The 261,240-nt window shown below is 42.6% G+C and overlaps 4 protein-coding genes across 5 annotated transcripts; 2 read left to right on the top strand and 2 right to left on the bottom strand.

Annotated features, from left to right (window-relative positions):
* Positions 1-9,541: 9,541 nt before the first annotated feature.
* On the bottom strand, positions 9,542-10,585 carry LOC104352819 (inositol 1,4,5-trisphosphate receptor-interacting protein-like 1). The gene is made up of 2 exons (XM_086464812.1): positions 10,229-10,585; positions 9,542-10,144 (listed from the first exon to the last, which is right to left on the bottom strand). Exons 1-2 carry the CDS (start codon positions 10,583-10,585, stop codon positions 9,542-9,544), a joined length of 960 nt encoding a protein of 319 aa, XP_086320938.1.
* A 26,919-nt stretch (positions 10,586-37,504) lies between these two features.
* On the bottom strand, positions 37,505-45,517 carry RWDD4 (RWD domain containing 4). Its single transcript, XM_086464175.1, has 8 exons — positions 45,463-45,517; positions 45,053-45,133; positions 41,532-41,641; positions 41,277-41,421; positions 40,376-40,490; positions 39,351-39,400; positions 39,182-39,184; positions 37,505-38,026 (listed from the first exon to the last, which is right to left on the bottom strand). Exons 1-8 carry the CDS (start codon positions 45,484-45,486, stop codon positions 37,994-37,996), a joined length of 561 nt encoding a protein of 186 aa, XP_086320301.1. The 5' UTR covers positions 45,487-45,517; the 3' UTR covers positions 37,505-37,993.
* Positions 45,518-46,129: 612 nt separating this feature from the next.
* On the top strand, positions 46,130-78,233 carry TRAPPC11 (trafficking protein particle complex subunit 11). Its single transcript, XM_086463820.1, has 29 exons — positions 46,130-46,333; positions 47,343-47,512; positions 47,946-48,016; positions 48,864-48,978; positions 55,878-55,977; positions 56,717-56,790; positions 57,022-57,118; positions 57,965-58,098; positions 58,449-58,596; positions 59,446-59,539; positions 60,864-60,943; positions 61,034-61,112; positions 61,206-61,260; positions 63,336-63,481; positions 65,364-65,425; positions 65,528-65,660; positions 66,301-66,431; positions 66,941-67,096; positions 67,612-67,799; positions 68,477-68,625; positions 70,175-70,296; positions 70,967-71,086; positions 71,445-71,510; positions 71,610-71,766; positions 73,389-73,497; positions 74,221-74,312; positions 75,209-75,342; positions 75,716-75,883; positions 77,275-78,233. Exons 1-29 carry the CDS (start codon positions 46,130-46,132, stop codon positions 77,314-77,316), a joined length of 3,396 nt encoding a protein of 1,131 aa, XP_086319946.1. The 3' UTR covers positions 77,317-78,233.
* An 18,683-nt stretch (positions 78,234-96,916) lies between these two features.
* On the top strand, positions 96,917-241,189 carry STOX2 (storkhead box 2). 2 transcript variants are annotated; one of them, XM_086464472.1, is made up of 4 exons: positions 96,917-97,274; positions 226,190-226,342; positions 234,174-236,439; positions 240,994-241,189. In XM_086464472.1, the coding sequence occupies exons 1-4, from the start codon at positions 96,917-96,919 to the stop codon at positions 241,187-241,189; spliced, it is 2,973 nt and encodes a 990-aa protein (XP_086320598.1). The 2 variants fall into 2 exon arrangements, with proteins under 2 accessions (XP_086320598.1, XP_086320599.1); XM_086464473.1 differs by lacking the exon at positions 96,917-97,274 and adding an exon at positions 172,157-172,322.
* The last annotated feature ends 20,051 nt before the right edge of the window (positions 241,190-261,240 follow it).

A 261,240-nucleotide genomic window follows, 5' to 3' on the forward strand; every position in this document is an offset into this window, starting at 1 on the left:
AGCCACTTTTCAAGAAAATGAGAGGGACACAGACATTCCAAATGGAAACAATGCCTTACATGTACCTTCTACATAGCCTGTCTTAATAAATAAGTTTGCTGTTTGAACAAAGTACTGTTGCTGTATTAAAAATAGTGTTTATAAACATAGCTATAGTACACTTATAACCTAAACCCTGATTTATTTTCTCATGCAAGACAGAGACAGATCATAGGATAAGAAAGAGATGTCTTGACTGTATACCAGTAGGGCAGTTGTTTGGACAAGGAAGTGAACGGGTATCCAGTGCCATTCCCACAGCAGCACCTGAGAGCAAGAAAACCCCAGCTTCTCTGCTATGGGCAGTGCTGCCAGCAGTGGCTGCTCATTGTTTCTGGGAAGACCTGAGTCCACAAGTGCCACAACCCCTGGGAAGCCATTGGAGGGGTTTCCTGTGGTGGCTACCAAACTGGTGACAGCAGCCTGACATATACGGAGCCTCTGCCCTGAGCTCCAAACCTGCAGGTCCTGCCGGTGGAGGGCAGTGACCTAGGCACCCTCTGCTCCTGCCTCAAGTAAGGGCTGTTTGAGACCGCAGGAAGTGCAGCCAGGGCGCATGTGCTGCTCCCCTGGCTCCCAGGTCTCTGGGCTCTGCTCTCTGGGGTGCAGCCTTGGCAGCCGTCCCCCCTCATTCCTAGGGCACCTGTGTCACTGTCCTGGGCTGGCACCCAACAGCTACTTCCTGTGGCAAACATCAAAACAAAATTGGAAAACTCATGTAAAAGGGTGCACTCTGGAGTGGGTCTAGAGCACCTTCCCGCAGGGAGTGTGTGTGAGCTACTGGGCTTCTCTCCTTTCCTTCAACCCTTTGTTGTGCACATGGGCACATAACCTTTCTTACATTTGTTCCCTTCCATTCTGCTAAACACCTCTGTTTTCTGCGTGTTGCTTGAAATTAATTGTATTTGGTTTTTCTTATGGTGTGTTGGTATTACAGAGATGTCTTCTACCTTTGATCCAAGCCAAGTGGAGCTGCCTCTAGCCCTGGCCCCAGACAATGGCTTTGTCAGGCTTTGCTGGGCAGTGGCAGTGCAGGCAGAGGTGTACAGCACACTTTATGCCTGATGAACATTCACAGGTCAGTGGCTTTGGTTTTGAAAAACAATAATGATTTTTCTTATAGCCTTTAAAGGGTCAAAGCTATCCTTATCTTCTAGCACATGCCTGCTTTCCTTTCCTTCATGAAAAGACTGATCATTGAAGAGCGATGTCATGTGTGGCACAGCTGGAGGGCTGGAAGCTTAGGATAAAGTGGTCACATGAAGACATGAATATGTGGATGGAAAAGAAAGGTGACCAGTGCCTCCCAACAAGGTATCAGTTGTGAAGGGAAAATAATTTTCTCTATTGGTGGCAAATCCATTTGAGAAAGTTGCTGTATGCACCCAGCTGTCGTCCCACATCTAGATCTGCAAATGTCAACTTTTTCCAATTGTACAAATGCCAAAGCAGTTGTGTGCTCTGCTATGAATTAACAAGTGGATGGAAATTACATTTCTTTCTGTATTTCTATTTTGATAACTAATTGTGCTTACAAGGGCGCTTTAACAATTCCAGTCTTGTTATTTGTAGAAAGGTTCCTTCAGTATTTGATGAAAGTGTGCATAGCATTGCATTTTTTGGCAAAACTCAGAAAAAATATCTGGTTTTGTAAACACCACTAAATGAAACAAATCCGAATAAAAAGTAACATGTAGGCTGACAATCATCATCAATCACACTAGAGCACTGCTCCCAGTGTATGAATGCTTAAGATATAATCTTAGAGCTGACTTTAAATCTTCCTATTTTTCTGCCTATTTGAAAAGTAGTATTTGCAGCATTGCATGTAATTACTCACCAAATCTGCCCTGACATCTGTACTTCATTTTCTGTACATTAAAAAGTTCAGGTAAATTTTGACAGCAAGATTCGTGAAGAAGTGCAGATGTGTGTCACAGATCCTACTTCTTTCTAGTCTTACCCAAGATGAGAGACCTCTCATTCAGCAGAGATCTACATAGAAGGTGGATGGAATGGTTCCTCTGCTTGGGAATGTCTAGAACAGGTTAGAGTTTTTGGAGGTGAATGCCAATTCACACTAACATCTGCACTACTGTCTATGAAGACTAAGGGAGAAGGATTCCTATGTAGGAGCAGAAGTTTCCTTATCATGGTCTGAAATAATCTTGATAAGCATTTGATACATTTTTAAGTAATCTTTCAACATTTCTTATAGTGTATTTTATTATGAAGTTGTATTCTTGCTTTATGTAGTTCCATCTTCTTGATGTTCTGTCCTGGTTTGGGCTAAATCAGAACTAACTCTGTTTTAGAGCTTTAACTTTTCAGTTAAGTCTCCTCTAACGGCACTTTCTGAAACAGCAGCATGTTTTTCCAGACAGTGACTGCTTCCAGCAGTGACAAGTCTTGATGTTTATAGTTCGTACCAAGGAATGGGATGCAGAGAGGCCCTTGCTTATACTTGTTCTTACAGCGACCAAGGTCACTGCTAGATCTTGTGCTCCGTGTTGGGGTGCCGGGAGTGAAAAGGGTCGCACCTACAGGGAGGAGCGAACTGGACAGGTGACCCAAACCTGACCAACAGGGTATTCCGTCCCATATACGTCATATTCAGTATAAAGCTGAGAGATCACCAGGGTCTCGCTCTCTTTCTCTCTTCTTCGATGGCCGACAACTGAGGAGGACTCTGTCCTTCCATCGTCGATCCCGATCTGTGCATCCCTGAATCCAGTGCCCAAGTCCAGCTCCTGCATCCTGTCCCTGTCTGCTGCCAGTCCAGCCTGGGACTACCCCAGTGCCAGCCCTGCAGCGTGGTGGTGACGTATTGTCATCAGGGTGGGGGGGAGTTGGGTTCGGTACTGGTTTGGTCTATATTTGTACATATTGTATATATTTCATTATTCCCTTATTCTTATTATTATCTTTTCTTTTATTGTTACTGTTTCGTTAAAGCTGTTTTAGTTTTCTTTTCCAAACCGTAAAGTCTCTCACCCTTGTTCTCTCTCCTTTTCCCTTTTTGGGAGGGGAGAGGGGTTAGTAGAGAGTGTCTGTCATTTGTTAGCGGCAGGCCCAGCCTCAAACCGTGACATGTGCTTTACAAGGATTAAAACTAAAATGTAGAAAAATAAAAGACTCCCAGTGCTGTCAACTGGATCCTTCTAGAGCTGAATGTAAAACATCACTTATATGCCTTCCCAAGCTTAAAAAAAAAAACCAAAAAACAAACCCCAAACCAGTATTGTAGCCAGGTTTGGCATTTATGAACCTTTATTGATCAAAAAGTTGATGTCTTGGAATTACAGTATGGTGGACTTAATTTTTGTTTTAAATCAGGATTTTGTGGTGCATGTGGAACAATGGTAGAAAGACTTAATCATACCATACCTTAATCCTCACTCAAAAAACATCCTTTCTCAAACTCACAAAGAAAACCAGTAACATAATCCAGTGGGGATTTATGAAGACTTATAGCTCAAAAAGATGGTGCATTTCAGTATGATGGGCTTAATTTTTAAGTTAAAATTGTACCTTACATTTAGAACAATGCTAGTCTTATTCATATGAAGAGTAGGACTCACACTTCTAGAGCAGGACTTTGAAGCTTCTTGTGAAGCCTTGGGACAAGGCTTACTTGTATGAAGAGTCCTCACTTTTATGATTTGATCCGTTTGCCTTCAGTGGTGCTGTTAGAGGTCCATTTTACATACAGGTGAGGTAGGAAGTCATCTAGATGACAGAGTGCTAGAGCAGCAAAATTAAGTGGCAAAGAGGGAAAGACAGCCTGTGGCTCTTACATCAGTGGCTACAGTGGGTCAACACTGATGACTTCCACATGTTCTGGTTGACCAAAATTTGTACAACAGTCTAGTTGTTCCAAAAATTGTCACACATTCCTCTTTGGCCACAGGAATGATTTCACTTCTGGCAACTCTAGCCTCTGCTGCTCAGGGAAGTCACTCAGCAAGGAGGCTTTTGCAGCCGGACTATGCTCCCATCCTTCCTATTTACGGAGTCATTGGATTCTGGAGGTCTGTTACTTGGAGGGGAAGGTGATCAGGCAGGCTCAGAGCATAATGAAGTACCCAGGTGTTGAGGCCATAGCCACATTGCACTGAGTCTAGCAACCCTCTCAGTTTTGGTACCCAGAGCTCCTTGGAGCAGGTGGCATTAACTTTTCCACTAAATCAAGGCAGAAGTATTTCTTTTCTCTTGAGATTATTTTTCTTTTAAACTTTTTACATTGCTCTTCTTATTGTAATAAATAAACAGAATCATTGAAAGCAGGAGTTGCCCAGGATATCCTTATTTTTGTAAACTTCTTTTAATTTGACTCTTATTTTCATGTATCTTACTGTTATTCACCCTCCAGGCAAACTGGTTTTTGGATGGAACAGCTCTGAAAGTTTGTTGCAACTGCTGTAGCTGTATTGCCCAACTTTCCTTTTGCTCTCTCTTGTTGCGTTTTAAATTGTGCTCTATACTTCTTGCTGTTCTTTGAACTGTTTAAACATGCATTTCCATGTGGATCAAAGAAGTGTATTTCTCTTCAACAGAGAGACTGGTTTATAGCATTGAGTCGTGCCATGACTGGCTCTGACAGGAAATTATAAAATCCCAGCCTTCTTGAAAGTAAAAATTGACTAGTACAGGACTACTAACTGGTATTTGGTGACCACCATATTTGATTTATCAGATGCATTAAAATCCTATGTCACTTCGATTGCTCAAAGTGTTGACTGGCATCTACTCATGGCATTTATGAACTAGCTAAAATCATTAACATAGAAGGATGTTACTGTAACCTTTGGACATCAACACACCTTATGGCAAGCATTCTTCTTAGCTTATTACATCTGCACGAGGCTAACAAGAGTTTATACTAGCTGAATGGCATAATTCTGAAACAAGGTATGAAGGGATCTCTTTTCTTTATGAGCTCAGATGGTTGGATAATATTTTGTTTGGTTAGGATTCTATGATATTTTCTAGCTTCCCAGGATCAGCAGTCTTGATCTGACTGGGAGGAGAATGTGCAGCCATTCGTCTAGGTTAAACGAAGGTCAGAAGTCTCACTGGCATTTGTTAATGAAGAGTAGATATGGTTTTGTTCCTTGTTGAGCTTCAAGAAGAGCTTTTTTAATCAATTAAATTTCCTACTCTCTCTCCTGTGGAAATATTAAAAAAAAAATTGTCCGGGAAACATACATAAACAAAACATTCCCTAGAGTCCATGTGCTGATGCCCAGCAGACACTGCATGTGTGTTTTCTGGGACAGCTGGGATCCAGCTCCCAGCTTAGCTGTGGGTCGTTGGAACTGCTCATCCCCTTTGCTTCAGGCACTCTTTTGAGGGTTTGCAAGTTTTTTCAACCAGAGGTAGTAACACACTTCAGTTTGAACACGGAGGAAAGCATCTCTGCTTGAATTGCTGGCAGAGTCTTTCAGGACTGGGGATTCTGAAGTTCTCTTGGTTGTGATAGAAACATATCAAACCCACCATGCTTCCACTGAAACGTTTAAGGCTCAAAAAATATTGCTAGCTGTTGAAAGCCCTTGTCTATTGCAGAAGATCTATTCAAAGGTGCTGGCCATTAACAGTCACCCAAGAGGGACTGCTCTCTTCCACTTAGGTACCAGCACAGTGCTAGCCTGTACTCATATATAGCTGCTGCATTTGTGCTAGGTGGCACAGAAACATGAGCAAGAGCAGAAGGGAGAGGTCTAACTGGGGGAGCCATGGTCTGAATCCTGTGGGAAACTAGCCAGAAAGAAGGGCTTGGACTTGTGGATTTCCATCCTGCTCACTAGGCGGCAGTGTTCATTTTCTTTTAAATCTTACTTTATTTTGTGTTCTCAGTAGGGGTGTAGGAAAGACTTTTTATTAATAATTATCGTTTGTATGCATAAACATTCTCTTAGGCGCTTGTCTGAGCTGACACAGGCGGGACGCAGGAACAACCACAAAACCTCAGATGAAATGCAAAGAGCAAATTTATTCTCATTACCTCACGAAAGGGGGGATCTCCACAGCAGCACCCAGGCAGAGGCACACAAGCGGGGATGCAGGCACCACGGAGCTCGGTCCTTGCTAGAGAGCGAAAAAGCTTTCAAACCTGCTACTTTTGTCTGTGTATTGGGGATTTTTGCAGGCATAATTTTCCACTGTGCTTTGATCTTTCCCACAGAGGGGCAGGAATCTCAAGCATGTTCAATAAGATGCTTCTGAGTTTATCACAGGCCTATGTTATCTAGACACAGATATTCTACTTGTCAAACACACAGAACTAAACAACAATTAGTATAATATAGGTTGTTTTTGACACCCTAGCTGCAAGTCACTTGAGCATGTTTACAATCATCCTCACCAATCTTCCGTTATTTTCCCATAGAGCTGTTTCTTTTAATTTTTATTATTAGTGTCTTGATACACAGTCAATTCCATTTAGCTGGCAAAGTTAACTTGCCTTTTTCCTGATCATTGAATACAAGTATGTTTGCTGCAAGAGACCCTACAGTACACCATTTTGTAAAAATTTTATTCCGTGGGCAGATCCCTCATAAACGGACCTGTGGCATTCAATGCCACGTGTAGGATCGCACTGGGTTCTGCCTTAGCTTTACAATTTTCTAGCTGGTCATGTAGCAGTTGCTTCATTTTCTAAAGCCTAAATGTTTATAGAAGAAGTATAGGTTTCTGGACAGAGCATCCTTAACTAGACAACCTCAGAAAAAAAAGTAATTTTCCTCTGCAACAGAGTCTCATCTTTACGTTGAGGAAAATTTAACCCTTTTGAAGTGCTTTTTTTGTCAACTGGTGAGAAATTATGTAAGATTTTGGTACACTTGTTTTATTTTACCTTTTAAGCAGATCTGAATTCTTCTTGCTGACATTAGATACAAAAGTGTTTAGAGCTCTAACTTAAGCTAGTCTATTCCAGCTTCCCCAGTGATAGAGGCAAAGGGGTTGAAAAATCCTGCCATGGGCTCTCTGGAGCAGAGAATACGGCTGGGAATGAGATGTTGAACTTGTCTAGTAATAGTCCAATGTGACTGCAGGTTCTGTGGGAAGCCTCAAACTGCTGCCCTGGAAGGGCCTGGGTTTCCTCAAAGTCCCTTTTCTTATCTGCCAGTCCCCTTCAAATATTTTGGATACTCAGCAAGCTGCAGATGTCTGTAAATGGACACCTGAGGTGAGCCCTCTCTCTTCATCTCTGATTGAAGAGCACCTGTAAAAGTGAGGTGTTGGTCCTTTAGGCAGCTTTGGGGCTGCTCTGCAATATCTATCTGCATGCATACTCTTACCTTCCAATAGTCATTGGGAAATGCAAAGTAGCTTCTTTCTCTCTATGAGGTTATAAAAATCAGCTTTGCATTTACATGGGATTCTGAGCTTTTCTGGGGATATTTTTTTAAGGAGAAGGTAGTGTTCTGTAAATATATGGATATGCTTGCCCCAAAATATTCCTGTCTTCCTTAAGCTTATGGTAGGTGACACAAATACAGCTAGAATGCACAAAGCAGTTGTGAAATGATTATGAACGGGAAGTCAAAGCAATGAAAAGTTTATCTAATAAGAGCCATAGAATCATTTAGGTGGGAAAAGATCTTTAAGATCGTCAAGTCCAATTGGAACAGTGCCAAGTCCACCCCTAAACCATGTCCCTCAGCACCACATTTGCATGTCTTAAATACCTCCAGGGACGGTGACTCCACACTTCTCTGGGCAGGCTGTTCCAATGCTTGACAACCCTTTCCGTGAAGAAATTTTTCCCAATATCCAATCTAAACCTCTCCTGGCACATCTTGAGGCTGTTTCCTCTCATCCTATTGCTTGTTATTTGGGAGAAGAGACCGACACCCACCTCACTACAACCTCCTTTCAGGTAGTTGTAGAGAGCGATAAGGTTTCCCCTCAGCCTCCTTTTCTCCAGGCTAAACAGCCCCAGTTCCCTTGGCTGTCCCTTCGCAGGACCCCTCTAGACCCTTTGCTCTGTCTGCCTGTGACTGTAGGCAGACCACCCAAAGTGTGCACGTGTGAGAGAAAGTGATGTGGGCCGTGGATGGTTTACTCCTGCTCTGCCACCTTGTGAGGTGGATCGGCTCCCTTGATGCTGCCTTTGTGCTCGTAGACATGACAGCGCTCTTGGTGCCTCCATGACACTGGTGTGGGGGTGACAGTGTCTATCCCTGTGGCGGGATGGCAGCTCTCCACGGCAGGGTCTCTGCCTTTACTGTGCTGGTGAGACTCTGTTTCCAAATGGTGATGGGGGGCTGCAGAAGAGAAGGTGCCTGGTGCTGCAGGACGCTGCTGCCTCCTGCCCCTGCCCTAGCTGTGCCTCCAGCTCCCAAGCCGATGCTCTGCTTTGGCTCGTGCCCAAGCCTCCTGCCGGTGCAGCAAGCAGAGCATCCAGAGCCATGCTCTGCACTCCTGGTGCTTGTTCCCCATACAGAGGGCTCAGCACTTGAAGACCATCATGTCCACCTCCCCAGGGGTCACCACGGGGCAATGCTGTCAGGCACCCCGGGGTTGGTTTGCCCCAAGTCCACCGAGGGCAGCCCACCTGCTCAAGCACCGCCACCTCGAGCAGGTTGCCCAGGACCTTGTGCAGACCACTTTGGTGGCTGGAGACTCCACAACCTCCCTGGGCAGTCTGTGTGAGTGTTAGAGCACCCTCAGAGCCAGGACTGGTGCTTTCTTGGGTTCAGACGGAATTCCATGTTTTCTCGTTTGTGCTCATTGGTTCTTGTCCTGTCAGTGGTCACTGCTGAGAAGGGTCTGGCTCACTTGCCCTCCTTCCCTCCCGTCAGGTATACATGCACAGAGGCGTCTTCCCCGTAACATGGAAGCAGAGCAGAAAGCTGGACAAGAAAGGAAATAGGGGTCAGGGGAAGCATTGTGGTTTGGTACTACTTACCTCCCCCCAAAGTGCTGCCCCACTGCTTCTGCGTCTGAGCAGGCGGCAACCTGCCACCTGCCCACATTCCCCAACAAAGTGTTGCACAGACACTCACCAACAGAGGGTTGGTTAAAAAAAGCCAATTTATTGTCAGCTTTGCATTGCGTAATGGTCCCAGCGGGGATCAGCTCTTTCCAGGTGGTCCCATCCTGTTACAGGTGGTAACAGGAGTCTCCGTTGCAATAGCACTTTCAGCTAAACCGGGGGAGGTTCCCCAAACTCTGCTTACGCTCAGCTCCTCTTGTGCGGTGTCGTCTCCATGCCTAGTTTGCTCAGATCTGCAGCACAGGCTCCCCAGGCAGTCTCTGGGATGAGCTGGTTCTCTGGCCCACTGTCCAAAGTTGTCACCCGGGCCCCACCAGCATGCAAGTAGGTCCTCAGGGCCACAGGCATGTGACCTGACAGGATACGGGCGCAGAGCTGCAGAACTCTGAGGTGGAAATTGTCCTGCTGGGTGTGCCACGCCATGAGCCTGAAAAGCTGCATCTCAACAGCAGCGCAGATCTCTGGCCACGGTGTGCTGCTGGTGAAGCTGGCCTCTGCCTACTCAAGGTGCAGGTAGGCACCTGAGCTGCCTGGCTGCACTGCAAAAGTAATCTCAGTGCAGGTCATTATCCCGGCGGCGCTTGGCAGCTGGAACCTGCAGGACCGGGAGGAGGGCAGCACCGTTAGCTGGCAGTGGTGCGACTGAGGCAATAACAGCCAGGCTGACCTCACCAACCGCTGGGCCCAGAAGGCGATTTTCTCCACATCTAAGTAGAAGCCTGTGCAGAGGGTACATAGGACGTACGAGCTCCGATCCCTCCGCAGCTTGTCGTCACGGTGGTGGAGAAAGCAGAGCGTATTGCTCAGCAGCTGCTCCTTCAGGCACATGCATTGCAGTCCCACATAGATGCTGGAGGTCCTTGCTGGCAGCTGCCCCATGGTGTCCAGCTCCAGGCTGAATGAGTGCCCAGGGGGTGGCTGCAGGAACACAAGCAGGCGGTAGACAATGCTGTCCTTCTCGACCAGCCAGCCTTCATAGCTGCCGTTAATCCCAACAGCCCGGTGCATCTGTGGCATGGAAGTCTTCTTGCAAAGCACTCGGCAGACACCAAGGAGGTCATCTACCAGCTCCTTCAGCACCTTGCACATGTCAATTATGCCCTGCTTCGGCAATGGAGTGGATGCAGATAAAGACCTGACGACATTGTGTGCACCACTGAGGTCTTCCTCCTCCTGCTTATTCGCCTTTTCCTCCTCCTTGCTGCTGGAGCTGTCCTGCTCAGGGCAGATGTCAGGGGGGAGCTTCAACCCCCTGTCCTGCTCTCGACAGCTGTCAGGGGCGAGCTTCAACTTCCTGGCCAGCCACCAGCCGATGGGTCCTGGGACCACCACAAACAGCCACCACTGCAACCCAGAAAGGAGTGCGGCTACCTGTGCAACCCTGCTCCCCTCAATCGCCTGCAGCAGCCGAGTCATCTGCTGATTCAGATACTTCTCACGCCACTGCATCTGCTCAGCCGTAGCCACATCTATCTGGGGGTTGCACTTCACCCCATGCTGGGAGGCCAGCACAGCCAGGATGAGGGCAACTGCCAGACACATGGCCTGGAAGAGAAGGGAGAAAAGGGAGCTCAGCAGGGCTGGGCAGGAGGGAGCATGGGGCTGGGGGAGTGTGGCAGGAACCACCTGGAGCTGGGGGCTGGTAGGAAGGGGGTGAGGAAGGTAGGAGGTGGGAGTTGGGAGCAAGGGCAGGGTTTGTGCCTACTGCAAAGATGGGAGCCACAGGCTGTCCCAGGAAAGCGTTTGGGCACTTGTTTCAACAGGCTTGAAGGGGCTGCAGGCCCTGGCTAGAGGCAGCGTGGGGCCCATCCTGCCCAAGCTGCCCTGATGGCCAACCCCTGGCTGGGCTCTGCACCATGAAAGGGCAAGGGACATGCAAGTGGAGTCTCCCGAGGCTCCATCCCTGCCACACAACAGCGTTCCGTGGAGCTGCAGGCACCTGGCACATCCCCAAAGCTTCTCTGGGCACCTGGCACCACTGGGAGCTCTGAGCACCTCTGCTTCCAGCCCCGAGGGTGGTACTGTGCCCAACCCTGAGGGGCTCAGCTCTTGCTCTGGGCTGGGAACCCACTGGGCATCTGACCCATCCCCACTCCAGCCCAGCCTTCCCCCTGCACGCTGCACTCACCGATCACCCAAGCCAAACTGCAGCGGGGCTGCCTGATGACGTCTCTTGGGACAGCTCCCACTGTGACCTGTCCTCTATGATGTCACAGACTCCAGAGCGGCATCACCCCCATGGCAAGCCCTGGCCTTCATCCCCACCGCCCGGCTCAGCATGTCCTGGGCATCACACCAAGTACCAACCCGCCCACCAGGACTGAGCTCTCAGGGGCTCTCTTGACAAAGCCGGCAGACATCCCCCAAAACTGCAGTTGAAATGAAAACGGGGACTGTAGGTGGATGTCCCTGACTTACGCAGAGAGGTACCAAGTTTCCCAGGCCACATGGTCTGACTCTTGAGTTGTCCTGAAAAGAAGAGCTATGAGCCCTTGGGCAGTGACAAAACTCCTCCTCCCTCTTCTCCTCTTGGATTCCTTCTTGGACTTACCCCCACAAACCCTGACAATCAAGCAAAATGCAACTCGTGTCCCTGGGACAGGAGGAAAGATCCCACAGGTCCAGCCTCCAGCTACCAACTCGCCCCCGCAGTGCCATCTCTCCTCTCCCCTGAGGTTTCCCTGGTTCAAGAGAGACCCCTGTACACCATGCTGGTGTGCTCCACCATGGATCACGCCTCCCAGAAACACGGCCTGTACTGCATGAGAGCATGCTCGGAGACCCAGACGCTGCAAAAGCTTTTGTTAACCTGGCTGCGTGTGTGCCGAGACTGACACAGATGCCGTCTTTCTGTCAGTTCAGCATGTGCAGAACCGTACATCCAAGGCGCCTCCTGTCCAAAGCCTCCTGGAGGCAAAAAGAGGGAGGGGATGCCAGTAAGTGGGAGCATGCCCTGAAGTCCCTTTTTCTGTTAGGTCTCTCTTGTCAAGGTGGTGGGGACCTGAAGTTCCAAGCGTGGGAACGTAGAATCACAGAATCATTTAGGTGGGAAAAGATCTTTAAGATCGTTGAGTCCAACTGGAACACTAACAGTGCCAAGTCCACCCCTAAACCATGTCCCTCAGCACCATGTCTGCGCGTCTTAAATACCTCCAGGAATGGTGACTCCATACTTCTCTGGGCAGCCTGTTCCAATGCTTGACAACCCTTTCCATGAAGAAATTTTTCCCAATATCCAATCTAAACCTCTCCTGGCACATCTCGAGGCTGTTTCCTCTCGCCCTACTGCTTGTTATTTGGGAGAAGAGACCGATACCCACCTCGCTACAACCTCCTTTCAGGTAGTTGTAGAGAGCGATAAGGTCTCCCCTCAGCCTCCTTTTTTCCAGGCTAAACAGCCCCAGTTCCCTCGACTGCTCCTCGCAGGACTTGTGCTCTAGACCCTTCACCAGCTTCGTTGCCCTTCTCTGGACATGCTCCAGCACCTCAATGTCTTTCTCATGGTGAGGGGCCCAAAACTGCACACAGCATTCAAGAGGTGGCCTCAGGTGTGCCGAGTACAGGGGGCAATCACTTCCCTAGTCCTGCTGGCCACACTATTTCTGATACAGGCTAGGATGCCTTTGGCTGCCTTGGCCACCTGGGCACACTGCTGGCTCATGTTCAGCCTTTTCCGCCAGGCAGCTTTCCAGCCACTCTTCCCCAAGCCCGTAGCGCTGCATGGGGTTCTTGTGACCCAAGTGCAGGACCCGGCACTTGGCCTTGTGGAACCTCGTACAATTGGCCTCGGCCCATCCATCCAGCCTGGCCAGATCCCTCTGAAGAGCCTTTCTGCCCTCAAGAAGATCAATACTCCCGCCCAACTTGGTGTCATCTGCAAACTCACTGAGGGTGCACTCAATCTCCTCATCCAGATCATTGATCAAGACATTAAACAGAACTGGCCCTAGTACTGAGCCTTGGGGAACACCACTTGTGACTAACCGCCAACTGGATTAACGCCTTCACCACCACACTTTGGGCCTGGCCAGCCAGCCAGTTTTCTTACTCCGCTGACTACGCCTGTCTAAACCACTAGCAGCCACTTTCTTCAGGAGAGTGCTGTGCAAACGGTGTTAAAGACCTTACAAAAGTCCTGGTAAACAACATCCACAGCCTTTCCTTCATCCATTAAGCGGGTCATCTTGTCGTAGAAAGAGGTGTGGTTAGTCAAGCAGGACCTGCCTTTCTCAATAAACCTAAATCCTCATATTTTTGAATACAGCATGTAGGCAGAAGTTTGTTCAAAAAACGCAGTACGAAAAAGTTGTTATTAAATTAATATCATGTTATTATGCTTGCCAGAATAACAGATCATTTGATAAGGCTCCTTCTTGAATCTTATGGCCAAAGGAAATCTGCATATAAAGGTATGTAAAATGTGCCTATATTTTAGTCTTAGTTTTCCTTTTCCCTAAATTAAGCAGAGCTTCTAAATGGAATTATCTGATAAATATAAAAATTACATACTTCCATTCAATTCTTTATAGCTGAAGCTAAGTTCTTCAGGCTGACTGTGCTTTCAAACACCTTGTATTTTCCTACCAATATAAACTGATACCATTTTCTAATAGCTTGCGTCTTTTCTCTCTGCCCATTTCTTCAAAGGTGTTGTGTAAACATGCTTTTCAGCAGAGGCTTCACCTCCAATTCAACAGCCTGAATAACTGATAAGACCAAGGTGCAATTTTAAATCCTGGTCTTGGCAAAACATGGAATCTGCACAAAGCAGTGTCCGTCTCTGTTCAAAAGCTGGCTCTATTAAAAAAAAAAAAAAAAAAAAAAAAAAAGCCAAGAACACATAATGATGATGATGTTTAAACTGTTTATTTTTGCCTTGGATAGCGAAAATGCGGAGAGACACTGGGTACAACCTCCTGAAATAAAGCCAGTCATGCAAATACTGACTAATGAGATTCCTGTAAGATACTGCTTGTGTTTTCAGCAAAATGTCAGAGTTTCTACTGAAGGCGTAAGTGCATCAACTGAAAGCATTTAACTAACGTATCCTAGTTGAAGTCATCTAACTCAAGGATTTAAAACATGGCTAACCTTCTGCTGGGTCAGGGTTCTTAATACTCCATGGGAAGTAACTGAAGCAGTAACTGTGGTATTGGTATTTCTGCCATGCTTTTATCCACGTAGGAAGATATAATATTTAATGGAGTGTTAGGAGATTCAGTTGAAGATGGTGCTGATATAAACAGCTTCATTAAAATAGACTGTATAATAACTTTGGCATAGTTTTATTTCAGTCTATCGTTTCAAGCAGATATTTGTTTAAACCTTAAATAAAACCCATTAAAGATCGCCATGTATGCTCTTATACTTGGAAAGGTCATGAAACAGCATAACTATAGAGGCTGACTGGTCTTCCAATAGCTCCAAATAAATGACATGCATAGCTTCTCTCAGCTGTCTGTCATTACTACAGTGCAAGCCTTAAACACAGTAAGTCTCTTCTAGGTCTTATTTTGATATGAATATAGACACTGGAATCCTTTCACCTTCTTCTGGAATCTCACTGGGTAGTCGGGTATGACTGGCTGCCTCTATCACTAAATTTTCCCTAGATCCCTTTACTTTTTGATACTTGGGCTTCTAAATTGTACCTTCTTCAGCCCAGAGTCTCCCTGTGGTGTTTGTGTTGCTGTAATTAGATTTTTACTCCAGAGTGGAATTATCATCATCTACTTCAGCTGGGAAAAGAGGGAGCCATTCACAAATAGTCACACTTACAAGCTGACTGCCATATAAAGAGAGCACTGCTTAATAAAGATGACATAGCAAAACCTAATTTCAAAGAAATCATGCAGCTCTTCAGTACTGACTGCCCAACGTTCCTGCTCATTTCCAGTTTAGAAGATCAGAACATGTGAGCAGAAAGTAACATATTTGTCACTCTAAATAATCAGTTACCTGTCATTTGTCTCATTTCTTAATGAGTATGAAAAACCTGGCAAGATGACCAACCATAGTTTTATCATACCTAGTGAAAGGATGCAAGTGGAACAAAATGATGTAAGACTAGTTTTGTTTAAAAAGATAACTCAAAGTAATTTTTACAAACATTATAAAACCTATTAACTTATTCCTTACATTCCATGAAGTTACTTTATGAGCATTAGCCAGCTTCCTCATTTTTCCTTCCTGAGCAAACGATTTGGTAGAGGAACTTGATGATTGTGGAGTGTACCATTCATGCAGTAACAAAAGAGGAACATATTCAGGAGTTTACCCATTTTCCATGATGACTCCAAAACCAGTTCTACTGGAAAAATCTGTAATTGTCAAGCAGTACATATCTGGCTCATTTTCCAATAATTTTTAAACCTAAAATTTAGAAAAATAGTCATTTTAAGTATCTGTCAGATAAACACCTCTACTATTAATTTGATATTAGACTTCAGGAATAGCACTTTAATGATACTTTAGTATAGTACCGTAATCAATGACAATAAAAAACCCTGAGGATTTGAAGAGAGTGAGATCAACATGTCACTGGTTTTGCACCATTGCAAAAAACCCAAATCTTGTGAGATGAATAAATAGGAACGCTTTTTTAGGACATGTTAAGTAGTCATACGCCAGTCAGTTTTGGAAACCACACTTAACAGTGGAGGGAGTTCAAATAAGCCACAAGATACAGAAGAGGTGTAGAAGACAAGGACTTCTAATGAAAAATAAACACAAAGCCTAGAAGCAAGTGGACTGGAGTCAGTAGTCCTCAGTAATGTGAAAGTTTGCTTCCAAAAGGAAAGGGACAATTTGTCTAAGTGAAAAGGACAATAATTAACGTCCTTCAGATGGAGCACTGAAGGTTTAAATAAGACACTAGGAAGAAAAGAAAACAAAAAAGAACTGTCCAACCATAATGAAGCACTGGAATATATTACTTTGGGAAGTAACAATCTCCAGTGACAAAGACGCTACAAGACAGGCCAGACAATCATGGCAGCATCAGTTTAATCATAACTGATCCTGCCCTTGGGCAGGGGAAATGGATTGGATCAGCAGTTCTTGAGCTGTGGGAAGGCACTGAGATATCCTTGGAGGCCCAGACAAAGCTCCAGGAGAATTTAATCTGATATTTCTCCTTCTTCCTACCTTTTCCCCTGAAAGATCTCTCTGAAAATCTTTTGAAGAATGTAATATTTACTCTCAGCCAGCAGGACAGGAGGGGAGCAGAGCCATCAGATCCACCCTAACCAAGGGCATATTTTGAGCATCGCCAGTGGACTGCTGGGTGGACACTTGTTGCATGTTCCTTGCATTCCCTGGTGAAAGTGAGCTGAACAGTGTTGAAGTTTATGCTACCACAGTGGCACAAAGTCTATGGGGAAGGCTGACCTTTCTCTTCACAGAGAAATCCAGATCCACAATTGAGGAACATTTAAAGGCATAGGATGCGAGGAATGGTGCAATTTCCCAGGGGCATTGAGACATTCAGAGGATCAGGGAGCAGAAGCTTCTAATGATACCTGGTGATTCAGGCAATGGCTGCAGAACACAACTACGCAGGGACAGGATTCTTGCTGTTGTACAGAAGTACCAATGGAGTGCAAACAGGCATATTTGTATATATGAAGGGCCTATCCTATTACAGTAGAAAGATAGGCCAAATAATAATAAATTTCAGTACTGTTGAAATAAATGACCTCGTAAATGGATATCCAATTCTGCTTTCTACCTGTTGCTTATGTAATTAGTTAATAACAAAATAATTATATTCTCCACACTCATAGAAAATCTGATAGATGTTCAGGCATTTTCAGCAGCAAACCTGGATACTATGCTTTGGTTTCTACCTATTCAAGAAACACTGGAATAATATTTCACAGTATTTTCTTTGATAAGTGCTAATTTTTGGTGGAAGCGACGGGCAAAATGAGTACATGAATTTTTAGCAACTAAAGAACATGTTCAGTAAGTAATCCCTATTGTGTGATCTTTTCTGAGTGGTTTCATGCAAATATTCACCATCCAAAATCCTGGTTATTTTTATAAATACCACATCTAGCAGTCACATTTCAACATGAAAAGTGCATTTAAGCTTACAAAAAATAATGCCTGCCACAGTATAATACAGTAGATTTTCTCTTCTTCTGTGTAGCTGAGGAGCACCAGATAGCGGCCAGTGTAGGTCAAGGCAGTAGTGCACAGAAACAAGATGGATGTACCGGTTTCAGGAAGACAGAGTTGGCACAGGGCCTGCAAACTGAACTCAAAGACGCTGCACATAGTATGAACACACTGTGACCTAGGGGGCAGGAGATCATCTGGCAAGTTAGTCACAAGCTCAAGAACTTTTCTGCAGATTTATGTCAGCACTTTTTTATCTCATTCATATCTAAAAATGTGTACCTTTTACTCAGTCTTAGCATATACATTTATGTAAGTGGTTAAGTGGCATTGGTGTTGGTCAATGAACCTTAAAACCAAATGGACCTCCAGGCATAAGTCCTTTCATATGGACATATAAATTATCGTATATATACTACATATATGTACATGTATCATATATGTAATAACTTCTCCAGCTGATCTGTCTGTTGACCCAGTGCAGTGGTGACTGAGAAAATCACGGCAAATCATGTCAAATGAACATAGGGCTAAGCCTATCTACAGTGAGATAGGAAACTGCTCATAGTAAAGCCAAACACAGCCCACCAGTGATACTTTATATATGCAGATGACAGTGAATAGCAAAGATTATTAATAAACTTAGCAAACTTGTGAAAAAAGGAATTCTGGTGACAACACAATGAAACTGTAAAATTCTTATTGCAATTTAAAATTTTACCTTTAGGAAGAAAAACTACAGAGTTTCCAATTAGAAAATTAATCATCAGTGTAAATTAAGCAATCAAAAGGTGGAGTTAATTATGATTATGACCCCAGAACACTTATCTGTTTGAGACCTTCCTGATACCGGATCATAATGGAAACTGCGGAGTGAAAACAAGATAGAGATAAGTGACATAGAAACCCCCCCACACAAAGTAGGACAAAATAGCTTCTCAGCATTCTAACAGTTGTTACATAATGTATCCATCAGTAAGCAGAACAATATTTTGAGATTGGAGAGAAACTGTATAAACATGAGAAAAAACAGGATGTTGTTTCTCACCTTTTCTTCTCCACTAGGCAAGTACTGATCAATGGCACTATGTTTTTCGTTAGTTAAGTTCCCTTTTTTCCATTTCTTGTTTTACCTTCTTCTCCAGTCTCATTTCCTGTCTTAATTTCCTTGCACCTTTCCCATGGGGTCCAAAGTTCTGGAAAAATTGACATTTTCCACCTTTTGATTACATTCATTGAAGCAAAATTCCTTAGAAGGAAGGATGCACAACTTACCTAATAGATGATCACTACAATTTTAAGGCTTGGAAAACCTGCAGGAAAACCTGCTTCCTTCTCATCTTTCATATATTGTAAGCAGGTGACAATAGATTGCACCTTAAATAACTACTGTGAACAGCAACACTAGTTCAAGATAAATTCCTTGCATTTACTCAGAAGTCAGAATAGGCTGTCTGCAAATCCAGACTTTAACAGGTGAGTGGAAAGCAATGCAGAAATCTGTCAGTATGCTTACTTTCCGTTCATCCAGGACTGCCTTGCCAGCTGGCAAAACTTACAGGTTACAGATGGAAAAAAGATTGGAAACCACTGGTTTACACTGATGTCTAGAGACATAGTAATAGTGATGCTACTTAAATAGTATTTAAGTGAGCACGCACAGACACAATTCCTCCTTCCCACTTCTCAGGCAGTTAGGGTCACTAATTCCTGCAGTTGAAGGAATATAATAATTGTACATCAGTCTGGTCTTCGTCTCTTTCCTCTCCTAGCTGCATGATAAGGACACTTTAGCTTTACGCCAGGTTACAATTACTTCATTTATTTATGCCAATAATTCATATTTCAGTGCAAATCCATGGCCTGGACGACTGATTTTTCGGCTTCAGCTCTGCAGTGCTAAAGAAGTTAAAGTTGTCATGTGTCACTCCCTTGCTCATTCTCCTTTTGGGTAGAGTCTCCTGGTAGAAAGAGGTCCTTGGTGGCCTTTGACAGAAGATGGCCTGCCAGAATAGGTTCCTCAGGAGTTTTCTTTGTATTCCGGCTCAGCCAACCCTTCACAAACCCAGTCTCTAAATTCCCACTGACAAAAAGGTCCGTGGCAAAACATCAGAACTCTTTGATATCACATGAACCATGTTCTGGGAACAGCACCAAAAGATCTTATCCAAACATTTCTCACAGACCTCACAAATGCTAGGGAAAACCAATTCAGTCCAACAGGCACAAGGAAGAACGAGCTGCATTTTTCTGCTCCCGTGAGGTCTTTATTACTGAATCCAGCCCTTTGCAACGTGTAAAATACTTCAGTCAAGGCAATTCAGGCACAAATTACAGAAATTAGTATATTTTGTCTAGTTCTGGCAGAACCACATTTTAAAGGTTTCAGTCATGTTTTCAAATGCAACACTGTGCCTGTCATGTTGTCGTGTCTGTTACGCGCCCTAATGTGAAAGAAAGGAAATGTTTAAACGTCAAATACCTATGTATTTTGAACTTGCCTGGGACAATTCCAGGGAGACCTTGTTGCAGCTTTTCGGCACTTAAAGGGGGCCTGTAAGAAAGATGGGGACAGACTTTTTAGTAGGGCCTATTGCAATAGGACAAGGAATAATGGTTTTAAACTGAAAGAAGGCAGATATAGACTAGATAGAAGGAAGACATTTTTTGCAATGAGGGTGGTGAAACACTGGAACAGGCTGCCCAGAGAGGTGATAGAGGCCCCATCCCTGGAAACATTCAAGGCCAGGTTGGACAGGGCTTTGAGCTACCTAATCTAGTTGAAGATGTCCCTCCTCATTGCAGCAGTGTTGGACTAGATGACCTTTAAAGGTCCCTCCCAGCCCAAACTATTCTATGACTGTATGATAATTCTGCATGGCCACAGTGTCTCAAATTCCATTTGTGTTTTTTTTCCTCGTTTGTAGTAACAGTCAAAAACTGTCGATCTTTGCAGCCAAGTTCTACATTTGTAGGTAGTTCTCTCCACCACAAAAGGTTAAACAAAGAAGTTCAGGACAAATATGTACATATTTAAGCACAGGAATAGAATATTCTGCAATTAACACGTGTCTGTCATTGTCCTACTGGGACTATCTTGTGAGGTTGCTTCAACAGTCTACCTAAATTTTTCTGTCCACCTTTATGGTAAGTACAGAAAGGCCAGGTACACAAACATCTGCACTGGTGATCATTTCACACTCTAGGTGAAATACAGGCTGCTGATGACTATGTGTAAAGCCTGATGTGATCTGGCTTACGGAGAACGTAGAAATGAGCAAAATTTTCTCTCTGCAACTGTCTTACCACAAGAACTGTGTCCAGAAGGAATGTTTCCAGGTATCTTTTCCTGAGCTATGCTGCACAGGATTCAAAGACTTGGACATTTTTTAGAATAAGCCATCATTAGAGTTTAACGCCATCAAATATGTGTTTCAATCTCATATTATTTACAAGAAGGTATAAAATGTATATTTGGTTATAGATCTTTGATAATAGTATTCAGTTTACTAATAAAGTATTGAGACAGCAACAGAAGCTTGAATTCAGCACTAAAAAACATACCTTTGGTTTCCAAATGTGGAGATTTTTAGGATTAGAAAGTACATTTCAGTGATAAGGAGCAACTATAACCTTTGGGACTTAATTTAAATTCTCTTAAAGTTCCACACCATTTTCATGACATTTCATTCAGATCTCGTGTTCTCCCAAGAATGGATACACTTGTTCACCACTTAATCCTTTGTCACATGATCAGTTTCAGAGCACTCAGGTCACTTGGTATTCATTTTTTAACCACATGGCACACAGTTTGTCATTGTAATCTTGTTAGAGATGTTCATGGGAAACAGTAGGAAATTAAATAATGCAGTATAGTAAAGTAGAAGAGATTATTGAAATAGAATATGGAATGATAATATCAATAGTTTGAGATTTCTATTTGCATGATCCTTTTGGAAATTAATCAATCCAAAGAAACAATTATCCTCCATTTAACAAATGGCAACAGAAATGAAACTACTCACCTCCAAGACGAACTGAAGGTAACTTGGCCACATGCCTGTGGTCTTCAGATTCCAGAGTATTATCTCCGTGGTATTAGTGTCTGGATTACGGCTGAATGCCACGAGATGATAGCACAGATGATTAATGAAGCACGTGAAAGTAAAGTCATTGCAGTAACCCTGAAAAGTGTGAGAGTACGCAAAGGTGGTAACACTGAAAAGTTCTACTTGCATAATAGACTGCTGCCCTGTAAGGAAGAGCAGAGCTGTTCATAGCCAGAGGGAGGTTTCTACTACACCACTACAGGCACTTTTAAAACAGCAACTGTTTTTAAATCTGTAACACTATCTGAAAGGAAAATGTGCTCTCTCAAGAATATTTTAGGGTCAAGCTCACCTCAGTGTAAAGCAAGGGCAGCCCTGCTGACCCTTCTGAAAGTAACTCAGTAATACAGAATTTGCTCTCGGAACAGCTGCCAGGCATGATAGGATGCACGTACCAGAATCTGGAAGGTTTAATGGAGGTGTGAGAGAGCTGAAACCTCCTGCCTCCAGAAGGAGCACAGCTGGGTAAAAAACTTAGGGGTAAACCCCATATTTTTAGGAGGAATTAGGCACCTAAAGTTGCTGGAAGACTGCCAGCGTGATTTTCAAACACTCCAGAATAATTTAGAAAAGATGCTCTTGAAGACCTCACGGACCACCCAAATATTTAAAAAATGGGGCACAACTTCCTCTTCTGGTGAATATTGTTTCTAAATGTTCATTACCTAAAGATCACAAGGAAGTAGTCATTAGTTATGGATTCTCCCCGAACAGTGGCCAGAGGGTCTTGGCATATCAGCTTAACCACCACTTCTCCTTTGCTAGCACTGAACACCATGGCTTCTTTTCTATTCCTGTACAAAAGAAGAGTCAATTAAAACAAAGAAACATACCTGTAGCCTTATTCTGTCACGCTCCCAAATAAAACCTGAAGATTAAGTGCGTGTACAAGGAAGGCTGAATTGTTTCCAGACGTGTATGCACAACCCAGTGCAAGAAATATATGACAACATCAGGTCTATACTGGCAGAATCAACTAGATGAGCAAGGTACAAATGCTCTGATGTAGCCTGATTTGGACTTTTTATACCAACTGTGACGTGACTGGGAGGGGGAGGATTGGAAGGGCAATCTTGCTGCTCTGGCAGTGACAGTTCAGGAATAAATAACTATCAGACTGCCAAACTGCATATTTTAATGCTATAAAAGATTGTAATGTGTGGTAGTTGGGATTTTTAATGCCATTTGATTTTGCTTCTTTTGAAATATTTTGCCCCCATCTCTGCCTGTACTGCATCTAGATGCAGCACACATTATGATTTGCTGTGCTCCAAATGACATTGCTGTCTACAAATCTAGCTTTTAAACCCATCAGACATACCAGTCATAAAATACGGGACTAAATAAGGACATCAACATATACTGTGGATGATTCTCTTTATAATTTCTTTTATGTATGGCCTATTGCTTCCTTCCTCTTTCATCAATTTTCTTTCTAACACTTTGTCTTAACTCCTTGCAGCTGGATTTGCCCTTGCAAACTATTTCTGTCTTTGATACAGAATACTGCTAAAAAAGAATTAATGGAAGTGGCAGACACCGGACTTCTCCTAAACCTTATTCAAATTCTGTCAAACATACCACATAAGTAATTATGACTATCCTTTACTACCACTATATACTATAGAAATGGACCAGTCATCCTTAGAAAAACTATCATTTTCTTACATGGCTACAATATTTACACAGAGCAAAGATAAATAACAAACTCCCAGCAGATACTGGGAGTAGGACACCAACTGAGAGAACATTCCTGCACTGCACTAGTACAAATCTTGTTCTCAGAAATTTCAGTTTGACAATCCCAACAAACATTGCATAAAGCTGCATGCTGGATTGGTATATCAAACCAGGAAAGAAGGTCCTTCAACTTATGTTTGGAAGAAGTACTTGAGTAGCAGTTTGTTAGCAGAAGATACAGTAGGTAGTTGAAGGAATGAAGGAATTCATACCTACAAAATGTACTTTTAGGATTAATCCGTTATAATCCCTTATTGGACTTGGATTATGTAATGAAAATACATCAATTTTAGAGCAATGAAGTAAATATAAAGGAATTATTAACAAATCTGACTTTCACAAAAATGTAACAATGGAAGGCTGATAATCAGTTGAGTTATGAAGAGGAATTTTTTTAATCCTAAATCCTCACTGGTGAAAAATACTTCCTACTACTCTATAAGCACATAGAATGTAAACTTTCACTGAATTTCTTGATATCAGTATGGAGCAATCCCTGTGTATACAAGTATCTGCTGAAGAAACGTGTATTTCATGGAGCAACTGGCGTGACTCCATCAGATCAAAACCCTGAAATAATAAAAAAAAGTATAGGTTGAAACACAGGGCTGAGTAGTATATTTCCTGTGTCTGCAGCTGGCATGTATTCCATTCCCTTCCCAGACCTCAAAATAAAGTATGAAGCAATAAAATTCTGAGAGGAAGGGAATCAAATGTGAAAACAGAGAATATAAAAGGATCACTCTCACACAAAGCAAGAGAGAAAAATAAACCCAAACAAGAGAGAGCACTGAAACAAAGATTGAAATGACAGCAGGAATGAAGTGCAGAGACAGAAGAAAAAAGCTGTCAGAAATAGTTAGGAGGAGTGTGAAAAGTAATCCAAGAAAACTAAAAAAGTGAAGGGTCATTTTATAGCTAGTTAACTGCATCTGAAAGAAATTACAATATAACGTATCTCCTCTTCCAAAAAAGTTGTAAGATTTTCTCCCCTTCTATTTAATTAAGAAAATCCTTAAGTGCGCATTTGAAGTGTCATACAGCACTGTAACTTATCCAATAGCCACTGCTGAGGAGGTACAATTGTAAACTGCATAATTTGAGGTTTGTTTTGGTTTTCAAATTTATGAGTCTTTTGCTAATATTTTTGAAATTTTTACATTTCTCTTTTTATTTACTATATTTGACAGATTAATTTCCATTGAAATGTTGGAAAATGCCTATTAAAAATCCTGACAAGTCATGCCATCATTTAACCAAACTGACAAAAAAAATAAATACAGAAATAAGTCCTCCTCTCTGAAATGCTGAAATATGGATAACGAGCCCTTCATAAGTCAGACAGGATCCAGACATTAAAAAAAAAAAAATCTATTAAAACCTCATCCTCCAGTATATAAGCCAACTTCTAACTGAGGAAGCCATAAAGTAAAGTTCATTAGACAGTCATTTCATAGATAAACGTCTTATACCTTCCTTTGAAGGACATGACTAAGTACTGTTAAGGAACAGAAACCTGAGCTAAAATTGAGGTTATTTGATGTGATAGTTACCATTTTTGTATGACAAGATTTTGAATTTGAAAAAAAAAATCCAGTAGGAGGTCTAACGGGCTAACTGTTTACCCACAATTGGTGGTGTAGAATGCAAGTTTTGACTATTACCTAGGGAAGTTTCAATGTCTCCCATCAGTCATAACTCTTATGACCAATAGACTACTGGTTTTGCAGAAGTTAAAGGATGCCACAGCACTGAAAATCACAAATGATGAGCAAATAGCAAGCAGCTTAGAGGCAATAAGGACCAGCTTTCTATATGATTGCTCAGCTGTAATTAACTGTGCAAGCTTTCCTGCCTTTTATAGTACAAAGAAGCCAACTCTACCTATTCCTAAAGACTGTTTATGTTCATACAGTCAGCTAAAACTCAGAAATGGTGTAAGAAGCTGTTTCTTGAGACCTTTCAGCTGTTTATCTCCATGTCTCAACATCTACCTATTTCTCAGTGAATGACTTATTCCAAGTGCAGAAGGAAACATGTGGGAAGAAGCTCATTTGTCCAGAACGACCAGCAGTCCTCCCGAACTCTAAGTCAGAGGAGGATTTTTATTAAAAGTCGATGAAATATGAATTGATCTTATGATTTAATGAACAGAAAGAAAACCAAGAACAAGAAAAATAAAATCCCTCTCACCTCGACCAATTGGTTGCCATAAAAAAACCTCTAAGGAGTTCCCTGCTTGTTTCCCATGTCAGTATTGGCACACTCAAGGCAAGGAGATGTATGTGTTAATTCCTCATGTTTATTCATAAATAAATTAGATATATCAACATTCTCAAGATTTTTTTTTATTGTTTTTTTTGGGACTTGTCAGGCTCCTGACCTGTTCACCACAGCACTAAGACTTAATTTTAAATCATTTTAGATGACTGGGGTACACGCAAAAATTTACATGCAATAATGAAAAATAGCTTGATATAATTAAAAAATTGCTTGAATTTTAACAAGCTTCTATCAATATATGTTTAAGAAACCATTGCAGTTGAGCTGGATAAAAAATTGTCCAAGTAAAAAAATCAGAATATTCCTCAGTATATCATCACAAACTGGGATAAATTGGAATATGTCAAAATACTATGACTTTTAAGGAAAAATTAAGATATGCAAGTTTGGAAACAAACATTTAGTTCCAAAATAAACACTTTAGACACTTGACAAGTTTCTGTGCTGAAAAAAAACAAAACACATAATATGCATGAACTACACTTTCTATCCTTTTTCAGCCAATTTATTTCTTGATAAACAAAATGTCAGTTTAATATATAGCAGAAATATCCTCCAGCCTGTATGTAGTCAGGAATTTTGAGAGATTTCCTTTTAGAGACATGGATAACCTATTCAATCCTTGCTTCTACCTGGCTTAATTTTCTCAGGGATAATTAGTTTGCTTTCAAAGTTATTTTTCTTTTATACAATTTTAGTGTCCTTATTCATGTTACCAAGAACGGCGTACATGAAACCTAGAGAATGTTGACATGTACAACACAAGCTTTTGCTTTGCTTGCTTTGACACTGAAGTGACAGTTCCCAAAAGAGGTCATAACTTAGCATAGGGAGGTGCACTGATTTTTTACTCAGTCCCCATATGCTCCCAAGCTAACTTGAGGACAGATGCCCAAATCCAAAGCCCTGTAAAGTATAAGAGAGGACTTTCACCAGAGAACACCCTGGGAATTGAAAGGCCAACTCAAGTTGCACCACAGGAGGTTTAGATTGGATATTAGGAAAAAATTCCTCACCAAAAGGGTTGTCAAGCACTGGAACAGGCTGCCCAGGGAAGTGTGGAGTCACCACTCTCCTGGAGGTATTTAAAAGACGTGTAGATGTAGCACTTAGGGACATGGTTTAGTGGTGGACTTGGTAGTGTAAGGTTAATGCTTGGACTCAATGATCTTACTGGTCTTTCCCAACCTACATGATTTTACGAGTCTATGAAAATCTTAGAGTTCTTGGCTTTGGCTTCATCTGGTGGGTAATGCACATGCCAGAGAACAGCAACTACTGGTAAAGACCACAAAACAAAACAACATGCAGGTTGCTATATTTTTCTTAAAATATAGAGAAATACACCATGTGAGTAATGATTATAGCTGGGAACAGATCTTTAAGCTGCAACTTGACACATTCACCCTGAGAAGAGGAAGATGCAACATTCCTGCCAGAATTGAAATCTCTTCAAATTCAGAGAAGAAAAGAGATGGGCATTTTGGTACAGGTAGAAATCTATTTTCAGCACCTAATGTTGGTAAAAAAAAAAAAAACAAAATAAGGAAGTAGTTAAACACTATTCTTTTTGATGAGAACATTCGCTTGGATTTCAGTTCTCGACTGATATTTTGAGGCCTAAATTTTGAGGCCCTTTCTCAAAAAACCTTTGTTCGCAGGCAGGATTCAGAAAATATTATTCACAAATCTCACACTCCAAGGATTCTTTATTTGTCAGTGATATTCTGGTGTGCTTCATGCTTCCTTTTAATAACCTTTGTTTTCACAAGGTGGATGTCAAAACATTTTGAAGCCTGCTCGCTTGACAGGTTGTATTCTAAGTCACAGGTCTTCCTCTTGAAGCAGTAACAGTGATCCTCTAGAGCGCCCTGAAACTTGAATCCTTGATCAACCTCTTCCTGCAAGACTTGAGAGAGAAAAAATGTTCTAATTCTCAACTCCATTTTTTAGAAGTTACCATCAAATCAATTTAAGAAAAGAATATGCTGGAAGAGAACACAGCATGCATGAGGCTGGCAATAAAGAACATGGTAAGCTTGTAGCAACACAGACCCTTCTATAAATCTGTGAAAACTTCTAACAAACTCTGACAAAACAAATTATTGATTGGAATTTAATTAATTGGTCTGGGTCAGGGTAACATAATGGAAAACATGTTAAGTGATAGAGAAAAGTTACAAGACAATAATGCCATGGAAGAGTGGAATTGAAAGTGTGGAAATGCCTACATCACAACATGATTATGGATACAAGAAAAGACCTGTGTCATTCTAGGTGCTAAACTCAAAGATTTGTTCTTTGTATGGAAAAGGACATTCATAATCTGTGACCAAGTGTGGCTTTGGCATAAGAGCCTGAGATTACTTATAATAGGGAAAGGTATCAGCAAAGTGGAGGGCAGGCCAAGAACATCAACAAATCACTTTGATTAATGGGGAAATTGCCACAAGGACTGATTAAGAACTAAATTGATCTAACTCATACCAACCAGTAACCAACAGGGGTAGTCTTAAAATACATAAATAACCTCAAGGAGAAGGAGCAATTTTCTTTACTGGATTGAAGTCTGATAGCTTTATAATCTTTTAATATAATTTAACTGCTCATCTGAGCACTATGAGCACCACACTGTGGAAGGGGTGGCAGAAAGAAGGACTAAATTACTTTCTTAGCTCTGATGCACAACCACTTTGAACCTCAGAGAAAATATTTGATTTTTCTTTTGTTCTTCATATGAAAACCAGAAAAGATCTATTTGTAAAAAAGTCATGAAATGCATGATTTTGCTATTAAATTATTATTGCATTATTAAGCTTATTCTGCAGTAGCCATTTTATTCTCTGCAGCTAAACAGAATTTCACAGCATGTGTTTTAGTTCGTTTGGCCAAACTCCAGGCTTTTTGCTCCTCTAGTAGAGCCTAAAAAGTTGCCTGTAGATTATAAGTTACATATGTTTAAGTGGACTAAACAGTACATTGAACAGGAAAAGGCATTTAGGATTATTGAGGAGTAATGTCCTTGATGTTCTGTCTATTTTACATATTTATTACAACAGTAACACACTCACTTAAGTATTGCTTGTCCACAAGATTCCAAGGAGTGCCCAAACCGGTGATGTCTTTACCTCCTTTAACTTATTTCATTACTGAAATGAAACTTTTTCCTTTTTTTAGGAAATAACATGTTGCTGATCATTCCAGCTGAGTGCCCTCTTCATTTTGGGTTTCTAATCTCACCTGTCTCAAGCAGCTCAGTGGATGCTTCGTCCATGACAGTAAGTGGAGCATACTCTTGAAATAGCTTGTGTAGTTTCTGTAAAGAGCCCAGCCATTGGCTCTTAGCTTGCTGCCTGCGTGTTGAAAATATCCCTGTAAAATGTGCTATGAAGACGAGTGAAAGACAAGCTGTGAGACCATACTGGAAAATTAAGAAGCTGCTCTAATCATAAAACACAACTAAAAAACACCATCACTTCGGGTAGGTGCAGCTCTAGCCTATGAAATTGCTGCACAGTTTGGCAGATGGACAGATACAGGTTTGAGCCTCATTACCTCTGTTTTACTAAGCATATATCTCATCTGGGCCTCAGTTACACCATCTCTAAGATTGAGATAAAAAATCTCACGTGTCTATTTGATGACAGTATTATCAGCAACATTAATAAAGATTCAGGGGAAATTTTCCTTCACATGATACCTTCTAATGCTGCACTCCATACTATAATGAGAAAAGCACTTCTGCTCATTTAAATAAAGGTAGCATTCATTTGTGGGATATAATTTTGAAGGAAACTCTTCAGACCTAGTATTTCTTTCATGCAAGTGTTTAGGAATAAAACTTGCGGTGAGTAAAGAAGTGAACCACTTTCAGACTAATGAAGAATAAATTCATCTCCTTAATGGATTGGAAGGAAAACCACGTTTATTCCTTTAACAAACAACTTCTGAACAGAAGGAACTCGGCACTAAAGTGGCAGGCTGTGGTTTGTAAATACTCAAAACAAGATTTTCGTCCTCTCTGTACCACAGGTTAAGAAGCTGCAGTTCTTTGTCACATTCAATGGCAGGTTTATGCTTGAGGAATGAAGATGACACATTAAACAGATCCTGCTCATCTGAAATGTTTGAGCCTGATTCTCTGTAGAGTGAATTCCAGTTATATTTTCTTTTGATGACCTGCCAGTTCCCAAAAACCTTTGAGCAACACCTGATTATCATCCGTCTGCACTGTTTTCTCAGTTAGAACTGTCTCTTTCGATACCCCATGAGACACAACACTTAAGATTTTCTGCTTTTGCATTATTTCAGTTAGTTTCATTCTTCCAATTATACCTTTAATTAATTCTAGGTTTTTCATTCACAATATTCCTGGGATGACAAGATGATCAGGCTTTCACCCAACAAAAACCTGAAAGCAATGAAAAAAGGAATACATACACGGAAGAGACAAATACAATCCCAATTTACGTACAGCACAAAACCCAACCTAACAAGTTTCTTACAGTGCGTATCAGTCAAGAATTTGCTTCACTATCCATCCTTCTTTTGCATTCTAGGTTTACAATATGCCCTTTCTTTATATAATAAAACCAGTAATACACTTATTGTACCCTAAAAATATAAATCCAATTGAATTCAAAAATTAAATAAAAAGATCCCCAAAACCTTACAATAAATGTTTGATGTCTTCACACGTCAGGATTTCCAGATGTAGTAAAACATTGTGGTGATCACTTCTGACACCACCTGGAAGCCCCCACCTCAGTTCCATCAGCTGGAGTTACAACCTCTTTCTTTACAGTAACTGTACAATTCAGGAAAGGATTCTTCCATTAATGCATTTATTTCTGTCTCTGATTCTAGCACAAATAAGCCTAATGAGATCAGGTTGTTGTAATAAAAAGCCATTGCAGTTTTGATTATTTTGCTGAATTTGATGGCAACAAAAGCTTTGAATCCGTCAGAGGATAAATATTTCTCAAATAAGACAGATGTTCTTAACAGGGGATATACTTCCTACATTCATAACTTCAGTGATATGATGTCATGATGGACCTTACCAAGATTGTGCATATAGGCACAAGTATGGCAAATCACATTTTAAACATTCTGTTCACAAGACACACACTTTAATTGGAGATTTAAATACTGATTACCAAATTTGCATGTACAAAATGTAAATCTAAATCCTAGTTTTGTGCACGACCCTTTCAGCAGACAAAATTCTGAGCTTGCAACGGTCAAAAAATTAAACTACTCAAAATCTGGCAGGAAAGATGAGGCCAGATTTTGGAGTCGTCTCCAGCTCTTCACATAATGGAAAATGCCTTTGCTTGGTATCGAAGAATCTCACAGCTTCAAATGAAAATTTCCAGATTTGCTCCTGTGTATAACTTTCTTCTAGTGACATTCTTTCCTCCACTTAATGTTTTATCATTAACACCTTCAAAAATATTCTATCATCTTCCAAAATATCTTAGAGATGGTTTAGCACGCGGAGAAGCAACATACGTTTATCAACTGTATTTTTTAGAAGAGTAACCAACCACATTCTTAAGGCTCCAGAACTCAAGCTGTTCTTCCCTCCTTCTTTCACCTCTTCAATACTTCTGTCATCTTCTCTCCTTGAACAGATATCCAAAGAAGTTCAGTGTTTGCTTTTCATATTTAGCATGTGCCTCCTCACAGAACACGTTTCTTCACCATTTCCTGATCCTGCAAGACACTGGCCACCACTGCTTCCTTTGAGTTCATTGATACAGCATCTAACAGGGTGGGGCTTGTGTCTGTGAAATAGATTACTGTGATGATCACAAAAAGATTCTGCCCAATCTTTCCCAGTCAGAGGTTGTAACAGAGGCCTCAAGTATATACATTTAAAAAAGGAGAAAATAAATCAGAAGGGAGACATATTGTAGCCTGCAATGTGACACAGATTATCTTAATTAGTTCCAGGTGTGAGGCATCAGTACCAGTCAATAGTTTATATTAATTTTCTTCTTCCTCCCCCACCCAATATACCTTTCTATATCAAAGCTGTGAAGGAGACATGCAGTGATGACGAGTACCATTTTTTGCTCATGCTGGGAAGAAAAGCAGGGGAGGAATATTATCTGTAGGTACGCACCATGAAAAGAGTTAAGCGAACTCTCATCATGCCATGAAATTAGGAAAGACAAGGTAACTGCTCTTGAACTCATCTGACTAAACAGTTACTTGACACATACACACCCTAGCTAATAAGCTAATCTATTTGCTTGCGCTCAGAGCATTTTTAAACATCACAATAAGCAAGTTAACAAAGAAAGGCCTATACAAAAATAGTGGATTCAAATTCATATAAGGTACTGCAATTATCTGGTAGAACTTTACCTTTTTAACTCTTTCAGACCGATTGTAATGCCTATTAACCAAGTCTAGGTAGCCTTCATTGACAGTATACATGTGGATTTCTTTTGTCCCAGAGAAGTAAGCAGTGTATCTCCTCTCCTTCCACCAAATGAAAAGGGATGGAAGTAGAGCTTATCAACAATACATTAGAATCTGCACTGACTTCTGTTACACAAATTTATTGAAAGCAATGCTTAATCACATGGACTGTAGCTATATAATTATCCATAAGCAGTTATATGTCACAGATCCACTGCATGGAGACAGACTCTGAAACAGGCACTAAAGCCACTTAGATCCAGTCAGTTTTATTAAAGCAAATTCATTTGCCTCTATATCTGGTCATCCTGTTTCAAATGTCCACTTTGTTCCAGGACAGTTCTGTTACTGTATTTGTATCTACAAAGTGAAAACTTTCTTCCCTTTTCAGATTTAGGAGCATACTAAAAGTCAGGTTTTTGTACTGCTTTCCTACTAACAGGGACACTAGGGAGAAAAGCACTAAGCATCTGCTTGGACACTACCAGGGGAAAAAAAAACCAACAAACCAAACCAAAACAAAAATCAAACCAACACAAACAAAACCCAAAAAGCATGTAATCACAGAAAAAAAAAATCTTCATATGCATTCTTTTTCATATAAGCATGACACAGGCAGCTTTAATTTTGGCACATTCTTACTTCTGAGTAAGACTGGTTCCTTCCTTTGAGTGGATTTGGAGGTTTAGCACTATTTTAATCTACGAAATAAATTTCTGTACTACATGCTGTACTTTTACCATCTGAAGACACATGGCATGAGGGGGGGGGAAATCACAATCATGCTATACGCCAGTTAACTAAAACCTGGTAATATTCTAGTGCTGATCTTTAGAGACAAATATAAAACTGATAATGCTGTGCAAATTTTCTAGCCATTTATAGAGGCTATGTACTTTTATCAATGGGCTGCTACATTTTCCCTGTACTATTATAAACTCTCTCTCTCTTCAAGATCAATTGAACCATAGTTTTCCCTATAAAGAGAGATGCAATGGCTCCCTACAGTGGAGACAGCAGCTCTTTAGAAAGCAATGCTTTCTTCATGTTTGTTTTTCCTGCAGGAAATCATAAAACACATTACTGACAGAGACATTTACTTGATTTAAAGGAAGATCCTGCTCTGAAGAGAGACTATGTATCACCTCTCAGTGACACTATAACAGGTAATTGTTTGAGAAGGAAAAGATTATCTTTTCTTGAATATCTTCCAAATTCATCCTAGACAAACTTTTCCCTTTCACTGATCATCACCAATAACAGAGATACTGCAAAAGAAATTATGCCCTCAGAGACAACCACATAACACCATTACTCTCCACTAAGGCTGTGCAATTATACTTCGACTTTCTCCCTCATTGCTGTGACCTTGTCCCATCTCATAACATAAGCAACTTGCAGTAAGCAGCCACAGTAAGAGTTTTCAGATTTCTGCCTTATTGTAAACATGAATACTTAAACCACATATTACTGTAGGAACCACAACCATGAATGCTCAAACACAGTAGCATGGGATAGTTGTGTAAAACTTTAAAGGAGACGGACAAACTTTCAGTCAGACATAAGACACTGGTGTCTGGATATAGATTCTCACACATCTTGGGTAATTCAGCTGTTTGGAGTCACTCCTCACTTTGCTCTGAAGGAGGGAGAAGAGAAACAGTTAATTCTTTCTTTCATCCATATCAAATATTCTAACATGATTTTCCAGTGTTGAGTCAATATGTTTTGTCATAACTTGTTTCTAAGAGTACACCAGACTTTCAGAGGTTGCTTCCATGGGCTCAGAATGAAAGTAACAGGAAACATAACAGTCAAACAGAAATTCTTCTCATGACTATGGAGCAGCCCCATTCTGAGATGAAGCCAAATCTTGGTGAAAGAACAGGTGACAGTGACAGAAAGAAAATCTACATTCCTCTTGTCTTTTACCATAACCCAACCTCATGCCAGAATTTATAGCTCTGCAACCATAAACTTAGCTTTTCTTTTGTTATATTGTCCTGCAGCAATGAAGCTTTATCCCCTATGCTCTTCTAGTTTTGCACACGAGGATGTTTTTCCCCCTCCACTTCCTCCTCCCATCCACCTAGAATTCTCACACTTCTGGTATTTTATCTGTCGAATGAATGTTTCCTTCACCCTTCGTTCTGCTATTAAATACAAGCGCTTAGAGCGCTGTACTACAAGCCACAAAACATAGTTGAAGGAAACAATTTCCAAAGGGGAACTATTTCTGGTTCAGACCAGTTCAATGATTCAATCGAAGCACAAAGTTCACAGTATAACCCAAAACCACTTGAATTGCCTCAGATGAAAGGTGTATAGTCCCCCTACGTTTACACTTCTACCAAAGGCCCACCTATGAAGAAATGCTGGCTTTTTTCCTACTGTTCTTTTACTCACCAAAATCTATTTGCTCATCAGTTGGGCAGGCTTTATCTATCCACCCCACGTACAACCAGCTGCAGCTGTACTGCAGACATTAGCAGCCTTGATTTCAGTGTCAGCTGTGCCAGGGTGACCAAGGGGGTGAGCAGCGTATGCGAGGTACACACTGCTGATTAATCACAGCTGACACCCCTCCACCCAACCTACTGCAAGGCAGTCTGCATTATCCCTGGGATTCGATAAATGACAGTGCAATGGAGCATCTTTGGTCTTGGTACTAACAGCACGGGATGAACTCGTATTTAACATCATGCAAATATAACTAAAAACTTCTTTGAAGTTTCATCTGAAATAAAAGTAAAAAATACCAATGCAATAGTGACAGTTCCTCTGCCCCTGCCATACTTTTTTTTTTGTTATTATTATTATTATTCAAATACCTGTATCAACAACAGAAAGAGCTGGACAGATTTTTCAGAAGAGGTCACTGTGTTTCAGAGATACCGTATCATTGTGTAGCAAAACCTGCACAGATCCTATGCTAATTGCTCCTGTAAGTTGAGGCTGGAAAGTGCACTGCCTAGCGATGTACTCCAGGGCACCATAAGGACTGGCAGAGGGGAAAAAAAAGAAGTGGGGGGAAGAGAAAGAGAAACAAACCACAAAATGATAGCCGGCTGGGAAAAGTTTTGAAAGAAAAATGCATAGCTTAAAATGAATTAATTTTCAAAGGCATTAGGCATATTAATCAATTCAAATATATACTAAAAGACTGAAGAGAAGAAATATTTTAAGTTAAAGTTCAGTTAAAAAACCTAAACTTCATTTACGCATTGGTATTGCCCCTCATTTTTCTTGCATCAAATTTGTTCCAAGGAACGATTGTCAGAGACAAATTTGAAAAAGGGAAAAAAGTAATCTATGCTTGATCAGATGGGATTTCAAAGTGGTTACTGCAACAACACTATAGATAAAAAGCACTTTTTTAAAAAGCCCTTTCAACTAATGCTTCCATAAGGCAATTAGTATCCATGCAGTATGGAAAGTTTTAATTCCTTTTCAATCATCCTGTATTTTGGACACTTGCTACTTTTACTTTACTGTTACTAGTATTGACACTTGTCTTCTCAGGCCAACAAAAGCTCTACTGCAAAACCCATGAATTTAAATAGGTGGTGTAGCCCTACAATCAAGGGACTCTTGCCCTACTGAAATAAAACCTAAACCACCATTTTTCCACCATCAGTAGGTTTTTGCTTAAAAAAAGGTGGTGGTGGTGCATTTTTCAACAGTGTATAGAATTCCCTCAGTAGTCAAGAGCTCTCTTTACAGTTGTGCCTTTCTTGGTAAGAATGATTACATTTTCCCTCCCCTCAGCTGTCAGTGCTCAGGCCTCTCCATAATATCAAGTACCTAGATGACCCTGTTCCACAACCATCACATCATCTGAAAAAATGGTTTAACAGCACAAATTACCTTTCAAAATTTACACAGAAACAAAGAACCAATACAAAAATTCCCAATGCAAAATATTTCCCATGAAAGTAGATTTCCAAACACACACATTTACTAACAGAACCAGGGGAGATTGCTTGGATATGTTCACAACAGTGTGTCATTTATAGGCAGATTAGGAGCTGAAAAAAATCAGGCATTTCACAAGGTTAACATGTTTGCCGTTCCACACAGGGACATTATAAAAGCAAGAGATGTGGTTCTTATTTGTCCTTCCCCTACCCTCCCTAACTAATCTATTCAGATAAATTGTCATGGCAACTTGATTTATACACCAAGGATACCAGTGAAGACAAGTCAATTCCCCTTGGATGTTCTGAATAGAGAAAGTCCTGCCCATTCTGATGCTGTCAGAGACTAAAGCTAAATGCCCTTCCCTGTTACAGGCTCTCCATGTACTACTGAGCAACTTCTCCCCGCAGTGTTACTCCCTGCCAGCCACTCTTGCTCAGATTGCAGCCGTGAGCCTCCAGTTTATTTCAAAGCAAGATTGCACCATTTGGGAAAAGTCCTCCCTTGTGTACTCTAGCAGCTTTTACTTAATGTGAGTTGAGTTCAAAGAGAAATCATAACTTTCTGTAATTAAGAATTCTTTAAGAAATACTAGTATTTTCCTTACTGAGGAAGCACGTACATTTACCAATTATAACTCAAGTGTTTCAGTAAAAAGTACAGCTTCTTGCTGGATGACAGCAGTACAGACTGTATTTCTTTCAGATCTCTTAACAGTCTCTTCTGAAGAGTGAAAACCACAGAACAAATTCTTTTTTTTTCCTTCACTTGCAGCCACAACATTTCATTTAAAGACAAGCAGTAATTTTGCAACATACTTAGTGTATCTTCTTTTGGTAAAACAGAAATAATTAAGAGAATTTAAGAGAACTATATTAATGTATGTTGCATATAAGCTCTCTTGACACAGACAGTAGCATAAACACTTCCACTCCACCAACTGAAGTCCTAATATGACAGTCATGTAGATGATCCTCTATTGGTTACAAAGGCTCTCAGCATCACTGATCAGAGCATCCAGCCTGCGCCTCTAACTTCCCTCTCACCAAAGGCTGGACCTACCGTGTGCAGCACGCTTTTTCAAAGAGACACTGCACTTCCTGCATGTACTGAATGTACTGGGTATTCTCCTGTGACTCTCAGTGGGATGACTGACCCTCACATCAGTAACAAACACGGCTACCCTGAAGAACACGTGAACATATACTGAAAGAGGGTAGGTACAATTCTTCCACCAATCTTTAAAAATACTTTCTTTGTAAAAGACAATCCTTCGCAAGTTCAAACTTGGCCCTACAAGTGCAGTAGACCATACACAAATTTATAAAAATAAACACATACCACAGCAGATAAATAAGCATTTATTAAAGTTCATCTCAAAACAAACAAAAATAATAAAGGACATTAAGGCATCTTGTATTCAGTAACCACTCATATAGCAAAGATGACTTCTCTTTCTGGTACAAGAGAGCAGATTAGGGGGAAAAAAAAAAAAGAAAAAAAAAAAAAAAAGAGTTCTCCCAATATATTTGGCAGAGTGCTGACTTCCACTGTCCCACCACACAGTCAGCAAACTCCTCCAAGGAATGCCCATTTCTCCAGCGAAAGAGCTACAAAATCCCAACACTCACTGAGACACATGCAAGAAAGCACTTTTCCCTCCCCTCAGACATCCAACCATCCGTAAAGATGCACACTGGAGAAAGACTAACAGATGGGTATTGCAGAGAATAAAGACGACATACCCCTGATATAACCAATGATTTTTGAGCAGACTAGAATATTTGGCCTTGCTTTTGCTAGTATTTACTATTTCAGCCAGTAACTAGAGAAAACGGGACCACAAGCTCTAGTCTGTATTGCAATTTTTATGTTCTCCTTCTACACACATATTAGATAAACAAATGACAAAGGTCTTGTTTCCATGGAATAATTTATTTTGATGAATTATGCTGTCAAGTGACCAATCACTGTTATAGTGCTTTTTTCTTCAATTAGAATAAGAACATCAGGAAATGTTTACAGTATCATTTGGCTCACTATAACAGGATTTTACTACAGAGTAAAATATAAATTAATAAACACTGCATATAGCACTATTCACTTCACCACATTGGCTCTCTATATCCTCTGTCACATTCTAACCTTCATTTAAGGCAAGTTTGTTTTGTTTTTTTTCCAAAGAAGACCACATAGTCTCTAGATAAACTTGTGTGACTAGGTTTGCAAGTTAGGAAATTGAGCTTTATAAAAGTTTACTTCAACAAATATGAAAGTCATTAAGAGAAAGATGGTGACCCAAAATTGCACTGTATTAAAAGGTGGAGATTCCTTGTACCAAAGTCCTTTATTCATCATCTTTAGAACCAGTTTTGCTTAACTATAAAAGAGACACAAAAAGAAAGTATTCAAAGTTTAGACTGCCATTCCATTTATTAGGAAACAAGAGCAAAATTATCTCCATCTTACATAGAACACATGCATATTTAATTAATAATACAGACTGATTGTGCTACTGTACCAAGAGACTGAAAAGCATCAAAAATTATTTCTTAAGCTTAAACACCAAATGAGCTTACTTCCTGAATGTGAAAGTTGATTTCAAAAAAGCACCACCACAAAACCCCAGAAAAACCTCAGGGTACTGTTTCTATTTAATTTGAAGACTCCGTTACCAGCTCTCCAAAATAAAAAAGATCAAGTAATGGAAAAAGCATCTCCACACATCTCTGAGAGAATTCCCATATAGAAATTCACACAATACAGAGACATTAGCTTACTACTTCTCACTTTTTAATGCTAAGGTTATAATAATTAAATGTAGTGCATCTGTTGCGAAATCTGTCTGGAATCCAAGACATCTACTTCAAATAGCCATGACAAACTCAGAAGGACTCTGCCCAAAATCACCATCGATCATTCACTTGCTCTTATTTAACAATCGGAACTGGTGTTAGGTCTTACATCAAGAATTACTTACAGATGTGTAAAATAAAATAGTTTGCTTTCAAAATTGTCAAGGAGCTACACTGTTTTCCTACAGTGAAATCAGCTACACTGAAGCAGCAAAGACAGGAGAGTGGAAGAAATCAATGCTGAGGGAGCAAGTAGAAAACAATTATTTGCTGGAGGAGTTGCAGCAGATAATGCTCAGGCTTATAGGAGGCAGCAAGGTGCTCCCACTTGAAAGAGCTCCCTTTTTCTGCTTACTTATCCATTGCCCTCCAGAACCTGGCAGGTTAACTTTATTTTACATCTTGTTGCCGTATGAAGACAAAATATTTTCAGTGCATTTGGCTAGCAAAGCTCCTTCATCACAAAATTAAAATCTAATTGCTCAATAAATAAAAAAGAAATACTAAACCAACAAAGCTCAAAGAGGAATCAAAGTCCTTCTGACTCCAATACTCAGAAGGACTAAGCATTTTAAAGCATTTAAGAAATATGTAAATTAGAATACAAAATGTGCAACAGTTCTTACTATTTCTTGCAAATCTTTGTAACGTCAAAAAAAAGATAACTTCAAAATACTTACATGCTGGACACATACAGAAATTAATCAGACACCACAGTCAAATCCAAATGAAGTTAGGAAGAAAAGCAAGAAAAAAATTTGATTAGTTTCCTTCAGATGTAAGTACAAATTATTTTCAATGTACATATGTAATATTTTCATAATACTGTACATAATGCATTCATGTTACCTTAATTACGTCCACCCAGTTCCATCCTCGTGGCAGCTCCCCTTTGTTATCTGCAGAATAAGGTTTTATTTTCAACACACAAGCTAAGGGGAATCTTTATCTTTCTTTAAAATCAAACCACAAAATTCTAAAGATCCAAAAACCTTAATTTCTCCACTACAAAGCCATGAGGACAAAAATAGTTATAAATGTCTTAAACACATCTTGTTCTTCAAAGTAATTCTGCTTAAATAAAACCACTTCAGTTCCTCTGACATTTAATTTAGAAGGCAACTCCAGCATGAGCTGGGCTGACCAGCAATGATGCATTCTGTCAAAGAACAAAATTTTACGCAGCTTTTCCTTTATATGGTCAACATTTAATCTGCCAATTATACATCAGGTTACGTAAAATATATGCTATCACAGCGTACAACTTATTGTTGCAATAGGATAATATTATCCAGATCATTATTAAAAATTAAGATTGAACACATAAAAGTCATCAGTGGGATTAGTTGAAATATTGAACGTTTTTCAAACAAAAACGTATAATTTCATTGAAAGCATAAAGTATCTGCAGAAACACCTCTACCTTGAAGGCACAAACTAAAAATTAAATGTTTTATTTTGGGTTCCAAAACAAATACTTTCATTTCGAAATCACATTTTTAATAATGCAATTTATTTACAAAGGCCCATCAATAAACCACATCTTTTGTTGAAAGTGAATTTTTAGAAGTCCCAAATGCTCTCCTCCCACAAGAATTTTTTTTTAAATTTTACTTTTGTCACAAATCGAAATAAAAAAAATAAAACAAAACCAAAGACATCTTGAAATCCATACTCTGTAGAAAGTTGCTTTGACCAGAATGAACATCTCAGGCAAGAATAATTCATCCAAAACAAGCAAAACAGAGGCCACAGACTTAAAGTAGTTAATCTTCTATGCAAATGACTACTGATTCTGACTCTAGCAAGTTGTCACTGCTATAAAATCTGGATTCTCATACTGCTCAAACAAAACAACATTATAGTGAACAAACCTGTTTTATCGGCTAGTTTTCGTTTCTGGGTTTTGGATAACTGCTCTCTTTTATCTTTTTTCTTACTTGCTGGCAGATCAGGAGTCCCAATTGCAACACTATTGCTTACTGAAGTCTGAGAAGGATAAAAATGGTTGTCAATATTTTGCATATCAGTTCCACAGATACCTCTGTGTTGATTACAGAACCTGACATACTGAAATATCTTGACTGTCAGAAAGAAGGAATGCTGTCAGCAGTCTGCAGCTTTTAATCAACATATAATCATGACTGAAGTTTTAAAAAACACATGTTGGGGACTGGATTTATTCCCTTTCAGAACTGCAAAGGCACCTCTTACACTTTTTAAATTTAATCATGGAGTGTGATTTAGTCTGAAGGGATTCAGACTTCCCAAACATGGAAACCATTCCTTCTTCCCTGAAGCAAATCTGTGGCACCACAATGGCCAATAATGTCCTCACACAACACAGAAGCCACAAATAGCCCCAGCCTGACTCATTCAAGACCCTGGAGGTGCACTTATGCAATCCATGGCATCCCAGGAAGGTTACACTAATTTTCCACACCCACCCACCCCCAACAGACGCCTTTAATCTCCACTTCAGCTCTCTTTAGTTTTGCTTCTGCTCCAAATCTCCATTTTTATGTTACTCTGTGGGACAAAACTGCAGCCCACAAACATTTTGGTATAACAGCAAAATAACAATGAAATATAACAATTACAACCCCTAAGCACTGTGGCACCATGCTCCGTGTGTCACTGTTTAACCACTAACACGTGTATACCCAATACACTGATGAACAACTTAAAGACAGGGCTATGAAGTATTTAGAGTTGTAATATATTTTTTTTTCAATTTTAAAAGCAAGAGATTAAAATCTGAATTTATCTACTTACCACAGTGTTAACAGGCTGATTTTCCATGAACACCTCTTTATTATCTTTGGCATATTCAAAAAGTGTGTATGTCATAGCAGTTCCAAGATTCGCTTCAACTTCTACCATTAACTTATCCAATATACTTTGTTTAATAGCTGAAGATCTAAAAGAAATCATAAAACTCAACTATAATCTAGACAGATGAAGAAAAGCTTGTCAATCAAAAAGCCCCCATATACAAGGCTAGGAAGTGAAGCTGTCATAAATATTTACATTGTGTTGTTGAAGAAAGCATCCATCGATATGACTGGTGCTGTTTGTGGATATGTTTCTGGCCAAGAAACTTCTATCAGAAAAGCTTTGGGATCTCCACTTTCACCTATCTGAAGTGAAAAGAAAAACTTTATAAATCAACAGTTTCCAGTCACTTATTAAGGACTGCAATGACAATACGCAAGTCTTTCACTTCTTTAAGGATATACAAATTCCTTAAGATAACAATTATTTTCATAAAGTTATCAGTTAGAAAATAAAACCATTATCTAGAAAAAGTATTAAATTTGACATCAATATTAACTTCTACTCTGCAGTTTTCATCCTAGGAAAAGCAACAGAAACATTCAAAGCTCTCTTTATGTTTTTTTTTAATTGCTTGGTTTTGAATGCTTCTTTGTAGCACCTGCAAGACAAATATGATACAATCATCTATGAGAACAGAAAAGATGAAGCCTTCTTTTTTCCCCCCCACGCATCCAAGCTCAGAGCAATATGAAAACAAACCACAAGACAGTATTGAAATGAAGATTTTTTTTTTTTTTTAAATTTAAAACCAGTAAAGGTGCTGCCAAAGGCATACTATACAAATAGCAATAACTGTTTCACACGAGGATTTGGAAGAGTAGTGCAACAAAGTTGGTTAAATCCATATTCTAAAACCACCTGGAAATACTTCCTTGTTTCCCTCATAATAGAATAGTCAAAACCTGGCTTCCTCAAATTACGTGGAATGAAGTGTAGCCAGAAAAAAAGTCCTAATCAAGGGAAGGCTGCTGTACTTCAAAATTTAAAAAAAAAAAAAGAAAAAAGTTGGTGTTTTTATTTACAGTGTCTGTTTTGGCAGCATGGACTAACTGACTGTATTTGGTTTGCATGGCAAGGTTTTGGTAGATGGGGGGGCTACAGGGGCGGCTTCTGTGAGAAGGTGCTAGAAGTTTCCTCTATGTCCAATACAGCCAATGCCAGACGGCTCCAAGACAGACCCGCCGCTGGCCAAGGCCGAGTCCATCAGCAATGGCCTCTGGGACAATGTATTTAAGAAAGAGAAAAAGTTACTGTACAATGGCAACTTCAGCCGGAGAGAGGAGTGAGAATGTGAGAGACAAGCAACCCTGCAGACACCAAGGTTAGTGAAGGAGCGGGAGGAGATGCTCCAGGCAGCAGAGCAGCGATTCCCCTGCAGCCTGTGGTGAAGACCATGGTGAGGCAGGCTGAGCCCCTGCAGCCCATGGAGGTCCACAGTGGAGCAGATATCTGCCTACACCCCGCGGAGGACCCCACATCGGAGTAGATGGATGCCCAAAGGAGTCTGTGACTCCGTGGGAAGGTCACACTGGAGCAGGCTCCTGGCAGGACCTGTAGACCCGTGGAGACAGAGGAGCCCAGGCTGGAGCAGGTTTGCTGGCAGGACTTGTGAAACTGTGGGAGACCCAGCCTGGAACAGTCTGTTCCTGAAGGGCTGCACCCCATGGGAGGGACCCACGCTCGAGCAGTTTGTGAAGAACTGTAGGCCATGGGAAGGACTCACGTTGGAGAAGTTCATGGAGGACTGTCTCCTGTGAGAGAGACCCCACGCTGGAGTAGGGGAATAGGGGAAGAGTGTGAGGAGTCCTCCCCCAGAGGAGGAAGGAGTGGCAGAAACAACGTGCGATAAAAGTGACTGTAAACCCCATTCCCCATCCCCCTGAGCTGCTCGGGGGGAGGAGGTAGAGAAATTTGGAACAAAGTTAAGCCTCAGAAGAAGGGAGGGGTGGGGGGAAGGTGTTTTTAAGATCTGATGTTATTTCTCATGACCCTTCTCTGATTTGATTGGTAAAAAATTGAGGGGTTTTTCCCCAAGTCGAGATTGTTTTGCCCATGATAGTAACTGCCAAGTGATCTCCCTGTGCTTATCTTGACCCACGAGCCTTTCATTATATTTTCTCTCCCCTGTCCGGCTGAGGAGGGAAGTGACAGGGCGGCTTTGGTGGGCACCTGGCATCCAGCCAGGGTCAATCCATGACACTGATATTCAGAAGCATCTGTTTTAGCAGTGAAATAAATAAGACTTTAAACCAAGAATCTGCAACATTTTTCAAGAAATCATATACAGTGTTGCAGTCCATTTCCCACTGCTACCAAGAAGAGAAGTGACAGTAAGGTTTACAGTTCTCTCAGGAAAGCAGTTTGCATACTGAGCAAATCCATACAGAAAAGCTGCGAGACCGTGCTCCTTCTTGTCAGCACAACCTAAAAACTGGGTAGCCTTACTTTAAATGCTGCTGCTACATTTTCTCAGTATTTGAAAAATCTTTCTTTAATCTCAATTTCATAGCACACTGATTATAGAGCAGCTGTGTTCTGTACGTGAGACACATGTGAGACATGAGGCTTAGAAAAATGGCATACGAATTCTGTCTACCTTACCTTCTCATGCACTTACTTATGTTATGTCTTCCTGTAATACAAATTCTTCTTCATGGGAACGATGTATTATTGCCTTTGCCTGAACTAAGTTTTACAGTATTTAAATTGAGTTCTCCTAACTTTTGACCATTATTTTTTGTCTAAGAAAAATTAGCAATGACCAAAGCTAGTAAAATGTAGCATGATATACTGTAGACTTGTAGGCATGTCACATTTACTCTTTGAGGAAATAAATTTTACTAAGAATGGTCCTATCCATGAAGGAAGGCTGCACTTACATGGATGGGATACAAGTGCTATTAATTAAATTGACCTATATCTCATTACAATTAGTGATGTTATTCTGAAATTACTTGAGAAGTCACAAAAAGGTGATTTCAGATGCCTCCTCCCCAGTACAGGCATATGGCATTTTCAGAAGTCTCTCTTCTATCTCATGGGTGCCTAAGTTTTCATCACTAAAGTTCTCTCCCTGTCCAAAGATCTGCCTCAGTCCATGCCTAGAACTTCCGGGTGTTTAAATTTGAGAAAAGTGGCAAGAATTTCATGCCAGAATCTAACTGCCTATCTCAAGCTCTGCACTCCCTGTATGTCCCTCCTGAGCAGATCGTACCAGTGCACACGCCCAAAGCATTTTGTGGATTTTCTCTTTAGCAGGTAGATGAGGCATGTCAACTACATTGGACAAGAGACTGCATGGACAAGAGACAAGAACCTTGCAACTGAGCAACGAGGAAGTTTCAGAGCTTTACATATAGAAGACTCTATAAGTGACATTTCTGACCAGCCAGTTTAAGTATAGCTCAGTATGCTGGCTCCTTCAGCCAGTTTGACAGTTATAGCTGTGCAGTACATGGACACATTAAGTAGGATGCCTAGCTAAGGGATAATAAACCCACACTGGGAGAAGGTTCCTAAACGTGAAGCATTGTGCTATATCAAACATCATCATACCAAGGACCCTGAAACAACGGCCTACGGATCTACCCTTTACTGCACATCCAATTCCCATTTGTTTTAGAAAACCCCTGGTACGTCAACTACAAGACAGCAGAGTAACTTCAAGGCGAAGCCTGTGCTGCAGCAACTCTCAGACCTCCACCTTGCCTCACCCTGTACTGGAAGGAAACCGGGCTAAGCTCCCTGAAGCACAGGTCTCCCTCGTAGATAGAGCGCAGCGCTTCCAGCTCCATCTGCAGCAAGGAGCAGAGAAGGGGGTTACCAATTTCAGCCCGAACACGAAGCTCACGCCCAACGGCGGTCGGCTTGCGAAGCTCTGCACGGCCCCGCCGGTTGCGCGCCCTTCCCCCGCCCCCCGCCACTGCCGCCGCCCGCCTCCCTCCTCCCCGCCCGCCCAAGCGCCCCGCCACCCGGGCCGCCTCCCCTCCGAGGCCCCGCTCCCCACATGGCGGCTCCCTGCCGGCCCCGGGTCCGCTGCGGGGCAGTCTCCTGCGCCGGTTCTCCCTCAAGCAGCGGCGCCTCACGGCCTGCCCGCTCAGCGCGGGCAGGGCCTGGTGCTCACCTCCTGGTCTTCGTTGGCAGCCATGGCGCGCCCTGCGGGGGAGGCAGCGGGTGGAGATCCCTCCCTCCCGCCGCCGCCGGGCCTGGGCGGGCCTCGGTGGCGCGGCGCGGCCCCGCCGGTGTCTCACGGGGAGGCCCGAGAGGCCCCGCCCGACGGACACACCTCCCCCGAGGGTAGCACAGGGCACCCGGTCGCTCGCTGCTATTGGTCCCCTCTTCTCTTCGTCACCTCCTCGCTGTCTTGCTATTGGCCGGCTCCTCTAGTCTCTCCTCTGTTCCCTCTTTAGCTAACTGGCTCCTTCGCCAGTGACGTATCTCGCGGACGCTCCGTGACTGGCCCGGCGGTGCAGCCGAGGCGCCGATTGGTCGCTTCTGCTGCCCTTCGATGCTCGTCGCTCGCTTCCTGAGGCGGCGGCCCTCCCTCGCCCTGCCTGCGGCGCTTCCCGTGACCCGCGGCCGGTCCCGGCAGGCGCTGCCGGCGCCAAGCTCCAGCCCGCGGCAGTGAGCGGCGTCGGGGCCGTCCACGGCGCCGTGTCAGCGCCCGGCGGGGCAGCGGGGAGCCCCTGCAGCCGGGGCGGGCCGGGGAGGAGCAACCGGCCTGGGCCGCAAAGGCGCCGCGCTGAGAGCCGTCCTCCTGCCGCCTCGCAGGCCGCCTGCCCGTGCGCAGGATGACCCCGACGCAGTGGGACTTCCCGGTGGAGCTCTGCTGCCGGCCCATGGCGTTTGTCACCCTCACCGGCCTGGACGTGGTGTACAACGCCGTGCACCGGGCCGTGTGGGACGCCTTCTGCGCCAACCGGAGAGCCGACCGCGTCCCCATCTCCTTCAAAGTGCTCCCCGGCGACCACGAGTACCCCAAGTGCAGGACGAAGGTAGCGAGCGGCGTGTGCTCCGGCTGCTCCCCGTACTGGCGGGCCCGGCCCCTCACGGGGCTCAGGTCTCTGCCCGCGCAGCGAGAGCTACCGGCGAGCCCGGGGCAGGGGAATGCGGGAGTTGGTGGCTGCCTGAAGGGAAGGGCCATGGCAGGGGCCTGGGCCGATCTGCCCGGTTTGCAGGCAGCGGAGCCGCGCTCGCGCTGCTCGACGCTCAGCCGGGCTTCTGCTGTCCCTTCGCTCGCCGTTGGGAGGGAAGCGTGGGAGCTTGAAGTCTGAGGTAGATTGTCAGGGCTGAGGGGGAAGCCAAGGGCGTTGTGATGGAGTGCTGTGGATGCCTAGGAAACCGGGTGTCTTAGCCCACAAGTCAGAAGCAGAGGAAGCCAGTATGATTTACTTTTTAAAGTACTTGCTGTTCATTTACTCAGCGTTAAGGTATGCTTCTAAAATTTGAGCTTTAATGAAACCTGAAGTTTAACTCTGGAGAAACTAGATATTTGAAATTAGTATATTCTGAAGAAACACAAAACCTTTAACTAAGTGAAACGCAGCAGAAGGAGTATCTCAGCTCTACTTTCTGCTTTGCGATGGCAGTTAAGAAGCAATGTCAATGGGTTTAACCCTTGGAAAACCACACAGTTCTCTGATGCTGACAAACAACCAGAATCCAAGCTTGTTTTTCCTGGCTCTGTTTGAGAGCCCCCTTTTAAATTAAGCTTAATATTTCATGGAAGTGTGTGAAACATGCTTCTGAACTTGACTCCGTTCTCCAGTCTACCTGGAATCTGTTGTTCTTTGTTGCTGATATCTCAGACATCAGGCCCTAGTGCCAGGTACTGAGGGGTGTGTCTTACTCTAGGGGAAGCGAAGGCTTGAGGGGAATGTTGTTAAAGGAAAGATGACAAACGTATTGTCAAGTGACAAGAATGTAGAGGCAATTTCCTTTCTCCTGCTGTAAATGCCTGTAAATGGATTTGGTAGCTTGCTTTAATAACATCAATATTTTCAGAGGACTTCCTATGAATGGTATATCCCAAAAGGAATCCTGAAGACCGGTTGGATGAACAAACACCTGAATTTGGTTCCAGCACTTGTGGTGGTGTTCTATGAACTAGACTGGGATGAGCCACAATGGAAAGAAAAACAGTTGGAATGTGCTACTCGAGTTGAAATTGTCAGGTAAGTTTTTTCCCTTAGCTCATAAGGTGCTACAAGCTAATAGTAAGTATGAATTGCAGAATCATTTTTGAATTCTAAAACATATAAATATTTTTTGTTCTTGGGCACAAATTAAGAGCAGCCTGAACTTAGCTTTTTAATGTAGGACTGACAGTAAAGAAACTTTTTTTAATGGTTTATTTGTAAAAGTTACTTAAGTAAAAACAGCCCCTGAAATTTTACTTGCTAAAACTCAGCAAGATTATTCTGTCCAATCTGAACAAAAAGGGAACACAGCATTCTGTGGATGATGCAGCATATTGTTGTGTTTGGATTTTATTCGCTATATAACATTCTTTCAATACTTCCATCTAGACTGAAATCTCATTTTGTTCTGATTATTCAGAAATAAGAAGTGAAACCTTGATGCTGTGCCATGTTGTTTTTATTTTAGGCAAAGTTTGCAGGGAAGAAATACGAAAGTCGCTGTGGTTTTGATTCAGAAAAAAACACCATTACCTCCAGGTACTAGAAACCTCTGTGCATAGTTGTGGTGATCTCATTTTTCAGAAGGCCTGATGGACTGAGCTGACTATCACTTGTCACATTATCTGCAGTTATTAATCTAATGTCATCTACCTTAAATGTATTGTGGCTACAGGAAGGTGTACAGACAAACAGTGCTCAGGACAGTTTTATATACTTTTATCCTTAACTTCTTCCTCCTGAGTCCAAGTCCATCTTTCGATACACAGTATCAAAAATGCTTTGCTAGTGTAATATATGTGACGGGACTCCTTGTAAACAAGTTGCATTTTAAACCTTGTTTGAGATCAAGAAAAGCTATAAAAGCAGTGAGAACTTAGAGGAAGGGTATTTGGTACTTACAGAAGCCTTTTAGTTTAACTCAGGCTTAATCAACAAAATTTTGGAGTCAAGTCGAGCTGTGGAATGTGATATGTTTTAACCTTATGTTTCTGTAGAGCTGCTGCTTCAGCTGTAGCTGCATACTTTCTAGTGTCTGGAAAACCATTTTTTGTTTCTGTTTTTGTTTTTTCTCCACCTACTATATATGTTTGTGTCTTCTGGGTGCTATTGTATTTCTCAAGACACTGGACAGTTAATTCTGTGAGGGAGATGAAAAACTTATGTCGTACTTGTAGATTGTTGCTAGCTAAGCCACTCCTAGAAAGTTTCTGCAGTGTGTTCTGCTGGACGAAGCACATAGTACTCTGAAAGAAGTAAAAATGAACGTGGGCTTTGTTTTATCTATATTAGATTTTTCCATACCTTGTACTGGTCAAGCTTTTAGAGCTAGTTTGACATTGCAGCACCACATACTGCTTACTTGTGCCTTCCTTCACTTCACTAGGGGAAGATGTTATTGCATCAGAGAGGGCAGCGGCTTTATGTAATGCTTGTGACCTTTCTGGAAAATCCCTCTTTGTACTTCCACACACTGATCATCTTGTTGGTTATATTATAAGGTAAGTGACTGTAAAACACTGTTTTGCTCTGTTTGCTGATCGTGGGTTAGTTTACATGACACCAGGGCTGCTGGCAACAGACGGGGTACGTTTGTCCCAAAGGGGGAAAGGGATTTTTGCACAGGAGTTAGCAGGGCTCGTTGAAAGAGCTTTAAACTAGATTTGAAGGGAGAAAGGGATACAACCAGGCTCACAAGTGATAAGCCTGGGAGGAGCACACCAATGTTTGAAAGACACTGTGCTAATGAGGTCCTTTGATCCCCTGTCTCAGCAGAGGTAGGGGATGGAGATGTGTGTGGCAGCTAAGACACAAGGGTTAATGATGTGTCAGCAACCATGGAAGCACCTATGAATAATCACGTAGGAATTGGGGCTTCTCACCCCAAAAAGGTGGCAGGATCAACAGCCCATCTTAAGTGCACCTACACCAGTGCACAAAGCATGGGCAACAAAGAGGGGGAGCTGGAAGCCACTGTGCAGCCGGAAGACTATGGTAGTTGCCGTCATGGAAACATGGTGGGATGACTTGCACAACTGGAGTGCTGCAATGGATGGCTATAAACCCTTCAGAAGGGACAGGCAAAGAAGGAGGCGCAGTGGGGTAGCCCTCTATGTTCGGGAGCATTTGGTTGTCTAGAGCTTAATGATGGTGGCAATAGGGTTGAGTGTTTATGGGTGGGAATCAGGGGGAAGGCCAACAAGGCAGATGTCATAATGGGAGTCTGTTAGAGACCACCCAATCAGGATGAAGAGGCAGATGAAATATTGTATAAGCAGCTGGCGGAAGTCTTACAATCACTAGCCCTTGTTCTCATGGGGGACTTCAACTTACCAGATGTCTGCTGGAAATACAATGCAGCAGAGAGAAAACTGTCCAGGAGGTTCCTGGAGCACGTGGAAGATAACTTCCTGAGACAGATGGCGAGTCAGCCAACTAGGGAAGGCGCCCCACTGCACCCGTTGTTTATGAACAGAGGAGGACTTGTGGGTGATGCGATGGAGGCCATCTTGAGCACAGTAATCATGAAACAATAGAGCTTTTGATTTTCAGAGAAGTAAGGAGGGTGGTCAGCAGAACTGCCACCTTGGACTTCCAGAGGGCAGACTTTGGCCTGTTTAGAGACTGATTGGCAGAGTCCAGAGGGAGGCGGTCCTGAAGGGCAAAGGAGGCCAGGAAGGCTGGACATGCTTCAAGAAGGAAGTCTTAAAGGCACAGGAGCAGGCCATCCCCACATGCCAGAAGGCAAGCTAGAGCGTGGCTGAACAGATTATGGCTGGAACTTGGGGCAGGGGGTAGGAGAATTTACGACCTTTGGAAGAGGGAGCAGGCAACTCAGGAGGACTACAAGAATGTCGTGAGGTTATGTAGGGAGAAAATTAGAAGAATGAAAGCCCAACTAGAACTTAATCTGGCTACTGCTGTAAAAGACAATGAAAAATGTTTCTATAAATACATTAGCAGAAAAAGGAGGGCTAAGGAGAATCTCCATCCTTTATTGGATGCGGGGGACGCATAGTGACAAAAGATGAGGAAAATGCTGAAGTACCTTTTTTGCCTCAGTCTTTAGTTGTAAGACCAGTTGTTCTTCAGGTACCCATCCCCCTGAGCTGGAAGACGGCGATGGGGAGCAGAATGGAGCCCTGATAATGCAGGGGGAAATGGTTAGTGATCTGCTACACCACTTGGACACGCAGAAGTCTATGGGGCTGGAGGGGATCCACCCAAGGGTACTGAGGGAGCTGGCAGAAGTGCTCACCAAGCCGCTTTCAGTCATTTATCAGCAGTCCTGGATAGCTGGGGAGGTACCAGCTGACTGGAGGTTAGCAAACATGACACCTGTCTCCAAGAAGGGCCAGAAGGGGGATCTAGGGAAGTACAGGCCTGTCAGTCTCACCTTGCTGCCAGGGAAGTTTACAATCATCTTGAGCACCATCTCACACAGCATGTACAAGACAATCAGGTGGTCAGGCCCAGTCAGCATTGGTTGATGAAAGGCAGGTCCTGCTTGACTAACCAGATCTCCTCCTCTGACAAGATGACCCACTTAATGGGTGAGGGAAAGGCTGTGGATGTTGTTTACCTGGACTTTAGTAAATCTTTTGACACTGTTTCCCACAGCACTCTCCTGGAGAAAGTGGCTGCTAGTGGCTTAGACAGGCATAGTCAGCCGAGTAAGAAAACTGGCTGGCTGGCCAGGCCCAAAGTGTGGTGGTGAAGGCGTTAATCCAGTTGGCGGTTAGTCACAAGTGGTGTTCCCCAAGGCTCAGTACTAGGGCCAGTTCTGTTTAATGTCTTGATCAATGATCTGGATGAGGAGATTGAGTGCACCCTCAGTGAGTTTGCAGATGACACCAAGTTGGGCGGGAGTATTGATCTTCTTGAGGGCAGAAAGGCTCTTCAGAGGGATCTGGCCAGGCTGGATGGATGGGCCGAGGCCAATTGTACGAGGTTCCACAAGGCCAAGTGCCGGGTCCTGCACTTGGGTCACAAGAACCCCATGCAGCGCTACGGGCTTGGGGAAGAGTGGCTGGAAAGCTGCCTGGCGGAAAAGGCTGAACATGAGCCAGCAGTGTGCCCAGGTGGCCAAGGCAGCCAAAGGCATCCTAGCCTGTATCAGAAATAGTGTGGCCAGCAGGACTAGGGAAGCGATTTTCCACCTTTACTCGGCACTGGCGAAGCCGCCCCTCGAATGCTGTGTGCAGTTTTGGGCCCCTCACCACGAGAAAGGCACTGAGGTGCTGGAGCATGTCCAGAGAAGGGCAATGAAGCTGGTGAAGGGTCTAGAGCACAAGTCCTGTGAGGAGTAGTCGAGGGATCTGGGGCTGTTTAGCCTGGAAAAAAGGAGGCTGAGGGGAGACCTTATCGCTCTCTACAACTACTTGAAAGGAGGTTGTAGCGAGGTGGGTGTCGGTCTCTTCTCCCAAATAACAAGCAGTAGGGCGAGAGGAAACAGCCTCGAGATGTGCCAGGAGAGGTTTAGATTGGATATTTGGAAAAATTTCTTCATGGAAAGGGTTGTCAAGCATTGGAACAGGCTGCCCAGGGAAGTGGTGGAGTCACCATCCCTGGAGGTATTTAAAAGGTGTTTAGATGTGGCACTTAGGGACATGGTTTAGGGGTGAACTTGGCAGTGTTAGGTTAATGGTTGGACTTGATGATGATCTCAAAGGTCTTTTCCAACCTAAATACTTCTATGATTGTATCAGAGATGCTGAGAGGGTTCATAAGCTGGGTGACTGCTACGTGGTACGCTCATTGTAGACCAGCAGTGAATGTTTTATATGTTTGCTGGAACTCATCAGGTTATTCTGCAACCTGATGAATTCCACACAGCTCCCCTTTCTCAGTGAGGTTGAGTAATGACTGTCAGACATGTTGCTTTTGAAGAAACATTATAGATAGCCCAAGATGTTCCCTTCCTTAAGTCAGGTAGAGGCAAAGTGGACTTTTCTGCCTCTACAGTGGTTTTGGCCCTGCTGGTTCTAAATAATATTCCCTACAAATGTTTTGTTATGTGTAACTCTGTATTAGCAAGTCTTTGCTTTGCCCCGCCCCACTTCCTATCTGTATAGGTATCTCTCTTTTTATTTATGGTAAGTGGCATTTATCTGGTTGCAAATATTTTGTCTTTGTAATTTTTTACATTTATTGTGCTTTCTGTTCTAATGTTTACAGGGGATACAGCTTCAAATAAATTATGCAGGCCTTTCAAAAATGGATAAGGGAAAGGGATCCAATCTTGCGTAGACCTAAAAAGAAGGGCTCAAACTTAAGGCAGATCGTGGTTTATTAAAATTTGTTTTAATTCTTCCAGATATGCTCAGGGAGAGGCGGTGTCATGGTCAGAGATTAATTCTTCCTTCTCTCGCCCTCATATTTATATATGAACAATAAAGTTCTCAACATAAATCAGTGCTGTTACTGTATCCATGCTGCTCACAGCTACTAGAATTCATTCATATGTGCATAAATCTGTGGGGCCGCATGGGGTACATCCTAGACTACTGAGAGAACTGGCAGGGGTGCTCACCAAGCCCCTGTCCGTCATTTATCAGCAGTCCTGGCTGACTGAGGAGGTCCCAGCAGGTTGGAAGTCAGCCAATATAACACCCATATATAAGAAGGGAAGGAAGGATGATCCAGAAATTACAGGCCTGTCAGTTTGACTTTAATGCCAGGGAAGCTGATGGAGCAGATCATCTTGAGTTCCATTATGCAGCACATGCAGGACAACGAGGTGATCAAGCCCAGTCAGCATTGGTTGATGAAAGGCAGGTCCTGTTTAAAAAAACTGATCCCTTTCTATGACAGGGTGACCCACTTGTTGGATGAGGGGGAGGCTGTGGATGTCATCTACCTCGACTTTAGTAAGGCGTTTGACACTGTTTCCCACAGTGTTCTCCTAGAGAGATTGACTGCTCTTGGCTTGGATGGGCATAAGGTTTACTGGGTGAAAAACCGGTTGGGTGGCCGAGTCCAGAGTTGTGGTCAAGGGAGTTAAGTCCAGTTGGTGGCCAGTCACGAGTGGTGTCCCCCAGGGCTCTGTACTGGGGCCACTCCTGCTTAACATCTTTATCAACAATTTGGATGAGGGGGTGGAGCGCACCCTTAGTAAGTTTGCAGATGACACCAAGCTGGGTGGAAGTGTTGATCTGCTTGAGGGTAGGAAAGGTCTACAGAGGGATCTAGGTACGCTGGATCACTAAGCCAAGGCCAAGTGCCGGGTCCTGCACTTTGGCCACAACAACCCCCAGCAGCGCTACAGGCTTGGGGAGGAGTGGCTGGAGAGCTGCCGGGCAGAGAGGAACCTGGGAGTGTTGATTGACAGCTGGCTGAACATGAGCCCGCAGTGTGCTCAGGTGGCCAAGAAGGCCAATGGCATCCTGGCCTGTATCAGGAATGGTGTTGTCAGCAGGAGTAGGGAGGTGAATGTGCCCCTGTACTCGGCTTTGATGAGGCCGCACCTTGAGTACTGTGTCCAGTTTTGGGCCCCTCTCTGCGAGAAGGACATTGAGGTGCTAGAGAGGGCACAGAGGTGGGCTACCAAGGTAGTAAAGGGTTTGGAGCATGTCTTGTATGAGGAATGGCTGAGGGATCTGGGGCTGTTTAGCCTGAAGCAGAGAAGGCTGAGAGGCTATCTCAAACCTAGGGGAAAGTAGTTGAGAAGAGATACTCTCTTTCTCCACTGACTTATCTCAGAGGAAAAGACCATGAATAATTTCACAAGCTTCTAACACATTGGACTGCAAAGACATATACAGTGGAAAACTTGTTGCTGCTCTATATTTTCACTCTCTATAACTACCTGAAAGGTAGGGGTCGGTCTGTCCTCACTAGTAACAAGAGATAGAACAAGGGGAAATGGCCTTAAGCTGCACCAGAGGAGGTTCAGGCTGGATATTAGGAAGAATTTCTTTACTGAAAGGGTTGTCAGGCATTGGAACAGCCTGCCCAGGGAGGTGGTGGAGTCACCATCCCTGGAGGTGTTTAAGAGATGAGTAGATGTTGTACTTGGGGATATGGTTTAGTGGTGTTGGTAGAGCTAGGACAAAGGTTGGACTCCATGATCTTGAAGGTCTCTTCCAACCGAAACTGTTCTATGATTCTATGAAAATAAAGTAACTGTTACTTCTAGTTATCATATTTTGCTCACTACTAAAGAGGGAATGTTTACTGCATGTTAACTAGTGTAAACCTTTGCAAACTGAATATAGTTGTGTTTTGATATGAGATTTACAACTGTCTCCAAGTTTGTGAAGATAAGCCTGTATCATTAGGGATTAATAGCTCTTCATGCACGTTTAAAAAAAAATATGTTTGAGTGTATAATCGTGTCAGAATTCCTGGTATTAATCTTTTTGTTTTGACACTTTTAATTGAGATTTCATAGTAGTAAAAGAGAACAAATTTTTTCTTTACCCTTTCTTTGGGCTGGCTTGTCTTTTCTTATACAGCTGCAATGTAACACTAAAATAAGTATGATAGACTTGGTTTATCTTCCTTTTGTGACTGAACTCATAGTAAACAACTGCTGTCCCTTGGTCTGTCGCACTGTTTTCCTCGCCATCCTCTGTTGCATGGCAAGCAGAACGCAAGTTGTGATCTGCTTTACTTAGTCTGCAGTGATGCCGACTTGGACAAATCACAGAACTGGTACTTCATCCTTTATTTCCTGCGCACATTGGTGCTATTGAGTATATTCCTCTCCTGGATTCTGGTCTTGTTCTGGTTGATTTTACTGCTTATAATTTGATCATACAGCATATCCTTCTTCGATCCTCCTCAGCCTCATATAGTATTCGGTGTTCTGGGCCTCTTTGTATGACTTGCCATTGGGCTATTTATCTCGCAAACACAAGTTTGACTCTTACCTCTGCAACACAAGTAGCTGGTGGCGTTTGGGCAGAATGATGAAACCTAGTCTGTGCCCTCATGATTGTATTTACTACTCTTTTTGTTGTTGTTGTTGTTTTGTTTTGTTTTCCTTCTCAATCCTTCCACAACAGTTTGGCAAATAAGATCTTGACCTGTTCAGATTTATCCCAGGAGCTCAGCAAGGTTTACTTACTTTGACTGAGGCACCTCTCCACTTTCTGTTGACTTGCAACATCCAAACAGCTTGTCCTCAGCCTTTCTTCCGTTAAATGCTAGATTGTTGTGTGAGAAATCAATATATAAAGCTCTCGAACGAACTTGTTCTACTCATGCTACCCCTATGTAAGGTTTTGTCTGCAGACTCTTGCCATATGTGGTAACTTTCAGAAGAGTTTAGTAGTATCTCAAGCTGCTTTGCCAACCGTAAAATAAGCATGATTAAAAGTAACTTATTCTGAAGAACTTGGGAATTTCTTTGTATGTGGGAGAAACTTAGTGAAACTTATGAGCAACTTTGTTGCAGGTTGGAAAATGCTTTCTATGAGCATGCACAGACTTACTATTATACAGAAATACGAAGAGTTAAATCTCATAAGGAGTTCTTGAACAAAACCACTCATCAGGTAATGTTACCCTATTTTTGAAATAGTGTGCAATTATATTGCATGTTAAAACATGAAAATACGGGGGGTTTGTTACTTAAAGGTTTTTATTGCCCCCTCTTACAACTTGAGATGCCTTCCATCAGTATAGAAAGTAAATCTAATTTTAACTTAAACTTTGATTTTAATTGGTTTTGTTCTTACACATATTTGTTTTCTTCACATCTTAGAGGAAGAGCTGCAGCCCAAAAATGAATTTCTCAAACTGAAAAAAAAAAAAAAGTTTCTAATTGTCTATGTGGTTTAACCTGTTTGAATGCAGTATCTTAACAAGTTGTGGGAAGTGCTTCCCTTAGACATTTTGAATTTAAAGTTGGACTTGATTTGGCTTTTTAACTTCTTTTCAAATTGTGAAATATCTGCTTAGACACACAACGTTCTATGGCAATTCCCTCTCTTGGAAGCTGGGGTCCAAGTGATGAGCTCTGAACCAACAGTTGACACTGTTGTTGTAGAGATTTTGGGGTGTTACAAAGCCTCTCCCCTGTTCTGGGGTAAAAGACTTGGAATGGATTAAATCTGTTGAAAGATCACTGCTGCATCATGGTGGCAGAGAGAACTATTAGGAAACAGTTGTATAGTCAGTTTTTCAAATCAACTGCTATGTTATGTAAACCTCTGACATTATCACCTGTATCTGCTTTGTAGGTAACAGGTATGTTCAGATGTTTGAATGATGTATGCTGGTTGTGTCTTGCAGCTTTTATTTGTTAGACACCAGTTCAAAATAGCATTCTTCAGTGAGCTGAAACAGGATACGCAGAATGCTCTCAAGTAAGACTCATGTAATCTTCCCCCACCCTCTCTACTCCAAATGCTGTGCTAAGCCATAGACTATGAGAAATATTTTCCTGAATACAAAATATTTTAAGCCTGTATGTAAGGAGTGAGTTCTTCACTGGGAAGAATGCTCCGATTGGAAGGCTGTTTGCTGCTGTTGGCAATCCTGTTCTTAAATTTTATTATCTTATATGATTTAGCCCTAATTTAAGTATTCCTGCTTAGAAATTACAGAACGGCCTATAATCTTGTGCATGAATTGAGGGCTCATGAAACAAACATGCTGGAAATCAAGACCATGGCAGGATTTATAAACTACAAGGTAACAAGTATACTTCTAATCTTTGACAACCTCTACTTAAAAAAAAAAAAAAAAAAAAAGACGTTGATGCATCTTTAATGTGTAGATGTTTAAAAGTTCCATTTCGTATTGCTTTTAAGGAGATAGATTAGAAACAGCTGTCAGTGGAATACTAATTACACTCAGACTTGCAAAGACTTATGAATTCCACGCAATAGAAAGATCTTTAGCTGAAGTTTGGGAATACCTTGAAGGACTGGAGTTCATTTGAGATGCAGTCATCTGAAAGTCTAGACTGTCTTTAACTCTCGCTCTGTGCAGGGGGAATGAGAACAAGGATTGCTTGTTCCTTGAATATTGTTGTCGTCTTGCAAAGCATAAGCCAGTATAGTTCGGTTATTGATTGTTAGGAGGAGGAAAGTAACTCTTTAAGAATCAGACCATACATTTGTGGTATTTTGGGGGCTTTTAGGTAAAAGAAAACTATCCCACCATTTGCAGCAATCCTGGAGTTGGACTCCGTCAAATTCCATTTGCAGACTGCTTCAAAGATAATGATCTTGCTAATGGCTCTGCAGTTCCATCTTGAATTTGTCAGCAAGTTGTGCACCATTCTATTGTTGATTTGAGGGAGAAGGGGAAATAAAATAACATTAGATGAAATAGAGGCCCAGATGGTTTCAGGTGTAGTACATTCTGGTTTACATCTATCTTTCTTCCTCTGTTTTCTATGCTAATTTGAGCTCTTCAGAAATATGTGAAGTCGGTTTGGGGGGTTTCTGTGAGTGGCTTTATTTTTTTTTTTTTTAAAGCTAATCCTTAGCAGCCTAACACAGTCATTTTTCCTTTTATTTTGATTTCTTCTAGATCTGTCGCCTCTGTTTTCAGCATAATACTCCACTCGATGCAATTGCTCAGTTCAGGAAACATATTGACTTGTGCAAGAAAAAAATAGGAAGTGCAGAACTGGCGTTTGAGCATGCTGCCTGGATGTCTAAACAGTATGTTTTTGCTTAGTAATGTTTCTGGTTTAGTTCTTGTATAACCTTGGGAAGTTCACTGTTTTACTTGTCTTTACTTGCAAGATACAAATTCTGAGCTCTTTATCTAAGAAAGAGATAGACTAGATCATAAAAACTATGTTGTTGTTCTGGTTTGCGTTGATTATTGACCACTTTCCTCTGGGAATGAACAGTGTGTGACACAAATGCAGCCATAGAACTTAGATGCAAAACTTCAAAGAAGTATCATGTGTCTTAAGACTAAACAGAACTTTTAATTGAAGGGTACCTTTCAGTTCAAATTGCTGTTCCATGCATAATCTTGTTTATGATTTTTTTTTTTTTAATAGGTTTCAGGCTTTTGGTGACTTGTTTGATGAAGCAATTAAGCTGGGATTGACAGCAATTCAAACTCAGAACCCAGGTTTCTATTACCAGCAGGCAGCCTACTATGCACAGGAACGGAAACAACTAGCAAGTATGCTTTGTAACCATGATGTAAGTTGAGAGAGGAGAAAATGCTTTGCAAGTAACCAGGTAGTAAATTACCTAATGTTTTAGTCTCAAATGGTAGTGGAACAATCTGTAATTGTAAATGAAATCCAAGGAAAGGATATGTGTTTTTCTGATGCTTACTAACTAACATTACAAGTATTTGTTATGTATTGGAAAAGATGCTCCAGAACAAATGCATTAGTGTTTATTTTAGTATAAATAATTCTGACATGTTTTTAAAACACTTATAAAAAACCAGTAGCATACTTTCTACATCTCTGGACGCTTGAAAACTTACTGTTTTGTTTTTCCGGTATGTTTCTCTATACATGTACTCTTAGACTTAGAGGAAGCAGAGAAACAAGCGCATTAGTATTAAAGTGTGTTTTGGGGAGTGGTGGTTGTTTGGGTGGTTTTTTGACACTAGCATGGTGGAAAGGGTTGCATGCAAAATTGAACTCTGCAGTCGATTAAACATATGTGCTAACTGTATATAGCTACTCTCCAGCTGATAGTCCCAATTATTTAAACATGTCTTTGCTCCTATTGGTGCTATTTATTTGTTGTTCTTGGATTATCTTGTTAGGAACTAGTTTTAAAAAGGATTACCCAGTTACTTTTTGACAGTATTTGAGACAAATCAAAGTAAATGAAATAGCATGTCAGACTGAATGAAAGTATTTAAATGTTTGGGTTTCCTGAAGTACTGTTTTTGTACAGGTGGCCAGAAAGGTTATATGTTTTAAAGGAAATTTCTTCTATGTGCATGTGTATTGGAGCATCAAATCACTTTTAATTCTTTAAAATGAAACGTGAACCTTTTTTTTATGACTTTATTTGCCAAATTTACAGTCGTCTGTGATATATCCCAATCCGGATCCCCTGGAAACGCAAACGGGAGTGCTTGACTTCTATGGGCAAAGACCGTGGCGGCAGGGAATATTAAGTATGTTTCTGTGTCTTATATCTGTGGAGTTTGAACAAACTGCTTTAGCTGCTGATCCTGCCTTGTCCTAGTGGGCATCAACATGTAATTCCTTTTCCACTGAGACTGATGCAGGGCTGGGACCTCACTGGTCCATTGGTTGGTGGTATGACTTGAACAGGTGTCAGCTGGAAGTGCAGGATGTGTGTTTGATGTCTGTGACAAATAGAAAAAGGACCCTCAGGTTTATGCAGGATCAGATCTTCAACAAAGTTGATAGGCCATACTGAGGCTCTGCTGCTGTTATGTTTCTATTACTGCCTAAGCTACCTGTAATCAGTGTGCTGCAGGAATGCCTGACTGCAGTGAAATGCACTCCTGGGAAGAGAAGTTACAGAACTGGATACAGCAAAAGTAACGATGTCCCTGAATACAATTTGTTATAAATTCATCCTGCCATCCATGCTGTATTTCGTCAACTGTAGACAGCAACTCAGGACTTCTTTTTTTTCTGAAAAAGCTTTTTGGATTTCAAAATGGGTTGAGAGGATGCAATGACTAGATTTTAATCTAAGAAAGGAATTTGTGGTTTTCCTAGTAAGGAGGATGTTTTCTCAGAAATTCAGACTTTGAATGTACAGCTTTGAGCTATGTATGAGTACACATGCAGTTCTGAGATCTTCATTGTTGACTGTGGTTTGGTCTTCTTTTTTTTATTGCCACTTTTGTGAAGACTTTGTTTCGTTTACTGTAAATACAGTACTGTTTAATCTCTTTTATATTCAAGTGTTTTAAAATTAGAATCTACTGTCAAGGCTAAACAGTTTAATATGAAGAGAAATTTTTTTTAATATGTTCAGGTTTTTTGGTTCCAGCAAGAGTTTATAGTCTTTTAAAGCCCTATACAGTTCTTCATACGTTTGTGTTCTCTGCTGCTAAAGAAACATAAGCTTGAATCCTTACTTGAGATCAGATAGGAAAAGGGCTACAAATTTGTCTTAACACATGCACTTTAAATGTTAATAGATGTAGCCTAAAGACTCCGTAGTTCGCTACTTTTGGGTAGGTTCAGATAACTTCCTTAAAAAAAAAAAAAAAAAAAAACAACAACAAAAAAACACAAAGAAAACCCCCACCAAGATATTTGTTCCAGAATTTTGCTTCTAGAACACAGAGGATGGATGAGTTCTTAAAGCAATATGTCCATCTCCTAGGCAAAAGAATGTTTAAGAGTTTGAGCGTGCTTGAGGTGGAGCTTGCATCACATATAGCTTACCACATAAATAGTTCCCTTTGGGTCTGGACAAAATTCCAATTTCATGAATTTTTTTGTTATCTTATGCAGGCTTTGATCTTTCTGATCCTGAAAAGGAGAAGATGGGGATTTTATCCCTACAGTTGAAAGAGAAAAATGTCCTTCACTCGGTAAGTTTTACTCTAGAAAAAAAATCCATTTTCTAACATTGTTTAATGTTTGCATGTATAATGATAATCAGTAATGGTTTTATCTGATAGGAGCTAATAATCACTTTGTTGAGTAATGCTGTCGCACAGTTCAAGAAATACAAATGTCCAAGAATGAAAAGTCATTTGAGTGAGTATAGATAATCAGAAGCATTTTTTTAATCTATTTTGCAAAGACTTTTGGTATTGATCTGGAACACTTTTTTTTTTTTTTTTAAATCAGTGGTTCAAATGGGAGAAGAATATTACTACGCTAAAGATTACACCAAAGCTTTAAAGTGAGTACCATCCATGATCGCTTCTTTCACGTGCTATTCTTCTCACTAAGATCTCATGTCTTATTGCCATAGAATAGTGTTGGAAGCTCATGTAAGGTGTTCCTTGTACCTAGATTTGATTGAAGCACAAGCTTTGGAGTCTATGAACTCCACTTGTATTAAAGTAAAACATTTATGAGTCAGTTATTAGAGCAGAAAAACATCCTGCTGTAAGCTGTGGTGGGGATTTGCCTTATTGGGCAAATGTTATTTATTTCTAGCTCACTGATTGAGTGTGCTCTCTCTCTCTCCCAAAAGTGAGTTCTGAAACTTGCCTGCTACTGCAGTGAGAATATGGTTACATTTAATTACAGACTTTGTAGTTATAATATTAAAAAAATATGGAAGTGTAGCTGAAATTAATTTTTGTCTATATACCAGGGAATTAGCAAAAGAATTATTTGTATTGGTGTAGTTTTCTGCTATTAATGACTAAAGAGCTGGGAAAGCTTAGTGCTGATGCACAGCTACCATCTTTTCTGAAGGATGTGTCTTATGCTTAGTTTCTTAACCTCATATTTTTAAGGGGAAATGGTCAAGGTCACACTCTTCCCCTACTCCAGCGTGGTGTCCCTCTCACAGGAGACAGTCCTCCGCAAACTTCTCCAGTGTGGGTCCCTTCCATGGGCTATGGTTCTTCACAAACTGCTCTGGTGTGGGTCTCTTTTTTGTGGGGTGCAGTCCTTCAGGAAGAGACTGTTCCAGTGTGGGTCTCCCACAGGTTCACAAGTCCTGCCAGCAAACCTGCTCCAGCCTGGGCTCCTCTGTCTCCACGGGTCTACAGGTCCTGCCAGGAGCCTGCTCCAGCATGGACTTCCCACAGGGTCACAGCCTCCTTCAGGCATTCACCTGCTCTGGCGTGGGGTCCTCCACAGGGTGTAGGCAGATATCTGCTCCATTGTGGACCTCCATGGGCTGCAGGGGTACAGCCTGCCTCACAATGATCTTCACCACAGGCTGCGGGGGAATCGCTGCTCTGGTGCCTGGAGCACCTCCTCTCCCTCTTTCCTCACTGACCTTGGTGTCTGCAGGGTTGTTTGTCTCTCATGTTCTCACTCCTCTCTCCGGTTGCAATTGTTCTTGTGCAGTAACTTTTCCCCTTCTTAAATACGTTGTCCCAGAGGTGCTACTGCTGTTGCTGGTGGGCTCAGCCTTGGCCAGCAGCAGGTCTGTCTTGGTGCCAGCTGGCATAGGTTCTGACACAGGGGAAACTTCTAGCAGCTTCTCACAGAAGCCACCCCTGTAGCCTCCCCCCACTGCCAAAACCTTTGCACACAAACCCATTAAAGTAGGAGCCCCACAATGTTTTTATTAATTAGGTTTCAAAGATCACATGTTGTGAAGGGAGTATGTTTGAGACAGGAGAGATGTGTTTACTGTTGTTACTAGCTGACTGGAAGCGACACGGAGAAGATAGGCTAGGATAAGCAGGTAAATTTGTGTCAAACCTAATTTTTATATGATCAGGCATTTTGTATTTTATGTTTAGGTAGATTTTTCTGAAGTAGACAGAAACTCTTGTCTTGAACAGTTGAACTGAGTTTAAAAAAAATTCACTTCTGTGCTTTGCTAGTAATAGCAAACATTGCTCGATATTAAAACCATATTAAGGTGCACAGTTTTGCCTTACAAAGATTGATGCATGGGGTGCTTGTAGATCTTTGAAACACTTGAAGGGAGCAGGAGTTAGGAGGGAGAAGAAACATCTCAGCTTAAGGAACATTAAAATCCTTCAGTTTGGAAGGGAACTTTATTGTGGCATTTCGGTTTGTTTTTCTTAAATACTCAATAGTAAAGCGTATTTTTGATGCAGTGCTGGACTAAGACTCTTCTGTCCAGTTGTTGTTTTGATAGTTCTTTATGTGAAGACAGATGAGTTTCCCTGTTGTTATCTTGTGAAAAATTATTCTAGCCTGAAATAGAAAATTCATGCAATAACTGTGTTTCTTTACCATAATTTACCAAATAAATGTGAGCATCTAAAAATATTGGTGTGTATATAACTGGGTTTTTCTCTCAATTTTACTGTGTTGCAGGCTCTTGGATTATGTTATGTGTGAATATCGCAGTGAAGGATGGTGGACTCTTCTCACTTCCATATTGACGACAGCTCTCAAATGTTCATATCTGATGGCCCAGCTAAGAGATTATATAACATACTCTTTAGAGCTCCTGGGTAGAGGTATTCTTTTAAGAAATATGCTCAGCCTATACAGAAAATTTTAAAGTACATGTGTTTGCAAGTCTGACAAATCATTGTCAGACACAGTGCTTACGGTACTTCAAATTATTTGACTACACAGTAACTGTGTACCTGTGCTGCATTTTTACTGCCTTCTCTTGGTGCTGGTGTCTTGGTTTGAAAGACAAGTGTGTGCGGAGGAAGGCAGGAGCCTCCCTTGAAATGGAAAGTGCAACCCCCTTCCCTCCAAATCATTATAATTTTGAAATTAAGGGGCCATCAGGCAAAGATATAGGGAGTGGGAATAACAGTTCTTTACTAATATATATATATATTTAACACAAGGCAGGGAAAAAAAAAAAACAAACCACCCACTGGTTTACACTGACAGAGTCAGGAATACAACCTGACACCCTGTTAGGGTGGCAGTAGCAGTCCGATAAGATGATGGCTGCAGTCCTCGTGAAGCGATGGATGTAGTTCTGTTGAAGCAGCAATCAGGTAAAAGAGTCTGGTCTTCCTCCGAAGGTCCAGTGGTAGGTAGGTAGCTCTTGTCCTCTGGAACTCCAGTGGGGGGAAAAACTCCTCTGGGAATCCAGTGGAAGAAGGCTGCTAGCGTGTTCGAGATCTCAGTTTTTATTTAGCATGGAATGCTTGGCTCCTTCCCCCCGGGCAGAGCATCTCACAATGGGATGGGGAGTCGTGAGGCAGTTCCTTGATGGGCCCTTAACAGGAGATAGCCCAGGAGCGAGTTATCGATGGGTCAGGCGATAAGGCATTGTTGTGCCCATTAACAGGAGATAGTCCAGAGGGGGGAGGCAGGGAGCACCGCCCCACTTGGTCTCAACAGCTCCTGAAGATGGTGATAGAATACTCTTTTTTTGGCACATCTTACACTGTAACCTAGGACAGCTGGAAGTTGTGTTTTCTTTCTCTTCTATTATAAAATTCATTGCCTTCAAGTAGACTGTATCAGGATATCTGAGGCACACAGCTTCATTTGAGACTCTTCAAATAATGTAACAGAAACTTCCTGAGCTTTGGGATGGGGGAAGAACTGTAATATAACTAAAGGGGAAAAACCTTCTTTTTGTAGTAAGTAACAAAGCTAACATGCTTTTTCTGGGCTTTAAAATCCCAGATGTGCTTCTCAGACTTTTTACTAGAACTCTGCTGATGAAATATGCATGTGGTATGTTTTCAGGGAAGAAATGTGACATAGGGTGGCTGCACAGCATTCTACTTCGTATAATGTCTATTACTTGACATTGCAGAAATAATCACTTTGTGCCCTAAATTGCTAACTAATAGCACTGTTCGGGTAGGTGTGGTAGAAATGGGTTTGCATCTTCTGTTAGCTAGCTACTCTGTTTTGTATTAAAGAATAACCAGTGAGACAAACCCACCTTTCTTAGCCTTCAAGAGAAGAGTGCTTATTTTAATTAGTCCTTTTTTTCTTCCTGTCACCTTCTCTAGTTGTTGTTTCTGATACCCTCTGAGCTTGCCTAGAGTTTTCTACTGTTTCTTCTGTTTTTAAATGTGAATAAGAAGAATGTATAGGCATTATTCTCTTGGGATTTTCCTCCAATAAATTACAAAATGCTTGTCTAACCAAAAAAAAATTTTTACTTGGTTCCAGTGGAAGTAAGAGGAAATACTTACAATGGGTGAACTTCTCAACACTGAGTGAATCCTTCATTACTAGTGGGTGGATGTTAGAATTTTCCCCCAGAATGTGTGGGGTTTTTTGTTTGGGGTTGTGGGTTTGTTTTTTTTTTTTTTTTTTTAAAAGATGCAATCTAAAGGAAAGATTTGTTTTTAAGTTTAAAAAAAAAATTGCTTGCTTCTGTCTTGTAATCTTTGGTTTTGTTCTATTTGCTAGCATCTACTCTTAAAGAAGATCAGAAATCTCGAATAGAAAAAAATCTGATAAAAGTTCTAATGGTAAGTGTCAAAACTCCTGTTACCCTTTTAAATAACCTTAAGAGTGGTCAGTGTTTGGTAACCTTCTTTTATTGTTATTTGTAACCTTCTATCTGGATACAGAATGAAAGCCCTGATCCTGAACCTGATTGCGATGCTGCTGCTGTGAAAGCATCACAAAAATTGTGGGCTGACCGTGTTTCCTTGGCAGGCAGTAATCTTTTTACAATAGAAGTCCAAGATTTTATACCATTTGGTAAGTAAGAAAGAAATATTTACACGAGATTTAAATTTTTGTGTAGTTATATCTTGCAAATAACTAATTAGGGAAAAATATAAAGCGTGTATTAAAGCCAGCAACACTGAAACTCTTGTTTCAGCACTGCTCTGTTCTTCATCTAAGTCAGTAAGATAAAAAAATCATGAAAAGAAGCCAGTGATCTCTTATCCCTGATATGGATTACTAAAGAAGAATCCCTTGCTTTTTGAAAGACTTCTGCCACTCTGGTGTGCTTTGAAGTAGGGTTCTGAGGAAAAAGGGCAGAGTGTGTACAAAGTAATGCTCCCCGTAGAAAGGGGGCATGAGTGAGCCTTACCTACAAAAGAAGTGTAAGTGTACAGGATTATTGTGTCGGGTTTTGTTGTGGGTTTTTTTTTCTGCTGGATGTAGTCTCCTCTGCAGAGGTTTCAGTGCTGAGAGGTGGCTTTCTGTGACAGTGTTAGCAGCCAAATTTGTCCCACTTACAAACCAAAATCTTAAGGATTGCTCTGTGTACATTCTTACCACAACTATTTCAAGAGTGTGCTTCTGGAATTTAATGTTGTAGTTTTTGTTTAACACCTTCTTAGTTCTTTTTTTGTTTCTTTTTTCCTTTTTTTTTTTTTTTTTATTCTAGTGCAGTGCAAAGCAAAATTTCTTGCTCCTAGTTTTCATGTTGATGTTCCTGTGCAGTTTGATGTATACTTGAGAGCTGATTGTCCTCATCCTATTAGGTTTTCGAAGCTCTGCATCAGTTTCAATAATCAGGTAACTGTGTTCTATCTATCTTTGATCTAATGATAGAAGCTTATTGTAAGAATGGAATAGTATCAGTGGTTTTAAACATAAAAATTTTCGAAGTTCTTTTCCAAAGATTATGTTAATGCTTAAGTCGGAAAGGTGTGTTTTCTTTTTGTATTATCTATCACTTTTGACAATTATGTTGATATTGTGATAAAACTTCCAAAGGCAGTCTGATTAGTTCATCTATCATATCTTTATATTTCTATGAAGCGCTCTAAAGTTTCAGAAGGATCATTTTAATCTGTCTTCTCTTGATGTTCTTGCATGAGGTTATGTTAATATAATTGATATCTTGCGTGAAATTGTAGTGAAGTTAAGACTTAGCAAGTAATTACAATAGTGTGAAAAGTAGCAAGAACCCATATAGTTTGATCCAGTAACACAGAGCCTTAATGTTTGCTATACTACCGTTACTCTCTAAAGATGTCTTAAGTCTGGATCTGTCAATTTGTTTCCCCACTCCTTCGTTGTAGGATTACAACCAATACTGTGTGGTAGAAGAAGCCTATCAAAAAAGTGATATTCTAGAACAGTCATCACAAGGAACAATGTGCTTAGTCCCTGGCAAAACGAGAAAGTTCACTTTCAAATTTGTTGCGAAAACTGAAGATGTAGGAAAGAAGATTGAGGTTTGTCAATTTGTTTTATGCTTTTCTTACTGATGCGTACAAAGAACACAAAACTACAGAGCTGCCTCTAGTCTGACACCAGTTACTAATGTCACTGCAGTTCCAAATATTTGAATTCTTGAAACTAAATACCAAAAATGAGAGTAAAATTTTACTGACAATACCGAAGCAAAAAATTATAATAAAAGCTTAAGTATTGCTTCGATTTTGTTTGTTTGCTTTTTAATATGTGCAATACGTTAAAAAAAAAAAAAGGGAGGGGGGTGGTATAGCACTATCAGAGGGTAGGAAACTACAAAATACTATGCTGCACACACATGAGCATGGATACTTTTCCCACCACTTTTATTAAATGAAATCCTGCAATGGTGAGGTTTTTTCAGTCTACAAAGCTGTCAGAACCTCTTTGGTGATGCACATCTTTATTGTGCCTGTATATGCTGGAAAACTATATTCTTACAGTATGTGATCTGAAGGCAAAGTTATCAGTATGTGTTTAAATTTCTGTCTGTCAGATCACCTCTGTGGATTTGATCCTGGGAAGTGAATCTGGCCGATGTGTGATTCTGAACTGGCGTGGAGGAGGTGGAGATGCTGCTTCATCTCAAGAAACATTGCAGGCAGCACGTTCCTTCAGGCGAAAACCTAAGCTTCCGGATAATGAAGTGCACTGGGACAGTTTGACTATTCAGGCAAGCACTATGTGAGTAAAAACTTGAAAAAAATGTAATGTATCACTGTGAGTCTCCTGAAAAGTCTTGATCACTGCCTAAAAGAAGACGACAGACTTGTTGGGACTTCTTTAATATGAGCTTTTTAGTATGTCTTTGCTGGGGATAAGATAAGTACTGCCTTAATTCTTAAGGACTTTTGAGGCTCTGGATAGCTAGAAGTACAGAAAAAGCTTGCATGGATCTCTGAGCATACCAAATATGCTTTAGTTCTCCCGTTCACCTAACTTTGCTAGGTAGATTTTTTTTTTTTTCCCCAGATTTTTGTGCAGACTGGGAGGTGTTATTCTCTCAAAAGCCATCACACAAAGAATCCCTAAGAAACTGTATTGGAAAATAATTATTAATAAATAGACTAACACTAATTTAGATGTATTCAAAAGAACTAAATCTGATTGCTGTTGCTGGGAGTGCTTTTTTCTTTCCTGACGAAACATCTGATCCATTAACGCTTATTACTGGGGTTTCAAACTGTTCTTCTGGTGTTGTTCCTATCATGCTGCTTTTCAGGAATCTCACATTTCCTAGTTGAATAGGCCACCAGTTGTCAGAATTCTCTTAAACAATAGGCTGTTTTAATCTCCTTTAAACCAGGCTTAAAAACTTGTTATTTAAGAAACATACAGTAACTGAGTCTTTTCTCTTAAAGGATTATTTCTAGAGTGCCAAACATTTCTGTTCAGCTCCGTCATGAACCTCCTGCCCTGACTAATGAAATGTATTGTTTGATTGTGACAGTCCAGTCACATGAGGAGACGGTGGCCAAAGATGTTAAGCTTACAGCAGGTTTAAAGCCAGGTATTTGGGGTTATTTTCTTTTAATCCAGCAGTCTCCTAGTTGACTCCTTGTTCTTGATGCAATGCAGAGAAATACAGTAAATGGCTCTCCTGCAGTAATTAAGAGCCAAACCAAAGGGAAGATTGGGAACGATGAGATACTAGTGGTAAGAACAAGAGCTAACAGACTCATTCACTTATGGTTATCTTAAACATCACTGACAAGCAGTGGTTATGTGAGTATTTTCAAAATGTGTCTTTACAAATTTGAAAGAAAATGTGGAAGCTTTTGTATTCCTTCCTAACGTTTTATTTCATTTGCTCATAACTAAGTTTTTCTTTTCCCAAGAGAGAGATCTTTTTCTTGCTGGGATGAAAGCATTGGACAGTGCTAGATAAATGTTCTCTAAGTATAGTCTTTGTGGGTTTTCTCTCACACTCACCCCAGCTTTTTTTCCCCCCACCCTGGTCAATGTGGTTTGGTTTTTAAACCACTTGAAATCTGGGGAATGGTGGAGAACTGAGACAGTATTCCTTTGAATGAAAAGAAAAAATTGCGAATATTGTAGTTATTGTAGTCATGTTCTAGTTACCTGTATGTAGTGATTGCTGACAGTTTTCAAGATCTGAATTCCAAATGTTATACTCAGTGTGCCTATTGTAGCAATTGTCCTAAAAGGCAAAAATATTTTTAAGCCCCTAGCATATAGGATGCAATATGCGCTGTGTACTCTGAAATACACCCGCATTCCCTATACAGTCATACGGTTCATCAAAGTCAGTGGAGTGTTCTTTAAACTTCTTTATTTGGGTGTTTGGGCTTGGCTCCTAAAGCAGTGTTTCATAGTTGGTCTTGATTTCTGCACCCCCCCAACTTGATCTTGACTCTTAACACATGATATGCAAGGTCACTGTGGGCTTGCTGATTACATTTTAAAAAAGCCCAATCGAAATTTGACATTTCATTTATAGGAAAGGTGATATATTTCCAAAGTTGCAACTCTTTGGCAAGATGTGGCTTATTTTGCTTTAAAAATTATCCCACATGATTGCAGTAATGCCAATTATTCTAGTAAACCTCTGACTGAAGAATGGTGTCGTTTAATACCTATGCATTTGTTTTTACATATTTTCAACCCAGATTTGGAAGAACAATTTAAAAAGATGTAAAATCATTAAGCCATGCTTTTGAAAACAGAAGAATCGCAGAACAGTGAGATTTCCTTTTTACTTCACATAGAGTACCAAGAAAAACTTGGATCACAGAGTCATGTGCTTTGTATATGGTAGGGAACATCTAGACATAGTATCTGATTTTTGAGATTATTTTTTTTTCTGGCCTAAATAGATCAAACAACCTTGCAGGATGTGAACCCTCCAACTTGGGAAACTTAAGGTGTTGTCAAATCTACCCTCTGCTAGTGCTTTTGAAAGGTTCCCTCAACCAAATGAACAATGTTAATTCTTCATGCATTGCTTTTTGAGATGAATATCTTACTATTTTTAGTTACTGCTTTCATGCTTCAGTGCTGTAAGCCTGTGTGGATATGAAGACTGTTTTTAATCTTAGGGCAGGATGCCAACCTGACTCAGAAAACTCAGGTGACTCTTCATGGAACAGATGCATGTGATGACTCCTTTCCTGCACTGCTTCCTGATATCCCTGTAGGAGACTTGCAACCAGGGGAAAAGGTGAAGGCTTAAAACTCTTATCCTATATTGCACTTAAGAAAATGGGGATCAACTAATAAAAGACTGTCATAGAAGGACCTATGTTTACATTCAGGTATCTGAACTGATAAATGAAATACTTATGGCATATTTTACCTGTTGTTTAAATGGAGTTTAGTATTTTCTTTAGCTAGATGCCCTTTGGGGCTAAATCTGGGAATAAGGTATATTCTGGGATTGATGATACAGCTGGGAGATGATAAACTGAATAAGGAGGCTCAACTGTTAATTAAATGCGCTTCCTAATGGACAGTAGATAGAAATAATCAGCAAGCGTGATTCAACATGGAAGATGATCCAATATGCAGATGTTGCACCAAACTGAAATGGTGACCAGTAAATTAGAAGTTGGGTATATCACACATTACACAGTAATGGTTCTTTTCTTGTACCATCAAGTAACAGACAAGCATCGATAGCAAAGCAACAGGAGCTGTGCTACTCCAGTTAAAATCATTCACTGCATGGTTAAGATCATGCATTGTGGGAGATTCATTATGGTGAAAATAATACCCATTCTGCTATTGCCCTCTTGGACCAAGCAACATGTGTAACAAGTTTTGGCCAGCTCTAGGCCTAATTGATGTAATTTAGGTATAGCTTGGCTCATATTGTCTCCTTTATTTTGCAGCTGGAAAAACCAATATACATTCGTTGTGGAACAGTTGGTGCAAGAATGTTTCTGGTTTATGTTTCTTACTTAATCAACACTGTCGTCGAGGGGAAAGAAATCCTCTGCAAGTGTCACCGGGTAGGATGTAAAGATGGACCAATTGCTGGAGATACATTCATGAAATGCAAGAAATATTCTCAATCTAAAGGCTGTAATTCCAAGTCTCTTAGAAGCCTTTCTAACAGATAGAAAAAATGTTAAATAAGCAGTATGATAGCCAAATTTAGGGTGAGCAGTTTCACAAGTATAATCAGCAGAAAAGTTTTCTATATATTTCTCTTAAATATCTTGAAGATACATTCTGCCCTGGGGACGACTTGGTTAAAATGATGATTAAAAGTAACTTTACATTAGTAACCTTTGACATCAATAGCCAGGTCTGAAACTGAATATAACTTTTTCCCATGTTCTTCCCACCCCCTTTGTACCTCTACAGGATGAAACTGTAACCATAGAAACAGTATTTCCTTTTGATGTTGCTGTCAAATTTGTCTCCACAAAGGTACGTGTTTGAAAAGTGGTTGATATTTTGGAAGCATGCCACTTTCAGTAGTTGTACCCTGTTTAGTTAGAAATAGCCAGTTTGTGTCTGTCTTGACAGTTGGAGCACTTGGACAGAGTATTTGCCGATATACCGTTTTTACTGATGACCGACATCCTGAGTGCCTCTCCTTGGCCTCTCACTATTGTAACCAGCCAGCTACAGCTCTCGACTTCAATGAGCCCAGTAGATCATCTGGAATCTTATGTGGAGAATGGTAAGTTTTCTTAGACTGTGCTCTCTATTAGGAGATAGTTGGGAGTAAGAAAGAGGGACATTTTAAACAGCATTTGCTTATCGAAGTAAATAGAAGAAAGCTGCTTAATGCTATAGTTGCTTGCCAGAACACAACTTAGACAGCAGTATGCCTCAAAACGTAGTTCTGCTTCACTGGATCAAGTAAATAGACTTGAATGATAGATGGTAACCAAAATTCTAAATATAACAGATGTAAGGGAAAGCACCTGAAAGTACTTCCTATATGCAACTTCACAGATCTCCATATGAAAAGATACTCAATATTTCCAGTGTTTATGAGCTATGTATACTTTTTGGAATGCAAATGCTTTACCATGTGGTAGAGGCAGTATCCAAAGGCTAAAGTGATCCATGTCCATGATTGCAGTCATGAAACTGAACAATGTGAAGCTGGACAGGGTAGGCTATAAAGAACAGTTAGAAATAAGCATTTTTTTTATACTAACACAGTTTAGTAATTTATTACTTAAATGTAAAAAAAAAAATTAAAATCTTGCAGATCTCAACCTTTAAGAGTACAGTATGTTAGCTTTAAAGTTAAATAAATGGAATACTTAGCAACAGAGCTGGTCCAAAATCTTACAACAAAATGTTGTCTTTGCGTTTGCTGAGTCAGAGATGTTAAAATGTGCATGCTCTGTCAAAACATGGACTGAAATGAGGCAGTCTGGATGGCTGCCTGATTGTGGGGCAGCTGTCCACCCATGTAATCAAGGACTTGCAAGACTCTAGTTCCTCTATAGGTTCAAGAGTTACCTGGCAAAAAGCAATTATTTCCCAGGTCCTTTAGTCTTCAAACTATGATATTTCATCTTCAGCTCTGGCACCTTGTGCTTCATGCTTCTGGTTAATGCTCCTAAAAGAGCTAACTGCTAGGAGGTATGAACCCCCTCAGATACCAGCTATTCAGCTGTCCACCTTTTGGGTGTGTTTTGTTTGTTTGGGTTTTTTCGGTTGTTTTTGGTTTTCCCCATGTAAGAAGGATCAACGATTAATTTTGAGTGACTGAAACATTTATTTTATTAGTACTCTTTTTTAATCACTCCAAGTGAAAAGGTAGGGGGTTTTTTAGTTCATTCAAGTGGAGCAAAAAAAAAAGGTAAAAAAGAGTGAAAACTCAAAGCCAGTAGATTTTTCTTGTGTTCCCTCTCTTCCTCGCACCTTATCCATTTGGATGGGAGAGGAGAAATGTCTGTTTATTTTAGTTACAAAATATGAGAGACATCTTGTGCTGGTGTCTTGGAATTTGCTGTAGGAGAAGTGTAGAACTTGAATTGCTGTTACTTTTGCTTTTGTGTGTGTGTATGAACTCTAAATTTATAATGGCTTGTTCTACGTGTACATGGAAGACCTCGTAATGCTGTTCAGAAAGTAAACTGTCATACATTTTTATACATCATCCTTTCATGTATTGGGATACTTCACCATCTTTATTAATTTTATATATTAGGTAGGTACACTTTGCAAAGCATTTGAAAAGGCCTTTCTGGCTGAACACGTGTATGTGTCATTGGATTTTTAGACTTAGTGGCTTCTGCAGTAATGATTATGCTTTGATTTTAAACAAAATCTTGCTGATAGTTGTTTTACAGACAGGTGAGAGTGCCAGTGAGTGCTTTTGCCTTCGATGTCCTCCAGTTACTAACGCTAATGGAGTGGCAACTGGATGTTATGTCATTTCCTGGAAGAGGTCAGTATCTCTTGGCCCGGACAGGGAGAGGAAATAAGTTGGTTTGTTCTTAGGAATGATGGTGAGTTGGTTTGGTTTGGGTGGGGAATTTTTGGCATTTTTGGCTTTTTTGGTTTTGGATCTTCCTGTAGCAAGCACTGTCTAGACTTTGGACTTACTAACTACTGCTTAGCTTGTTAGACTTTTGATTAAATACATATTTTACTTAAGAGCTAAATACTATGTGGTTATGGATTTAATGTTCCATGAAGCTTTCTTCTTTGTAAGGTCTTGGGTCAATTACAAAGATGTTTTGTCACCACCTGCTCCTTGTTTTCTGCAGTCATGAAATACTTCCCTTGAGAAGCCAAGTCAAAGGAATAGTTTTGTGACAGTAGAAACAAACGAACTTTGTAAATGGGAAGAACTGTTTTCCCAACCTAGACTGTGGATTTATGTATTCATAATTTCAAAGACAAATGTTATGGTATATTTTTCTTCTAGTTTGCTTTTGTTTAGTTCTAGAGCTGTTTAGTTTTCCTACTTGCTTTTTTGCTGTTTTATCTCCATGCTATGGCACCTTTTTTGCTCACTTTGAACAATCCAGTATAAGGATTTGGGGTTTTCCTTTCCACTGCTGATTTTAGTTAAGTCACATATAAGTGATGTTTTTTCGGTGTACTGACTTGGTGCTTTATGTTGTATAACTTTCAACGTGGTCTGCGTTTTGACTTTTTCCTGCAGAAGTTCACCTGTGGAAAGTGTACCTGTTGTTAGTACAGTCATCACCCTACCACATGTGATTGTGGAGAGCATTCCGCTCCATGTTAATGCAGGTAATATTAATTTGGCAATGTATACGTCCCAATTAAATTTTTTAGGACTGCCAAAGTTTTGCAGTATTCAGAGCTTGCATTTACTGTAGCTAAAGACAGAAAACTGGTGCTGGATATTATGGAGCTAGTGGAAGAAACTGTATCATCGTTTAGACTGCCTCGAGTCTTGCCCCTCTTTCCCTCCCTTCAATTCAAGGGAAGAGCTGGAAGGTGGTTATACAGATGCGGTCTCTTAAAAGCTGTCAGTGGATCGACCTGCATTTTGTGGCAGCACAGAGGCCAGAGTTACCTCTGCTGATGCCACCTTCCCAGTAGGTTTCTTTAGATGCCCATGACAGGACTTGTTCCATCCACCCATGCCCTGACTGCATCCCAGGGAAGGAACAGCCTGGAGTGTTGGAGCTGCTTGCGGGCAGGTGAACTGTTTCTGTTCTAGCACTTCACCTGCACAAGAGCAGAGGGGGAGTTGCTCACTGAACACATAGTTCCTATGCTTTCCTCAGTTTGGTTTCATTTGTACTGAGATTCTTCCACTATCCTTTCCTGTTGTATTTTGAAGGTGCTTCCTGACAGTATCTGATAAGGTTTTGGAAGCTGAAAATACCCAGCAGCAACCAAAATGACTTCTTAGTTAGCATTCCTGGACAGTGTTAGCAGTTGGGAGTTTTGTAACTAGATGTTGAAGTATTGTTAAAAAGCTGTAATGAAGTTGTGTTCTGTTCTTAATCTTTTGCTGAAAAACTTTGTCAGAAATGCTTTAGATGCCTAGTTGTTTTATCTTTTTTTTTTTTCTTCAAACTTTTCACTGCTGTTTGTGATAGACTTTTTTTTTTTTTTGAATATATGGAACTTTAAAATGTATTTTGCATTTGAGATTACTTGCTTTCTTTCCAAAGATCTGCCATCGTTTGGTAGAGTCCGAGAATCCCTACCTGTCAGATACCATCTGCAAAATAAGACCAACTTAGTCCAAGATGTGGAGGTGTCAGTGGAACCCAGTGATGCCTTCATGTTCTCTGGCCTTAAACAGGTACAAAATTATCACATCTACTGATGCTGATGGTGAAGAATACATTGATTAGACTTACACTGATATGCAGAGAGGACAAACTCGTTGGTTTTTAGATGTTTAAAGTATGGTAAATTCTGTCTGGAAGAGCGCATGGATGCAGGCTCCATTTAACGAAGGGCTAAATGGAAGCCTGACTAGGAGCCGTTTGTCATGTTGTTTGAGTAGCACGGCGTTTCAGTATAGAAGTGGTAGTTTAACTAGAGTAGGAAAGTACCTGCATTCTTTCTGACTTCAGAAAGCAAACGGTGTATAAATAGAAAGTAAACAGAGGCCTGCTTTTGGTCACAGACCTTACCTATGTCTGTGGCTTTCTTCTTTTCTGTTTTTTAAGATCCGATTAAGAATCCTTCCCGGCACGCAGCAGGAGATGTTGTATAACTTCTATCCCTTGATGGCTGGATATCAGCAGTTACCATCTCTTCATGTTAACTTGCTGCGATTCCCAAACTTCACTAATCAGTTGCTCAGGCGATTCATACCGACACACATTTTTGTAAAGGTAAGACTGTGAGAAGTGCCTTATGTTTAAAGGCTCCCTGTGGGGCTGCTTAGGTTTTTGGGGACTACCACCCCAGCTCTGTTCAAAGCTGAGTGTTTCTAAGCAGACTAAAATGGCCAGCTTGTAACAGAGTTATTTGCTTTGAAAAGACTCTGATTATGCATTGGCATTGTCAACCAAAATCCTTAAGAAATCTGTTTAAGTGCAACAGGTATTTGGTTGCAATTAGGCAAACTAGCTGAATGTGTTTAACCTGTCCATGTTGTTCTGTGTCTTGCTTTGTAAAATGCATTTTAAAGTTGTTTGTATTTTGGGTACAGCGGATTGAGCTAAATGTGATGAAATACTTTATGCCATAATTTATACCATAATTTGTAGCGCTTCTTTGAGTAACCCATATGATTAGGTTCAGAAACACTGTAGCATCCCACACCTCTGTAAATAACTTCTAAAAACACATCCTCTCAGTGAGTCACTCAGTCTAGAATTTTTTTCTTAAGTGGTACAACTCTGAAGACAATTCAGTCATGTCATGAATAGCAGATCATTCTTCTTTTGACTTTTTAAGAATCGCTTAAATCCAGTTGCCCAAAACAATGCTTCTCATTCCACTGCTGCTGTCTCCAGAATATTGTATTCACTTTTTAGTCAGAGTCTTAGCAAGCAACGAGCCTGAAGAGTTATTTTATGTGACTTGAGATGGACTTGTTCAGACATCTGTAATCCTGTTTTGAGGAAACAGGGCTGGCATTCTTTCAGTTTTGTTTTAGCCAAAAGAGGTAGGCAGAACTTTATTTTTTGCATATGCTGTCAATCAGCAGCTCTTCTAGATTTGTTGTCAAGATGTCCTTCTAAGTCAACAAAAAAGACTTTTTTCCTCCAAAGCATGGTGTTCTCAACGCTCCTGTGGAATCTCTGGGGCTTCAGAATTCTTTGCTTTTGTTCTGGAGTTGTCAGGACCTCAAAAAACCTTATTGCATAGGGGATGCCTTTTCTTCTTAAAACTTCCTCCTAGCTCTCTTCCCATCTCTAGTTATTCCGCTTAAAATTCCTCCAAGAAACTGTCAGTCACGCTCCAGTTTTGTGCATTGATAATTATCAGCTTTTTATACTGCAGTAATACTCAGCACTCTGGTCGGCCAGGCCTTGTGCTAAGCTGTCCACATGTGTACGGAGATGCTCTTGGTATTCAGCAGGGCAGTTAAGGTGCTGAGACCTTGACCAAGCACTCACTGGGCCAAACTGAAATTTTGGTTGGGTGTCCTCTGTGCTACTATTGGAAACCATTAGAAGTAAGGATAGGCTTAGTACTACACTTGTGTACTAGAGCTACACTGATCAACACAATGTATTGCCTTTTTTTTTAATTGTCTGTCTGTATTTTCTTAAAGCCTCAGGGTCGTCAAGCAGATAACTCGATTGCAGCTGCGTAACTTTTGAGACCTGTTCCTCTGCACTTAAAGAAAAGGGGATGTTGCACAGGATATGTAAAGCTCACTTTGGAAACATGGCTTTGATCAAACCATAAGAATTAAATTTTATTTTTAAATTACAACTCTTAGCAGAACTAATGTGTTAAAAAAAAAACAAAACAAAGCTAGTCTTTTGTAGACTTTCTTTAAGGAGTAAACATATGGGGGAAACTGGTGCTTTATTGAACAGGAACATTCTTTTGAAGTTAACTTTGAATGTCAAACTCTTAAAAGTATTATTAAGGCATATTAAATGTCTTAAGTATTTAAGTGAAGAAATGCTAATTCATTTGACCAAAACCAAGCGTTTTCATAATTAACAGTAAGTTGAAGTGCAAAGTTTGTACTATGAGAGATTTACAACATTGAGAATATCCCTTGCAGAAGTTTGTTCTGTGCCACTTGTGTGGAGGGCAGAACAGGGTGTGCGGTAGCACAGTAAACTACACGTGGTTACATTGTACTGTTGGAATTTGAGCCACTTACTAGTTCTTTCAAACCATAAATCTAAAAGGCACTGTTTCTCCTGGGTCAGCCATACCTCTGTGTTTGAATTCAGCAGCTAGTCTAATTAACAGAGGGATTTGTTCGGAACAGTTGGACTATCCAACCTGAAGCTGGTATGGTTTTGGATTGTTTTAACACACGTGGCTTCCAGACTAAAGGTATGTCTCGGTAGCCTCCTGCTGTGTGAATTTAAAAAATGGACATCCTGCTGTTGTACAGCTCCAGATGAACTGGTGTTTAAAATACAGTAAATCGTGTATATAAAAAGAATGCATTGTGAAAACTTCAGTTGTTTAACTTTCTAAGTAATTACACCTTGGTTGCTTGGGAAATACCTTATTTATTGTCAAAGTGGAGTTCTAATAAACAGCTTGTAACAGAGTACTTCTGTGTCCTTAACTGCGTTGTTTTCACAGCTGTTGTTTCATAACTTTGGTCTGTCTTGTGGGCTGATACATTCATTTATGGCACTGATATCCAAAATAACAGCTGTAATAATTGGAGAAAAGCATTAGAGAAGCATGTAAACATTCCTTACCAGTGAAAGGACTGTAGGCTAATTGGCAGTCCTGAAAAAATATGCATGAGCATATACAGCTTTTCCATGGAGGGCAGATGTAGTTGTGTTATGAAGTTTTTTCCAGTGTATAAAGGAGGAAAAGATGATGACGGACAAACCATGCTGGGAAGAACAAATGAAACCTTCCTTTTTCTTTGCTTAAGTGTCATTAACTAAGTGGCAGACATGGAGTAGGTATCTTACCTCTTTTTTTTCTTTTTAACAGGGGAAAATGTGTTTCATTTCCAGATTTTTTTTTTTTTCCTTTTAAGTAGCCACTCAGATTACAGAAACTCTGGCACCTCTGCTACTGCTTCTTAAGACATGTTGATGCAAGTGGTGTAAGTATTCAGTAGAAAACTGGGGTGCCTCTCCCTTTCCCTGAAACAGTCTAACAGCAAAATAGTGATTTGCATTCATTTGAGAAAGGGGAGGGAATAAAATGCTTTCGTGGTTACAATTATATTAAAGTCCTAAATGAATTGTGTAAATAGGTTTCTACTTAAAAAGGTGAGTAGTAAAAGTAGGAATGGTATAAAAATAATGTAGAAATTCAAAAATGCAAAATTATCTTACACCATGGAAAAAAATCACTTGCTACTCTGTCATAGTTGTAATGTTCTTTTTTCATTTGCAAAGAAAATCTTTTCTTGTTTTGTGTGATCTTATTGTAGCTGTAAACACTACAAAGCAAAGATTTTTGTCTTAGTTGTCTGTAAGGTGCTAGGCACACCTTTTATGCTATGTAAATGACTGATGTGAATGAAAACATGCAGCAAGCAGGAACCACCTTGTTAAAAAGGCTTGAGAAGTGATTAATGATGACTATCTTCCTGACTCATAAGACTTTAATGCTGAGGGGAATGTTTGTGATTCATAACCCAAATCCCTTTGGAAGTCTTGAGGAGATAAAAAGGGCACATATATTTCAGTGTAAGTGCAGGTTTTTATCGTTTACTGTATTTTGATGAGCACCATTCAAATGTCAACATATACTACTTAAATATAGTCTATTTTAATTGGAACTAATTAAGCAGCAAAGAAGAGAGAAGCTGCTTTTAGAGTAGTTTAAAAATAGCTTTCAGGGAAAAAAGTTCAAGATCAACATGTTCAGACTGCTACTGAGCGGAAGACGTAGTCCTAGTAATATCGTTTCCTCCCCTTTTATGCTACCAAGTGTGAGAGGGGAAGAACATGTCCCACCACCTCAGATCTCCTGTCCTACAGTGAAGTCTGGAGCAAAGAAAGGTACTCTATCCCTTCCTCATTGCTTCTGACCACTAAACTCTAGTTCAGCTAAAGTGAAGGATTGAAAGAAAGATTTTAATTCCTGATCAATTTTTAAGGTCTTGTACAATGTCTTCTCAGATCACTGATTTACACAGGGGTCTTGGAGGTTCTACCAGCTTCCTTTTTTGCATGTTCTAATGAACAAGATGTTCTCTTCATGCTTTTTCTGCCTTCACTTGGGAGCCTGGAAGTCTCGAAGTAAGAACACTTCTGCTAGGACTCTTTCGGGTTTGAAGTTGCTGTGTGTAGAGCAGGAAGAAGGAAAAAAAACCATCTCAAAAGCACCTCATTCCTTAAACCTGCTCTGCTGCTTCCTGTTCTGAGAAAGAATGAGCTACTGCTCCTTCATGTCTTTTCAGTGAAGGAGTTAGGCTAAAGGAGAGCAACAGTGAATGTGAGTATCTTACCTCAACCCACCTTCCCAGTCCTCCTCCTCCAGGGATGCTTTTGACGAGACACTGATAGGGCTATGAGAATAGTAATCTCTGCTCCAAGGACTAGGCATTTTACCTGGTTAACTGAAATGGAGGATGGAGACCTGCCCTGGACTCGTGACTAAGTGTGTTCAGCTTTCTCAAGTGCAGGGTGACTGTGCCGATTGCTTTGCATATCAGCTTTCAGAGTATCAGGTGTGCCCTGACAGACGTTTGCTCAATGGGGTACTGAGGCAGCTTCTACTAGCCTGGTAGGTTTGTCCCACTGCCTCACCACACTGGATTGTAAAATAGTTCGTGTTTAGAACACTTCTTACCTCACCAGGAACATGGTTGTTGAGTAGCTGTAAAGTGCTGCTGAAACTGAGTTGTGTAGCCAATAAAAATTAGGTTATATCTCAATTAGCTGTTGTGCTTAAAGAAGGTTCAGAAAATAAGTTCATATAATGTGTAAAATAATTTTAGAGAATTGGTTCTTTAGAGCTCTCTGCAGGGATGGTTCTTGGTACTGTAGTCTGATAAAACTAGATAAGGGGGAAATAGTTCCAACTGCTTTGAGGTGTCTGCTAAAGTAAACCCTAGATTTTATTTTATTTTTTTTAAATAAGGGATGAACAAGCCTAGTGGAAGTATTAAGTGCTACCTGGGACTAGTTTAATCCTGCTTAATTTAAGGGCTAGTATACTGGGCTATGCCTCTGCACTCTGCAAAAAAAGGTGGAGGTGACTTCAGATAATATAGATACAGACTGGTCTGGAGATAAGTTTTGACCAGTTTGCCTATCCCAGCTGTTCTGCTCCGCTTCTCAGATACCGGCAATCTCTCTCTACTGGCAAGGATGCCATCCATGCAGAACGTGACTGACTGCCCTTCTGCTTGCTGGTGGAGGGGGCTGGGCAGGAGCAAGGTCCCCACTTGCCAAGAACGTTGCTCGAACTTTCCCTTCAAACCCAGGCAGCGCGCTTTGCCTCTGCAGATGGATACTTGCTTCCAGAGATCACTGTGACCCTCCGTCTGATCTCCCTTCTGTTACTGTATTTCCTGATACGTCTTTTCTCAAAGTTCTGCAAGTTTTGTCTAGAATGAGTTCTGATTTTTGCAGTTAGTCAGGGAACTAATTAGTCTGCTGCCTTTCCCTCACCTGCTGTGAGATTGTGCCTGCGGATTTCTGTGATACAAGCCTGCTCTGAGAGAGCTCCCTCAGCCTCTGGGCTAGGAGGGAATACTGCTTGGCATTGCCCTGAGTGGGAATGTGCATATGCAGTCTCCCACTGTGGAGATACCTAGGCGTGGTGCAGGACTCGGGAGAAGTTTCCAGTCTCAGTGCAGCTCTGACGCTTGCCTCGTTTACTCTGCAGTGGAGGTGGAGACTGCTCAGTCCCCGGCAGCGTGACTAGGCCTAGGGACAGCAGCTCACAGGAGAAAGGACGGTTACCTACCAATTAACTGCAGCTTCTTCACAGCATGTTGTGTGCATGCTCATCTCAGCATTTAACAGATGCTTGCGCTCTCTTTCTCCTCTATTTCAATGTCCTTCTTGGAGAAAGCAATTCTGACTCTTCTAGACAATTCATCCCTTTTTATCCAGTTTCTGAACCACCTCTTCTTCTGCACCCCAAGAGGTGTCATCCAGAGCTTGGAAAGCCTCCCACCTTGGTGTATGCATATTTGATCGTATATCTTAAAGCCCCTCAGGTTAGAAGTGACCAACCTTCCTCACCTTTTACTGCAGATGCGCTTCACATCCTTTGCCTTGTTGTCTCATTGCCAGTGAAACTTTACACTGTGCCAGACCATTTCACATTGCAGGGTGTTACCTTATGTAGACTTGAGCATGATAAGCTAAATGAGAAAGAACAAGCTTGATTAATCTTGTTTGTCCTTCGTCTTTGCGAGCCTTACATAAACAGTTTTAATTTTGTAGGAGGTGAGGAAGGAATATATGTTGCAAATACTAATGGGAATGAATCAGATTGAGAAAGGAGTTTTGCTTTCCTAAAGTGTTGTCATTTTTCTTACTTCCAAAGAGATGGTAAGTGTTGGATAACTAAACCCAGGTATTTATGTATTAAAATAGAATTTTAAAATACCCCAAAGATTTATTCAAGCGGTATGAATTCCCTCACCTGAACAGAATGTATTTTATTCTATTTTTTTCAAGAAAATAGTGTCAAATTTCCTTGCCAGATCTCTAGATAATTTGCCAGGGAACAGGATATTGTGCAAAGGCAATCAAGTTTGTATAGCCATGCTTGTAGGATGTGTTGTATCAATGCAAAACTATGTTAACTATGCGTGCTAGTTACCGTCGTCTGAACTTGCCAGTGGGATGGGGAGATCTAGGAGTCAAACATTTCTCCCTGGAAAGTAAATGAAAATGCATAGCTGGCTTTTTTTTTTTTTTTTTTTTGCCTGCATTTAGGAGTTGCTGAAAAGTATCTGATTCCATTGGGACATTCAAAGCTGACCTTCAGGCTGAGATTTCAGCTGTTCTTTCTAAAAGTTTAACTGTTCATCCTCCAAAATTATTTCTGCTTTAGAGCATGCACATGCTTTCTGCCTGTAAACCATTTTGCATGCAAATGTTTAGCTTTTCTTCTTATCTGCACTCTTTAGCAATTACTGTGAGTTTTTTGAATATTTTGAAGAGGTTAAAGGAAAAGCTTGGACTTTTAAAAAATATTTGGATTTCCATGCTTGTATTTTTTTTTGCCAACCAGTATTTAAATTATTCATTTCCCAAACTATTTTCATAAGCAATTACATGTGCTATATTGAATCCAGGTGGTTCTCATGTAGCTTGTGTGTGTGTATATATATGTATGTACACACACTTATGTATGCTGGTGAAATAAATTCCACTAGAACAGCCATGAATATCCCAATGAGATAAACCTCCTTGTATTTCAGTTCCGTGTCCTGCACAGAAGACATTCCATTAGCCTGCAGTACCAGATGAACTTAAACTGATTTTTCTTCGCCATTTGATTTCATGATGCAGTCTCAGAAATCTTCTTGCCACCAGTTTTTGTGAGCTGTAGAAGCAGGAGTAGCTGCTTGCAGTCTCAGCTAGGGGTATTTAAAGTGCCTGCTTCAGCCCTAAAAAGTAAGAAAACCCACAGAGCTGCTTCACATCAGCCACTGTCCCTCCATGTCATCAGCTATAAGCCTGGTATAAGTATATGTATGCACACACATACACATGTGTATATATAAATATACGTCCTCTGTTTTGTTATTGACATCAGTGAATTCCACCTTAACATCTACTGGAGGCTTGGTACCCAGACATATGTGCTCAGTTACAGATTCCCCTTCCCTGTAAGAGCTGTGCTCTCCCAAGATGAGCCTCAAGTGACAAAGCAAACAGCTGGAATTAATATCAAAACATACATGATAATCACAGAGGGAAGAAAATTAGAAATGCATTCAAAAATATTAGGCTGCTTACTGTTTGGTGTTCTGTATGATGTTTTTTCTGTGGGCCAACATTAGGAAGCTAAAAAGCAAAATAAAGATATTTTAGTCCAGTTTTCAACTACCAGCCTGTTTATAACAAGGAAAATGCTAATTTTGCTCTATCTGTCACAAAATAGCCTGTTTGTAAGATGTTTACCTGGCTAGGAGGTTGCAGATAGGTCAGTCAAATGTTATCTTTAATAAAGTCTCTTTCTTTATCAGGGTCACTGCTCCTTCACTGAATACTTTTACGTAGGGGATGTAGCAATTGCCTGTGTTTAATTTATGACCTTGAAGATACTCATCACTCAGAATGGATTTGGACTTGAGAAGTTTTTAGTTTAAATACACTTATAGCCCAGGAACAAAGGGGGTGCTGATAAGAATGATTCACTAATTTAATGAAGGAGGTTTTAGGTAGTGAGAGAGAAATGCTGTTATCCTCCTCAGCCACGTACTACTGTGTACACAGGCTAAGTTTAACAGAAATGTTTTTCTGTTTCTGAGGTTAGTTATATGTCCGTAAGAGGCCGTGCTCTTTGCAGGAGCAACCTGATATTGCTCCACTGACTGGAAAGGAGCTATGCCCATTTGCACGATGCTCTTTGTGCCAGGGTTACCCCATGGGGTGAAACGTGACTGCCAAGCGGAGCATGTGGGATTTACCTGGGATTTCATTGCTAAGGGAAAACTGATATTACTTAGAAGCATTGTCACTTACAAGCTATCCATGATGTGGAGAAGTCATAGCATTTTCTGTAGGGAAATAGATGTACAGCTATGATTAAGCTTCATGTTTTGTTACTGTAATGCAAATCATTGTGGTTAACTTTGGTTTGTGATTGCTGTCCTATTTCTAGGTAAATTAATTTGATGTTTTATTAATTTATACACATGAGGAGATCAACAAATGCTGGCTGTTTGAATTCTGCTGTATGGCTTTACTGCAAGTAACCTGCCTTCTTAGGCTGTAAAACCGATGGCTGTCTCCTACAAACCAGGATCTGGATCTCCTGGAGTTTTCCCTACCCCATACCCACAGGCTGGAAGGAAGGCCGTGCTCTTGCCTGCTCAGGAGCGAGCTGCCGGGTGTTCCCTAAGCACACGTTCCCAGGGCAGCTATGGCCCACACTGCAGTTTCTTAAGTATGGTGATTTCTTTCTTTTTTTTTTTTTAATTGGGAAAAAAAAAAAAAAGGGCTCTTCCACCTGGATTCCACGCAGCCTCAGAGAAATGGCTTTCTGGGACGCTCTCAGTTCTCTTTGTGTTAATGACACTTGGTAAATACTTGGTTAAACTTCCTTTTCTTGCTTTTAGACTGCCTTTCTCCTAATAGTATCAGTGCACTTGGTCTGTGCTCTGGTTCTGTGTTTGAAGTCAAGCCAGGCTGCAGCCTGCTGAGCTAAGGCACACCCCAGACTCCCTCCCCACCTTGTGCTGTTGCCCAGGCGTTGTACTGACCCTCACCTGTTCTGCTGATAACTCGCAAATTAATGAACTTACACTTTTGTGCTACATGGTGTTTCAAAATCAGCCGGGTATTTTCCTTGTCCTTGTCTTGGAAAGCCAGCTAGCACCAAGAACAGAAACTGGTCATGTGGTGAACAAGGGACAGGTCCTACGCTCTGCTTTTGCTGTGTCCTGGAGCCACAGTTTGCATTGCTGTCGGAAGGAGGGGGTGCGCCTCAGGGGGTGCGTCTTACAAAGTCTCCTGAGGGTACACGCACACCAGTGACTGATTTTGTATAGCTATTTCCAGAACGAAAAGCCTCCAAAACTTACACAACTCTTGAACTCCAGGATTTTTCTGCTTCTCTATCATGTTAGTTCCAGGGTGCCTTGAGCCGTTTGCATTGCACAAGGGAGGTGCAGGGGCTCCCACAGGCAGCACGCGCCAGCAGCTCCAGCCAGGCCACCCCGAACCTTCACACAGCTTCACCTCCCCTGCAGCAGACACCGTCTGCTGGGGCTTTCCCAGACCCCTGGCAGGGATGAACCCCAGCTCCTCCTCAGCCTAAGCCACAATAGGGTGCGAGTACAAGCCTTACAGCCTGGAGTGCTGCTGATTAGGGCTGGTTGGTGAAGGGGTGGACCAGGTGCTGATAAGGACCAGTCTTGCAGGACTTACCTACGTAAGTGTCTCCTTGCAATCAAGTGGTTGCTGTTCAGAGTGTGGCCGTGAGCAAGATGCTCTGCCACGCCAGCCCCCAGCAAGGCTTCACGCACGTCGGGAATACACCCATACTTCCGAGGCACCCAGCCATGGCCACAGCCCAGTCCAGGGCTGGACACACAGTGGAAAATGCACATGGTAAAAAGTACTGCTGCTCCTTGCCTGATAGGCACGTGGCCATGGAAGCTGGATGAGGGGGATCTGCTGTGCTCCCAGGCAGAAATGGACACTTCTCTCCCAGGTTTGCACAGGGATCAAGTGAAAATAATCACACCTCAGCTCAGCCGGGGCCAAGAAGGACATTATTGTAAAGAGCAGTAAAATGTTCATAAATCTTCCTCAGTGGCGGATAAAGGACCAGAGCTGTTGCAAGATTAATGCAGCGCTATGGGAAAACCTGAATGGGGCTGCAATGGTTAAACAGTGTGAAAGAAAAACCTGATAGGTCATGGAAAGCGGACTGAGCAAGGGACCCTGAGGCACTGCAGACCAGGAGGAGTGAAGACCCCCAGCTGTAAGGTACTGCTTCGCGTTTGGGGCCTGAAGAAGACTTGCTCAGTGCTTTGACCCCAGGAAGGGGGATGACCCAGCCATCCCCTCTCTACCCTGGCCTGGGTGTCACCTCCTTCCTCCCCTTCTCCTCCTCTAGCCCTGGAGAAGGGGAAGATGTTGGAATGGACACTGAGCTCCAAGGGCCACCTAAACCAGCACTGGTGGAGCTGCGAGTCTGCCAGGTCCCTCATTACCCCAGCATTGTCAAATGAACTTATTCCACCCTTGGTTTTCAGTGAGTGCCTGGTGCATTCGTTCGTGTTCTGCTGTCAGCTATACTCTTCTGTGCTTTCAGGTTTTCCCCAAGGATGCCCATGGCTAAAGGTGTGGGCCAAGACACAGGACTCCCTGCCAGAGCCTCATGGGTGCCCACAGACTCCATGCACATTGCACTGCGTTTCAAAAAGGTCACAAGTTTGAAAACAGAAGCCGTCAAGGCTCAGATTAGCAGCAGTCAACCCAACCGCTCCTGCTCCCCTCCATACAGCACCATCCAGTGGCACCTGCTGAAGGGGGATTGCCACCTCAGTCAGAACAGGGTTAAGTCCAGCTCTGATCTCCACGGGGGTCTTCCCAGGTGCACCACCTTGAGTGCTTCATACAAGGAGGCAGCATGAGCTGAAAAGGAAGTAAGGAAACCCTGAGGTTTCCTCCCTCCTCCTCCCTTCCAATAAACTCATGCCTCCTCCATGCCTGTGTCAGTAAGAACCACCCTAAGCCATCCATCCTCTGAAGGCAACAGGAGATTGGCATCAAAAAGGACCACAAGGTCAAGTATGGGCTGACCACGGTCAATAGCTGCAGCATCTCTGAATGTGCTCTTTCAGCACAGGGAAGCAGGAGTATAAAAGCTGTTAAGTTCTGTAACTTGCAGCGTTTCCTAGAGCAAAGAGAAGGAAAAGCCTAAGTTTTTGGGTTTTTTTTTTTCAAATCTACCACACACCCTGGCAAAGCTCCTCCCATAAAACCCATGGTAAAATTTACTCATTGCCACCTCTTCCTTGCAAAGAAATTATCTGATTCTTGGCTATTATCATGTAACTCTCTTCTGCACAAATATGAAGCAGCTATGTGTCCAATTTTTATAAACAAATAGATAACCTCATTTCCATGAAAATCAAGACAAAATTTGTTTATAAGACTCACCTTTACTACTTTAGCAGGAAATTATATTTTCTTCTGGATCTGATATTTGCCAATGAAGTGGGCTCAGATTTAGCTGCTGAAATTCACACCAGCCCAAGAAATAACCCAGAAGAGCTCAGACCATGCCCTGGTATGTCTTACAGCCTTGCTACCAAGCTCTTGAGCTTTTGGTGAACTTTCTGTCTAAGCCCACCCTCCACATCCTGGCGGGGCCGGGATTTCCCTCAGGAGCCACAGAAGGGTCACAGCAGTTCTGCTGCTGTGACGGAGTCCAGCCCCTGCTCTCTTCTTCCACAGCTGAGCTCTGCCGTGTGTTGGGGACAGCAAGGAAACACAGGGTGGCATTGCATGGAGATCCCTAGGAAAGCATGAAAATGAACGAGGGAGAAGAGAGGGGAGGATGGGTGGTGCTGGATCAAGGAGAAAGGAGAAAAGAGGAGCACAGTGGAGAGAGAGCCACTGCTCACCATGCCCGAGATGTTTAAAACAATAAGCCGATAATGGCTGATAGAAGAACAAAAGCTAAACTTTCTGGTTTAGCCTGGTGTTGGGTCCATGGATAATCTTCAAAGAGAAGCTACAAAATTTTAAAAGGAATTAAGCTCTGGGAATGTTAAATCTGGCACACCTGGTTTACAAAGGAGTTTGTTGGGTTTTTTTTTCTGGATGCTGCTGTGTTTTCATTTTTCTGCCGGAGTGCCAAAGGCAATTTTCTCTGTCAAATGTAGACTCTTGACCTTCTACTTGGGATGACATGAGAGTTATCCCAGGGTGTGTCCACACCTGTCAGGCAATATTACGCACAAAATAGAGCTGTCTGTCTTCTTTAGCTAAAATGGTTTCACAAATACTTCATAAATGCCTGTCTTCACAGAGCAGAGAATTGACTGTATTATCTCAGTGCATTCAATATTGAGATTGATGACAACTGGGGTCATCGTTTAAACTGTCTAATCCTGACAAGCCGAGGCAAAGGGAAGAGGCAGGAGAACAGCAGGATGGCTGCTGAAAATACCTACAAGAGAGATCAGTCCCAAAAGCAGGCAGAGCTAGCGAGGAAACCAGCAGGTCTTTGCTGTGACTCACACATCAAATCCTTCCGTTCGGAGATGCTGCCTCACAGCCTTGGCGGTACCAAGGATCGCCGGTTGTGACATCGGGCAGGTTTACCTCGGCTCCCATAAAATAAAAGCAGAGCTTGCATCTGTAATTACGGCTATTATAAAAATCTAATGCAAGTGAGCAGCGTTCAGGAGATGGGAGCCAAATTGCCATTTGCGCAAAAGGCTTAGCTATAATGAAGGGCTATTAAACCGGGAATAAATTCTCTTACACTCACTCCGCCACTCCTTTCACTGACTCTGTGTTGCCAAAGGGGACCTGAAAGTGAGCCCATCAGCCTTCGTATTTCTCTCTTTGCTCTGAGTGAAAGGAAAATGATGAAGGAGTGGAGAAGCTAGCCGATGGCTAGCAGACACCGTAATCTTAATGTGCACCAGTTCTTGGCACTCGTCTGACAGGTACAAAACCAGTGCTGGAAGAGCTGCAGCCGGTCCTGCTGGAGAAGGTGGCTGTTACCTCCCTCCCTGTGCACATGAGCGTTTACTGGGCTATTCCACTGCCCCTCATCAGTTAAAAGAGCAAAAGGAGATGATTCGCACTGCACCATAACAGGTATCGGGCTGTTTTTAAAAGTAATAGTTGTTTATTGTGGGCAGCTGTAAGGTATTTATAAACCAAGTACGGCTTTGACTGAACTAGCTCATTGGGGGCAAGAAACTTAAGGCTTAAAGTGAAGTGAAAAGAGAGAAGGCTATTGAACAGAGCAAACTGGATAAGAAATTTCTGCAAAGAGGAAAAAGATAAAAAAACCCCACCAAACACGATCTTTCTCATAGCTATGCTGTTCTTTTCTAGAAGCATCTGTACCAAGCAAAGAAACACCAGAAATTGGTATCTTGATCAAGAAAAGATGCAAATGTGTTAAACACCTGCTGGTAGGATGTCAGCAGCTGGAGAATCAGCAAGCAAAAGCAGTGAATTAACACCTGAGGCAGGCATGTAATCCAACGTCCTTTGCTACGTCCAGCCTTCCCCTAAGTACAAAGACAGTGGTAGTGGTTAATCCCCCTTCCCACAGGCTTTTTTTCTTGCTCGAGTGCAAAAATTCTTTTCCTGCAAAGCTCGGGGGGTTGGAAAGGGATGCCCCTGATTTAGGAGAGCCCAGAGGAAGGCTGTAAGCCTGGCTCACAGTGTCTGAACTGAGTCGTAGTCAGTGGCTCAACGCACAGACAGTAGAAAGATGTCACTGGCTGGTTACAGTGCGAGCCTGTCAGCCAGCCTGTGCTTTCTGGCAGGAAAAGCAAGAATGTCTTGGCACAGATGGAGCCTCCTTGTATCTTGATTTACTGTATCAGTGTGGGTGCCTGCCTGAAAGGCAAGGCAAAATCTCAAAGGGGTTTTACCCAAAACCAGCAACACCAGTTGCTTTCCCCAGTCAGAAAGGAGCTGTTGTCACCCAAAAAATGGCATGTCAAGTGACATCCTGTGGTCTGGGAAAGCCTCCCCAGATCTATGCCACTGAGAGGGTCTCTGGGAAGCCAACATGCATCAACTAGTCCTCCAGCACCCTGTGCCGCCCATGCCTGGGGGCACTAGTGAAGGTCCCTCAACTCTACCTGCAGGGATGGACTGTACAGTTCCCACTGACATAGAATTTTATAGCTCCAGTTTTGGTTAGAGATGTGGTATTCGTTACCCTTTTCAAGTCCACAACAGAGCTGTTCCGCTGAGACTGGTGCCCACCCATCACCCACAGCTCCATTGCCAGGGCAGAGCCAAGGCTGCTCGCAAAGCCTGTGCCCAGCTCTGGTTCCTGCACCCCTGCACGCTGATCACCCTGCCTATAGAATGGCTTGTCATGCAGAATTCTCTTTGTTTATTATTGTGTGGGTTTTTTTCTCCCACACCCCATCCCGAGATGGGTATTGCAATAGTATCCCCCGCTTAAATTCTTCTAAAAGGTGGAAGAGTTCCCTTAGTTGCTCATTTAGATGTGGTCAGCTATGCCTGCCTCACCTTCTTGCTTAGGCTCAGAATATACTTGAAGAATGAAAGTGCAAGGTCACTGTGCTCTCCTTTTGGTCCCTGGTCTAATGGGGTCCCATACAGGAAAATCAAGCCAGTACAGGTTGGAGCTCTCAGCTATGCATGTCACATGAACAAGGCTTTCCCATGAACGTACGCTTTGCCTATGTGTGCTGCCATTTACATTTGCATAGTCTTAGGGGTATATGTATTTCACTGTAATTTCATTCTGCTGAGTGCAACTTTGCACTGCCCGCAGCACTTACTCACAGGACTTGCCTTGCACTACGTGAGAAGGGGCAGTAGGAGGAAAACATATCTATTCAAAGCAGAGAAATTTCAAATTAAAACGCCAAGGCTGGTGGAGATCTTCTGATCTCCTTGGGCTGACTTTAGGGTCATTAACTTATCAGTGTGAGAACGACCCAGGATCAGCCACATTCCTTTGCTGGCTGGATCAGGGTCAGCTGAGCCCCCATACTTCAGGCCATGGGCTCTGAGAGCAAATACAAAAAAGGGCAGAGAAATACATTTTACTGCTCTTTCTTCCAGAGCACTCATGAAAATGAATGACCATTTCATTCACAATTTCTTTCCATTATGGGTAGGGGAATCATAAAAACAAAACCCAGTTCTTTTGGTATGTTAGTGCCTGAGCTGCCTGAATGTGTGTGCTGTCGTTCTTGCAAGGCAATGACACAAGCAGATCATTAGAAAAACTGATGTGCTATTTCCATTGTTAAAATTTTGTCTTACCTGCAAGTATTGAGTCCTTTATAGCTCCAGTAGACCAGAAATGCAGAGGTTGAAGAAACATCATGTCTCTGTCAAATATACCATCTAAGCTCCTGCCTTGGTGTCTGGCTGTAATCTGGCCAAAAGCAACCATCGATGTCACAGCAGATAAGAGACAATTATAGGTTGGAAGGCACACAAAATACAGAAATATATTTAGAGGCTTAAGATATAAACAGACCGTTCTCTTCCCTCCTTATTAATTTCCAGCCAAGGATTTCCCATGCAGGGAATCTATTCTTGCCCCATTTACCTGCACTGCTGTGATGAGCTGTTTACCAGCTTTCGGGCTTTAAAACATCTGTAAGTGTTATTTCCCTCTTTGCAGCTTCATAAATAAATAAAATTAAAAGGCTTTCCAGTCTGGAGTTTTTAGTGCAGTGTTATTTAGCTGCAAACCTGAGTTTGAAAGTAAGAAACCTGTGCCCTGTATTAAGCATGTCCTGTGAGTAAAGTGGGAATTTGTTTTCCATGTCTGCTAGGAGGTGATTTTTCTCCTGGTCAGCGTTACTTCCCCAGTATGTGTAGGCTATTGTTAAGCAGACAATAGATAATTGTCTACCTATTGGCTCACCTATCCAAGCAGTAGTCACCTCATTGCAAAGATTTAATACCGTTGCCAAAGATTTTCCTGAAGAGGAAGACAGGCACACCTGCCATAACCAGGGATCTCCTCACCTCTCTCGGGTCGCATCCTGCCCCCAGGATCCTTCTTGATGCCAGCAAGTCTGAGTCAGGTAAAAGTGCGGAGCTTAAAAATGATGCAGTCAGCTGTTTCCTACCCTGCTTATTAGCTGGGTGTTTAGTTTGGACTTAGCTCATCACTCCTCACGTGGGAAACTCCCATTGACTTCACTGGGAACCCTGCCTGAGCAAGGACTTCTGAGCAGGGCTTCTTGGTGGAGGATGACAGGACAGGACCGAGCGCAGAGATACTTGGCTCCTACCAGAGCAGAAATTGTCAGCCATTCCCAGGATGATTTTTAATAGCAGGTCTCAAGGGACTTTACAAACGTGAGTATTATCCCCATATTACAAAAACTGGTTACCAAACAAAAGGGTAAAAAAAACGAGGTGCTGTTTTAGGAGTTCTGGTGGCAAATCAGCATCTTCATGTGATGACAAGTAGGCAAATGTAGAGCTATATTTACCTACAGAGGCTGCCACACTTCTGGGAAGAGTTTTAAGGAACAACTCACACCTCCCTTCCACGATCTTGCTTTTCTTAGATGCAAGTTGCCATCACTGTTCATGATCTCTCTTGTGTTAGAGCATTCACTCTTCTGAGATTGCTCCTGGTTTTTCTCAGGGTATGACAAGAGCTCCTGGCCCTTCTCCTACCTGCACATCCATGGCAGCAAAGCCAGAAGCCACAGCCAGTTTACATCGACTCTGTGTCCAAGCAAGTCTGGCCGGGCTCACGTATTTCTCAACTGTGGCAGAAGGAGGGGGCAACTCTTCTCAGAATTTATTACCGAAATCTGTAAGCTCTGGTCTTGTTAGAGGGCTACAGTAAATGCTGCATATGATGATGGCAGTCGCACCGAGCCCTGCGTCACTGGACTGCAGGTGTGAGTTTCCAGCTTCAGTCAGCCTTCCGCAAGATGCATATGTGTTCAAAAAAAGCCCAGGCATCCTGTAGCCGGTAGTCCTGCGATGGCTTGACATCACTTCAGCCACCTGAAATCCCACGTAGTGGTAATAGCAGCTTCTTCCTGGGAAAGAGGCGACTTGGCTGGGAAGGATGCAGGACTCTCTCTCCAGGTAACAACACTGGACAGGCAGCAAGGAGGGAAGGTATCGTTTCTGCTTGTACAAAACCACTAGAGAGATTTAAAAAAAAAAAATGTTTTCCAGTAGGAAATACTCTTTCAAAACCCGCCACAGAATAAATACTGAATAAGGCATTTGCCTGAATACTGCATCTGAAGCAGATCACTTGCTGACATACTATGTAGGCTGTGAAATTGTGTAACTTGCCTCACTATGTATGAATCAAGGATGCACAATCACCATTAAATATGTATATTTCACCTCAGCCTTTCTTTTCCATTCTGTGGCCTGGACATAGTCTGGGGGAATACTCTTTTCCCAGAGAGTTTTTAATAAGGTGACGTATGCAGCAGACAGAGGTTCCACACCTGAGCTCTGGATCAGTACAGACAGCTGGAGAACACGGCTCCATCAGGTTTGTTTAGCTTCTGCTCCTACCCAGAACAAATGACGCCATTTGCTGCAGACCTCTGCCACCACTGACGCATTTCAAAGAGGCATGTCCAAATCTTCAAGGGAATCGCCCCGCTAGCAAGGTAAACTTCTGCCTTTCCAAACACTTCAGAGGCACTTGGGAGTTCCACTTCGCCAGCTTTCATTACTTGGCTGTAAGAAGATTGTAGGCTATCTTCTCGCTTGTATTTCTACCGGGAAATACCAGATTTGCTTTAGTTTGACTGTAGATCTTGATTGTTTGGAAGAAGTCCCTTGAAGTGAGAGTGAATGGAAAGGAAAGAGATGCTGTTCAACCCCAAACTGGCAAGCAACAAAGTGTAAATAAACCAAAATAATCAAACCCCCCAAAATTCTGAGGCAAAAAATTTATTTGAATAAGCAACGAGATGGGAAAAAAAAAGGGGAACAATGAATGATGAACAGTTTTCTCAGTACATACTTGTTGTCCACAGCCTTTCCCCAGGCCCTTGAAATGAGGGGAGTCTCTTTACCAGGGCCTCAAGGTCCAGCTCAGGCAATCCTGGCACAGGCTTTTACAGGGACAGCACCTAAACCCCAGCGCATGGTGTATTTTGATTTGTGCCACAAGCACCGTGCTCCATCCAACATCATTCGGACCAATTACAGTGTACTCTCTTTCGTTACCTTGCCATTACACTTCTGTGTGACGTTACATGTGTGCAAGCTGCAGAGAGGGGTAGTGTGATGATGGAGGGAGGGAGCGAGTGAGCAAGGGAGGGCCAGCCTGCCAGTGCAGGGGAGAGGCGTGTAGTGGCGTGAGGGAAGAGGTGATGAAAGCAGGGTGGGAGAGGATTAGCAGGCTGAGGACTAGCCTTACAGGAGAACAAGCCAGGGGTAGGGAAGATGTTGACAGCCTGCAAGTGTTACTGCAAATGCCTTGCAAGGGGAGGAAAAGGACTGCCTGCCATGTTTCGCCACACCAATTGCTTCAGAAATTGGTATCGAAGGGAAAAGGAGCTCAGCTGATGGAGAGAGCAATGCCAATGCCGTGACCAAAGGCTGCCAGGCACACTGTGCTGCACACATGCTTTTTCCAGAGGCAGTGGAAGGATCACAGATTTGGCTAGCACTTGGCATTTGGGGGCTGTAGGCAAAATGTGGGGCCCCACATCTAAGCACTCAGTACTTATCTGGTGCAGAAACCTAAAAACAGTCAAAAGGCTTAATTTGGCTGCTTTGTTGTTGCAGGTAGGAATAAAACTGAAAAGCCACCCAAGCCCTTAAGTTACCTGCTGACTCTGTTCAGCAGTTGAGATGTCAATGTGATGTGCTCCACACAAAGGCAACATAAAGGTGAGCCCTGCCCAGGAGAACTGAAATGCAGGTATGATGGGCAAGATAAAAGGCTGATATAATGCAGAGAGGAGCAAGGCACAAGGTAAGAATAACATGAGTATGACAAGATCCTGACAGTAGTTTCAACACAGTAAGACTAGCTCTTTTAACAGGCAATCAACAGCTCAGGTGAACTTTGGGAAGCCATTTGGAGGACAATGAACCTCTTGCGAAGCTTAGGGCTGAATGGCAATGTGAAAGTGCTCCTTTGAAATATTGACAGCAGCACCATCAAAACTAACGCTGGCTGAGGTGAGGAGCATCTTGACATCTTGCTGTGCTGCATATTTGGGAAGGGGTTAGAGACTTGTGAGACAGCATTAATAGGCTCTGCTCCTGGCTCGAAATAGCTCACTGATTCTGGACAATTTATTTTACCTCTAATTTTCCCTTTGGTAGAGTTGGTCTCATACAGCTTGCCTCCTCGTAAAACTCTTTGGGATGCTGGTAAAATTGACCTTGCTGTGCAGTGACTCAACAGCACTGGATGAAACCCGAAAAGTAGGAAGTGGGAATGTCAGAGGAGCCTGACTGTTATACAGTGCCCTGGAGAAGGACATGGATGAAACTAGATGGGGAGTGCCACAGGATTTGGATGAAGTTAGAACTGAATGGGTGACAGTTTAAGGGGGCCAAAAGTGCTGAGCGATGTTGATGTGAGTGAATTCAGGAGCAACAGGTAAAACACCATAGCTCGTGCACAATGCAGAGCGTGGTGGCTGTAGTCTCCTCAGTTTGCAGCTCTTAAACCACTGCCTGGCAGTGTGGCCACTGCCTCTTCTCTCCTCTCACTCCCCTCTCCTCTGCTGCTGCTCTTGCCCCTCTTCTCTACAGCACAGTTTTCTTCCTTGTGTCCTTCACCTTTCCGGCACTTTCCCACGCTTTGCTGCCCATTTCCCCAGTGCCGCAGTGCCCCGCTCCCTGGGGCAAAGCGAGGGTGCTGCTGAAGTCACCCGGATGTTCCATGGGGCCCACGCAGTGCCAAGGTGTGGCCACAGCCAATTTGGGAATTCAAGCCTGATGTTCAGCAACGAGAGACTTGGTTTTGCTGTGAGTTTGAGGGTTTCTTTGGAAGATGTTAGCAAGGTCCCTAAATCTGCCTTCTGACAAGAGTAACTGCTGCCTTATTGCCAGCACCTACAGCTCAGCAGCCACCTACCACCATCCCAGGCCAGGATCTTCTGGGAAGGACCCGGGTCCCTCCATTTCTGCTCACGCCTTGCCCATTTTTGCTGAGCTCTCCCTCAAGCCTCACAGGCAGCCAGTGACCTGGAGCACAGAGGAGGCAAAATATTAAACTGCTGGAAAAAAGCCACCGAAGGTAGGAGTGAACCTTGCACTGGCTCCATCGCAATCAGATTTCAGTACCCCTAAGTCACAAAGCGACATAGGAATACCATGAGTGAAGAGGGTGGTTATGGACGTTTGGGAACGGCAGGGTCGGTGCTGCTCACGAGGTGTCTTACCTACAGCTCTGTAATCGCTGGAAGAAGCACCAATATAAGGACCACGAGACTTTGCTGGGATAATCTGGAAGCGGCTGGGAGATGCCCCTGTGTTTCACACGGGGAAGGGAAGGGTGAGGTCTCCCGAAACCGGGAGGTGCCGGGAAGCCCACACCACCAGCCGGGACACGCAGCGGGCCCGTTTCGTTCCTGGGGAAGGTGCTCCCGTTCCCGCGCGAGGAGAGGGAGGCGCACGGCGGGCCGCAGTGGGGCGCGGGCTTCCCGGCCGGGAGGCGGCGGCCGCTGCCCGCCGCGGGACCGGCACCCGCGGGAAAACCCCCCCGCCTTGCCCGCCGTCCCGGGCCGCGCCGTGCCGTGCCGTGCCGCGCCGGGGGTGTGCCGGGGGCGGAGCAGCCCGGCCGGGGGCGGAGCGGCGCGGAGCGCGGACAGCCTGCCGCGGGAGGCAGCGCGTCCGCGGGAAGGCATGCCCGTGCCCGTGCCCGTGCCCGGCGGCGGGCGGTGAGCGGCCATGCCGCGCAGGGCGGAGCGGTGCCTGCAGATCGCCCCGCACTCCCTGGCCATCGTCCTGGGAGCCGCGGCCGGGGGGCGGCCGGGGGGCGGCGGCGGCGGCGGTGGTGCGGAGCCGGCGGCGGAGCTGGGCCGCCACCGCATCGGCTACGAGATCTTCGCGGACTTCAAGCGGGAGAACATGCAGCACTTCTGGGACCGGCGGGCCACGGCGGCGGTGGCCGAGACCTTCTTCCTGGGCTGGATCGACGAGCAGGTGCTGCTGGTGCAGGGCAAGGAGGAGCACCTGGAGGTGCTGCGGCAGGGCTGGGCGCGCCGCTCCCTCAAACCCCCCAGCGGCTTCCACATCAAGTGCCTGGGTAGGTGCCGCCGGGGCCGGGGGGGCGGCGGGGGGGGGGTGTCTTCCCCGGGCGGGGGGCGCGGCGGCGGCGGCCCCGCGGAGCTGACCCTGGAGCGCCCGCCGGTGGGGTCAGGGACCGGGGGGCGGAAAGGGGGGCCCTCCCCGCCGCGGGATATGCGCCGTCAAAAGTGGGTGGGCGCCGAAGGGGCGAGCCGGGACAGGAGCGGCGGCGTTCCAAGGATGCGCTGCGATGAGCGGGGGTTCGCCAGGAGAGCTACGGGCGACGGCGGTGGGGGTCAGGTTGGAGAGGTGCGTTCCCCCGTTTCCTTCAGCGGGCGAGGGTAAAACCATAAACTGCAGATTTTGGAATGCTACAGGGTGAAATGCCTGCTGCTCTTCTGCTGGCTCGCTTGTCCCGGGCATTTCACTGCGGGAGGATCCCTCACCCCCCTGGGCTGTGAGACCTTTGCACAGTTCAGGAATAACTGCTAACATTTACAAAGAGTGCAAGCTTTTAATTATAGTCAGTTCATTCAAACTATTGTTTCCAGCATTTCTAGGCTTGCTAAAGCAGTATTTCACTTTACGTTTGGATTTACTTGGTAGCTCAAACTTGTGTCACAATGTTGCTGTGAAGGCATCTTCCATAGCAAGAAGTGGCAGTAGGTGATGAGGAACATATGGTTTTTAGCGATGCAAGGCAGATGGCTCTTGGAGCAGTAAATGGTGAGTCCGTCAACGCCACTGTGCACTGAAGAGTCAAGTCACGGTGTGATCTCCCAAGGGAGTCCTGTCTGTGTGCAGTGTGGCCTAGGAAGGAGCACATCTCTTCCTGAGTCTTCTTCAGGAAAAAAAAAAAAAAAAAATCTTTGCATGGACAGCAGAAGTTTTTGCAGCACTTATTTTGACATGAAAAAAAACCCCAAGAAATAAAGCTGTGGCTATTTGGTGTGTATACTGGGGAGTCATGAAGAGCAACAGACCTGAAGTTTTCCTTAGGATGTAAGGTAGCTTGCAGCCTTCACAACTTGAAACACACAGCTTCTCTTGTAGAGAGAAGTCAAATTGTGAGGATTTGTTTTATTGCTGTCAAGGTCTCATTGCTTCCCATGGCTGCTGCAGTGATGACGGTAAGGCAGACTGTCTTTTCCCATATAGCTGCCTTCAAATACCTGAAGGAAACCGACAGGAAGGCTGGTGAGGGACTTTTTACAAGTGTGTCCAGCGACAGGACAGGAGGAAATGGTTTTAAACTGAAGGAGAGTAGGTTTAGACTAGATCTTAGGAAGAAGTTCTTCAGTAGGAGAGTGGTGAGACTCTGGAACCGGTTGCCCAGAGCCCTGTGGCTGCCCCTTCCCTGGAGGTGTTCAAGGCGAGGTTAGATGAGGCCTTGAGCAACCTGGTCTAGTTGAGAGGTGCCCCTGCCTAGGGCAGGGAGGTTGGATTAGATGATCTCTAGGGTCCCTTCCAACCTAAGACACTCTATGATTCTATGTACAACTTCGATCATCTGTGTCTTCTGCAGTGGGCACCTGGAACAGGTCACAGAGCTTGAGACGCTCTGTCTGCACTGCAAGTTTCAAATCCTTAAAATGGGATGTTCCTGTGCATTTCTTTTAAAAAAAATCTGAGTAAAGTTCCTTCAAAGAATGGAGTATGAATATTTGGTGTGTCTCAGTTTCCTTTTTTAATCTTGGTTTTGAATGTTTTTAGCTGTTGCTGCGCTTCTGGAATAGACAATACAGAGTCTGATCACTTTTGTTCATCTGCAGTCTTGCCTCTTGAACAGTTTTCAGGCACTTTGCTGTCACTCACTATTTCCCTATCAAACTTACTCAAATACTACCATTTCTTTGTGCTGAGGGGGAAGCTCACAAGTTGCCCATTTAAAATGAGTTGGTGGACCTTTTTTTCCTCATTATCGAGAGATTCCCTCTGAACCTCTGACAACAAACCAGTGTTGGAGAATAGGTGGTAAATCCTGTTCTGGTGATGCAAAAGTTTTATGCATTCCACTAGTATTTAGAGGAGGGTAAAAAGTTGATAGACATGTAGTGGACTTGTGTTGTGGCTGGTGTTTGGATGGAACTGCTGTTCATGGCCAGCAAACCAGTGGAGAAATCCCACATGAGCTTTCTACCCAAGGCTGTTAAATGCTTATACCTTTACTTTTGGAACAAAGTGTAGTGGCAAGCGTAGAGATGTGGGCAGTAGTTAGTACCAGCTGCTCAGTGTAGCTCACATGGGCTTTTTGGCTCCAGCTGGACCGAGGAGGAAGAGCTGCTGAATGGGTGCCATTGCCTGATGGAGTGTAAGGGCCAGTGCTCAATTTTTGGGGCGTCCCTGGACACTACCCATCAGGTGACATTCCTCAGCCTGCTGGACCGGAGGACGATTGAAGGGTGCGCTCCAACCTTGACGTTACTAGAGCCAGACATGGAATGTAAACAGGTCTTTGTGGCCTGTTTTAAAATACAGAAACACAACTTCTACTAGAAGTTCACGTTAATAAGTAAGCTCAGTGGTGTGTGAATAATATGCATTCCTTGGAGGGTTATCTTAGCTGTGAATTTACAAAAAACTGGAGCCAAAAGTTTTAATTTGACTTTAAAAATAGAAAATGCCTCTTGGTATTTGATTAAAGGCTATGAAAGAAGAGCAGGGACCTGCTGGAGTCTTACCTGTTGTGCAGTGTCCTTACCTCTGGTAAATGAGATGGGAACATTGATTTTATTTTTTAAATTATTTTTTTTCACTGCCTTTTTTCCACACCCAGACTGATAATTCAGGTCTTGTATCTAAGAAGAGTCAACTTGCACTTACTGTAAAGTTAGGTAGTTAAAGAAGAGTCAAAGTAACGGGCCTGGCCTGTGGGCATGAGCATCTGCTTAAATGTGTGTAATTGTATTTTCAACATAATCAGGTGCCTAATGTGTAAATGGTCCTGACTTAGGAGCATACTCACACTTTATCTCCACTTTACAGCGTTAAAGCAGTGAACAGCACACCTACAGACAAAATGAAAATGTTTCCATACTTTTCAGCTTTAAAAAAAAAAGTGGTGGGTATTGTAGACTGAGAGAAAAACCTGCCTGGCTGGGAGGTGAGGAACAGTAATATTTTACTACTGTTAATAAATAACTGATGGGCGTCAAGGGGAAAAAGTGGCATGGTACTTTTCATGAAGGGAAAGCTGCCGTTTTCCGCTGCTCTGGCCCAGCCTGTAGCCCCTGTGCTGGGGTGGGAATAGGGGCTTGCTGTGGCTGAGCATAGCAGTGAGGGAGTGCATGGGGCTGACTCGGGGGGTCTTTCTCTGCACCTCAGGGCCACTTGGGTACCCAAGCAATGCTGTGGGGGCGGTTCTTGCCTTTTCTCTTGGCTGGCTGACTGCTTGCAGAAAGGTGGGGGTGGCTTTCTGCCTCATCTGCCCCTGGAGCTTGGCTGGGATGGGGTAGCTGGAGGACAAGCTGCCTGCCCCAAAGAGATGTGAGGAGAGCATCCTGACCTCCCGCTGTTGCCTGGCAGGGGGCAAGGGACAGAAATGCCTCCTCTTCTCAGCTGCACAACCTCCATGCACAGATATCAGAGAGCCTTGGACAACGCTTCCCTTCACCTCGTTAAGTGCTAACGTGACCTAGAAATTAGAACTGCGGCCTGACTTTCAAACCTCTGCCAGTGTTGCTGACATTTCTTGTTCATTGCGGTCCACAGCCTTGGCTGGTCTGATGAGTAATGGGTTGTGATGGCGATGGAGATAACTGGAGGAAAAAGTAGCTGGTGAGGAGGAGGGAATACTAAACCTCTAATATGCATAGCATGTTTTCTGCTGCTCGGATTGTAAAATGTAAACCAGGAGGAGACTCGTTGCTGAATACTCTTTCCATGTATAAGTCACACTGGCTTGAAAATGAAAAGTTCATGAAAATGTAGCCTGTAGTTAACGGGGCCTGGACAGTCCCAGTATGCTTGGTGCAGGTGTATCTGAGCCAGAAAGTAAATGGATTAAAATCCACGTGAGGTTCCACTGTCCAGAGATTTGAGTCTTGAATTCTAAAATTAGACCCTACTGTGAAATAGGGGAGGAATATGAAGCACATCAGAAAGTAGCTTTAGCACTGACAACTTAGGGCTTGAGGATACAGTGGATGAAGTATTTCATGGGTGACTTTAAAGCTTACTTCTCTGGCAGTTTTCTTAAACTAAATGGTTACACCATAAAAGTTTGCTCAGCGTCCATTTTTGGAGTGATCAGAGTTACTCGGGTATTAGGAAATTGGTGGGTGCATCTAGGTTTTTAAGTTGGCTGAAGGGGAATTTTTGGGAACCATAAGCAGTCTTTGAATAAACAAAACCCCCAGACCAGCACATGCTGATTTAGAGGGTCATGGAAACCTTATGCAAACCTATAGGTCCTGTGATGAAATTTGTTGTCTTTGGTAAGAGTGATTTGGAGCTTTCTTGTAACTTTGCAACTTAAGTCTTTAATGAGCGTTATTATTTTAATAAGATTTCTGTCTTTGACACACCTTCTGTTTGCACCCACCAATATTTGTCATCCTGGAAGCTCATTTTTTTTTTTTTTTCCCCTTTCAGTGCTTCTATGCGAGGCACTGCTGGTGTAGCAGGATGCTCCACTTCGTTTTCGTGTCTTTACTGCCTTTTGTGCTCCCAGCTGAGACTTCCTTCTGTATCTCTTGCACTTGATTTCTGTGTCTTGGACAATGGGCATCTTTGAGAGGTTTTCATACGCTTCGTGGAAGGGCCATGACCTTTTGTAACGATTGCTTGAAAAGAAGTGACCAAACTTTATAATAACCCTTCGGTCATGCCCAGAGTAGTTTCTCCAATTAGAAGCTGATGGTTCAAATGGAATTTTCAAGAAATGTATGTGCAATAATTAAACTAACTAGCAGGAGTTATAATTCAGCAAAGTTGGTGGGGCCAGGCTGTTGTGCATTGTTCCTGCTCGGCCAGGCATGGGGGGGGGAACTTTTTTTTGCCACGCTGGGAGCTGGAGCTAAGTGCTCCCTTTCTTTTCTCTGCCTGCCATGTTCTCTCTTGCCACCGAAAATTAAATTAACACCCAACCAGTTGAGGTTCGGTAATTTTCATGGTGAGTTTTGCAGTCATTAGTGGATGATTATGGTGGAGTGTAGACTGTTGGATGTGAAATGTTATTCATCTATAGCCGGTTGTAAAACGTGGCATGTCTTTTTTCCTCCCAATTATCTCCTTTATATCATGAAAATTTCTTTTCAGTGAAGGAGCATTAGGTTTCATAGTAATAAAACCTCCGAGTAGGTTACCACACACTCATCTACACCTTTTGTATGCCTTGTGGTATTACCATGGGAACTTCAGGGGATTTAAACTACATTTTTTTTCTGCTTTTCTCCCATCCCAAATTAGAGCCAGAGATCCACTAAGCACTTTTTATATCTGTTTATATATAGCTATTGCAGCCTAAAAAAAAAAAAAAAAAAGTAAACTTAAGCTGATGGCCTGGCTGAGGTGCCTATTATGAATTTATTCCCAACTTTGAGCAAAGAACTTCGCTGCTCAGAAGTGTTGGGTTGGGCCTTTAATGTACTTTGTAAAAGCAGCTTTTAGAGGCTGGGGAGAGAGAGGCAAGAGCTAAATGAGTATGGACTGCATATAAAGTGCCTGATTTATCAGTATGTGGGTTTGTACTTGTATTTTTTGAGAGTGAAACCTTTGAGTCAGAAATGCGTTTTGCTCTTTAAAGCAAGCTGTGGATGGTCTGCCGGACTAATGCAGGTTGTCTAAAATGTATTGTGAAAACAAAAAACAAACAGGAAGGAAAGATAGGAGCTATTAAATTTAATTTCTTTTTCTTTTTTTTATCACTCAAAGCAGCTTCTCTTGAAGAAGCAAAGTCAAATACACTGACGCATAGTATTCATTGTGCAACTCAAGTGAAGGATTTTTAAGGTTAATGGCCGTCTAGTACCGTCTCTCCACCTCCTTCCCCCCCACAAAGAGCACCATTGTGTAATAAAGAGTCCTTCCCGGTGGCAAATAAGTCATCCAGCCTTGCAAGCGAAGCGTACGCTCAATATAAAGAAGCAATGCTGTAAGGGAACCGCGGTGGCCGAGAGCAGCCCTCGGCCGAGGGGCTCTGCCGAAGCGGAAGTGGCACCAGGGCCCTCACTCTCTCCCTCCCTTTGTCTGCGTGTGAGGGTCCGGACTTTAATGAAACGCTCCTCATTTCCCTCCTCAAAGGGCTCTTGTCTCTGCTGGGGAGCGGCGCAGCGGGCGTGCACTGAATGAAGCCCTTGTCAGGTGTTCTTGCCAGTACTTAAATGGGCTCCTGGGCTGCCAGCACCACATGCCACCAGGCCGCTTGCTAAATCACCTTTCCATCTGTCCTGATCTTCTTTTGTACATAGTTATTTCTGTTTTTAAAAAGGCAGAGGTGGATGGAGTGCCTGGGGGCCATGGCAAGGGGTGGCCATGGGGCCACCAGCCACAGGCACCCCCATCCCGCCCGGTCCTCTTCTTGAGGATGAAAACTCAGTCACACATTCCCAACTTTGTCCTGTCTTTGTAATTTGCTAGTTAGAGGCATATTGCTTAATATTTTTTATATCAAATTATAATGGCTTTAGTGGACTAAGTTCAGACCTTCTACATGTGTTGCCACAGTTTAAAAATTAGCTTGAAATGAGTTTGTTTTGATTCCTGGAGAAATGTGCATTTAGTGCAGAGATGCTGTAGGAAGGGTCAGCTGTGTATGAAAACACTGCTGTCCCTGGGCTTGAGGGGCAGCTTTTTGATTCAGCTGCTTTGTAAAGGGAATGGTAACGAAGCTGGTGCTCTCACCCAGCTTTCCTGGCGTTGTTGCCTCGGGCATTCATCTGGATAATGAACCCATCCTCCTTTCTGCTGGCCAGGAGAATTACCCCTTGTGCCCCAGTCAGGTCATGCCAAAGCTTTACCACATTCTCATCTGCATTTGAGACGTCCATTCAAACAGAGTATCAGAAAAGAGGCAACCCAGACGGATCGGGTGTCCTCCAAGACTCTTGGCATCCAAAGATGCTTTCTGAGCAACGTCACACCTTCCTTTGGCTTTGGCAAACACATAATGGTCAGGGTCATCTTTTCTTGGTAGTCAAGGAAAGGCTGAAGTGTTTGTAGAAAATAAAAGCTGCAATGAGATGGTAGCTTCCCCTGCAGAAACTGTGGCTGTGAAATGTGAGGGTGGGAGGAACTTCTTAATAATCATTTTCTAGTAGCAGAAATGTAATGGGGTTCTGAAAATTCAGGCCCTCTCCAAACTTTGTTTCTTTATTTAAAATACAAATGCATAAATGTTTTGATTATTTTCTAATGATGTTGACTTCTGGGAATGTTATTGCAGTCTCCAGTTTCCAATATTGAAACTGCTCCCTGGGTGGGCCAGATGTAGAAAGGTTTTTAAGATTATGACATTCTTCTTGGAATAAAATCCCTTCACCTAATATGTAAACATGCTTTCTTCTGTCCGGTGTACTTGATGCCTCAGTTTATGACCTGGTATTTCACCTGAGAGCTGTGAGAAGTATCTGAATGTTAAGAATGTACAAACATGTATATTTTGATGAAACAACGTGCTTTCCTCTTGACATTTGAGCAGGTCTTCACAGCTCCTTCTTTAATTTGGCTCCTGTTCTGAGCCACAATAGCAATAGAGCACACATTCAAAGATCGATAACTACCCAGGGAATCTGAATAGTCATTCTTCTAGTTGCTTTTTTTCCTGTAGCAGAAAAGCAATGGTGTAATATTGCTGTTGGCACTTATTAAGCCTATTTTTGGTTTTCTTACAGAAGAAAGTTACTATAGCATGCACTTAAATATGCGCACTTCTGTAGTGTGTTTTCTGGAGCTGGATAGATTTCTAACCCATGCAATATGAGACTTCATTGTTCTTCCATGGGGGGACAGGATGAGCCACTAAACCAGCAGAAGTCTGAGTAAAATACAGCAGCCTTTTAGCTTAACCTTGAATTCCAGTACTGGATGATTAACAAAGGGATATGTGTAGGGAGGTGTTTCAAAGGTTGCTCTTTTACATAGGCAAACCAATTCACTTAAACTCTAGGAAATTGCTCCAAACTTGGTTCTTTACAAAATCTATACACTGTGAAAAATGTTTCTATCTGAAGAATGTGGTTTGGGTACCTTAATGAAGTTTTAGTTTTAAAGCAGTTTTTCCTAGCTGTTAGCGTTTCAGAAGGTACGTACACTAGCTCATGCTTGCCTTCAGAGGAGAGCAGGGATGCTGAAGGGCCCATTGCTGGCCCCAGTATGGGGAATCCCACTGAATGAATGGAGAGTGTCCCTTGGAATGTCACAAGTCACAGTGGCTTTCCCAGTAACATGGTCTGAAACAATAGTGGCCAGCAGGACTAGGCTGGCCACGGGGGAGGCTGATTCCTCTTTCTGGTGCCAGCAGAAGGGGAAGAAAGTTGTGGTTTCGGAGGGGAAGACCCTGAGGCTGGACAGAGGCTGAGCAGTGGCTCAGTCCCTGAATTGGTAGTGAGACGGTGTGTCGCTGTGTCCATCCTCACCGGTAACCACAGCTCCAGTAACTCCTGCTTATCTGCTGCCTTGTGCAACCTTGTGCTCTCACTGGGTGTTCAGAAGCTCTCAAGAAGGAGTGAGACTGGAGGGACCATGTTTAACACTGGAGCTGTAAAACTTGCAATGTATTATTAGCATTAGAAGAAGCTGCATCCTGCCAGTGTGTTTGAGATTTGGCAGCAGAGTCTTAGTATTATTGTGGGGCTATAAAATGATTATTTCTTTTTTTAGAAATGGGATCTTTTTTTTTTTGTCCTTTAATATATTATATTCAATAATATACCAAGTCTAGTGAAACTTTTAGCTTAAGAAGAAAGACAAATTAATATTCACTCTCTCAGACTGTAGTTGTATTTTCCACTTTGGTCATAATATCCATGGGTATCTTCCTATATGCAAAGAATATGGAAGAAATAGACAGGTTTCTGGATGCATCAGTCTTTCTCCAGGTCATTGTGAGGAGGACTTAGACATGATATGTTTATTAGGCTATTATTTACCTTGTCTTACTGGTATGCTTGGGTCCATGAGCTTATAGAGCCCTGCAACTGTGCCAATAGCAATGCATAGAGTTCATTACCAATGTCCCTTCTCAAAGAGATCAACCCAACATAATGAGATTTATCACTGCCTCTTAATTTATGGTGTTCAAATTCTAGAGAGGTAATGGAAGTCCTGTAAGCTCCATGTGATGCTGCAGTGAACTTCCATACCTTTGGTGGTGGGTTTTTTTTTTATTTTTTTATTTTGGAGATGGGGTTTGGGTTTTTTTGGATTTTGTTGTTGTTTGTTTTTTTTTTTTTCCCCCACTCTTTTCTTTTGGGTGAGTGTTGTAGTCGAAGGATTCTTGTTGTGTTATTTGGCTGCTAATAGTGCTCAGCCTGCCCTTGAGCCTTCCGTCTGCTCCTCAGCCTGTGTGGGAGTGGACTCTGCCCTTGCCTTCCACTCCAGCAGACTGGCTTTAAATGTTTGCACTCCTGGTTGTGCATATTGCAGGGTTAGTGCCCAGACAGGTTCCCTTTTCATTGACAGAAATGAAATAACAATAGCTGGCATTAACAGCAAGCCAAGTGTTTTCTCTGGGTTTCCCTGAAGGGCCTCCTTTGTCTCCACCATCTCTGCTCAGGGAAGCCCATACACCTTGCTTAATCTGAGGGTGCTGTCAAGATGCTCTAGCTTCCGAAGGCAGAAGTTGGTCAGGACCTGTGTGAAGATTTCCATTCAGTCGGCTTGCCTGCTAGCGGGAGCCTCCTGGTGAGGCTTTGCAAATGGCCCCTGTCCAGTGGGGTCATCCAGGCTGATGCAGGCAATCTTGAGAGCCCAGAGAAGAGGGTGAAACATCAACAGCACTGGGGAGGAGGGTAGAGGAAGGAGTTCCTGGTGGACTGTTGCATACTTGGTGCTTATATGGCTGTTTAAGTCAAAGGAGGAGCAAATTGTGGACAGTCAGATGAGCCTGAACAGAGGTTTTCAGGTGCCTGGTGTCATGTTGTGTGTGGCCCTGGTCTGGCTGTGAGAAGTCAGCAACTTGCCTGGGCTGTAGGGATGTCCTAATTAGCTACATGTTCACAAGGCAGTTGAACCAGTTGAAAAAACAGGATTTTAAGGTCTGTTTTAAAGCAAAGACAGTATCTAACGTAGTAGATGTTATTAGCATGAGCAGTTATAAAAAAAAAAAAATAAATAAAAGGGTGGGAATTTTCTCCCTAGTTTAATTTGAGGAAAAGAGAATTTAAAGAGGCACATTCACCCACTGTTTCTGAACTGGGGCTGAAAGAAGCTTTGAGGACACTGAGCTTTCCTGCCATCATTGCTAATTTGTCACAATTACCCTTTTTGTTAAAAAGAAATAACCTCCTTGGTGTTACTGATTGAAAAATCCTGTGCAGTTAAAGAGGAAAATGTTAGTTTTGTGAGAAGCTGTGGAGAAGAACAGTCATGAAAGGGTAAACAGTGCATAAATAGGGAGCAGGAAAATAATAACTTCCAGTCTCTGCAATCTCAGATGCTGTAGAAACAAGTGTATTTTTCAAACAGGCATATTCAGACCAGATGTCAGCCTTGTAGAGAGGCCTCCTTTATGAATATGAACATCTGGAAGGAGTGGGAGACCGAAAGAGAAGGGAGATCAGCCAGGTTTTTAGTGATATGAACAGATAATCTTGGATGTAGTGCTTCATGTGGTAGGGAAGCAAGTCTGAGAGGTGTCAGGTCTGCTCTGTTTTTATTGAAAGCAGAGATTTTAATAGTACTTAATGCATTTTCTTAGGAGGTCTAGCTACATGGTATCGCCTCCATCTTTCAGCAGATTGGGATGTGCCTGCAAGGTGGGGATGGAAGAACATAGGACTCATAGGGCTGTGAAGCTTTGCAGCATTTCTCAAAGAAATTTTATGTGCTTGAGCATTCCATGGTGGAAGCTTTGGGCAGTTTTCGGCTGGAGTTCCTTCATACAGATATGTAAGGGGGTATATAATGCTTTAAGTGCTGTATGAACAGAGGTTTCCTATTACTTTGAGCGGTCTCGATTCAACAAGATGCAGATGCCCACACGTGCACATAGCAAGTTACATCTGACCGGTGGGAGGACTCAGGTTTTTAAATATGGACATGTTGTATGTTCTTGTATTTGCCTGACTGTTGTTAAGAGATTTGCCAGAGAGATCTCTTCCTGGTTAATCCCAGAGTGGGTCATGTGCATCTAAGCTAGGAGCCCTTTGAGAATTAGCCTCGCAAAATCGGGACTAGTGTTCTTTGCATTTTTGTTTTTGGTGTGTACAATACTGTGAAAAATAAACACCAGAAGAGTTCATTCAGAGTCTGTAGGTGCCTTCAGGAAAAGTGTGAAGAAGAAGTCTTAATTAATACTTTGTGAATAAAGATGAAGTCACAAAAAGTAGGCAACTTGGCCTACAATCTTTCTGGTTTCTTTTCTTGGGCAGACATCAGTGGCTATCATCTTGCCATTTTTTGTTTATGGCAGTAGCTTGTAGCCTTTAGTTTATAGATTTCTTATTAATTCAAGTTCTTTGGTTTTGTTTCCAAGGTATTTTCTGATTTTTAGTTTGTCTTTGTTAGAGGTGTACATCTAGAGCGCCTCGGTGAAGCTGATGCCAAATAGCTGTTGGAAGGTCTGTAGGGACTTGCTTCTTGGCTACCTTTCAAGTGCAGTATGGCTGTAAAATGTTTTAGTGTCAAAATCACTACATCTATCATTGTTCTGCTTTTCTCTGTCAATAGCTAGTCTCAGGCAGTGACATATTTGATCTTAAAGAGAGAAAGCAGATTTATCTGTGTGCCAGCGCATGAGTCTTTTTAATTTTTCTGCTCAGATAATTGTTGGGCTTCAGGTTTCAGTGGTTAGTTAAATTAATCCCAGTGCTGTCTTTCCAATCTCTTCAATGTTTGTGTTGAGAGAGAGGCCAAAACATATCCTGTCTGTCAGGAGCCACTAGACACCAATCATCTTGTGAGACTGAAGAAAAGCGAGCTACAGACCTCAAAGCTGATTTTTGTGATGAGTGACAGGGGTAAAAAGGAAATAATTTTGACAGAACTTTTTTCCCCACTAGCTAGGAAAATGTTGAACAACTGGGATATGCTATTTCAATTTTTTCCTTGTTTCCATGCTGGTGAACACTTTTGCTTAGTGGCTTGTGCACCCATTTCCAATTCCTGAGGATTTTCCATTGCTTTGAATCATTTACATTGCCTCCTGTCCCAGTGAGTAATAACCCACTAGTGTAGTGGTTCTCAGCTTTCTTTAGTTTGCAGATTGCTGACTTTCCAGTGGAAATACAGCAAATATAAGCAGCACTTTTCACTTTTGTCTTTCTGTAGACCTTTTGGAAAGGAGTTCACAGATCACTTGGGGTTGAAAACCACTGATTTCACCAAGCCCAGCATTTAACACCTGAGTGTGCAGGTACCTGTGCAGCTGAAGCTTGTGCTCCCCTACCAGCACACTGCAGGTTCATCAGACGTTCTCACAGGTCACAATTTGTCATCTATGGCAGCTACCCTTAACCCCTTATCTTCTCAGCTTCAAGGATGCCTGTGGTGGTAACTTTTGGAGCAGCCTACCTAAATGTGTACCCGGATGGCTGGCACTTTGGGGGCTGCTTGCTGGAAAGCTTGATCCAAATGTTGCTCTTTGTCTTGTGTTTGACAGCACAAGTGCTTTGGGACAGAGAACTTGATGGCTCTGTCAGATTGATGTTGTGCTGGGCTCTGCAGCACTGACGCGGGGCTGAAGTCCGTAAGTCCTCTGGCAGTGCAAACCCGTAGATAATTATACTTGCATTTGAGGTTACTTGTGAATGAGAGGTAATCTGTAAATAGGCAACCAGGCAAAGAATTCTTGCTCAAAACCTGCCTGGATTTGCTTTACCTGTTTTCTCACTGCTTGGGCTGTAGTAATTACTTGTTGTGGCACCCCTCAGCCTGCTTCACGTACGAGTTGCATGCGTAAGTCTTTTGGAAGCTTTCGTAGAGCTATGGTGAGTTTGCAATCACAGATACTTACATATGTATTTGGCTTCAGTCTGGAGCTATAAACATATAGTACTTCATGAATCGCTATCCTTAGTTTATTTGCTCTGGTTGTTTACTGAGAAAATGAGTGCAGGGCCCATTGGGTCAGTTGACATAACAGTAGGCTTCTCATACTGTCCTGGTCTGTGGTCTTGCGCTCCTGGTGTATGTCATGAAAACACCAGCAGCAATTGCATAGTGTTGCAGAAGGGAACTGGAGCCTGTAATGGTTTATATGGTATTTCTTTCACTAAACTGCAAAATAATGATTCTTGTGTAATGTTACATGTAGGTTTTAGTACTGTATACGACTTCTTACAGGCTTGTTCTTTCCTAATTATGGTAAAAAAAGATGATTTGCACCTCAAGGCAACTCTGCATCTTCTACTGAAGCACATTTGTCAGTACTGTCTGGTTCTCTTTTCTATGTGGCATCATGGGATCATCTCTGTACATCTGGGGAAGTGACCAACTCTCATCCTGGAAAAGCGTGGAGTTTTCTTTTCCCTTCCTGAAACTGTAGGTCTGAGCGCTTTTTCAAGATGACCAAGCTTTGTTTCCTTGTTAGGCTACTTGATTTTTCCTGCTTGTGTTGCAGCTGTATCTGAGCTAGTTTTGAGCTAGCCAGTTTAGTTATGATTTGCATTCTTCAACTCGAGCAAAAATTATGGTTTTCAGCAGTGGCTAATTCCCCTTGAAGCTGAGGCAGCCTGTGATGAGCTGCTGCGGTAAGTGACTTAAGTCCCTAGATTAAAGCTAGCTCAGGCTTATCTAGACTATACTGCGCCATTGAGATACTGTAACCCTCCTTTACAAATTGAGCTGTTGCAGTGAATTCCTCAGGGCTTTTTGCTTCCTGCCTTTTGAATTTCCTTTTCTGTGAATTTAGCAAGTGTGGCTTTTACCTTTATCTGTGACTGACCTTTTCTCAATGCTATCTGCTTAAAAGCTTGCGCCAGCATGTGAGCTCTTGTCTTCTCCACACATGGCTTTGTGCCAGGATAACACCAGCCTGATGAAGTGTCGATAACAGTCTGTCCCTTCCCAACCTACCTGCCACCGTGCTGCTTGAGGCATCGTTGTTTTTCTGTGGGCTGCTGTCTGGCTGCTTTTACAGTCTCCACCTTCCTTGGAGACATCTTGTCTACCTTGATGGCTTCAGAAATGTCATTGCCTGCATTTGGTGCTAGCTGGGGCTGAGCCTTCAAAAGTTGGCTCTTGGAATGGATGAGGTGCTATTTTGCTTTGAAGTCAGACCATTTGTTTTGTAAATGGCATATTTTTGACCCTTAAAACCATGAGATGGTTATGGCAAAGCATGGTGCTGAACAGTGTGGGAACAACGGGGTTGAGACACCATCCACTGAGACCTAATAGGGTAGATGTGGAAAGTGCTTGAGTCAATCTTTACCAGTGTTGTCCCTAACTTGCCTTTTTTATCTCTGCTTCCTCTTTGTTGAGGACAGCGCAGGTCTCTCCTTATCGTTTTTAGCAGGAACTGAACTTCCCTCTGTATCTGCACTGCCACAGTGGTTTGAGCTGGTGTGAGTCAGCACCATGAAGGTCTCCTGGCGTTTGCTTTCCCTTTTGCTCTGACACAGGAGCCCACGGTGAGCCAGCTCAAAGGCAAAAACCTAACCTGGAGTGAGGGAGGAGGAAAAGAGAGATTGGCATAAATTGCTGTGGACCTACAGCCTTGTCTTCTCTATATTAGTTGGCAAACAGACATTTGTGGGATCATAAGGTAATTTGGGTGGGAAGGGACCTCCAGAGGTCTCTGGTCCAGCCTCCCACTCACAGCCATGACATTGGGCCAGATTGCTCCCATCATCAAACCTGTAACGCCCCATTAAAGACAGGAGCAGCTAACAGCAGCTCTAGTGGATCTCATGGGTGATTTCCACATTTCCTGCATGTTTTGCTGTGGACAGGTCCTTTTGTAACTCTGACTCCTGCATAACAGGTTCCCCTGGTCCTCCTGCCTCCAGTTGCTCTGCATTATGGGAGACCCGGGAGCACACAGTGCCATCTGGCTGGCTCTTCCACCCACGCTGTTTGGACACTGGCTTTTTTGAGGCAAATGGAATACCTTCTTAGATGCGCAGCTGTAAGCAAGATTGGGCAGCTGGTGCATTCAGTTGCAATGTGCTTGTTCTTTAAAAAAACCCAACCAAACAAAAAAAAGCACAACCCTCCCCCAAATGTTGGTTTGTTGCAGATGTATTTGTCTGGTTTGATCCATCCTTAAGGTGATTGACAGAGCTGCAGTTTGCCAGCAGTTTTTTATAGGAGGATCTCTTCTTATGGCGCTCCTTGTTCTTGGGAAAGAATTTTTTTTTTTTTTGCCAGCCACTTAATCCATGGTTTAAATTTTTTTTTTTGCCAGCAACCTAGCAATAGCTGCTTTATGTAATTGTGGTAAACTTTTTGCAATGGCTAGTAAGCCTGCACTTTCTTTAATTTTAAATGCTGAGAAATTAGGTTGTAATGACTTGGTGAATGGAAGTTATGGGAAACAAATTAACCAAGTGCTCTTTCTTTCTCTCATAACTTCATTTTCCCACTTCTTTTGTGACTTTTCTGTCTGTGGTTGACCTGCTCCTTGTGCAACCACAGTCTTTTTACTCAGCTCATTAAATCACGTTTTCAGTCTGGCTTTAGATTCACAAACTACTCTTGTTAGCGAGCATTTCCTTCTTATCGCCTTTCTTTCATTCTTATCTCAGGCTTTTAGCAGAAAGCACTTAATGGAGGCTGCAGGCCTTGAAGTTGGTCACAGTGAATAGAGGGGAGGAGGAGACATTGACCATTCACACTTTAATTTTGGTATTTCTGCAGCCTGATGGATACCTCTGGGCCATGAAAATATGTGCTTCGTTGACTTGCAGAGAATTCATCTTCTGAAAAAAAAAACCCTCTAGTTACATATTTTTGCCTAGACTGTGATGTCACTAGAAAGACAGAAAACACAAAATTTGTAAGGTTTTTGGCCCATCTACTACAATTCCTAATACAACAGATCTGTTAATCTGCTGCTGATGCAGTCTGTGTTCAGTGTGATTGGTCAGCAGATTTGTTGTCCCCACCACAGTGGTTCTGGGAAGAGACTAATTAAAAGAAGAAGCCAAGTAGATGAATGACCCTTGTGCTTTTAGGAGCTGTTACCCAAACCCTGGTGGGTTGCTGGAGGAGGCAAGCTTGGTAACTGTAGAACTTCCCATCCCATCTTACATGAAAGATCCAACTTTTATTTTAATCAGTGGGAATTTTCCAGTGACAGAAGGCGTTAGATTGTGTCTCTAGTGAAATGAGAAACAGAGATGCCTTGGGCTACGTGGAACACAGGAGAGAAAGAATATATGAAAACACAGACTTTGCAATGTGTCTTTTTTCTTTCTTCTAATATCCATTTCCTCTCTTCTTGCCCAAGAAAATATGTTTTGCTGTTGAATTATTAACAAATCAGCTTCTGAGGGTCCAGCCAGGAAATACTTTCTGTCTCCAGAAATGAGAGTGCTCTTTCAGAAACAGCTTACAGCTTTCATCATGGTTGTGAAGATAACATGAATAATGACAGCTGGGTAAAAACTGTTCTTAAGTGCTGGATGCAGACGTACCCTGGACTCAGTAAAGAGGGGAGGTCACACTGTTTGCTGTTATTCCAGGCTAACTATGAAGGCTGCTGGTAAAGTTGAATATTGATGTTATTTAATTGCTAGCGAGAGTAAACACGTTTTTCTGTTATCTTCTGGACAAACTGTAGCTTTCCTTGTAGTGCTGTAAGTGGCTGGTTTCAGATGAATTGTAGAAGATATAGTGGGATAAAATCAATCAATTCTCTGCTCGTGTGTTCTAGTTATTTTGCTTTACATTTAAACAGTTCAGAAGTGTGTGTGTGTAAGCAAAGTTTACTGCCAGTTGAGCGAGATGATATACCTTTTCTGATGGTATAATTCATACAAAATATGCTGCCCAAAGCATCACTAGAAATATGATATAGTGGCATTTGCAAGCCCAGGCAATTATATACAAGATTTTCTAAATGTAGAATCCAGAGTTGCCTGTCTGATTAATACATTGGTAAGGGCACGCCTCACTTTATTAGGTAAGAGTCTATTCTTTGGCTTTATTATATAGTTTTAGTGACTTGATCAAAGAATAGACTCCTATCTTTTTCGTCTCTTTTTCGTCTCTTTTTCGTCTCTTTTTCGTCTCTTTTTCGTCTCTTTTTCGTCTCTTTTTCGTCTCTTTTTCGTCAGCCATGTCTGGACAAGATATCTCACACTGTTAGCTCCTGACTCCTTGAAAGTTTAAAAAGTATCGTCCTTTTTCTTTGAAATTTTCTGAAATTTATTACTGTACATCATAAACAGGGAGGGGAAAAATATAGTTCTTGTGTTAAAAGGATTATTGTTGTTGCAGTTTGTATTTCCTTCTCTCAGTCCATTTGCCACTCATTTAAATGAAATCTCTCTTCCTTCCCCATCCCATGTTTGTGTTGGGTGTCAGCGTGCGTATTATTGTTTATGGCAATGGTGCTGGGCATCCCACACTCCTGGCAGTCATGACCAGGAGGTCACGCTGATGACTGGACAATGCTGAGAATGCAGATGCACAACAAACACAATTAAAATGTCTTTGTTCCTTTTAAGAACATGTTTGTTAGGTATGTTTAAAGGGTGCAAGGGTGTGAATTACCTTCATAACTACAGTTGGTTTTGGTTTTTTCCTTTTGAAGGTTACAGCGTTTCCATTGGAGGAATTCTTGTGTATTTGTTCTGGCTGAGAAGACAACTAGACCAAAGGTTTTTGCTCAGCCTTCTTTAGGCAGCAGCCCAAGTACTCTTGCATTTTCTTTCTGAAGGACAGACAAACATTTGAAAAACATACTCAAGCTGATAACAGAAAGGTAAATAGAAGATTGCAGAAACGAAGGCAGGAACTTAGGCTTCCTCTTTTATTTTTTTAAATTACCAGTTTGTTTTAAGCTTAATGCATGATCTTTTTTCTTCTGTAAACTTACGGTGTAAGAAATAGAAAATAAAACTGAAGATGATCGGATGCCAATGTGTAACCACTGTGGTGCATAGGTATGTTGAATACTGTGTGAAATTTGTTTCCCAAGTTGGAAAAACTCACTAAAAAAAAGGAGGGGGGGGGGGCATAAAAAGCGTGAAAAAAGCCAGAGAACTAGAAAAGATGCAAGGAAAGGTAACGAGTGCTCCAAAGCATGGAGCAGCTTTATTGTGGAAGCTGATTAAATTGTGAGTCCTGTGGAGAAAATGAGTGGAGCAATGATGTTTTTCTGTCTTTTCTGATATAAGGATTTGGGACCATGCAATTAAATTATTAGGAGGTAAGTTTGAAACAAACAAAAGAGCTACTTTTTCAGAAAACTTGATAAACCAATGAGAAAGTCATGTTTTAAACTTTCAGCATCCTCTGTATCTTATATGAAAGATTTCTCTTAAAAAAACCCAAACCAAATCAACAAACTAAAACACAAAAAAACCCAAGAAAAGAACTTTTGTCCCCAAACTTGAAAGTTTTTGTGTTCAAAAGTTAATAGATGCATTCACAGAAGAAAAATCCGGCACACACAAGAACTTCTTTGTGTGCTGCCAGACCTTGCCTGTCTCCCCCTGTGACTAACGCAGAGCTGGTTTCTGTAGCCACAGGTGGCTCTCAGAAGAGTTGACAGGAGGAGTCATGCATGAAGGTGCTCCCTTTGCTGCTCCTTGTAGTGCCAGTGGTTGCTGGGTCTCAAGGGTCAGGGCAAAGTACCTTTCCTGTGGTCTCAGAGTGATGAGAGTTTGCCATCCACAGTTTGACCTGGCTGCAAAGGTGGGCAGTAGGCACTAGAGACAGGGAGCCCTTCCTGCTAAAGCCAAAGCACGGGGTGCATTGACAGGAAGATCCCAGCCTGCAAATGCTGTGTTTGAATTCCCCATCGTGGGTTGAAGGGGGTCAGCGCACTGGTATGCTGCCTATTACACGATCTTCCTTCTACTTTTACAGGCACATCGTTTTCTTCATCTGATAATTTACTTCAAGGACCAGAAAAGTGAGTCTGTGGAATTTGCCCCCGCCGCTAAAAGAAAAACCTGGGGACCTCCCAAGAGCTTCTTAGGGAGTTGTAAGCACCTGTGTGAAGCCAGTGGTTCTTTGTGTCAGGGGCTCATTACAAAAGGAGATAATTTACTACAGTATTCATTTAAAAATGGACTGTTTTACCTAAAAATGCTGAGCTTGGAACAAACTGAATGCAGCACATTGGTGCTTTTTTCGGTCCTGATCTCTGCAATGCCCAAAGAGGAGATTAAATGTTTCTTCACAGGGGTAATTATAATGACTTCTGTGTGATTACTCATGTGAATATTTTCCATAGCGTGACCATAAAGTACAAACATTTGGGATAACACGTAATCTAAGGAGGTGGGGAGAATTATTTTGTCACCTCTTTTGAGTAGCATGAGTGGAACAAAGATAACATAGCTCATTAATAACTCCAATAAAAGAAAAAAATTATTACTACCTGTGCAACATGAAACTATTTGACAAGTAAAAATATACCTGCTGAACTCTTGTGGAACATAGATGCCTCACATAGGGTCTCATTTAGGATTTTTGCTGATTTCTGATTGTTGCTTAGGGTTTTGGGTTTTTTGTGTTTTTTTGTTTTTTTTTTTTTTTAACATTCTGGTGGAATAATTAGTTCCTTAGGGTTGGGTCTGACAATGAGAATGATTTCTCCATTTTGGCTCATTGTATAGGGCTATATGTAACAAGTAGCAGGAAGGACAGCAGTAGCTGGGCCCTGTATAAGTAAGGTAGGGAACACCAAGAAGCAAGATGTTCACTTGAGAGAGGCCTTTCTCACACCATCTTATGCAGTGGTTTGAGAAGTAGTTACTTGGAAACCTTTCTCTGCACAGATCTGCTCAAGGGGTGGTTTCATAGGGTGCAATGAGCTGAATGAAGAGCTTGTCAGCGTGCTCCTGTGACTTACCTTGTGTTGACACAAGCTATAGCAGGGTGTCCCCAAGAATTGCTTTGCTTTACTAGCCCTAACAAAAACAAACAGCTGAGCTGTGCACATCCTTAACGTGGCAAAAATTCCAGGAGTGGTGGGGACAGAGGAAGGGCTTGCTCCAGCGGATCAGGGCATAAGGTCTAGCCCACGCAGGGTGTTGGCAATTTGTCAGAGTGGTGAGAGAGGAAGCTGAGCATGTTAGGGACTGTACACTTAGCCCCTGTGCTTGCGTGCAAGACAGGCTGATGACAGTTAGGAACGAGGCTTGCTGATGTTGGTTGGGCAGGCTGAGGAGAAAGAAGAAATTTTTGAATAGTTAGTCCTTTGCAATAGCTTTTCCTTGCTGTGGTGGCTTCAGAATTACTGAATATTAATCTCAAAATTGCTCCCTTGCTTCTTTTCTTGCATCTGCTAGTGTGGCTCAGCCAGACCACATTGTACAGCAGTAACGTGCCTTGTGAAAAGCTGCATCCTAGGAGAAGGCTTCAAATCCCAGGGGGTGCTTTGGGATAACCACTCCCTTATGCTTCAATCTGCTGGGCGGTGCACAAAACCAGATTTTTGACAGAGCATTTATTGCACTGGTACCTGCAAAAGCCAAGTAGGGTTGTTTATTGAGAAGGATTTATGCCATAACTGCATGCAAGGGAATCAGGCCTTCCAGCTTAAGAAAACAAACTTTCAGGAGCAAATCCCAATGTCAGAACTTAACCCTTTGCTTGACCCAGCTGGCCCAGCCAGCCAGATTTGTGGCAGAGACAGCATCTCTGTATGGAACGTGTCAGTGTTATGAAGAACAGAGGGAAGAGAGAATGGAAGGGAAGGAACTGGACAGAAACAGTAAAAATTAAAAGAACAGCTGGGATATACGTTGATTTGGAGAGGAAATCCAATGTAAGTTGTTCTCTGGGTCTTGTACATTTATGTGTGTATATTGTGCTGTGGTGGTGGTCGTAGGCCCTGATGTGGCTGGGGTGTTAGTGCTTTGGCCTTCATGTAAGCAGAATGTTGAAAAGACTGTCTTAGAGATTTAGAAATAATTTGTAAGTTTAATGTAATATTGAATATAGAGTATTTAATAATGAAAACTTAAACAGAGTAGGCAAGGAGTGACTTCTTGAGGAGCTGGTTTTTATCACTGGATTTTGGGTTCTCAGTCTTCTTTCTCTCCAAACTTTACTTCCCCATTAAAAAGCTCAGATGAGGTAAGATATATTAGCGTGGAATCCAGTGGCTTTCCTTGTCATCGCATAGGGTTTCTCTGCTGAGTATTTTGGAGGATTTATCCTTGTGTAGTTCTGTTGGCGTTATGGGTACTCACCCTCCACTTCTAAAATAGTGGCAGAGCTTTATAAAATAGGGCCTTTATCTTTGCTTTGGGTGAGCTTTTTTATTATAGGGAAGCAGCCTAGTAAAGTAAGTCTTCGCTTGCATCAATCTATATAAACATACTGGTTTTGCTCTCTCTCACTTCTTTGTCCAGCTTATTAGTTGCTTTGTGGAAATGAAGATATGTGCATCTTGACTGGTAAAGCCTAACTCATTTTGCTCTAAGCCATTTCTTGAGTTTACGTTACAAAAGGTAAAACTCTTTGACGAAGTGCAGAGCAGAGGTTCAGCTATTATGGGCATAATTATCTTGGTGAAGAATGCAGGACAGTTAAGTGCTGCTGTCAAGCTGGGCTGCATTTTAGACCTATCTGACAGGTAGGGAGTCTAAGAAATAGCCATATTTTGCTCTCATGAACTCATTTGAAGGTGATACTGGACCTTCCTCCTCCTGCTTTTTCTCTCCTGCAAAATACACTACTTTTGGTTAAGAGCTGAGCTTGCCGCTATCTTCCCCCCACAGTCATGCGAGCAGTTTCAGCTCGATGAGGAATGCTTGATGTAATCTTCTGAAATTAGGCACTAGGTGTGTTGTCATTAATAGCCTGCTAGTGGCCGTTTAGCTATTTTATCTCAGTTATAATTAAAAGAGTGTTACCTGGAAGGGAGTGAGAGGAGGTGGGTCAGGAAGCTGGAGCTGGATCCAAAGTGAAATGTGTTTGGGCCTGTGGATGGGAAGTGTCTGGCAAAGGCAGTGCTTGTAAGTGACTTCTAGCTATCAGACAACCTTTATACTGAAAAAGGAGATTTCTGGTCCCAAACCATCCAATTTACACTGTTTTTTACCATTTGGTGCAAACTTCTGCATAGCTGTCCTCAAATCACCCCCATCAATGTATGGGGTGTTTCTATGTAACTGAGATAAAACATTTCCCTTCTATAAAACTTATTTATTTTCCCCTACAGAGAGGTGAGAAGGTGCATGGAGTTTAAATGTGACCTGCAAAGTGTGAATGCTTGGTTTGATGTATTTTTGTTTAGGATCTCACACAATCCCCAGCTTTCCTTGTGAGCTGTGACCGATTCTTCAGGCCTCAGGGAAATGAACAGTATCTTTGTTTCAACCTCCTTCATCTACAAAGTGAAAATAAAGTTGAAGTCTTTGTTGCATGCACTTCTATTATTATGGCTTTCCGTTGGAGTGAATTTGACAGGGACATCGATGGAGAGCTCTTGAAAGCAGCTGGTACTCTCTGGCTCCCTGTTTATACATCCCTGGAAGATGAGGATGCTAAGCAAGTGCAAAATCGCATTAAGAGTTTGGGAAACCCTTCTGTCTAAATTAGTGCATTTGAAATTATGGAAATTTGTTTGTAGGGGTAAAATGACCATCCTTTTAAAAGTAACTGGTAGTGTCATCAAGGGAATGGTAAATGTTGTAGCATCCTGAAGTGACGAGGAAGCTAAACTAAAGCCTTCCTTGCTGAAGGTGTGCAGGAGAACGGTGCCTTTTGCTTCACAGAAAAACACACAACTTTGCAATTACACATCTGATGGGCCAGATGTGGCCTTCTGCCAGTAATGATTTAGATATGGGTACAGAGAAGGCAGAGTTACTGAATGCCTTCTTTGCCTCAGTCTTTACTGCTGGTCCTCAGGAATCCCAGACCTTGGAAGTAGGAGAGGAAGTCTGGAGGAAGTAAGACTGCCCCTTGGTCAAGGAGGATTGGGTTAGGGATTGCTTAGCCAGACTGGACATTCACAAATCCACGGGCCCCGGTGGGATGCATCCTCGAGTGCTGAGGGAGCTGGCAGATGCTATTGCTAAGCCGCTCTCCATCATCTTTGACAGGTCATGGAGGACAGGAGAGGTGCCTGAGGACTGGAGGAAAGCCAGTGTCACTCCAGTCTTCAAAAAGGGCAAGAAGGAGGATCTCTGTAACTACAGACCAGTCAGCCTCGCCTCCATCCCTGAAAGGTGATGGAACAGCTCATTCTGGCTGTTATCTCTAGACAAGTGGAGGAAAAGAGGATTATCAGGAGTAGTCAGCATGGATTCACCAAGGAGAGATCATGCTTGACCAACCTGATAGCCTTCTATGATGGCATGACTGGCTGGGTGAACGAGGGGAAAGCAGTGGCTGTTGTCTACCTTGACTTTAGCAAAGCTTTTGACACTGTTTCCCACCACATCCTCATAGGTAAGCTTAGGAAGTGTGGGACAGACAAGTGGACAATGAGGTGGATTGAGAACTGGCTGAAGGACAGAGCTCAGAGAGTTGTGATCAGTGGTGCTGAGTCTAGTTGGAGGCCTGTAACTACTGTTCCCCTGGGGTTAGTAGTAAGTCCAGTCTTATTCAATATATTCATCAACAACCTGGATGAAGGGACAGAGTGCATGTTCAGCAAGTTTGCTGATGATACTAAGCTGGGAGGAGTGGCTGACACACCAGAAGGCTGTGCTGCCATTCAGCAAGGCCTGGGCAGGCTGGAGAGCTGGGTGGAGAGGAACCTAATGAAGTTCAATAAGGGCAAGTGTAGGGTCCTGCACCTGGGGAGGAATAATGCCGTGCACCAGTACATGCTGGGGGTTGACCTGCTGGACAACAGCTCTGCAGAGAAGGACCTGGGAGTCTTGGTGGACAAGTTGACCATGAGCCAGTAATGTGCCCTTGTGGCCAAGAAGGCCAATGGTATCCTGGGGTGCATTAAGAAGAATGTGGCCAACAGGTCGAGGGAGGTTCTCCTCCCCCTCTACTCTGCCCTGGTGAGGCCACATCTGGAGCACTGTGTGCAGTTCTGGGCCCACCAGTTCAAGAGAGACAAGGAACTACTGGACAGAGTCCAGCAGAGGGCTACGAAGCTGATTAGGGGACTGGAGCATCTCTCCTACAAGGAAAGGCTGAGAGACCTGGGGCTCTTTAGTCTGGAGAAGACTGAGAGGGGACCTAATCAATACTTATAAATATCTAAAGGGTGGGTGTCAAGAGGACAGGGCCAGGCTCTTTTCAGCGGCACCCAATGATAGGACAAGGGGCAACAGGCACAAACTGGAGCACAGGAAGTTTCACCTCAACATGAGAAAAAACTTCTTTACTCTGAGGATGACAGAGCACTGGAACAGGCTGCCCAGGGAGGCTGTGGAGTCTCCTTCTCTGGAGATATTCAAAACCCGCCTGGATGCAATGGTGTGCAACCTGCTCTAGGCAAACCTGCTTTAGCAGGGAGGTTGGACTAGATGATCTCCAGAGGTCCCTTCCAACCCCTACCATTCTGTGATTCTGTGAACAGGACAATAATGGTGTAAATGAGATTTTTAATTTTTTTTTTTATAAATTATTTTGACATGTTCCAAGTGAATTCTTTTCTTCAAATGAAATTGTGGACCGAGTTGTTTCTGGTAGAAAGTGAAACCCTGTTTCTTTAGTGAGCAGGAAGAGGGCTGGGGCAGTAGCGACAAACCCAGAAAGACGTTGAACATCTGCAGGTCTCTGGTGAGGAAGGAAACTGGCTGTAGCTGTCAAGGAAGGGGTGCTGCCTCTCATAACCCAGAGGAAAGGGTGTGAAATGTGGTAATAATTGTAGGAAACAATTGTCGTTGTTGTTCTGGCTGGACTGCGCCCTACACAGCATAAACACGTATCTCTGAATCTCGTCACTGCGCTGGTTCAGCCTCGTGGTGCAATAAGAAAGGAAATCACAAAGTAAAAGGGATCTTGGCAGGCTTTGGTTTTCCTCTGCTGAGAGGTGGGAAGGCGAGCAGAGTTTAAATGTAACCTGCAAGATGAGTATGTTTGGTTTGAAGTATTTCAAGGTCAGGCAGAATGCAAAACACCTATATAAACACCTGACTTCTTGTGCCTGTGGGCTACCTCTGTGTGGGGTTCTGGTATTAACAGTATATAAAAGTTTCAGTTTTTTTCCTGCTGTATTCCCTATATTCTTTCTCCTGGGCATGGGGAAACTTTTCTCCTTGAACTCTGCTTTACCTTCACGTCTTTTCTGTCTCAACACCCTTTCTTGGTCAAGTCAGTACCTTTCACCATCTGTGTTTGGCTGCTTTCCTTTCAACTCTCCTCTTTTCTTATCCCCTGATCTTCTTTGATCTCTCTGGCTGTCCGGCCAGTACCTTCTTGGTTCAGTTCTCGCTGCCCCTTTTCTGTGCTGTCCACGTTCCTGTTGGCTCTCTGATTAGTCAGGCCCTTTTCCTGCTGTACACTAGCCCACTCCAGGGTCTCAGCTACCATTTCCATATTGCTCGCCTGCTCTCTCTTGTTCATCTCTTTCCGTTTAGCCTTTCATTGCCTTTCTCGTGATGTTCCTCTCTGTGTAGCTTACTGGTAGTATAAGCCATCTCCTTACCCTCCCTCCCAAACACCCTTCCTTAATCCCTCCACAAATTTTTGCCTGTCCCATCCCAATTGCGCATGTAGTGAGTACCTCAGTCTCTGCCTCTTGCTCATCCCGTGCATCTGGACTACGTGTACAGTCTTCGGCTACAAACTTTCGAGGAAATCTAATTCAGTCTTTACGAGCTCAGACCTTTGCAGGCTGTAATTACCTCTCACTGTCATCACTGAGACCTCCTTCCTGCTGGCTTACCTGACACAGGCATGCACGCACACACGCGTACATATATAGCATCCCTGTTTCCCCCAGGTCTTTAGCCTGTGCAGCCGTCGGATCACCTGCGCTGGATCTTTGATGTCGCTGCCTCTTGGCACACCTCTTTCAGCTGCTCTGGGCTCTGCCCAATTTTCCTTCCGTCTGCTGAGCCAGGTATCGTCCCACACGTTTACCCTTCCCCATCAAACTGGTGAGGAAGGACTTGCTTGTGCGTGTTTGCAGCATCTTTCTGGGTTGGCCGGGCCTTACTTTTGCCATATTGAAATACCCTTGGTGGTTGCCTCCTTTGAATGCCTTCATAACCTTTGCATGGAGATGCCTTTTCTTCAGCATCTCCTACCCCCTGTTAATGCCCAGCCTTGCAATTACTGCTCTGTTTTCATTGCTCCCTCAGTTCTCCTGTGGTCTAAGGCAGACAGGCACCCTTCTAGATAAGGGTGCTTCCATATTTCAGTCTGTCCTGGGAGGTGCACAGCGTCCTGTTCGGTACTGGAATATTTATTAACAACTCTGTTGAACTCATCCCTAGGGTGACATTGCCTGTCAGTGAGGTTAAATTCTTACACTGACCTTTGTAAGAAAAAAAAAAAAAAAGATTTTGGAAATCAATTGTAGAGGTTACTGTGAATTTATGGAAAGCATAAAAAGAAAGTAGGCTTTCTTGGAGAAACAGCCTTTTGTCTGTTTTTCCTCCCCCCTAGATACACAATGGATGTTGTCACTGCTGTTTCTTGGGTTGGATGCCTGAACTATTAAAATACAGAGGAGGAAAAGCCCCTGGATGTGAGACACGAAGTAATGTTGCTGCATTCACTCTGGCTTGGACATGCTTGTCCGATTTCAGAGTCATTGGAGCAATCATGGTGGTATCACCCTTTGTTTTATTCCTCCTTCTCCTTGGAGGCCCTCTGGCAGGTCTCTGAGGGCAGAGGGCAGAGTTTGCAATCCAGGATGGCTTGATCCTAGATTTGGGGGCAGAAACCCAAGGAAGTAGTGTTTTAGACATAGAAAAAATCTCTGCGTATCTAGCCCATCAGCACAGGGCACCCAGGTGAAGGCTTCCCTCTCCTGTCCTTTGTCCCCTGGTTAATCTTCCCCATTTCTTGGTGTACATGAGGTCATATACTTCAAACAGTGGGGAGGCAGAATAAAGCAGTTTTTGAAGGAAATAAAGACAGTTCATATCTGGTTTCGTTTCCTTTTTCTTCTATTTGGTAAACTGTACAATACTTAAAAGACTTTCTAGTTCTTGTATCGCAGACACTGAGTTATTAAATCTCAGAATCTCTGATTTTGCTAAAGAGTAATTAGTGTGCGTAGTACCTTCCTGACACGTGTTGGAGATGTAATCAGAAACCAAGGTGCTCTTAGCAAGAGCTTTGTTAAAGCATACTTCAAAATATCATCTTACCAGGAATGTCAAGACCCTGTAGTCATATAAAACCCCTCCTCTTGGAAGCTGAGAGGTTTGGGAAGACGGGATGAGGTATAGGTAGTGTTTGAGAGTGTTCATTTGTTGGGTTTATTCTTCGTTAAATTTTCAGCATAGATCCTTATAACATAGTGTCAGCAGAAACACAGGCAAAGCTTAAAGGATTACTCTGATTAATACGAGGATGTGAGTTTTGGGTTTTGTTTATTGCAGTAGAGCTGAAGGAGTCATTTGGGTGCTTAGCTTGGACTCATGCCCATGTCTAACCATATGGTACAGCAGTCGATGGAATGCAGATAATAACTTTATTTTCTTTGCTATTTAGGTTCAAACTTGTGCTAACAGGTCCCCTCCCAAGCCCTGTTTCAACCTACTATGTGAACCTTGTAAGGAAATTCATTGCTCTATGCCTCAGTTTCCCTGTACTGGAAACAGCAGTAATAATAAGCTGCTTCTCTTTTAATGTGTTTGGAGCATACAGATGAAAAGCACAACTGTGAGCTTGCTGTTTAATTATTGGGCCTATTGCTTGTACTCAAGTTGTCTGACCATGCAATGGGAACACCTGTGATTGGAAAACCTGGGCTTCTCACGCCTATCCGGGCAGCACTGCGGCAGCGGTGCTAGCCTGCCTGGTTGGGCCATGCCCTACGATGCTGGGAAATACAGCTGGCATTAGCCAGCCAGCCACTTCAAAGGGTGAGGGTGAGAAAGGAGTGAAAACTTGCAAGGGGGAAAGCATGCGTCGAACCTTAATAAAGCAAAATCTTCCTCCCCTTCTGGCCAGGGAGCCTGACTACAGGGGCAGTGCTGCTTCCGAGGTAATTTGAAGCTGTGTTAATATTTCAAAACAGAAGTGAGTCAAACCAGCTAATCCTTGTTAAACTGTTGTCATAGGTACGTGGTGAAATCCACGTCCATCAGCCCTGAGAAGTTGCTGTGTGGGGTTGGGTCGAGATATATTGGAGCCCCCATTTCCCTGAATGGCATGGGAGCAGGTTAACAGGGAATGGGAATACTAATTTCTCTTTCCCTAATGAATTGCTGATTTGGAGTCCTAAGACACACTCTGAATGCAGATAGCATGTTTTACTACTTTTTACAGGATTAAACTTAGCACAGGAGGAATCCCCTGCTCTGGAAGGGACTTTGAAATTTTGGAGGCAGGCTAAACCAGCCCCTGGAGGGCTGATAGCAACGTGTGTGCTATCCAGATATGTCATGATCTTCTCAGGATAGGTATAGATATTGTATGTATATTAGATATTATACTTATATTGTAAATCTTGCCATTTAAAAGTAAATCTTTAAACCCTGCAAATAAACCAGTAGCTTAGAAAAAGGTCTAATATGGAGTGATTGTACAAAGAATTGTCTTGTGCTGTAGCGTTGCACCAGCTGTACCAAGCTTATAGGCAAAGGCTTTAAGGTGTATATGGTGTGTCCTGGTCTCGCTGTAGAAACTGCATGTAGGAGGAGACAGTTTCAAGATGCAAGACCTATTGTTGTTAGCGATTCCTCAGTCTCCTGACTCTAAGGCTGCTTGGCCTGAAAGCAGCAGGCTATCGGTGAGGTCATTTTAAGGGGTTTGGAGCTGATTTAAAAAGTCACATAATTTTTATTCAAGGAGAAATCTGATTGCAGTCGCATGTTACTCCATGAAAATTTGGAGAGCTGACAGTCATCCAAAAGCTTTGCATAGATATGAGATCGCGGTTAGGTAAAATGTGTATTAAGTATAAATAGTTCAGAGTGGCCCTAACTTTTAAAAGCCCTAAAGGTGCTTTGCCATCCATCAGCTGATGAAATCTTCACTCTCTCTTTCATATTTTTGTCCAGTTGCCTTGCATCTTTTATTTGATTTCATTGTGCTTATCCAGTTTATGCCAGTAGTGGTACCTTCCAGTAACAAAGTTATGTCCTTCAGATAAAATGGAGAGCCCAAATTTCTCTTTTAGGTAGGTGAAATATAAATTCACTGATTTGGTCTGAAAAAAGTCTCAGTATCAGTGTATTCCTGATGTCTGTGAGCTAGTTTCAGTCTAGCTATTTTCCTGCATAGTGTGGCCTACCTGACATACTATTTGATTTTCCTCCTTGCTGCTCTTCTTTTCCAGTTTCATTGCTCTTTTGCCTTCCTGTTGTGTGGAGATGATGCTGATGATATTTTATTTTCTGCATGTGTAAGCTGACTTCTTTCCTCCTCCTGCTCAGTATCACTGCTGTTGTCTCTTCCAGCTGACTGACCTCCACAGCTTCTATGTGAAATGGAAGTTATTAAATGTAAATGGTATCTCAACAGCACTTAAAAATCTAAGTAAGTATAATGAAATTGTTTTAGCTGTAAAAGAACAAGGGGAAAATGAGCCTGTATTTGGTTCTGATGCCATTAAGCAATTGCTTGGTTATCTGTATGGCCTGAATAACTTCAATCTAGATTCTGCTAATGCGTATGGTCTGCAGATATGTAGGTTTGGAGAATTATTTGTGCACCAAGTAGTTCATTATGATAACAGAGTTTTTGCAGAAATGGTATTAGAGTATCTCACAAGATCTGTTTCAAGCACCTAGCCTACACACTGTGATTTTTTTTTTTTTTTTTTTTTTTTTCAGTTATGCTTAAAACCCAAACCCAGAACTTGTCTTTAAATATTAGTTAAATATTTTCCTGGTGTGCCAGCTGTCTTACTAATTCAGACTGAAGTCATGGTAGCATTAAGTCACAGTGCAGAAAGGCAGAAATAGCAGGATCCAAGCTATGAGTTGTACATGGTGAGGGAGGAAAACCCAGCAGCATCCCACACTTAAAAACTCCTGTTCAGAAAGCCCTTGATTTAATACCTGATGTCCTCATTTGCGTTGTGTGGGACACAGTTCATATGTCAATACATGGAGAAACTTACTCCTGTCTATTATTTTGACATTGAAAAGAAAACAGTATGTCTGGTTCCTCTGCATACATTTCTCCCAATGAAGCAAGGTGTCATAGTCTGGTGGAATGAATGAGAAATGGAACTGGAAGCATCGGTCACTGCACTCCTCAGCTGGTAGGGAGCTCCATGCCTTGCTGTGGTCTAGACCAGATTTTTCTTGGCAGGTGCTTCCCGCTGATGTTGGCAGTGATGACAGCGAGCATGTAAGGAAGGCTTACTGATTCCTGCTTTCATTAGTCATGTCACTTACGTCATTACCACTGGCCTCAGGAGCCCTCCTTTCTTGGCTCTGCCAGCCACCTCCACCTCATGGGAGAGGTATGTTGGGAAGTGCTCAGCTGTAAAATGGCAGGGTAGAGGCAGTCTAGGCATGTACTGTTTTTTAAAAAACTTATTTTATTTTTTTTTTCCCTGCTTAATACCTTTTCCAGTATTTTCTGAAGGTCAGGAGCTGCAGAGTGCTTGCTGTCAAGCTTGCATGTGCTCTGATGCTTTTGAAATCAGAGCTAATTTTGCCTTCTTCCAGACTTCCTGAATGACTGCAGATCTTGGAGGTTTGGTGCTTCAGATCACTGAATAGCTTACTGCTACTTGTGATATATTCTGACTTTTGGGCATGATTCTGCAGGCTCATTTCAATGTCTGCTCTGTTTCTGAGGGACGGTTGTTCAGGAGGTAGCTTTGGTTCTTCTCCAGTAGGAAACATCTCACATGGCTCTTGGCAATGCTGTCAGGGACTCAACATGGCCGGCTCAGTGTTCCTTTATGGAGAGAGTGAGTGAGGAGGTGAGAATTTGCCTTTTAGCATCTGTACTGGTTTGGAGCTGTTTGAACATGTCTCAAGCTCACTGGCTTTTCAGGCCCTGAGATCTTGGGAATGCTGCTGTGGTGGCACACTGGGAGTCCTACAGTATCGTGGCAAACACCACAGTCTCTGAAATGCATGCAGCAATGTTTGCAGCTTCTGTGTGGCTGGATGATCACAATGTCTTTACAGCTCTGGCCAAGCCCTGTGATAGCTACTGGCTGCAAGGTCTCTTAACTTGTGGAAAGAAAATTAAATGCTCCTGTGAAAAGTTCTTGTAGACCTTCCTGGGTCTCCTTAGCCTGACCCTCTCTGAAAGTCCAGCCCAGAAAAATCGTTGGGCTGTCTAGGATGTTAGAAAGAGGGTTTCATGTCAACCTAGGAGCTTACATGTTTGGGGCTGCCTGGGGCAGCTTTTCAGGTAGACCACCACATGGACAGGCCATGTCTGAACAGGCTCAGCAAGCCGGTGTTGCCACAATGCCATTTTGCTGATCTTCCTGCGAGCCCTCCTTGGTGCTGGCTGCAGGAAGGCTGTCCATTGCAGACTGCTTGTGCCGAGGATGGGTTTTGTTGGTGTGCAGAAAACCAAACTGGGAGTGTGATGGGGCAAAAGCATCCCTGTGGGAATGGATCTGGAGTACAGATTTTGCATTGATTCATGATGGTAGTGCTATCACCATGACCCTTAAACAGTGCTGTTTCCCTGCTGCTGCTGGAGGATGTCATTACCTGCCAGGAAACAGGTGGAAAACATGTCCAGGAAAAATGGACCAGGTTTTTGCAATAGGCCGTTTGGGTTTTGGCAGCTGGGGTGAGCAGGCATGTTTCCATTCAGCATCTGTTTCTCTGTGCAAAATGGCAGGAAATCTGGTCTTTCAATCTCTTCAAAACTTGTCTGTGCATTAACTCAAATGCCTCAAATATTTCACAGCCGAGAAAATATCAATAACAAAATAATGTTTAATTTCAATGGTGCAAAAATCTGAAGCAACATTTTATTGAATATTGCTCCCATCCAAAGTGACCATTGTCAAACCAGCACTATGTGTATCCCTGCATCATGTAAAGTGGTAGCTAGAGAACCTGTTAGCCCGTCTCCTCTACCCATTTATCTTTTCCTCCTGCTTCCCTGTTTTGGAGTTTGGACACCTCTCACGTTTCCCCGTAACTTTCTTTCCAGTTCACTTAATTATGGGAGCGATGCAAGGGAGCTGAAGGGCAGTTAGTGGCAAACCTGTCCAGCTCCCTTCCTCTCCCCGAGATCTGTGCCTACTTAAACATGCTTTGCGTAACTCGTAGATGGGTAAGTCAGTGTGTTCCTGTGGAGTCAGGAATAAGAGTAGCATCAGGAAACTCTTGTGTACAAAGACTGGTGGAACTTCTCAGGCTCTGCTCCCTACTGTTAGATCAGGACAATTGCAGAGCACTAACATTTTTGCTTAAGGCTCCTTGATCAAGATGAAGCTAGGGCTGTGCAGCTATGAGCCCCGTGTTGTTTCAGGCATGGAAGAATGAAGTGGGCCCCTGGAGGGCAGGAAGGAGAAGGCTACTCACAGGCTGCCTTGCTTCCATCACTAGAAATACCTTACTGTGTATCTTTTCTCCGACTCTGGAAAGGTCCCTAGCTGCAAGCCTGTGGATGTGTGAGCTGAGCAGAGTGGTGGCTGTCACAGCACCTAACCCTGTCCCATCACAAAAGCAGCACCAGCTTCCCTCTACCTTTGTGATCTCCTGCGTGAAAGTCCTGGGCCCAGATAACCCCTCTGCAAGCCAATTGGTTTGGTTTTCCTTTGCAAATCACTATGAAATCCAGCTTCAATACAGTACAAACGGCTGTGCAGCTTTTCCTTCCTCAGGACTGACCTGAACAGAATTACACTTATTAGGTGCTGACAACCTGCAAATGTAACTTTTTCTTTTTTTTTTTTTTTCTTTTTTTTCTTTTTAAAAAAAGGAAGCAATTCTAACTCTGTAAAGTTTATGAAACATTCAAGTTTTCAAAGTGCACAGTATGTGCACAACACAGGTGTACTTCTCATTTCAAACTTTTTTTTATAGCGAGGACATCAGAGCTCTTCTGCAGTTACCAGCAGGGCTGTACCTCTCAATTGCTTTGGGAGTGAGCAAGCGGTTCTCTCTCTACAGTGCCTTGCTAAATGTTACACTAAAGCAGTTCACATACATTCAATTGCTATTACGAACTGGAGAGATTTTTCCCCCCTTTCTTTTTTTTTTTACCTGTTTGAACTGCCCTGGAGCAGAGATGAAAACTACTAAAATGACAACGTGACAGAAATACTTGACAAGTGAGAAATCTAGGATTTTTTTTTTCTCCTTGACTGATTAATCTGTAAAAACAGCTGGAATGAAAAGCATCCAGCTTCATGCTTGGAGAAAAGAGGTCTTTGGGTGTTTCATCAAGTAGTTGCAGCAGCTGAGATTTGGAGCTGGCTGTAGGGCCCCTCTGCTGTTCCCACATACCTGCTAGTCAGTCTGGATTGACCTCAGTATTTATGGCATGGGCTGAAAGAAGAGGTTGATGGCAGAGCCCTCGTGCAGTGGCTGCAGGTGCTTGCTAAGCCTTCCTCGTCCTCCATCACTGGGAGCTGCAGCTGAGCCCGGCCACTGAGGCACCCAGCAGTATGGTGATCTTTGCGGCTCACAAACGAGCGGCCACTCCTCTGCAAAGAATGTGCTCAGGAACACTGGCCCTATTAATTTATTTTATTTGGCATTATTAGAAAAAAACCCCAACCCTAAACCCTCTGTTGTCAGGATTTTCTTTAAATAGCTAGTTCTGGAAACAGGAAATTCCTTTACCTCTGGAAACAGGAAACAGATCTGACTATTACATATTTGTTTTAAATCTTTCAATTATGCACTGCTGCCCCTCACCTCTGAATTTCTTTCCGCTGCTCAGCAAAATTCTCTTATTTATTTTTGACAAGTTAGTGTCTGTGGGTGTTATGGAAGACTCAAGGGTATGCTGCCATGGAGTAATTCAATGTATTTTGTTATAAAGCTGGCAGGGCTGATGTTTTCTGTATCCACCATGTTCATTATACAAATAAACACAAGAAGTTCTGCTCACTGAGGTATGGTCTGATGACTTAATAAAATAGTAAAAAAAAGAAGGGAGAAAATGAGAACTGGCATCACAGAACTAAATGAAGGACAAGAATTTTTCTTTTTTTTTTTTTTTAAGGCTAATAATCAGAGCCTGACAAGAAAGGGCATACCAGTAGAACTGGAGTACTTTTAGAAATTCAGGGCTAGAAGGGACTTCAAGATATCTTCTAATCCATCTCCTTGCCCCCAAGAAGGATAGATGTTTATCTTCAAAACCTCTGATGAGAGTGATTTCATAACCCATCCAAAAATCTGGTGCCAGGACTTCACTCTCCATGTAGTCAGAACGATTTTTCATAATACCCCCAAACTTACTAGGTGTAGAGTAGGGTTTTGTTTTTCTTCATGGAGCAGAACTACTGATGACCGTCCTTTTTGTGCAAGTATCTGCTCTCAGGACTGTATATTCTCAGGACGTATTCACCACCTCAGTAACCTTCTCTGAATCTTCTGAGCTTTTAGCTATAGATCATGTTTCCAAATGTCTTTTGGCTCTTGTTGCTTGCTTCTTGGACTCTATCCCAAATGTGCCTGCCTTTTCCTGAAAGGGTTATTTCCCAGGCTGGGCACAGTCTCATCTCAAGTTTCATGGCTGCTGAGCAGAGAAATAGCTGCCTCACAAGCTGTGCCTATGATTTTCTGTAAGTCCGTGCTTAGGTGGTCTTTGCAAAAGACCACCTAAGTGTGTCAATGACCCCTGACCCATTTACAATCCTTTATAACTGTAACTTCGGTGTTTTGGTGGTACTGCTGCCTCCTCATTTATTCCACATTTTTTTCTGTGGAGTCCTCCTTTCTAAGCAAAGCATGGTGCTATTAACTGTCCTGGGAATGTGTTGGCTCTTAAATAATCACAAGCGGGGCCACTGTGCCAAGTTTTGGTTTGGAGTAACTGTTTTTTCTGCTTCCAGACCTTAATGTAGCTCCAGAAAAATAAAGGTGTTTACGGATGCATTATGAATTAGCACCCTGGTTGCCAGCCCTTTGTAGCTGTGTCCTGGCACCGGTGGGGTGCTGTGACGCTTCTTGTGCTGTGAACGTGCTCGAGCTGGCAGGAGTCTCTCTGTTAATCCCATGGTGTTCTTGTCCAGACCTTCTCCCTGCCTTGGTGCGCTGAGTTGTTCTCAAAGCCTTTTGACTCATCTTTTCTCACCCCAGCCCTGCTGCTGTCCTTGACACTGAATTTGTTACTTCTTGCTCGTTCCCTCCAAGGCTGGCAGGGCATCGGTGCCTTGTGCTCTCCTTCCCAAAGCACCCCAAGATGCACAGAGCTTCAGGGGAGGATCAGCGAGGTGTGTTTGCCATCCAACCTGTGTGATGTTTGGCTTCAGAAACCCCCAAGGCCAGAGGGAGGAGGGCTCCCTGCTGCTCCCCAGCACTGCAGCTCACCCCGCAGTCCCAGGACGCAGTGTCAATGTCCATCTCGTGTGCTCCCTGTTTGTAACCTTGCTTTATGCTTAGCTGACTTCTCTCATAAGGCTCTTGGGAACAGAGATAGATAGGTAATGGTGAACACCGGTTTAGCAGTGACCTGCTGCCAATAGGTGCAGCTATTAATGTCTATACAACCCACTTGGCAGCCAAGCAGAAAGTAGCTAACAAGGAGCCTTTACAATCTGGGGAAGCCTATCTTGTTCAGTGAGCAACCCCCCAAATGCAATGCATCAACAGTTTTAATTCACTTCTGGTTGGTACAGAATCTATAGTACCTCGTCCATGCTTTAAACAGCACATTGGTGCCAGGCACAGTGTGATGCACTGCTCAGCCCTGCAGCTTCCACCTGATCTCTGGCATTGGTCTGGTTCAGGACATAACTGCTTTTGATGTTAACTTCATTAACTCTCAGCAAAGGGTAGCTGCTCTCGGCAAAGGATCCTAAAACAGTTGCCACATTAGCAAAGAAATAAAACAAACCAGAAATAACTCTTTGTTTTAATTCCAGCGTAACATGTTGGAGCAGTCTGAATGTGCTTTGGCATGCTGAGTGGTAATGGAAATTTTTTCTGTGTTGGTTAGTTTTAAAGATAGCGACCGGTTGCAGCTGAAAGAAGAAAGATGTGTGTCTTCCAGATCAATAGCTTTGTAGCTCATGGAGAGTCTGCACAGCCTGCTGACCATTCTGACAGCTCCTTGTTCTGAATTAGTGTGATGCTTTTCCCTTTGAAACATAACCAACAGGAAAAAAATAAGTGATTAGCCGCTAGTTGAAGATAAGCTTCCAAATGATGTCCCTAGAAACGTAAGGGAAAAGAACAAGAAATAACTTTTTTTTTTTTTTTTTTTTGCGTCTAAAATAGTAGTGGTATTTGTCAAGTTTCTTTGGAGCCTGTCACGGTGTGCAGTTGAGTTTACCTGAGGTCTACGGGAGCCTTGCCAGTGATTTCATCATGTCTTAGTGCAGCTCTGAAATGGTGACAACTCATCTTTCCAGCTCGCTTGAGGAGCAAGTTGGAATTCCTGATTCTGATGCAGAGGAGCAGAGCAGCCAGCTCTGGCTGGGTGGTTTTGGTGTCGTCTTCCCTGACTGCAGAAAGGCAACTGTGAGTTTTATTCAGTGTCCCTGAGCCAGGGTGCTGTGTTTGGGCAGCAACTCTTGACAGGGTCAGCTCACTGGATCTGCTGAAGTCATTTTGCACAGAGGCTGAATTTCCTGCATATACAGTAATGACTTGCTAGGGCACCTGAATGTGTACATGAGCTGGGCTTGGGTGCAGTACTCGCTCCGGCTGGCATTTTTTAGCAGCTCTGGCCAAGAATGTGGGTTGTGGCTGTAGTAGAGGAGGAGTGCTGCTGCCAGAGTAACCTCCCAGGCTGGCCAGATATGCCTCCTGTGCTTCCTTCAACTGGGAGTTTTATTCAGGCCTCATAATATTTAATTATTGCCATTCTCATCAACGTATACAAAGGTGCTAATCATTCTTCTAGTTTTCCCCAGATGTAGGGCACTGAGCACAGTCTCTTGGACTGCAGAGTGTATTTTTCTAATGTGACATCTGTCTTGCTACAAATAATTTACTTGCATCAAATGATCATTATACTCCTGTTTGGTATGTGAATCAGAGAACTCTTTGGTATAAAGCATGCTCGCATTTTGGGGCGTGACTCATATTGAAGACATTAAGTTTTCAAGGAGTTAAGTGTATTCATGTGTATTTCACAGTGAGGCATGTGAAAAATGGTAAGTAGGTTCCCTCTGCTGCCTTGAATGAGGCTTGACTTTTTTTTAAACCATTGATGATCTCTACTCTCTGCCTTTCCTTTAAACAAATGCATAGCTGATAAGTTTGTTGCTGTTTTGTTAGACAACTATTGAATGTTTAACCTGTGGCTTCACACATGTTTAGCATTTGTTGCAATTTCTATAAAATATGAGTAGCGTATCATGTAAAACAGTGATATTACCGTTTCCTGATGGCCAGGGGCCTGGAGCACATGCTCTGGATGAGGCTGAGGGACAAGGGCTTGTTCAGCCTGAAGAAGAGATGGCTTTGCAGGGGACCTTACAGCAGCCTGCCCCTACCTATGGGGAAGTTAATGAAAAGTTGGAGCCAGGCTCCAAGGGACAGTGGCTGCAAACTGGAATGGGATTTTCTGACAAAACATTAAAAAAATAGGATCTCCATGATGATAATTAAGCATTGACCAATTGCCCAGAGGGGCTGTAGAAGCTCTGTCCTTGGAGATTTTCGAGGCCCAACTGGACCAAGCCCTGCAGAACCTCACGTGAAGTCATGGTTGGCCCTGCTTTGAGCAGCAGGCTGGAGACTTCCAAAGGTCCCTTGCCACCTGAACAACCTTATTTAGTGACATTACCTATAAACATTGGTTTCGGAGTTGAGTGAAATGCAGCATGGCCTGAGCTTGCCCTCCCTTTTGTATTCTACTTCTAAATGGGAGTAAAAAATGGACTCCACCGAGAAGGTGCTAAACTTGGTATTAGTGGGAAATTCTGTTGCAGCAAAAGTTTCCACAAGCGATTGAGTGCTGTCTGCCTAATTGCATCCCCAAGGGGGAGCACTGGGAGGGCAGCTGGGGGGGTTATCTGGGGTGCAGCATGCACAGCCCTGAAGTCATCCAGCATCGCTGTTATTATCCCCCTTTCCCAAACTGATGGACAAACATTGACAGACTGTATGACTTGACTGGGGTTGTGTTGCAAATCCAGATTTCATTGCAGGAACGTGGAAGAAAAATAAAATAAAGTAATAATAAAAGAAAAGCGTTCCAGCTTGCCGGAGCCTGCTCACCGCAAAGCATCCTGGCTCTCCAGTTGTTGGGGTGCCCTCTTCCAGGGCCAGGGGCTGGGCCATCCATGTGGTGGGGGTGGCAAGCACGTGGCCAGCAGGCTGTGGAAGAAAGCTGGTGTCCAGTGGTCTCGGGGCTGGTGCGGGCAGCTTGAGTGGCAGCCGTGGGGGGATCTGCATCCTCGCCAGCACCGACTGGCTTTGCGGTTGTGTTTTCACCAACTCTGGCGGCCAGTTCTGGAAAGCGAAGCCTGCGGAGCAGGTGGGGACCCTGTGAATGCGTTCGCTGTGCGGATGATGGGCGTAGTTCAGGACCCCAGCAGCGACAGCTCTCACGGCCTTGCCGTTCGGTTAAATGCTGCAGGGCGGGCGATGGCTGCAAGCGATGCCGCTTAAAAAGCAGAAATGGGGCGGAGCAGCTGCTTGTTGGGGGGTGGGGAGAGAGGCGGCGGCGGGGTGCCCATCGCCGCGGCGGCGGGCCCGGGGCCGGGCGGCGGCGGGTGCCGCTAGAGGCCCCTCCAGGCGCGGAGATGGCGCGGCCCAGGCTGGGCCTGGGCCTCTCGGCCTCCTCTGCGGCAGCCGCGGCCCCGCCGGGCTCCACTGGCCGTGTGGGCCGAGGGGAAAGGGTCTCGCAGTCAGATCAGGGGTGGTGTTTGTTTTAAGGTTGCAATCGCCTCCGCAGAAGGGAAGCGGGGGACGATGCATCGTGGCTCTGTGTTTTTGTGGCGCCGCTGGCCGTTCCCCGGGCAAGCCCCATGCGAGTCGAGCCGAGCTGAAACGGCGGCCATGGGTGCGTGTCCCGCGGCAGTGGGGGACCGAGGCAGGTCCCTTTCCACATCTGATCGGCGCCTCGGTCTCCGTAGATGCCGTGTTTCACACCGTTTTCTGCGAGCACCGGTCTGGCTGCTGACACACAGCATGAGCTTGCAGCCACGCGAAGTTGACAGCAGTGCCTCTGCCCTTTTAGCTCTAGATTGTTTTAGTCTGCCTCCGCTTGTCACCTTCTCTGGGAAATCTGTGCCACTTCAGCTCACTGGTACTTTTGTTATTCCCTATTTTCTTCATTTTCTTCTTTTTTTTTGTCCTGTGTCTCTTTCTTCTCAGTCCTGAAGGTTTTAAGGCAGAAGTTACTGGTGGTCTGAAAGCTTCAGCTGCATAAATTTATCATACGGATTGTGTTTGGTCGTTGTAAAGTATATTTGACAGCACTAAGCTAAGTGGCTAAATGCCTTGGTGATTTATGGTCCACTTAGGGCGCAAACATAGTTATTCATCTACCTCATCAAAACAAAGAAGTTCACTGTTAATGAGGCTAGTTCATCACAGCTCAGCTGCCCTGACATAGTCTGAGATGCAGGGATGGCCGCTGAGCTCTGGGGAGAGTGCAGGGAGCGGAGCCTGGATGCTCGACATGTTCGGGGAGGGCGTTGCTGGGTGCTTGCCCTCTCCTCGCAGCCTGCCCCATCGGGGCTTGCAGTAATTTCAAGTGAAAGGAAAGGGAAATATTTTTCTAATATGAATGTCTCTGGATATATTTTTACAGTTGTTTGGCACTATGCTGTTAAGTATAGCATATATAGTATATATAATAGCAAGCATTATGTATTTAAAGACTGTCCAAAGCTGTTTTTCAAATGTAGGGTAACCGAACAGTATTGAGGTACTTCTTCACATTCAGAAGCTTTATTGAATTTTGGGCAAACACTTTTGTGAAAATGATATGTATGTAATCACTTAAAGCCAAACATATATAATCAACCAATGAAAAGCATGTGTTATACTGCTTTTCCCTTTTTTTACCTCTCCAAAATGGTTCGGGTTTTTTGGGGGGTGGTGTGGTGTGGTGTGGATTTTTTTGTTGGTTTTAGGTTAGAGGCACAGCAAATCAGATTTTTCAATACAGATGCATTATTTTTATAATCTTAAGTACAACAGCACTAGGAATGTAGTTTTGAGCTGAAACTTGAGCTCCGAAGTTTCTGCCTCACAGTGAGACTTTGTATTTCCATTTTTAAGCTTGTAAAAACTAAGGAGTTAGAAGTTCTGGCAAACCGTGCTTCAGCATGTTGCAGTAACACTCAGGCTGCAGTGCCTGTCTGCACAGCTCACCACCATCTGCCTGTCTTGTCCCCTTGGCTTTTTTTCCTTTGTATTGTTTAGGTTTGAACGACTGTGTCTAAACAACAGACTGGCTTCCTGTGCACAGTATCTTCTACTGTTTTGAAGTAAAAGTTTACAGAGTGGAAAGACAGCAGGAAGGTGTTTTGGAGATAAGAAGAATGGTGAAAGGGAGGCAAAAGCTTGTTGATCCATGACTTTTAAGGGATAAAAGAAAGATACATTTCTACTAGCTCTGGTTGCTGAGGGTTTTGACACACCCTTTTCCATCTTCATATGATGGGACATCTAGGAGAGAAATTGAACTCCCATCTATCAGCAGTAGCCTGGTTGTTTCTTCCCCCATCCTAACTGCTTGGTCTTCAGCAGCTGGGTTGCTTTCCCGCAGCCTTTTTTGTCCCTTTTCCTTTTTTAGGGGCCAGCTTCTGTTTCTACCATATTTCTTCCTTCAAAGCTGCTCCTCCGGCTTTTCATAGAGCTGTCTGTCCTCATTCTCCATCTCATCCCACTCTCCAGCTCTCTTTGGTATGCAGTGCCCCGTGGCTGGTTCCTACTTGTGTCCCACAGTTGTGCACCTCATTCCTGGGAGGGAGAATGGTTTCTGGGATCCAGTGAGCAACCAGAAGGAGTCAAGCTGGGATGCAGCCTTTTACCAAACCGCAGATGAGTGTGTGGTGTCAAGCCCAGACATCAGGAATGAAGGGCAGGAAGTGTGATGGAACACAGCCAGCTCAGGGGTGAGGACTGGCAGCAGTGCTGCTTCCTTGCCCTCTCCTGTGGTCCCACATCAGGCTGTGGCACTGATACCTGTCTGACCCTTCAGAGGCTTGTGTTAGCTTCAGTGTAGCGGGCTGAGACATAAACGTCCCTGTCCCACAAAGGGGAAGGAAAAAGACGTTTTGAAGAGTTTCCCATTGATTGTCTGGCAGCAAGTCAGAGCAGACTTGGGCTGGGGCTCAGCTCTGATCTCCCAGTGATGTTTGCTTTCTAGAGCACTAGGATAATAAACAGCAAAATGCGCGAGAGAGAATGAGACAAAGAAAATCTCCCCTCCCTTTCCATCTCTCTGTCTAACTGTGCTTTCCTTTGGTCCTGGGAATGTTCCTCTTCGACTGAAGAGGGTATAAATGATGAGGTTCACTTTTGAGCAGCCCATGGAATAGCCCAGGGCAAGTCATTCCTAGAAGATGCATTCCCCTTCTTAAATGGGTTATTAACATTTGGAGATAAATACTGCAGCAAGGAGATGAGAGAAACAAATGGGGAAATAGTTTCCTGAAAGGAGGAAGAAAGAGCTGTTATTCATATTCACTCATCTGTTCAGGATATTCTTAGATCTGCGTGGGAACAGCCTAACAAAAGGAGGAAGCTTGAGAGAGGCAAGCCAGGTGACAGTGATGTGGATGGGGACAGTCCTGAGGGAGTTGGAGCGGTGTTATCCTTAGGTAGAAACATGGTAATTCTTCCCAAAGGAGGTTTCTTCCCCATTTCCCAACTCTGTCCCCTACTCTCAGTACAACAGATGGAGGGAGGGGGGTGGTCTTTAAAAAGAAACAGCAGCTTTGATTGCTGCTGTGCAAGTGTCAGTTGTGATGTTGCTGTTACTCTGGTGCAAGGAGCTTGAGGGAGGCATTGTGACGCAGAGCTGATCTTGGGTTGCTCTCCTGGAGATCCCAAAGTGTTCATCTGCTCCAATCCACTCTTCCAGGATGGTGGGCTTGAGCCAGTGGAGCAGCAGCGGCTGTTGTCAAGTGATGGGGGAAAATGTGGCTTGTAGAGAACCCAACAAACACCCCAAACAATGAGTCTGTGTTGCCTACGGGGAGGAGAAAAGTCTCCTGTGGGGCCTGATTTCAGCCTTGAGGCAGGTTTGGAGAATAGCAAAGGATTAGATCTTGCCGCCTCTCTCTGTTCCCTACTGGCAGATCACTTTTGACCCCAGTCAGATTTGATTACTTTGGATAGGTAATTAACTAGCACTCTTATTCAATAATTAGGGGCATGTATGATTATATTCCTGAGCGGGGGAAAGTTGTGGCTGAAAACTGGCAGCGCTGCTTTCATCTGTGTGCCACGTCCAGCAGTACAAGGTCCTGATAGCCCTGCAGGTCTTCACTCCCCATGGCAGCAGCTGTGGGAGGTATTGCTAATACCTCATAAAATACCTTGCTAACTTTCATAAAATACTGGATCTTGGATTATAGCAGCTGCATCAGGATTTAAATGCCATGTCTATTATGCTGTAGCTAAAAGGAGACAAAGTATATTAATGGCTAGCAAGGTTTTGTACGTGCTTAATCAAATTATCCTTCTTTGCCATATTTCACTCCTGTAGATGCTTTTAATAGGTGCTGATGGATATACCATGGCAGAAGAAAATAACATTTGTGTTGCTTGTTACATTAATTTCTCTGATAAAATGAGGCTACTGGGATGACCCATCTGATTCCCGTGATATTTTTATAAAGAACAAAATTGAGTACTGTTGTTATGGTTAGCGTATTAAAAATATTAGGTTTGTTGTCTTAGCTGTGCTGTGTTTTCTCATGCTCTTTCTCATGCTGATTGCTAATGACAGGCTTTGGCAGGAGCTAGCCTAGACAGTCTTTCCTGTGATGGGAACCAGATGGATGGTTTTACTCTGGCTGCCTCTCCTCTTGAACACAAGGAACCAGGAGGAGGGGAAGCCCTTTTTTGGGGGGCATTGGTAGAAAAGTAAATGAATGATGGAGGACCAGTTCTCCACTATCCCCTGCTTCTCTTCCCTTGAGGCTCCCTGTTTTGCAACTTTCAGCCTCACCCTTGGCTTCGACTTCTTGGCTTTCAAGGGATTGTGCTGTATGCTACATTTTCATTACTGGTACAATTGATGGAAAATCACATTTTATTATGTGAAAAATGCAGTGTTCTTGACTGTCAAAGCTCCATTCAGCTGGAAAGAATCTGTGAGGCACTCTTTTATATTTCATGTATTTTGTGCATTGGTTGGAATGAAAAAATAATGAAAGGCTGTATTTTGTCAACTTTTGCATCTGTCTGACTGGCAGCACTGACTGATTTGTTTTTTAAATGTATTTATTTCTTGCACTAAGCACTATTATTCTCCACCCTTTCACGATAAATGCAAATAATATGTGGAATGTTGGGAAAAGATAGATGCAAATTATTTGGTTCCTCCGGGTAGGTTTGCAAAGGAACTGGAAATGTGACTGCAGTGTGGAAAAGTACTGTCTTTAAATGAGCTGCAGCAGTGATAACAGGACTACTGTCTGTCTGTGTTTCAGGTTTCTGTGGACACATCTATTTTATTTTATTTTTTAAACTTCTTTGTTCTTCTTCTCTTTTTCCCTTTCCTCTCCTGTTGTGAAACTTTAAGTGGGATCTGGGGAGTTTGAACATCTAAGGTATATCACTCTGCCCCTAAATGCCTCTGCCCCTCGTGGGACCGCTGCTGTTCAGGAGCGATGTGCCCAAACTGCTGAGGCTATTGGGTTGGGCGCTGGGAGGGAGCTAAATAACCTTGGTGTCAGCGAGAACGGGCAGATACCTCTCCTGAGATCCAGACTGGTATACCTTTTAGCATGAATCAAACTTTCCCTTAGGGGAGAAATGTGGCTTTCCTCCCTGCACAGCCATGCGCCAGCTGCGTTGGTACGTGGGCGTGAGTCAGATGGAAGCAAGCCAGATGGACTTGCTGTCGTGAGATTCTGCAACTCTTGGGATGTCTTTGCAGCAGGTCTAGCTTTTGTTCCTACCTCACCATCACCCCTAACTGTGCTCCTGCCCAGGAGAAGATACCAAGCCACACTGCGCTGCTGAGTGGTAGGATGTGGCCCCAGGCATCTCGGCTGTGCTCTTGGGTACTGCATCAGCCAGTAGCCTGGAGAAGACTGCAGTGCAGCTGACATACCCGTCCTGCAGGCCACTGGGGTGTACTCTGTGGTTCAGGCATAGCTGTCATTCAGGATCTCCACACAAACCAAAACCAGTGTTTTCTTTTATTAGAGCAACTTTTTTTTTAATGTCAGAATTGTCTTCATACCTAGAACACTATAATTGCAATTTCAAGTGAAGAGCTTGTGAAAAGAGGTGTCAGGGTGCTCCTTCTCAGCATTGTTTCATTGTTGCTACTTGTAAAATTCACTCCTGATTCCAGTTAAGATTGTAATGTGACACAAATTTTCAGTTATTCTAAATACTAAAAAAGTGATGTCTTTATTCTTGCTAGATCTGTACAGACTTTCTTTCAGTGCAAAAAAAAAGTAAACTGAGCAGTACAAGCTTACAGAGAAAGTAGTAAAAGTAAAAGCTTACAGAGAAATTTAGAAAATCTTTCTTTATAGCTGGGACATTGTTTATCTCTGCACTTCATGACTCCCAACCCTGTATATGTTTGGAGCTCTTCAGTGAAGGCCATTAGGAGAACCTTGGTCTGGAGACTTTCCTGGCTGGAGGAGGGTACCTCACTGTGCCTTTGTAGTGAACTGGCCCCAACTTCCTTGCGAGGGTGCTGGGCTTGTGAGGACTTGCTGGCCTGGATAGCAGATGGTCAGCAGCATGTTGGTTTGAGTGAGAACGTCAAACAGAAGAGGATCCCAGGAGAAGTCAGGTCGGAAGGGACCTCAGGAGGTCCCTGGTCCAACCTCCCACTCAGGGCAGGGCCAGCTGTGAGATCAGACCAGGGTGCTCAGGGCTTGATCCAGTCAGGTCTTTGAAAGCCTCCAGGGATGTGGATAGCACAGCCCTGCTGGGAAACCTGTTCCAGGACACTCTTGATAGTTTGCTGTTCATTACCACCTGGCACTTAAAGCAATCAGAGCTGGTCAGAGGTAAATACATGCCGTCACTCTCTTGCTCTGTAGATGATGTTCTTGAGACTCTTTGTTTAGGAGGCTGTGTGAGCAATGACCCCACAAGCCTGGGACACTTCTACGTGGCGCCCCCTGCCATGAAGAGGTGGATGTGAGGGATGAGGACCTGCTTTATCCTCTTTTGGGGGTAGGTGTAGGGCAAGCAAGGCCATTCTGCTGATCAGGGGGGTGAGAACCAGTCCAACACCTTTTGTTCCTGGTTTTCCCTGACCTTTTTGCCATCTAAGTGATGGAGCAGGGACTCTGGTTCTCCCAGGCTGTCCTCCTTTCTGCCTGATAAGCTCTACCTCTGTCCTGGCTGAAATAGTGTGTCCTGGGTTGGTGATGTGGTAGCTGTCACTGCAGTTAGTATCAGGGCTGCGCCTTGGTGTCTGCTTTTGGCAGAAGTCATTCTCACCATTTGCTTTCGGACAGAGGGCTGGGGCAAGGGGACGTGGTAGCACCTCACTCAGTGCGCAGGATCCTCAGCGTAAGCCTTCAGAGAGGTGGGCACCTCCCAAAACTTCAGCTGGGGATGGAAAGCCAAGCGTCACTGGGCAGGACACAGTGCAGGAGTTGCCTATTGGACTCCCTGTGCATTTGCATTTTCTAATCTGCTGCCTAAAGCATTATCTTGCTTGCTCAGACAAGTCACTCACCACATCAGGAGCGTGTGGGAAAATAACCCAGTCATTATAACCAGAGGAAAATAAATGATGGTGTGGTTGGCCATTTGGAGCTGAACTAGCTTGGGATTTTTTTTTTTCTTTTAGCAACACCCTGAAAAAAATGCAGTGTAAATGGGTGTGAAATAGAATTTGCTTCCTTCTCACATAGGCATACATCCAAAAAAAAAGGCAAAAGTAAATATACAGGCAGCTACTCCTAAATGCTTAGGTGGGGCTTTAGAGGATCCAAAGGCTCAGTGTGTTTGACTGGTAGGACGTCGGATCTTCTCCACTCGAATTAGCTTTGAATACAAGGAGAGTCTCTGACGTGGAAGAGAGGACAAGCTGCAGTGATCACCTGGGGTGTTTCAGTTGTGCTGCTCAGTCACCCAGAGTCTACTTTTCCTCTTGATTCTTCATTTGTGTTTGAAGAGGACCCCAGATGTAATGTAAGTATGGAGGGGCAAACCGTGTCCTGTGGTAGAGGCAGCAATATGAAGCTGCAGTGGATCAGATCTGAAAAGGGGCTGATGTTCGTTACCACGGTGGGGAAGGAAGAGAAAATGTGTCCAGGCTAAGGCAATTCTGAATTCCTGCTTATTAAAAACACGGAATTATTTTACTCCTGCAAGATGTAAACTGGATTTCACAGCTACTGTTTACTGTTGCTATTTAAGAGAACAGGATAATGTCTTCTGCTGCAATAGAAATGCCAGTGTAAATAATTTATTTGCTAATTGGTAGACTTTGCTCTAATGACAGAGACCTTTAAAAACAAGTTACTTGTATCATATCAAACCCTGTATTCTAGAGGGTGTTAATACAGTTGTGTGGATTAATCACACTATAATGCAGCCGAACAGCTCTTGTCCCTGCTTGACTTGGGGAGCAGAGGCTTTTTGGCTTGATATATACATGAGAAAAATCACATCCAAGTTTTACAAAGTATATTTTGGAAATAAAGGCTGAAGTTTAATTAAAAAAAACCAAACAAAACACTTTTTTTTTTTCCCAGTAAATGAGGTCATGCAGCCTGATTGCCTGGCCCATCTGTTGCTGTTCATAACTATGTTATTTTTTTAAAGGGCAATACTAAATGGTATTATGTAGTTATCTACTTCTGTATGCCTCTTGGCTTGTCAAGCACTGTCATTATATCGACTGCTGTTCTTAAAACAGGATTTTGGTTAAAATAGTATATACCTGCCATCTGGTTGAAAAATGTAAGCTTCCTACACAACTAAGTGGAGTTGTACTGTGGTATTAGGAATAGCTCATGTTCTCTTGAAAATAGCAGCTGATGGCAGATTGCAGAAATCAGCCAGTTATCAGTTGTCATTAAGCTATTTGATATCTGACACACATGGAAAACATGCTATTTATAAGTATGCAATTATGTTATAGAACTATTCCTCTTATTTTTTTCTTTTCTTTATTTTTTTTTTCTCCTTTCCTTTACTCATTTAAATGTGTTGGTTTGACTGGACCGGAAAGCAAAGCCTCCCTTAATATCCAGGGAAAAGATGTGCTACAGACTGAAGGTGTGCCAGACTGCATGTAACATTTCTGCTATCAAAAAGTGGTCTGAGAGGGGTGTAGAAATAAATTCAGTGTTCCCATGCTATAGAACTATAGTTATCCCAAGAGAAATGTCAACTACAGAAAGCCCAGGAAACAGAAATATGTGGAAGCAACCGGTATAAGATTGCACAACTAGAAATTGTAATGGAAAAGATACATTTTACTTTAACATGTATTTGCTTTTCTGCTGGGAGGAGAGAACTCGAGTCTTAGGATCAACTAGAGCAGGAACACTAAAGGCGTAATTATTTGCTAAACCTGGGCAAGGCACCAAAGACTCTCAGAGCTATAGGCTAGTCACTAACATGAAAGCTTAATACTAACCGCTAAGCAAGGATTCATGTACAATGCAGGGCAGAGGACGCTGCTGGAGAAGGCAGTGAGGCATGGTGATGCTATGACCTGTTCCCTTGTAATACATTTTGAGGTGAATGATGATTACAGAAAACAAGGCAGAAACAGTCTGCTGAAAAAAGAGGATTAAGTATTACTTCTGTGAATGGAATCACGAAAAAAAGAGCAGTCAAAATAGGATGGGGTGCTGTAAGGCTATTAATTTTATTCAGAGATGGTATGAGGAGGTATTATTTTCATGTGGGCTGGGGGTTAGACCACGATTAATCTGCTTCAGTGACATTGAAATCTTGTGAGCGCATCCTGCAAGATTTTGGTCAAAAAATGCCATAAATAATAGCTGATTATTCTCACAACATTTCAATTAAATTAAACCAGAAATCTTTTGAGAACTATGAGGAGTTTGTTGTCCCCACTGGCAACCCCCATGATCTCTTCTATATGAGGGTTGACAGGAAAATTAAGGTCTTTGCTGTTTTGGCTTCAGCACAATCTTGATCAGGTTTGAATCTGTTGGGTTTGAAGCTGAATCCTTTTGGCTTTTCAAATTACATCTGAGATTCTGGTTGTGAAAGGTCTCTAGTCATTTTGCTTTTAAAAGTTCCTTCACCCACAACCATCCATCCACAGTGAAAATGCATTCAGCTTCATAATTACAAGTTTTAGGGTGTTAGAATAATCAGAAGTATGTTCTAACAGAAAATTGGGTAGCAAAGGTGTAGGTCAGAGGTTGTGGTTTGTTTTTTGTTCATTGACCTTTCCTCACCAGAAGAGTGTTTGGAAATTTTATTATGGAGACTAACCATGTCTTTTTTGCTTCACATCAAAGCGGCTTTGGCAATCGCAGTGTTTTGGCAATGTTGCAACTACCTTGACCATAAAAAGGCTTGAAGCTGGTGCAGAGAGCAGTCCCTGCAGAGGAAGGTTTGCGGGAGTGAGTGGTGCCCAGGAGCGATTGCAGCTCTCAAGCCCTCCTTTCCAGGTGTGTGCACACACGCCAGCTCTCTGTGCTTTCCTGCTAACTGAGCTGGTGTTCCTAGTGAAGAGCTGTGGTCTGCAGGTGGTGTGGAGAAGCCTTCTGCTGGCACACAGGGAAGGCTGGAAGGGGAGGAGGAACAGAGACCCTCGCAGAGTGAAAAATGCAGATGTTTGACAGTTCAGGGCAGTTTGGCAGAAGTTATCTCTTCCTCTCTGCTTCCCAGGCGGCATACAGTTAGTTGCAATTCTTAGCTGCTTATTCTCTAATTTAGTAGCTAACCACTCATCTGCCCTGGTACACTCCTCCTCCCCTCCCAGCCACCAGCTCTCCCTGCTTGCTCACTTGCTCAGCAGCCGACAGGAACAAATTTGCTGCCTGGTTTGGTCCCCTTTGGCTCGTCCTTCGCAGGCCATTTCAGCTTCCTCACCCTGGCAAAAGGTTAGTGAAAGACCATTATTATGCCTCTCTTTCTTCAGTTTGTAACTTTTTCTTATGTTTATCTAAACTAATACATGTACAGCAGACAGCTAATTGAAAAAAAAATATCAAGTAATGTAAGTTTGTCTTGTGGGGGGGGTGTTTTGCAGAGCAAATTGGGAGGGAGAACAAGCACTCATAGGTCAAAAGAAGCTGTGTAGGCCATTTTACTGAAGGACAGAACACAGTATGGCGTTTTACTTCTCACATTTGAGGAAAAAAAAGTGTTAAAACCACTGATTATAGTTGAAGAAAGCATTTTTAAGTGTATCAAAACTTGTAAAGACAGCCAAGAGTGGTGCATGGTAATTGGGTATCGGTGTGAGAAGCAGGCAGCATCCAGGAAGACAAGGGTGTGTCTCAAAGGAGCTCAATGGTTTTGCAACTGCGTAACAGTTTTCCTTTCTCTATACTGGAGGCAGATGCCAATAGTAGTGGATATGGTGGCATCTGTATAAGGAGGTTAGGGAATGATACAAGAACGTGGTAGCAAAAAGCAGTTGTTTTTTCAGATGGGTTCTGAGAGTATTGCGTGTCCAAATGAACTCATTGTGTCAGATGTAAATGTGAGAACTTACTCTTGGCAGTCCTGAACTGCCAAACTTTTCCCAGTAGAAACTTGTATTGGAAAAGAGCTTTCTAGGACATCATCCTGGTGCTGTTCTCAGATTAATTGTTCCAGGTCGATTTTTCTTGTGAAAGCTTAAGTCATTTTCTCACCTTCTCAAGTTATGACCTCTTTGCGTCAGTGGGAAATCTGGTAACACCTGTATTTAGGCCACCAAATGCACTGCGTTATGAACAATTTATTTTTTTTCCCTTTATTTAGGGGAAGCAGGAGGTGGGGTAGAGGAACTGTAAAACTGGTTTTGTTTGCAGCAGCATATATACATTGCGTTTTTCTTAGGACAGCATCTTTTCTTTGACTTGGGAAGTTCTGCACTTACCAAGATAGAGCTAGAAAGTTAAAATGTTCTCACCATGGCCTACATCCCTTGAGAAAACTTTAGGTGTGCCAGAAAATATGTACTCTATCTGACCACACAGCCTTCAAAGCAGCAGCAGCCAGAATGGCTCTGGGATTGCCTAGGAAATTGTGAGATGAAGGAGAGCTTCCCAGCACCCAGCATATACCCCAAGTACCTTGCTGAAGGGCACCAGGTGACAAAGGAGTCTCTCATCTTCCTGCTGGGAGTTGCCCAGGAGCTCCATCCAGGCCTTGCATTTAGTACTGGGGATGCACCTCTCTCTTGTTCCTGCTTCCTCCCAGAGAAACCACAGCCTTTCCCTATCATCTCATGTTGCTCAAGAGGAGAACATGTATACTGAAGTTCAGGATCAAGTTCAACAGGCAACATCCAATGTGACCTGTCTAATCTGAAGATTTTTTTGATATAGTTGAAGTTTTTGGTGAGTGCCATGTAGTAGTTGCTGATGCCAGCAAGTATTCTGCATATATATTACTGAGTGTATTGCACAGAAAATTAGTGTTCTGGCTTAAGATGAAAAAAAGAAGAAAGAATAGTTTTTAAAGTCTGTAAACTTGGCACAAAGTACTCTTGGTGACAGCAGCAGTAGAGGCAACACGAGATTAGCCCTCAGTAATGAGGCCTATCAGGGTAGTGTGTTCTGAAATAATTGGCTTTCCACAATGTGAGAAAGCAGATATTTAAGTTTGTACATGTATAGTGTAGGGCACGTGTATGCATGTAGATAGCAGCCTTTCTAGTTTCCTTAAGATACCTTAGGTATTTATGTACTGAAATCTAAAGTTAAAAGCTCTGAAGGCAGCCACTCAGCTTAAGAAATGGCAGATTTATGATTTCTGATACAACCTTAAGTTTTGTCAGACTCGTGCCTCTGGGTTATGATGAGCAAAGACTCTTTTGGGGTATGCGTATGGACCTTGCTATCTGTGTACCAGAACATATATGGTAGTTTTCTGTCTCTTGTCACAGAAGCTCTTTAGGGAAGGATTTTTTACTGAGAGCAGGAGAGAATATATGACCACATACCATGTTTTTCCCCAGGACTTCTGCTTCATACTAGCTACACAGTACGTGTATGAGGGAAAATGCAGTTCAGGCCACTTGAATCTGGGCTGCTGTACTAGGAAGGGTGTCCTATGGCAATGCATTTGTGGCATTATCGCATTGCCTCAGATGTTCATACATCTTCTCACCAACTGGGTAACTTTGTAAGAAGATATGGGAGAGCTGGAAACTCTCATGCTTTACCTGAAATTATGCAAGGATCCTTGTTAAATGCTTTCTTTTTGCTCTAGGGGAGGCTTGTTTCATGACTGCATTTATTATGTGCAAAAATAATGGTTGTGAAGTACTCGTTGTGCCCTGCTGAAGAGGATGGTTCTGGCATGTAGGGTTTCCGTGGGCTTGGGAGGCAATGGGCCTGTGTCTTTGTGATCCTGTATCATTCTGTGTGAAAGAGGCATTTCTGCTCTAGATAATATAAAGAATTAACATAGAGCTTAAAAGAGCATTGTCCTTTGGACTCTTTCATCATGAAAATATAACTAAAATTTTTCATTGACTGCAGGAAAAGGGTAGGCATTCACATGTACAAGTGGTGCATTGCATTACCTTCTTGGTAGCAAGCAGAAGCCCATGCAGCGCTGTACTTGAGGACTGATTTGGGTTGCCCTTGGATCAAGGTCTTGTCTAGATTAAAGGCTCAGACTGAGTTATGTGAGGTGCTGCAGCTACATGCATACTCTTTGCTTGTGACAAACACAAGGTTATTTGACTTATTTTACATCTCAGGTAAAAGCCCTGGGGCTAATAGTGCAGAGATTATGTTCAGCTGGTGCCTGGTAGCTTCATTATGAACTGGCTGTTGAGAAAAAAGCAGGAGTATCGCTATATATGCTGCTAGGTTGGTTTCGTCGTGCTGACTGCTCCCAGCTGAAGCCCTACCTAGTGACAAAATGCAGGTTAGCTCGTTTTAAACAGGAACAGGCTGAATTCAACCAGCCAACACAGATCTAAAGCAGGCCTGCCAAATGCTTGAGGGTTGCCTGACTTGTAATGCTTCTCAGCCCTGCTTTAAATGGGTATTTGGCATCACCGTCATGTTATTCCCGTAGCCCAGCACAGATGCCGTACGTTCAGCAGGGCCGCAGGACAAGCCAGGTGGGGCAGCTTGTGACCATGGAGCAGGGCCCCAAGCAGCTCGTCTCCCTTTGGATTGTAGTAGGGAGAGATGGCAGAGGTCTTCCCCCTCCTCCACTGTAGTCCCTGCCAGGCTCTTCTTACTTTAGATAGATCCTACTGGAGCCCACAGATTTTTAGGAAGTCATACAAGGAAAATTTAGGACTGGGCTATCTGGCACATTGCCAGCTTAGCTTATGGGCAGAAATTAAAGAAATGGGAAGGATAGCTCTCTCACTTTCCTTGCAGGAGGGAAGCTGGCCACAGCCAGCTGGCTGGCTTGGCCAACTGCATGGATTCTTAGGGCAGAACCAAGAGCAGCAGTGATATTAGCTGTCTGCCCTGTACTCACTCTGTGTAAGAGAGAAAAAAGGATGTATGTATGAATTCTTTCCTCTTCTCTGGCATATCTCCTTTCATTCCAGGCTACAGCAGAGATTATCAGTGTGGGAAAACCTTTTTTTTTTTTTTAGAAAGAACTTCTCTACCATAACATCTTCATGCCCGTTTTTTGTTCAAGAACAGTGTGGAGACCTTGAATGTTTCATGTCTCATGTGAAATAAGATGCCTTACATTTTCATGTCTGTGCATGCATGTGACATGCCTGTTTCATGCAACATGTATGCATACGAATAACATTTTTTTAATGACCTAACTTCCTTGAACAGGTTTTAATCTTGACCAACTTTGTTGAGTTTGTTTTTGAGTAGAAGGCTAATAAATTAGTTAAAATGCACGGGCTTTGCTTCTTGAAGATATTTCTAGTTCATGAAATGTATCAGAATGCATAGTCTGCTGCAAAAGAATTTCTGTTAATCTTCTTAAAGGCAGCAGATAAGATTTCAGAATCAGATTAAATATTTGTATTCCACATTAGGAGACCTCCTCGGTTCTGTCTGACAATCAATAAATCCTGTTCAGGCTTGCGGTTCCTCCAGTCTTCATTTACCTCTTTCATGTTGCATGCGAAGGACCTTTTATAGACTGTTAATGCACGTTTATTTGGAAGTTGAAAATTACATCAGAGGTTTGACCTTCCCTTATGTTTGTTTGCTTTGTTTCTTTTAGCTGACAGTAGGAAGAGATAGGCATTTCCAGCTTACTTGAATTTAGGAGGAGCAGCGAGGGCAGTGTATAGGCCATGTCCCACTGAGCTGTTTAGCCATCATGAGTATCTCATGATTAAATCTCATGCTGAGGGTGCTGTATGCTCCCCGCACCCAGCCGCCCAGCATCTCGGCTCACTCAGCATGAATTTCCCTCTATGTAGATGTGGGAGGCGAGTTGACAGCTTGCTTGCAGACAGAACACAGGATACTAGATGGGAAGAGAGAGTGGAAAAAAACATCTGCTCTGAACTGGTACTGAAGATGTTTGCATAATTTATTAGTATTTTTAGAAAGCAAGCATAATTAAGGAAATAAATATTTGTCATAAATACAAACATATCGTGTTGTTTAACATCCAATGATGTCATTGTTCAGTGATGCTTTGCCTATTACCTCTGTATGCAGCAGAGGGCACTATGTGGTGCTTAGCTTTTAAAGTACAGCAAAATTCTGCATTTTTTTCTTCATTATCCAGAGAGCTGCCTTAAGAATACTTCTTGTGTGTCTCTGTCACTGTCTAGTACTTTTTTGTGTGCCTTTCTCAGATTCTTTCTGTTGTCTTCATAACATCTAGAGAGATGGCCCATCCAAGGGCAGTCTGTCAGCAGTTTTACATGTTTTGGAAAAAAAATTTTAAAAGTTATACTAATTTTCTTAGTTTATCTGCAGTCATCTCTGTCACTATGACTCCTCATAAGTTTCCAGGCACAATCATGATGAAACTGGGGAAGAACTAGGCAGATCCCTCATCCTGCAATGATGATGTAGGTGAACTCCTAGAAAAACAGGGTTAGAGTTTGAAGAATTTGCCAACCTAGAGCAACCACTACACAGCTGGTGACTGAAATATTTTGATGATTTCTGCAGGCAAAATATTTTGCACAATGCCATAACCACTTTTCAACAGAAAAATAATCTAAAATAACTTTTCTGGAAGCTGTCTGATATAAAAAGTGTGTGGGATGGTTCATTGCAAGTTTCACAACCCTACACTAAAAAGTAGTTTATATCACTGCCATCTCTTGAGTACATTCAACTTGCCTGGTTCAAAAATAAGTTAAAATAAGAAAGGAGTTCATTGTATTTGTATAGAATACATCAGGGATGAAAACATTCTTCACAGTAAGAGATGAGGAGGTGGGCTGTTTCTTCTCTGAAGAAAGAGCATATTGCGGTCAGCCTTTTGCACGTTTGTGCATGCAACCTTGGTTATAAATTCCAGTATTCAATAATGGCACTGCTGAATTTTTTCTGTATTGACAGTAATGCTATCCTCAAAAAAGAAAACTGTTTGACATGCCCAGCAGCAACTATCTCATCAAATCAGGCAAGGTCAATAACGTTGTATAAATCTGTGCTGGTATATAAAGGTGACATAATCATAAGGGGCAATGATGTGATGCTTCAGCTTCTAGCTATAATGCATCATGTGATACACTTTAAAGTTGTTGCTCATCCAGGTACTGCTTGTCATGGACAAAATAATTTTTTGGGGGAAATAAAAGGGAAGGGAGCTGGGTTCAAAAGAAAGAGGAGGTGATTCTTCATGTTGGAGGGAATAACCTGCAGGACTTCTGACTGGATGATGCTGTGGGTGCTAGAAGTTTACATAGGGTGACGGGAGACTGGCAAACCTTTGGCAGAGAGGTCTCACAGAGACTACTTGATAGAGGGATCACCACAGGCATAGCAAATCCCTTGAGCTGAAAATGGGGTGAAAACCAGAGATTATTAGGGGGAGGTATGAATGCTGCCTTATTCTTCCCTGGCTGTGCACTGCTGGCCTCTTTAGGAGGCTGAATGTTGGGCTAGATGTGTATTGGGGATTGCTGGGGCCTTTCTTCTATTTTAATGGTCTTATAATTCAGATTTTAAAAAATGAAGCTGTTGAAAGCAGTTCTTGTGCAAATGAATCGTAAATGTAAAGCAGTTTCAGGTGCCTGACAAACTGCATTAATTGCTTGGCTATCAGAATATAAATCATAGTTATAAACCCATGCTCGTGGAAGATGTCTGCTGTATTTATTCAGATGGCTTTCAAGTCTCACTTAAGAATGTGTTTCTCTAAATGTTTTCAAATGCTACCTTCTCATATTTTTGTTGTTGCATAGCTTACTAAAATAGTATGAACTGAATTAATTGCAATATGAATACTTCCTCCCCTTGACCTCCCATGTTCTGTCAGTTCCACTAATAGATCTCCAATTTGCAGGATGCTACAACAGTAAGTTGCATAGTTGCTTTCTTTAATGTCTTATCCTGAGAGTCAAGGTATTTGAGCAGCTTATAAATGCTGTCAGCTATTGAAATGACCAAAACATAGAATTCTGGACTAAATTAATGTGCATTCATTGCAGAAGTGCTGTGGCCTCAGTAGTAAGTCCAGTCTTGTCTTCTAGCAGAAAGGCAGCTAGTCCCAGCAGGGAATTAACGGCTGCACATCCCGCACTCGCTGCATCTCCATACAGCAAAGTATCGCCAGCATCAAAGGCATGGCTTGACGTCTTTGAAGGGAGTCTTCTTTCATTTAGTCGCAGCATAATCTTCCCAACCCTGCACCGACAGGTTTTACTGAGCGGGGGCAGCCCATCTCATCGCAGCTGCGGCTCATGCAGGCCTTTGTGCAGGAGGACAAGGCGCACCAGCCTCCTGCTGGGACGTTCCCCTGCCCGAGCAGGGCTCCTCTTCCCTGCGTCGGCCAGGGAGAGCCAGGCACAGAGCAGGGTGTGGAAATGCCAGGATGTACCAAGAAGCTGTGGATGCCTGGAGCAAGCAGGCGCTAGCTTCTGGTGGGTGGTGCGTGCTGTATGTTTGCCTGCCTCTGGAGGAACAGCTTTTCCCTTGGCTGGGTTTTGCTGCGGCTGGCTGGCCTGCCCAGGCTTGGGAGAGCACTCAAAAGTGCATGCGCTGAGGTTTGATCTGCATTGCTTTAATCATCCCAAACAAGCCAGTCCTGTCCACATGCAAATACTCAGTAAGTGTCAAACTGTGTCGTCCTTCTGCATTTCATTTAACAGTTTTGTATTTTTCTTAGTTTGGCAACTGCTGTGTCTTATGAGAATCAGAAACAACCCCCTTGCTTGGACTTGGCACTTTTTCTTATTTATGTGTATGGTTTCAGATAAGCATCAGTATTTCAAATCCTTCTGCTTTCCCCTTCTTTCTAGCTCTGAGCAGAAGGTGCTGGTGATGGGACTGGTGGGATAGTCTAGAGGCACACAGGCATGCCTGCTGGGAACTGGGATGAGGTGGGGCAGAACAAGTTTTCAAATGTAAGCTGATTGCAGCATGAGCCTGGGGCTGGTGGGGCTTCCTCTTACAGGTGAAAGGTTTTGGTGTGGTAATGAGCCCTGTGAGCAGTCTGTTCTTCCTACCTTAAATCACTGCTACATTAAAAGTATGTTCCTTTTTTTCCTATGCCATTCTTCCCCATGTCAAACAAAACTGTTTTATCATAAGGTTGAGCAAAAAAACCCAACAAACTTTTAATTATTTTTTCAGGGGACATTGTACAAATAGTTTAGTATTAAAGATAAATGAAGGATTTGGATCATTTGTATCTGTGTGTCTCAAAAGCTACCCTGTCCTTCTGTCTATGCTTGTCAGTTTAGGGAAAGCTGACATCTAGCCCGCAGATAATACATACATGAGAACATTGTTTTGTTCACTTGTTAGGATGCAGAGTAGGCACTAGGAGATGCAAGTGCTGTTCCTAACTCTGGTCCCTGTGTGGTGCTGGGCGAGTTCCCAGGGATGCTCTGGAGAGCAAGTGGTGCTCTGGAGTTTTCCCCTTTAGGACTCTCAGTTGGAGCCTGCTGGGAACTGATTTTCTCCTTGTTTTTTTCTGGGATGCTAAAGGCCAGTGAGAGCCAAGTGGCTACATTTGCAGTTGTGGTACTTTGAACTTCTGTGAAAAATAAATCTAAAAACATCCTATTCACTGTGAAAGATGAGGCAAGCGAAATCACTGGACAGCTTTTAAAAATGGAAAGTACTAGATCGTGTGCCTCTGTCTAACTAGCTGTCATATCTCCAGAGCACTGGGAGGCTATTTCAGTTACTTGTATTCCAAGCTGCAAAAATGCTGTAAGTAATATATTCTATAATTAATAGATCACACTGTTGTGTGGGACTAATAAATCCCCCTGACTTGACAACCCAAGTACTTGGACTTATTTTTCTCTTTTTTTCTTTTCATTTAAAATGTGGATGTGAATAGGAAAAAGATGGCTAGTGATTTCATGTACTTAGAAAGAAGGGTTTTTTTCCTGGTCTGGATTGAAGTTTTCATTGTATTTGCATTAATGTATGACATGTAGTGTTCTTTCTTCATAGTAGAATGAATAAAGATGCCACACAAAAAAAATTGTTTCCTCTGTAGACTTTATGTTCCTGTACAGATGTCAGTATTGTGCATATTTATGCCTGTTAATTTCTATTGAAATAACAGTTTCTTCTAGTTAAACTTCTTGCTCCCACAGAATATTTTTCCTTTTTTTTTTTTTAAAGAAACACCATGAGCAAATTCAGTTAGAAAACAAAGAGCAGTGTTGTGGGAGATGAAAAGTACATTTTGACTTTGTTTTTTCTTCACCACATATAGAAATGGAAAATGTAGGATTGTATTAGTGCACTTAGGCCATCTCAAACTATTATACGCCAGAGGGAGGGAGTCAAATGCTACAGTTAAGCAGATGGTGTTCATGAGTCTGTGTAACGCTTCCTACACCATGGCGTGGGTGGAGGGATGAGGGTAGACTTCTCTACACTGGCACAAAGGCTCAGATGCTGCACCAGGTACAGCGCCAGGCTGCCTGGTGTGGGTGGGTCCGATGTGAGCGTTCCTGCTCAGAGCTCGGCTTTCTGCACTCTACCCGCTTCCTTCTTTCGGGCTTCGGTCTCCAGAATGCTGCTATGGGATCTGCCGTACCCACAGTCCCGCTGAAGTCTTCAGGACTGCGGAGGTACTTGTTGCAACAGGAGTTGTTTGGAGCTCAGTAGTTGGAGAGAGGCTTCTCTATCCATCCCCATGGTATATATATATATATGTACCTATGGATGTGAACATGTGAACACGTGAAGAGGATCTGATCTGTAACCAGCTGATCCACACAGCCATCCTATATGGATCTTTTCAGCACATACCAGTCTGTGAAGGCGCTGATTAAGCACATCCTACATCACTGGTAATTTAAAGAATCTACGGAAAAATGTCTTTCTCTACTTTCAGGACTCTTGCCAGTACATAAAATTACACTGGCTACTTTTAATCCTTTACTCACTTTAGTTGCAGTACAAGAACCAAATGAAACTTTTGCCAGTGGGAAAATAATCTAAAAGCTCTTTGTCCAGAAAACATGGGCTAGGAGGTGGTTACCAATAGCCTTTACGATTGTAAGGCCAGTTGTTAACCGTAGCTAAGGGCAGTAGCATTGCTGTAACTGCAGACAGAAAATACTTTCTGGTGATTTTCAGGGAGTTAAATGGTCACACACTGACCTTTCTTTCCTGATTTTGAGCAGCTAATTTGTCAGCTAAAATATTTTAATTATTTTCTCAGCACTGTATTTATATAATATAATTGGATTTTATGTGCTTAGAAAGGCTGCATTATTTTTTTATGCCCAGAAGATAATGAGAACAATCTTAAAGAGGGGGTGAGATGATCTAAGAAGAATCTGTATTTTCAAGGATGGTTCATATGACAGGGCTCGCTGACACACAAATAGTGCCTGTTGCTTCAGGACCGTGTGACAGTGGTTTCATCATGCATCATGCAGGCTTAGCACAGGGGTTGCACCAACAGAGGACAGTGAACAGGCAGAGGTAACAACAGTTCCTGGGTAGTGTAAAAGGTATAGCCAGTAATTGCAGCTTACTTCCTTGCCCTGGAGGACCTGAGCTCCTTCTGTCCTGTCTCCAAGCCAGTGAGTGAGCAGGGCAGCTGTAACTCTGTGATCCCCTTTTAACCCTTTGAGCCACGGTGTTAGATACGCCGGCCACTTAATTATCTGGCTCCGGCAATGGTCAACAGTGACTTGTCATTGTAGGAGAACACATGGTAATTTGAGGGTATATACTTGATCCCTTGATATTGTGTGTAGGTAGCAGTACGTACTGTGTATGTAATATATACATAATATATAACGCAGCCACTGCTAACATAAGGAAAGTTTCTTTTTTTGCAAGTATGTGAGTAAATAAACAAGTTAGCCCACATAAGTCATCAGACCAAGAGTGATAACTCATTGGCCATCTGCTTCTCTCTGCGACATTGTTTTCCTTGCCTGCTTTTTGGATACAAAAATGTATCATGGAGAGCTTCAGCTTGCCATCTTCAGATAATTTAGTTGTCATCCTTGGGAATGATGGGTGATTGTTTTGTTTCTGACCATGAGAATCATGATATCCAAGAAAAAGTAGACTTACAAAAAAGTCAAGCAAACCATGAACTCATACATGAATTATGAACATGATTTATCCAATTTGTCAGAATAACGGTTTTGTTACTGGAGTTATTTATTTTTAATCTAAACCCAGTGATTACCCTTTTTGGTAAATGTAGAACCCTATCTTGTGCAGGAATAGGTCCAAACATGGGTAAACATAATGAAGTTTCATTTGGAGCATTCAGTACCTGATAACTTGCCTCCATTACCTGGGAGATGTTCCTGCTTGTAGTACCTGTAGTAATTTGTATTCATGTTGCTGCATACATCTGTAACTGACTCTAAAGCTATGCATCCAAGGACTTGTGCAGTTCTTGCCATTAAAGGTGTGTAGTGTCACCTTTTTTTTATTTGAGAGGGCAAAGTTAGTCCAAACGTTTTCTGAATTTGTTTTTGACCACTGAATTTTCTCACAGTTGGTAAGCTCAGGTCTCTTTTCTTAAGCACTATTTTATGAGTTAGAAGGTTTGAATTTCTTACCTAATTGTTCCAGGGGTGGTGGAATATTGTTATTAGAAGACGGATATGGTGAAATGTGTGTTTCTAGCCATGTCTTCTCTCGGTCTGTTTGTTCTGAAATCACTAAGCTTTGCATTGATTTTCAAGGTGTAGCTATCAGGGAGAATACAGTTTTCTGAAGTGGTACAGATAAATAGGAGTCTATTCAGATACCGTCTGAATCAAGATCTTAACACTTTTGAAGTGGGCTGCTCAATTTGCTAAAAGAGGAATCTGTTACTATAGTTGTGTACTCAGAGATCAATGTTCTTCTTGGTTTGTTGTTTTGTTTTTTTTCTTTAAATAGGGAAAAAGTAAAACATGTTGGAAACTTCTCTAACTGGTTACACTGAAACAAGGAGTAGAGCTAAATAGTTAAATAAGTTGTTGATTGCATAGTTACAAAAAAAATTTGTAGTTTTATAGTGTTAGTGGTCTATGTCTCATTAAAATTGACAAGAAGTCTTACTCCTCAGAAATCTATGATTTTTAAAAAATATATTGATACTGAATCATGAACATTCTTTTGCAACTAATAGGTGGTTGGTTACTTTAGTTGAGGACACAGAATACTAGTATTGTTTCATACTGAATTTCTTTTTTCTCTTGGACAAACCAGGTTGACTGACTGTAGTTGATATTGCAAGCAGTGTGAGTCAAGGCAAGCCTGAACTGTGTCTGTGAATCATTGCTTCTGACTCCTAGGAAATTCTGTGGACCTGATCTCCTCTAACAATAAACTACCTACCTACCAGGGTTCCTCTAGGGATGCTTTTTTAGCTGCGCACTTTGTTGAAGCCTAGGTGCAGACTACAACTACCTGGAGTTTGTTCTTTCTTGTTTTATAGGGGTAAGGAGTCCAACAGACAGGCAGAGATCACTATCTATCTTGCGTTGATTCCTGCCATCATCAAGAGTGAGGACTGAACATGAGGGGCATTTTTGTCTGCCAGGGCTATGTCCAGCAGTGCCTGTTCTCTAGCATACTTCAAAGGCTTTGTACCGCTTCACTGGCCTAAAGAAGGGGGTCAGGGCAGGGCCTCTTCTTTCAGAAGATCCCTGTCTTCTTTCAAACTGTGAAGAGCCAATACTGCCTGTGCGACTGAATTATTGAGGCATGTTCTTCTGTGTGCTAGTTTGGCATGTTATAAAAGATGCCTGCAATCTGTAATCATAGTTTCTGTGCTTGTTTAATCGTCGAGGAACAATAATTCTGCTTACCCTCCTTTGCCTTTCATCTTCCTCCATCCCACCTTGCCAAAAGCACATGATGTTCCTGAGCTTGCCATAACCTTTCAGTCCTTTTTTGTAGCTGGAACATTTCTGTGAGCAGGCTTTCCCTTCTGTGAAGGTACCGAAATAATATACTTAGATCTAGAAGCAGGGGACAGCAGCTTGTCAAACATGCATGAGGTCACAGCAATGGCAGTTTCTGGGGGCTGGGCTACACTAATTTGCAAATAACACAACATTAAACAGCTTGAATAACTTCAAACTGCAGTAGCCTGCTTCTTTAGGATCACCAGTGATTTAACCACCCGTTCGCTGCTGGCTGGAGCACTTGCTTCCATTAACCACTTCATCTAATTAAAGGGGTTTTTAACTCTTGGTACCTTTTATGAGACTGAAGTCCAAAGGCTCCTCAGACTGCACAGACATCACTGTGGTAACCAGTTACATTCCTCCTAAACTATGCAATCTGTAAATCTGGACAGAGGTGTTTCTATGGATGTCTGGTGGAGCATCTAGCCCGGAGCTAGTATAGATCGGGGTCAGGAGACCTTATGAGATGAGCCAACCAAACACAAGTTCTTCAAAAGGAATGTAAAACTCATTTTTCATTGAGTTTAAGATACCCACATGATAAGGAGAGGCTTTGAGTATTCAGGGTGAGGCAGGGGCCAGAAATAAAATTCCTACCACCCTGTTTACCTCCAGGGGAATCCAAGTGGACAAGAAAACTTGACCACCTACCAACGGTTTTGAACTACAAAGCTCACCACTTCCAGCTGCGGTCTGTGTCAGCAGCAGGGCACCATTGCGTTTGCCTGCTCCCCTACCCTGCAAGTAATTCCCTCATAGTTTAAGCTGACAGTACTTCTTGGTCAAGCTGGTATGCTAAACTGATATTTTTATTTTTTTTTTACCTACCTCAAAAATCCCATCCTCCTGCGTAATTACCTGTATTTGTTGAGAAAAATTGCAGTGGAGAAAAGGCTTGTTAGTTTATGGGATAAGAGGGATAAACCAGGTCTCTCAATCCTCATTCCTTTTGTGTGCATTGGAAGGCTCTTGGCAGAAAGATAGCTGGATTTCCAGTGCAGCAGGGAACCACAATGTCTTCTATTGAAATAATTGGGCAGATGCTACAGAAGATTATGTAATAAAGTCTATATGTTACTTTTAAGTGGTTGGGTTTTTGATAATTGCTGTAGGACCATTTATTAGGTAAATCATTAGTCTTTCCAGATAAGAAGTAGGATAGAATGTACGTTGGAGAGATTTATGAGAGCTAGGAGTTAACACATGCGTATATTGGCAGCTGTTTACAGCACTAATTTGTGTTTCATTTCATTTCTGAATTTTATTTCAAAAGCTTCAGACAATGCAGGATTGAGAATATGGTGGTTGAAAGCAAAGCAACTGAGAAATGTATTTGAAAAGCCTGCATATGATATCCATTCCTTTTATAAGGAATATTTCCTTTATGACCTCCTCCTGCTTTGTATTTAACATTTCAAAGAACTTTGTGGGACTGTCTGTAGGCTGTGTCTTCATGAAGCCAATAGCCGAGGATTTAAAGTATTGTCACTGCTGGCCTGAAGCTGAAAACTGCAGGCGGTTTTAATCTCAGGGTGTGGGGGGGTGGGTGTTATTAAACCCAACCTTTTGTGTTCAGATTAAGAGTGCAGGAGGATAGACTTAAGGGGTGTTAGTGAGAGTTTTTTCATTGGCAGCTCAGTAATAGCATCAGGCTTTGGAAATACTTTTTTCCAGTTCTTTGTTATTTCAGTAATTACTATGTGGTGGGTAGAAATCCATAGGGTTTGTGGTTTTTTAAGTACCACAGCAATGACACAAGGAATTGAGCAATAAAAAGAAGTACTTGTTTTTATAACTTTTTACTCCTTGGATGACTGAGGGCACTTTAAATGCCTTCTTGGATAGCCTATCATTATTTCGGTCCTGGATGTCTGTGTTTGTGGTTCCATCAGCTGGGATAATAGTAAGATCCATCTTTGGAGAGGAAGGAAGACAAAACCAATTTGGCACTAGCATCATGCTCCGACAAATCTGAAATCTGCCAGTTGTGAAGGCAGATTGCCTGATCTGCCTTACCCTGTCTGAGAGATGAAAAGGTTACCAAACATCTCCCCCATCAAGAGAAAGATCAAAGGCAAGTCACTGAGCACTTGCACACGGAGTTTCTTTTACAACCTAAGAAACGTTTGTCCTGAGTATTTGTTGATTCCTGAAATAGCTGGGGGTAAAGAGCACTTGAAATATTTTTGTATGGAAACATGGTGACTCCTTGCAAGACTTTCTGAGATGAGCACCATAACTAATAAGATTTACCACAATTGGCTTGTGTAGGTATTGAGTTCAGCTCAATAGCGATCAGTTTTAATGAAGACTAAAGACTTTCTAGCTCTTCATTTTGTACATGGTTCTTTCAAATAGAATTCTAATGCTAGGAAATTTCACTTTCATGTAAATTGTCTCACTTAAGATGTTTGCTTCTTTTGAAAAAGATCTTCTTAGATTTCCAGAAATATTAAGTATAAGTAGTTCTTTATGCCTTTACAAAAATTCATTATAATATGAAAAGCATTTTGAAAGAAACCTTATCCTGTATCAGTGCCATTCACATGCTTTAAAGGATATAAGTATGCTTTTGTGGTGGAAGTAAGGAGTATGCTTTTTAGAATTAAAGAGGAGATTTTCTTCTTTATTTTTCTAATTTTATTTTAGTTTACTTTTCTTAATTTTCCTGTTTCCATTTGCCGTTGCAATGATATTCCTTTGTAACAAGGGTGTGTTTTTCTTCATAACATCTACATGCTTCACTTATTCTCAGCCTTGACTCTGGTAGGAAAGGTAGTTGTAGGTTGAAAAATTCACACCAGAGGCTGTTCTTATATCCAGTGTGACCCTCAAGTGCTATGCTAGAAGCGTTTCACTAAGGTGAGGCTTTGGGTGCTGCTCCCTTCTTCTTAGCTCCGCAGAGGAGTTAAAGATCTTGCACTGACCTTCAGAAAATCTGGGAGGTAACAGTGCTCTGCTGGATTTAAGTCCTCTTTCTACTTAAAGACAAATTAATTAATAACAAAGCAACTGGCAGCCACCCAGTAATATAGAAGGATATATAGAAAAAAGTAGTAGAGCTCTGTGTGGTTGATACATTGCTTTAACAAATTGCTCTGTTATATAGGGTGTCACTTAGTAAGACAAAAATTATTTCGTTGGACTAGTCTCCAGCTGAAAAATTTAACCTTCTTACAAGGTGATGGGAGAAATTTGAGACCCAGTGCTATAAAATGTTTTTTCTTGTTCCTCTACTAGAATACAAAAATCTCTACACTCAGGAGAAATGCTCAGAACAGCTTCTACAGAGAGGCAAGTGCAAGCAGTGCCTGCATAAACCTTCATCTGAACAGGGCAATGGGAAATTGTCTCTGGGTGCACACAGGTGGGTAACGTCAGAGCTTCAAAAGCCAAGCAGAGGGTGGCAATAAGATGTGGTGACCAAGAGTAGGCAGAGTAACTGTCCCAGGAGTGAAGTCTTCCTTCTGAAGGGCGCTACTGTGTCGGAAGAGAACTGAGAAACTCCAGGGTCCCACTGAAAACCAATGACTAAAGAGTACCACCTTCATGGGAACAAACTGACTCTGCAACACTGCAGTCTGGTCCAGAGAACATGCAGGCTGATAGTTTTGCAGTGATTTTCCAGAAGCCTTTGGGTCAGGCATGTGTTGAGTCACCTAGTTCCTGTCTCTGTTTATGACTCCTCTCCTTTGGGCAGTTTTTTCCTGCCCAAATACTAGTATATGCCAATGAGACAGCCTCTGAATCTAAGACTATAATAAAATATCCAAGAAGTAATTGAATTACTTTTCTGTGAGGTGATGAATCAGTGCTTTTTTACTCTTGGCTTTGTCTCTTGCTTGCATTCTCTTCAAATTGATGGGTGGGAACCATACATCTTCACTGCTAAACCACTGTTTTGAAAGCCTCTTTAATATAGGCAGAGCTTCATGCACATATGGAACAAAATTCATGACAAGAGGTTGTTTACAAAGGGTGGAGTAGCCTATTTTCAGGCCTCCCAACTTTTCTAAGGTTTTTTAAGATTTTCTGCCTGTTATGCATGCTATATATATACATCTATAAAATATACTCGCTATATTGCACAGCTGTATAAGCAAGAATTTTGAGAGGGAGCTTAGTACTGGGTTGTTCAGCAACTGCTCTGTGGCGTTATAGCAGCTGCTGGGATTTAGTTCCCTTGGTATGCTGCTTCGGTTTTTAGGACTGGCCATCAAATACGTTTATTGTCTCATTTGCAAACAGGTCTGCAGTGCTTTGTTCAGTTTTGTGTATGGTAACTAATTCTTCTAGACAACAATTTGGAGTTTAAAACTAATATTCTGATAAATAATAGCCATGCGACATGCAAAACAGTGCCCACTTGCTATAGCCAAGGGCTTTCTTTTCTTTCTCAATGGATTTTTCCTTTAAGGGTACCCACCTGACATGCAGAATCTGCTTGTTGTTTGTGTTGCTGTAGCATCCAGGAGCTTCACCAGAGCCCAAGGCCTGCTCGTGCTTGGTGCTGTCTTTGCAATCTCGTGAGATGTTACATGAGCATAAAGCAGAAACATTGGCTCTATAGAGGAATGGGAAGAGACAGAGATGTGTGAATTAGTCTTTAAAAACATAATCTGTGATGGCTTTTACTGCTGGTGGGATCTACATTGGCTACTTAATTCTCACTCTCTATTTTTTCAACTCCCAAAGCAGAAGGATAGGCTGTCTTTCTAACTTACAGTACAGCTGGCCCCCATATATCAGTATGGTACGTAAATACCAGGGTACTAATGATATGTGACACCAATGGAAAACAAGAAAGTTGAGGCCAACATTTTTGGCACATCTTTTACTACTATATCCTTTGGAAGAGCAGCCAGTGAATTAATTGAGTTGCTGTAACTCCACTTCTCCAACTTTTTGAATTCTGTTATGTGTGATAGGTCTAATAAATGCTTGACTGTGTGAAAATCTGTGCACGATTCACGGCTGCCTCCCTCTCTAGTTAGTTTTGTACACCAAGGAGTTACAAGCCCAGCTTCCATCCATTTTAACTAACTTGCTTTGAGTCAGTGATAATAGGAGAGGAAAAGCATGGGCCAAAGCTCAGGCTGTATCCTACAGCTTGCGTTCCTTTTGGTATGCTGATATGTTTTTAGGTAGTCTTAGGTACACAGATTTAAAACCCTTCTGCATCAATTGTCTTCTGTGCAGAGGAAGCACATATGCAATCAGAAGGTCTGGCATGAAACAAAACAGGGGAGCTTTTCTTCTTATAACGGAGGCAGGTTTTTCTTAAAAGTCATAGAAGTTAAAATAAATACCACAGTGCATAAGCCAGCACACAGAAAAATGAATTGGTGAGCTACGGCATGTGTGCAGCAGCAGTACTGCATTCCTGTCATCACACATTCCCAAAGCGTAACAGTGAGAGAAATATGATCCGAAACTGGTCTAAGAGGTGCTGTAATTAAGCCAGGATTACTACCATAGTACAACATAACCTGATAGTGTTCTAGAGTTAGACTGAAGACTTGCTTGTGATAAGCTCTGAAACATTTTTGAGGTTTTATATTTGGAAGTTTTCTCACTTACACCTTTGCCCTTGTGATTTTTTCTTTCCCTTTTTGGTGGAGTTTCACAAATGCTCTCTCCAAGGAGAAAGGGTTATCTAATCAAACCAAACTTTTCCCTTGCTAATAAATCCATCAAGGGAGGCTGCCTTATTTTGTGACCTGGACCACAAGCATAGATTACAAGTACTTGGCTTCTCTTGCATATTTGACTAACAACAAGTACTGGTGAGAGGTGACAAATTAATAGTGTTAGTGTCAGAAGTCTAAGGGCTGCTGCAAAAGATGATGTGCTGCATCATGAGTTTTCTGGCTGCTTCTTGCCAGTTTATCTGATTCCCTGGAAGGGAAAACTAGTGCTTCCTACAGCTAAGGACAGTTGCACCCTGTTGCCAGACCTCCTTAGCCAGTAGGCCACATCTAGAGCACGGTGTCCAGTTCTGGGGCCCCGAGTTCCAGAAAGACAGGGAACTACTGGAGAGAGTCCAGCGGAGGGTCATGAAGGTGATCAGGGGACTGGAGCATCTCTCTTATGAGGAAAGGCTGAGAAACCTGAGGCTGTTTAGCCTGGAGAAGACTGAGAGGGGACCTAATCAATACTTATAAATATCTAAAGGGTGGGTGTCAAGAGGACAGGGCCAGGCTCTTTTCAGCGGCACCCAATGATAGGACAAGGGGCAACAGGCACAAACTGGAGGACAGGAAGTTCCACCTGAACACAAGGAAAAACTTCTTTACTCTGAGGGTGGCAGAGCACTGGAACAGGCTGCCCAGGGAGGCTGTGGAGTCTCCTTTCTCTGGAGATATTCAAAACCCGCCTGGACGTGCTCCTGTGCAACCTGCTGTAGGTAAACCTGCTTTGGCAGGGGAGTTGGACTAGATGATCTCCAGGGTCCCTTCCAACCCCTACCATTCTGTGTGATTCTCTGTGTGTGTGTAAGGGATTGCACAAAACCATATTTTTTAGAGTCTGACTTCTGCACATACATTAATACAGTGACACAAGAATCTACGCATGAAAATGGTGAGTTTATGCAGTGGACAATTTTCTCCTTTTGTGGATTTATTAATATTAGAAGTGCAGGTAATGTATTTTCTCAGGAAGGCTATTATGCAGAGCTGTAGATCTAATAAAATCATATATTGCCAAGGCCTGTGACATTGCACCTGAGTTTGGTGTTTTCCCCAAGTTCTTAATTACATTTTTTCCACCTTTTCTCATGCTCAACTTTCCTTCCTCCTCCTCTGCTTTACTGCGTTTCAACTGCATGTACTACAGGCTTTTTTCCCCTCTTTATTTTCTATTTATTCCTTTCTGCTCTCCCTCTCCCACTTTCATAGGCCCTGCATTTCCTTCCCAGCATCTTGCAGCATCCTATCTCCACCTTTTAAAAAGTTACAGCATTTGATGGTTCTGTTTTCATAGGCCACAAAATGGCTCTCTGCTCCCTGTTTTACCTGGCTGCTTGTGACTGTGGCCTTCATTAGGGCAGAGCCTCCCCTGTGTCCCAGTAATACCAACACTATTTATAGTCTTTGTTTCTGAAGCTGTGGGCTGGGAAAGGACCCTTATTGTAGAACTGCAATGAGTGCAGCCACAAGGCTTTGTGCCGAGCACTCAGCATCTTGACAGCATCGGTTCTTCTGGTGGTGTTGGTGCTTGTTAGACACCAGCTCAGCTTCAGTAATAATGTCCTCGCTGCGAGGCAGCCAGTTGGCTATGTGCAAAAGGTAAGGTGGTGACAGGGTAAGGGAAAATGCAGGCTTTGAACGCGTAGTTTGAGAGATAATGATTTTAGAGATGTAGTTTGTCTTAGCGAAGAGGGGGATTGCTTTCCTCCTTGCGCGTCCGGTTATTTTGCCATTTTTATTTTAACGTTCTGCTTGCATGCTTGTTTCATTTGAAAACCTCATGCAGTCAGTCCGCAAGCTGAGGCGGTAACACAGCCCACCCTGCTGCTGAAGCCTGCTGCTCTCCCCTCTGGGAACTTATTTGTCACGGGCAGGAAAACAGAGGTAGCCTGAACTTGAACTGAAACTTGAAATACCACACTAGACGAGAGCAATCACCATATACACACACATGTACAAGCACGCATGCACACACACATGCGGAGAAATATATGTATTACATATATACGGCTCACCATATTGTCCTCTGCTACATAATTATTTTTCAATTGAGGAAAAATAAGCCTGTGAAATGGGAGCTGTGACCCTTCAGTTTTAAGAGGATGTTTGCCACTGATTTCTTGCACTCTTCTGGGCTGGTGATGTCCTTTTCTTTTTGCCATTTTCCATCTATAAAATGAGAACAGACCTGTTTAGCAACTAATTAGTGAGTGTTTATGAAGATGGAATGCAATAGATATTGTTAGTAATATTCGTTTTCTCACTTTTTAAAAGATAACACAGAAGGTTTTCAAAAACTACTATTTTGAATTGCTTCTCCAAAAGCCTTCAGGTTCCCTGTGAATTTGGACTGAAGCAGGGTTGTGATTGAAAGTTTGAACTCATAAGAATCCTTTGTAATGTCTTCTGTGTGCCTAAGCCTCTTTTTTGAAATTCATAATGTTAAATCAGTGCCTTTGAAATGGCTACTATTACGTTGCCAGTTCCCGATAAGGAATTGTTAGGTTAAGAGGGGGGCAGGATGCCTATTTTTGGTTTAGTTCAGACTTTTTTTCCCCAAGATCTCTATGGTCTATTCATCCAAGCCTCATCTCTCCCTCTAGTAAATCAAGAAGGAGATACTACCTGTTGGACTTTAAATACTAAATGATAAAAATACATGTTTCATCTGATTCTCAACAAAAAGCTTCTGAATCAATGCTTTCCCTTAATAACAAAAAAAAAAAAAAGAAAAAGCTGGGGGTGAATTAAAAAAAAAAAAAAAAAGGAAAGAAAAAGCTTTGAAACTGTCTCCTTTTCCTCTTCATCATCAATAGCAAACGATCAGATTCCCATCAGTTCAATTCCTGCTTGGAAGAAGTAGTTTTCCATATGCTGAGCAAGCTCCAGCAGACTATTTCCATACTTCCTTTTACAACTGGGCAAAACTTTACCAGCGTCTAACAGGTAGGCAAAAATATTTGTAAATTAAAGTGGAATTTCCCGGTGGTTTCAGCCAAAGAACATTAGTCCTCCCGCACCTGTTGGAACTGTCAGATTAAAGAGCATATTTTTATTTATTTTGAACTGTGCTCGTAAGGGTACTGTACTATTGTTTGCCAAGCAGGACAGGCATTTATAGCTGGGAACTCTTCTTTCCCTACCCGGCTCTAACATAGCCATATGAGTCCAGACATTTACTTTCTTCTATTTAAAAAAAAAAAAGTAATTTGAAATGTCTAAGCATAAAATGTTGTTGTTTTTTTTAAAAGCCCTCAAATTTTAGCTTTCAGTTTATATGAAGAAAATTACTTTATTTCAGTTTGGCCACCGAAGCAAAAAATCAATTACACAGTTCTAGCTCTTTTTCCAAAGAAAACAGCCAAAACTTAAACTTGGTCTTTAATTATATATTTGATTCATCCCAGTAACAACACTTGACTTCAAACAATGCAAGAGCAGGAGGAAACTTGCTCTGAATTCCTCTCTTCAAAGAGAAGAACTCTTTCAGATACCATGTCGGGAAATTTTAAGCTGAAACCGAACAAGATAATTGTGAGAAGACTGCAAACAAGTTTCAGCTGCCCACAGGAATAACATTTCAGTACTGAGAGGAGGCCCCCAAAACTGCTTTTAAACGAATCTCCCCACATTTGGGGAGGTAAAGTTGACCTTGCTAGATGGATTGCTTATTCCTCTTTCTCTCCTCCCCCCATTTTAATATGAAAATAACTTTTCATACTTGTCGGAGCAAATTACTAGTCACTTAAAATTCTCACACAATGGAAGTGCATCCTGTTATCTGTGCCCAAAATTATGAACCAGTCTTGATTCCTACAATTGATAAGTAGAAGATACAATGTATTAATCATTTGTACTGTATTACTCTCGTGACAATTTGTGCAAGTGTACAAATTAAATCAATTAAAACTACTTGAAAGCCTTCTGTGCGCTGTCACCGGTTCATTAGTGCACAGCAAATTGCTTGAAAAGAATCAGGATATGTGTGCTTTATCCGACAGTTGCAGAGCTATTCCCAGGTTTTTGATTTGATACTTGTTAGAATGGCTCTGAAACTAGACTCAGATATTTTTAGTTGGGAATAATTATGCAGAAAGCCAGTGTAAGGATCACTGTGGTCTTATTTGTTCCTGCCCCCCCGCACTTTGTTCTGTCTTTCTGCTTCTTGACCTCATTTTTCCTCCTCATTGCTTATTCCTATTTGTCTCTTGTCTCATGTCTTTTTTCATGGAACAGATTGATATCTAGGGCTGTGTCTAGACTAGGAGAGGTTGGGGTTAGTTCAGCTATAGGTTGAAGTTAGCTGGCCAGCTATTTTCAACCACTTCTTGACAGCTGGAAATGCACAGCCATCGTTTGTTGAAACTTTCAGGCAGTGGAATAGGAGTTTACACTCCTGGCTAGAATTTAATTTGCTTTTACATCTGGAAAGATAGACAGGTTTTTTAGGTTTGGCTTAGCTAGGTAGTGCTAACCAACCTATCCTAACCTCTGCCTTTGGTAAGTTGAATGATTCTATAAGTTCTCCTTACGGTTTTTCTGGTCTGAGGGTGAAAACGTGCTTTATTATAAGCTTGCATAGGTTGATGAGTAAATTGCTAGGTCAGTAAGTTGCATGATGGAAAATATATTTTTGTTAGTGGAGCTCTAGGCCATTTTTTTTTGCTCATCTTACTTTTTCCTGTTGCTACCAGTATACAAAGTATCAATGGAAACACGTCATTCCCCATGGCTTTCCACACTGTTGGAAGGAGCTGAGTGAGAAAGGACCTCACAGTATTTAGTGTTCTTGCTGGGTTTCATTCATGTAATTCCTACTCATGTGAAAGGGGTGGCTGCATACAAAACCCTGAATGGTTCTTTGGCGTGTATTCTGCCCACATAGTATGGCCAGGTGAGCTGAGGTGGGTGCGGGAGTTATTAAACCAGAGCTGTGCAGCAAGGCAGCAAAGGGATAGTGCCTCAAGGTCTACTGGCTTTGATGTTCAGTTCATTCACCGACAGTCGTCCTTTTACTAGTTCACTACTATAAAAAATTTTCAATTACTGACAAAATGACAGTGCTCTGGTTTTCCATACTCTTAGAAATGTGACACAACCCACTGTAAGAAAGGTGAAATAACTATAAAAATGTAAATGTAAGTAGTTTATTGGCAACATTTTCAAATCCCTGCATTGCAGTTTCCACTGGTAACGCTGGCACCACCTGACATCAAGTGTGCTCAAAGCTGGCTTGCAGAGGAGGAACCAAGTCCCTTCGCGCAGTTTTGGTTAACCAGAGTCCATAAAACCCTGCTTCCCTGGCGGCCTGGCCCGGGTCAAGATGGTGCCCTGGGCGCAGACGTGCGCGCCGCTGGGGTGAGAGGGTGGGCGACCTTCTTCCCACCGGGGGGTAGGCCGGGTGTCCTGCACATCCGTGCGGGGCGCTATGGTTTTTTAACGGGGTGGTGTGAGTGACCGGGCCCTCCTGGGGAGAGCCGGGAAGCGGCGGCTCCTCAGGTGCCGAGCGGGAAAGGCAGCGCCGCTGAGGGAGGACGCGTGGGTGAACCCCGCCGGCTCCACGCAGGAGTGCCCCGGGGATACAAGTCTCTCCCGGCCGCCTTCCCTCTGCTGTATCCGTTCGCCCCGAGGTTGGTCCGGACGGGCGCGGTGGCCCGAAGGGGCCGGCAGGCGAGGCCCGGCGGGCCTGCCCGCCATGGCCGCCCTGCCCTTCCGCTCCTTCCCGCCGCTCGGGGCGGCGCGCCGCCGCCCCCTCCCCATTGGCTGCCGCGGGCGGCGCCCGGAGCCCGGCGGTGCGGGGTGCCCGGCGCTGCCACCGCGCTCGGCGCCCGCCTCCCCCCGGCCCCGGCGCTGCCCCGCCTGAGCCGCTGCCAGGAAGGAAGGAAAGACGGACGGAAAGGAGGCGGGGCGGGAGCGGGCGGGAGCGGGCGGGAGGGGGCCGGGCCCCCCGTGGTGCACGGGGCTTTGTACGGGGGTGCCTGCGAGCTGGCTTGAGCCCCGGCCGGCGCCGCACGGGGGAGCGCGGAGCCCGGCGGGACCCGCAGGCCGCGCCGGGACTAGCATGAGCCCGGGCGGCGCCGCGGCGCCCAGCGCTCCAGCACCAGCTGTTTGCGGCGTGGCGGAGCGGAGGGAGGGCAGGGGGCAGGCCGTCCAGGCGGGCGGTGCGGCCAGTCGTTTACCCGGTGGCCTCTCCCCCCGCGCCGGCCGCCCCTAGCGCGGAGCCGGCGGCGGTCCAACCCCGGGGACAGGCGGGCGGGGGTCGGGGTCGGCCATGGTGAGGCGCGACGCTGCCGGGGGTCGCGGGCCGCTGCCGGGCGCCCGGGTGCCGCGGGCCTGAGGCGGGCGACGGCGGCGGCGGGGGGGTCGCGGCTGCTTCCGCCCGTCCCGCGGCTAGGAGAGGCGCCTGCGGGCCCTCCCTCCTGCTCCTCTCCTCCTCCTTTTCCTCCTCCTCCTCCCGCTGCTCCTCCTGCCGGGCCGGGAGCTGCCGCCGCCTCCCCAGCGCCGGGCGCGCCGCGGTCGGGGTCGCAGCCGGCGGCCGCGGGGTTTTCCTCGTTTGTTTGGGCCTTTTGTTTCGCGGCTCACAGTTGGCTAAGCACGGCCGGGCTGAATCGGGCCATTGTTCGGGACCCCCGAGCTCCCACGCTGCACATCTCTCGTTTCCAGCCCCCCCCCGCTTTTTTGCCTGAGAAGCCACATAACGTGCCTTTCCTCCACGCGAATCTGGGAGCTGTAAGCCGGACCGATTGCAAATGAAGTGTAATGCATTGTGGGACGTGTGTAAAATTGGATCATTCGAGGGGAAAAAAAAAAAAAAAGGAAGGGACCTGCGGCTGGCGCCCTAGAAGAGGTAGCGGCGAGATGCGCGCAGGTTGCGCCCCGGCGGTAGCCGCGCTGGGCTGATGCCGGGCAGCGCGCGTCCGGCGAGCCACAAGGCCTGACCCATGCTGCGGCGGGAGGATTAGGCTCGGGCATCCTCAGGATGAAGAAGACGCGGAGTACGACCTTGCGGCGGGCATGGCCTAGCTCCGACTTCTCCGACCGGGCCTCAGACCGCATGAGGTCCCGCAGCGAGAAGGACTACCGGCTGCACAAACACTTCCCACCAGCTTTTATTTCCCAGGCATCACGGGGCTACATGACATCAGGTTTGTAACATAATTTGTGTGTGCGAGGGAGCTTTATTGCGAGGCTGATGCGGGATGTGTGTCTGACCGGGAAGGCTGCGTTGGTGGGTACGGAGGGGAGCCTGCGACCGGGAGCCTAAGTTGTTATGAATAATGCAAAAAAAAAAAAAAAAAATAGAATACATCCACCATTTTGTACCTCTGCAAGATCCACAGTGGGGCCCTCGCAATATGGTGTTTAAAATCTATTAGTCGAGTGAAATAAATGTACGAGAGAAACGGTTGCGTCTCTGTGTCTTGGAAGGGCAGACAAAAATGACTGGGTGCGCAGAGCATGGAGCCCTTTGCTCCTTTTGTGCGTAAGAGCATGTGCTGAATATTTACTGCTGCCCTACACATTACCCTATAAATGCGGTTTAGTTAATTCATCAGGCGTTCGTGTTTTTTCCATTTTGGAAAGTAACAGGATCACCTGTGATTGCAAATGCTCTCGCCTTGTTACGGGCTCTCCGGGTTTCAGCTGCATGTTTCTGCAATGGCAAAGCACGCTTTGGTGAAAATGACTGTAAAGACATTTGCATTTGTTATTTGAGGTGTAGAGGTGGACCAGACCTGTGTATGTGGGGGAAACCCACACGTGCATCCATACTCGTTTGTCGATTGCTTTCAAGGGTGGCCGTAGGGAAATAATGGACACTGCACCAACGTGTTTGTGCATGGGAGAGAGCGCAAACAAAACAAAAAACAGCGCAAGGAAAGGCAGGCACTGGGGAGAGGCTTGGCCTCCGGTGGAGTGCTGGTGCGATTTCGGAAAGCCTCAGTGCTGTTAATGGAAGCTGCTCCATCCTGAAATGCATCTTAATGGCCTTGGAATTCAGACGTTTCATAAACACCCGAAAGAAGACTTGGGAAAATGCTGATGGGGAAAGGGCCAGGGGCACAAAATCCTGGAAACCTCCTTTGTTGTTCTGCTGCCTGCTTATTGTGATGATCGGACATAATATTTCATTATTATGATGGCAAATTCCAGTTCCCTCAGAGGCTCAATTTAGGTTGAGTAGGCAGATTCCTTTAAAGGAGAAAAAGAGGGAGAGAGAGAAAATGAAGGTATTTATTATGCATTACTGAAAACGTTTCCAGCCCTGTGCCTTGTCCCCCCCCATTTCTGCTGCAAAGGCTGAGCCAAAGATTGTGGTTGTCAGTTATATGCTTACTTGCCTATCTCTGGCCCTAATAAACATATCTCTTTAGTCAGGATTGGTTTCTCATGTTTTAAAAATGTCTCGTGACTGTTCTTTCTTTAACACCCGAACACAAGGGAAATAATATGCATTTTATTGGAAAACATGCCTGTGTAAGAATATTGTGCTATTTTGGCAATAGCTGCTCTGATTTTTCCCTTTTCTGGGTAGCCACATATTGAGAGGAAATGACAAGGATAATTTGTGCTTGAACAGCTGAAGAGCAGGAGAATGTTGGTGGTGGTGGAGGGGTTGTTTTGTTTCGTTGGCGCTGCAGGACCTGAAAGCGGCTGGAAAGCCAAAGCTGTCCATACTGCAAAGATTTTTGTTGTTCTTTGTGAATGTCCTAATATTCCCACTGTAAGATACTCTGTCAGTTCGGTTGAAGTCGGTACTTTAAGGCCTTTCTTTCGGCATGGAAGCCTGTATTTAAAAGAGAAGGAGCTCACGTGAGCATTTTGTGCCAAGTGGTGTGGGTTTTTGCTTGTTTTTAATTCTTTAGGGAAGCAGTCTGGCTCTGTAAAAGCTTTATCTTGGCAAGATTGGTACAATCCAACCAGACAGTCAAACACCAGCGATCTGCAGAATCAGATGTGTCACCGTGCATTTTTTGGCAGTTACCTGTGTCCTTGGTGGGGAGCATAGATTTGTAATCTGCTATTTTTTTTTTGTTTGTTTAAAGTAATCTCCAGACCTCCAGAATGACATGTTTACAGATATACAGTGCATTGATTTCAATTGTAACAACTGAAGAAGGACAAACGTCATGTTTAGTTTGAGTGATTTGCTAAAGTTGTTGGAGGGAGAATACTTTGAAAATTAAACTCAGCAAATGTTTTTTGTTTGAGTTTTGTTTGTTTGGTTTTTAAAAAACCCCAACAACAACTTAGGAGGCTTTTTGCTGGAAATCCAATTGTTCTGTCTTTCCACATTATTTTTAAAGGATTGTTGTCCACTGCCTTTCCAAATATTAGTTTTGGGAGGAGTGGCTACTGTATCTAAACACTTCTCAGTATTTGAAAGAAACTCTCTTCCTTACAGGAAATCTATAGGAAGTCCTCCGGCGTAGAAGTTGTGGGGATCAGGAATACAAATGCATTCTTTGTCACCCAGAATGTTGTAGGGGAGAAAGTGTCTCGAAACACATGGGCTTTTCAGACGGCTGCATTCTGTTTATCCAACCATTTAACCTCATCAGCATTAGCATTGTTGTGGTTCGCTTTTAATTAAATGCCGCATTGTCTGGGATGGGAGTGGAGGGTGGGAAAGAAACCTCGGGGTTTTGCCTCAATTACTCTGCTTAGGAAAATATGAAAAAGCAGTCAGTCAGTAAGATGCTAAAAAGCTTGAAAACATTAATATTTATGTATGCTTGAATGAGGCGTGGAGATTCATATATATATTTCTTTCAACACAGAGAAACACTGAGTAATGGTGTTGCAGTCAATGCCGTGGTGTTTTATTTGGGGAAAATACAGTCTCTAAGCAGAACTGTTTTTATAATGGAAGTGCAAACCTCATGCCAGAGTGGTGGAGCACACCCCATTTTAAGCATCTTTGTCAGTACAACTGAGTAAGGACTAGTTTGATATTTGCTTGATTAGAAGCAGCATTGGTGGCTGGCAGTCACATTTTCAAGACTTGGGGAACAAGCTGCCCATAATTATAGAAAATTGATGCAGATGCAATTCCTCTGAAATGTAAAGGTTGACATATGAAGGGAGGTGGAAGTAAGGGGGGAAAAAGGCAAGGAATTTAGAAAATCACACATTTTTATTGCTGAATAATCTCTTGATACATGCTATTAAATCGGCTGTACTCCAGGGTTTCTTTAGGCCTCCTAGCAACCACTAGGTTCAAAGGCCACGCAAGGGGTTCATTGTTCATGCGGAATATTAATTTCCCAGTGGAGGACTGACTTGGAGAAAAAACACTGAAAAAGAAAACTACAACAATGTAGCACTTTGACCTTGCCTGAAAAGAGATGTTGAAAAGTTCGAATCCAATAAAATTCATGCATTACTGAAAAAGAGGAAATGTACTTGAAGTTTTTGATAGATTGCTGCTTAATTGAAGGGAAAAGAAGGAAATCATATGAAACTGCCAAGCAGGATAAAACTTACTGAAACTTAGGGCCCCAAACAGTCACACAGGGTAGTATGTATAGCTTTTGAAATGTTGGAGGAGTCTTTTTTTCTTTTTTCCCTCCTAAATAACAAAGGCAAATCCTGGATTTTGTTTTAGCGGAGAGAGGAACTGCATCCTGTGGTTGACCCAGCCATTAAATGTTACCAGAACTGAGTGGAGCGCTGGAAAGACGTAGTTTTTTCTGCAGTCTTCCTTGTGCTACTTTAGTTGAAGATCTTGGGTTTGGAGGTAGTGTGTCAGTTTGAGTAGGGGTGGTGTAGGGTAACAGCCTAGCACAGGCAGCATGAAGGAATGTCTGAAGAGCTTTCTACAGAGGTAAAAACTAATTCTGGCGCAGGCTGATTTGAAGGTTACCTTCTGAAAAGTTTGCAGTTACTTTATTGCTCTTTGCTATAAAATTGCCTCGCAGATGTTTCAGTGCTCCTAAGTTGAAGGGTAAAATTCAGCCTTGGTGTTGCCCTACTGTTACTGGAATTTGATTACCAAGTTGAAGCAGACAGGAAAGAAGAGAAGTATGTAACACTGCTATCCAACTGATGGTATCCATGTGCAAATTAAAATTTGTAGGAGGAAAAGATACCCTCCTTCTCTGTTTCAAGGATGTTTGATGGAAGGCCTAGGACTGCCTCTTCAGCCTCCTTGAACAGTAAAGGAGGATCTTGAGAGTCATTTGAGCAAATCTGAGAGTCCTGAGCATTTTTTTTTTTTTTTTTTAAGCTTGAATCTGTAGCTCTAATAAAAATTAATATTTGGAGATAACCATGCGTGATTTGAAGAGCTCAGTTTAATGTAACTGGGAAATAAGATACACACAGAGCCTTGAAGCTCGTTCAGTTTTCCTCTCCTATAATTCAGTTATCTAAAAGAATGTGTTCTATCTTGAAAGTAGCTGTATTGTAATAAATACTTAATGAAATAATCAGTATTGCATCACCTTCTTTTTCTCTTAGTGTGGTATTAAGAAACACCTTCCAATTCATCTGCTTAACAGTAATGTGATCTCTTTGCCTCCCTGAATTCTGAGTAGATTTAGGCTGCCCTAGACCAGACCCATTAATGGGACGGTGCAAACTGAGAGTGTGTAGGTGTCAATGGCTAGCAGGGCTAGTTTTGCCTCTTGACTCCTGCTCTGTCTCTTTTTTTTCAGTCTGGGCTGACCTGGTGATCCCCAAGTGGGTCATTCCGTTCAGTCACTTCAGGGGCTATGCTTGCTTTATTGATTGGGAAGTTGCTCCTGCTCTCACTATGCCTTCCAGTCCCTTTTGGCCACTTACCTTGGCAGAGAAATAGGAACTTTCAATGCATCCTGGTCTGGGGAGAGAGTCTAAGTATGCTGTGTCTTCAGACCACAAACTTGGTCCAAGTTCATGGACCAGTCATTTTTGCACAGTTTCTAGCTCACTTTGTTTCCCCCCCTCCCCTGGTTTCTTGCCTGAAAGAATACAGCAGACAATCTCCTCTCTCCTCCTACTGTAGAACCCTGGTTTTCAACTCACATACAGTGCTGTGCCCATGCCTGTGTGTTATGCCACTGTCACCACGCCTGGTCCTTTCCCACCAGATACCAAAATATTTTCTGCATATCCATGACTTCACTTTTAGACTAAGCTGCAGTGTCTTATGCACTACTTGTGCGTTCAGCTGACCAAACTGCGTTCAAGTACCTGTTGTTCTTCCTGGCTGCTGTGACCTATGAGCAAGAGGATCCAGAGTAGCTTTCTTGTTCTGGCATTAGAAGTAAAATCAAAGAGGAATGAATATAAGAAAGGTGCACACACACAGAGATTTCTGTTTCTGTCTTCCCTAGACCTGTTCATGTTTCTGTCTCAGTTCAAAGCACTCATCCCTGCAGGGCCAAGTTTCAGGTTGTTTTTCCTACCCAGCCTCTGTCGCTGCTTGCATTCAAAGTCCCCGTGTTCTTTCTACTGGTTTGCTTGGACCTTAGGCCAGGTCGGGGTGCACAGAGGTGCTCCAGGATCAGGTCACCAAAGGGTGTCATCTCATTGGCGTTTGCACAGAGGTGTCAGGTTGAATCTGAATACGTTTCTAGGTGTGTTTTCCAGTAGTCCTGTGATGGAAGTAATTTGTTACATGCATGTGAGACACCGCGATAGCCTACTGAAGGTGCAAGAAGCTCCTCTTTCAAGAACAGACAAGGGTTCGGAACAAACACAGTGCTGATTCTTCACAAATGGCTCTCAGGCTTTCACAGGTGTAGAAGTTATACTCTGTCTTTGTTGGCAACATTTGATAAACCTGAAGGGTGTTGAATGTCTTGCCATTTTGGAATTGAATAGCAGCCATGTCTTTGCAAAATGCATTGCTTGTTGGAGGAGGCTGAAATGTGAGGATTTTGCGCATCACCTTGGTTTAACCTAGTGACCTGCTCAGTTGTGAGCAACAATAGGCCTTCATTTATATGCAGGAGAGTTTATCCTGGAGTAAACTACCATCTTGGTAGCATTGTTTGCAGTTCAAAGAGGTATGAGTACGATCAGGTATGAAGACTAAAAAGGTGGTATTTTGCTAAGCGCATTGTAGAAGTCCTCCAAAAATTGAGGGTTTTCTTTTTGGTGTTCTGGGGAGCTTCTTTAGTATGACTCAGCTTCATAACCCGTAGCAGATTGTAGAATACCTCTGTGAACAGCTTTAAAACAGAATCAGCATACTATCACCTAAGCTCTGGGTCATGATTCAAGTAAAGCAGTGCTGCAAAAAATTTTCCGATATAATTACTCTTGGCTTCTCCTGAGCGTGGTTGGAAGAGGCCAAACAGTAATAAAGCCATGATCAAAAATCATCAGCTAATTTAGAACTTGTGAAGAATTGCACAATAATACAATATTAATTGTGAGGGTTTTTACTTGAAAAGCATGATACTTTGTGTTATTTTAAATTATAAAGCTACTATTAAATTATCAAAACTGGATATTTGATGGTTTTGGTGGAGTACGTGTAAATCTGAGCTTAGAAATATGGGTTGCCCTATGTGAGAAGTATATAATGAATACTTCATGCAATTCTGCTTAACCATTTGGTTTAATTTTCTCCAGAAAAAGAAAGAGCAGAAGCAACCATTGAAACTGAGACCTGAGTGCCTGAACTTAACCAGAACACTTTCAGTCACAGGTCTTTTTTTTTTCTAGGTAGATTAAATATGAGAACAGGAAGCAGAAACGAGGGTTAAAAGCTTCTCTAGAAGTCTCAGGAAACCAGGCACTTCTGTACTTGTCCTTGCAATCATTTTTAGTATAAAGGCCAATGGCAACCAGAATAGTCCTAGTGAAAATGCTTGAATATTGAAGCTGCAAAACTCTCCCAAACCAGCGTTTGTTGCTCCCAAGTGCCTGCCTGTAGCTGAGAGGGGCGTGAAAGTTGTTTTTAGCTACTGGCTTGCTTTTTTTCAGCATTTTGTCAGGTTGGCTTCTCTACTGATGCTGTTTTGTATCTCATTCTCGGATGACATATAGGTGCTGGAATTATCTTGCTCAAATAGACTCGGGGGGGGAAGAGAAAAGGAAGACCTGGCTTTACAGGAAGCATATTTGGGCATGCAGCATGATGGAGTGGGTAGTTTAGACAGAGCCCTGGGATCTGTTGGCACCTTTTAAGTGGTCTGCAAAAGGTAACTGAAACAAGAAAACTTGATTTTCAACAGACTTGACTTTGTTATAAGAAGGATAGCAAATTTCCCTTTTCCTTCTTCAGAGAGATTAAAAACACTGTGTTTGAAAGTCAGGAGGTGAGGGAGGTGTTTCCAGTTGTGTCAGTGGTAATCTTTGGTTTCCTGGGCACTATTAACTGTTTCTGCAGTTCCCTACACTTAGACTGTAATCTGTTCTGTAGGAGAACCATCTCCTTTATTCTGGACTGTAATATTGCCAGTCACAAAAAAGGTCCTATCTCAACCCAGGCCTTAGATTGGCAACGGTGGGTGAGAGTGAACATGCAGAAGTAGGTGTTTTAAGAGTAAACAGAACAGTCCTCGTTTTGCAAGTGAAATCCTGTGTTCAGATCAACCTTTGGACGCCACGGTGTTAGTAAGATTTTTTCCATCTTGCCTTCCTGCAAGCTGAAAAAGAAAGCCTGTTCACAATACCAGCAGTAAATGATGTGGAATGATTGTTATTCAGTACTGTTACCACTTCTCTACCTTGTCAACCAGCTCCTCACAACCCAAGGAAATTTCTGTTTTTCATCAAATTGTAGTTGTTGTTATTCCTATAATTTTTAAAGTATAGGAATGTTTCACGTTACTTCAGTGGGAAATGCTGTCTGCAGGAGATAGCTACAAATGCACAATTTATTAGAAATTTCAAATTGTGGAAAGAGATCTCGATGGTTTTATTTGATCTCGTAGGGTATGAAAGCAGAAGACAAAAGAGGAAGAATGAGCTATTTATTTGAGGAACTGCTTTTAATTTGTGGACTTTTATGTGGACCTGTTTTTCTTGAGGGTAGGGGTGGCCTGTGTATTGCACGTGGATTTCGGATATTGTGAAAAAGAATGAATGAGCAGTTGATCGAAGAATGAATGATCTAGTTGATACTAGATATTTTTATTTAATGAAAGTAGCAAGAAGAAAGACAGCAGAGGCATCTTGTAAGTCTTTAATTTTGTATCTGTCTTGTAAAGTTACTCCTAGCTTCTGTTTCTCTGTGATTGGCTGGAGGTGTTGGTGGCTAGGCAGTACATTGCATGCTTTAGCTTTCAGCTGAAACGAATGAGCAGTAACTGCTTCTGTTTAGCACTTTTTCTTTTCAAAAGTTGTCGAGAAAGCCTAGATGAATTGTAGCCCTCTCTCTTCCTTATGCTTTATTGACCAGGGGTTTTATTTTGCACAATATGTCTAACATTAGAGTAGAACAGACTTCTGGACACTGATCGTCATCTTCCTAAATGTGATGGAGAATGCAGCTGCAGTTTAGCTGGGACGCTGGAACTGAAGCAATATGAGAATCTCTTCTTGAGTTTGGGCACTGTCCTCAGTGTGGTGTGTGTGTCCATGAAGCATCTTGCACACCCATTCTTGAGGTGCCAAAAGCGAGTAGAAATCTCAAAACACCTTTTCCAGCTACTATTTTCTTTCCCAGCTGTATTGTTTAAAGACAAAAAAAAAAAAAAAAAAGAATGGCCCTTTGTATTGAATTTGATCTCAACATTTTGGGGCTCGAAGAGTATAATAGGCAATTCAGAAATACTTACTTAATGTGGCCTGGAAAAGGCAAAGTTCAGTATGAAAGCTGAGTTCATCATAACACAGGAAGCTGTGCTGGGAGAACCCAGATTATGTAAACTAGTTTTCTTGCCCATTTATGTTCTTTTAATTTCCTCCATAATTTCCTATGAATTTCCTGTTGATGACCTGTGACTTAATTTCAGAAGATGAACTTCTGACCATATGTGATAAGGTTTTAAATGCCATAAATTGGACCGTTTATCTTACAAGCCAGTAAATGTGATGTGCTAAATGTCATTGTGGTACTTAACTTTACCTCTTAAATTTTCAGAGCATTTTAGCGCAAAGTACCATTCTTCATTTTCATAGGATGTTCTAAATTCTACTCTCCTGAGAATTTACATTCTTGGATCATACAGTCCTTATTTTACTACACATAAGCCTTAAACTAAATATTTTTTTAAACAGGGTGAAACGGAAATATTTTTTACAAGGTTTTCTTAAGATTTGTGTGCTTTTGGGTGTAAATGCTGCATGGCTGGCTGAGTGAGTAGAGGGAACAAAAACTTCGGAGGAGAAGGTTTATTGTATTTAACATTGTTTGAAACAGCTGCAACCCCCACGTGTAAATTTGGCATGTCTGTGGCACATCTCTTTTGAGAGTCGGTGAGCAGATACCACTGGCCATGGAAAGTTCACCCGTGGCCCAAGTGGTCACTCTGCCTCTGGTTTTTGCTTCAGGGCAGGTTTACTGACACAGAGATGGGGTCAGAGGTGGGAGCAGCGCAGCGCTGCTGTTTGTCCATTCACTGACTCCTTCCCTTTGCACAGAATTAGGAACAAAGGAAATCCACCTTTGGGGAATATTTAGGGGTTTGTAATATGTTCCTAGGTTTTTAGTCTCTACTTTTGTTGTGGATGGATGTAGTTACTTTCTTGCTCTTTAGATACAAATGTTTTACAGTTGTGTTATATTGGTTTGTCATGGAAATTCTGAAAAATCTTAGGGAAATTATGGGGCGTGGTATACGTGCATACACTTAGTCAATAGGATCGTTGTATGGAAGTACTGTGAGACCAGGGCTCAGTGAAATTCTTTTGTGCTTCTGTATGGGACAAGTGTTCTTCCATAGGCATTGAATTTCAGGAGTGAAATACTGAAATCGTATTTGCATGGGATGTGTGCACAAGAATGGATCTCGTTGGAATATTTTCACAGAACACAGAAGCAAAAAATGGTTTTCTGCATTTTTGTCCAGCCAGCTCTAATGAAGTCTCAGTTTCCAAACAACATTTTAGATTTTCTGTGGAAAGAGATATAGCCATCTCTAAATGAAACAATTTGCAGATTCCCCCCCTACCTCACCCCCCCGCCCTAAAATCACAAGGCATTTGCCTTTGAGTCAATCTTAGGTTCATTCTGTATAATTATTTGGATTGCAGACATATTCTCCGTGAGTGTCAAATTAAGGCATCTTTTGGAAACCTCATTTTAAAAACCATGTTCTTAACTACCTCTTTTCACAAGAGGGTGAAGTAGCTATTTAAGATATTGTTTATTTTAGAGCCATGTGCAGTAACTAACTTTTCATCAGATACGTGGTCTGCCATATTGCCCTGTGCAGCACAGAAAAACTTAGTTTATGTAAGTTTATTAAATTTTATGTGTTGCAAACCTGTGCTCTATATGTGTGTGCTAGTGGTTATTCATGAGAATGCTCACTAAGTCCCCAAGGGTCCAATTCTGTCCTTTAGTGGGAAAAGTGCACACAGTTTTAGTTGACTGTTCAGATAGGAAACCTTAACTCCCAGCAGTCCTGCTTCCCTGAACAATGCACATACCCATCTCTCTTGCACATATTCTTTGCCTACATCAGGGAATTGGAAAGACTGAGAAGGACATAGCTGTAACTGCTGAGTAATGCTCCCTTTTAATTGAAGTCTGCCTTTGAATAAGGGCCATAGATTGGACAGCTAAAGAAACTGGGGCAGGCTTACCAGAAACAAGGGTGGGTGTGATAGCAGGGAACAAAAAGAGGAGTCGTGGGCAGAGCTGCTGTTCTGCCAAAGCAGGCTTGTGTTCTTGCGTCCTGGCCACGAGAAGTTCACTTCCCCAGCTCACCCTTAGATTTCAATTTAAGTCATTTAAATCACTGGATTTAAATCAGGACCATTGCTCCTTCACTTGTGTGTCTCTGAGCTCATTTCAAAGGCTAATAATTGATACAACTTTTTTCTGCCTACCAGATGATAATCTTATTCAGTTTTCATCCCAGTGCTGATTGTTCCAGATAGAGCAATAGGCACGTAGCAGTACAGTGCACTCAGCTTTTCATGGTTATCCCTTTTTATCCTAATAGTGTTCCCTTTTTCACAACTACTACGTACTAAAGTAAAACGAAGTGTTTCGCTGTAGCTTGCGTTTCGAGTTAAATCATGCAAAGGTAAGTTAAAAAAGTTGAGGAGAAAAACATTACATGCCTGTGTCATTGTAATTGATTCACTAGTTAATGGGGCAGTTGACTAGGATGGTGTATTTCAAGCAGTGAGAAAGCTTACAAAATGATGTCGAAGTTGGATTTTACTCATGGGTTGATGTCAAAGCAAGCTCTGTCAATACTAGATGTTGAAGAATTGTCTGGCAGTGCAGCTGCCCTTGGGAAGTGTCGTTTTATCTCTGGTAGCAAATTAGCTTCAAACCCAACTTTTCAGATCAGAGCGTTTGACCTGTGTTTTGTACTCCTAAATGGATGTGTGTACGTGATTGCTGTGCATAGTGTTGGGTGGGCTATTTTGTTATGGGAGACCATAAAGGAGAAAGAAAAATATAAAAACTGCTCTGGTATACATTGCCATGCAATAACAGTTTTGGATGACGGTTTTTTGTCAAGAGCTGGAAGGAGTGTGGAAAATTTTCCTTTTTTTTTACCGCAAGTGAAGACCTAGGTCTGTCTTGCCCACTCTGCTGTGTCCAACTATCACCACAAACAGGTGCCCGGGGAAGTGGAAGTGTGTGTGGTCCTTCCCCTGGCATACTTTCCCACCTCCGACTGGTTCAGGCAATACAGTTTGTTTAGCAATCCTCAAAAGGTTTCTCTTGCAGGTGTGTTCTGTGGTACCTGTGGGAATATTAGAGAGTGACAACTGCTCACCTTGTGTATGAGGAGCTGCCCTCCGGCAGCCTTGAGTTGTGTGCATTATCAGTACTAAACTTGCATTAGGTCTTATCCCGTCCCTTTTTGCATTATTTTTCACTAGTGAGGAATATACGCACATGTGAGGAAGGTTTTGGGGCTCTTGGTATTTTTGGTGGTGGAAGAGCAGCAGATCAGCTGTTAGGTCAAGAGGCAACATCAATCTCTTCTCTCTAAATGCAACACACACAAATTCCAGATTCCTGTAACTGGGGTATTAATAGTACTCACATCATCACATGTTCTCTTCTGAAGTCATGAAAAAAGTACTTGTTAATTATTTCTGTAATTCCACTTACTCCTTCTTTCACTTAGTTTTATTCTCTTAATTCCTCCCTTTCCTTCCCCTCATGAATTCTGGGCATCATGAGCTGTCGCATCTTGAAGGTGACACATGCCTAGATGAAAGGCTTGCATTAAGCAGGAGTTTCTTGTTATATCAACTCTTGACATTCCAAAAATGTCAACTCCTGATTCACATTGCAAGCAGGATCTAGTGCCAAGATGTTAGTAGTTTCCAGGTCTTCTGCTTATTAATAAGGCAGAACTGCTGTTTCAAGACAGAGCTGTCCTGAGAAAATACGGCAGAAGTGGATCCTAATGTTTCCTGTCTCCAAGGTGTATACCCTTTCCTTATTTTGGAGGCATTGGCTGGCTCACAAGCTTAATCTTGGTTGAGAGGTGGTTATTCAGCTAATAGCTAACAGCTCCAGCATGGCTTCCTGAGCTTGTGACATGTTAGATGTCTCAGTGAAAGTGCTGGTTTCTACAGGAGCCAAATCTTCAACATCTCTGAAGGCTGGTAAATTGGGCTGTGCAGGTTTCAAAGTCCACGCATCTGGATTTGCATTTGGGCCTGAACTGACCCCATCTGTGGGCTCACCAAATAAGCTGCCTTTGAAAACAGTGGTGGAGTGCAGAGCTGAATACCTGTCCAGTTGCCATCATCTCTCTGCAGAGCTGCCAAAGCATCCATCAAACTTATGTCCCCAAGCCTCATTAATTCATAGACTGGCATCATAGAAATACGTTTTCTGAAATAGACGTCAGGTGGGGATGGGGATGAGTGTATGTGGTGGTTCTTCCAGTGATGCTCTTCCAGTGATGCTCTGTATGTGTGCTGCGCGTGGTCCAGCCCTCCCAAGGGATGCTGTATGCATATTCAGTGACACTCATGGGAATCATCTTCTTGCTGTGTATGTGCAAAATAACTTCACTGCACGTGCTGAGTGCCGTAATGTATTTATATAGGTTATATATTGTTTTACCTTATGTTCTTTTTAAGCCTGCTCTCTTTAATCTCCACCCTTCTGCTGAATTTTTATATTCTACTTGTTAATATAGCATCAGAGCACATCCATTTCATGTATTCTATTTGAGGAGACTATATTGTGTACCAATGTGAGTGTATTTTGTTTATGCTTTGTGTACATCCGCAGGTGTTTAATTTAGATGTGCATGCTGTTAGTAATTGTAATTGGTGTTACAGATGTGTTTCCTAGCCAGACTAAAATATAAACATTGTGAAAACAATGCAAATGGAAGAAAACCTAGGATGCAAAGCAGTAAAAATGATAGAAAAGTGATGATATTTTAGTAACAGTTTTATTTTCTAAATTTTCAGTTTAGAAAAAATTAAGAATTCACCCTCAGCGATCTTTGTCACTTCTTGTTTCATCTGTAGAAGTGTTGTAAACCACCATTGTAGCACTGAGATTCTCACAGAAGATTGATTTTTGTCCACTCCAGTCTCTGACCTAACCTAACCATCTAGTGGGTGCTTAATCAGAGTAACTCCAAAGTAGATGATTTTAGAGTCCAAAGTTGCTATTACATGTTAAAAAAATTAGCATTTTAAATTCTAGTGCACAATAAGAACATAGCAAATGTCCCTTACAGGATCTAAAACCTTTCTTTTGTGAACTCTTGAAAAAAAGTATGTGCTTTTAATCTGTATTAGCTAATCTAGAAACAACAGCAAAGGTCAAATGTTAAATGTTTAATTTGGCTTCTCTAATTGTAGGATTATTGAAAATGACCTGATAGACCATGAGGTCAGATTCTACTTTGTATACCAGTGCAATTCTATTGATTTTTAACTGAGTTGTTGCTAGTTTATTCTAACATGAGAGCAAAAGCAAGGTCTTTGAGTTCATTGCTGGCAACAGTAGAATAGTTTCTCTAAATAGCGAGCCAGGAAACAGAATTAGACTTCACTTGACGACGGTCAGGAAAGACCAAAGATCATTTGCAGTATGAAAATCAGCGCACTTTAGTCCTCTGTTCATTAGTGATGTTGGTTTATTCCTAATTGTGTGCTTTAAAGGAAAAATATCTGTGCTCACATTGAGTAATACTGCATCTTTGCAGTAGCGTAGTTGAAATGAACAGTGTTACTGTTGTGACAGCAGTGGTCTTAGTCTGGTCCCGCATGTGCATGTAGGCTGGTAATCCCCTCCTTGCACAGGAGGCAAAAGAGGACCTAGAGCTCTTGGTGCTCAGGTGGAGGTGAAGGAGAAGACCTTGGGGCACTTATGTCAAAAGCATGTAGGTCAGGGAAGAGGAAGACTTGGAGCCTAAAGTGGTTATTGCAGAGTATTACTTGCAGACAATCCTAAAATCAGAGCAAGGTGCCAGATTTTGTGGTAAGATGTCATGCCTTGCTGAAACGTGCTGTGGTGTGACACCATAGAGGTTACCTTTCCCTCCTGTCATCCTAAGCTGCACCTTGCTGTTGTTGCAATATGTCAGCCCCTCTCCTTGGTTTTACAGAGTTTGGAGGGCAGGTTGTTGGACCAGAGGCTGATACTTAAGTAAGGCAGGTAGAAGACTCAAGCGTTCAAAGGGACATTTCTCTGAGTGAAGCCTGCAGGGCTTTGCCTGATAGTTGCTCGCAACTAGCTGTTAAAGTGAAGAAAACCAGGAAGTTTTTGTGAGCTGTGTTTTCCCATCACTTCCTTTCATAGAGCTTCTCTCCCTTGTGAGTATTCTGGTGTCTCTTTGTATGGCTGGGCTTTGGCTTCAGTCTTTCCTCAGTACACCTTGTGATGGGTCACCAAAGCATGTGGGGACATAAGACCTTCGAGACTGCTCCTCCTGTGTCATATTTGCTTGATAGTGTCCAAGAGTTATGATCTGGAAGAACTGACAGTGCAGGGCGAAGAGAGACAGCAGGTCACACCACGCGTTCCATCGAAACCAGACACCCCCCCCCCAAAAGTCTACAAACGTGTCGCCTAGAAATATATGGGGGCCCTAACTTCTGAGTATTTAATTTGCTTAATAGTTAGATTATTAAAAAATTTATTGTTAAACCCAAAGCATTTTATTAAGAGCGAAAGGTTTGTTTTGTTAATCCTTATTTCAGAGCACTTCACTAACAAGTTCTTTTAAGGTTTTCACCCTGCCTCTATGGCAGTGGAGAGGAATAAGCTGGGTAACTGCTAGAAATCTGTGGGCTATGCTCTCTATTGCAAAGTGTAAGTGCCCCTTTGTACTTTGGGGGTAGGATAATTTATTTAATTCATCATTAGGGGGAACCTAAATATTAAAGGAATGGGCCACAAATAAAGTTGGAACATTCAGGAGCATTTCACAACTCTGAAACAAAATGTATGAAGTGCAGTGTTAGCAAATGTTTATATAAAACATGCTATGGTATTACATTGAACAATTATCCCTCTTTTATCTCAGGCATTTATCTCTAGCTAAAGCCAAGTGGCTTGCAGGTTTAAATTGCTCAGTATTTTTGAAGTCAGTGTGGTAATGAAATATGCTAAGCAGCTGGGGTTTATGTGTAAGCATTTGGATATTTTTTTTGGCCTGACTACTTTTGTCTTTGAAGACACAAAAATAACGTATTCAGAAGGAAAAGGCCAAAGTCTAATGAGTTTAGTTGCAAAGAGCTGATGTTTGTAGTTGTGTTTAAACCTTTTCTTTAGCAGTTGTATCTCAACTTCATCATTTTTGGAAGTCTTTTGTAAAGACATATTTATATTGTATGAGTGTAAATCTTATGCCCCCATTTTGTCATCTCTTTCACAGCCACAAAGGGCTCTGGTGACAGTAGGGGTTGCCGTTCCCGTGGCCAGGGGTGGGGTGGTGGGACTCTGAGACCCATTGCACAGGGAGTTGGTGGCCTGCCACTGAGCCTGTGTGACCAAGCATTTGTGAGTGGATGGGAATAGTGTAAGCTAATTCATTGGATGTCTCATGGCTCGTGCTGTGTTGTATACTTGTATACTGAAACCAGCTCAGAGCAGCAGTGAGAATATATCGAGGCATGGCTTGTTCTTGATCTAGAAGTCATGGCTGTGCTCAATCTTTCTCTCTACATGTGGGTTTGTTGTATTGTTTTTTTTTCTGTGAAGAGCAGAAGGCATAACCTGCTTTTGTATCTTGTGTTCAGATAATAAGTTTGTGTTTGCTGTAATGTTTAAAAAGGCAGAGATTTTTTTCTTTCAGCGTGAACCATGAAAGTTGGAATCTTATGTTGCTTGTCCTCACTTTCATGATTAGAGAAGACAATATCTTCTCTTGTTTGCAATGATATCTTCATTGTGATTTCAGCTATAGTTTAAATGGAGGAATAATGTTAGGGAACAGATTAATATTGCATTTATAGCTGTTCTTAGGACAGTTCATCAAACAAGACCAACCAGATCTTCACATGACATTAGCAAATGCTCTGTGGCTCACCAGTAGAGCAAACCTCAGAAATACTGCGGTCTGGCTTTGGAGGTCAAAGATGGGATGTGCTTTCTGGTGGTTCTCAAAGCATCAGCAGTATAGAACAAGTGGAGGTGTGTTTTTTATGGTCTTAATTGTAAGCGCACATGCTTTTAAGTGGTTTCTTTTTGATTTCAGATCTAGCACTCCCAAAGTTCCTATGCTTCTCATCTTGACTAGTCAAAGGTTAACTTTTTTTTTCGCCTTCCCTTCTCACTCTCTTCACTCTTCTGTTTCACTCCTCGCATTGCAGTTAGAAATAAGTAGAAAGTTCAATGTCAGAATTCCTGAATTTTACTCCATATTGGGACCAGTGAAGCCAAAAAAGCAGGTACTTCTTTGTAGCCAAAGAGACAGGGAACCTGTCAACTTGGTGGCTTGTAAGTATTTAAGTACTGGTTTATAGCTTCTTAATGCCACCTTCCATGTTAGCAGTGTTTTTCCAGCTTCCATGTTGTGATTTTTTTTTTTTTTTTTTTTTTTTTTTTTACTACCCTTCTAGCCTTGCCTCTCCAGGCGTTGGTCAAGTGGACCTCAGGTCCAATATGACACTTTAAAATTTGGATCATGCCTCTGGCTCTGAGAGAAACAGCTTAGCATCAGTTTTACAAAGCAGAGTTGAGTCTGCCTGGAAGGGGCTGCGTTGTGGTACTTAATGGAGCAGCCAGACAAGTGAGAGTGGATAAATAGCTCAGGAACCCTGAAGCCAAAAGTAGTGATATGTCAAGGGATTTATAAACTGTGTTTTTGCAGGATTTATAGTAATTTTTTTTTTTTTAAAACGTCACTGACAAACCTTCTTCACACCAAGGAAACAAGTTGTATTTCAAAAATTGTGTCCCAAAGAAAAAGACTGTGTTTTTATTTATTTCCTTTATTGATATCCTAAGGCATCCTCTAAAACACTTTCAGACATCTCAGGACCATTGGTGTCCTGACAGTGAGCGGCTTATTCCGAGTTATTTCCAAAATAAAGCTTTTACCTCTTCCTGTGCACTTTGCCAGCAGCTTTCAGATAGTTTCCTGTGACATTCGTAGGAAGTTTGACCTGTAAAATGTCAGCAAATATGAGGAGAATTTCAGAAAACCAGATTAAGCCACTGATTCTGAGCTACCATCACATGTGCTTTGCCTCTGGTTCTCTCATATGAGAGTCCATCTGTGCAGCAGTAAGACATTTTTGCTCCTGGCCTTTACCCTGAGACCCTCCTGCCTTCACTTCACCTTCACCTCTTCTGGGCTCTCTGCTCACAACCAATGACCCTGCTTTCAGGAAAGGTCCCTTTCCACACCTTTGCTTTCTGCTATCATATTGTGTAGGAAAAGCTTGAAGTGTGAGGCTTTGAAGGTTTCAGGAAGCGAGACCAAGTTTGTTTTTTACTGGGGAATCAAAACAGAGCTCTGACTAATCAACATAAGCGAGGTATCAAGACGTGTTGGACTTTGGGGTACAAGTGATTGCTCTTCAAGTTTAATACTGAGAATATTAAAATACTGTAATTGGAGAAATTATATTTGTGATTTATTACTAGATGACGTGTATATATGTGTTGTCTCTATATCGATGCATTTACTTGTGCCCAGAAGTAGTGGTACTTTCCTCACACCTAGTCATGATGTTTGACTGGGATCTGTACAGTGCATTCAGGCCAAGCTTAATGCAAATCAGAACTTCTTTGCAGTAAAAATGCAACAAGAAGTCATAATAAATTGGATATATTTTGATTTTTTTCTTGCTACCTTTTTATTAAAAACCAGCTTAATTTAAAGATCAAACATAAATGTTGAGCACTGATCATTGGCATGGCTTGTTTCATTATTTGTGGGTAAGTTGTTTTGTTGGTTTTGTTAATCTGAAGCCTTAGGGTTTGAGGGAGAGATAAGGTAATTGTGTTTATTTTTTTTTTGCACAAGCAATGTGGTATTTTGGCTTCCGAAATGACAGTGGTATGCTGAAATAATGGTTTAAAACTATTCAGAGGCAAATGCATGTTTGTTGTGTTAAAGTCACTAGCTGACAACTGTAGTAAAATGATCTTGAATTCATTGACCTAACTTTATACAGCAGGTAGCAAAGAAACTTCATCCCAGAAATATGAGCTCAGGTGTTAAATGATCCAGGATGCTACCTCTCCTCCATTCTTGAGCCATTCATTAAAAAGAAGGAAAAGAAAAAAGAAACTAAAGAGTTAAGCTTGAAATATTCTGACCTCCAATCTAGTCATTCTTCTGTGCAAAAAAAATATATTTTTTTTAAATCACGTGGCTCACTTACGTTGCACTTATGTTCCCGTGGCAAGAGTACTTGTTCTAATTCAGAGCATTCAGGATTTTAAAGTAGTTTAGTCAGACTTCTGTAGTTGAACTAAAATAAATAGGCATATGGCAAGTGGAAGAACGTATAATCACTCTGCTGCCTCAAAATTCTTTTGAGGTCAAGAATTTGAAAACAGGAACCTATAGCGTGGCTTGTGAACACAATAGGAACAGCTGGTGCTCAGCACTTTTGAAAATGAGGTCACTTTATTCTTGGTCAAAATGTGCAAATGGGTCATCTGGGCATAGGCTCAAGACAAAGGCTGAGCACGTGGCCATTTATAACCAAGTTTGTCCACGTTTCCAGAACTAGTTGGTTAAAAGGATTCAGTTAAACAAGGAAACCCTGGGATAGGTCTGCATTTTCCCTAACTTTTGGAAGCATAGCTCTCGCTAGGAAAATAAATTGCTGCCATATATTTTCAAAGATCTACTCATCCTAAGGATGACATCATCCATATTTTCCACAGTCGCCCCTCCCTCTTATGCCTTTCTGCTCGTCCTTCACATAACCTACTTTAGGAAACACTGCTCTATTGTACAGTCCTTGGGAATGCTGCCTCTCCACCAGTCTCAGCCCTGGGACTTCCGTGGTCCTGCCAGCAAAACAAAGGAGAAAATCCCAAACATGCACAAAACCTGTAGCATCATCTGCAAAATCTAAAGATGCATTAGGAAACTAACAAGAACTCTACTTAGATTTGACTGTTGAGTTTTCATTTTAAAGATTCTGTTGAAAATATACATGAGTTGATATAATTAAGGCCAAGGTTCTGCACTTCTGGTTAATTGAACTGCTGTTGCTAACACATCCAAGGTGATGCTACAAGTCACAGGGTATAGGTGTATCAGTTTGCAAATTTGAGACCCAATATTGATCGCTGTTGACTGTTGCATGCCAGATATCAGAAGATTAGCATGAGAACTAATATGTATTTTCAATAGGAGTGTGCAGCTGTCTGATTCCACACCCTGTCTCCAGTCATTCCAGTAACCTGTACAAATTGGCATCCGATTGAACACCTGGAGGGTCAAGATCATAGGAAAGTTCAGATTGGAAGGGATCTCAGGTGATTATATTCCAACCTCTTCCTCGTGAATACAAGCCGTTACTGTCAGGTGGAGCTGTATATTTGTGCACAAACAATGCTTTTTAAATTAAATTTTGTTAATTTAGTTGGGGAATAGTACATGCAAATCACACTGTCCTTAAGCAAATGCTTGAAGCCCATGCTAAAATAAACTGCACTCCTAATTCACCCATTTTTGTCATTAATGATCTTACTTAGAAGTGTATTTTGTTAATCTAGGCCTGTTTTGTGCCATTTCTTGCTTGTAATTGCAAAAATACTGATTTTTTTTTTGTTAGTTACATAATACTTCTGTATCATTGTTCTCATTTTTTGCGTAGTTTTGTGTCCAGTTGATGAAATAACCCAAGAAAGTATGTAGTGACATCAAGAATAAGCAACATAGAAGGAAAAAAACCTGTTTTCAAATCCTGTGCATTTTGCCTCCTGAAGTGGACCTGTGCTAGAGTTAGCCAGGGCTGCGTCTCATAGCTGGCACCAGATTTCAGATGTGTGCGTCAGAATGGTTCTCATTACTTTATTATTACTGTAAATTTAATTTACTGAGTCAGGCTTGGTGATTACCTTCATACAAGTGAGGTAATTTGCCTGTCTAAATCAAGCTTACATTTTGGCTAGTTTTTAACAAGAGCTGTCAAAAAGAGCATGGAGGAGTGGTAATAGCAGAAGTGCAATGAATTCCGGACTGGAAAAGCAGAATATAAGGAGACAGCTCCTTATATTGGCAAAGTGCAGGCAGGGCTGAGCTGGGATATCAGCACATGTCATTGCAGAACAGAGTGTTACTTGTATGACATGTTGCTTGTAGGTTCAGTTTTGAAAAGTGTTTCTCTTACATCGAAGAAACTTTCCTTCAACTATATATACACATGATAAGTATTCAGTGGCAATTAAGTAGTTAATACAAAGATGCATAATGGTTTCATTTTGGTTTGTTTTTTTTTTTTCTCTCTATTACAAGGTCTTGGATATCTTTCAGCAGTCAGAAATACTATCTTGTGATACCATGTGGTTTCACTACTTTCAGTTTCGCTGGTAGAGGAAAGCACTTAAAAAGCAAAGCATAAGATTCCCACAGTGTCTTTTTGTTTCCAAGGTTTGCCTTGGATGAATTGCTGCACTGAAGAGTGATTAATCACTAGCTGGGAGATGGAATGAGGGTGGCTGGCACAGCAGACAGAAGCAAAATTGTCTGGTGGATGCCCAGATGAATGGGCTGTGTCTGGAGGAGCAGTGGTGGTGTCTGTCTTGTTTTCATGTTGTGAATTGTCTCCCTTTTGACTTCAGCCCAAGTTCTAGTGGATGGTTGTCAAGTCATAAGGGAAACTGTTCCAGCTTTTGCAATTGCTGTAATTGATTCTTGCTTTGCAGAAGAGGTATTTAAAGGGTAACAGTAGTATTTACTACTCATTCCACAGTGCATTTTATGTCATTTCATCCTCAGTTGAAACTGTTGCTGGACTAATGAATACAACAGTTTGTAAGTTACTTCTCTAGGATTTCACATGTAGTCATTTCTGTCCTTGCAGGAGTGGCATGCTAAAGAAGCTGCGTACAGTGTGGGTTCCGTTTAGAGAAGAACCATTTCTGGCATCCCTGACTGTGTTTTTCTTTCGTACTCGAAGCTGAAAGACTTGTGCATGTGGATAAAACTATTTGTGTGCCCTATAGTAATGCGGCAGTGATTTTGGGCCTTCATGTTGTGTAACACACTTCCTTGAAGTGGGTAGTTTTCTTTTCAACTTTCTGTACAGCCAAGACTTGAAAGCAACCCTCCATCAAAGTGTAAATATTAATACAGGTAGGTTGCAAGCCAGTTCTAGTTATACTTTAAACACAGTCATTGAGAACATTTAGACTGCACGTTTCGCCTTAATGTGGAGCAAGAGGAATAGAGGGGCAGCTCTTTAAGCCCCTGATCCGCCTGGAGAAAAACCGTCGTCAGTGGAGAGACTGGAAAGCAATCTTAGGGACACCTTTAGAGGACAGTGCACAAGCCCTAAATAGGATTGGGAAAAAAAGAACTTATATTCCTGGATAAGACTTCTGCATGCTGTGGAGCTTCAGGTAGACAGTTGTAATCAAACCCTTCTGAGACGACAGAGCAGGGCAAGGGTGATAAGCCCAAAGGGGATTCAAAGTTGCCTTCACCAAGCTTGACGTTCTCTGCCATAGGCAGCAAAGAGAGGAGACCAGAGCATAACCTAGTGTGCTAGGTGCCTGTGCTGCAACAAGAAAAGTGCCCTGGATTGTAAACGCATGCATTTTAAACGTAAATCAAAGCACTTCCCTGACCACACCGACTCTGCCCAAGTCAAAATCCTGGGTGCTTCGCTTCCTTACGTACCTAAGGTAGTGGCTGTGTAACAGCTCCGATGTCTTCCCCTGTGAAATGCGGTATTGCAACTTGCCATACTTGGTGTTGAATGATGTGTCAAACCCCTTGATTTAAACAGTGTTCAGGGCGTAATTAGCTTTGTCTGCAATATCCTAGTATTAGCTGTCATAAGAAATTGTACTGAACATCTTACCTGTCTTACGGTCTTTCTCACCTGCTTCAGACCTCCCCCTCAACACTTATGTTGCCTGTAGAAGAAAAGTTTATTCAACAAGTAATGTGTGCTTGCATGTATCTATATATATCACAAATACACAGACATACTTGATTTTGCACTGTCTTTTTAGCTTTTCTGTGCTTTTTATTTTGTTTATTTATTTATTTATTTTTGCCATTTAGTTTATTTCAACACAGCATAATGTGATTTTTGTAGTGCTTCTACATTTTTAAGGGAAAGCTGTGGGGGCCTACGTAGATTCTTTGTCATGCATATGAGCGTATTATGCAGGCTTACTTTATTCTGTCTCCATGAGTCTTGCTTTAAGTGTTTTCTGTATTCCTTTTGCTTTTTGTGCTATGGGTTAAATCACATACGTGATGCTTTTGTTTTGGTTGTGTGGACAGATGACTCCCAAACTCCAAGACGCTCTGTGATTTCCCTGTGAACATTGTCATTATGAATACTGATATGAATACATATTTTTGCAAGCATTTACTATGCTTCCTGTCTCTGAGCAAAATTCAGTTGAAATATTCTTGGAGATCAAATACAATGTTTTGTTGATATTGCTACAATGGATTTTCATTCTTATTTCATTGAATTAAAACATTTTTGCCTGATGACAAAATTGAGGTCTTCAAATATTTGGTGTCAGATACTTTAGTCTCATTCTTTTTCAGGAGTATTTTGGCCAGCAAACTTGAGCCTTTGCTGTTTTAATTAACTTCTCACAGTAACTCCGTAAGTATCTGTCACATTGTAAAAATACTTGTTGGTTGATTCTGAGGGGAAACAGTGGGAAGGACCTAAGGAGACACTTTCTCAGGACCCATCATGATGGTGGAATTTTTGTTTAGCCTGACCTTGGCTGGGTGAGTCTTGGACTTGACCCTTTCTTCTCTATCCCAACCCCCCAACTCTCTTTCTATTGATAGTGACCTGTCCATGACAGCATCAAGTCTTGGCTCTGCAAGTACAGAGACTTCACCAAAGTTCACGTGCCTGGTGTGCAGCTGAAGACAAAATGCCGATTTACTCTTACTGTAATTATTTATCTGTATTGCAATTTGGTACCCATTGTACTGGGCACAGAAAACATTTTCAGTGCCATGAAGCCCTATGCTCTAAACAATGTACTCAAAGAGAAGTAAGATACAAGAAGAGATGGAGTTGCAAAATGTATGCAGAGTAAAATATTCTCCTGCCTTTTATACTGCCAGTAAATTCTGTCAGTGAAATAATGCAGCAAAGAAGAATCCAGATTATTAACTGTAGTTTGCAAGAGAGACCGCACTTTGGAATTTGGGGAGTGTGGAATAAATCATCCTTTGGGAGCTTTTATTCCCTTTTTTGCATCAGAGCCATTATATTTCCTATCTTTATAGTTATGTGCAGAACAGCTGAGTCAAAAACAACCTCCATAAATGATGGATAAACTGAATTGATTTTTGTTTAAAAGATATCAACAAGAAAAAAAAAGACATAGGAGTGATTCTTAACCCTCGGTCATTCAGCTGTTGTCTGATGATGAGAACCTGTGCGTGTGTGTTAGAGAGTATGTACATAAATGGGGAAAACTGTTGGTAAGGTAGACAGAGACCCATCATCCTGACATGAATAGTCCTGTCGGCAGCAAGGATGTAGTATGTTTCTTTTAGCGTTTAGGTTGTCTCTCTCTAGTGGTTTGATATTAATCTCTGTTTTCCCAAGACATTGGCAAAGCAGAGGGCAAAATTGGGGATTGCATGCTTGCCTCCAAATCACTGTGGTTACCAGAAGAGCCAGAACTATCTTACTGCAGTGGCTAGTGAAGTCCTCCACGATGTCTGCAAGGGTAGACTCAGTAATGTTTGCCTGGGGGATGTTCAAGATAAAGCTGGGTTACAGACCTGCTACCTGTCATCACTGAGGCTGGGAAAAGGGAAAAAAAGGAAATGTGGGGTACCATATTCTCACATGTCAGCTTGACTTGACTAAGCAGTGCTGTAAGGGAAATGGTGTGCATATGCTGTTGTGGCACACGTTCAATAAGGATCACTGTGCTAGGTGATGGAGATGTAAGTGATACTTGTTTTATGGGGGTTTAAGGAACTTTGAGAACTCGTTAAAAGCTGTGACTATAACTTGCTGATCTTTTCTTTCTTTTCTGAGCACTGACACCCATAGACTGTGAAACTAACCCAGTTTATTAACAAGCAAAAGAACTGGAAGGAAAAAAAATTAATAAAACTTTTGAGGTAATTTTAGCTGCTTGTGCTCAGTTGTATTGTGCTTTAAATATGTAAAATAAAGGATGTCCTAGTGCATGGGAAAACAAGGCTTCTCATTTCTAACTAAGCTTATATTCCTCATGTCGGGTCTGCATGCCCTGGTATGAGGAGGATAGGGTTTGTAGAAGTAAAGTATAATATCTGGTTATGTATTCACAGGAGACAGTGTTGCCTGTGTAACTAAATGTATAACAAGAAATTGAGATTGGTAACCCATGGAGGCAACCACTGGAAAAAAAAAAGCTACCTGGGGTCTCATAAACTGTCTTGAGCTTCTTAATTAAGAGTTCTCAGGTGATACATGCCTAGACTGGGAGAGATTATGGGTGGATATTAACAGGATGTTGAGCTAATCTCTAACACAGAGCTGGTTCCCCTTCTTTCTTCACTTTGAACCTTAGTTACATCCTGAGAAGGGAGAGCGAACCAAGAAAGAAAAAAAATACACACACACCCCCCAAACCAAAAAAAACAGCAACAACAAAAAGACCCCAACCCAAAAATAGAGTTCTTGGGAATTGATTTTGGATAGCGGGTCATGGGGATGAAGTGAGAGTGCTGCTGCCTGGAAGGTATTCTGACTTCTGCAGTAAGCTGGAAGTAAGTCCTTCCTCTCTGCACCAAGTTGTCCTGTGATTAGAAGTGTCGATCAGCAGTTGGAGGCTGTGGATTCCACCCTGCTTCCAGTCCTGCCATCCCCCAGGCCAGCAGCCAAGGCTTGTACCCAAATAGATGCTTGGAAAATGTGTTCAGGATGCTCAGCCTGTTAGTGGCGGGGGCCAGCCTAGGGCTTCTGCTGTGGTTTTCATGCATCATCCCCAGGGGGCCATCCCTTCATGTCCCATGGTCAAGTAAAGAGCTTGTTAGTTTTGTCTCTTTGGTCTGGGTAGCTCACGGGACCGTTGTGCTGATGCTGTTTGCTTGCTTGTAGGTCTACCCCGATCATAGACTTGTTCAGTTTTTCTTTGGAGGAAAAGCATTTTCCAGACACTTTCCTCTTTAAATGCCAGGGCTTTATAATGGATGGTGTCAGTATCTACTGGGAACTCCCTTTGTCCTTTAAATATATATTTTTTTTTTTTCTCTTCTTGCTTAAATTTTAAAAAATTATAGCTGTTTCCCTAATGCTGTAGACATTTTTTTCTGTCAGGAATTTTAAAACTGCCAGTTTATCTCTTTTTTTCCTTCATAACTCTTCAGATCTCTTCCCCCCCCCCCCCCTCCCTCCCACCCCTTCCTCTTCCATCTCATTCTGGAAGACCATTTCCCCTTTCTCATTATATCATGTGCGCTCTTTTGCTGCCCCCCCATCACCATCAGCCCTCCCCCCCATCCTTTCAGGCAGGATAGAGTACACTTCTAATCACCCCTACTTTTTATCTTGTTTCTGAATCTTAAGCAAAGGCTTTCTGATCTCTGTGTGTGTTCTGGCACAGAGCACGCCAGGAGCAGGACAACGTGAGGGTGAAAGCAAAATCACTGAAGCAATGACTGAGAGTTCTCTTGAAAGCAAAAAGTTAGCTTTGTGATTCATTATCTTCTTACAAGGGCTAGAAAGTTCTTTCCTCGTTTGTACGTTTAAAGTGCTTGCATTTGAATGAGCTCGGGAGGTTTATTTGAAGAGGTAAGGTACTGGGATGAGAATTTTTAGTGTATTGTTTGAGCACATTTATGTGTTTTGGAGTCTGGCATTTGTCACATCAAAACATTTAAATTGTTCTCTGTCTTTTTGTTGGTTTTTTTTTTTCCTTGTGTGGTGGTTCGGTTTGGTTTTGGTTTTGTTTTTTTTTTCTTTTTAAGGGGGTGCAGGGGGAGTAGTCAGGAGTCAGGATAATGGTTTTAACAAATGGAAATAGTTTGTGTGAATAACTCCACGGGCAGCTCCTCATTCAAGCGTAGTTAGAAACATATTTTAAATCACTTTCACCCATACAGTTTTGTGTGCATCCTTTGGGTTTGTAATAGAAGGCAGCACAAAATTAACTCCCAAGATGAGGGATTCTCTTCTGAAGGGGCTGCATGGCTTCATCCATGGTATTTCTGAAAGATCTTTTTCTTTTTCTTTTCTTTTCTTTTTTTCCCCCTTCTTTCCATATGCTCAGAACCTGCCTGGATTTTTGTGGCAGCTCTCTATGAGGTATGAGATCCAGTTAGATAATGCAGAAGTTCAGGATGAAGTTTCTAGCTAAAATCCTTTTCTGCCTCTTAAGTTTAGTCATGTCTTAGTTTACTGCACTTTCAAAAAGTTGGTTCTACTTTTTAATGGACATTTTATTTTTTTTTCAGCTAAAAGCTCTTTAATGAATAGCCCTGACTGTTACAAGAATGATGCATCAAATACAACAGAGGCATGGGGACATTCCCAGTGGCATGTCTACCTTGTTTTGTGAGATACTATCCATCATTAAATTTCCATTTTAAAACAGCTCCTATTAGGTACTCATCTTTGAGAGAGGCAATAAGAATGTCACAGGACTTTCTCATTTACATCTTGGTAATAATTAATAATAGATGATGTTATTAAGGATCTGGGCTCCAATAAGAGACAGTAGAAAGACTTGCAAATAATCCATATTCTTAACCACAGAGCTCAGGCTTAAGATCACAGAGATGACAGACAAATGCCTGAATGTTGTGTCCAGGGTTTCAAGAACCTGTCCACCAGTTAGATCCTCTTTTCACAATGCTTGTTTATTATTGCTATTTGATACATTTACTAGCAGTGAGAAAATGCCAGCTTTTTGTGGGCTTTGAGTGTTGATGAGCTTTAAGGCAAAAACCACAGCATATCTTTAAAATGGTCTTGGAGTTTTTGCCATGCAGCAACCAAAACTCGTTTTTCCAGAGTATTTTTGTATGCATTAGAAATTGGTGACACAGACTGTTTTCTTAGTATGATTTGTTCACTGATAGAAAGGTTCCCCCTTCTGATCCTTTGAACATCAAAGTAGGAACAAACTGAGGGCTGGCAGTCCCTTCCTACACAAATGCTTGTTTAGGCACTCCAGATCTTATTCCCAGGAGCAAATTGTCTGCACCTGAGACTCCTGTCTTACTTACTCAAGTTGCTTAATCTGCAGCCTTGTACCAGGTCCCAGCCTGACCTGAAAAACCCTGCTAGCTCCACATTCTTGCAGAAGCAAGCCTGGGCTGCTAGGCTTGACAGTGTCCTACTGAGCTGATAAGCAACTCACAAGGTAGGGAGGATGAAATCATGCTCTAGACAACATCACCGTTCTGGTTCCTTTGCTTGGGGCTTGTCTTTAATTTCAAATCTTGATTCTGAAGTGATAAAAATAAACATTTCCAAAGCAGTCCTGCTGCCCTGCAAGGGTTTGTCTTAATGCTTGCTCCTTTGTAGCCTGCCTTCCAGGTACTCAGATGCTTCTCCAGCTAACACTGTTCCCACAGCTGCCTTCTGGTAGGAGCCCGAATCTGAAGACAGATGCGTTTGCGGTCTCTTGAGTCCCATCTCTTGCTACTGCTGCAGGTGACTGTTAAACCTTTTCACAAATTGCTCTAGATACATTTTAAAACCAGATTTTGTCCCTGCTGTTCCTGTTAGAAGGCTGTGCTGTCAGCCCACTGCTGTCGTGGATCACAATCTAGGTCTCAGTTCCTGTCTGAATCTTCTGTTTGCTGAAACAATGCCGTTTTCTGGGTGATGCATGGTGAGCATCTCCCCCAGCGCTGGCTGTGTTGGATCCTTACTGCCTGTTCTGCCTAAACGCATAGCTTAGCGTAAAGAGTGGTAAATTTCTGTGGTGCAAAATGAAGTCTTTTTTTAAGGTTTACATTTTAGATTAGAAGAATTATTGTGACAGTCATTTACATTAGATGCTGACTAAGTCTTTGGAAATAATCTGTTCTGTAGTTTATCCATTGTTTCCTTTTCGTTTCTTTTCAGTTTGTTTTCTCTGTGAGTGTGATGGACAAGATCTCTGTCTCAGACTTAAAATATTCCTGCTTTCTTTTTGAAACATTTCTTCAAGCTGTTTTTTTTTTCTGCATGCATGAAGTGCTTAATGCCCTCAATCTGCATGAAAATGTTTTGTATATAACTCTAAAAGCTCCCTTAGGACTGTAGACTTTTTTAAATGGAACAATTTAAACATTTTCTGCACAAATGGGCACTTGAGGCAAATGTCATTATAAAAATTGTAAGAATATTTGTTAGATATTTTCACTGGTTTTTGGTTTTGGTTTTGGTTTGTTTTTCTTTAAGACGTGCCTCTCCAGTCACAGTGGAAATTACAAGTCAAACAGAGTCAGCATGATTTCTGTTAGTGGCAGAGAAGTAAGGAGTTTGTAAGGCGGGTAAGTTAGATGTTAATAAGAAAGAGAAACAATAGACAGTCTTCTCTGCTTCAGTCAACATGGTGCAGGTGTTGAGGCTGATGTAATGGTGTTGCTGCTTTCCTACTCTGAGTTGTACATACATATTTATAAACATATGCAAATAAATCAAGTATTGCATTCACAAGACATTAACAAAACAGGGATTGAGATGCAGAACAAGGCAAAAGCTCTTCAAGTTCAAATCCTGCTCAGACTGAATGAAAGCTTTCATTTGAAACTAATGTGTTAAGATTCTCAAGTTTCTCATGAGCAAATACATGATACTGGATATTCTTGTAAGGACATATGTTGAAACTCATGTTGTAAAACTTGAGGCTTACATATGGTTGACTAGCAGACAGAAGCTCTATTTTGTGGAGCTTTTCAGATTCTAAGGAAATTGTTTTCTGATTTGAAACAGAGCTCCAAAGTAGTCAAATTTCACATGGAAGAAAATCCTAAACCCAGTATTTTTAGATCAGATGAAATAATTAATTTGAGCAGGATCAGGCTGTTTTGTTTCAAATTTGACTGTTTAAATGTTTTAAATATTGCTCTACCTAATGCAGCCTTTCAGAACAAACTAATTTGAAGGGAGAGAAAGAAACACTTCATGTAGGAACACAGTAACAGGAAGTTCTGAAAGGCTGCATTGTATTTCTCCCTCTTTCCACCATCAAATATTTCTCCCTCTCTCAAAAATTAGTATTTCACAGTATCAATATGGCTTTCTGATACATTTTGATATCAGTGGAATTGTACTCTACAACAATAGGACGTTGTTCATGTGAAGCTGTTCTTTCTGTGTGTCATCTGTGTTTTGGGGAGATACTCCACCAGTGGGTGGAGAAATGCAGGATTCTGCCTGTCTTCTCCTGCATGTTATTTTCAGCTAGAGTGGTCAGTATCTGATGTCTAATAGACCATATTTCTTGGGAAACTCAGTTATTGCCGGTGATGTTTTTTTAACAGATCCTTGCTACTACTGAAAATGGGTACATGCTCTCTCTGTCAGAAGAGCACTTCTAAAAAGCCCATTCCTGGAATGTGCGCTTGCTACTTACATCCTTGTTTATTCCAGCTATGTGTCCTTACTTTGTTCAAGTCTCGATAGTCTATTGGATATGTCAGCACAGCAAACTGCGCTTGCTTTTGCGAAACTTGCCTTTTGTAGATAAAACCAGCGCTGATAGACCTGAACCCAGATGCCATTAAAACAGACGGAATTTAGTAAGCCTTTTAAAAGCTCTTTGAAAATTTCGGCTGTCACATGGACTTGCTGTCAGAGTGGTGACTGTGTCAGTCATTCTTGTGGTGAGTGGTCATACTACAATGCAGTTTCATGATAACTGAACAGTTCTTACATATAACTAGTGGCTCGCAGAGCAGGAGGTCCTGCTTCTGCATATCTGCATTGCTTGTGGGCTACTGCCTCCTACTTTGCTCTGAGACAGGGCCTCCTTTGTCCTAACAGGGTACCCACTCAGGGTTTGTCATAAAATAGTCGGGGTTTTTTGGCAGGACTAGCCTTCTGCTGGGTTAGCTCCCTAAACTAACTCGTGGGGAAGGATGAACTGTAAATGTTGGCTGTCCTGGGATGGGTGAGGAGAGCAATGATTAGCCTTTAGACTGATTAGCTCTATTGTGCAGTTAGGCATCTATGACTGCTTTGGCAAACGGTGACTAGCCTGTGTAAGGGCTTCCAGTTTCCTATGAATAAAGGAGAAATACCACAAAATACCACCAGCATAGTAATGGATTCCTCACACCATCTGAAGTAGCGATGATGACATCCAGTCAACAGCATTTTCAGTATCAGTTGAGAGGATCTAGCTGAAAATAGTTCTTAGCAATAGCTTTGTTTTCCACTGTAGGTCGGGCTGGGAGGGTTTGGTCTCTTTGAGGCTTTCCCAAACGTACCTGTTGGCAGTGCCGCTGAACAAGGGTTGAGTGCTGTGAGCTCATTGTAGGCACGCAGCTCAGCTTTGGTTTCTCCACAGCTATTGAAGAGAGTTTGGTTCCAATTCCACTGTCAGCTTAGATGTTTTGCCTGATTTTCTAGTAAGGTTTTAAGCACAGACAAGAGTATATGTAATTTCTAATGTATGCATCTGACATGAGCGTTTCAAGGGCAGTATAGGTGTGGATGGGTTTTTTTTTTATTGCCTGTTTAACACTATCTCTCTGTTATAGATGGAAGATTTCTGGCATTTTGCATAAAGTATTCAGTAAGGTTTTCCAGATGCTTAGATTTCACAATAAATAAATTAAAAAGTCTACAAGGGCCAAACATATGTCTAGGATATGCTGAGTATTAAGGCCTGTAAACATGTCTTCATTTTGTGTAGGCAGGCCAGAGCTACCTCCGACCTAGTCAGCTCTATTAACTTAAGAGTGTAACTGCTGCACCGCAGTGTTCAACACAGACTGTACAAGCTATTTGAATGGTGAGGGAGTTATCCCACATGGGTAGCGTGAAGCTGACCCAGGCACGTTTCCATCAGTTACAGTCACAGCACTGAATGTACCACAAATGTGTTGCATAGCTTTGCGTCATCTTGACCACCCCTTGCTTTTGAATCAAAGCTATTTTCCTGGTGTGATACAGGGAATCATGACAATTAGCCTGCAGGAATTAGATGTGCTGGACCTGTCTTGGAGTTTTTCCAAGTAGCTGGAAGAATCCAGGTGTGCTGTTTGAGGATCTCTTCCTGGAGTTTTCTTCCAGCAAAAAGGCAGAATTTTAGTATCTGGGCAAATCCTGTATGGGGAGGTAGTAGTTATATCATTCCACGCTTCCAGTTAACAGAAACTATGTGGAGAAAGCTAAGGAATGGATCCCTTTGTTTTCAGATACTGCAGAAATATGTGAGCACCAGATTTTTGCTTATTTTCTTTAAATACAAACTAGATGCCAATAGAAATGATGGCTTTTGATTGTAGGCTTATCATCCTTAAGCTAATAGTGGTGGCACATCTTCTATGGATTGTGCAATTTCGTTGAGCAGTTGCTGGTTTAGCTGTAAGCTATTGTCAGTCATCTTATCCTCCCTGGTTGTTTGCCAGGTTCTTCCTCCCGTACTTGAGGAAAAAAGGAAATCATGAATGTTTAATAACCAAAGGTACATGTTTGGTCCCAAAGATAGATACAAAACCCGATAAAATCATTATGAGCCTTTTCTTTTTTTCTTTCTTTTTCAAAGGAACCTTTTAAATAGAAGTAGTTGATAAGTATGTAAAGCTGAAGATGACAAGGAGGAAGTGATCTCATGCTTTCATGGCCTCACAGATTGTATCTGAAACATGTTGACTCTGTCTGAACTAGGCTGTGAACTCCTTGGGGCAGGGCCATTCTTCTTCCAGATCTTGTAAAATGCCAGACACTGCTGATGTCACCCACTAAAGAACCATTTCTTCATACCTGACTTGTAGAGGAAATGATGGGTTTCAGTGGCATTAGTGAAGGCAAGACCATTGCCAACATTTAAACGTCTCAAAGATTAAAGGCAGAAAGAGAAGGCAAAGCGATACTACGGGAATTGATGTATAGGTGAGAAAATGCTTAGGACACAGTATGGTGGTATGCCTTTTTAAAAACCTTTGCACTGTCCTGGCTTGTAGCTTCTACACTGAGCCATGGCCTGGGATTTTCTGTATGTCAGAGGTTGCGTGGTCATAGGAATTGCCTGCTGTTGCTTTTTTATACGGCCTGGTGTGGGGAAATTGGATTTATAGAGGTGCTTGGGTTTGTTATTTTGTTTCACTCTTTCAGCTATTTGCTTAGTATGAAAGGGCTGTGCCAGTGGTCTTGTGCATTGTGTGTGCATTTCCAGTGCGTAGTTGCAGAGTGAGGGAGACCCCTGTGCTGCTATGCAGCAGTTCTCAGTCTTTCTTAGAGTGGTGGCAGTTGCCTTTCAAAATTGGTATTAGTCTGCTGCGTTACCTTCTTGATCTTTTTTCCTTTGCTCAGGCAGAAAGTTTCCATTCCTTTCAAGTTAGCCAGCTCCAGTAATGGGTTGCATGTCAAAGTCTGGAATAAAAACATTTATGCAGCTTCCTTGAGTAATTCAAACGATGAGTGAGCTCATAAAGGGAAGAACATTGAAATTCAGGCTGAATCAGTGGTTAATTGGCTGCTAGTCCGATCTCAGCTTCCCTCGTGCCTGAGCGCTGGAGGAAGATGAGGTCATGGTGCTGATTCTTGACCACACCATGCTGCAGATCTCCCAGTCTTACCAGGGCTTGCATCAGCTGCATCCCAAACACTGAGTTACTGTGACAGAAATACTGCTTTAGCTTTCTCCTGAACATCCATCAGCTTGGTGTGGTAGGCTGTATGTGGTGCTGATGCTTGTGCACCATGAGACACGCCAGCCCTGTAACCAAGATGCCCATTTATGCTTGTGAAGAAATCCTCTGGCCCAGGTTCAGAGCAAAGTTCAATTCATTCCCCAGATCCACAGCAGCTGCCTTTTGTTACCCTATGATTTGCCTTTATAAACTTATTCTCCTGCTTGCTTTTGATGGGGTTTTTGTTTGTTTGTTTTTGTTTTTAAAGACTCTATAGTCAGACATCATTTTATAAGCAGAACCAAGAGAGATGGAGAATGTGGTTTGGTTTAGCTTTCTGTTTTGCTCTACAGCTTTGCTCTTCAGCATGTGAGCTGGTCGCTATTTTTTCAAAGCATGTTTGGGTCATAGAACCTTCAGCATCTATTCAAGATAGAGGTAGCGGGTCTTTCTACTCTTCTTGGGCAAAACCTTTTTCTTCATGGTTGTCTTTTTTAGATGATAACTTACTTTTTAAAAGGTGGAAAATAGTCCTAAGTTTCTGTACAAGTTTAGATTCTACCTCAGTAGCAGCCAGAGGGGAGTATTTTGCTGTGGTCCTTTGGTTTACCTTCTTAAACTTTAAAAGCAAAGCAACAAAAACCTTGGATCAATTATGAAGACATGTTGTGTAAAATACTTGAAGGGTTTAGCCTTTTGAAGAAGGGGGTGGATTTGATTGCGGTGGCTGTTCAGATTTACTTCTGGCGTCAGCAGCACACGTCTCATCATGCTGCTGCCCTTGGGGAGGCAAAGGGGGTTTTGTGCCTTTACTGCTTTTTTGGAGTACCGAGCCCCCACCGCGCCCTCCCTTCAGATGTGAAGGTTTCTCATGACGACAGAGTGCTGATACATGAACTGGATGGAAATTTGCTTTGCCTGCATGTAAAATCCCCAGCCTCAAACAAAAACACAAAGAAACCCCGCAACCGCAAGCCCGAAGAAACCAATCAACAAAAAACTTTCTTATTTCTGTTTCTGAGCTCCACCTGGATGAGACCCGGGTGGTTCCTGAGGCAGCAGCAGCACACAGTGGTGCGTGTCTTGTGGGAGCTGCTCCTGCGTCCAAAATGGTGGGGGCAGGGGTGGCCTTTGCTGAGGGAAAACATTGCCCCCGGTTTGGGATGAAAATGTGAGAATGCGTAGTGTAGAGGTGGGGGTAACGTCGCGTCTTCGAACTAGATGCATATGGCTTTTCTTCCTTGTTTTGGGGGCTCTCGAGCGCTGCCATCTTTCCTTTAAGATCTGGGAAGGGAGATGTTGGGGACGGGCTCCGCACGTTGCCGCCACGCGTTGCCATGGCGACGGGCTGCCGTGCCCCCTCGCGGGGCATGCCGGGACGGCGGCGGGGTGGCCGCGCCTCAGCGCCGCCGGGAGGTGCCGCTGGTGAGGTACCGCGTCGGCGGGCGGCCGCCGGGCCGGGCCGGGCGTGTTCCTTCCCCGTCCAAGTCGGTTATCCGCCTGGCTCCGCAATAAAAGCTTCGTCGGCAGCGCGGGGCGGCGGGGGGCTGCACGCCACCGGCGCTGCCGCACGAGTGTGGGGCGGGGCGGTTGTACCGGCAAGGCTGCTCCTCCCCCCGGGGAGGTGTGGATGGTGCCTTGCCCTTTGTATGGGGGACTGGCCCGGGGTGTGCTGGCGGCTGAAGGAGCGCTGGGCTGTGGCGGGCCGCTGGAAAGTTGGCGTTGCCGTGCAGGCCATGTGTGTCTCCTCAGCGCGGGTTCGGAGGGGCGGCCCGGGTCAGGCCCGGCCCTGCCGTGAGCACACGGTGCGTCCGCAGGCGGTCTGTCCGGCAGCGCGGCCCTTACGGGCAGGCCGAGAGAGCCGTAGAGATTAGCGGCAAAGCGAGTAAACCAGGTCTGTCTAAGCACTTCTGTTGAGATTTTTCATTGCTAGTGCTGGAGGGCAAAGAAACAACGTTTTTAAATGGGTTACAAAATTGCAAAGCATATTTAACATACTGTGAAACATCTCATCAGTCTGTCTGTGTTATTTCTTCTGAACGTTTCTAACAGTCGTCCTGCTGCAAAATAGAGATCTAAATTTTCCAGACCAGTGAGTGAGACTCCAGGTGAGGTCTTGATCAGCTACGGCAAAGTTGTCTGATGTTTTTTTTTTCCAGTCCTAAAATGGAAATCGGTATTGGTGCCTACACTCACGATGCTGGAAGTCTCTCCTTCCAGCTCCAGTAAGCTGTACGTAGGCCCCTACTAATAATTTTCCTCAAGTTGCAAGGTGTTCTTACACTGTACAACTGTTTTATGGTTATGTCACAGCTCAGGTTGCAAATTACAAACCAGGCTGGTTTAGGATTTTTAGATCTTTAAGATCTTAAAATCTGGGACAGTCCCTGGCAGATAAATTATGTATGCATAGTACACCTGATGTGTTGGACCTGCTGCACATGTGAGATGAGTCTATATGCATGCAGTAGCTAAGTTTCCAGACATCAGGCAGCCTGAGTTGCCAGGCGTCTGGAAAAGTGGGCAATTACTTCAAAAATATGGGAGAAGTGGGGTTTTTTATGTGCAAGCATGCATGGGGCATAGGATTTCTGTGAATAATGTAGTAACTCTGTTCTCAGCTGATAGCATCCTTCCCTGCTTCCCCAATGCACTATAACTCTCTTGAAACCAAGTTAACTTTTAATTTGTGCTCTGGCTAGTTGCATGGAATCCTCAGTAGTCCCTTGAGGGGCCAGGAAGTATTCATTGGGTGGTTGTATTTGCACTGTTCTTGATTTGCTCCATGATGGGGAAGTTGAGAGATAAAAGTTTTGGCATAGTTTCAAACAGGATCTGGAATTCCATATGTTACAGGAATACATTTTAAACAGGGTATTCACTGGGGACTAAACCAGATATTGTTGAAAAAAATGAACCACTAAGGGTGTAATGAAGTTATTTGTACAGATGTTTTATTCTAACAGTAATGTTTGTGGTAAAGATTCCTGTGACTGCAGGGAAACTTCTTCTAAATAATCACCATTTCTTGCATTTTAAACAAGTACTTAAAGCACAGTAACTTAGATTGCATATATTTTTTTTTTTTGATCTTTCTTAGGACCATAGACTCCTGGTTTGGAATCATCTTCATAAATCCTTGCCTAAACAGTAAGGTGGGCTGAGGCAAGATGTTTCCAGACTTCCTTTTCTGATTTTGGGTTTTTTTTTGGTGTGGGGTTTTTTGGGGTTTTTTTGGTTTTTTTTTTTTTTTTTTGATGACTTTCTAGAACTTATTGTCAGCTTTCAACACCTGTGAATAAACTAACCAGCAGACAGTTTGAGGAGAGTGGTCTGACTGCTGTCTACACTTGCAAAATCAAATGACTGAGGAGTCAAAAGATACAGAATTTGTTTCAGGATTCATGTCCCATGTAATAGCTCAAGAGCCAGCCTGCAGTTCACTCAGTTACTTGGGAGCTGTCAAAGAAAGCAATATCTTATTTTACAGTATTATTGAAAAAAGAGTGCATGCCAAACAAAGACAACTTACAACCCATTTATTTTCAGCATTCTCCTAATTCCCATTATTTGAAGTAAAACCCGTCTTCCTGACAGACCAGCTTCTTAGTTCCCTTAATCCTGCAGCAAAGTGATAATCCTTTGTTTGTGACCTCATAGGCTGTTGCTATGGAGGATGCTATGATATCACAAAGCCAGCACTGTGACTTCACTGTTGGTGGAAGCCATAGTTGAATGAGATGGCCCACTCTTTGGAGGCTTGGGGGAGGGTTTCTATACTTCTGGTGTTCTGCAAGCGCTTCCTAAGGAGCAGTATTTGGCAAATTGGCTTGCATAATGTCTGTCTGTGTAGATGGTGAATGATACAGTCAGAGGCTGCATATGAGGGGAAAATCTGTGGTGATTATGTTTGGCAAGATTACTCCTGCCCTTGAAAGAAATTATCAGGAGGCAAATGTAGTCACACAAGGCTTTCGCATCCTCAGTCTCTGAAGATATCATGAGGAAATTACTCTGAATACCGGAATTATTTTCTCTAAAACCAAGAAGTCCTTACTCTGTACCCCTGTTTTGTTTTTTCTTTGCCTTAAGAATATAATTTTGCAAACCCAAAACTTTTATTAGAAATGCTAATTACATCAAAACTTCCGTTATAAAAAGTTTGTTGGGAGCAAGGGAAAAGACATGTAAATCTCATTCAAACCTTTATGCCCTAAAGTAGACTTTTGGGCTCTTATTTGTAAATGGAAGCGTGAAGGAGATGCCTAAAGCATTGTGTCCAAGACTTTCAGATATTCCCAGGTAGCTTATGTGCATGGATTCTTTTCATGTTCAAGTCTGAGCTTTTATGCCAGGTTCCAGAAATGAGTGCCTAAAATTAGGCTGCTAAGTAACTGCCCTGATTTTCAGCAGTACTGAGAGTGCAGCAGCACTCAATGGAGATAAAGGGAAGTGCAAATCTACAGCAGTTTTGAAACTCAAGCTGTGACTATTAGAAACAGCATATGGCAATAGGAACCAAATTTGGCTCCTTTGATATCTCTGTCTTTGACCATAACAGGAAGTTTTTAGAGAAATAGTGCTTGCAACTCTAAATGTCAATGGTTATCTACTCTTCAAGAGTGAAGCTATCAGAACCCAGGAAAAAATATTGGTAAAAGAAAAGGGTAGTTCCTTTGTTTTAGTACTTACTTTTATAACACATTAGGAAGCATGTGATTGCACAACAGGAAGACACATTCTTGCCCCTAATAAAATTAGTATTTTATTTTTACTATTTAGTGTGTGGTATGAAAGGTCATGCAGAGAAGTTTATCAGAATTATATATGTACAGTTGCCCTCATTGATATAACTTTTGGAAGTTGTATAAGCTAAATCAGGTTAAAAAAGATGCTCTTATTCCAGAGAGAGTGGGGGTTTACATAGGTATAATTACACCAAGATAATTCTGGCAGTAAATTAGTCTTTTAGACCAAAGCCCTGAGGTAAGTTTCCGTCCTATCCCTGTTACACAGATGTTCCCCAAATTATGTGCAGAGAGTGTACCAAACTGGATGCTGCATGGCAAGTCTACGTTGCGATACCAGAATTAAAATAAAATACCACAATTTAAAGAAAAAAATCACAAGCCTCATGCAGAGGCTTTGCAGACCACACAGGGCATGCAGGATGCACTTTGGGCAGCCTCAGATTTTCAAGTTCTTGTGGATTACACCTTCTTTCTTTGAAACTACTTGCACATGTGCGTGCTGAAGAGCTTCTCATAAAGCAGCAGAACACTTCTAAAAATGGCGTTGGTGATGACATGCTTAACTGCTTTCACATGTCTTGGTTCAAACTGCCCAAACTATTAGCATGCTCCCTCAGCAGAGTGATGTTGCATGTGTGCCTTATTAGCATGCACACTACTGATGTACTCTCGGCTTTCTTTACTGTCCTGTAAGCTCCCATCTTTCCCCTAGTTTTGATCTTTCATCATAAAAGCTTGGGAGCAGCCCTTTGGAGAACAAGCTAAATGTTTCCTTTTAGCTGTTTTTCCTGTTCCAGACACTGGGAGGGCTCATTGAAAGCCACCGTAGGATGCAGGTTCCCTTGGCTGGAGCCAGGCACTCTGGCTCATGCCTGAGCTGCCGGGGATGCTCCTGCTGCTGGGTCATTGGCACTTGGGCTCAGGCTTTGGGCTGCAGCGCAAGACAGGTTTGTTCTTTCAGGCTTTTAATTGAGACTTTGAACAGAGGCTTTCATTGAATCCCTTGTGTGGCATAGGGTGAAGGTCAGCCTAGAAAACAAAACAAAGGCAAGCACCAAGTGGATGCAGAGCACATGCAGATCAGCCTTCACAAAACAACTGTCCTTTTGTTCACTTCTTTCTTCACTGGTACAGGCAGCCTTTCCCACTTATTCCAGCAATCCTGTAGACCCTTAGATTTTCCCAGCTTTCCTACAGCTGGAGGTACTAATTTTATTTCTTACCATTTGGTTGTTATTTCTGCTTCCGTTTAGCCCCGTTAAGCATTTGGATTCTTTTAACAAGTCCTCTTTCATCATTAACATCACATATGCTATATTGCCTGCTTTAGGAATCAAACAAAAATTATCTCTTTCCTCACATTTCCTTTTAACCTCTCCTGTGTTTTTTCTTACTTATATTGTTTCTTGTTTTTTTTATCTCTCCAATCTTATGCTGCTGCTAATGCAATTTTTATTGCCTAGGTTTTTCTTTAAGTAGCCTCTAGATCAGCTCTTTAAGACTAAAACTGGTAGCTACCAACCAGGCAGGAGGAACAGCAGAGGTTTCAAAAAATGCTTTTAGGGCTACTTACATCCCCTGTAGGCGTTTCCAGAGGCTGGTCTGCGCAGCAGTTCCAGCCTCCCAAAGGGGGCGGCCAGGTGGGGAGAGGCGCATGCACCATCTCCTTCACCGTGTGCAATGCAGTGTTTACTGATGATCAGAAATGCCTTTGAAGCAGAGAGCCTTGTCAAGCTCTGGCTCTTGACAGAGACACTGTATGCTTCTAAGTAGGAGTTGTGTGCCCTTGGGCCCATAAGGTCTGGGTGAGTTAAAGTACTACTTGTGGGGGTAGCTTGTTGAAAGAATATGGCAGTAACTGTAAGCAGAATAAGGAATGACAACGTAATGACAAGATAAGGAATGGCTTATTTTTATTGTTGTTTTAGTGTGTGTTAAGAAAATATTATCTTGCTATGGCATAACATGTAGTCATTCAGGGCTTGGATTTCTACATCCCCTATGCTTTGATGTCAAAATTTTGTTGTATCTGATCTTCTCTCTGTGTCCAGTGGTTACTTGCCAAATTTGTTAAAGAAGTTATCCCAAATCTCTCCTTTTGCTAGCCTTCTGGTTTAGTTCAATGTAAGTTCAGATCATCAGCAGCTCCCGAAGCTCCTGAGATCATCTTGGGAATCTAGTCTTGGTATTCTAGTTTAGGCCTCTCTATACTGAGTAGGAGGGCAAAGACGCAACTATTTTTATGTGCTCTCATCTTTCAGAGAACTGGGTCATAGCAACACTTGGGGAGCGCAAGGACTCTTCCATGCTCTAGTGGAATAAATGTTTGGTGAAAACCCAAGAGAAAAGTCTTGTTGATCTCGGTTTAGAATACAGAGGAGAAAAAAGCGTGGCCAGTTCTGGTCCCTGGAAAGGGTTAACAGTGTTCTGTGCAGCAGGGATCAATACCAAATGTTTGGGGTTTAATAGCTGTATTAGAAATCTGAAGGGTAGAATGGATAATGAAGTGGTAACCCTATCTGTCAGATCACAGTTGTTCAGGTTCATTAAGACTGCTGAGGAGGACTTCAGAAGGCACTAGCGACAGCTGAGTAAAACAGCTGAGCAATTCTGCAAAACGGTGACATCAGCAACGTAGCATTAGGCAATGCAGTGAACACCAAAAAAAATCATGCTCAAATATGTTCGGTTTCATAATTCTTCGGGAGAATGGACTGCACGTTGCTGGAGTCAGTGGTGAATGTGTTAGATGAGGGGAGTGGTGGTAATTAAAGTCTAAACGTAAGACTGTGTAAATTAGGAGCTATGTAAGAAGTCACGTGAGAGAGCTCTGTCTGTGAAATTGATAATTTCATCCTTGTCTTGGATACCATGTTCGGTTTTATGGCTTATGTACAGGGAGTTTTTCAGATTCCTGGAATTTCACTTAAAAAAGAAAAGAGCAGGAGGTAGGGAGGTGTTACTGTTATAATAGTAGTAAAATACCAGTGGTAGGTTTTGGTTTACTGCTTCCTGTAATAAAACAAGTGCTCAATAAAATTAAGAAGCAAAAACCGTGTGAAATGGACAGGAGGAAACATTTAATCTAGTGAGTTGTTTAACTGTGGGAACCTTAGGTTCCAGGTACTGTTCTTTATTTTGGGAGGTAGTTTTTGATTGCTGCATTTGCTGGTAGTCATACTAATTGGGAGAAACACAGAACAAAACAAACCCTAAAATCTGCCAGTCCTTGAGGATCTCAACTGTTTCTGTCTGGAACAAGGGCATTTCCCTTTAAGATGCAGTATACACTGGTGCCAATGTGTGCAGTTGGTTTTCTAATGCTTCTGTCTAAGATGCTTGACCAGCATGAGAGAGGCAGCAGATTTGGCAAGCTGCTGAACTGCTGTGCCATGGCGTTTCTCGTGTTCCCATCCTCACAGCTGAGCCCCACACAGGGGAGACCAAAGGACAGAATTTGCAAGTATTTTGAGCCACTGTGGAAAACAGGGGCCACTGCATCTACCTCATGCAGGTAGAGCATAGGGGCAGAATATCCTAGTATAGCTACTTTATGTATTGGGGTGTAAGATATTTTGATTTCATAAGCATTGAAGTACATCTTCTTACATGTAGTCGAGCCATAGTGAAAACTCTGCTTTCCACCACAGGGAGAAAAATGACCCAGTAAAACTCTTCAATTGCTAGGTCTTCGGAGTGCCTAACCTTTTCTTTGTCAAACCACTTCAGCACTATTTTAATTGCTTCAATGCCTGGCCTTTTCGTCAGTTCTCTTCTAGCCAGGAAAAACTGGGATGTTAAAGGCTGCTGCAGTACCATGGGACTTGTGTTCAGTGTTGCAGGTTCTTATTTTAACCCAAAGTTGTCTGCCAGTCATCACTATTTGTTTGAAAAGCTGTAACCACTGCAGTATCATCTTTGGGATGAAAATCCTTCCATGGTTACAGCAGTCAATATAAATGAGAGAGAGCGTGCTATGTCGTTGGGTTGTATTGCTAATCATCCCCTCACCTTTCAAGAATTTTAGCTGCTGACTAGACTCTTGCTGAATATTTGCTGCAGCATCCTCAGCCACACTGAAAATGTGTTCTGGCTAAACTGAAGAGTATAGTGAAAAACATGTGGCTAAGGCTGATTGTTATGTTTCAACAGCCATGTTCTGTGCTTTCAGGAGCATTTGTAAAGTGATATTTTTCTCTGCCTTTATAAAAATTCCACCCTAAACCAAACATCTAGGTTTAGCATTGTTTGCTGTTTTTTTTTTTCTCTTTTGTTTCTCATGTGCACGCTCTCTCTTGCCAGATCTCCTCTAGTGTCAGATTTTTTTTTTTTTAATACTTCTATCTTTCCTTGCATTTATTGTTTGCTTCCAGAAAACAGGCAGGCTTTGTTTTTTGAGGAAGTGGGGTGGTGGTGTGGTCGATGACACTATAGCTTTAATATTAATCAAATTAATTTAATAGTAACAGGTTTCTATGCAAAAAAAAACCCAAACCCAACCCTCCTCCGATCTCATCCCATGGTCCTAGATACAAAATCTGTTAGAGGATTCTTCTGTGTGGTTTAAAATAGACAATTTCCAGTGAGCTGTAATTTAAAGAAGCTTCTTTTAGAACTCGACTACTAAAAGACATTTGTTTTACCTACTGGGCTTTTGGGGGAAGGAATTTTGTTGATTGCTTTGTTCTTCCTGTTAAGACTTGATAAGTTCATTCGAATGCTGTTTACTGGGATGTTGTATTAGCAAGTGTGGCATGGGGCTATGGTTCTGTCCTGCATTAGGTAATGTCTAAAGTATTGGTTTGTTTTCATTTTAGTTTTTGTGATGCTTTTTAGCATGTGATAAAGTGGAGATGCTTAAAAAATGAATAACAAATAAGAATCGGATGGTCAAAGATCCTCAATCATATCTGCAGAGTGAGCTGAAAAGCGTAATGGGCAAGATCATGGTCTCAAACCCGAGAATATTTGCTTCAAACTCATTAGTTGCAGACAGCATAAAAAAAGATACCCGGAACTGGTTGTTCAGTTGTGGGGTGGCAGTGAACCACCAATGTAGTACAGCTGTGAAAAAAAAGCATTCATACTATGTATAGGGCAGGGTATTTCCACGAAATTTCAAGGAAATTTCCATTTCTTTTTACCTGACACAGGTAAGAGGTTAGCTGGAGCACTGGAATATGGTGCAGAATTCTGGTTGCTGCTTTTTTTAAAAAAAAAAAGTTATGTAAGTTAGAATAAATGTAGAAGAGTCCTTTAGGAAGACTAAAGGGACAGGAGGGGCAGACATTGAAAGAGCACAGAAAGCGTGTGCTCTTTTTAAAGCCAGTGGAATGAGATCTGAAGGAGGGGTGGTATGTTCTCTGCAAATACATTGGAGTGTAAGCAGCAGGAAGGAAAAAAAAGAGAGTATTTAAGCTCCTAGACAACATTAGCACAAAACCAGATGGGCATTACTTGTTGGGAAATTGCTGAATTTAATACCCTGATCATGTTTTCTCTTCTGTTTTCTTAAGCAATTTCTTAAAGAACCAGGAGGATTGTTCAGGTAAGCCAAGTGGAACTTATTAGCATACTGGAAGTAAGTTGTTATTAGTGGAGCACTAATAAATCAAAAATTTTAGTATGAAGAGATTTCCTGAAGAAATATAATTTTAAGTTTCTATCTTTCAAGTGTTCCTTAGTCTGGTTTCTTCTGGGGCCACAAGGTTCATGGGTTGTGTTCCTAGTCTGGTGTTTGGATGCTTCCCTGCTTTGTGAAGTTGGTTCTTGTAGAAGTAATCATAATGGTAGATGACCATGGTCTCCGCATCTGCAGACTCTGAATGCTGATGGCTGATCTGAAATTTGGAATCCATTGGTACAGGCTAGTCTGAATTTTCTCATGCTCTTGATAACCTTCTTGGCATATTTTGGCAGTGTGCTTTTTTAATCTTTTTTGTTCTTTGCCCACCTATTTGAGCATATTTTTTCTCTGCACTTGAGTTTCCCTCTGGTGATGGTGAAAGGGCTGCGGCAAAGGAAGGGAATCCCAGGCCCTGGAGGGCTCAAGGATGTATACAAGCTAATGTGGAGTTTTACAAAGGAGTCTTGTGTTCAACACAATGTGTGTGCAAGGGAAGAAAATGGGATCTTTACATCATCTGCTTTCTCAGTGTGTGATGGAGATAGATCTCAGGCGGCACTGTACTCTTTACTGGTCTATTTGGATGCACGTGCATGCATGGAGTTACACAGAGAGAAGTCTATGGTGTATTTGTGCCATACACTATCAGTAAGGCAGCTTTTGTTTCAGTCACAACTTCTGTCGTGCTGGGGAGGAGATGTGGGATGGAGGATGAGAGTAGCTGCCTTGATTGGGAGGTGCATGTGGTATTTTGGCTATCTCCTCCTGTGAGGTCACGCTGCAGTAACATCATTCATAATGGCAGCACTGGTTTATCCATCAACTTTTGCTCTTCTAAACAGTCTCATTCCCATTTTCACTGCTGCTGGTCTCTCACTTCTGCTCTCTGCCATGCTTGAGGTATCAGGCGTTTCTTGCTATTCTTAATAATGATTAAAGGGCTGTGTAATGGTGCTGTGAGCTGATGAATTCGAGTAAAGGCATGCCTAGGTGCATGTGCACGTGAGATATCTGTGCACCCTAGGTACATGTGCACACACAGTGCATTCCGGGTGTCTTTAGAGTGTCACACATGCAAGAGGTATTGTCTCACACAAAGAATTTGCAGTTGTGTTAGTCTGTTCAGAGTAGTCAAGCTGGTCCCGAGTGTATCATTTGGGTTCCAGTGCTAGAGAAATCTGTTGGAGAGAAAGGGTAGTATTACCTTTATCTTTCTTCTGCCGGTATTTTAACTTTGGTGATTAGTAGCAGGACTACCGCTCCAAGAACTTGTGCATGTGTGTGAAAACAGTACCACACACATAAGCCCAGCTATTTAGCTTTGCATGAACGTTGTCTGGTGCAAAGGAAAAGCAGGTTAGAGCTCTCATTTTTTTTCTTTCAGTAGGTGCTTGTTGTAATTCACTTTTAAGCCCACAGAAATTTTCTTCTTGGAATGAATTTCGTTGCTGTGAAGTGGGTGTGGGCTTAGCAGACAAGCAACCAAAGTTTCCGCAGGATGATCCTGTGGGACCCAAACATTGCGAATGCCAAGTTGGATTCATTAGAGGCTTTGCGGCTGATCCTGCAGCCCCAGGGAAGGCAAAACTCCTGTAAAGTTAAAGGAAGATTTCCTGGAATGAGGCCTTTCAGGGAACACAGAAATTGATGAACTGTGTGTGTAGCAAAAGCCTAGCTTTTAATGTTGAGATCTTGGCTACTGTGTAACTACAGGTGTAGCAGAGCACCCAGCTTGCCTTACACTTGGAAATTAGCCTGTTTATAATATGGCTTTGCTGCATAACAATCGCCATAGACTTGTAAACAAAAGTGGTGTTTGTTAGTTGTGTAACCCAGCTATTTACTTGTCCTCTTGAAACACTTAGACCTATTTTAGGCTGGGTTTGACTCTTTCACTGCCAGATTAGTTGTAAGGCTGGGGCTTGCAGCCTAGGGAGGTGGTGACCTTTGTGTTTCATTCAGTCCTAAACACCTGGTGTGTTCATTTAGGGGAGAACCTAATAGAACTGCCTGTTCCAGCAAGGTGCAGGTGAGTTCTAAAGTGCTGTGTTTCAGGATTTTATGGATTATGAGCCTACTATGCTTCAAACTATTTCAGAGTGCTTAGGATACAGGAACCTTTAAAGAACTGCCTTGTGGCAGCACTCCTGTTTTTTGTTTGCCCCTCCATTTCTGTATATCGATCTTCTCATTTTGATGACTAGATCACAACTAAAAGTAGTTTTTTTGTGGTAAAGACAATTTTAAATGTTTCCTCCTCTTAAAAGAAAATCCCCGAAGAACTAAAAATGTTTCTCCAGAACAGCAGCATCTGTCTCTCATCACACACTATTCCTACCTCTTCTGTGTTTTCCTGATGCTTTAGCTTAGCATATCCTCACCAAGCAAGGGAAAACCTAGCACTGGGAGTGAGATCCTGACACAGTGACCTCGTTCTGAGCATTACCTTCTTTGTCAGTAGCAGCAGAAGCTGAAGCAGCTCCGCTGGCTCTCAGCACTTGGAGCAGTTTGACATTTTCTGTCTGGCATGGTTTCAGGGCTCACTTTGTTGTGAGCCCAAACGGTGAATGGGATGATGAAAAATGAGCTTGCAAGAACTTGTCCACTGCTTCTAATTTTTGATAAACAGTTTGCAGCAACACAACCTTGATCCAGTGTACAGCAGAGCTGTTTGTTATGTGCAGGTTTGCAGCATTCTTCAGGACCTACGAAGGAGAGTAAATCTTTCTTTTTAATCAATAGAGTAAAAACTGGTAAGCGTCATGCTAAATAGTGCATCATTTAAGAAAATATTGCTCTCTAACTGTGTGTGTGCACGCATGTTTGTCTCTGCATTTGTGGTTTTGCGTATTGGGGGGCTGTGTATTACATCAGGAAGATATGTTAGGGGTAAATTTTTTCTCTTGACTACAGGGTTAAATCTTTAACTTGTCTTTGCTAATACATGTAAATAGCTTTCTTGTCCACTTAATGAGGAGGCTGGCTTGTTATCCTGTACAATGCAGCTGGGCACCGTTCCAGAAGCAGAGGCACTTCATTTCAAAGACAAAGAAGCCAGTGCAGACGTAGGGAGAAACCTGGAACGTTGCGCCGTGGATTTTTTCAGAGCGATGACTCATTTCAGTTCACAAAGGATTCTGGGCAGGGTAGTGAGAAGTCAGGTTGGCTGATCCATTCCTATGACTTCACTTTGCAGAGAGCCAGGGAGAAGAGGAGTGACACTGCAGAATCCTGAGGCACTGCAGTGGAGAGGTGCTTTGCAAAGACTGTGAGTGCCTTCGGAACAGGGGGTGGTGTCAGAACGTGATTCCAGGCATTCCGTGGAAATAGGGCAGAAGAAGAGAGATGTTTTCAAAACACTGCGTGGGAGTTATATTTGTAGTCCCTTTTAGATTCTCTGCTTCCACCTCCCCTGTCATTTCTTAACCATTTATTTCTCATGCTTATGTGAGAATTGTGTGAAATAGCATTCCTTTCAGTGGACCTGCATAGATATTGCATTATTTTTTATTTTCTGGAAGCTCCCATTTCCTGCTTTAAGAGGTAGGTGTTCAGCATATTACTGCCTAAAAGCATGCTTTGTTTTTCTTCTTTCAGGTCCTGTGGCACTGACCTATGCTGCAGCCAGCCAGCTTCCACAGTGATATAAAGCCCCAGTATGCACATTGTTGTTACATCACAGCTACTCTGGGTACTGTACTGGAGCATGGAACCAGACCATAGGGGTTCAGGTAAGTCCCCCTTTTTTAACATATTGTGTGCCAGGAATATAGACATGGACATTTATGAAAAGAGCCATCTGAAAAATATTGTTTTTAGAAACACATTCTAAAGCACACAATATATTAAAAAACCCACAGTCCCACCCTCCTCCTTCCTAGGATAAGCAACACCACCAAAATTTCCTCTACTGAATCCTCTGGCAAAGTTCCGTGCTCCAGCAGAAACTTTTTGTGATCATAATTGTAACACGTGCTGGGATATCACTTTGAGAGGCAGCTGGCCACAGGACATGAACAATGAAAAGGAAATTTAAATCGGAGGAAATACACAAGATGAATGCATTTAAGACAAGCCTGCTGACTGTGGGCAATTTAGCACCTGTTTCTGAAAGTTACTGCCACTTGGTGAACCTGGAGATTGTGATATTTAGCTGGGTCTGAACGCTTAAAAAGATCAATTTACATGGTTGAAGTTAATAACTGACAAGGGACTAGAACTTTGTTCAGAGGCAAGTGTTTGTCATATAGTTGGTCATTATTAAGGTTGCTGTGTTTTCTTCAGGCTGGTTAGGATTGAAGTGGCCACATTGCCAGGTCACATTCCTGAAGCATTCATGATCTGTGTCTGCAAGGAAGGTATGTTCTGGTATGCATGCATTTCAGAGGTGCAGAAGGAGCTTGCTGGTTAGTGAATGTGTGCTACGGCATTACTGCATTTGTTGAGACTTTGTTTAAGCTGCTCTTAAACACGAATAAATGGACGAATCTTTAATGTATTTGTTTCTTATTGTTATCAGTCCTCTGATATGTGTAACTGTCTAGTAAACACAACCTGTAGCTTTGTTTATAAAATACTCCAGGAAATGTGGCTTAAAAGGAGGATTTAGCTATGGCTGAGAACAGCGCAAGCAACACACCTTCTAATTTTCTTTATTTCAGATTTGCCAGTAAAATGCTTTCTTTTCTGTGTTAGTGTGCTAGTGCAGATCCAGGGTATTTCAGAGTAACCTGGGTAATACCACAGAAATTTGCATATTCTTCCTGTTCCCTCCTGTTGTTTAATCAAATGGAAATGTTGTCTGGCTTAAAATGGCAATTATGTATTATTGTTGTGAGTGCACATAAGAAAGATTTTTGTTTGCTACATCTATGTCAGTATTCTATAATCAGAGTGATTCAGTCACATTGGGGTTTGGGGGGAAAAGGGGTACTCTGCAACCCAGGCCAGACATGTAACTTCTTCAGCATCTGTCCCTTCTAAGTAAATCTGAAAATGTGCTTTTTCTAGAAAAGGCTTTTCGCTTACAGTATTCTTGGAAAAAAAAGATGATAATATTTTAGGTTGAAGAGTACTCTTTTTGCCTATTACCAGTTGTTTTGGTTTTGTTAGCTACCTTTTGTTTGAAAAGGACCTTTCTGTAGTTCTTCCCAGAGTGAAATCATAGGTGTTGACCAGAACAGGCTGTTGGCAAGAAATTTTTTGGCAGGGATTTATGTTGCCACCACCACTATAATCTTGAGGTGCCATGAAGTTACTGTACTCTAGTTTGATGTTTTCTGATTAATAACATAGTTCTGTAAGCAGCGAAAGTAGTGAAATCAGATTTCCCTTGATAAGTGTTTTTTGACTGGATTCTTCCTTGTCCAGTGGGAGCTGGCTGTGCCTGAAGCTTTGTGCAGATGGAGCATGCATAGCAAACACTCGTTTCAGAATCTCTGTTGTCTAGTGAGGCTCGACCTCTCTGGCTCAGACTGTGATTGTGCAAGCCTCATTTCCTGTGGAAAGCAGGGTAAAAATCATGTTTAAAGTTTGTCTTGATCCCTAGGAAACAAAAGGTTAAAAAGGTGTTGAGAGGCTGGATGGAGAAGAGAAACTGGTCTTGGCTTCCTGTATTTTACAGGATGCAGAGTGTAATCAGAGGGTCTCTTCCCCATTTCAGGAAAATAGTGTGTATAAATTCTAATATAGTGTGGCTTTGCACTGTAATTTCCTTAATCTTCCTTCACAATGGCTGTACTGAATTGGTTTCCTTTATAAGTCAAGAGGTGATTTTTCAAACAATCTTCATGCAAACTTCATGAGACAGGGAGTTTGACTTCTAGGTCACTTCTTTCCAGCAGCAGAATCACTAATAAAAATTCTGTCATCAGTATGTAGTTGATAGTTTAATTGCTGATACATGGTGCAGAATATAGTCTACCTCATTTTCTCCGAAGATGGAGGTACACAGACTTGCAGAGAACAGAGATGCTAGATAAACGGGCACAGGAAAGGTCTTGGGTGGTGTGGATTCAGGATATGTGAATCTTCATTCCCAGCTCTGTTACAGACTATCACTTTCTCATCTGCATGTTAAGGATAGTTATGGTTCTCCAGTTTCTTACGAATGTTTTGAAGTCTGCTAAAGAAATGTGCTGCGTAAGAGCTAAGTGTTTATTTTATGTGCTACATAATATTTGTTCTAAGTAACAGTCATCATTTTTTCCCACAGGGTAGCGCTACAAATCCCCAAGGCATAAATGAGGACAAATCCCATTCATTGTTATGTGCTCAGATATTTTTGAAAATTAAGGGCCACTTAAAATAAGATGTCTAGAAAACTTTTTTTTAATTTTTTTTAGAGAAAAATTTGGAAAGACACTGCAGAAACAGAGCTGAAACTATATATCTGTCTCATATTTAAACAAAACATGCAGTCAGCTGGTGAAAACTGCTTTCTGATCTCCAGTTTTCATTTAATTGGGAACATAAACATATGAAAGTCAAGGATAGTAATTTGATTTTGAAAGAAATCTGCTCAAGACAAGCATCAGTCAGAGCTAACAGGAGCCATATGCTAGATGCTTTATATAAGTGATGTGGTCTTCAAAAAAATATTAGGAAAAGCATATTTGATTTTTAAGCAGATCTTTCGTAAAGAAGTTGTAGTAAACCTTCTGTTGAACAGGCTAAACAGTATTTATGTGCATAATTGATGTTAATATATTATTAAATCATAGACACAAGATGTTTTCTGTTGCTGTGCATCAAAGAAGTTTGTTCTCTTAACTATAACCACAGAGTTCTTGTAATTTCTGAGAGCCACAGGATAGTTAAGATAAAACTTGGCAAATTAGAGCCTCCCTGAGTGAGGGGCTTTTGGCTTTCTCTTGCTAGGTCTGCTGAAAGTTTTACAGATGTGTACTAACCTTTTTAAACCAAGAGCCAGTAATTATCTCCAGCAGACAGTTATGGACACAAGCTATGGAGGTAATTCTGGCACAACAGAGGTGAAACAAGAGTTCCCTTGTCATAATGAAAGTTGAAGAGCACTCAGTGGAAAAGAATAAGGCTTAACTGGTAATAGTCCCTTACAAAACACAATAGCAGGCTCTCACATAAACCATTATTTGTTGGCTATTTCTATTGCCTTTAAATTATGATTTTATGGACGATTATAGCTGTCTTTATAGTTAATTAAATGGTTGTTGAGCTCCCAAATATTTGCAAGCAGGATATGTGTTACCCTGGCATACTAACTATAGCATGCTTTGCTAGAGATTCTGTTAACATTAAGGAACTGATACTGAATGTTTTATATTGATGAGTTGTGTGAAATACACTTAGTATTTAGGTGGAAACTCTTGGCTTGTTCCTGTTGACGAGAGCGCAACTGGCAGGGGTCAAATGTGCAGACTGAGTGTTTTCTGCACACCGACCTAGACAAGCAATTCCATGCTCGAGGCCTGCTTTGAAAGGAAAGATGGTGCAAGGTGCAGGGTTACTAAAATCCATGTAAACTTTATTATTTCTTAGCTTGTGTTTAGTTGGGTTTATGTTAACAAGTCCTGACTGGGAGTGATCCCAGAGGTGGATCTCTGCAGGCTCTTGGCAGTCAGGGGAGAGGGATGGGCTCCTCACGGGAGTGATCAGAGTAACTGGTTTGAATTCTTGTCCAAGCATCCCTCTGGGACAGCTGGGAGGCTGCAGAGCAAACCTACATAAATTAGCAGCGCTTGCTAGGCTTCATGTATAACCCTCCTTGAGTCCCTTTCTCGCTTCAGGAAGCTGATTGTGGTAATAAGGCCCATTCCGTATATCTTAAGTATCGTTCTGGTTAGCTGTGAGTAGATCGTTCTGGGTGCAAGAGAAAGAAAGAAGTCTTCCTCCCACTCTCCCATCCTGTCGCCTGCATAGGTGGCAGTGTGAGTGCGTGGCTGGGAGTAGACACAGCGATACTCTTGGCATGGTGCTTTAGTTTAAGAAATTGCCAGGTCTTTGATGATCGAGATAAAACAATTCGGGAAGTTACTATCTTTCACCTGGATGCCGTTAAAGCTACCCAGGGAGCCCAATTCGGTGCCCAGTGGACCTGATAAGGTTAAACCTCAACTGAGGGCAATATGTGCCAATCTGTTTGACATTGCACCGAACTGAGCTTAATAGTGCTCACGAGGACACGCATTGACACAGGTAGTCGCTGTGTGAGAGACAGTAATTTCTTATATCTGCAGAATTCTTACCATAATTCTGATGCTTTTTAAACACAAAACTAATCATTAAAGAAACTGATCCCTTACACAAAGTGCACGGTGACTGTTGATCAAAGTTGGTAAACTTACATGTCTGGCTGATTACAAAGATTTGTCTATGAACAAGTTTAAGCTGACAGCAGGTATAACTGCTAGTATATAGTATTATAATAATTGTGATACTCTTGTATCCATTCTCAAATAATAAGGGGACAAACAGTGTTTGCTCCCAAGTCATGTGAAAGCATATCTATCACGTTTCCCTGTAAGCTGCTTAGAATCTTGATTGCTATTGTCTGTAAAGCACATGGCAGGAACTTTTCAGGTTATATGAATAAAAAAGGACCAGAAAAGGTTATATTTTAATGTCATAATTCTGTGGTCAGATCAGAATGAGGAGGATCTTGGGGTACACAATGTTGAAGCTGGAGGAATGCTGCTGTGTTGGGATTGCAGCATTGATCCAGTCAGGCTTGATTAAGCAGAAGCAATTAGGAGACAGCATAGCACAAATGTGTATTCTAAATCATTGTTGTGTCTTGGATAATGTGTATCACTGTTGTACAACAGATTGTACAGCTGGTGTATTGAAAAATATTGCTCATAAGTCTCACTGAAGCAGTTATGCAATTTGCTACTCCCACCAATTCTTTTTTTCCCCAAAGTGCTGAGCATAATGCAAGATTAAATGCATTTTGATAATCAGTTTTAGAAACTGCTGTTCCTGTTTAGTAGACATAATATGAATATAGAATTAATAGGGCAAATATTAGATACTCTAAATTGTGGAGGAAAGTTTGAATTTGAATTAATTTCCAGTTATTTGGTTCCTGATTTGATCACAAGGTATTTCTCCATGACAGCAGAAATAGGGCGATTTTCCTGAGATTTCAAAGCCATTTAGGTAAAACTTAATCCCTGGCTATTGACTGACCTGTGGCCAAAAAAGGATTCATAGTCATGCATCCTTTATTTTTGTCTGGTACTCTTTATTATTCCTTTTCCACTGGCAAAGGAAATCTTTCAGCCTGCTGCTTCCCTGTATTTGAGATCACTGGGGAACTGTACCACTTCAAGAGGAGGTACAGAGGAGAATCTAAAAGCATTTCTGTATTTATGTAAAGTATGTTAAAATGCACATGTATTTATGTATTCATGCTAATATTATCGAATCGTAATTTCTCCTATTACTTTAATTTTTAAGATCTTTCAATGATTTTTTAAGTATGGTTTAATGAATTATTTTTAAAGACAACATGAGAAAAGTTACAACAAAGTTAATTTTCAGGGCATCCTGAAACAATTAAAAATTCTCTTCTGAAAAATACATAGTCCATACAAAGACATTTGACAGGTAAGTCCAGAAGAGATTTATTCAGGGTATCAGTCTTAAGATGTTTGATGCTTTTGTGCCTCTAAAGAGTGTTCTGCACTTTATCAGCTGGGTGAAGATGTTATTCGTTAACTTAGCAACACTTTTTTCTTATCTTTGTTACTATTAATAAAAAATTTTCTATCAGGTGGAAATGGATACCGCTAGCTTTGAAAGGGGAGTGAAATCTCTCCTGTTATGTCCAGAGAAATACATGCAACTATTTTGTTTGTGCAGTTACCTGTTAGGATATTCAACCATGAGGTTTTGCAACCATGAGTGGTAGTTTGTTGTCATTTTTCTGAATCTGTCTGTTGCACCCTTTGAGAAACTATGTCTGCATGGTGTATATCTCCCATTTCCCAAAGTTTACCTTGTCTTGGTATTGAAATAAGCTGTTGGATGGTTCTCCTTTGTAAAAGTTTTATCCCCTGCTCAGTACAAAGTCTACAGAGCTCTGCTCATCTTCTACAATTATATCACTACATCCTTGTACTATGAGCAGATTTTTAAACAAAATGCTTCATTGCACATCTGTTGTCTTTTTACAGGTGATGTATCACCCATCAGCATGTCTCCCATCAGTCAGTCACAGTTTATTCCACTTGGGGAAATCCTTTGCCTGGCCATCTCAGCAATGAACTCTGCCCGAAAACAAGTCACACAAGAAGCACTAATGGAGCACCTAACAACCTGCTTCCCAGGTAAGTGGACATTAATAAATCATTGGTCAGATGGGCACATCTCCATAAAAGGGCAGTTAAAGAATCCCCAATCCATACTCAAAAGACTGCTTACCTTTTTGGATTCCTTAAAAGAGAGAGTTTCAGTGTTGGGTAATCTGTTTTTCTTCACTCTTCTGGATGGGAATATTGATTAGTCCTGAGATGCTACCCAAAAGTGAAAGGAGGCTTTAGAGTTCTAATCTTATAACTTTTTCTTTATTGTTAAACATACAGAGAATTGAGTTGTCTTTGACAGGGCCAGTCAGGTTGATCGCTGACTTTATGTAAATATTAAAAATTACTTGAGGTACTAAACAGTAAACTGTATTGGCTTGTTTCTTTTTTCAGACTGGTATCAGAATAGCCTTGTTTGTGATTTTTCTCACAGAATAACCTTCTTTGTCATCATAGTCAAAAGAGTTTAGGATGACTTTACAGTTATGGAGAACAAAGCTTGCGTCATAGCCAGAGCAGACTTATTCCACCTTGTGGCTTTCAAGCCAGCTGTAAGCTAACTCTTTAAAACTCTGTTGATGACATTCAACTGGTTCAAGTGTCTTTGTCCAGTCACCGTAGAGACAACCTCATGGAGGTCTCTGTGTAGAGCATTCTCTCTTAAAAGAGCAGGTTTCCCACATACTGCATGTCTTCCTCCACCTAGGACAGCCTCTCAAAACTGGTGTGGCCTGAAGCAAGTAATAGAGTCCAATGATAAGGATGTGCCTGCTTCAGGGAGAGCTTATATTTAAACTGAAATGAGGTTGTCAGCCTAGTTTCCAGGGGTTTTCAGAGCCATCTTGGACACAGTTCTGGGTTTTGCTTCTGTACTGCCCTTGCTTGAAAAATACTTAATTTTTTTAAATTATTTTTTAATTTTTTTAGTTAAAAACCCTAGCCTCTCCATGACTAAAAGGTTTGGAGAGCCATAGATACACTTGCTGTGTTCATATATGCTGGTGTACTGTTCAGGAGATATTTTTATCAGCATTTGATATATTTATTAAATGATAAAATGGAAATGTCTTGGATTACAAGTACTGTAACATCAAAAAAAAAAAAGGAAACCTATATTAAGAATGTACTCTTGAATATGCTGCTTCCATACTGGCAGTCTATATCTGGAGTTGGTGAATCATGCAAAATGCGTTTTGTAGAGACATCTAAAAGTGTGGTGTAAAAGCATTGGACAGAGGTTTTCTGCTCAAGAGAACACAACTTTTTCACTTGTGCTTTATATGAGCCTGGGCGAGATGTTTAACTATTCTGTGCCTGAGTTTACAATCCTCTAAACTAGTTGAGGAACTTTTCTATTGCACCTCTTTTATAGCTGTAAAAAGCAGCTAATTAAAAATGCTTCAGTAGGAAAACTACTGATGTGTCTGCCTCATCTAGGCCCCTAACCATAGCCATGTTTTGGAATTTTTTTGCTTACATTTCAGAGCAAGAGTTATGTAAAGCCTTGAAAGTTACGAGGCTTTTTCTATAACTGGTAATAAGTTCTGAGATTTTAAAGTATAATTCTGGATTCAGAGCTGTGTTTGGAATAAACAGTTCTGTCTGACATTTATTAATTGCACTTTGGAAAAAATTACTGCAAATATATTTTGTAAATACTGACTTTCTGTCCCACTTCGTGGTTTTGTTTATCAGGGTTTTTTTCAGTATGCTTGGCTGGTTTTGAAAACAGTGGGAAAAGTTGTAAGGGATAGAATGCAAAGAAGGCAAAGTTCACAATTATATTTCTAGTTTAATTTTTTTCCAAGTCATGTTTTCCATATAGCTGTGTACTATGAACATGAGCCAACAGTGTGCACTTGCAGCCCCAAAAGCCAACTGTATCCTGGGCTGCATCAAAAGATCCGTGGCCAGCAGGTCAAGGGAGGTGATTCTGCCCCTCTACTCTGCCCTTGTGAGACCCCCCTGGAGTGCTGTGTCCAGCTCTGGAGCCCCAAACACAAGAAGGACATGGAGCTGTTGGAGCAAGTCCAGAGGAGGGCTACCAAGATGGTCAGAGGGTTGGAACACCTTTCCTACGAGGACAGGCTGAGAGAGTTGGACTTGTTCAGCCTGGAGAAGAGAAGGCTCTGGGGAGACCTTCTAGGGGCCTTCCCGTACCTGAATGGGGCCTAAAGGAAGGCTGGGAAGGGACTTTCTACAAGGGCCTGCAGTGATGGGATGAGGGGTAATGGTTGGAAGCTGGGAGGGCAGGTTTAGACTAGATATAAGGAAGAAGTTCTTCACCCTGAGGGTGATGAGACACTGGAACAGGTTGCCTAAGGAAGTTGTGGGTGCTCCATCCCTGGAAGTGTTCAAGACCATCAAGGTTGGATGGATCCTTGAGCAAACTGGTCTAGTGGGAGGTGTCCCTGCCCATGGCAGGGGGATTGGAACTAGATGATCTTTGAGGTTCCTTCCAACCCAAACCGTTCTATGATTATATGGTTCTACTAGAAGAGTTCCATAGGTTGAAAGTATTTTTCCAGTGATTCTATCAGTATTTTTATATAAACATTATTGCATGGTGGAAATGATAGTTTATTGGTGGCATCCCTTGGGTTTCCTAGGAGCATGATTATCAGGTGACTTGATGTGTTCTGCTGTTCTTACTAGACAGAACCATACATCAAAAATAATTCAACAGGCTGAATTATTTTGTAGATAGACTCTGCTCAGAAGCAGTCTGAGGCAAGTTAGCACAGTCTCTTGCTGCCTCTTTTTTTTCCACTAGCCATGAACATGTGCATTTCTCACGTCCAAGTTTAAAAAAAAAAAAAAAAAGGAAAGCCTTGGTTTTCCTACCTCACTTTCCAGGTTGGGGCGGGGGGGAATCCACCCTTTGTTGTTCAGTTTTTCCCCCCTCTCTGGAGAAGTGCCTTTCTCTCCCAGCCATGATGTGTTTAACATAGCAAACATACGTATTCTCCGAGTGTATGAGGATTATTCAAAAATTTTGTCCTTTCCAATAAACAGAACTACTTCTTGTACTGAGTGATATTTTTCACTTGCCTGCCCAAGCTCTGTCATAAATCAGCTGTGGCTTTTTGAGCCCTTGTATTCACTGTGGCTATTTTAAAATATCTGCTGTCCTCCCATATTCTGATCGTTTATTTTTTGTAATTAGGTGCTGATGCTCTGAGAGAGAGGAGAGCATTACCCGCGTAGATGTATCAGTCATTGTCACATAACCTCTCTATATCTCACCCTGTAGCAGCACTTGTCTGCCAGTGTTGTTTGTGTTTTAATGAACAGATGCTTCACTGCATTTCATGGCGTGTATAAATTTCCTAAGACCCCAGATGCTATTCTCAAACTGTCTAATAAACCTCTTTCCTCAGTGCAGGATCTTACACTTGCAGTCTAGCCCTCTAGTTTGCTGAGCCATTGTGCAGGCATAAATCTGGGCCATGGCTCTATCTGAAATAAGGTATGCTAATTATTTATAACATCACATAGCAACCACTCCACATCCTTAACTAGTATTTCATGAGCCAATCAGAGTATTTCTTTTATCCCTTGTTAAGCCTTAGCATCAGCTCAGGAGAAAATCATTTTAGCAGATTTAACACCATTTAAATACTACTTCAGATGTATTTTTCATGAATTTATTTTATTGAAAAAGTTTGTAATGATAATGCACATCTTATTTGTGGCTTTTACTATTTGTCAGTTTTTTAAAAAAGCAAGAGGGCTCCTGCTGCACATGCTCCCATTATTCTAACTTAGAAATAAACAATGAGATGTTTGTACAGCCCTACTTTATAATTTATTGACCACGGTTTAAATCCCATACATTAAATGTAAATCTTTGAAATCCAGTATAAGGAGCTAAGAATGTATCCTCTGTTCCTGTGTTTGGCAGCCAGGCCCTCTTATCTGTACGAACCTGTCTGAAGAAAACATCAAACCTTAGTCTATGGTGCCTTTAGGAAGGATTTTTTTTTTTTTTAATTTGTCCACATACTTATTAAAATAATTTAAGGTGTTCAAAATTTCAGTGTAGAAAATATGTGTGTGTTGGACTAGGTTGCTTTTGAAGCAAACAGTTTTCTGAAAGCTGGCAAATTCCTCTGACGTTCACCTTCATAACTGTTCACTCTTTAAATAAGTGAAATGTATACGTAGCACTTAAAATAAGTGTCTTACATTAACTGAGTTCACTCTAGGTCAGTGTTCTTTGTGAGCAGCAAACAAGACATAATCTTCTGTCTGGAAGCTCAGTGGATGGCATAGTAGACTCTCTTGAGATGCAGAAAATGTACATGTCTGATGATTCAGTGTCCAGACAGTTTCTGCTTTTGAATTATTAAATCACTACATAATCTTAAATAACACCACTGCTGTCATGCCGTATTTTGTATGCTAGAGTCTCTAGACTACTGCATTTTTTCCTCTTGTTCCTATTTAATGAGGAGAGAGACCATAAGGAGACTTCTTGAATGCAGTGGGGTAGGTTACATATAGACATGATGTGAGCAGGTTGCTGTAAAGAGAAAAGTCTTGAGAAAGCCAGGAAATCTGTCTTTAAAAGAGCAGCAACGGGAGCCAGAGTAGTGTCATTGCTTCTGTCCACCATGCAGGAAAGTTTGAGTCTGTTTCTGCTTTTGTAAGTACCTGAAAGAGATCTGAACAAAACCTATAGCTAGCTTTAGCTGGCCATGCTGAGCTCCAAAGATCTGCATCTGCCATCATCACTGCTGGCTTAGTGAACCACAGGGATGTACAGTATGCTGGGAGGGATAAAAGTGATAGTCTCCAGCTCCAGAGAGAAGGCTGACACGATTAACTTTACAGCATCATTGACTGCCCAGGCACACTACTTTTTTTTTTTTTTTTTAATTTATTATTTTCTTGGTATTTATCTGCACATTCTCTATGCCCAGGACGTAGTCAATTAATGTAACCACCATGCATCCAGTGTTCAGAGACTTATTTACCCAACACATTGTAGTCATTATGGTTTACTGGGTGAAAAATACATATTATTATTTTTACCACATATTTGCAGCGCATTTTTGCCTAAGCTCGTGTAATACATCAGAACATCTGTTTCAATCTCTTTCCCTAACTTTTCTGTAAACTCCCAGGAAAATGTTTTCCTTTCTTATTTTTGTTCTGATGTTTTTGAAACAATATGTTAAGAAAAGTCTTTAAGTAAAATAAGGATGAAGGAACAAGTACTCGCAGACAAAAGTAGGTATGTGTTGAGGTATTTACGTCTAAGCTCCTAGAAGACATGATGGATCGGTCAGGTTGTTTATGTAGAGGCAGGAAGAGAGACTGGCTGCTGCACAGCAACTGCATCTCAGCTGGACTGGGACTGGACCCTGTAGTGCATTTTCGGCACAGGATGGAGAATCACATGAGCTTGAGTTTGGGGTCACCCACTGCTTGTGGTGATGCAAAGCATAATGTAAAAGGGGTGGTGTTACCCAAGCGGACATAGCAGCTCCACCGCAGGAAAAAAGAGATTAGATGACAACTGCTGGTTGTTATGGGAATTGAAATCACTCTGTGTTCCTGCGCTTTACTGAAAGCTCATGTGGAGGACAGCCTGCCCTCCAATTGCCACTGCCTCACAATCCAGAGGAAGCTCAGCATACTTCCATCCAGAGACATTCAGGACTCTGGGTTAGGGAGGGGTAGTCCTTTTTTCCCCTGGCTCTCTGGATTTCAGCTTTTCCCCTCTGTTGCTGTTTCTGGCATGTTTGCTCATCCAGCAGTTCTGGGGGTCTTTGTTGCTCTTGCTAGGATTATCACATAGGTTGTGGACACCCACTTGAAAAGGGGAGAAAATGAACGTTCCATTTCATTTGCGTGTTCTTTCCAATTTTCAGTCTTGTTTAGTCTCGCAAGTTGTATCCTTTCTTTACCTATTTTAGTTCCTGTGTCTGGATCAGCCCCAATCTTTCAGCTCTGTGTACTATGCATGAAATATATTTACTGCCCCCACGTACTTCTCCCTGGCACCTTCTTTGTCGTAACAGCTTTTCACTCGTGTCCATGTTATTCTTAACACTTTGCTGTTTCCGTTGTAAGATTTTAGTTAGAGATGTTACTGGATGCGAGCAGTATGGTCACGTCTCTAAATTCAAACAACATTCAAAGCCAGACATAAGAATACTTACTATGTTGCCTGCAACCCAGTAGCAAGGAAGAGGGTGAGTTAAGAAATTAGTACAACTTCTCTATTTCGTGTCACTAATCATTTGACGGAGTGTTGGTCATAGCCTTTCTGTCATCATCATGTTTGCTGACACAAGGAGATCAGTGTGTTTGCAAGCTCCAGCCTTTGACATGTGGGAGAAGAGTTGGTGATCAGACACTATGTGCTACTGAAGATACTGTGTTTGTGGCAGGTACACCTGGTTGAGACTTCTCTGTGACGTATTTTTGTAAAAAGCATATACTTTGTTGAAATCTTTTGCATGCGTGATTCCATGGAATTTCTGTTCTTGAAGATAGTCCAAAGTTTGACTTGACAAGGCCCTGACCAAGCATCTAAGTTGGCCTGGCTGTGAGTAGGGGTGTTGACCAAGTGACTTTATGAGGTGCCTTCCAACCTCAGTTACTCTCTGATTCTATTTTCTTTTTTCTAAAATAGTTTTGTTGAAAAGAAAACTGAGACCCAGAGTAAATAATATTAATATTTTTTTTAGTTTAAAACAGACTGTCCAAACTTTAAAAAAAAAAAAATTCTCTAGTTCTAAAAATGTAAACCTGGTCAGTACCCAGCATTGTTAAAATTAAAATGTATTTTAATTCAACAAAATACATTGACTGAAGATAGCTGTTTCCACTGAAAATTTGGAAATATTTTTATTTCTTACTCAGCATAAACAGGTGGTGGGTTTTTTTAAACTAGCTTGTGAACTAAATCTCTTGTTTCCTTAGCTCTAGATGAAACTTATTCCTATGCACAGCATGCTAACTTAGTATTTTATCTAATAAAGTATTGGAAACTCGATCCTGCAGGACTGAACCCAGCAGGAGTACTGGTAGTGGAAAGGACCAGACTCACAATGCCCAGTCTACCACATGGCTAATGTGGCATTGATGTCCCTCTCTCAGTCTGTGGTACCTGCACTTAGGTAGTGTCCCTTGCGTCTCACATGAAAGGCAGGGAACTCTGAGAAGCAAATTCTTAGGAGCTAAATCTGTAACTTCCAGCAGTGTGGAAAAGTCTGTTTGGGTAAGTTGAACTGTATCATTCAAGGCGTGTCTTTTTTGGAGCAGCTGATGTAGCTGAAACATATTTTAATAGGAGAGCAAGTCAGTTTGATCAAGTTTGGATAAAGGAGAAGTTTGGAGGAATGCTCATTTTTTTCCTGCGTAGTGTTCTTCTGTGGAAGAACAACTTGGGCATCCAAAGTAAGAAATAACCACTGTTTTGTAATGACTGGTCATTATAATAAATAGTTCTGGTGAATTGGGATATAAATATTTAGTTGGAAGGAGAATAAAAGTGAAATGTTTCCCTGACACCCTTTGATTTCCAGTGATTCCCTCTTGTAGCTTAAGGTCACCTGTGCAATGGAAGTGACTAGAAGTTCTCTCTTTCTTTTTTTTTTTTTTTAAATCCATTAATGGCCTCCTTTCTATTTGATTAATAATTTATATGTCTGAAGTGTAGGAGATAAGTGGAAGAACAGACAGACAAGAGAGTGCTTAACAAAGTGCTTTTCTGGAGTTGTTTGTTCAGCATATTCCAGCTTGCACATTGGAAAAAACAGCTTTTTGTTGGGGAGGGGGGAGCCGGAGAGTCCTGCACGGTTTTATGCACTCCCTGATACGTGTTTACTGTCATTTCTAGGAGTTCCAACACCCAGTCCAGAAATCCTTCGACATACCTTGAATATGCTTGTACGGGAGAGGAAAATATACCCAACTCCGGATGGTTATTTCATTGTAACCCCACAGACTTACTTTATAACACCATCTCTCATAAGAACTAACAGTAAATGGTACCATTTGGATGAGAGGATACCTGACAGGTCTCAATGTACCTCTCCGCAACAAGGAACTATAACTCCTTCCACCTCGGGATGCGTCAGGGACCGAACACTACCCAAAAACCACTGCGACTCCTGCCATTGTTGCAGAGAAGACATGCACAGCATGCATGCATCTACCCTACAGAGGAAATCAGCAAAAGACTGCAAAGACTCATACTGTCCTCCTTCATTATGTCAGGTCCCACCTACTGAGAAAAGTAAAAGTACTGTCAATTTTTCTTACAAAGCAGAGACACTCACAAAGCCTAAGGATGTAGAAAAGCAATCTAAGAAATTTGGACTCAAATTATTCCGATTAAGTTTTAAGAAGGACAAGACAAAACAGTTGGCAAATTTCTCTGCCCAGTTTCCTCCAGAGGAGTGGCCGCTAAGGGATGAGGACACTCCTACCACTATACCTAGAGAGGTAGAAATGGAGATTATCAGGCGCATTAACCCAGACTTGACTGTGGAAAACGTCATGAGGCACACTGCACTAATGAAGAAACTTGAAGAAGAAAAAGCTCAACGAAGCAAAGCAGGATCTTCAGCTCATCACAGTGGACGAAGTAAGAAGAGCAGGAATCACAGGAAGTCTCATGGGAAATCGAGGTCACACAGCAAGACTCGGGTGTCCAAAGGAGACCCATCAGATGGCTCTCATTTGGATATACCGGCTGAAAGGGAGTATGAGTTCTATGATCCCTTGACTCGATCCCCACGGGAAGGCTGTTTTATAATAGAACACAAGGGAGATAATTTTATAATGCACAGCAATCCTAACATGATTGAATCTCACTTTCCCATGACACCAGAGTGGGATGTGTCTGGTGAGCTGGCCAAAAGAAGAACTGAAATGCCTTTCCCTGAACCTTCCAGGGGAAGCTCTCACTCCAAGGTCCATCGGAGCCACAGCCATACACAGGATAGAAGATCAAGGAATGAGCGATCCAGTAAGGCTAAAGAAAGGTCTAGATCCATGGATAACTCCAAGGGACCTCTGGGCTCAGCTACTCTAGGCACACCTGAAGATATAGGTGAAGGCTGTAGCCCAGATGACCAAACAACTAGCCAAACTTACATTGATGATAGTACCTTAAGGCCATCTCAGTCGCTCAGTCATCAAAGGGCTCTGATTTCATCTGCAAGCTACAAAGAGACTTGCATCCCTGAAATAGCTAGCGGCAGTGTAGAAACTCCCAGTTCATGTAGCCTATTGGAACAAAGCAAACCGACAGAGAATTTGCCATCGTACAGTGAGCTCAACTCCTGCACAACAAAATCTGCAGTTGATGACTATTTTCAGTGCAACACATCCAGTGAGACTGTGCTTACTGCTCCGTCGCCACTGGGAAAGAATAAAGAGGATCATGATACTCTGACAGGGACAGATGGGCTCAAAAAAATGGCTCCCGCAGAAAGACAGTCTCAACATATCGCTAGGGAGCCTGGGGTACACAAAGAGGAGTCCCCAAAGGGCCCAAGCAGTGGTTCAGCAGTTGCTGGCCAAACTCCAGAGGTGATCGCAAATGGGCGGCTGGTTCAACACCATAGCGCTGAATCAAGCAGCCTTGATAAAAGGAAAGAAATATTTAGCAAGGATACGCTCTTTAAACCTCTGCACAACACTCTTTCTGTGAATAGTTATCATAAGTCTAGCACACCTCTGCTAAAGCCCCATCAAAAGACTCCCTCTGACACATTGCCAGTCAGATGTGAGAAACTTGAACAAGCGATAGTAACCTCAGTTACACAAGTCACGCCCGTTTCACAGAGACAGCAAGAGACAACTGGGAACCAGGAGGCCTCCTTCGACTACTACAACGTATCTGATGACGATGACTCAGAGGAAGGAAACAACAAACACGCGGAGGAAGAAAAGAACAGGGATGACGTTGGTACAATGCAGTGGCTTCTAGAGAGAGAAAAGGAGAGGGATCTGCAGCGAAAGTTTGAGAAGAACCTTACTCTTCTCACCCCAAAGGAAACAGAAAATAGCAACAACCAGAGAGCCACGCACTCAGCCCGCCTGGACAGCATGGACAGCAGCAGCATTACTGTGGACAGCGGGTTCAACTCTCCACGGTAGGACTGTCACATTCATTGCAGCTTTACAGACTAGAAAGTTCCGTTTATGGTTATATGTGTGTGTGATATTGGTGACCGAACATAGGGCCGTATTAAACAATTAAACACGTTTTCAGACAGTGTTTTCTACAGCTCTGGAATCTGTTATTCAGATATTCCCACCATACCATAAGCAACTAATGACCATTTGCGGCATTGACTCTGTATGAGTTCATTTTCTGTTTGAGGAAAACCTCCCTGTATCCTTTTTTTTTTTTTTTTCTATATTAAACTTGTGTTTGCATTTAGAATAGAAGGGATGAGCTCCTGCATACTCCTCACCTTCCCTTTCCCTCTAAGGTACTGTGAACAAGACTAATCAGAAGACTAGACATGACTAGGTGGCATAATCTTTGTCTCAGTCAAAAAAAAAAAATTATTGTTTTGAGGTTGGGCTTTTTTGTTTGTTTTCTTCAAAAATTTTGGAAGTATATCACTGTTCCAAGCTGGTGAGACTGGAACAGCGACTCTCCCTACAAGGCTGAAAGCGCTCAGGATATTTGAACTTCAGAGATGACCCAGCGCTGCATCAGCAGAGAGGGAGGTGCCTTGCCTAAGCTACTTGGGAAAAGAGTCCAGACATTTGTGTGTGGCGGTGCTGGTTAGTCATTTCCATTCCAGGGATCTCGGACATCATGGAAGTCTCAGTGTGCTAGGAGTCTTACAGGCGTAGGGAGGAGAGCGTTGCTGATGTATTCCTTGCCCTGGAGATTCCACAAGCTCATTTCCAGGTTGAGAGTCCTTCACTCGAGCCTTCTTCCTTCTCTCTCTGACCTTTGACAGTCCTAGATCCCTGCCGGAATGGAGCTTGACTGGTTTTATTTGCCCTGGATAGCAACCCATCAGAGTTCAGAACAATGACTCTTAAGAACACAGAAATAATTTACAATAGTAGTTCTCTTATAGTCTTACTTAAGCTTAAATTATTTATTGCCTGTGTTTAAAAATAAAACCTCTGAGACTGGATTTGTATTAGGTGAAAGAAAATGGTTTGGGGGGGGGTTGTTGTTGAGGGGTTTTTTCCCCTGTAAAAGGTGTTCTTATTCCTCAGAATTACCTATTTTTTTAAAATCTGTAGCAAAAGCTCTCAGAAAGACATGTGAAGGATTTCATGCTTCTACACAGGACTAGATTTCATTTTCAGTTAAAGTCATGTCACTCTGGAATAAATTCCTTTGGATTTGATGGCTACTTTGCTTGATGTTAACAACAAGGCAGCAATTATTTGGCCTGCTGCAGCATGCAGTGATGATCAAACCAGAGCAGACTTTTAACATCTGTATAATTTTTCTGAGCAAAAACTTTGAAAAATAATTTGAGTAAATTGTACCACTTACACTGAGGCCAGTTTAAAAAAGAAACTCAAGGAGGTTTTGAATTTGTTCCTTTTACTGATTGTTCTGCAGATGCTTGGCATCTTTCTCACATGCGACTGTTGTATGAGGCTATTTGCACTGTTCTTTTTTAAATGTGATCTCATCTTTTAGTTGAAGTGCTATACTAGAAGTCAGTTTTTGTGGGGGAGTGTATGGTGGCCTTGGCTTCTTGCTCAGCCTGTCTCATGCAGCAGAGTGCATTTCACCTCCAGGATAGGATGTCGATCGGGTAAAATTCAGCTCTTAGACTACAATTTTCCTAGGTGTATGCTGGCTGAATATCAGGCTTTGGTTTTGGTTAATGCAAAGGCAGACATTTCCTTCCCTAATTATTGACACAAAAGCTAAAAGTTCTGCTGATGTTAATCTTAAATTTAGCTAGCAAGAGAACACAACATGGTGAGCTTACTGGATTTAGTGCTGCTATACCACTTTGTTTAGATCAAAAGAGAAACAGATAAGCAGCTTTTAATAATGATTATGTTCCACACATCTCTTTTTTGTTTGGTTGGTTTGTTTTGTTTTTTATTTTACCATTTGCTTATTTAAAAAATGCCCTTTTTTTTGGCAAGGCCACATAAAGTAAGCTTTTTTTTAAAAAAAAAAAAAGGCGCAACATTCTGTAGGGTTTTCTTGTGTATTTGTTTTGTAAGACCAGCGTATATCTGGATAATTGAACGGCTTTTTATGAGCTTTGCATCAAGATGATTACATTGGATGATTTTGCTGGGTTTTGGTCACTCCTCAGTATAAGTCTATAAAAATAAATCGAGCTGAGGATGAATTCAGCCCTTTGGCTATAATTACCATTTATTACTTTCCAGTTATTACTTTCCTACCTTACAATAAAAATGTACTCCGCAGCCCTTTTCCAGGCAATACAAAAAAGCATCCATCTGGTAAGATTCACCTAGATCTGACAGTGTCCATTAGCAGATGCCTAGGGAAGAGTGTAAGAATAGGATGTGCATGTAGTGATATTCCTCAGGTATACTCTTCTAGCCTCCACTGGTGATGTAACTCTTGACTTCCTGAGGTGTGATGGTATCTTTTCATTTAAACTGAAGTGTGCCATGTTGCTTGGGGAATCAAAATTACCAATTCCATGCTGGGGAAGAAAAAGTGTATTTTTAAAGTGTGACAAATTGAAAAAAGGGTATTTAAAAAAAAACCAAACAAACCACGAAACGAGAAAAAACAGCATGTAGTTAAAGAGATTTGCGATGGTCATTTGACTTCAGAACTATTTTGTCTGCAAAATTCGTGGACACACCACCATTGGGAAAACTGCCTCACAGTATTTTGTTCATTGATTTTATGCAAGTTGTATATAGTAAATGTTAGCTGTCAATATTAATTTTATTCCTTTATTTTTAGAGCTTTTATAATACTGCTGCTCTTTTGTCACCTAAAGAAAGAGCCAATTTTGACATTACTCTGCATGCAAAATTCTCACTGCAGTCTTTATGTATACATGTTGTAATGGTCAGTTTGTAATATCAGAATTGAAAATGTTCGAAGATCTGGAATTGGTGGTCCCATAAAGAATGGTACAATACCAAATGATCTCTGAGAAACAAAGGTTGCATCTATTTTCATTAAAAAGCAGAGGAAAAGGAATCAAAAAATGAGCAACTACATGCGTCACCCATCATAGCTGTTTAGAACTACTGGCAGGAAGGCGATAACTGTCAGAAGATGATCAGTACTGTTTTGATCAATGTGAAGGATCTATGGGAGTTTTCCTAAAAGCATCATTGATTTTCCAGATTCAGTCAGCTTAAGATGATTTAAATCTGCCCTACAACTACACAAGGTGTTTCTTCCTTCCCCTATGCCATGCGTTGACATCTTTCTCCCCTGCCACATCGAAAGTTGTGCATTCCTACTCTTCCCCTGATGCTAGCACTAATCTTTTTTTTTTTTTTTTTTTTTTTCTTAGGGCTAGTATTTAACTGAGAGCGGTCCCTGATCTGGCTGGCTGCAAGGCTCAGCATCAGGGAAGCAGCAGGAACATGTGGCAGGGTCAGGTCCACACAAGGCAGGCAAGAGCTGCCCCTTTCAGTAGCAGGTAAATTTAGGTTGACTTTAAACTGACTATGAAACTCTGTCATTAGTAGCTTTGTTTCTAGTGCTTATTTAACAAACCCATTCAGTCCTCTAATTGTACTCTGTAAATGTCTCCCTAGCAAGTGGTGATGGAGTTTTGCAAAGAAGTAGGTATACAGGTGAAGGATACATAACCAAGGGCCACGTGGCTATTTGAAAACCAAATCTCTCTGCACAGGAACGCGTTATTTGGAGATCAAAAATTATTAAGAGTGGAAAGAGAATAAAAAGAGTAGTAGTGGTAAAACTAGCCTTAGCATACCTTGGCTGAGTTTTTTGAAAGCTGTAGACTAAAATACAGGCTCCTCTGCATTCATAATTAGATATATCATTAAAAGGCTTAGTCTTTAAAAGTATTAAGTGCTCTGTCACTCCCGTGGATAAGCGGTATGTTAAAACAAAAGGAACGTTGTCCATTTTATGAATGAAATAGCAGCACTACTTGTTGTTTAGGGCATGATCGCAGACCAGGCAGTTAAGATTTCTCACCGTCTTGTAAGTTGCAATTGCCTCAGCTGCAAAGCAAAATTGAAGTGTTGTGTTTAGAAGCGCTGTGTGTTTAATGTAAAGTAGCATTTAATTTGTGTACAAAGACAGGTAGAAGAGGAGACAACAGACGATTGCTCTTCTAGCTCTGCCTGTCGCAGAGCTGATTTGATGAAGTTACTTTGTGCAAAAATGCACCAGTCAGGAAAGAAAATTAATATGTTCCACGTGCAAGATGGAAGCGATTTCCCTGGGTGAAAAATCCAGATGCTTGATACTGGTTCAGCTTACAGTTTGTGTGACAGCTTCAGCTCTGCTTAGTGCTATACCTCTTTTACAGTACGATGACTGCTGAGTACCTCTGGAACCCATTTTGGAGGAACATATGTGTACCGTCAAAATGAGATGGTTCATTGATGTGACGTTACATACAAACACAGGAAGCCTATTATAAAACACTCTATTCTCCTTTCCTGTCTGGTTGATAGATATATAGGCATGCCATATATGAGTGTGTATATATATTTCTTTTCCATTCTAGTACTCGTGAGAGCCTGGCATCCAACACTTCAAGTATTGTTGAAAGCAACAGACGTCAGAACCCCGCTCTGAGCCCTGCACACGGTGGCGCGGGCCCAACGTTCAACTTCCGAGCCACTGCAGACCCGCCGACAAGTGAAGCTGAGAAACTGCAGAAACCTGCTAACTGCCTGCAAGCTTCTGTCACTAGTGTCTGATAGTCACCCTGCCTCAGATCTTCTGTCTCATCCTATACAGAAAAGTTTACGACACTGGGACTGATGTTTACATCTTTGGGGAAAAACAAGGAAAGCATCTCAACCACAGTTTTAGTGTTTACTTAAACTGTGCTGCTACGTAGACTAGGGGCAACAAAGAAATCTTTATTTCAAGGTATTGCTTTTCACATTTGCGGCTCTGTAGCAACAGAATAGCAGTAGGGATAATATGTACACTTTTTGCTTCACTTAATTGTAACTGAGCACATATATGAAAGTCTAGACACTGTAAGTGTAATCTGCATTTTCAATGTCCATGCAGTTGCCAACTTCATTTAAAAAAAAAATGCCACAGATGTGTGATGCCCCTGGTCAGAGGCTAAACTCTGCTGCAGAGTTGATTGTTTTTTACTTCAAAAACTGAGCCACTGCTGAAAGTAACCAGCCAGGATCACCATGAGGAAAAACAATGCCAAACATGACAAGTGATGACCTCAGCTCTATCTGTGAATTATTAATACTAATCAGTCATTTTCACTGTGCGTTTTTGTGACACAAATTTGCAAGTACCCATTCAAGCAAGTAAAAAAAAAAGGTTTGGGTTTTGGTTTGGTTTGTTTTTAATAAGCATGGAGGGTGGAAAGGGAAGTGGCTTCTCCTTTTGTGTTTCAAAAGTATGAGAGGTGTTTACTTACTGAGACTTGCTACTTGACCTTCCATAGTCACAATGAGGAGGTGGGCCTTTGCGTAGAAGGGGGAGTGGGGAGGGAAGGGAATGTTACAACTGTCATGGAGCCACGACATGGAGTGACACAAAATATGACAAATGTCTTCAGTATAAACCAAGTATTTATCTAATTCTTGTGTCACTTCTGGTATTGCAACTTGCCATTAATATAGGAATCAGGATAACTAATTTCTTGGAACAAAAGTATTCTTTATGATATAAATGACAAGTATGGCCTGAAGAATCAATTTCTTTCTAGTGGAAGGACATAAATCTATTTTATGTAGCTTATTAAATAGAGTGCCTAAATTAGGCTATTAAAAATAGCATACGTTGTAGTGATTATCAGAGAACAAAATTTAGAGAATTATAAACTTCTGGCCTTTTTATTCAGTGGATGTTATTTGCAATTTAGCATTCTATGGACACGTCTATTTTCTAGAAATTAAATGTGTCCACATGGTTGGCAGTAGAAATCTGAATTCTGTAGGTAAGGTATATCCTAATTGCTGTCCCCTAAACTGTTACTCCAAAGTAGTTAGTACTGTGCTAATTACTGCAGAGTAACTTCTAAGGATAGTTAAACTCCAAGAGTAATTTGTAGTTATAGGGTCACGTTCTGCTCTGTTACTTGTGCAACCTAGTAGTGCAATGAACAGACTTAAATTTTAACTTTTTTTTTTTTTAATCAGAACAGACAAATTGGTGGAAGAATAACAAAGATACTAAAATGTTCAACAGCCCAAATTGTTGCATAGAAAAGGGATATTTACATTGTCTAGCTCTTGTAGTACACAGGTATGAAACCCAACTGTACATATTAAAACCCAGTATTTTCATTGGGTTCTGGTGACATGTATTACTCTGTACACAAAGTCATTTGAGCTTCACTCGTGTTCTCTGTTGTCATCAGAAGTCTTTACTGAAGATTCAGCCTTATGTTACACAGTTGGATATAGTTCATTTACTTAAACAGCGGCTTTCTAACTCTGGACACAATCGGTTTCCAGTTCTGTCGAGAACACCCAGTTGATGCACAGGGTCTGTTTTCCTCGGTTTCAGTGTATAATTTCCATTTCATAGGAGCAATAAGACCTTTCAGTGCACATAAAGGAAATTATTGTGCTTTTGGTTGGTTATCGAAGTCACTTGGCCTTTAGCCTTCTGCCTTATCATACCTTCCAAGATGTGCTCTAATTACCATATAATGCTTTGCATGACGCATCTTATTATTCAATATGTAACTCCAGACGTACTTATTCCATGCGAACTGTAGAGTCAGAGTTTCTGTGGGGAATTGTCGTTTACTATGCAGTGGCTGACTGTGATTTTGTTTCTGAGATGAGCTCTGACATCAGTAGTATGTATCAATTGAGTAAATAAAAATGTCGAAACGATAAAAAAATTTACAGTGATGATCTGAAGTACTAACGGCAGTATTAAAATGTGAACAGCAAGAACAAATTTCACCTTTGGGGGAACTATTTGTTTGTCATAAACTAATCAGAATTTATGCAGGCAGCTGGTTGTACAGAAGACATAATTCCAACAAAATATGATAGTACATACCTATAAACTGTATAGTATGTTATTTCCTGAAGTTCCCAGAGACCAGCAGACAACATAAATGTCATATTAATGTTGACATGGCATTGTACCAATATTCATGTGACTCTTGGAATATGGAATGTAAACAGAAGTTTCAAATAGAAACGTTCTAATCTTGATTTTTGTTTTTTAATTTCCTTTTAAAATCAAGAATGGAATATAAGGAAATTCCATCTTGAGGTTCTGGTAACAAAACCACAAGAGTGGAGCTTGAGTGCTTTATGTCACCCTAATCCTTTGATGAAATCATAGCCTTGTGTTACATGGACGCTTATCTATCATTCTTCTTCTAATGTATCAATTTAAAGGTTTACAGAGTTAGATTAGGTTGAATCTGTGTTGTGTTCAACTGTAAAGGGTCAACACAAATCTGTCGGCATTTTGCACACTTAATATGTATTATTATAATACAACATGTTACTTTTATGGTAATTTTTTTTACACATATAACTACCTCCATGAATTTGATGAAATGCAGCAACATGAAAAGTGTATTGTACAAAGCAAGGTTAGAAACTTTGAAGCATTAGGTCATGGCGTCCTCTTGTGTGTCAATGCTTGCATATAAAGTCATCATGTTTCCATTGCCACAATTTCCTTCTATGACATTAAAAATCTGGCTTTCGGATGAGTCAGTTAAAGACTGACAAGGCTGCATAATTGGGATAAAAGTGAAAGGGGGGTTGAAAACCTTCCATCCTCTCCCCAGTTACTGCTAAAATTTCTGCCTGGTAGAACTTGAAAATGTATTTGTAATTTAGCAAATTAGGAACATCTACAGTCTGTGAAATACGATTGACAGTTTGGGGTTTAACAGAAGACACTCTGGGTATTTTCTTGGCAGCCTTCCAATATTTTGGGCCCTATTCTGCCTCCATCTGTGTTAATGTATCAGGTCATGGTTTCTCTGAACTGGCAAGGGTGTTAAAAAAGCTCTTCCTTTAATGATACGCACTCCGTTCTTTAGATTGTGTGCATCTGAAACACTTGCTCCTATAGAAATTACCAACAGCCTTTAACTGACTTCTCTGGGAGCAGTATTAGGGTCCCTACTCGAGGAATGTGCCTATTGTTCAAGGAACGTAGGCGAGTTTCCAAGAAAAATGAAGCTGGCTTTTGAAAAGTAGCCAGCTGCAACAAGCCACCTTTCAAGAGGGAAGAAAGAAAGATTTTTTCCAAAAACCAAAGGAAGAAAGTGGCAGTTGAACCTAAGCAGATCACATTTATATACAAATCCCGATTTATGAACACCTCTTTCAGCAAACCTAGTACCATTATCCTGATGCAAAGTAATATACAATCATCAGTTGAGCTAATTTTGCTGTTTTAAGTGTTTAAGTTAAAAATGATAAGAAATCATTAGGCATTTGACTCCTTCCACCACTGTAAAATGTCCATTATACAAGAAACAACATTCACTCAACTTTAGAAAGTAAAATGTATTGGAAAACAGATATTTTAATGAAAACCATGGCCTAAGTGCTTGCCAGCAGTAGTTGTTTTTAGCAAAGAGAACAAGCAAACCAGTATTCAGAGGCCATCATAAACACGGATAATACTTAGCACTTAAATCATGCCTTTTTGCCCGAGGGCCTCGAAGCACTTGACGTGGTACCAGCTAAGCCTTGCCAGCCCGTGAGGTAGGCAGAGTTCCTTGACCCTACTTTGTGTCCAGGCACATTGGAAAAAACAAAGGCCGAGAGTCTGCAGACTGATTTATTAACCAGTTGCTTTCTTAAAAGTTATTGGCATAAGTTTAATAGTTAACCAAAGTGTTTCATGTTTATACTCTGAAGTTATTCTTTTGATGCATTCAGTTTGTTTAAGAGAGAAACTGCTTTGCGGTCCTGCAGAAACTCTTGGATTAGCAGTGCCAAAACCAACCAAGTTTTCAGTCATATGAGTACTGCCAGCGGTGGTTTTAGAAACAGTTACTTTAATTAAAAATTTGTTTTTCAAATACATTTCACAGAGCTTTTCCCAACACAGTTGTTCAAATTGTTATGCTGAGAAAGCAAATAGCACTCCTAATCTGGTGTCACACCCACAGTTTACAATTCTCTTTGCTCTTCTGAAGAAAACTGTACAGTATTAGAGAGAAAAGTTCTATTTTTTACGAAATTCTTTTAAAAAAAAAAAAAGATATATCTAAAATGTTCCCCCCAGCATAAGTAAAGTGCATCGCTACTGCATGAAAGCATGCAGTGGACCCACCGAAAGCCACACTGGTGCTAGAAGAAACCGGGACTATCACACTTCTTTCATAGCGGCGCTCTGAACGTCGGTTTCAGTTATGCGGGTGTAAATCTGGCGTAACTCCCCTGATCTCCCACAGATCTGACGGAGATGGGAATGGGTCGTTAACTCCATTGACGCTCAGTTCTGAGCTGAGGGTTTCCGTGTTCCTCCCCCCCCCGCCCCGAGACACTAAGTGCAGAGAAGGAGCAGAAGGCCACACGCACACACCTGGCTCCAGAAGGGCAGCCTGGGTTGAATCCCCGGTGAAACGCACAGCCACCGAGCCGGGATGCTCTGACAGCCACCGCCCGCGTTTCCTGCCTTGGAAGGGCGATTTCCCCTGCGGTACGCTGCCCTCCCGTTGTATAGTGGTTAGAGCCACCCAAAGGATACCCACCCAGAAGTATGAAAGGGCCCTTGGAGTAATTGGCACAGATATTACTTTTATATTATGGAGGAGACTTAAGTTTAAAGGGATCATAATTCTGCAGGTAATTTTCTGTGAGTGACTGAATGTGGCTGTTGCATTAGGTTTAAATGAGTTAATAAATGCAAGTGGGACTTACTGTATGTTATAAGGGAGTTTTGCAGCCAAGACTGCCTTGTATAAATGTGTTTGCACTGAAAAAAAAAATTTAAAAATTACTTGGTCTCTGGTTGCTGTAAAGGTCATCCAAGATGGATGTTCTGTTTATATTGTATAGTATTTCATATGAAATAATTGCAGTTCATGAAATGTCTTCCCTAACGTTACTGATTTATAACAGCACATTTGTAACATGGTTTTTATTGTGTCAGTGTACCATATTGTAAATGATGATTACTTGTCATGCTTAGTATAATAATTTAAAGGAAAAAAAAAGGACAGGGATTTTTGTAAGTCTATATTTGAAAGTCCCTCCATATGGTAATATTGTGTTCATGTTGTTTATGTAGTGTTGTGTGAAATATCCATTTTGGATTGTGTTACTTTTTAAGATATTAAATAACATTTGGTTATATGTTTTAAGTGGATTCTTTGCACCCATCGGTGTTTTTTAGAGAAAATTCTTACGATTCCAATTAACACGCTGTTTCTCTCCCTCACTTAGGAAACTTTGCACAGCAAATCAGAAATCTCAGAAAAATAAGAGTCATAATAACTTGTTGTGTTGGTGTGTGCTTCATAAAAGGTCTCTGAGCTGTCCTAGTAAGAGCGCAAGGGGGAAAATTCACCGATTTTGAAACTTCCTGGTTTGAACTGGACGTGAAGGTGATGGCTGCAGGGGGAGTGTGATCCCCACTGAATGTGTGAGCACCCAGCTGGGATGCACCCAAGCTCTAGGAAATGGGAAGTCCATTAGGGGATCCTGATGCCAAGAGCAACAGATGTCAGGTCCCTCTTTTCCTCTCCTCTCCGTCCTCGTGAGCCCAGGGAGGACCTGGTGCACACACCCAAGAGAAAGGGCTCTGGCAAGGAGATTTTTTCACATTCTTCAGAAAGTTACCCTTTTTTTTTTTTTTTTCCCCCCCACCCACAGTGATAGCAGCTGATTGGAAAGGCCCAAGTAGACAATGTATGTGCAGGTGCCATTTTCCTGCCCTCTGCCACCACCTGGAAGAAGGTTTTGAGATTTAGGCTCCAGGAGCTTTGACAAAGCTTTGCCTTGAGAATTGCTGTTTGCCAAGGTTGGCTACGTGGATTTACAAGATTTACAAGATAAAAAACAAAGAAGCATCTATTGGAAATAGGTGCTGTCATAAGCACCTTGGCTTGTCACCAGCTAGTGGCACACCACGCTATTTGTAGTCTTTGCTGCTTCCTCTTCATCCATATTCTCCCTTTGTAATCCACCTCCTTGAAACTGTGAATTTTGAATTGTAGGGGGGGGGGAAGCGAAAGCCAGGCAGGGTTTGGTTAGGGCTTTATGCCAGCACTGACCTCATGCCTTACACAGGCAAAGCCAGTTTTGGGTGGTGGTCAGAAGCAGACTTCAAAGTCAAAGCCTTTTCAGTATTGCCAGGTAAGTTTGCAGGCACTGTTACCCTCGCAGAGAGCTTTGTTTCTATTTCTGTCCTGATGGTGAGCTCGCATTCTAAGTGATAGATTAGGCGGATCGTTATCTACAAAAAAACTACTGTTGTCCAAACCCATCACACCTTGCAGTTTAAAACGTGGCTTGAATTGTCTTTATACTTGTTCTGCTGAAAGGTAAACTGAAGATCTTAACCAAGTGGCATCTTTTTGGTGAAACATGGCCTGTAACATACCTAAAATGTCTAGGGCCACTGCTTGGCTGAAGACCTATTCTCTTGCTGTGGGACTGTGCCTATCTGCTGAGAGCACTGAGTCAAAACAGCAGGTTTCCATCTCTCTGTATCTACAGATACCCTACATCTGTAAGATAAGATTTTTGAAAGTTCTCCTCCAGACTTTCCCCCCATCAGCCTCTCAAATGTTTCTTTAGAGTCTAGTTTTTTCCTCCCAGCTTATTTTCTGTAGTGTCCTTCTTCCATGTTATCTTTTTCTCCAGCTCTCTGAATCCCCTCCTCTTCTGCCCCTTTTTGACATTTATTCTCCTTCAGGTTAGGGGTTTTTTCCACACATTACTTGACGTGAGATGTTCTCTGCCTCTTTTCTCACCCTCCCCTCTCAAAATGTCATCCTGATCCTACAGTGTCTTTTCCCCACTTTTTCATTAATTCCTTACTCTCGCTGCTCATCAGAAACCTCAGAGAAGAAAAGGTGGTCAGCTGCTTCAGGATGAGCGCTCCTGTCAGCACTTCCCTTCAAGCCATGCTGTTGCAGGTTTGTGATTTTAAAAAAGTTTAGGAGTGTAAATATGCCCCCACTTTTAGTCCCTTGTGTTTCCTCCTTTTGACTGCTGCTGCTCCTTTTTTTGACTGTATACTTTTCTTCTGCCCAGCATCTCTGTGCTTTGAGGGCTCAAAGAGGAGACCCAAAACCTCAAACAATGCTAGAACAACATATCATGTTTTTCTTCCTCAGGGCACCAAGCAAGGCCTCAGGTAAATGCTTGGGAAAACAATTATAAAAACATCCAGCTGTGCTGCTCAGAACGACGGGAAGGAAAATGACCTCATCTTGCTAGCCTTTCCTAAACTGCGAGAAGGGAACCCACTGCTCCGACACTCCTGTTCACCGCAGCTGGTACGTGAAGGGAGAAGGGGTTTGTAGCAGAGTTGAAGATGCTGAGGCTCTGGTAGCCACCAGTGGTTTTGTGTGGAGATGACCGAGCTTGTGTTTGTAAGCAACTTCCTTCTACGCCTTTAGGACCTTGTGTTTAACAAAGTATTTTTAGCCCACTGCCACAGAAGTGATGAATGGCGACTGGGAACAGGAAATCCCAAGTACTGGTTTTTTACATCTTTGTTTTTCTTTTTTCTCATCCTAATAAGCACAGAAAACCTAACCCTATGCTGCCAGCTTTATGAAAGTAAGCAAACAGAGTAAATACATCTACCAGCATGTCTGTGCCTAGACTGAAATAGTTACGTACCCTGTTTGCTTGCTTGTTTTCTTAGGGAAACATGGAGCCTTTTGGTTTTGGTTATTTGCATCTGTCTCCTCTTGTCCCTCTACTTGTTGCTGGTAAAATTGGACTGGTTGTCTAGTCAGTGCCAAAGAGGGTAAGTCTGGCAGCAAGCTGCAAAAGCAGCAGCTTCCAATGCGTTCAGACTTTCCACCAGCAGTGAGAAAACAAGCAGGAGCCAGTGGCCTCTCCCACGCACGTAGGCTTTCCTCACGCAGAAGTGGAAGGGTACACTGGCACTGGCGCCTTACCTCCGAGCGGAACTGTGCTCCAGCAAGGGCTCTCCTGGTTGCCCGTGCTCACCGTGCTGCAGTTGCTATTGCAGAGTGGTCTCGGCACAGGCGAGCTGCACTACTTGCTGATGAAGCCTGTACCGGAGGATGCACATCAGGAGCACAGCCACGGCACTGCAGCCCTTTTGGGTCCTATTAGCTGGGATTTTGGAAAATAAGGACCTAGGCAATTAATTTTGCAGGGCAGCTTGTGCATTGAAGGGATTTGAGTGCAAACCACATCCTGTGACCCACAAACCTGGAGCCTGCCATCGCTCTGTAGCTGTGGTCTCCACCACGTGCTCACCACTATGCACGTATGTACCACTGGGCAGTGACTGCCAGGAGCAGCCATCAAGGTGGCAAACTTGAGGACTCAGAAGTGCAAACCTCAGAGCTGGGTGTGCCCTAGGATTGCAGGCAGTGACCGGGACAGGGACAGCAGAGAAGGGCACTTGCCTTTCTGGCTACAGCCAGTGAATTCTGCCCCTGCCTCCATGGCGAGGCCCCCCTCTTCCCTCCGCACTGCTCTGCTCCTTGCAGCTGGTTGCCCAGCCCACTCCAGTGGCCTTGAACCAAACTACCAGTCTCGGCTCCCTCCCTGGCGAGCCATGGGGCCCCAGCCCCTTGCTGCCGTTCGCCCCCAGCACAGGGAGACTGTGGGGGGAGAGGCTCTTTTCTGTCCAGTTTAGTGCTTGCCTCTGGCTCGGGCCCAAAGTGGAGCTGCCAGAGAAGTCCTATTTAGCATCCAGCTGCCGCAGTTTGACATGCTTCTGCCGGACACAAGCTGGTGATGATTTTCCGATGCTTGTGCCTGGGCCAGCTGTAACCCTCATCTAAGGCATGACCTTGGCAGAGCTTCTCAGTGAAAGGTAACCGCTTCTTTGTTTTTTTCCTTTTTTTTTTTAACCTAGACAATGCAGTATATTTTTTTCTTTTCCTCTAAAGGAGTGCTGAGGCACCTTGCCTGAAACTTCCCAGGAAACTTTGGGTTGAGGCAGAGGTCTCACTGTCAGCTGCAGTCTGCAGCAGGAGCATCAGTCAGGGGAGGCACCACGAGGAGTAGAGGGGCAGGGGCCATTTTGTCCGTGGTGCGAGCAGAGCAAGGCCACCCCAGTGCCAGCCCAAGGAACAGAGGTGCAAAGCCCACAGAGGGACCCCAGTGAGAGCCCAGGCCGCCTGCTTTGTCCCACAGAGGGGAAGGACATGGCCAGCCCACACAGTAGGAGAGGAAACCCAAAAAGCTCCTTAGCGCTGTTGTTGCTCTGCCGTCCCTTGGCTCCTGCAGCTGGCAGGCTGGCAGCCCCCCAGGAGCCCTCCCCGGCAGCACGGGCAGTACTAGCATCCTATCTTCTCCCCAGTTCTGAAGAAAATCGTTTTGTCTTCCAACTGTAGGGTTTTGTTTGTAAGTAGTCACCGGTGGACCCTGAAGATTTATTACTCATTCAAAATGAAGAAACTCAAGAGTCCTCAGACCTAAGGCATCCAATATATTTATCGTTCCTCCTTAAAGGTAGACCCTTTGCCTATTATGATTTTATTATTACTTATAACACAATATGGAGAGACAGTATTTCTCATGTTTTGCTGTTAGACAGCAGATAACAGTTTCACCAAATCACAGCTTGTACAGAAAAAACCAAAATGGGAAACCCACTTAGATTTGAAGACAGAAGTAAAAAAAAAAAAGCCTGGAAAACTACAGCCTTACAGAATTACAAACAGTTTTGAAAAGCTCTTTCGCTGCATTTAAAACGTTCGCCTGGAGACGAGTGGACTTTCCTTGAACCAGAAACTAATAAAAGACTATTGCCTTAAAATGTTTAGACCATTGCAGATTTCAGAACTGTTTCTCTTTCTAAAAATGAGCTGCTTGGGGTGTTGCTGAGGAGGCAGCTTTTGACACCAGATTAGTAGCTGGGCTAACTAATCCTTGGGACCAACCAGTCGAGACCACCAGCTTCAGTCTCAAGTCAGAGCGGAGCAACTGAGTTAGTCCCACATGTCAGGCTAAAAAGAAGGACTGTTGACATTGATTTTTTGGTAAAAAAGAAAATGATCTCTGGACTGTACTGATGTGCAGTGTGTGGACTATACTGTCATGTAGTGTGTGAATTCTCTGTCTCATGACAGCTGCCTTGTGCCGTGGATAATGCAGACAGTGGTGCAACCCTGGCGTGGATCTCCATGAACAGTCAGATCAGCAGGTGACCAGCTGCTGCTCAGATTTCTTCCAGGTTGTGGTCTCTGCAATTTGAGGGGAAGAGAAGGAGGGCAGATGCTTTTCCCCAGAAGGAGAATGAGGGAATTGGAGTATCAGGGCTTAAAACTTGAGAGATTTCACCAAAACAAAGAGGAAAGAGGAACGTAAAGGTGTACTTCAGTAGCAGGGGAGTCACTGTTGGGACCAGCAGTTTGAGAAGAAAGATGTCAGCTCAAGACAGAAGAAAAAAAATCTTTGCACTACATGGAGATTGAAGGATCCTGGGCTCCCAAAAGCCAGCTGAGGTGGGGAACTACAGGTGCCTGCCTTCGCAGTTTATAGAGACCTAAAATAAAGATCAATCGATACTGGAATATTCTGACGTGTGTCTGTGGTTGTGCTGTAAGGATGTGGTGTCACTGAGCAATGCCCATCCAGGAGCCAGGACGCAGCGCAGCCGCTGAGGGCAGCAGAGGCTGACTCCCCCAGAGGTGCCCCCTTTGCATGTTGAGTTGGATCCTGGAAGAAGCCCTGTGGGAAGGGATGGAGAGGGATCCCAGCAGGGCCTGCCTGGCAGTGCTGCAACACGTGCTCCTTCTCTCTGCTGCCCAAGCACAATGGCCCTTCTTACTCCTGGCTAACCTCTGGCCTGAAGAACAACTTGCCATCCTTCATCCTCTAGGTAGGAACTAGGCACAACTTGCCAAACTGGCAAGGTGCTTGGTGCTCCTGGTGGTATTCCCTTCTGCTCAGGCAGCCCCCTAAAATGCAAGTCATAATTGCTTCCCCCTCCCCGTGTGTGTGGGAGGTTTCCGCTCATGAAGGTTTTGCTCACCCTCAAGGCTCCCACATTCATCTTGGAATAAAACCTTCTTCCTTCTTTCCCTCCGTTCCTATCATACGTGCAATAACTTGTTTGTTCCCTTGCAAAGGATGCAGCACGCCTCCAAGCCTAGTTTGTATCCAAAAAACCATCTCCTCTCTCCAGCTGGAGAAGGTCCATGATGCATCCCAGATGTTTGCACGTGGCAGCAGTCTCCAGGCACAACAGATTACAAGAGGGAGATGGATAAGCAATGAGCAATTGCTTCTCCTCATGCCCCTTCTTGGAGGCAGGGAAGTTTTGGTGCAGGCTCTATTTACCACACTAGTACAGGAAAGCTTTTAAACGTCACTCAGAAGCATCTCTGTTTCTAGCTGTGGTTGTCACAGGGAACTGGAAGGGGGATGAAGAACAGTTTCAGATCATTATATAAGATTCATCTTCTATCTTCTCTTTGATTACCTGCTGCCAGCTCCAAATTAGCCCATTCCCATCCCTTCAAACAGAAGAAAAACACTGGCTGTGACCATCTCTGCCCTGCAGCTGCTGCTCATGTGCTCGGTACAGCCTTGGGCTGCGTTCATGGCTCTCTCATTGCCTCTTTTTTCCCACCCTTGCAGCATTTTTGGCAGGGACTGTTTTTTGAAGCAGGGTTTGTTACTGGCCGGCTGGGGCCCTCCTCCCTGGCCAAGGCCCTGGAGGAGCTCATTACAAGATAAATTATTCAGTCTTAGGATGCATTTTTTTATATGAAAGCTGTTAGGCCAAACAGGGTCTCCGTGCTGCATTGACTACCTATGCCCAAGCGTAGAGGCACTGTGTATGGCTGTTTCTTGCTGTGAAGCTGCCCACCTGCTTTATTGTTTGGCATGCTCGCCAGGACAGCACTGTTAGGGCTGTCCCTACCCACACTGGTGACAAACAGCAAGCCTAGTAGGGGGCTGAATGCAGAAAGAGAACTCCTTTTACATAGAAAATCTCCCGTGCTTCATCAACACTGTGCTGGAAATAAGGCCAACAAAAATACAATTTTTTTTCAAGAAAGAAGTGGCTTAAATACTCAGCTTCACAGAGACAGGCAAGGGGCTGAGCAGCTCTTCACTAGAGACTTTTTTCTTTTTATTTAGAGGTTGAAACTGGTAAAAACCTTGTCCACTCTGTCAGGCTACCAGCAGCCTCAAATTAAACACTGTTGTGCTCAGCTTCCTGGAAGGATTATTTTATGCCAAAGGTTAACATTAGCGGAAGCAATCCTTTCCTATGGACAAGGGGGGAGAAAAACCAAACAAGTCACCTATAGCGATCTGTGTCAACAGCTTTTTCTGAGAAATAGTCCATATAATTCACAGTGGGAAAGAGATTTGTATCAACATATTACTTTGGAAGAACAGACTTCGATGAAGCAAATGGGACGAGTTCCCCTGCACTTTGGTGGAAAGTAATTTCTACAAAATGCTCTCCCAGTAATATCTGACACCCGCTGGATGTGTGGAGAGAGGCAGGGTAGGAGTAAATGTGGGAGGAACAGCATGGAGAAATTGTGATGACAATCATGGTGGCATCCTTTTCCAAACGGAACAAGGAGCTCTGGCTTGTACTGATTCATACTTTGTTTTTGTGGCACTATTTATAAACCTGCTAACACTTCCTAAATGGTAACCCTAATGGCAAGTTACAAATCCTTCATAATTTGACAGGTACCTGAATTATTTTATGTGTTTTCAATGGGAAAAATAACCATTTTCTTGACTGATTCAGGACAGTGAACACTGGAGACGGTGAACTGATCAGGAATGATGAAGCACTGTATGTGGAACCTGGCTGGATATTGCCTGTTGGATCAGAGAAGACCTGGCTCTCATTGGAGCTTTGGGAGATCTCATTGGAGATTTGGGAAAATCCACCCTCGATCTCAGCCCCTTGCCTTTTCCATCATGGGGTACTGCAGCCATTTTTGGAGGTCCCCAGGCCATTGGCTTCAGACATCCCCGAATGCAGCCCTCCCCTGGGTGCTGGAGGAAGCTGTGGGACATGTGGGGCAGCAGCTTCTGTTGTTTGTGGGGACGTTTGGTGGGGACTTTGTTTGGACCCTGTCTGTGGCAGGCACAGGGCAGCTCTCCAGGGCAGTGGGGACACATGCCTGTTACAGCTTTGCCCGTCGCACATGATGAGGCACTTCACCCGCCATGGAGCAACCCCCTTCGGAGAGCAGGTCCTGTTTCATTCACCTCAGCTCCTACACCATTAATTCCTCCATCCTCCTCCTTTGCACTCACTTCTTCAGCTGCTCTAGCTGTCACATCTGCACATTTACCAGCTGGTTTCTCATTTTTAATTGTCCTCAGAGGGCTTCTTCAAGAGCCACACCTGCTTTTGCATGGGCCTTAATTTGTCACTGTCCAAACTGGAACAGCAAGCATTTAAAATTCAGCCTCTATGACTGTGTTGTATTTCTTCAAATGCATGATTAATTGCTGGGCCTTTACAGGCTGCATCCAGCTATTTCTGCATAAAACAGAGTCTGTCTTTTGCTGGAAAGCTCTCCACACCATGGATATTAAATATCTTCTTGTTAGTGGAACTTGCGTTTGTTCGTCCCACTTGTTCTTCCAGAAGGAGGCTGTATGAAATGTAAAGAAACCTTGGGGCTCTCCAAGTTTATTCTGTTTAGAGGGGGGAAAAAAGTTATTTTTCTCTGTCAAAACTGTTCTTATAAGGAAACATTTGAGATTAGGGCAGGAAGGGATGTTCCAGGTCATCCCATCCAGCCCCTGAAGCAGTGTAAGCAAGCAGGTTGTATAATCCATCTCATAAACTGCTTGAACTCCACCTTAAAAAATATTAAGCTTTTTTTTGTCCTTCACAGCTGCTTTGGGAAGGCTGCTTTAAAAGCTTATTTTTAAGCCCAGAGTGATTTCCTTATTATGTCCATGCCCAGAGAAGCCCACCATGGCTGGGCAAGGGGTGCTTTCCCTCTCTCTTACAGCATCTTCTCAGCTGAGATGTATGCGAGGTACAGGACATGGCCAGCCAGGGTTACCCTTCTCCCACCCACATGGGTTACCCCTCTCCCACCCCTCGGATCAGTGAGCTGCAAGCTGAAAAGCACAGTGCTACCTCTTCTGGCAAACACAGAAACAAAGCCTTGTGCCCAAAAGCCCCACCAATATGGGGAAGACATGGAAGGATTAGCAAGGGAGAGAGAGAGATTTACAGATAGATGGATGGGTGGATGGATGAACAGAAGGATGGATACATAGGCAGGCAAATAAGCACTTTTCAAAACTAAATTCTGAATTTGCCAGAGCCTCCTTCTGCCCAGGGGTCATGTAGAGGGTGGGAGGCTCCTCTCAGAAATCAGAAACAGGCCCCTCCTGAGTCATTTTGTATGGCTGTGGTCTGCAGGGGCAAAACTAACCTGAACAGGGGAGCACAAAACAGTGCCAAGGCACTGGTTATTTCAGTGCTGCAGGATAAGCAGCACGTTGGCCCACTGAAGAAGGGGTAAACCTGCCTGTTATGGACACGTGGCTCAGTTATGTACATTTACATGGCTGGGAGCCCTCACATGGAGGACACCCGGTGTGAGCGGCAGGTCGGCCGGGCATTCAGCGTGGATTGTGGCTGATCCCCCACAAGCCCTGCCTGCACTCTGCAGCCTTTGCAATGGCCAGTGCTACTTTAACCTTCCTTTTTCTATCTAGCAAGGAAGCAGTGCCAGTGTTTCCAGCCAGTTTTAAGCCTTAATTAATATTCACCAAGCAATATGTATAAGTGCTGAGTAATGTTTCAACATATTATTAGTTTCTCAAGAACAACAGAAGACTGCTCTAGAGCCGTCAGTGCCCGCTCCTGCAATCACAGAAAATCGGTCATGGGGGAGATGCCCACATGATCCCAGCAGAAGCCCTGCCTGCAGCCCCTCAGTGCGGGGCACAAGGGCAGCTCCTGTGCACATGCACAGTGCCCCTTGCTCCCAAAAGCTGCTACAAGCTTGATATTGAAATGCCTCATTTGCTGTGACCAAGGGAGAAAGAAATGAGCTCCCTGGAGCTCAGCTAAGCCCTGTTCTGTGCTGGTGCAGGAGGTGGGCACCACATCTCCCCCACCTCAGCCCACTCTCCTCAGCCCTCCTCACTGTTTCCTTGCTGTCTTTTAATGCTTTAATCAGAGTCCCCCTGAGCTGATGACGGCTCGGAGTCCTCCTGAGCAGTGCTGTGGGACTGCCTAACCGGAGGGTGCCATGTTTAACCTAGAGCGAAGCTGCGAGTGAGAAGGAGTAATGGGGCAGGTTGCTGCTGCTGCTTTGCTCATCCCTGACCTGTTTTGTTTTCCACTAGTGGGATCAGGCTTTAATAACAACAAAAGCAGCTCTGGATGCAGCCCAAGTCCTTGTATTTGGAAGTATATCCAGCTGACTGCTGTCAAGGCTCACTAAGGGCCATGTAAACACCCACGGCTCTCCGAGGCCACTCACCTCTCTATTGAAAGTAGGACAGAAGCAGGCAGGAGGCTCGCTCAGGAAACCGCATTGGGGCAGCAGGTTTGTGCGGGGACCTCGGTGGTGCGGGAGGGGAATCAGCCATACAGTAAGGGGTAACAGAAAGAGAATTAAAGGGGAGAAAGAGAAAAAGCTGCAACGAGAAACACAGAACGAAAACACCTGATTCTAACTTTACTCGCTACAACCTTCCTGCCTAAAATTCCCCGATTTCTTCCAGCCCTGCCTACTTAAATCGCCCCATTTTTTTGCGGGAAGGTCCCTGTGTCCCCCCACACCGCCCCACAGGGGGGGCGCCCCGCGGCTGACGCCAGTCGGCCGGCAGGGGGCGCTGCCTGGCCGGGCACGCTGGGATCCCTGGGGCGCAGGGGCGGGGAGGGGGTGTCCTCTCCCCCCTAACGGGGTCTCCTCCCTCCGGCCCCGGCGAACCCGGCCGCGGTTTGGGAGGCTGCACCCTTTGCAGCCGGCGCCTTGCTGGCTGTCGGCGCGAAAACAGGTGCGAACAAGGCCCTTAAAGCAGCGGACGGGGGGATCTCCGCCCCCGGGTACAGCCTTGCCAGGTTTGGGATAACGCTGTACCCGTCTTCCAGCCCATAGCAGCTTCTGTGCCGTTCAGATTTCATCAGAATAATCTCTACAGCTGTCAACATGTGTATGAAGCTTGAGAATTAGTGTCCAGTCAACTGTAATTCTGAAATGTTCTTGGTTTTGGGCACTCTGCAATAACCTTCCCTTAACATAAACGTGTTTCAGTACCTGCACACGTTTTTCCATGTAGGTGAAAGTTGTCTTTCAAAACAGGTATCAAAGACTTATGCTAAAATGGAAGGTTTCCAACTCTTCCCTTCATTAGGCCATGTTTTCTTAAAAAGTTCCTGTTGGATTTGCAGCTGCCTGCCCTGTCTTTTTCCTTCTAGGGCAAAGGAGGAGGGGAACTGCGACAGGGAGCTTTCCCAAAGCCTTTCACTTCACAGTGCCCAGAGCTCGTTCACTCTGCATCTCCCCCTGAGGTGTGGACTTTAACGTCTGACGGATGGTTTGGCTTCTGCTGAGCAGTTAGGAGACACGGAAGGTGGCCAGCACCACAAAATCCTTTAATTCACCCCTTAGTTGCGGAGTCCCGGTACTTGGGGAGGGCTCTGGCCAGTGGCCGGGCTGATGGGAAAGTGTCTCCGTGAAGCTACAGTCTGTGTGGGCAGTGGCAGGCTGCATCCCAAGGGATGCTGGAAGGCTCATCTGCCAAGCCCTGGCCAGCCATGCCATTTACACGGCCGCCAAGCTCATTAATTGCCATTTTGGCACTGCTATGGGGAGCTGACTGGGACTGATTCCCATGCTGTCCCCATGCAGGCATCCCTCAGCACCCTCCTGTTTGTGGGACCAATGTTCACGGGACACGAGGGGAGCATCTCTGGGCAGACCTTGGTGGTGCTGCCAGTTCAAAGGGAGTCCTGCTGTGAATTAAAGGACTCATTGATACACCTGTGCTGCTTCTCCTCCATCATCCACTCCCTGCCTCTGTGGTCCGTTAATGAAGGAAAACAAGATGAATTCCACTGAGTAGGTTTGGAGACTTACTTCTATTCAATCAGTCTCCTTCATAAACATTGTCGTTGGGTTTGTAGAGCTTAAAGTGGGAGTAGGGCCCATTGTCCTTGAGGCCCTTGGTGTTGGTTTTTGACACCTTGTTGCCATTTGCACCATCCTGTGTTGGGAAGTGGGGTGTACCATGAGGGCTCTGGGAAGCCCGAACCAACTGAACCCTGGTCCCAGTAACAATGCATCCGAGTTCTGTGCAAGCAGCTGATGCGATGGTAACATGGTGGGCCTGGAGAGCGCATCCAGGGTTCACCTCTCCTCTTAGGAGAGCAAAATGGTTTGTCATATCCATTTGCTAGTCTGAATTATGTGTCCCTGGATGGATGTTCAAAAGGTTAAATACTGAAATACATCTGGAAAAAAGGACTGCAGATACAAACTACAGTATATTGTGTGATGTATTTAATGTCCCTAATTTACATGCTGACAATTTTGCCATTTCTAAACAATGTTATCATTCATCTTTCTGATGATTAATCAGCACAAGCTTCAAACACTGTTTATCACACTTTGATGCAGCAATCAAACAAGAAAGGCGAGGTGTTACAGGGGTGGGTCTTTTTTTTTTTTTTTTCCAAAATCTTACAGTATTTACAAAAAAAAAAGCATATTTTTTTCTAACACCATTCTTAGAATTATTCACTCATTCACAATCAGTCATTGTATAAAAACATCATTCAGAAATAGGTTTTAAAATACACCCACCTCCATTGCATAGTAGACAGAAAAATAGGTAAGAGTCAAGACACTTGATTTTTGAATGAGAATGTGAACTGATTCAGAGGTACAACATTTCTGAGGAAGAAAGATACACTTCTCAAAAAATAATCAGCTGTAGTTCTTCTGAAGCTAATGAGCTTCTTGTAGGTCAAATTTCCCTTTCACAGGGTAAGTATCTTTTGAGGTGTGTTGCCACACACACAATGCTTGCATTAAAATCAAACGACTCAATTAGGAGATTTACTCTGCAGTATTTGCATGTGGCCACTGACAAAAACGAGTTGCACAAAGTATTCACAAGGATCAATGTCGGTTTCACGTGTCACGGCCCATCCCTTGAGCAACCCAATGGACGTGATTTGTTATTTCCAATTTCTGCTTGTATAATTGAGAATCTGAATATACCCTTATACTCTTAGGATCTTTTCTTCTGTGAGAGAACCTTGGGTTCTGTTCACTGTAAGAGTTCAAATGGCAGGCTGTGGCGGGATTAGCAGGGCACTGACTGTATCTATCCTGTTGATTTTCAAACAAAACTTGGTAATTTAGTCATTTGGTCATCTTTTGTATACTGATAATTTTTTTTATTTTAAAAATGTGCTACAGTGAATTCGTTGAGCCTGGTCCATTAAAGAGCAACAGGGAACTCTGAACAATAGGTGCTTGTTTTACAGCTACTGCAAATGCTTCGAAAGCACTAAATTGCCTTTTATACTCAACAGTCTCATAACAAAGACTGATTTTCTCCCCTTTTTTTCCCCATTGATTTGATGGTTCACTTGAGCTTCAAAAACACATTACATAAATCTTTACAGCTATTACAGAACTCTTTTGTCAAGTTTAATTTGGTGTTTGTTTGCTGTTGTTTTTTTCTTCCACGGTGTAATCATTCACCCTTAAACGTACTGTACCACACATACCCACATTGTGCTTGACTCTTTATCCATAGGAATAGTAAGTCTTAGAGGTTTATTTTGCATGGGGAGGGACCTAAATCCTTCCAAAGGCAGTTTGTCACTGAAAGCTCCTGGCTCAGAGGTATATCAGAAAAAAGCACTGGGCACTCCCGAAGGCACCTCCGACAACAGCTCTATCCCCTCCTGCTATTTAACTTTGCCTTACAACTTTGTTTGGGTTGATAGCCCATGGTGGAAATATTAGCTAGGATTAACTGAGAGCATGGGAGATCCATCAATGTAGACCTCTCTCCCTGCTGCAGAATGAAGGGGAATGTGCCGCTCACCTGGCAGAGGAGTAGAGAGCAAGAGCTGGTAGAAAAGCAGCAAGTGTTGTAAAACCTTCAGAAATGCAGTTTGGTACAAAAACCCAAAACCTGAGCAGATGAGATACTATCTTCACCAGGAAAAGCAGAGAGGCAGATAAATGCCAGGTTTCCCCACCCTACTTTCTCCTGACCACTGTGTGTCCAGATGCCTCTTCACTTTCCTCCTGTTTTTGAAGTGGAGGATTTCTACTGCTCTCCCTTTTCCCAGCCCTCCCCCACCCTCCTGCTGTGGTCCATGAGGAAAGCCTGGCCCTAGAGAAGTGCAAGGCCAGGGCTCATTTTGGAGAAAATGAAGAAGGAAAGGCTAAGAGAAGTAGGGTGCTCTCACTGCTCTCCTGCCAATCCACCTCTCTCATCTTTATCATCACTCAGCAAAGTGCTTGGCTCTTTGAAGAATGGGTCAGTGTAGATGGGGCTTGGCTGTCACCGTAAGGAGAAGAGGGAGCTCTGCTGGTGATGGAGCTGGAGTGAATCAGAAAGAACCCAGTGACATGCACAGAGGTCCATCTCCAACCCTGAGCTTCTCAGTACCGGAAGTCAAG

Source organism: Leptosomus discolor, chromosome 4 (assembly GCF_034619465.1).
Source record: "Leptosomus discolor isolate bLepDis1 chromosome 4, bLepDis1.hap2, whole genome shotgun sequence".
NCBI lineage: Eukaryota > Metazoa > Chordata > Aves > Leptosomiformes > Leptosomidae > Leptosomus > Leptosomus discolor.

Bases quoted from the DNA above. Each gene is read 5' to 3' on its own strand.
- STOX2 (XM_086464472.1), top strand. From the start codon at position 96,917: ATGCCGCGCAGGGCGGAGCGGTGCCTGCAGATCGCCCCGCACTCCCTG. The intron at 97,275-226,189 runs GTAGGTGCCGCC...GTCTTTTTACAG, and splicing joins CTTCCACATCAAGTGCCTGG to GTGATGTATCACCCATCAGC. The intron at 236,440-240,993 runs GTAGGACTGTCA...TTTCCATTCTAG, and splicing joins AGCGGGTTCAACTCTCCACG to TACTCGTGAGAGCCTGGCAT.
- TRAPPC11 (XM_086463820.1), top strand. From the start codon at position 46,130: ATGACCCCGACGCAGTGGGACTTCCCGGTGGAGCTCTGCTGCCGGCCC. The intron at 47,513-47,945 runs GTAAGTTTTTTC...TTTTTATTTTAG, and splicing joins ACTCGAGTTGAAATTGTCAG to GCAAAGTTTGCAGGGAAGAA. The intron at 74,313-75,208 runs GTAATATTAATT...TTCTTTCCAAAG, and splicing joins TCCGCTCCATGTTAATGCAG to ATCTGCCATCGTTTGGTAGA.
- RWDD4 (XM_086464175.1), bottom strand. From the start codon at position 45,486: ATGGCTGCCAACGAAGACCAGGAG. The intron at 45,134-45,462 runs GTGAGCACCAGG...TCCTTGCTGCAG, and splicing joins CTGCCAACGAAGACCAGGAG to ATGGAGCTGGAAGCGCTGCG. The intron at 39,401-40,375 runs GTTTGTTCACTA...CTTATTCTGCAG, and splicing joins AAAACTAGCCGATAAAACAG to ATAACAAAGGGGAGCTGCCA.
- LOC104352819 (XM_086464812.1), bottom strand. From the start codon at position 10,585: ATGTGTCTGGCAGTTGCCCTCATCCTGGCTGTGCTGGCCTCCCAGCAT. The intron at 10,145-10,228 runs GCGAATAAGCAG...TTGCCGAAGCAG, and splicing joins GCAGCAAGGAGGAGGAAAAG to GGCATAATTGACATGTGCAA.